The sequence below is a fragment of the Engystomops pustulosus genome, chromosome 2, assembly GCF_040894005.1.
Source record: "Engystomops pustulosus chromosome 2, aEngPut4.maternal, whole genome shotgun sequence".
NCBI lineage: Eukaryota > Metazoa > Chordata > Amphibia > Anura > Leptodactylidae > Engystomops > Engystomops pustulosus.
In genome coordinates this window covers 37,234,861-37,505,897 of record NC_092412.1, presented here as the reverse complement: position 1 = coordinate 37,505,897, position 271,037 = coordinate 37,234,861, and the positions used below count along the sequence as shown (strand labels likewise).

Sequence of the window (271,037 nt, the reverse complement as noted above, 5' to 3'; positions counted from 1 at the left end):
GCAACCATGTTGTGGCACAGCTGCAGTTGGCATCATGCCACACAAATTAGGGGGGGGGGCGTCTCGGGGCTCAGCCGGACCATGTGCCACACCCTGTGTTAAAGACGCACAACAAAAAAAGTCGGGGCAGTGCAGAGAAGCCACAGATTCATGAAGAACGGGCGCCAGAAATCCTGAATCTGGTGCACCCTGCATTATACACAGGCAAATTGCATTTAGTAAATGTATCTAATTTACATTTTTATTCTGTGCTTTAAAATACTGCAACTTTGCACATAAGACAATATCACATAGGACTACACAATGACCCTGACATTAAAGGAAACCTACCACCACAAATCTACCTATAAAGGTAGATCGGGTGGTAGGTGAATCAATGGGACGTGAGGATAGCCCTTTTAAGGGCTAATCCTCACGTCCTGCACTGTTTAGTAAACTTTTATAACCATAATATGTTAATTTACTTATGTGGCTACTGGGGCGTGGAGTAGCCGCATCTGAGATTACACGAGGCGGCTACTCCACGCCCCGGTAGCCACTTTACCCCTCCTACTCACCATGTTCGGCGCGCAGCTGCTCGTAGCTGCGCGCCCTCGTCCGCCGATCCTGCCGTCTGCGCATGCGCAGAACAGCAGGCCCGCGCCTGCGCAGCCCCGGCTTCGGAGCAGTGACCGCGCAGGCGCGGGCCTGCTGTTCTGCGCATGCGCAGACGGCAGGATCGGCGGACGAGGGCGCGCAGCTACGAGCAGCTGCGCGCCGAACATGGTGAGTAGGAGGGGTAAAGTGGCTACCGGGGCGTGGAGTAGCCGCCTCGTGTAATCTCAGATGCGGCTACTCCACGCCCCAGTAGCCGCATAAGTAAATTAACATATTAGGGTAATAAAAGTTTACTAAACAGTGCGGGGACGTGAGGATTAGCTCTTAAAAGGGCTATCCTCACGTCCCATTGATTCACCTACCACCAGATCTACCTTTATAGGTAGATTTGTGGTGGTAGGTGCCCTTTAAGGAAATGTAGTGTCATGTAATTTTCACCTTGAGTTTACACATGAATGCATAGTGGTCGTATGTGCACATGTGCAGAAACTCAAGATGTGGGTCAGAAGCCCCATGTTCCCAAGATGAGATCTGGTCCCACATGTGGCTCTTTTCGGCACTCCCATAGACCTGAAAGAAAAATGACAATATGTGATTTGCCAATTCTCCATATGGCCCAGTGATGAGACAGTAGGTCCCGTTCACAAGATAAATGTGGGTCCTATAGGTGAGACCTATGCAAGCAACATTGCTTTCTATGGGACTCTGGGTACCCTGTTAGTCAATCACATGGAAGAGAGGCAGCAGTGTTATCCCCACAATCAGACATTATCCTGTGTATAGGAAAAAAAAATGTTTTTATGGGCAAACCCCTTTGGGCATCAAGTTGCTGGACATTGCTGTCTAGTAGCAACTCTATACTGCCATCTAGTGTTGGTTTTATGGTACTAAGAAACTGCTGCATACACTTTTTCAATAATGAGCTGCAACAATCTCTGTACATGTTATACCAAGGGCATAACTGGGCAATCTGTAAAGTGTAAATGAGTATTGGATTAATTAATACTGGACTTTTCTCCTCTGGCTCATGCAGACTCTACAAACTACAATTGTTATGGGTTCTAGAATTTGGAATATTGCTAAGTTCTTCAGGGCATGGATAGTAAAGCTTATACCATGAATATAGTATCTGTAAATCTACAGTAAGGGAAAAAACACCCAAATATGTTTTTCTCCCATTGGCCATGGAGGGTCCCGGTCTATGCTGCAACACTGAAGCCAAGGCAGGGCAAGATATACTTGCCCCAGCCACCAGATATTTTTCCAGGATTACTGAAAAACCCTTGTAATATAAAATACATTTTATATAGGAGATGCCATCCCATTAGATGTGCCTCAGAGTAAATGCTTTCTATTAACCAAAGTAACTTAAAGGGATGTTCCCATTTCAGCGAATTAATGTTGTCAGAAATTCCAGGGTATTTAGAGAAAAACTTCTCGGTGGATCCCAGGTGGAGGAAAAAAGAAGAAAGGAACTTTCCACGGCGCAACCCAGAGTTATAAAAAAGCTAAAATAGCTTCAGCGGTTCAACCATTTTAATATCAAGAAAAAAAAATGTTTTTAAAAACATAAACAATAAAATCATGAGATATAGATAACGCGTTTCGCATCCCACTGTGGTCGCTTCATCGGGTCAAATCATTTGCCTACTCCCTGCTTAAGCCTTTGCCACTTATGCGTGCGGCTGAGGTGTAGTGTCATGACCTCCTTGTAACTGCTGGCGTACACAAGAAGAGAGAAGAACTTTGCTAGAGTAATATGGAAAAATGATTGTGAGTTTTTTTTTAATCGGAAAGGTGAAACGGAGAGGGAGGGGGGAGTTTACAAAAACACAGGGTGTCATATGTGGATGTTGGCGGCAGAAAATAGGGCCACTATAAGAAGTGGCCTATACAGATTGAGGCATTATAAATGAGGGGGATATTAAAAAAGGGGACTACAGGATGAAACACTATTAATAAGTGGAATAAATGAGGGGGTATTATATTTGGGGGTCTAAATGGTGTATTATTCAGCTTTTGGGGGTGCCCACAGAGTGAGTATATTTTATGCAGCCGTGTATAACAGGAATGTGATGTTAGACTATGTGGAGGGCGTTCAAGTAGGTATTATACTGTGTGGGAACACTAGGGGTTGGAATTAGGGGTGGAGAAAGGGCTTAGGACATAGGAAAGTTTCACAGCGCACTACGCCACAGCTTCTGTCCCTCTTTCTCTATTACAAAAGTTGGGAGGTAAGCAATTAAGCCCATGGAAGCTTTAATATACACTGCTCAAAAATAATGGGAAAACTCAAATAACACATCCTACATCTAAATAATTGTAATATTCTCATTGAATACTTTGTTCTATGTCAGTCAAATGTGCTGACAACAAAATCACAAAAAAAAAAAATCATCAATGGAAATCTAATTTATTAACCAATGGTGGCCTGGATTTGGAGTCACCCACAAAATTGGAAAAAGTTGAAAAACGTACTACAGGCTGATCCAACTTTGATCTAATGTTCTTAAAACAAGTGAAAATGAGGCTCGCTATTGCGTGTGGCCTCCACGTGCCCGTATGACCTCTCTACAATGCCTTGGCATGCTCCTGATGAGGTTGCAGATGGTCTCCTCTCAGACCTGTACTAAAGCATCTGCCAAATCCTGGACAGTCTGTGGTGCAATGTGACATTGGTGGCTGGAGTGAGACATGATGTCCCACATGTGCTCAATCTGATTCAGGTCTGGGGAACGAGTGGGCCAGTCCATAGCTTCAATGCCTTCATCTTATAGTAACTGCTGACACACTCCAGCCACAGCCACATGAGGTCTAGCATTATCTTGCATTAGGGGGAACCCAGGGCCAACCGCACCAGCATATGGTCTCACAATGGGTCTGAGGATCTCATCTTGGTACCTAATGGCAGTCAGGCTACCTCTGGCTAGCAAAAAAGGGGTTTGCGGCCCTCCAACGAAATGCCACCCCACACCATTACTGGCCCAATGCCAGACTGGTCATGCTGAAGGATGTTGCAGGCAGCAGATCGCTCTCCAGACTCTGCCATGTCTGTCACACAGGGCCGATTCTAGCATATTTGCTGCCTGAGGCGAATATAAAAATGCTGCCCCCCTGTTATAAAATGCTGCTACCTGTTAAGTAAATGCTGAAAACGTTACTAACAATTAACATCCCCACAGGCAGCTCCCTGACACTGTGTGACTGGCTACAGGTTCTGGGAGTCATTAGTGGCATCTAGTACCTTATAGATGACAATCTCTTCCATCAGTAGAACTTTATTCCGGGTTCTCCAATCCATGACGTATCACTGCTGAATTCACATCCGGATATCTTCAGCTCCATGCAGCAACTCCACCCGGCGTCCCTAAAAATACCACAGTCACTTACAGTATGAAGTCTCCTGGATAACAACACTGTGCTCCTAAATAATATATACCCTTCACAACACAACCTCACAGTCCGCACATACAAAACATCCCTTCATTATATATAAATATTCTACTGGAATTATAGCATGCACAGCACCAAACAATATACAACACCCCTAATTTATTAATACAGACCCCTAACATTTTGTTTAAATGATGTAAAGTAATCTATGGTATCCTACACTCACCGGCCACTTTATTAGGTACACCTGTCCAACTGCTTGTTAACACTTAATTTCTAATCAGCCAATCACATGGCGGCAAGTATGGGGAAGAAAGGTGATTTGATCGCCTTTGAACGTGGCATGGTTGTTGGTGCCAGAAGGGCTGGTCTGAGTATTTCAGAAACTGCTTATCTACTGGGATTTTCACGCACAACCATCTCTAGGGTTTACAGAGAATGGTCCGAAAAAGAAAAAACATCCAGTGAGCGGCAGTTCTGTGGGCGGAAATGCCTTGTTGATGCCAGAGGTCAGAGGAGAATGGGCAGACTGGTTCGAGCTGATAGAAAGGCAACAGTGACTCAAATCGCCATCCGTTACAACCAAGGTAGGCAGAAGAGCATCTCTGAACGCACAGTACGTCGAACTTTGAGGCAGATGGGCTACAGCAGCAGAAGACCACACCGGGTGCCACTCCTTTCAGCTAAGAACAGGAAACTGAGGCTACAATTGCACAAGCTCATTGAAATTGGACAGTAGAAGATTGGAAAAACGTTGCCTGGTCTGATGAGTCTCGATTTCTGCTGCGACATTCGGATGGTAGGGTCAGAATTTGGTGTCAACAACATGAAAGCATGGATCCATCCTACCTTGTATCAACGGTTCAGGCTGGTGGTGGTGGTGTCATGGTGTGGGGAATATTTTCTTGGCACTCTTTGGGCCCCTTGGTACCAATTGAGCATCGTTGCAACGCCACAGCCTACCTGAGTATTGTTGCTGACCATGTCCATCCCTTTATGACCACAATGTACCCTGTAACATCTGATGGCTACTTTCAGCAGGATAATGCGCCATGTCATAAAGCTGGAATCATCTCAGACTGGTTTCTTGAACATGACAATGAGTTCACTGGACTCAAATGGCCTCCACTGTCACCAGATCACAATCCAATAGAGCATCTTTGGGATGTGATGGAACGAGAGATTCGCATCATGGATGTGCAGCCGACAAATCTGCGGCAACTGTGTGATGTCATCATGTCAATATGGACCAAAATCTCTGAGGAATGCTTCCAGTACCTTGTTGAATCTATGCCACGAAGAATTGAGGCAGTTGTGAAGGCAAAAGGGGGTTCAACCCGTTACTAGCATAGTGTACCTAATAAAGTGGCCGGTGAGTGTATAACTAATATATCCCACCCTGTTATTATGTTACATGATTTAAAATACAGTGCAACCCTGATCAATGTGAATATATAGCACCCCCTAATATACAGCCCCCCCAGCTTAGTAATATACTGTACCCCATATACAGGCCCCAGCTTAGTAATATACTGTATTCCATATACAGCCCTCCCAGTTTAGTAATATACTGTACCCCATATACAGCCCCCAGCTTAGTAATATACTGTACCCCATATACAGCCCCCCAGCTTAGTAATATACTGTATCCCATATACAGCCCCCCCCAGCTTAGTAATATACTGTACCGCATATACAGGCCCCAGCTTAGTAATATACTGTATTCCATATACAGCCCTCCCAGTTTAGTAATATACTGTACCCCATATACAGCCCCCCAGCTTAGTAATATACTGTAACCCATATACAGCCCCCCAGCTTAGTAATATACTGTATCCCATATACATCCCGCAGCTTAGTAATATACTGTATCCCATATACATCCCCCCAGCTTAGTAATATACTGTACCCCATATACAGCCTCCCAGCTTAATAATATACTGTACCCCATATACAGCCCCCCCCCAGCTTAGTAATATACTGTATCCCGTATACAGCCCCCCAGCTTAGTAATATATGTATCCCATATACATCCCCCAGCTTAGTAATATATGTATCCCATATACATCCCCCCAGCTTAGTAATATACTGTATCCCGTATACAGCCCCCCAGCTTAGTAATATATGTATCCCATATACAGCCCCCCAGCTTAGTAATATATGTATCCCATATACATCCCCCCAGCTTAGTAATATACTGTATCCCATATACATCCCCCCAGCTTAGTAATATATGTATCCCATATACATCCCCCCAGCTTAGTAATATACTGTATCCCATATACAGCCCCCAGCTTAGTAATATACTGTATCCCATATACAGCCCCCAGCTTAGTAATATACTGTATCCCATATACATCCCGCAGCTTAGTAATATACTGTATCCCATATACAGCCTCCCAGCTTAGTAATATACTGTATCCCATATACATCCCCCCAGCTTAGTAATATACTGTATCCCATATACAGCCCCCCAGCTTAGTAATATACTGTATCCCATATACAGCCCTCCCAGCTTAGTAATATACTGTACCCCATATACAGCCCCCAGCTTAGTAATATACTGTATCCCATATACAGCCCCCCAGCTTAGTAATATACTGTATCCCATATACATCCCCCCAGCTTAGTAATATACTGTATCCCATATACAGCCTCCCAGCTTAGTAATATACTGTACCCCATATACAGCCTCCCAGCTTAATAATATACTGTACCCCATATACAGCGCCCCCCAGCTTAGTAATATACTGTATCCCGTATACAGCCCCCCAGCTTAGTAATATATGTATCCCATATACATCCCCCCAGCTTAGTAATATATGTATCCCATATACATCCCCCCAGCTTAGTAATATACTGTATCCCATATACATCCCCCCAGCTTAGTAATATATGTATCCCATATACATCCCCCCAGCTTAGTAATATACTGTATCCCATATACAGCCCCCAGCTTAGTAATATACTGTATTCCATATACAGCCCCCAGCTTAGTAATATACTGTATCCCATATACATCCCGCAGCTTAGTAATATACTGTATCCCATATACAGCCCCCCAGCTTAGTAATATACTGTATCCCATATACATCCCGCAGCTTAGTAATATACTGTATTCCATATACATCCCCACAGCTTAGTAATATACTGTACCCATATACAGCCCCCCAGCTTAGTAATATACTGTATCCCGTATACAGCCCCCCAGCTTAGTAATATATGTATCCCATATACATCCCCCCAGCTTAGTAATATACTGTATCCCATATACATCCCCCCAGCTTAGTAATATATGTATCCCATATACATCCCCCCAGCTTAGTAATATACTGTATCCCATATACAGCCCCCAGCTTAGTAATATACTGTATTCCATATACAGCCCCCCAGCTTAGTAATATACCATATCCCATATACATCCCGCAGCTTAGTAATATACTGTATCCCATATACATCCCCACAGCGTAGTACTATACTGTACCCATATACAGCCCCCCAGCTTAGTAATATACTGTACCCATATACAGCCCCCCAGCTTAGTAATATACTGTATCCCATATACATCCCGCAGCTTAGTAATATACTGTATTCCATATACATCCCCACAGCTTAGTAATATACTGTACCCATATACAGCCCCCCAGCTTAGTAATATACTGTATCCCGTATACAGCCCCCCAGCTTAGTAATATATGTATCCCATATACATCCCCCCAGCTTAGTAATATACTGTATCCCATATACATCCCCCCAGCTTAGTAATATATGTATCCCATATACATCCCCCCAGCTTAGTAATATACTGTATCCCATATACAGCCCCCAGCTTAGTAATATACTGTATTCCATATACAGCCCCCCAGCTTAGTAATATACCATATCCCATATACATCCCGCAGCTTAGTAATATACTGTATCCCATATACATCCCCACAGCGTAGTACTATACTGTACCCATATACAGCCCCCCAGCTTAGTAATATACTGTACCCATATACAGCCCCCCAGCTTAGTAATATACTGTATCCCATATACATCCCGCAGCTTAGTAATATACTGTATTCCATATACATCCCCACAGCTTAGTAATATACTGTACCCATATACAGCCCCCCAGCTTAGTAATATACTGTATCCCGTATACAGCCCCCCAGCTTAGTAATATATGTATCCCATATACATCCCCCCAGCTTAGTAATATACTGTATCCCATATACATCCCCCCAGCTTAGTAATATATGTATCCCATATACATCCCCCCAGCTTAGTAATATACTGTATCCCATATACAGCCCCCAGCTTAGTAATATACTGTATTCCATATACAGCCCCCCAGCTTAGTAATATACTATATCCCATATACATCCCGCAGCTTAGTAATATACTGTATCCCATATACATCCCCACAGCGTAGTAATATACTGTACCCATATACAGCCCCCCAGCTTAGTAATATACTGTACCCATATACAGCCCCCCAGCTTAGTAATATACTGTATCCCATATACAGCCTCCCAGCTTAGTAATATACTGTATCCCATATACAGCCCCCCCAGCTTAGTAATATACTGTATCCCATATACACATCCCCGCAGCTTAGTAATATACTGTATCCCATATACACATCCCCGCAGCTTAGTAATATACTGTATCCCCCAGCTGAAATCTGACCCCATATAAATATATAACCCCCCACCCCCCAGGAAAAGAAGAATCTGGCCTCATATAATATACACAGCCCCCCAGTATAAAATTATTATGGCCCCATATAATATATAGAGCACCCCCCGCCCCAGTATAAATGACTCTGACCCCATATAATATATACTGCATCCCCCCAGTATAAAACAATTCTGGCCCCATATAATATATACACCCCCCCACCACACACAGTATAAAACAAGTATGGCCACATATAATATATACACCCCCCCCCCCCCCACAGTATAAAACAATTCTGGCCCCATATAATATATACACCCCCCCCACACACACACACAGTATAAAACAAGTATGGCCACATATAAAATATACAGTACCTCCCCTCCCACGATAACATGACACCTCCCCACTCCCCCTTATTAGCCAAATAGAATTAATGAAAGTGCATTAAAAATAATAAAAATCATACTCACCTGCAGGCGGTTGCTCCCTCGGCGCGGCTCCGGCTCCGCACAGTGACACAGGCGGCGTGACGTCATGACGCCTGTGTCACTGATTAGAACGGAGCGACGCAGCATCCTGTGTCTCTTTAAGACACAGGCGCGATTTATTTAGCTGGTGGGCGCCCACTTTAGAGCGGTGAATTTCGCCGCCCTTTACAGGGATCCGCATTCTGCCACCTGAGGCGAGATTTTCATCTCGCCTCATGGCAGATGCGGCACTGCTGTCACATGTGCTCAATGTGAACCTGGTTTCATTTGTGAAGAGCACAGAGAACCAGTGGGCACTGGTTCTGCATGATGTTGGTCTGTGAGCACAACACCCATCTGTTGGGCACTCAAACCATCCTCTTGGAGTCGGTTTCTAACCGTTTGTGCAGACACATGCACATCTGGGGCTGCTGGGGCTGCTCCTGTTCCTCCTTGCACAAAGGTGGAGGTAGCGGTCCTGCTGCTGGGTTGTTTTCCTCCCAAAGCCCCCTCTATGTTTCCTGGTAGCGCCTTCAGCCTCAAGACACTACCAAGCAGAAAGAGCAAGCCTTCATTGATGTGCCATCCTGGATGAGCTGCACTACCAGAACCACTTGTGTGGGTTGTAGAGTCCGTCTTATTCTACCACAAGTGTGAAAGCACCACCAACATTCAAAATTGACCAAAACATCAGCCACAAAGCATACGTACTGAGAAGTGGTCTGTGGTCCCTACCTGCAGAACCATTCCTTTATTGAGTGTGGCCTGCTAATTATCAATCAGTGTTGATTTCACTGAATTTTGATTTACCTGGAGTTACATTAAAGTGTTCCCTTTATTTTTTTTGAGCAGTGTATACTGTGCACAGGGACCCAGGATCTTGAGGTTACACCATAGTATTTAATATTGAATTATATTTATGTTCAATTGAATGTGTTTGTATATGTCCCTTTTAAAACTGATGATGATGTAGATATGTGGGTATGCACAGAAGACAACAGGAATGCTATGAATGTTATGTCAAACAAACTTGTTATCTCTAGCGAAGGTTATTGTCATAGAGGAAGTAAGGAAACATAATAGAGGGTGTGATATAATGCAGCTCAATTGTAACATAAAAAGTTCTGGAAAGATCATGTCAGGAGTTATCTTACCGTCATGTGAATCTAAAAGCTTATGTTTAGAAACCTACACAATAATACATTGTAATATTTCTATGTGTCACCTGACGTAAATAACTTTGCAAATAGTTTTGATTAAGAAACCCTACTTACGTTCATCTGCAGCTCTCATGCAGAACTATTTGTCTCCATGGTAACAGACTACAAATAAACTTTATGTAATCTTATCCTGTGCTGTCACTACCTTGACAGCACCTGACTGTGTTATCTGTAAATCGATTGAGGTTACAGGATGCTACACAACATACAGAAATATTCTCGTTCCAGTAGACTGCAGCCCTTGCTTACAGCTTTTCATTTTTCTGTTAGAAACTGTGTGTGCAACACCCCTGCCGATGCATGGGATATGTAGGTGTTGTGAAAGTGTCCCTCTCCATGTCAGAAGCTGTCTGGTGAACCTGCGCACCTCACTAGGAGGTCTCTAGCATGAAAAACTTGTTAATTGCAGCTGTAAGATTCTGCCTGGGAGGTCATCAGTTAAATGCATTATCAAATTGAAAGATGTGTACTTGCTGTAAGGATGAAGTAAGCTGGTTGAACAAAGTGCTTGCTAGCTCACAAGGGCAGGTTATAAAACCCCTTGTGGGTGGGATGACATGGTCTAAAGTCAGTCTGGAGACTTAGTCTTAGTCAGAGGTGAGAGGAGTCAGTGAGACCAGAAAGCAGAGGTATATCAGGCAAGCTGCCTGACACCTTGGCCAGTCAGGAGACTAAGCCCAGAACAGAGATCCACATCAGGACTCTGTTCCATCCCTACCAGCTCAACCTGAAGGTATTTCCTAGGCTGTGAGCATGCTTTCCTGCGGACCAAAACTCCAACCAGCTACCTCCCTCCAGCTGAAATTTTGCTGCCATTAAGGCTGTTGCCTGTTCCAATAAAGAACTGTTATACTTCACCAACGTGTCTCTGAGTGATCCCTGGATCGGCTGTACACCATCACGGGCACCCCCACCCTTCATCCCCAGGGATCCCTATCTACACACCGGTGTTGTCCCAGGGAGAAACCTACTCTGTTAGCTTCTACCTCCTTTTTCTTGCACACACCACCTGCTGGAGACCTGCCAGGCCTCTGTTCCTGATACCAAGCCAAGTGATCATTGCCATGCGAAAGGCCACTCTAACCAGCCACTCCTGGAATCAGGACCCTGGCTTCCTCCTACCATCGAAAAAGGTCAGGCCCTGGTAGAGGATGTTGCATGTGTAAAGACTTTTTTTTGATAGTAGTTAATTTTGTAATATATTCCAGAAGTAAAGCAACTTTATTTTTGTCAGATTATTTTATTTCTCTGCTGTCAGTAGATATGTAAAGAGGTGAGCATTGCCTATATTAACGGTATGAGGTCAGCTGGTTCTTATGTCACCAAAGGGAGCCCCCTCAACCCCTTAGATCCTTTGGTCGCTTTTGACAGCAGAATTTAACTACAAAGAATGAGAGGGTTTCCTATCCTGGGCATTCAGTTAACAGAAAACCCTCTAATGACTGATCAAACCTTCGCATTCTTCTGTGCAACTCTGCTGTGTGCTTCTGCAGACATGTTTCATCATGTTTTTGCCTTGCATTGCAGAAGAACTTCAATGAAACCAGCCCAGGAGGCCTTTGGTCCACTGGGTAAATTTTTGGTGGGTTGCACTGCCAGTCCATCCCAAATGCAAAATTTTAAGTTTAGAGATAAAAAGAAAGCTACACTCATACCAAAACCTTATAACAACTCAAGGCACGGTGAAAAGAGCAAAGCAGTGAAAATGGCTTTTTGTTTGGTTCTGCATAGATGTGTCGGAGTGGAATATTGATAGGGACTACAATCTTATCTTCATTAACTTAGCAAAAGCCGATGACTGGTTGGCACAAAAACATTGATCTTCCCAGCGTTAAGTACTTTCCACTATTTCTTTGATGTCTCTCCTTTTTTTTTACCTTCTTTGCAATTCCCTTTTTTTTTCCTTCCCCTTAGCTAGGGAGTGTAGGATAACAGAGCTGGCATTTGTTAGGGGCTCCAACTGGACTAACCAGTAGTATTGGCTTATGCTGGGTAGGGACCATCTCAGGGTGGTGTGTGAGAAAGTGCTTAGAAAGCTTTTCTATACCAAACAGTCTTATTTTGAAGCCAATAACCAGCCAAGTAAGCTACTTGCCTTGCTAGCTAAGAGGAGCCCCTCTCCTCCTCCTGTATTCGGCAAAACATCAGCTTCTGATGCTTTGGTGTCATCTGCTGTGGATATTTTAGTAGGGATTTCCTTTTATCAAACACTGTATTCACCTAGGTATACTGAGGATACTCTCTTCCTTCCATAATGAGTTGGAATTTCCTACCCTCACCCCAGAAAGCGTACACTTGTTAGAGGCTCCCATCACTAGAGAGGATACCTATAAAACTTTGTCGTCCCAGTGTAAGGCAAAAGCTTTTCCTCTTTTCCAGTGGTTTTCCACTCCTGTATACTCTTTTAAAAGCCAAACCAAATATAAGCTGAGGGACGTAATTTTACCATAAAAAATTGGGAAAACCTATTGAGTTGTTATAAGCCATAGGTGGGAAATGCATTGGTCACAGCGTCCCCCCAGTACATAGGTAGCCAAACCCTTGCCCCCCGGGATTTATCTTGCCAGACTATTATATAGCCAGCTCCCTGCCCCCAGTACATAGCTGGCCAACCCCCTACCCCCCAATATGAAGCCAGCCCCTGCCCCCAATATATAGCCAGCCAGCCCCTTTTCACAGTTGTGAGAAAGTAAGAGGTGTTGTGTGGGAAAACCGCTATCTGTCTTACAGGCAGATGAAATGCAGGTGGTAAAAGCCCTGGTTTTGTCTGCAGTAACTCAAGCGTTAATGCAAACATATAGTAATCAGGAATAGTCCGGTTGGTCCATGTTGGCCTACCTAACATTGACACATTGGTAATGTCCGTACTGGGCCTGCTTATTATGGAGTAGGGGTAGGCTGGTAGTGGGACTCCTACTCCACCCGGGCTTCGGTCCTGGGTTTCTGTATAGCCCACAGGTGCGGGTCACAGGCCTTGTTAGAGCCTGAGTTAGTCTGCAGGCCAGAAGCAGTAGGGGAGGCCCTACCTGGAGAGCTGAAGGCTAAGACTGAGTTCACACAGCAAAGGTAACTGAGTGCCACCTGATATTCTGCTGGCCAAGAGCGTGTACCAGGCAGCCTGGTACCTGTGTAGCTAGGATCTAATATTGTATTAGGCAGTGCCTAGCCTGGCAGGGTTTATTTTTGTGTTGCTTTATATGTGCCAAAACCAAGGCTGAATTTATGTTGCTTTTGAAGTGTGAATAAAACACTTTATTTGGACTTTAACTCTGCATGTGTCCCTGCTTCCTGCACTACTACCAGGCATCTACCTGAGCAATTCCCCACACAGTACATAGCCTGCCAGCTCAGTACCTTTAACCCCCCCCCCACCCAACCACCCGCACACACACACATACATACATGTCCTCTTCTTGATTCCTGTAGGGACAGGTCCATGCGCGCTGGCTGCTCACACACGCCATTTGCTGACATCATAGTGTGTGCACAGGTAGCGACAGATTCATGCACGTTGGCCTTGCACACACTATGATGTCACGAGCCGGCTGACATCATTTTATTTGCGTGGCCAGCATGCACAGATCTGTTGCTGCTGGCGCCAGGTCCGTAGAAGAGGACCTGCGGGGGGGTGTTGGAAAGCTGAATAATTAGTAAAATTTTGAAAGTCTTCTTCAGTACAAAAATTGTGCTGAAATACTCGACTTATACAATCAGGAATGTGGCGGAAGTTTATAGAACAGTAGAGAACCATTTAATAGTAACCATGATTAAGAACGCACTGTAGTATTCAAAATGTATGTAGTGCATTTTATGGACACATTTGGAATCTGAAATAAAGTTGGATACAAGTTTTATTGGAAGATCATGTTGAGTCCTGGATTATTCATTTTACCTGTATGTGTAAAGCCCCTTTGCTTTTGGAAGTGTATTGCCAGTACTCTGATGATTTAATCCCTATTTTATTTGCGATGTTCGATGTGGTCTTTGATAAGGGGTAATCTTCCCTGGATGAATCTACAATCATCCACCAGGACCTGTAGTCGGTTTAGCGGCTCAAATTGACCTATCTGGTTCCCATTAAGTTTGTGATGAGAAGCTGGAGAAGATGATGATGAAGTGAGCAACCTAAAATATATGAGTTGGAGCTCCTCCCTTCAGATTTACCCATGAGTTCCCAATTTTGCAGCATTTCCCCTGAGCTGTGACTCTCTCTTATCTTTTCCTAGGAGGGTGACCTACTGTGGGTACAGAAAGTATTCAGACCCATTAACCTTTTTTCACTCATAGCAGCCAATTGGTAAGATGACAAATATTTTTTTTTTGCTCATTTATGTACACTCTGCACTGCATCTTGACAGAAAAAAACCTGAAATGTAGATATTTTTGCTAAATTATAAAACACAAAAGCTAAAATGTGGTCATAAGAATTCAGACTCTTTGCTGTGACACTCATATTTAACTCACATAATGGGGCAGATTTACTTACCCGGTCCATTCGCGATCCAGCGGCGCGTTCTCTGTGGAGGATTTGGGTTCTGCCGGGATTCACTAAGGTAGTTCCTCCGGCGTCCACCAGGTGTCGCTGCTACACTGAAGTTCCTCGGAATGCACTGAAGTTCACTGTCCTATCACGGGTGCAGGTAAGCGCGTGTCAAGCGACACTTTTTTTTTTTTTAAAGCGGCGGTTTTTCCGAATCCGTTGGGTTGTCATACGGCCACGACCCCGATTTCCGTCGCGTGCATGCCGATGTGCCACAATCCGATTGCGTGCGCCAAAATCCCGGGGCAATTCAGGGAAAATCGTCGCAAATCGAAAATATTCGGATAACCCGTTGGAAAAACGCGGTTCGGGCCCTTAGTAAATGACCCCAAATGTCTATTTCCTTCAGATCCTCCTTAAAATGGTTCTACTCCTTTATTGGAGTCCTGCTGTATTTAATGAAATTGATTGGAAAAGCCACAAACCCATCTCACAGTGCATGTCACAACACATGAGAATCATGAGTTCTAACGAACTGCCCAAAAAGCTCAGAGATTCTGGCAATGCACAGACCTGGCAAAGGTTACAAAGGAATTTCTGCAGCACTCAAGGTTCTTAGAACACAGTGGTCTCCATAATCCTTAAATGGAAGACGTTTGGGATGACCACAACTCATCCTGAACCTGGCCATCCAGCCAAACTAAGTAACCGCAGAAGAGCCTTGGTGAGAGAGGTAAAGAGGAACCCAGAAGTCACTGTAGGTGTGCTCCAGAGATGGAGTAGGAAGATGGGAGAAAGATAAAAGATATGTTACCAGAACCAAGCCTGCTACATGGAAACTGCAGCGGAACCAAGTAAAGAAAGATATACTGCATCAGATTTATCACAGTGCCTGATCCTGGATGATAAGCCTGATGTAGTACAGTTGGTTCCCGGGTTACGTACAAGATAGGTTCTGCAAGTTTGTTCTTAGGCTGCATTCACACGCGGTATGGCCGCCGTGCGAGCATACTGCCGTGTGCTGGAGAGGAGGAGGAGGTGACCCCTCCTCCCTCCATAGGAAATAGCGGTGCACGGCCGCACACCAGGCAAAAGATAGAGCATGTTCTATCTTTTCCTGGTGTGCGGTGGGAATGGTGCCACACATGTGCGGCACCTTATCCCCGCCGCGTGCCATTGCTGTCTACGGGGACGTCCCCACAGACGGCAGTGTGAATGAACCCTTGAATTTGTATGTCGGAACTGTATACTTTATAATTGTAGCTCCAAGCAAAATATTTTGGGTCTTTATGACTATTGGATTTTAAAAATGTTGGAATGTCATAAGAACCAGTAAATCTTAATTACAGACACCTTTGATATCTGTTGTAGCTGTTCATTATAGCCTAAGGCTAAAGTATAGTAAGTTACCAAAATCTAGAGGTCCGTTTGTAACTAGGGGTTGAATTCAAACCCCTTTACATTTTTCATTGCATCCAATTGGTAAAATCAAAAGTTATTTTTTAGCTCATTAATGTACAATGTACATTAATCTGAAATATCATATGGTCATAAGTATTCAGCCCCTTTGCTCAGAGTAGAAGCCCCGTTTAAACTAGTACAGCCAGGAGTCTTCTTGGGAATTATTCAACAAGTTTTTCACACCTGGATTTGGGGATCCTCTGCCTCTTCCTTGCAGATCCTCTCCAGTTCCCTCAGGTTGGATGGTGAACATTGGTGGAGGCCATTTTCAGGTCTCTCTAGAGATGCTCGATTGGGTTTAGGTCCGGGCTCTGGCTGGGCCAGTCAGGAATGGTCACAGAGATGTTCTGAAGCCTCTGCTTTGTTATTTTAGCTGTGTGCTTAGGGTCATTGTGTTGTTGGAAGGAGAACCTTCTGCCTAGTCTGAAGTCCAGAGCTTTGGGAAAGATCTGTACTTGGCCACATTCATCCTTCCTTCCATTACAACCAATGGTCCTGCCCCTGCCCCCATAGCCTTATGCCATGTGTCACTGCTGGGAGTGTATTTGACAGGTGATGAGCAGCGCCTGGTTTTCTCCAAACACGCCACTTGAAATTAACACTATAATGTTCAATATTTGTCTCATCAGTCCAAAGAATTTTTTTTCTCATAGTCCGAGAGTCCTTCATGTGTTTTGCAAACTGTACTGCTTTCATATGTCTTGTACAGAGAGGCTTACATTAGCACACTCTGTCATTAAGCCCTGACTGCTGTTTTTTAAATTTATTAAAATTTTCATGGGCCGTGAAATGGCAAAATATGTATTTCCAAAATCATGTATTTCCATTCCGTAGGCCATATGGAAATCTATGGAAACATATAAAATACGGATTGCATATAATTATGCACCATATGCTGCCATATATACGTGCAGTATCCAGGGAGACCAGAACCAGTGGGAGGTCCATTCTGTCAGCCAGCCCACTGTATTTTAAACAGATATTGTGTCATTAGTGCTCATACGGGGAAGAAACGTCAGCTACAGAACAGGAAAAAACATACGGTCATGTGTATGAGGCCTAACACAAACCGTATCAATTATTTGCTGAAAGTGGACAACCCCTTTCCCGCTATTTTAAAGCAACACATGTTGGGCTGTCTGGGACAACACAAGGAGTTACGGACAGGACTGGATTATTATTGGAGCTCATATGGGTGTCCTTGGGTGGGGCACAAAACCTGAGAGGGAGTGTTGAAACTATTGGAGAGGCATAAACCATACTAGAAGGTATGTGTGTGGGGGAGGAGGGAGGAAGGAAGGGCAACTATACCTTAAGGTTCCAATGCTATAGGTTCCAATTAGTGTTGATCAAATCTGTTCGGGTTTGACGAGTTTGGCTGAACTTCAAATAAAGCTGTGAACATGCTGATCCTGCACTAGAGGACCCCATGAGTATCCAGAGGCAACTCTCACTGCACTATAAGATGGTATGGGTATTAACGTACTGTTCATCTCCCTGTGCTGATTCTCTGGCTGTCCAGAAGGGACAAGTTATTCTCACTATACACTAAAAGACGATATGGGTGTCCAGACGCAGTTATTCTCTTAGTGGTAGAAGACGTTATGGGGAAAAATGCTGTTTCTCTTACAGAGATAGAAGTTGGCATGGGTATACACACGCAGTTATTGTCACTGCCCTATGAAGACCATTTCTAGCCGTCCCTCAATATACCCTCATCCAGTGCAGCTCATGTTTTGTTTGCAGGTGCCTGATCATACACGTGGTGCTGAGATTGTTTAGATTTTTCTCTTCATGTGCAAATGACAAGTGTTTTATCTTACGCACATTGCTTTGAAGAAATGCTATTGCAGGGAGATCTTTTAGCTAAGCCTTTCTTCTCTCAGTCCCTGGTGGGCAGTAACATTGTGGCTATGGGCTGACCGCTGCGCCTTTGCACCCTTCTTTGTCTTATGCTGGCTACCTGGGGTTGCATGGGCATCCCCACCTCTTCTGAACTCTCACTGCCTTCAATCTACGTTGGACCTCGTAATCACCCCTCGGATCATCTTCCACCAGGCACTCACCGCCTCCCTCCTTGTCAGTCTCCAAATTGCAGAAGGCGACTGTTTCATCCTCATTGAAGATGTCCTGCGATGGTCCACTGTCCACATCCTCATGGTTCTGGCCTCCTGGCTATTGTACAGCCAACTGGTAAATGGTCCCAAGACCCTTCGTCTTAAAGGAAACCTACCACTTACGATAGGGCTTATAAGCAGCACATGCCGTGCATCAGCTCAGGGTGAGCTGGTGCCGGCGCTTATCTCTGTTATGTTTTTAAACTGTTTTAAAGTGTTTTAACAGTTTATTCATGTTTATATCCTTACTAGCTTCCCCGCACCGAGGTCCGTGCTCGGCGCCCCATGCGCGCTACCACTTCCTATTCAGATGCATGCATGGTGCGCCGAGCGCTGACCCCGGTGCGGGGAAGCTAGTAAGGATATAAACATTAATAAACTGTTAAAACACTTTAAAACAGTTTTAAAACATAACGGAGATAAGCGCCGGCACCAGCTCACCCTGAGCTGGTGCATGGCATGTGCTGCTTATAAGCCCTATCGGAAGTGGTAGGTTTCCTTTAATATAGGGTTCATTAACATGAATTCCGTCATTTCTGCAGAATGAGCCATTTACTTTGAAACTGATTCGGCACACAAACTACTCTTTCAACATGCATGGCCTGAGCAAAAAAATGTCCAATAGGTTTAGTTACTTGCGGACCGAGAGCTCAGGGTGCACAGGTTGGCCTCTCTCTAACAGTAGACAATAGTGGTAGCAGCAATTTACAATTGCAGTATTTTAGCTCTCCTCGTGCTATATATTTATAGCACTTTATACACTAACCACAAATACTCTACACCATAAATAAATGCGAGATGTTGCCATGTGATTAAAAGGACTTGCCACACCAGTTTTCCCAAGAGTTGTGGAATGCAGCATAAACAACGCCCCCCCTATCCAGTGTAACAACTTTCTTTTTTAAGTGTTTGCCATACACACAAATGCACTGTCCATGAGTAATGATTCCCATTTTGAAAGAGTAAATAAAAACTACCGTATATTCCGGCGTATAAGACGACCTGGTGTATAAGACGACCCCCCCTACTTTTCTGTTAAAATATAGAGTTTAAGATATATTCGCCGTATAAGACTACCCCTTTTCCAACACATACAAAACACCGGTAAAAATTTTAAAAAAACAGATTTGAATTTAACATGGTCCTTTTTTTTTAATTTAAATTCTTATGACATGCAGGTATATAGCAGGAAAACTGTCGCTCATAAACATAAGGCATACAACAACATTACCATCGTCCATTTTACCATACTGTACCTTAAATTTTTATTTTATTAAATATTCCATGCCATGTACTCAGAAGCGGGAAAAAAATTCCAAATGCAATGAAAATGGTGAAAAAAGTGCCATTTTCTTGTGGGCTTGGATATTACGTCTTTCACTGAGCGCCCCAAATGACATGTCTACTTTATTCTTTGGGTCGGTACGATTAAGGGGATACCAAATTTATAAAGGTTTTATAATGTTTTCATACATTTACAAAAATGAAAACCTCCTGTACAAAAATAATTTTTTTGATTTTGCCAACTTCTGGTGCTAATAACTTTTTTATACTTTGGTGTACGGAGCTGTGGGTGGTGTCATTTTTTGCGAAATTTGATAATATTTTCAATGATATCATTTGTAGGACTGTACGACCTTTTGATCACTTTTTATAGATTTTTTTATATTTTTCAAAATGGCAAAAAAGTGCCATTTTCGACTTTGGGCGCTATTTTCCGTTACGGGGTTAAACGCATTGAAAAACGGTTATATTATTTTGATAGATCGGGCATTTTCGGACGCGTCGATACCTGATGTGTTTATGATTTTTACTGTTTATTTATATTTATGTTAGTTCTAGGGAAAGGGGGGTGATTTTAAATTTTAGGTTTTTTTATTAATTATTAATTTTTTTATTTTTATTTATACTATTTTTCAGACTCCCTAGGGTACTTTAACCCTAGGTTGTCTGATCGATCCTATCATATACTGCCATACTACAGTATATGGGGATTTTCCTCCTCAGCACATTGTAATGAAGGGGTTAAAACGAAATAGCCTCAGGTCTTCGGAAGACCCGAGGCTACCATGGAGACGTCACGGGGAGCGGCGATCCCAAGTAAGATCTTTTTGAGGCTGCCGGCAGCTTTGCCGGCAGCCATCGCTGTGAAAACACCCGCGATCGGTGCAATATGCAGCAAAGACTTACCGGCTATGGAGAGGGCTCAGCCCGTGAGCCCTCTCCATGCAGCGCGACCCGTCCGGGAATACACGGCGGGCGGTCAATTACCGGCGTATAAGACGACCCCGGACTAGACAGAAGATTTTTCTGTCTTCAAAAGTCGTCTTATACGCCGGAATATACGGTATATACAGACTGTCCCTGGCTTACGTACAAGATAGGTGCCATAGGTTTGTTCTTAAGTTCTATTTGTATGTAAGTTGAATTTTTTTTTTTTTGCCCCAGTGACAAAAGGAGTTTCAGAATTGTTTGCTGTAATGGGACCAAGGATTATCAATAATACTTCATTACAGACACCTTACAGCTGATCAGTGCAGCCTGGGAGTAAAGTAATGTATCCAGAGACCATCCAGAGAGCTTCACCAGAGGTCACGGGGGCAGAGAGGTCCGTCTGTAACTAGGGGTCGTCTGTATGTTGGGTGTCCTTAAGTAGGGGACTGCCTGTGTATGTATGTAAATATATATAGTACGATATCGTTATGCCACAATTTGGCCCTATATAAGTCTAAAGCAGATCTCAGCAGAAGTTGGAAATGTTGCAAAGTATTTGTCAGATCGATACTCTTTTGTAAATAAAGTCCATGTACCGTATTTTCAGGACTATAAGGCGCACTTAAAAGCCTTGGATTTCCGTGGAAATCCAAAGTGCGCCTTATAGTCCGGTGCGCCCTATGTATGGCGCTGGGCACAGGGCAGCGGACCATACTTACATAGGTCCCCGCTACCGGAGACCGGAGATCTCCAGCGGGAACTGCAGACCACGCGGCATGAACAACTTCTGCCGCGTGGTCTGCAGTTCCCGCTGGAGATCTGCTGTCTCCGGTAGCGGGGACCTATGTAAGTATGGTCCGCTGCCCTCCTCCACCTCCCCCTCACCTTCCCCGCTCACCTTCCCCGCGTTCCCCGTCGCGTCTCGGCGTCGCGTCGGGTCTCCGCCACGCCCCCGGACCTCCGCCACGCCCCCGGACCCCGCGCCTTATAGTCCGATGCGCCTTATATATGTAATTATTACATATATAAGGCGCATCGGACTAATGCGCCTTATAGTCCGGTGCGGCTTATAAGCCGCAAAATACGGTAGTAACATATCCAGGGCTGTCTTTCCACTGGAAGGCAGGTAAGTGTCCTTGGAACAGTTGTGTGCTTCTAAACTTAGATTGTGTTTATTAAATGTTCCCATTTTAACCCTTTAGCGACTTGGCCCTTTTTCCTTTTTCTGTTTCTTGCTATTCAGCTTCAAAAAGCCATGTACAGAGAGCTGTGTGAGGGCTTGGCCGAAAAGGCATTTGCAAAATTTCCTTGTGGGTTCTATATTCTTGCCTTTCAATTGTTGTTCAAAATAACACGTCCTCTTTACTTCTTTTGTATGAAAAAAGTCTTCATTTTGCCATGTTTTGACACCAATAACTTTTTCAAACTAAAGCATATTGACGTTTTTATGGTCTACTTTTTTGCAGTATTGAGATGAAAGGGTTGTGAAAGGGCGAAAAAGTGGCAGTTTGGACTTTTTTCTGCTTTCTCAGGGTTTCACTGCCAGGAATAACAGTTTTTTTTTATAGATTGGAACTTTTCAAGTTTTGTGTCTTAAGAAATTTCCAAGAGTCCTGCACGAATTAACCACGTTTTGTTATTAGAAATCGACCAGCATAATCAATCAAGATAAACCAGGGGCACTTACTCATAGATCCAGGCATTGGCGTTACCAGAGCCTGGATTTCTGCAAATCCCATTCATTGGTGCACATTTACTTACTCGGTCCAGCGAGTTTCACTAAGATTGTGCGCCCAATATCCTGCATGTGTCGCTTCCCCGCTCAGGTCCGATGGAGTTCACCTTCTTCTTCCTGGTGCATGTAAGTGCATTGTCTTGCGACACAATTTGAAAGTTAAATCCCACGCTCAGTCCGAATCAGTCGGATCATCCGACGGCCACACCCCCTGATTTCTGTCGCATGAAAGCCAGCAAAGCTGTGACAAAATCCGATTGCGTGCGACACAATCCCTTGTTAAATACCAGTCACAGCCGCGAAAATGTCATAAAGTCCAACAAAAGTGCGATCTGCGACCCTTAGTAAATAAGCCCCATTGTGCACCAAATTTGGCAGCTGATCATACCAATAAGCAGCATATAAGGCCTAACTTAAGTTAGTTTGGAGGTGCTAGGAATACAAAATAAGGGTCAAAGCAGGTAATGATAGAGAAAAAATGTTTCTAGGACAGTTCAGTCCCGATCATAACCCACTCTATATAATATATTATTATGCAGAATTCTTCCAACTGTTTAGACCAGAGGTGGCACTCATAGCCCTCTCTATGGGCACTAGCCCCATCACCCCAGCGCAGAGTTTGCCCGACATTACTCAAGGCCTCTTGCAGTTCCAGGACCCTAGAATGAAGCTACAAATATGATTTCTCCTTTCTACTGTATTGGTGTCCTCAGGTGCCTATACAATTTAAACACGTGACAGAGCAGGGAGTAATAAGCTACTGTTTGAATTATCGCATCGGCACTTTGCGAAAAATATGTGGGTTTTGGATGTAGTTTGGGCACTCGGCGTCTATAAGGTTTGCCATCACTGGTTTAGACTGTTGTATGTCAGATTTATCATAAAGGCTTGGGCAGTTTCATAAATGTGGCATATGAGATGTTAACATGTGCATTAAATTTGAAACCTTTTGTGAAAAGATGCAAAAAATAAATTGATGCATTCCAAATTCCTAAGTATTTCCTACAACAGGAGGGAACTGGAGTGAGTTTGCAGCTAAACTTTTTGAAAAGTTGGAACTTGATAAACTTGGTAGGCTACAGTAAAAAGTGGAGTGGGCTGGCAAGTGTCCCACATTCGCATTGGAGACTGTTGTGAGAGATTTGTAAAGCAGAAATATGCAATGATAAATCCCTCTCTTTGGCTTTATTGCTGTCAATGGGATTAGTAAACTAATTAGTAAACATTTTCTTGTTTGGACAGTTGGATGTGCTACTGGCAATGCTTTTTAGGGTTCCATCGGGGTCGGTGTTAGGGGGAGGGAACCTGGAAATTTGCCCAGGGCCCCCTGTCCTAAAGGGGCCCCCTGCATTTGGACTTTTGTGGGAAAAGGATGTATTGCTTCTTTAATACCCCTTGGTTGATTGCCCGGGAGAAGATGCTTATCATCTATCTCCTGTCTATATATCTATCATCTATCTGTCTAGTTATCCATCTCCTATAATTTGTCTATTTCCTATGTATATATCTGTCTATCCAACCATTTATTTATCTATCCAGCTTTTTTCCTATCTATTTATCTATATATCTTCTATTTACTTATCTATCTCCTATCTATTATCTGTCCATCTATCATTCAATCTTCTATCTCTCTTCTACTTTATCTATCTCTCATATCTCTATGTTCTATCATCTTCCTATACATAATCTACTTTATATTTCTACATCTATAAATCTATCTATAAATCTATATCATCTTTCATATTTATCTTCTATCATCCATCTACCTATCATCTGTCTATCTCCTATACAATCCTCCTACAGCCCCATATCACAGATACTTACCTACTACTGTGTGTAACTACAAAGTGTTATTATTGTGCAGGGGTAAAGGAGCCTCTTACTGACTGTGACTGCTCATAAAATAGATTTATTTTTGGGCCCCACTTAAAGGTTCTGTACATGATTTGGGTTGACATACTTGGTCCATTTGTCGACAAGCCAAAAAACAGGAAATCTGAACTGAACTGATGTGTGGGCATAGGAACAAGTATCTTTCTGAAAACAAAGTTCACTCAAAACTAATTCACAATAAAAAAAAAAAATTCACCTATCATACAAAAGTTTGACACATCAAATAAGGATGGTCATCATTCAGGTAAAATCACTTTTTTTAAACTTCTTTTCCAATGAATGTTCAAAAGGGGTCCAAAAGCAAATTTCTGTGGTTCTCTTTCAGGTAATATTAAAGGAAACCTACCAGCTCGCATCTATTAATTAAGGTAGATCCGGTGGCAGGTTCAACTAATGAATGACATGGGAGCCCTTTTTAGGGCTAATCCTTGAGCGGCCTGTAACTTTATACATCTTTTATTGCCCTAATATGCAAATATCTGAAAGAGGCTACTGGGGCATGGAGTAGCCGGGGCTTAAGCTGCACGGTGCCGCTACTCCACGCCCTGGTAGCTTATTTGGATCCTCCTACTACAAGATCTTCAGCAAGCAGCTCCTGGCAGCTGCGCAAAACTCATCCGCGCTCTGCATAGACTTTCTATGCAGAGCCGGCGGCTACGCGTACTCAGCCGGAGCTACTGTGCATGCTTAATAGCTCCGGCTTCGGCAAATATGACTCTTCTCACCTCACTTTTTACATAAGTGGAGAGAGAGAGTTTAGTGGTTGCAGGGGTAGTGTCACTTCTGAAGCCCCTATCTTTGGTTTTGTAGCACCTAGAAACATTCTTTTCATGTCATATTAAAGATAATAATATAATTTTCCGGTCCCATCAGGCTTACAGAACTTCACAAAAGGCAGTTAAAATAGGTGTGAACTGGATCTTTATCTACAGCTTGTATTTCCAATAATGGCCCATTGCCTGTGTAGTGTGCAGGTGGCTCCAGATTCATGAATTGTGGCGCATGTTCTTCATGAATCTGGTGCCCCCTGCATTGCTCCAAAAGAGTGCACCAATTGTTTTTGGCTGCACCTTTAACATAGGGCATGGGACACACTTCTGTCGGACACTGCATGATAAATGTGGCACACAGTCTGGCTCCTTCCACACTTGTGTTGCAGATCACGTCAGAGTCTGATCAGGGTGCGATCAGGGTTTGGTCAGTGAAAAACTGACAATTTGCATCACAGTTCAATCAGTTTTCAGTCAGAGTTTGTTCAGTGTCTCAGTTTTCAATGCATTTTTCACGCGCAGAAAATGCGCTTGAAATTGACTCAGGACTGAGCGCTATCTTTTCTATGGCAATTGATGCGTGAAAAACGCATTGCACTTGCAAGTGTCTCAGAGTGCGATGCGTTTTTGATGCGTCTCCATAGACTTGTATGGTGCGTTTTTCACGCACGTGACTTGCAAAAGTAGAGCATGTTGAGATTTAAACGCGCGTTAAAAAAAATGTGCGTGTGTGCGTGAAAAAAAAATGCTAGTCTGAAAAGACCCATTGGTTACAATGGGTCAGAGTACAATGCAAGTTCTGCGCGTCAAAAGCATGCGCAGAAAACGTGCGTGAAAAACGCAAGTGTGAAAGGGGCCTCTGACTGAGCACTGGAACGCCCCTTTCAGTGCAGAATTTGTTGTCGGATTTAGTGCAGCCGAGACACAAATGTGTTGCGGACACTTTATAAAGACATGTACAAGCAGTTTGCACTAAAAAGAATGTACAATATCATCCAAAAAACTGGTGCAGGGGTTTGATAAATGTGGGCCGACGTCTTTATCTCTGGTTCTGTAGCTCATGAAGCCATAAGCCTTATGTGATCTGAAAGATGAGATCCATATCTTTAATATGACATGTTTCTAGGTACTAGAGAACTAGGTGGGGGTTATATACCAATTTCTAGGACAATAGAACAGAAGCTAGAGGCTTCTAAAGTGACACTATCCCTGCAAACACTAAACTTAACTCATCTCAAATAAGTTCTGAAGAGACATTTGCCTGTTTGTGGGTGAGATTTCACATAAAAAGGAAATTCTAGATAGGACATTTAATACCGTCTGGATGTTCCCGTTCGGGTTTGGTTGTCCCAATCATAGCCATGGTTAATTACTAAGGTCAGTTTGCTAGATTGGCTGTCCGGTCTCCAATCCGGCAGTATGTGCAGGCCGAACACGAACTGAAAAATCAGGTGCACTCATCTCTACAGATTTGCCTATCTTTTAATAAAATAGGTTTTAACTTTCACGTTTCTTGGCCCAGTGGACACTTGTCCAGGGAAGCCATCGGGGGGTTTAGTGTGACTGTGTTCAGGGGGCCACAAGGAGGCAAAGGGGCCCTAAGTCACGGAAAACCCTCCTCCCTTTCTCGTTGCAGGGAACTCACTGGGGCACATTTTTGAACATCGGCGGACCTCAGTGGGGAAGCGACACATGCAGGATATCGGGCGCACGATCTTAGAGTATCTCTGCAGACCCGAATCCTCGTCGGATATTCCGGATCGGCAGGGTCAACGGGACGGGTAAATGTGCCCCAATGTGTATACAGGGGTTGATGATAATTCTGTGTGGGGCCTTCAAAATTTGGGCCCTGATCTTCCAATTAGCAGTCCTGCTCTCTCCACTTAATCCCCTTTTTCTATAATATTAGAATATATATACCGTATATTCCGGCGTATAAGACGACCTGGTGTATAAGACGACCCCCCTACTTTCCTGTTTAAAATATAGAGTTTAAGATATATTCGCCGTATAAGACTACCCCTTTTCCAACGCATACAAAACACAGGTAAAAATTAAAAAAAAAACAGATTTGAATTTAACATGGTCCTTTTTTTAATTTAAATTCTTATGACATGCAGGTATATAGCAGGAAAACTGTCGCTCATAAACATAAGGCATACAACAACAACATTACCATCGTCCATTTTACTGTAAATGTTACCATACTGTACCTTAAACTTTTATTTTATTAAATATTCCATGCCATGTACTCAGAAGCGGGAAAAAAATTCCAAATGCAATGAAAATGGTGAAAAAACGCATTTGCGCCATTTTCTTGTGGGCTTGGATATTACGTCTTTCACTGAGCGCCCCAAATGACATGTCTACTTTATTCTTTGGGTCGGTACGATTAAGGGGATACCAAATTTGTATAGGTTTTATAATGTTTTCATACATTTACAAAAATGAAAACCTCCTGTACACAAATTATTTTTTTGATTTTGCCAACTTCTGGCGCTAATAATTTTTTTATACTTTGGTGTACGGAGCTGTGGGTGGTGTCATTTTTTGCGAAATTTGATAATATTTTCAATGATATCATTTTTAGGACTGTATGACCTTTTGATCACTTTTTATAGATTTTTTTATATTTTTCAAAATGGCAAAAAAGTGCCATTTTTGACTTTGGGCGCTATTTTCCGTTATGGGGTTAAACGTATTGAAAAACCGTTATCATATTTTGATAGATCGGGCATTTTCGGACGCGTCGATACCTGATGTGTTTATGATTTTTACTGTTTATTTATATTTATGTCAGTTCTAGGGAAAGGGGGGTGATTTGAAATTTTAGGTTTTTTTATTATAATTTTTTTTTAAACTTTTTTTTATTCTTATTTATACTATTTTTCAGACTCCCTAGGTTACTTTAACCCTAGGTTGTCTGATCGATCCTACCATATGGGGATTTTCCTCCTCATTCATCGCTGTGAAAACACCCGCGATCGGTGCTAGCACCGATCGCGGGTGTTACCGGTAAGCCTTTGCTGCAATATGAAGCAAAGACTTACCGGCTCCATGCAGCGCGACCCGACCGCTGCCGTGAATACACGGCGGGCGGGATTACCGGCGTATAAGACGACTCCAGAGAAGACAGAAGTTTTTCTGTCTTCAAAAGTCGTTTTATACGCCGGAATATACGGTATACAGGCAGTCCCCGGGTTACGTACAAGATAGGGTCTGGAGGTTTGTTCTTAAGTTGAATTTGTATGTAAGTCGAAACTGTATATTTTATAATTGTAGACCCAGACAAAAATAATTTTTGGCCCCAGTGACATTTGGAGTTTAAACATTTTTTGCTGTAATGGGACCAAGGATTATCAATAAAGCTTTATTACAGACACCTTACAGCTGAATATTGCAGTCTGGGACTATAGTAAAGCATTCAGAGACTTCACCAGAGGTCAGAGGGGTCTGTCTGTAACTATGGGTTGTCTGTAAGTCGAGTGTCCTTAAGTAGGGGACCGCCTGTATATACAATTTGTGGCAGACAACTGACTGCCCTCAGACAATGGATGGGTAAAAGGGTCATACAGCATCCAGTACCAAAAATACTCATGGCGTCAATTTTTGAGGCGCTTCTCATCCATTAGTCGGTGGCTGAGTGAGTAGCACTACAGCCTTGCAGCGCTGGGGTCCTGGGTTAGATTCCCACCAAGGTCAACATCTGCAAAGAGTTTGTATGTTCTCTCTGTGTTTGCGTGGGTTTCCTCCAGGTCCTCTGGTTTCCTCCCACACTATAAAACATACTGGTAGATTGATTAGATTGTGAGCCCCATGGGGACAGGGACTGATTTGACAAGCTCTGCGTAATCGGTGTGCACTGTATAAATAAAGAGCTATTATTATTATTAGTTCCGAAGGTCTCCCATTTTATTTTTCCATGATATTTCGGGAAAGCAGGGAAGTTTATTTGTTTGAGGAGACACTAATCCAGAGGGTTACCTCATACTCTATCACACCATATGGTACTTGGATGGATAACCTCATGGGGTATTAAGACTTTAAGAGCCCAGAGGGGGGTGGGGGTCCTAGCTCACCCACTTTACACATCAAGCTGACTAAATAATGTAAAATCTGATGAGTTGTGACGACTTTCCCCCTCATGACACGAGGTGCTCGCCGCCCGTCCTGTCAGCTCTCTGCCATCCCCGCCATACTGCCAGCTCGTCTCCAGTAAACTTCTGCCCCTTCTCCCCAAACTCTTCCTCCCCTGAGTGTAGTGTGAGGACCCTCCTCTCCCCCTCCCCTCCCCCAGGGCCGCCATTGGCTCTGCTCCCCGCTTTATCCCACACTGCACTGCGTGGCGCGTCATTGAACAGAGCCCATGATGGCGGCGCTGGGTGCGAGTGAAGTGATCGCCCAGCTGGAGAGCGCTGCCAAAGTTTTAATGGTGAGCGGGGTCCGGCCGCGGAAGGGTTGCTGGCAGGGGGGCTGTGTGTGTGACTGGCACCCGAGGGCTGTGCTCGGCACCGTGTGTCAGGGGCAGGTGCCCACACCGCGCTGGGGCAAGGGCTGCTGCCATGTCCCTTCCTGTGTACTCCCTGCTTCCCTGGATCCCAGCATCCAGCTACTGGATCCCAGGATCACTCTGCCCACAGGTGTTGGCAGTGCCCCATCTGGTGCCCCTTCCAGCTCTTATACAAATACTCAGTCTTGTCTGTCTGTGGTTACTTTTTACATTCTTAATTGGATTATTAGTTCCCAAATATTAAAGTGTGTAATATCAGGGGGATACAGGGTGGGTCCGCTGCCCACCATTATACCAGGGGGGGTTATAAATGTGAGGAGGGCACCCTGTAAGGATCTAAACTTTATGTCCATGTTCACATTGTAAAGGGGGTAAGATTGGGTTTGTTCAATTGGATTTGTTTCGGATGCTTTGGTAAGAGGTCGAATCAAAACGTAAATGCAGCAGAGTTTTGTAATTGAGTCTGAAACTAAATTAAAAAAAATCTGCTGCAGAAAGTGCGGCCGTAGATGTAACCTATCTGCAGATCCGTTTTTGCGGTGTAATTCTTGGATCCGACATGGAATCCCAAAGTGAATCCGGAGGTTTGACTGTATATTTAGCGATAGGGTACAGGTTCAGATTCACCCAAGAGCGTCTGTTTGAGCTACGACTGATAAGTTGATGGGTGACCTGTGAATCTGCACCCTATGGGAGGACAATGCATAGGGCTATGTTCACATGTAGTGGTTTTGGCGCAGTATTTTAGAGGTTTGCAGCTAATTACTCTGGTTATGTTATGATTTGGCAAAACTTTGGCATCTCGCGGTTATAAAAAGGGGACGTGTATTACAGTACATGCAGTCCCTGTAGGTCTGTACTTAACTTGAATTTGTATGTAAATTGGAACATGTGTATTTTATGATTGTCATTTCAGACAAAATTTATTTTTGTCCCAGTGACAATTGGAATTTTAAAATTTTGACCTCTCGGGGGAACACAAATTATCAATATAACTTCATTAGACACCTTACAGCTGTAGCCTGGGACTAAAGTAACATCCAGAGACCTTCACCAGAGGTCACAGGGGGCAGACAGGTCTGTCGGTTTGTAACTAGGGGTCGTCTGTAACTTGAGGACCGCCTGTATATGTGATGGACTTGTCTAATACAAAGGGGTTAGGGGGCTTCTATAGTAAACCCCACAAGAGGAAAATATAAGCATAAAATCGCAGTTTGACAGCGACGTTTGCCAAACCGAAATTTTCAGGAAAAGAAAACAAATCTGTTTTGTTTTGTTTTTTTTTCTCTGTGCTTTATATATTTTTTTTTTTTGTTTTTATATTACTTTTTACTTTCTTTGGTAAAATAATACACAAATAGTAGTCAGACATTTTACAGTGTAGTAGGTGTACATTTTGGGGTTTTTGGGTTCTGCGTGGTTAAGTACAGGATTCCGATGGTACCAGTAGGACTTTTTTTTTTTTTTTAAATTTATTTTTACAATGGCGACTGTCAAAGTTTTAGACTTTTGAAGGTCTGCTCAATTCTTGTTTTTAAAACGTCAATCGCCAGCAGATAGAAGAGACTTGAAAAGTTGTCCCAAAAACTTCCTTGAGGATTTAGGCTGACAAGCCGTCACCAAGCAGTTATCCGGGCAGTAACCAGATCACAATGATGTACTATATGTCCTATATTCGGGGGGGATCAGATTTATGATATAATTCTTTGAATGCTGTATACAAATAACCCAAATGTCGAAGGGTTCAGAGAAAAGTCTTGCTGGGATGTCCCCTCCTGGCTTGACTAATGTCCTGTAGTAGTACCTCCGGGTGCTGCCCCCACCCTTGTTACCTGCACTATATAGGACCTCGGTTATGCCAAGACAGAACTTCTCGGTGTAACTCTTCTCTGCCACTATGACCCCCTAAAGCTTCCAGACTATAGAAGGACATCATTGTGTTCCCGTCACTTCCCTAGATTGAAAGTTGGTGGCATTTTGTAAGCCTAAATCCTCATGACCGATTCTCTTTTAAATTTTATTCCACACAGGGTTGGGTTTGTCATGCTGATAGGTAGGGATCCTATTGCTGGGACCACTTTTTATCACAAGGATAGGGGTCCAATTCCCTCTTACGAATAATGCGAGAGGTTGAGCTTGTGCCCTTCTGCTCCTGTCTCTGCCTATGGAACTGCCAGAGATGACCAAACATGGCCTCCTGTAGTGTCCAAGGGGATAGAAGGGGTAGCACGGTGCATGCTTGGCCTGCCAATCCAGGCATTGGTGGGAACAGGCCCCCTGTATTGGTGATCTTAAGTGGTCTGCACTGCTTTTCCCAATACCAGGCAGCTTGTTCCCTTTTCTGTGGGAAGGTTATAAAGTGTAATCTTTTACATGTTGTGTATGTGTCAGCTAAATCCACTGGTTTTGACTATGTAATGTGTATGGGGGGCTTTCATCTTGAGGGTCCACATTCTCTAGTGAGAATAGATCCAACGTTGCATTAAGTAGCCCAGTAGCCTTTACCACTTAGTTGTGCCTTGCATTGCAGGCCTAGGAGACCTTTGGTGCCTATTCACACAGCGGATTATGATGGTGAAATTACACTGGAAAACATATGCTGCACATTTGGCTAAGTTCCAGATTTAGATTTGGATAAAGATTTGGGTGCTTCATTGGCAAATATAAATTTGTTCTGTATAGACTGTCGAACACTGTAATAAACGGGAGATATAACAAATATTTTTCCATATAGCCTAAAGACTTCAAAGGGGACCTTTCACCACCTTGCACATTTAGTGGTGAACATACATAATGTCCGGGTAGACATTTGCAAAAGCGGGAGCTCGAAAGAAAATTCCGAGATATCCGTTCCAGTATCTGATCATCTTAATCCTCTGCACTGTTAGAGAGGAGGTGCTGGAGTGGCTGGAGGGGGAGTGTGTTATACTAATCTAGATTATTTTAACACACACCACCACCTCCTCTATGACATTGGCTGTTGCTGATTGGACAGTGTCAGAAAAGTTTAGCATAACACACGCCCAAACATTTTCTTTAGCTCCTCCTCTCTGACAGTGAAGATTACACTGATCTGATACTGGAACTAATATCTCAGCAACTGTGGGGGCTGGAAAGAAAATTCAAAGTGCTCCTGAATCTGTACAGCAGACCCTTCATCACCACATATGTGAGGGCCAATTTAAAGGGGTTCTTATCAATTAGAATGATTTGCTGCCAGAATAGGCAATTGTATGCTTTTTAACTATGGGCAACCAAACTCTGGAATGCCAGACGGGGTCCTCGGTCGATGGAGAAATAGCGTGTGACCTCCTGCTTTTTTTTTTTCATTGTCCGTAGGTCTGCCAGTTATAGCGGTGCCATAAATGAAGTGGCACATACAACCTGTTACTTCATTTATTAGGGGAATGGTATGCCCATTCTTGTTAGATCAGCTTGCAAATTTGGGATAAAGTGCCCCTTTAATCTTGGACAGATGGGTGTGGAGTTCCCGTGGTCAGGCCATTTATCCCGTCTGCAGATCTCTGTGATCATGAAATATTTGACTCCTCTTTACACGCCGCCGCCACTTCATTAGATTCGTTCCACCTCCCGATATGACTGAGCAATTACTGTTTTAAACGAAGAAGATCCCTTCAGGTCATTTGTACGCAACAATTATCACAAAGCGATCAAATCACATGTAAAATCGTAGTGTGTAATCCCGGCCTGAGGGTAAACCTGTCTGTACATCAGCACCTACTGTATGCTGAACACTTCTGCCCCAGTTTCCCATTGGAAATTGTATTTTTTTAGCCGTTTTGGTGCTTTATATTGTAACTCTTTGTATTGTTCCGAGTGTCGTTTTTGAGACATGTGGCGTTGATGATTGGTGGTATCGCGGGCATGTAATCCAGCGTGGCCTTTCTTGCGTAGGAGCGGACGCTATGGCCCGTTACACGCCTAGTAATGCTCTAGCTGTAATGGGAGGCATCTTGAGAATTTGCTGTGACTGCACATCTGCCCGAGCAATGCTATACAACAAGGGTGACCATTATACATTGAAGGGCACAGCTGCCGCCTGCCGAAATTCTTAATACGCTTTAACATAATTTTATTTTTTAGAATGTTAATCTACCATCAAAATACAGGGACACTTGCTCATATATCATATATATGTGGCAATCTTTGTATATTTGTTATCCATGGCCTCCTACTTTATAAAATCAACTGCTAAACTCATTGTGCTAATAAGCCTGAAGATATCTGGTGGCGTTACCAGAGCCACTCAGTGCTGTAGCTTCACAAGCTGCAACACTGTGCTGGATCACTTCCCTTCTCCCACTGTAGCAGAAGGGTGGAAGTGCTCCTGTACAGTGTAACGGCCTGTAAAGCTACATCAGTGGTAACACCACACTAGAGCCCTACTGGCTCATTAGTATAAACTTAAAAGTTGGTTTTAGAAGGAATGAGGCCATGGATGATGGGGGCAGGCACTGCCTATATACTAAGGGGCTGTTGGCTATATACTGGGGGCATGGGGCTACTGCCTATATACTAAGGGGCTGCTGGCTATATACTGGGGGCATGGGGCTACTAGCTATATACTCCGGGGCATGGGCTATATACTGGGGGGCATGTGTGTGCTGGCTATATACTGGGTAGGCTGTGACCAATGTATTCCTAGGCTTCTACTCAAGTTAATAGGTTTTCCCAGGTTTTTGTGTTGGGTACCTCGGCTTATACTCGGTTCTTGCGTATATACAATACCCTCCTCAAGCTACCGGTTCCCACATTGCTCCAGTACTTCTGCATTTGGCACTTCACATCCAGTTACAGGGGAATACAGGACCCGCCACAGTCGATGAGTGACCTCCATGGACCTGGGAACAACAAAACTGACTCCTCATGGTCATCTGAAGTGAAGTCCCTTGGTGCAAGGAGGCCACTCTCAGTCCTAAGCAGATCCTGTAACACCCTGAAAAACTGGAATTACTGGAGCAGGGTCAATTTGCTTCCATTTTACTTCCCACCCCTTCCCTGGCCACTTAGGAATCTTGAAAAACTTTTTAATTGCTGATTGGTGGGCATGTAATGCTCAACACTTTTGCTTGGTAGCTGTCCTTACTCTACAGACAGAACCAGAAGCGGACCTCTCTGTTCATAGTGTGGCTACCATCCGACCTTACTGCAGGTGCTGCTTCTGTGCACCTCAATAATAGATATTACCTTTAATAGGGGCATATACAGGGCTTCCCTTAGGTTATTGAAGGCAAAAATGGTTAAGGGTCGATTATCAAGATCTCAACAGCGCCATAAATAGTACAGTGGCTGCAATTGGCATTGCAGCTGGGGCTATATTCTCTACCATAGGACTGAGCTGCAAACAGCCCACATGCCAAATAAAGGTGATGTATAGGGATGTCAACTTGGTGTTGAATATGCTAATCGGAAGCCTGGGGATAGATTCTGGAATATTGCATCAAGCAGAAATGCAACACATGTCATTTAAAGGTTACTAGTTGGGTAACAATAATAATAATTCTTTATTTATATAGCACACACAGATTAGACAGAACGTGCCAAATCTGTCCCCAATGGGCCTCACAATCTAATCAACCTACCAGTATGTTTGGGAGGAAACTGAAGGACCCGGAGGAAACGCATGCAAAACCACGGAGAGAACATACAAACTCTTTGCAGATGTTGTCCTGGATGGGACTTGAACCCAGGACCCTGGCGATGCAAGGCTGTAATTGATCTCGGTCTTATAAATTACTTTCCTCTGTTATTCCTCCTGTTGACGATTTATACGTTTCTAGGAGGAACAACAGAGGAACAACGTGGTTATCAGAAAAGTTTCACGTGCTTCCAATGAGGAATGTTATATGTTCAATATACGTAGTTTGTCTTGTTATAGAAAACTGTGGCATGTTGTATAACGTGAGTGTCCCTTCCGGTGCCCCCGGCCCCTACACACGCCGGTCAGCCTTACTTCAGACGCTGCCCTCGCTGAGTCAGCAGAATGTATAGGAACATTCCTGAGGCACACATGCTTTTTGTCCTGTGTAAGGACTCGCCGCTGCCTGAGGAATGAGGAGACGTCGGTGCGGTACAACAAGTTGGCATTGCATCTGCACGCTGGAAAAATGTAGGTCTTTCCATGGTTTCTAAGGAACATCAAGTGGAAAGAGGTGCAGTATGTTCTCCTCCTTATCCTCTTCCATTCCATCGCTCATCTATACCACTTGTCCAAATCCTGCAGCCTCTGTTCTGTGCAGCCAAAGTTGCTCTCTATAAACTTCTATTAGGTTCTCCAATAGCCATACACTGAGTAGGTGACTTCTGAGCTGTACAATATGGACCATCATAATGTGGTGTCTACTCACCGAGCAACCCCATTGTGTGGCAGAATCTTGGCTTGTCTCTTATTTCCAATGCTGATTTTATATTTTTTTTTCTTTTCATAGTGGTAGTGCAAATATGTGCCGAAACTTTCTGTTGCATGTCAATAGGTTTGATTTAAAAGAAATCGACCATCAAAATCCATCCTGATAATCCAGGGACCCTTACTCGTAGATGCAGGCACTGGGCCTGTTTAATCTTCTTATATTTGTTATCCATGGCCTCCTGCCTTCTAAAATCAACTTTTAAAATTATGATATTGAGCCAGAAAGGCTCTCGGGGCTGTTACCAGAGCACCTCTATGCTGTAGTTATACAGGCTGTTACACGGTCTCCTCATGACCGCACCATGTAAGGCCCCTGTGGATCAGACTTCCTCTGTGGCATCCTCCTACGGCAGCCCTGGGATCTGACGAGTGCCCTGGGGCTGCACAATCTCCTTACAAGTCCAGTACTGCTTCTGGGCGGAACCTGACTGTAGCTCACTGAGCATGGAGAAGCATGATACATTTGTACTGCAGTGTGTTAGCTCAATATGAGCTAGAACAAGCAAAGGATCGCTCATTCAAGCCAATATGTGGGGTAAAAAGGGTCTAATAACAGTAAAAAAAAAAAATTCTAATAAAAGTAAATGTCCCCTAAACGCCACCATTTCTGAATTTTTTTTTCCAAATTTTCGCCAAATATCCATTTTTTTTTTCATAATTAAATGTGAAACCGAACGCCCAAATTTTTCATGGATCTACGGAACCAGTTGATCCTGGACCTTGCACCCACGTTCTGTCTTGATAATGGGTGGATGATGCTCAGGGCTGAGTTGTAGTACCGCTACATCTTTGTTTCCTCCACAGGGCCAGGTCCATATCTCGGACCTTCTCTGCACTTACATTATCTACTGCTGATTTTGCAGGATGGGGGCGCTACAACACTGCTCCGTTCACTTGTCATTGCTATCTTTTTCTATGAAAGATATTGTTTCCACTTTTGCTAGAAGTCTACGGCAAACAATATATTCGGAGTGGTCTGCCCTGATGGCCTTGGAGGTGTCATCAGCTTGTTTGCATTGCGGAGTAGAGACTGTCTGCTCGATGCAGTTACATTCCTTATAGATTATGAGGTTTCTTGGATAAAACGCAATGGTCTTAGAAATTCCTCGAAGTGCAGGTTTTATTGATGAGCTAAAGTGTATAGGCGGAAAACTTCTATCTCCCCATAAAATCCCAGATCTTATGGCAGGATTTACTTTTCATCCAGGCTTAATGCACTATGTACTTTATAGTAAAGATTTTTTTTATCCCCATCCATCAACGGGTAATAATCTTTATATAGCGCCATCAAATTCTCTATCGCTTTAGAAAAAAACGGGTAGGGGATAAAGTGTTGATCAGAGGAGGTCTGACCTCTAGGACTCCCACTGATCACAAGGGCCTGTACCCCCTCATTAATGCTGATCCGGCCCTAATTTACGATCTGCCGCACCATTCATTCTCTATATCACTGCCGTAAATTGCAGAGCTCAGCACTTTATCTCCACCAGCCCCATAGACTGTGAATAGAACGGCAGGGTCACTACACCTTCAATTGGGGGAACAATAGTTTTAAAAGAAAATATACAAGAAATTGCAATACAGATATATATAATAATGCTGCAAAATTTTTTGATTTGTTTTACTTTGGGCAAGTTTACATCTGTGTCCTGCCTTCAGATTTTGTTTCTGCTTTGTAATGTTAATCAAGGATGACTAATGAAAGGGTTTTTTTTTTTTTTTTTTTTTTTAGAACTGATCCGCTAAAGTGCATCTTAAAAAAAACAGTTAGTTTGCTCATATATCCATTAAAATTTCAATCCATTATTTGCAAAAATTACTAAACGTGTGAATTTGCCCTAAGGCTAAGTTCACATCTGCAAAGGTATGCCCACCCTCCCTTAGCCTGGCACTGCATCGCTGTGTGCACCTATTGCTATCTCACGTTCGTGGGAATTAGCCCTTACTTTGTAGATTTTCTGTGTAGGTGCCACAAAAACCTGATACCAGAATGAACATTGTATCTAAGATGATGTGTATCTGGCAATCCGGCTTAGTGACGGTGTTTGTCCCCTAGATGGCGTCATCTCCTCAGTAAATATTACAAGCCATAGGCTGCAGAGGGCTTCCCCCTGCCTGTATATTACAAGTATTTGGAGTAATGCTATAGTTGATGTTCCTTATGATGAGCCTTTTTGTGTCCAGAAGTTCAAATTGCGTCACCGAATTGTCCATTTATTTCTAAATTTAATTGATAATTGGCACCAAGCAGAGTTATGAGATGACATTCATATATTTTTATAATGGTAACTGTTAAGACCGACATGTCATTGGACCTGAATACAGAGCAATGATGGGGTTTTCTGCTGCCTCCCGGCTACGGATGAAGCAGCCTTAGGTCTGCATGTTGCCAGGATTGTGCACCCTGTTCTCACCTACAGAATGACAAGGGAACCCAAATACTCGGGGATAACATATAGAAACTGCACACAACTTCTTTCCTTATGTGAACTGTTCTTTTCTTCCCCCCGCAGGCCCCGCCATCCATGGTCAACAATGAACAGCGGCAGCACGCAGAACACATATTCCTCTCCTTTAGAAAATCAAAGTCGCCCTTTGCCGTATGCAAACATATATTAGGTGAGTATTGATGGAAGTATATGTCATATGTGTGCCAGAAACACAAACTTTGTTCAGGAAAATGTGATTTCCTAGAAATTGAAGATTGTGGAAGTGATCAACCTAATATATATATGTGTATGTATGTGTGATATATACACTGTGGAGTGTTCAAGGGAGCTGTGAAAAGTTTGTAATTTAAAGGGAACTCTCTGAATTGCTAATATTGATGACTTATAGGAACTCTACCATCAAAATCTATTATGACAAAGCGGAGACTCTTATACATAGATCAAAGCACCGTGACACTGTATTTGTTATCCATGGCCTCATTCCATCTAAAATCGACTTTTAAAATTAGACAGAAGGGCCATGGGGGGAGTTACCATATCCCCTCCATCCTGCAGCTTCATAGGCTTTTGCTGTCTCCCCATTCTTTCTGTTCCCCTAGCACTTCCCCCTCCCTCTGACCGCTGTAATCTCGGGCAGTGGAAAGGGGAAGTGCTCCTGTACAGTGTAACAGCCTGTGAAGCTACAGCAGGGAGGGGCTTTGGTAATTCCCCCCCCTCCCCAAAGAGCTCTTCAGTCTCATTAACATAATTATAAAATTTGATTTTAAGGCAGGAGGCCGTGGATAACAAATAAGATTACCACAGTCACAATGCTTGGATCTTTGAGTAAGTTTCCCTGCTTTATCATGATGGATTTTGATGGTAGATTTCCTTTAATATCTCTGAGTTGGGCTACATGCACACGTTGTATGCCCGTAGTAATGTAGAACAGTGGGCATACATCGGCGCTGCGGAGAGGAGCAGGGGATGAGCGCAGCTCACCCCCTCCCCTCTCCATAGGCATATACAGCGCATGGCGCCATATTACGTAGAAAGATGGGACACAGTGCCGTGAGCCCATAGAAGTGTGTGGGGGATGTATATGGGCTGTATATATATGTCCCCCATAAATGTGTGTGAATGTAGCCTAACGTCTACATTTATTCTAAACTGCAGTACAGAATATTGTGGGATCCTTTTCTAATTTATCTGGTAAAATGATGGACCCTCTAACCCTTGTGGTCACAGGCGATGCACTTTAATTTCCGTTTTCCTCTATGTCCTACACAGAAACTAGTAAAGTGGACTATGTACTTTTTCAAGCTGCCACGGCGATAATGGAAGCGGTTGTAAGAGAATGGATCCTGTTGGAAAAAAGTAGCATTGAGTCACTCCGAACATTCCTATTAACTTATGTCTTACAAAGGCCCAAGTAAGTACAGATTTATCAGACTTTGCTGTTAATTTTATCCACAGTCGCAGACTTATTTCGTACCACTAGGGGGCGCACACATCATAAAGTTGAGAGGTTTTGGCAAAGTTAGACTTGCTCATCCTGCACAAGTAAATTATAGTTTTAAGAACGGTTTTAATAACCTCAGTTTTCCCCACTGTTATTATTGTGATTAGACTTTATCTGCTGATGCTGTGGTGTCTGCCAAGTGGGTTAACCTCCTACAATGATGCTGTGACCACGTGGTCTGGAAAGAGAGGCACCTGTCTCTGCCTCCCCTACAAAACAATAGGTGACAGATTGAGCCAGTCTTGTGCTACAATGGGGGACATGTATTATCGTATCTGCGCCTAAAAATGCCGGGATCATTTGTTTTTTTTGGGGCACAGAATTGTTGCGGATCATTTCTGAGTTTGTGCCAGAAAGAACAGAGGTTTCTGACTATCCCGTCTTTTTTTTTTTTTTTGGTCGCAAGTGGGCGTGGCCTAACTTTTCCACATTATCCGTCACATTTTATGTGTATTTTGTCGGCATTTTTAGGCGCAGTTTTTGGCGCACAATAGACCAGGAAAAAAAAGTGGTCAGAGCGCAAAATTAAGGTGCAGTCCATGTAAGATTTTGGCGCACATCTCATTGATGTCGACATTTTTAAGGCGCACGACTGATTATCTACCGTCCATTATTTACTTACAGCCGTGCGCCACTTTAAAACATCGGGCTGTGCTATCCGAAGATTGATCTCCGATGCCGACAGTCGTGCTTGCGCCAGAATTAGTAACCCCCCCCCCCCTCCCAATATCTCTTTAAACCACAAAATCCCTACTGTAAACCGGCCCAAACCGTCAGCCAAACCACAAGGGTCAGGGAGTAACTGCCCCATTTTGAGCTCTGTAGTCCCTAGAACCAGACTTCTGGTACAATATTAAAGCAGAGAATCTCCCCTTTTAAATCACGTCTTCAGAGATACAGCAGTTAATGATATAGTTGGGAACGATCAGATAAAAAAAAAACTGTTCCTGACTATTTCTTTAGCGGCCGCATCTCTGTTACTAGCAGAGGAACTTGACGTAATCTGAAAGATGAAATTTTAGAGATGCTCTAAAAGTCAATCATTTCCTGCAAAAAGTACTTTTGCATATAACTTTGAATATTAACCAGTCACCAACATTAACTCCATTAAACCACTGTTCCCCTCAGATAGGGTATGAATATTTATTTTATAGAATTCCCTCTTTTATGTGAAACTTTGTCTATAAAAGAAAAAAAAAAAAAGTCCTATGAAGAGAAGAGTCATATTTTTCCTACAGCGAGTCAACTTTACAGGCTGCTTAAGTGAGAGTCTCTTTGGATGCCCCTATCTTCCACTTTGGGGTAAAGATAAGAATCTATCAGATCCCATTAGACTTTTGGTTATGCGATGTATGTAACCAGTGATACAGGATACAAGTTCCAGATTTGTTTTTTTTACTTTTTAGCTGCAGCTCTCATTCCCAACTATGGGGGTGATTTATTAGAAGTGTCTAAGGTAAAACTTTTAATTTTATAAGAAGTTGCGGGAAAATGAAGGCCCAGCAACTGGAACAGTTCTGATATCCCCCATGTCTTTACCCTACTATCTGGGATCTACCTAATAAGTAGGTCCGAAGGCAGGTTCCTTTACGAAGAACAAGTAAAGCTAGCTGCGCTCTGAAGATGGGGCAGGAGGGAACGATACAGGATACTGGGGCATGGAGTAGCCGTAGCTGCCCCTCCACGTATCAGTAGCCTCTTGGGGAAAATTAGCATATATATACATATCGGACTAAGTTTTTAGACGGTTTTGGGCGAGTAAAGAATTAGTTAAAAAAAAAAGATATGGCTTGTTCATGGTAACAGAACCTGCCGTGGTAGATTTCCTTTTAAGGGCTATTTCTCAAGAAAATGGGTAGGCTGGGTAAACGGGCCGTGAGGTGGCACAATCCCAGGTGCTGCACACATTGCAGTGGATGGGAGTCCCCCCTCTATACAGAAATATAATGCAAGGACCTTCCCTCTGCCGGTGGAACTGTATTCAATATTTCAGTTCTGTTGCAGCTTTTCGGCCGCATACATTAAAATACGAGGCTCCCTGGGGCGCTCGGGTGACGTAGCTTGACCGCCCCAGGCTAATTGGTATAACTTTTATAACTCTGTTTTTCTGCGATCTAGAGTTATAATAAGTAGTCCTCGGGAACTTCTTACTTACTAGTACACATCTACCGTCACTAAACTGATGGTAGATGTCCTCTAAATATTTTCTTTAATATCAAGGCTGGGTTCACAACACTCTTTTGTGTATACGCTAAGCATGTGCATCGGAAAAGCACCCGACGTATACATTGACCTAGTTAGGCATAGTTGTTGCCTCTGTCTGCTCACTATACCTCCTGTACCGCCAAAAAAACGCAGGATGGAAAGACGTAGCAAGCTACATTATTTCATCCTGCAGCTTCCGCCTGAGCGACGTATGTACACAGGCAATGGACGGCTATGGGGAGTGGATGCAGCGTATTGCATCTCACCCCACAGCACCACCGAGAACATATGGTGCACGGCAGGAGGGAGGATCCGGTGATGTCACTGTCCATATAAGGACAGTTAAATCACTGTCGGGAATTCCCCGTTCACTGTCTGCAGCCAATTGCCATTAGCTGCTGCTGATGTACACTCCTCCCTCAGCATTAAGGGGGAGGGTGTCCCGAGGCAATGTATCCCACTGTATGGGCATTAAACTCGACTCTTATCATGCAAAATGACTCTTCTCATCTAAATTCCACATGACATTAAAGGTGTTTTTTTTATTTTTTATTATTTTTTTTAAATTTTAATTGGTAAGAAGGTAAGACTTTTTGGGTAGATTTCAGGGACACAAGGGTTTTGGGTGGAGGCGATGAAAGTGAATAGGCAGAGGGGAAATGTTGATACGAACGGTCTAGTTTTCTACATAATCATGGAGTGCAAGTCTGCACCGGCATGTTCCCAATATGTAGCATCTGCTCACCTTGTGTGACTATATTTGATTTGAGGTTTGTCTAAATTGCCAGGTTTTCTTCTCCCTTCAGGCCCTGCACAATTTCTAATTCACAGAATTGGCTGTGACTGGAGGGTCCCTTTTAATAGATAAAATATTTTGTTTCTGTGCATGAGAGATGCATGGAAATCCTTGCTGCTTTATTCCAAAATTGGCGCCACATCTGACCGCCTGGTATTGCAGCTCCTTTCTACAGAAATGAATGGAGCTTCGTTGCAGTACCACGCACTACTCACGGTCAGGAGTGGAGGTGTTTTAGGATGGAAGTTGTCATGTTTTTAACCCCCTGTAAACCTAGTAATTTTTTTTTCTCTTTGTTACGTGTAAGTTATGGAAAACCTTTTTAGCCCTTTTCATATATGAAGATAGAGAGATTTTTCGGTTACAGGTCCTTAAAAATACTTTAACCTCACTCCAGCTTTGTGTTTGAAATATAGACATGATACGGTGGTTGCCCACTTTTTGAGTAGCAGTACGTTGTCCCTGTGATAAGGGATGATGGTCATAGCACAGGACCAGGTCTATTGTCTTGTGGACACTAGAGTTGAGGAGGGTCAGACGTCTCTACACCAGAATTAGGCTTTCTGGGTAATACAGATTTATATAGGAAACTACTGGCCATGTTAATAATTCTTCCATATGCAATCTTTTTCCTCTCTTGCATTTTTTGGTTGTATCTGGTTGGTTACTATTACAATTTCTACAGTACTGATGTGTATTTTGTCTTTTAGCCTTCAGAAATACGTAAGAGAACAGATCCTGCTGGCTGTAGCGGTCATAGTAAAGAGAGGATCTTTAGACAAATCTATCGACTGCAAGAGTATTTTCCACGAAGTCAACCAACTTATCAGCATCGGCAACCCTACAGTAGTAAGTGCCAGCGACAGCCTATAATAGTTTCTTCTGTAGAACGTTTATAAGATCCGTCATGCTCTCCCTGTCATTTCCATGTTGCTTCACTGCCTTTGCTCCTGCAGTCTCCTTAGGGTCTTTGCTTCCTTTCATATGGAATATTTAGGAAGGAATTGAAGATGGATGGAGACCTGGAAAATATTGATGAACGTACAACTTGTTTTTTGTAAATTGCTTGGTTATTTCCACGTTAAACACATGTACAGAAACAAAGTGTGACGTTTCTGTATGTATGTCAGCTACGGGTGTATGGAGAAGGGCTCACAGGCTGAGTCCTTTCCATACAAGGTGGGTGTTTGCTGCACAGACACAAAATTGGATGCTGACTTACCACGGGGCAGCACTTCTTGCATCAGATATTATAAAAGGAGTTCCTGCATTCCCACTATATAGCCGCAGCAAAATGTAATCATGATTATAATGGAGTCCTTGCATCGCTTATTACTATAATGCACATATTCCCGTTTCTGGCGCTGTAGTCAGTTGTGAAACCAGGCACTGCACAGCTGGGACGTGGACTGACCACAACTGTCTGTAGGAGCCCTTAAGAAAAGATTTGTACATATTCTGTTTTTTTTAAACCCACTACTGTCTTTTGCACAAGATCGCTGATGCCAAACACTGACCTGTGAATTGGATTACAAGCATCTGTCTTGGACATACTAATCGTATCAAGACACTAAACAACAAAGACGCAGGACACACACATCCGCGGGGGGAGTGGGGAATGGGGAGAGGAATGACCCCTAATATCCAAGACCTAACAAAGCCTGAACCGCTCTTAAAGGGATATTCCCACAAAGACAATTTTTGATTCTTAAATATACTCAGGATAACAAAATAAAAAATTCTCATTAACTGTTATTAGCAAAAATGCATCATTTCAGATATTATTTCAACCCCTCTATCAGTCCGGGTGTTAATAATAATGATTTTTTTTTTTATATAGCGCACAAAGATTACACTGCGCTACACAGAGCTTGTCAAATCGGTCCCTGTCCCCAATGGTGTGTACAATTTTGGTTGTCCTTCGATACGAATGTAAATCTTCTGACTATGTTTGGGTTCTACTCATGAAAAGCTTCTCTTGTCTGCACACTACAGTGCTCTCAGCTTCCTGCTCCCCTTCCCTGCATTACAAGGCCAGCTCAAAAACAGTCACATCTTGCCAGCAGGTAGTATTGTGGAGAGACTTGCTCTACTAGCTGCAGATGGATAAGGTTTTATATCAGAGCTGTCTGTGTTTTATTGATTAGATGAGGGAGCAGAGTTGAGTGTCATTGTGTTTTATATCAATCTCATGGATCTCTCATCTCTGCTCTGACTCATCTCTTTTTCTGTGTGTCAGATACTAGTGAATGTCCAGAAGTTAAATAAAAGTGTAGATAAACCTGTACCCTGATAATCTAGGCACATTGTCAGCTCACAACCTCTAATAGCACAGAGGGATCATGAAATGTCTGCTGAGAGAGTCTCTGCCCACACCTTGGAATATTACACCGACCATCACTGAGTGATAGCAGCTAAAACAGCAATAAAACTGAGTAAAACTGTTAAAAAAATTACTATTAAAAAATTACTATTACTATTGAAGTAATGGGTCAAAAATGATCTTTATTGTACTAGGGGATTTCTTTCTTTAATTATACAATTTCCATATTCCTTAGCATGATGATCCAAACCCTGGACTTACAGGCCAACCACGGCATCCTTTAGGTGGACAGATCTTAAAGGCATTTTTCTATTATTTTTTCCAGGCTATAGTGACACATGTCCTATTTGTGATGTGTAATAATTGGCTGCGGTTCCGGTTTCCACTCTCTAGAATGTCTCCATGGGGGGGGTCATCGGCCTCCCCAATCCCCCTCATATTGCAGGTTAATGCTGTGTAATATTCCGCTGCTGTAGTGTAAGTGACTCCTTCCAGGATCCTGCTTAAGGGCCGGCTTCATTACAGAGGGGTCAGGGAATAGGTTATGTCATCCGTGGTATGCAAGTTGAAGTGGGGATTATTAACCCTGGTTGTGACACTGCCATTCCTGACCACAACTACTCTTCAGCTCTTTCTAAGGGATAAAGGCGAAGCTGACAGATTTAGCGGCTGTTGTATTCTTAAAAAAAAAAAGACACATTGCGATTATAACTTATAGGTTTCATTGCAGCATTTTATACCATTAATTGTCTATTTGTTAGATTTTAGAAGCTGCAGGGAGTTGGGGTGTGGGGGGGGGGAGACCTCCTCCGAGGGTCGTGTAATAGCGAGGGCCCTCAGAGGAGTTTTGGTGATGCCCCCCCATAGCCCGTCCACTCATTTGAAGCGGCTTCCAGCGGACAGTGGGGTCACAACCTGCTCAGTCACTTGAAGAGTTGGGGTCCTGTAGCTGCACCCACCTAATGCTTGGACTTCAGGAACAGCTGTGCTCTTGGTGGGTAGCGCTGACATATTACAACCACTGTCCGGAGAACATAATAATAATAATTCTTTATTAATATAGCGCCTACAGATTATGCAGCGCTGCACAAAGCATGTCGAATTGGTCCCTGTCCCCATGGGGCTCACATCTAAACTACCTACCAGTATGTTTTGGAGTGTGGGAGGAAACCAGGGGACCTGGAGGAAACCCACGCAAACACAGAGAGAACATACAAACTCTTTGCAGATGTTGACCTGGGTGGGATTCGAACCCAGGACCCCAGCGCTGCAAGGCAGAAGTGCTACTCACTCAGCCAACGTGCCGCCCAGAACATGGATTGTAGATGAAGAGCGGACAACAGAGCTCTCCCTTCACACATTATCGCTGGTCACATGGGCTACCACAGGGAAAAAGACTCGTGCACATTTATATTCAAGGGTTTTTTTTTTTTCTTCCAGTCTCTTTTATACAGGCATTAAGCAGGGAATAGCCATGAAGGGCTGGTAATGCCGGCTACTCTTCAGGTACCTTTGGTTTTTAGGATTAGTGTAGTAGGTTGATATACCTCTTTAAAGGGAACCTGGCACCAGTTTTTACTGCACTAAATTCCTAGTCCCCTAAGGTAAGATATGAAATGTACTTTTTTTTTAGAATTCCTAGAATTCCCTCTTTTAAGTGAAATCTCACCTGTTTTTACCTATAGAAATTCTAGTCGGGCAAATGTGAAAACTGGATGAGAAGAGTCATATGAGAGGAGTCAAATTTAGTGGTTATAGGGGGGGTATTGTCTGCATCATTGGGAGGGTTGGTAGCCTGATCTATAACTACTGAGCCAGTGTTGAACACATCTCACATAGAAGCAGCGAAATAATCTCAATTTCTTGCACCCTGCAAAAAATAGCGATAGTTTTTGCTTCTACGCCACCGTCACAGTATTTGGTATACTAAGGCTATATTCACACTGCCGTTGCCCGCCCGTACCGTAGCGGGCAACAGCAGTGTACGGGGAGAGGAGGAGGAGGTGAGCGCAGCTCACCCCCGCCCCTCTCCATAGGAAGTAATGGCGCACGGCGCCATACTACGGACAAAGATAGGACACCGTACCGCTCCCGTAGGGCGCCGTGCGCCCATTGCCGTCTATGGAGGACATATATCAGCCGTATATACGTCAGACGTATATACATCCCCCATACGGCAGTGTGAATGTAGCCTAAGTCTGGTCGTAGTTGGCCTCTATCATACGTCAGGTTATGGTCTTTATGATACACCAGCACATGATAAATCTCCCCTCTGTGTGGGTGCAGTTAATATAGTGAAGGGTCTTCTTTACCCCTGGTGGTATCCGGAATGAATGATGCGTGAGCTGTAACTCTGGGTAGTGTGTGAATACGTCCCTGGATGGTGAAGTGATGACTTGGTCTTGTGATCCATCAGAATGCATCCCTGGGGACTGATTCATGAATTAATGATGTCAGTCTCCCATGGTGGCATGTCGTGCCTGTGTGGGTCACATGTACATTCTGTGCGGCCCTGGTGGGGCTGTGGGGGAGCGTTTGCCTGGTTTGTGTTACAGGCCGCGGTGCGAGGCACATTGGAAGCTTTCATTGGTATAAGGTTCATATTTTAGGCGTGTCGTATGACCCCAGCGTGCAATCCACATTCTTTCCGGTTGACATGTAAATACTATTCAAATAGTCCCAGAACAGGTTGAGAAGCCAGAACGCTGATGCACTGATCTAAGGATGTCACGGACTGACGGGCTGCAATAAAACTACCATTTGTACTGGCAGCTGGGAACATCTGCACACCCCTAGACACTGCGTCATCCAGCAGCTGGACCCCGACAGCTCTTGGGCTTTGCTTCTGCTCTGTAATAAATCAGGGTCACTCAGTTTGTGTGTGTGGCAGGGGCTCTCTATTTAACTCCATATTAATGGAGAGGGCTGCGCACCTTACTGTTCAGTCTATCTGAATGCAGGTGCGCCCTGCAGTGTTAGGGGGACATAAGCCCCCATCACTTATTAGTTGGTGGGATAGCCACTTATTGCGTTGTCTCATATGCTTCATGTTTTTTAATAACGCATATTGTGCAATATATGGACTGGATCCATATCTCTGGGACTTGAACTTTAAATTCAGTGTATAGACCCTTGCTGCTAAAACTTGGTTCTGGAATTCCCTTAGAAGAGAGTAGTGATGAGACGACTAATGTGACCATCACTCTATCCCTCCCCATGGCCGCCTTAAAGGGGCTTGTGACTTAACCTCATGTTTTTTTGGTAATGCCTGTAAGTGTAGGGCAGTATGGTAGCTCAGTGGTTAGCCATAGCATCTGTTTAGCAAAGGTGGATGTGAACCTAGCCTTATATGTTACTAAAAATAGAGGTTTTTTTCACAAAGAAAAGTTAGGCCCTATCCCATGGATAAGGCCTAACTTACTGATCAGTGAGGGTCTCAGTCCTGAGACCCCACAAATCGTGAACCCGTGGGGTCCATTGGACCGTCGCTCCTTCAGACTAATGGAGCAGACGGCCGTGCGTGACCGTTCTGCTCCATTAATCTCTATGGAGCTGACGGAAATTGCCAAGCACTGCGCTCGCCGATCTCCGTCACCTCCATAAAGATTAATGGAGAAGAACGGTCATGCGTGGCTCTCTGCTCCATTTATCCGACGGACCCATCATTTTTGCGATATACGGGGTGTCTCGGTGCTGAGACCCCCACTGACCAGCATGTTAGGCCCTATCCACGGGGATAACTTTTCTTCATAAGAAAACCCCTAAAAGTTTCTAACAAGCTAGCTTCCAAGTTTATTAAAGTACAGATTATGGTAGAGGCAGGAGGAATCTACCATCGGATCTACTTCTCATGGGAGAAATAATGGAGGAGCAGGACAAAGCAGAGCACTAAACTAAAACCACAATTATTTCATGGGGAGACTGGTGATTGGTGTTTTTTTTTTCTTTCTTCCCTTAGTAATGTTGAGTAACTTGTTAAAGAAGCCTTTTGGCATAGATTTTCTATTCTGCGGCTCAGCCCATAGCTGTATAAAGAATTCTGCAATCCTCTCCGGAGCTCGCAGATGTGCACTCACCCGGCTGTCTCCATATCTCCCGGTCACTTATATGGATGGTGCTGGGAACAGTGACCAGGTGCCCACTCTAAAGATTGGTAAGATCCCAGCAGGGTCATGTAGATAGCGTGCTGGGAATTGGGTCTGTGTGGTCATGCTGGGAGTTGTAGTGCAGCGAGTCATTGTAGAAGTGAAAAGTTCCGCTTCAGAATCTTCTGTTTACTTAGAATTTAAAAGATTAATTTGCAAATGGAGACATTGTGACCTTAGTGGCTGAACATTTCTGCTCTCAGCTGAGGGTTTGTCACAGTTGTTATCAGTGTAGACTAACATCTGTAAGCTGGATCCAGCAGCCTCCCGCATCTGCCTCCGGTCTTGGAAGGTCTCCATGCAGAGAGGAGATGTCTTGCACATGTTGTGATTGCACTGTCTACACTTTATTCTGGAAATCCTGATATTTCTTTACTATATTGACCGTTCAAGGGTTTATCCATTTTTGTGGTAAGATGTATCCATCCTTTTTGCACTTATTGGCTGGTGGAGTAATATGGTATATTGTATGTTGTATTTTCTTTCTCTGTCCTGTCTAGTGTGTTACACTCCTCTGTTATTCCTCCTAGAAGTTTACAGATATAACAAGTGGACATCACCACTTGAGGTTGTGCCCCTGGTTTTGCCTTTTGCTAGTCATATAGTTCTCTTTATGGCCCTAGTTGGTGGCTTGTGTTTTGTATGTTTCTATAGGACCTTGTACAACAAACCATCATGTAATTACTAGCCGTAGATCATGTGGATGTGTGTGGGCTGCAGTATATTTCCTATGTAAGTAGTGATTGATGGCTCTGTTCTCGCTGATCTGTTCCTATAAAGTAGCAGCTGAGCCGCCTTTGTTAGCGCTAACCTTTTGTGAAGTTTATTTTGGGTAATAATGCTACTGGGCTCGTGCCAGAAGATTATGGAAGACAATCCATCCCGAGAACAAGAGGAGGCTGCCCGCCCGCAGAATGCTGCTATTATATGAGGTGGTTACATGGGCAAACATCACTTTATGTCCTGAATAATTTTACATGGGACTGAAGAACTGGTAAATGGGCCATGTATGATCGCCACAACATGTTAGAATAGGAAACAAACTTTTTGGATCAATGGATCAGTCAAAATATCTATCTACTGTCTCTTTGCATTTAATAGGGTTTGTTCTTTGCCCTTTCCTGTCCGCTTTTGAAAAAAATAAAGTAGCAACAATAACAGAAATAAGTGCAAATCTTAAGGCATAAAAAACCATGCCACAATCAAACCCAGAATAAGCAGAAATTTCAATATATTAAAGCTCTGCCAATTCCTTGCTTAAAACAACCTATGGTTCTTCTGCTGCCTGCAAATAGGACACGATGTACAATCTGCTCAGCTGCTCCTGCTCTATAACATGCTGCCTGCAGATGGGACATTATGTGCAGTCTGCTCGGCTCCCCCTGCTCTATAACATGCTGCCTTCAGATAGGACACCATCTACAATCTGCTATGCTCTTCCTGCTCTATAACATGCTTCCTACAGATGGGACACCATGTGCAGTTTGCTCGGCTCCTCCTGCTCTATAACATTCAAAACTCAAAAATTATAAAACTGCAGCACCTTATCTGTAAAGAAAGCTATATCAACGGTCCTGGATGGATCCAAATATCACCTGTCGAGTTAAAGAAATATACTGTATCGTGTGACCAGAGGTCTATAAGTTCTTAGTCCTTCATTCTTATTCCAGGTTCATATAAGTTCTCATCCCACACATAGGGTCCTAAAGTGCATTTACAGACCAATCCGACCAACAACACTTTAGATGAGAATAAGACACCATTCAGACACGCTCTATATAACATGCTGCCTACAGATAGGGCACCATGTGCAGTCTGCTCTGCTCTTCCTGCTCTATAATGTGCTGCCCGCTGAACTGTAATTCTGGTCCCAACGCCGCAGGAAATGCTAGTCTGCTCAGCCAATCCCTGGCAGAGGTGGGTAATGGCTCCATCCATAAATTGGCTTGGCTGCCCTTGATGCACTTGGGGACCACCTGAAGTTCATCAGGATGATCCCACTTATCATGGGTAAAGCTCAAATCTTTTTGTACTTTTTTTTTTTTTTAATTTAAATTTTAGGTTATTTTGCTTGCAGAGAGTAATGGTGGCTTCAGAAAGTCTTTGTGAATTGTCATTGAGTTGACACACACTTATCAGGCCCGTAGCGATGCAGTGTTTTGTGTCTCTGGTGAAACCTGCTGGAGGCTAATCCCCCTCTGTCATGGTCACTAATGCCTCTTTAATGAGGGTACAAGCGCACGCTGCATCTGCTGTTTGAGTGTTCTTGAAAGTAAATTATTCCATTGACCTTTCATCCCATAACCCTAATGCTGTTCTTGTTTCACTTGCACTGTTGGCCGCTGCGGCTCCCCCTGCTGACCTCTACATAGCGGCACGTATAGAGGCAGCTGCTCCTCCGCCGTCCATATCCTCCTCGTTTAAAGTGAGTCCCTCTTAAGAGGTACAAGCATTTGGATGAAGTGATTTGTTCTTTAGTGAATGATCATCGATGATGAAAGATCACTCAGTTGTGTTGGCGAAACACGTGTCCAGTTTATTAATGGCAAAAAGACTAAAGAATCCAACTCGGAACCTTGTAAAGTTGCACTGTAGTCGCTTTTTATTTCATGATGTCCCTTAACCACCAATTAATGTCCATTCAGACTATATTGTGGTATTCGGTACTCTGCAAGTTCTACAGATCCTTCTCCATGCAACCTGTGACCAGATTTTACACCATTAAGCTACCACCCCCCTCCAGTTGGGTATGAAATGCCCTTTCTAGAATTCACTTCTTTATTTGAAATCTCACTTGTTTTCCTCCAAAGTCATGTGAAAATTAGCCGAGGCGAGTCATCTTTTGCCTGAGATGAGTCAAGTTTAGAGGTTGCAGGGCTAGTGTCATTTCATACTCCCCTTTCTTCTGTTCTATAGTACCTCGAAACATAATGCTGGTTGTCATATTAAACATAAGAATCTTTTGGCTTGTGGTTCTGGGAGCTACAGAACCAGATAAGCAGGCAGTTAAAATTGGATCTTTATCTGCAGCTCAAATTTATAATATCTTTAACTGTCGTATCTCTGGTGTATGTGTTCTGAAAGATGAGCCTTTTCTTTAATGCATCATGTTTCTAGATACTATAGACCAGAAGATGGAACATTTTTGAAGCGGTGCTGCTGTTGCAACTTCTTTACTTGACTCGTCTCCTCTCAGGCAAATATGACTCTGCTCATTTTGACAAAATGAGTCAAGTTTAGAGATTACAAGAGATTAAACTTGAATTGCCCCATCTTCCATTCTGTAGTATCTAGAAACCTGTTGTTGCATTAAAGATCAGATTCTCCTGTTTTTGGAAAGCATACACTGGTTCAAGATATTGAAAATTAAATTTGAGCTGCAGATAAATATTTAATTCCATCCTCCTCCTCCTCTTTTTTTTTTTTACATTTTTTTTTTTCTTTACTGCCTGCATCTCCAAACCACAAGCCTAAATATTCTTGTTTTTTTTATGCCAAAGGCATCAGCAACAGACAATAAGGGTGTATGAAGTGTCTCCCTTCCCCTGCAACCTCTAAACTTGACTCCTCTCAAGCATATGACTCTTTTCTGCTCATGGACACATGGTTTTGGAGGAGATTTTTTTATTATAGGTCAGTGGGTGAGATTTCACTTAATGAGGTAAAATCTGGTGACGGACTAACCATGATCTGGTCTGTGATTCACAGACGTGAGTTGGTGGCCTAATTCTCCAATTCTGGTACAAAAGATGGATATAGATATATTATAAAGAATTTACAGCTTGCTACAGTAATCGTCCTTTAGTAACTTTGCCCCAAAAGTTGTCGCAGATTCATTCTGCTGATGGACTTATTGCAGTACTTGGGGTGGAATCGGCTCCAGTAGAAAAATTTACAGCAATTTTTTTTTTTTTTTTTAAATATTGTTGGATTTTTTTTTTTTTTATAAATTGGAGTGTTCTGACTAGAAATTTCCGCCTGGTTGAGATTTTGGTGATCACCTTGTTGTCTATCCGTGTCTTCTCTGATGGCATAACGTTGTAAATGTGTCTCACTTTTATTGACTCGGGGTAGTGGCGGAGTGCACACTTGACCCTGAGGTGTCGGCCATAAGACCCCCCGTGTCTCAGGTAATTAGTGCGGCCGTGTATCAGACACAATGAGCGTCCTGTCATCCTGCTGTCACCCCCCTGCGCTGCCTCCTCCGCTGTTTATGGTTGACATTAACCTCTGAGAAGGTTGGCATAGCTGCCATTGTTGTGCACTGGTATTGTCGCTCTGACACACTCCTCCTATTCAAGTCTGAGCTGTTTAGGTATGGGCCGGCAGCAGGGATTAAGCGGGGCGCGTGCTAGCTAAGATAACAAGCGCCTGTAAGGTCAAGGTACTGACATGAGAGGCATTTATGTATAGAGGAGCCAGTTGGTGGCACTGGGGCTTGACTCTCAGCTGTCGTATGAGCTGCAGAAATAGTATCATTGCATCTTTAATCTTTCGCTGTAGGGGAGGTATTGGATATAGTTCTGTCTCACTATTGACTTTGGATAAGCATCCCTCGGGGGCATGCCGGACATTTCCTCAAGGATCTGAAGACTTAATTCCTTGATGGTTCAATATGCGTTTTTCCTGTTCTGTTGAAATGTTGTCCAATTTGCAGGCAGCTTGTTATAGAGACCCCCCCCCCCCCCAAAGTATATTGTACATGGTGTCTAATATGCAGGCAGCTTGTTATGGAGCCCCCCCGCAAAGTATATTGTACATGGTGTCTAATATGCAGGCAGCTTGTTATAGAGCCCCCCCCGCAAAGTATATTGTACATGGTGTCTAATATGCAGGCAGCTTGTTATAGAGCCCCCCCCGCAAAGTATATTGTACATGGTGTCTAAAAATTCAGCATGATTTGTCATTTATTCATTGATATCGGCTCTGTTTGGACCTATGCTGTCTTCTGTATTTTAATTGATACAGTTAAGACTGCTCTATAACATGCTGCCTGCAAATAGACGGCTCTGTAGTAATGGCTCAGCTCCTCCTGCTCTAAAACAGGAGGATATAGGATACTGTATAAAGTGTTCTCTCCTCCTGTGGTTCTAGGGCATGCTGCTATGTACTATGGGATACTATTTATACAATCTTCTCAGCTCCTGCTGCTCAGCTACTCCTGCTCTATAACATGCTGCCTGCAAACAGACGGCTCTGTAGTAATGGCTCAGCTCCTCCTGCTCTAAAACAAGAGGATATAGGATACTGTATAAAGTGTTCTCTCCTCCTGTGGTTCTAGGGCATGCTGCTATGTACTATGGGATACTATATATACAATCTTCTCAGCTCCTGCTGCTCAGCTACTCCTGCTCTATAACATGCTGTCTGCTGATAGACCGCTCAGCTCCTCCTCTCTGCAGAAAGCATGGTAGCATGTTATAGAGCAGTACATGTTATAGACACTGTACAATCTACTCGGCCCTCCTGCTCTATAACCTGCTGCCTGCAGATGGGACAGTGTATACAGTCTGTTTAGCTCCTCCGGCTCTATAACATGCTGCCTGCAGATAAGACGTTATGTACAATGTGCTCAGCTCTCCCTGCTCTATAACATGCTGTCTGCTGATGGTAAACTATGTACACTTTGCTCAGCTCCTCCTCTCTGCAGAAAACATGATAGCATGCTATAGAGCTGGACACTGTACAATCTGCTCAGCTCTCCCTGCTCTATAACATGCTTCCCATAGGTCACTGTGTAGAATCTGCTTAGCTCTTCCCTGGGTGACCTGCTAATCATGTATTCTCTTATGAGTAAATTATGAAGCCAGACCTAAATGTAATGTACGTATAAAGGTGTCGTTGTGTACATTACATTATGTACATTATGTGGTTCTGGAGCACTAGCAGCGGGTAGATTGTGCATTGGTATATGCCAGGTCTGCAGGCTGGCACACAGGCAGAGCTCTGCTGTACAGTAGCTGTGTGTGCCAACACTGTGCCGGCGCTAATGACCCTGCATGACGGACGCTTACACACTAATTTATTGTCTGAGATTCTTCTGAAGGAGCCGGTTACTTCTGATAATAAGCAAATAAAAGCCTTGTCCCATTATTCCCGTTCCCTCACACATTACCACAAATCTTTCTCCAGCCTTTTCATGTTCTGGGTGAAGAGACGTTTGTAAATCGTGAGCGTTTTTCTCTAATTTCAGTCTTCGCCTCTTCTTGAATTATTTCTTTATTTCTAAGTTCATTAATCTGCTTTCATGTGGTGCGGGAGGGATTGGTTGTCTGAATAGTCTTTATTGACAGTAATCTGATTAATTCAATACTGGAAAGCAGATCCTCCACTTTCTTTCTTTCTTCCTTTTTTTTTTTTTTTTTTTTTTAACCCTTTCTAGACTGCCATATTGGTATTATTCAGCGACACTTAAAACAGCAATATTTTCTGATCTGTGGCACCTAGAAACTGTGTTCTGGTGGAATCTTAAAGAGGTGTGTATCTCTCCTTTAGAGCGTAGTCATACTGTTGTGGGTTTTTTGTTTTCCTCCATACCATCGATTTTTAACTGAAGCCATTTTAGGATTATGAACACATACAGATTTGGTTTTTCACTTTCTGGTTTATTTATTTTTTTTAATTATTATCATTATTATATCTTTTTTTTTTTTCCCCACTGATGCTTTACTGAACCATTCTTTTCAATGGGCTTTTTCATACTTCAGTACAGATGAAATCTGGCTACGACTAAGGGCATTTTTTTTCGCCCGAAACGAGTCAGTTTTCCTTTCCATGGACGTCCTATGATGTTTTTATCTTGTCATTTTTTTTCTAAATAAAGTGGATTTTTACTTGAACTTTTGCTTTTCGTTGGAAGCTGGACTACACCTTTTTCTTTTGCTGTTGCTCACTGGTTCCCCAACCCAGGTGTCCGTGCAGCCACGAATCGCTATCTGCATTGAACCCATAGGTGAGCTGAAAAACTTCCTTTTTTCTTTTTCTAGATGTTTTTTTTCCCCCTGAAATGTTGGCAGGGCAAAAAGTAGAATAGAAACACATCCATGTTTTTCACATAGGTGGATGTGCAAAAACTGATCTGATACAATACGGACTGAACATGGTCATCACACACCCATATTTTTGCCCTTTTAGGGATGTTCCAGTAAAGTGCAGAAAAGGTGCTATAGGTTTTCCTGTTCTGCTTTTGTACTTCGGTTCCATTGACTTGAAATGGCCACACATGATATTTCTGAAGAAGCGGCAATCATGGGATGGACTCATTTCCATTACACCTGCATTGGACTGTAGTGTCGGTGTATTAGTACTGAGCAAAACCTGTGCTGTTAATGGGTTAAACTCCTAGAAAATTGACCTCACAACTGTGTTTGGCTGCGTCTATGCAATCTTCAGCGCTGTGTGTATGTATGGCTAGTCTGTCCTTGTATGTAATCTTGTTTCATGCGTGGTCAAGTATATACGTGTGTGAACATAGTTTCCAAATGAGTTTTGTAATGAATGAGTTTGGCTGATTGAGTTTTACAACTGAGTGAGACAGCTGCTGACCCTGTATTTTTAGTATGGGGGTATGTTAACACCCCTGGTATTGAGAATTACAATGTATATAACAGAACATGGTTCACACCTATTAATATCTTTCTTATACCTTCTGTTTCCTTGCAGCAAACATTGGCCTGTTCCATCTTAACAGCACTTCTTATAGAATTCTCAAGCTCCAGCAAAACCAGCAACATCGGCCTCAGTATGGAATTCCATGGGAACTGCAAAAGAATATTTCAGGTGAGTCCATGTACAACCGTTACAGAAATGTTCTTGAATTTTAATAGGTTTTTCCAAGGTATTGAAAATCACGTCCTCACGACCTAGCAGAAATGTTTAGCCCATTCCTGAAATAACATTTTTGAAACCAGTAAAAATTTTGTTTTCTGAAGTGGTTATTTATATGCTGAGACTACAATTCCATGAAGCCTTGCACAGCAGAAGGCTGTGTGTAGTGTGCTCCCCCCCCCTCAGCTTGGGCAAATGTACCAGCAGGGGCTATTCTTTCTCCCTCATCCTGGTATAGCACATACTGCAACAAATAAAAACCATCAAAAATTCAGCTTTCTTTATGCAGACCAACAGATTACATAGAGGAAATATCCAGCATGATAAACCAGTACTGTAACACTGTTAATCTTATGTTTGTTATACATGGCCTCCTTCCTTCTAAAATCAACTTTTAACATCATGAGCCAGATGTGCTCTGAGGGCTGTTACCAGAGCCCCTACTTGCTGTAGCATCACAGGCTGTTACACTATGCAGGGGGTCTTCCCACTGTGGGCTGGGACTTCCTCTGCTGCAATAAGGTTACATAACGCTGGGAGAGGGGGATGTTCTGGGGGAGCAGAGTGGAGGGTAAGACAGTGTAACAGCCAGTGAATCTGCTCAGTAACACTTCTTACCTGTTGGTGTAATTTTAAAAGTTGATATCTGAAGGAGGGAGGTAATGGAGTATCATACTTTATTTTGATGGCAGATTTTCAATAATAATACAGGTTTCACCTCACAGAAAAGCATATCCTTGCCGTCAACATGTTATCGAGCATGAACGCTCTTACTCAGTTAAGGTCATGTTAGCTGCTGTTCAGCTTCATTGCATTATAGTGATGCACAGCCTGGGAAGTAGATTATGTCCGCTTTCCATGTCATCGCCCGTTTAAAATAAAAGGGGGCTCCAAAGTCATGTGCTAATAAGCTTAGAGGAGTTTCTTGTTGCTTGAGATGAGTCATGTTAAATGACTGGAAGAGGAGCTTCACTTTAGACCTCCCGATCTTGTTCTCTAATGAAACTAGAAACTGGTTTCTAGATGCTTTATTAAAGGAAATCTACCATTTGTTTTCATGCATTATGACGCAGACATACCTTGAGAATGCTGTAGCTACAAAGATGCAGAAACAGATAATGTTTAATCCCTGAACTGAGTGGTTTTACTGAAAAAACAATTATAAAATTATGATAAATAGGTTCTATAGCTCCTGTGGCTGCTCCAGAGCTGCTCCTCTTACCCTAATTATGCACTGCTCTAGAGAATGATGTAATCACTGTGGTCCCTGACAGGCAGAAGTAATCAATCGCTGCACCATCCCCCAGCTGCTGTGTATGAGCCATCCAGTTCAGGTTGATTAGTCATGTCTCGACAGTTCAGGAAGCTCCATGTAATGTATTTATGTACTGCAGCCAGTCTGTATCCAGCTTTCCCAAGGTCCTGAATTTCTTAATTGTTTTTTGAGCAAAACCACTTGGATCAGGGATTTAACAAGATATGTTTCTGCATCATTGTAACTACATCATTCTCAAGGTATGTTTGGTTTGGAAGACAGGATTCTTACATTTTTGTATTTTTAATGATACTAAAGACTATATCGTTAGTATAGTATATATAATTAGAATATGATGTTGTTGCAATAATAAAAATATAAATCGGAAGATGAATGGGGAATTTCTTGCCAGGTTAAGAAATCTGTATCCATTGTAGGATAACAACTTCCACATTTTAACATTTCCCTGCTGAAAACTCCCCCCCCCCCCCCCCCCCCTTTTTTCTTTAAATTCTCTATTCTTTTTCTTTCCTGTATGTCAAAAGTTGGTTCTAGTGCCCAGTTTAGAGGAATATGAAGTGACTCTCTTCTCCAGGCTCTAAATTTGACTTCTCTAAGGCGAAAAGTGACTCTTTCACATTTGCATATGACTTTTGGAGGGTTTTTTTTTTCGGGGGAGATTTGACATGCAGGCACTTGATAGTGCTGATAGTATAGAGCAGTGATAGGGAACCTTTTAGAGCCTCAGTGCCCAAACTTCAACCAAAGGCACTTATTTATTGCAAAGTGCCAGCGCAGCAATGTATTTCTCTTTGTTCATTGACAACTTTCAATCGTTCAGCCTCCCAAGGACACCAACCCAGTTGAAAGGAGGAGGGCAAATTCATCTATCGTTGTAGGAAGATTCTGCAGGCAGATTCTTTGAGTCCTGTCTGGTGAACTTCATTCTGGGGTGATGGCCTGGGTGCCCACAGAAAGGGCTCAGAGTGCCGCCTCTGGCACCCATGCCATAGGTTCGCCACCCCTGGTATAATGGTATAAAAGCGGGTGACAGTCCCTTCAAAGGAAATCTATCATCAAAATCCATCCTAAGGGCAGCACGGTGGCTTAGTGGGTAGCATTACATCCTTGCAGCGCTGGGGACCTGGGTTCAAGTCCCAGGGTCAACGTCTGCAAAGAGCTTGTATGTTCTCTCTGTGTTTGCGAGGGTTTCCTCCCACACTCCAAAACATACTGGTAGGTTGATTAGATTGTGAGCCCCATTGGGAACCGGGACCGATTTTGGCAAGTTCTGTGCAGCGCTGCGTAATCTGTGTGCGCTATAGAAATAAAGAAATCATTCATTTATTATTTATAATGATTAACCATGTGGTGTCCAGACACCATGACTAAAGTAATATTCTTATATTAGTTATCCATGGGCTCCTTCGTTCTAAAACCAACTTTTATAATTATGCTAATGAGCCCCAAGGGCTCTGGGAGCGGTATCAGAGCTCCTCCGTTCTGTAGCTTCAGAGGCTGTTAGTCCGAGGCGAAAAGTGCTCCTTGCACCCTGTGAGATTATAGCAAGCTATGGTAGTGTGGTGGGGGGGGGGGGATGTTGACCCTATGACAGCCTGTAAAGCTGCAGCACAGAGATGCTCTGGTAACGCCCCAGTAGCACTTCAAACTTTTGATTTTAGATTTTTAGAAGGAAGGAGGCCAGGTATAATACATATAAGATTACCACAGTCCTGGTGCCTGGATCTATGAGTAAGTGTCCCTGGTATATCATGATGGGTTTTGATGGTAAATTTCCTTTGAGGCTGATTGTGTATGTATCTGAATTCTAAGAAATATATGTATTTAAACTTTCTTTTTACACAACACATGATATCTGATCATGAAGCTATTTTCTCTGATAAGCTACTACCATGTAACACACCAGCCTAACACAATCTGTAACAATAACTGCCCTAAAATAACTTTGGATGTAGTCCAAAGCAAGCAATCCAATTTTTGTTTTCCCTCCCTCCTGCTTGCAGATGGCCCCTTGTCTCATATTTTGCTCTGCGCTTGATGTGCTTAACACCATAAAACTGTCTTTGTAGAACAAGGAGCTTTATGTCTGGAGGAAATGCAAAAAATGGCAGTGATATTAAAGGGTCACAGACGAGCCAACCCGGAGAGGTGGGGGATCCTAGATCCTGCCCTACTACCAGTGTAGTAACAGGCTACTCATACATTGCCCCCATCGATATTACACAAATATATATATATTTTTTTAGTTTTGATGCAACTCTTTGACTGCTTAGGCTGCATTCACATGCTATATGAACGCCGTACCATATATGGCGGGCATACATCGGCGCCGGGGAAAGGAGAGCACTGCTCACCCCCACCCCTCTCCATAGCTTAACATATAGCCCGGCACCATATTCCGTTGAAGGATTGGACATGTCCTATCTTTGTACGGGCTACGGAACGGTACGGTGCCGCACGTGTGCTGCGCGTACCCGTTCCCGTACGGCGCCCTGAGGCCATAGCGATGTATGGGGGACGTACATACATATGTAGCTTAAGTAGATTCCTGCTGACTTAAATATCACACCAGCTGTGGGTAGAAGAAAGGACGTATATAGCCATATGGTAGTCATTAAGGGTTAAACAACCCTGAAAGCCTATTTACACATGTCCAGAACCCTGGCACCTAGAAATACAATTCTGGAGTCGTATTAAACGGGAATATCTGCAATATGATATCTGGTTAAGGATGTGTTTTGGATTTTTTTTTTTTTATATAACCAGAGAAATCTACTGTTTTGTGGTAAAAAAAAAATGTGTGTGTATATATATATATTTTACATTTACACACACACGTCTGGAGTGTTAGTACCTTTCTATGTACTACTACTGGTAAAAAAGAAATTAGGTTTTTATATACAGTTTTCTATTTCCGAGATGTAACTTTCAAGAGTGGTTATCTCCAGTTCTGTGGAGCATCTATACATAATCCTTATATCATATTAAAGAGTAGTTTCTCATGTTTAATATGGCACCAGAATTGTGTGTATGCTAATGAGTCTGAAGGCCTCTGGGGGATGTTTTGGCAGAGCCCCTTCATGCTGCAGATTCTACATTAAACCTGTTCTAGAGTTGACTTTTAGCATCAAAGGTGCCAGACGTTCTTGCATTGTACGTGATTTGTGTATTGCTCCCAAACTGGGTTTTGGCTCAAAATAACTGGTGCCAAAGAACTGATGACCTAACAGAGGTTTGAACCTACCCTTTAATAAAGTATCATTCCCTAAATGTATTAAAATAAATCCTTGTTAAAATTTTTTTAAAAAACTTACTGTTTTTTATATAGGATAATGAACTACTTGGATATTACTGGAAAAAAAGTTTTCTAAACTTTAAATATAGTTTAATAAACCGCTTACAAGCATTGTGGCTTGTATTTTTCTTAAAAAAAAAAAAAAAAAGTAAAAGAAAAACGTAAAATAAGCCCTGTATGGAAAGGTGAAAAGAAAATTTTAAAAACCTAAGACAATCAAAAAATACTTGGTAAAACTTTGTATTTAGCAGCTATGGGTTTCCCTGGTATACAGCCTTATCCCTACTTCTCCTGGTAGTTGGAAAATAAATTCTTTCTAAGGAAGAGTTCTGGTTCTAGAAGATGTTGATGACAGAATGACACTGGATCACTTTTATAAAGAGTGCCCCACAGTTCCCCGGAGAGGCTCCCTTCCCATCATCCTTTGCAGTGATTGGGTTGGCAGTGTTGCGGTTGCTCTCAGTGTAACGCTTGTTCTTCTCCTTTTAGGAAGAGGATTTACGGCGAATCTTCATGTTAACAATAGAGGTTCTACAAGAGTTCAGCAGACGGGAGAACCTCAACGCTCAGATGTCTTCAGTTTTCCAGCGCTACCTTGCACTAGCCAACCAAGTTTTAAGCTGGAACTTTCTACCGCCAAATTATATCCTTTTACTGAAATGGCTTTGTCAGTGGTAGATGCAAATTCTAAAATATTTTGTGTTTATTCTATATGTGGGACTGTAATGTGCTGCTTTGTAAGTTGTGTAATTTTTTCACAATTCTATTTCTTTTTGTTGCGTCCCAAATTCGTGTTCACAAAATGGGTAGTTTTTTTTTTTTTTTTTTTTTTTATTAATAATAATGATGGGACCTTATGATCAGATTTGTAGGATCTAAAAAGCAGAATGGGGGGTCAATATGTAGAGGGTAAGCCTTGATAATCAACCTCTAAAGTCACAAGAGATGAGTGAGGCGATACGTAACGGAGCAGATTTGTGTAATCGATACAGGAAGGAATGAGGACCTGTGTCATTGTTCCGGCAGAGGCGTTATAAGACCCCCTTATTTGTTCCCGGGATCTAGCCGCTTGCTCTGATGTTGCGTGTTTATAAGAGCAGTGACTTTCATACCTCCTGTATAAATAAGCCTGGGTATTGTATTACCTTTGTCTCTCCAAAGCTCTTATGATATTATTGTGTTTCAACATCCTTTGGAGTCCTTTGGCAGACCTCATTGTTGTCGAGCAAAGTACAATGCACTATAGGAATTTTGCAGCCAGCAGATCGCTCCTTATAAAGTGAAGATTGGTCCATGTACATTAGCCGGGGTATTGTTACTGAAGAAGCGTCAGTCATTACTACAGAGCTTCTCACCCACCACCACCTGCCCGAGAGCCTCACCAGCGCTCAGGAGACACATAGGACAATAGACCTGTCAAGTGGGTAACCAGTAGTGTGGACTGAATTTTAAAAAAAACTATTTAAATTAATTATAATTTATGTAAATATTTATTTAATTTTTTCCTCTTGCAAAGTGTTTTTTTTCTAGATTCTGTAAGTAAAATTTGCATAGGATTTCCTATTCGGATTCTCCCCGCATTCCCTCTGTCTTTGCATATATTTGTATAGAAGTTGACGTCGGACCTCATTCACACGCAATCTCCCCATACTAATACGTTTGAAACCTACAATATTAGGAAATAAAGTACATTCTGACAGATTCTACACGCGTTTTCAAGAATACATTCATAGCATGTTTGAAGACAATTGCTAAATTTTTTTTTCTTTCCATTTTTTAAATTCTGAATACCCGTGTAATTTATTTAGTGACCCTATAGTCTACCGGTCCATTAGGAGTTGGGTAATATAAGAATGTAACACCCGAATAACCAACATTATCTTAACATTAGCTTATCTGATATAGGTTAATACTAAAAAAAAACCGAATAAATGGAAAATTTATCTAGTATGTATCCTCATCGTGTGGGATTTTAGGCAATAGCTTTTTGCCCCTCCATCACTGCTGAAGGTTACCTGCAGGTTTTTTTTTTAGGTCACTATTATGGCAGCAACACTGGGTCTACCTGTGATTCTACTAAAGCAAACCCGGAATAGTTTTGTGTTCACACCTGTACATGTCCCCTTCTTATTGTTGTGGTAATCCTGTAAGAAGCTCAATATATTCTATAGAAGTAGAAGAATAAAAAAAACTGAGAATTTCCAGCAAATAGAATTTTATATTGTTACAATAAAGCAAAACATAAATTTTTAATCCAAATTGAATAAATCACTAGGTGATTTGTGTATTGCTCCCAAACTGGTTTTGGCTCAAAATAACTGGTGCCAAAGAACTGATGACCTAACAGAGGTGTGAACCTACCCTTAATAAAGTATCATTCCCTAAATGTATCAAAATAAATCATTGTTAATTTTTTTTTTAAACTTTGATAAACTTTAGATAACTTTTATGTTTTATGTCCTCTTTACATACTATATACAGCTAATAAACTAATAAAGTTTTATCTGCTTCTCTGAAGATTATCCAGTGACCATAATTAATATCTCTGTATAGAGCTGAATTAACAAGTGACATTTTCTCTAGTTATGGAAAGAGTTGGTCTTTAGCCTCTTCCTCTTCTCCTCCATCTGCTGTGTACTGACCTGAGAAGACTTTAGGAAGCTTTTCAATATTTTATAAGGCTTTATTATTTATTAAAAGCTTTTTTTTATCCTCCAACAGTGAGCAAAGTTCACTATTTTCACTTCTGTGGGGGGGGGGGAACAAGTTGTAAGGGTGATTCCATGCGTGGCGTTTTTGGCCGTTTTTTAAGCACGCGTTTTCAGTCCGTTTAAAACCTGCATTAGTTTTTGACAGTGTGCCATGCATTTGGCTGCTTATCTTAATGAACGGGATTAAAGAAGCCAAACGCATGGTAAACAGTAAAAAAAATTGATGCGTTTTAAAAACTGTCTGAAAATCCATGCTTAAAAAAAGGACCAAAAACGCCATGTGTGGCATCGCCCTAAGGCTTTAATGGCCAAATCAGGAAGCCGGTAATGATCTTGGGATTACGATCTATGCCGTGGCTTAGTTTCCTGGACTGACCATAGACTCGACATCGTGTGACTGGGGCTCACAAGACTTTTCTATCACTACAATGCAACAAGATCAGTTCTTTCGAGCTGCAGTTGTTTGACTATCTGCAAAACATGTGGGAAATTGACAAGATTTGCCAGGGTTGTGGGATGATTTGGGCAGGGAAGAACGGCTACTGGCTGTGTCTCTGGTCTCTGTGCAGAAATGTCTGGGCTGGTTTTTATAGCTGCAATTTCTTCCACAGATGCTTGTAGCTGTTGTTGGCTTGATTTTTGGCTACCCATCAGTTTTAATGGACCTATACTAGTTCATTATAATTGGCCTGATAAATATGTAAGAATTGGAATACAGGGGGTTTCTGATTTACAGACGACCCCTAATTACAGACGGACCTCTCTACCCACTGTGACCTCTGGTGAAGCTCTCTGGATACATTACTTTAGTCCCAGGCTGCACTGATCAGATGTAAGGTGTCTGTAATAAGCTTTTTTTGCTAATCCTTGTTAAAATGACAGCACAAAAATTAGAAAATTCAATTGTCACTGGGTTTAAATTATTATTATTTTTTGGTCTGGAGTTTTCCATTATTAAATATACAGTTTCGACTTGCATACAAATTCAATTTATGAACTGACCTAAAGAACTTGACTTGTACGTAACCCGGGGGCTGCCTGTATATTCTGTACAAAAACTTTTGCATCTGATTGTTAAGGGTCTCTCCACTGGGATTTTCAATAATCACAGAGCTGCACACAACCACGGTTAGTCTGGAAAATGGACCGTGTGCTGGGCCAACCACGGTTTAGAAGAGGACTTTGTGCTGTCATAGTGATATGATTCAAGCGAGGAGTCCCTTCTGTAATCATTGTATCCTACGTCCCCATTGATGCTCATGAGTCCCGTTCTCAAAACTGTGGTGGGTTTGTCCCCACCGTGACCAACCATGGTCATGTGTAGTGGTGTGTTAATTTTTTTTCTTCGGGTTTTATTCTTGTTCTTTCCTGAATTGACAGAAGGGGTTAGGTACAAGATTGGTTCTTTAGGGTTGGTAAGTTGAATTTTTATGTGAGTCGGAGCTGGTATATTTTATAATAGTTTCTCCAAACTCTTTTATTTTAATTTTTTTTTGTCCCAGTGACAATGGGATTTTCAAACTTTTTTGCTGTCATGGGAACAAGGATTATGAATTAAACTTCATTACAGACACCTTACAGTTTGGGACTAAAGTAAAGCATCCAGAGATCTTCACCAGAGGTCACAGTGGGTAGAGAGGGCCGTCTGTAAGTAGGTCCGTCCTTAACATGGGGGAACTGCCTGTACTTCCTGAATTATTAGAAAATTAAAGTGTATATGCGTGAGTTCTAAAATGACTTAAATAGTCAGGCTGTTAACACACAATTTTTGACCTTTTTCATTTAGTGACACACGTTTTGGGGGTCAAATTTGTAGCTTCCAGATGTATTTAAAAGAAGGAAAAACCCTACAAAGTTACACATTTTTTTTTTTAAAGCCATTTAAAGTCCAGATTTTTTTGGTATGTTTCTGTCATCCCCTTGTTACGCCACCTCTATAAATACACGCTCATTACTTCCTTCCTTATCTCTTGTTCCACTGCCCTAAAGGAGTTGAGCAAACAAGTGCAGCTCTTCAGTAAAGCCCCCCTCCATAGTCCACTCCTATCTCATTTGTATTTCTGGATGGAGATTAATGGCAAAGTAATGAAGAGGGGAGAAAAAAAAAAAATTCTGTTTTCCATAAAGTGTAGCACCTGTCATGTGCGGTCGCTGCTTGCCCTCTTCCCTGTCACATTAGCCCCCTGCTTATCAAAGTGGTGGCACTCGGCATAATAGTGATGGGGCTGATATCTAGCATTCCTCCAGCTTTCTTTTAGATCACGGCCTAATACCTTTTATTCCTTGGCCTCATGCATGAATTATGCAGCGTATGTGAAGAGGCTTAAAGCCGCTTTCCATTGCATTCTTGTGTAGTGGATGCTGTGCTGCAGCCTCCTGGCGTGTCCCTTTTTCTTCTCTCCTCCCGTCTTTAAAGGCAGGAATGTTATTGTTGACCTTGACACCAGATAACTGGGCAGACATTATATAGCTATGTTTGAGTCCTCCCAAAATGTGATGTTGAAGCCGACAGAGTCCTGGCGTGAAACCCTCTTGGACAGCAGAGTTATGGAGCTTTTCTTCACAGTAAGTTCTGCCTTTTGCTTTTTGCTTTCTTTTAGGTGTTTTCTGATCCTAAATTTTAATCTTGCATTAGGTTTTCTATAGATTTTATTACTTTTATTTGCGAATGGGATAAACATTTGACCCTATTTAATTAACACATTTTTGTACTATGATACTAAACTGTGCACAGTCATAAGATTTGTAGCTTTTTTTTTTACTAAAGGTATCTGCCACAGTGGATCTATAGTTGGATGTTAAAGCGCACAGGAGTTATATGTAATAAAAATTTCGAATTCTAAATTGTAACTCCAAGGGTTCATCAAAAATACAATTTTTTTAAAAATTTTGTAATAATTGTGTGTTTGCATGAGAACTTTATTTTTTAGTATGTGTGGGTTTTTTTTTTTATATCTATTATAACCAGTTATGGTATTCAACTTTTGTGTATTTTGTACCTTTTTTGTACTGGTGTTTAGTAAGTAGTTTATTAAGTACTTTGCGGTTGATATCTTTACAGGATGACACTTGTTAAACAGAATCATCATCATCGCACATCACTTGTCTAATTTACCACTTTATTTTATATTTCGGTGTCCCTTTTTAGTGTATTAATGGTTTTGATCATATATTATACTTTTGGCAATGGCATCTATAGTAAGTAGTCTCAAAAACTCGCAATTGTCAACTTTTATTGGATTACTATGAAAAGCTATTATTGACAGTCATTTTGTATTAATTACGGTCTTATATTCCAGATAGTGTGTTTTTTTTTTTTTTTTTTTTGTGATGTAAAAGCCCCATGAGTATACATCAGTATATGGGAAAAATCTGAGACACTACACCAAAAAAGTCAAATTTCTTTTTTTTTTTTTTAGGGGAAATGTTTCTTTGCAAATAAATGTTTCCTATTGGACTTGGAAAATTTGGAAAATTGAAAATGAGACTTGTTAAAAAACAAACAAACAAACAAACTTTTTTCTTATTTTCAAAATTTTTAAGATGTGGCCTCTTTGCCAACAGCCATGTTATTTTTTTGGGTTTTTTTTTGGTTTTTTTTTTTAACTAGGTGGTAAGGTCATATTCCCTCTTATTTGGGTCATCGATGCGTAGAAAGTACAGGCAGCTCCGTCGTAAACGACCCCTAGTTACTAAGCATGGTGGCACACTTGGCGTTTTGAATCCGTTTTTGGCCCTTTTTTAAGCATGCAAGATGATTGGGAAAACCGGACCAAAAACTGATGCGTTTTTGAAGCGAATGACTAAAAAAGGGTTCAAAACGCCACACGTGCCACCACCCTAATGCACCTCTCTGCCCACTATGACCTCTGGTGATTCTCTGTGGATGCTGGTAATTTACTGACCTTGAGCCACAGGCAGCAATAGTCCAACATAAGCCATCAAAAGTGTTTTATAATGAAGCTTTATTCTTAATCCTTTTGTCACATGGAAGTAAAAGGAATATTTTGTCTGGAGATACTTACAAAATATATCGGTTTCTAAATTTGCATACAAATTCACCTTAAAGGAGTATTCTCATTTCAGCAAATTTAATGTTATGGTTTGTATTCTAAAAAGTTACACAATATTCCAATATAATTTCTGTATCAATTCCTTATAATATTCTAGATCTCTGCTTGCTGTCATTCTATAGAAAGTTCATTGTTTCCTTCCAGTGGACGGGAATCTGCCCATGGTCACACAGGTACAAGGCTCGTTATATTAACAGCTCTTATTACTCTCCATGACACTAACCAGCCGTGCATCTGTGTGACCATGGACAGATTTCTCTCCACTGGAAATAAACATAGAAGATTTTTATAGAATGACAGCAAGCAGAGAAGGTATATTGGAAAATTGAAGAGCTTTTTATAATACAAACAATAGCATTCATTTGCCAAAGAGGGAATACCCATTATAGGAACAAACCTATAGATCCTTCCCTGTATGTAATATGGGGACTCCCTGTAGATATAAACTGCAAATCGGGACAGGTTTAGTGATACAGAGTAGGTTTACAAAGTGTGTGTGTGTGTGTGTTGGTTTCTGAAATTTTTTTTTTTTTAATATAAACTTTGTTTTTTTTTTTTAACTTAGAGGACCTGCTGGGGCGACGAAGGACACTAAACGACCCACAGGTCCTTTTAGACCAGTTGTCTAGTGTCCCAAATCTCTTTTAATTTTTCACTCTGTGTCTACTTGTCTACTCTTATATACTTTTCACACAATGAAGCCAGCCTGGCTCTACTGCACTAGTACCATGGGTAAGGCACTTGTACAATGACCCCGGGGTGTACTGCTCCGGCTCCATTGAATTACTGTGCGGAGAGCAGCAGAGATGGGTCCAATGCACCTCATCGGACCCATCTAGGCAAGTATAAAGCGACCTCTTTTGGGAGATTTGCGACATTAAACCGCAAGTCCATAAGGACCCAAATTGTTCTGGTGGGTCCTCTTTAAAATGAAATTTTGTCAAATGTTCTCTGCAGAAAATATAGTTTCAGATGGGTGTACCTGTCTGTAGCGGATAAAGTTTGAACCTCTTGGATTAGAATATGGACCAATGGATCAGATCTACCATATATACTCGAGTATAAGCCTAGTTTTTCAGCACAAAAAAATTGTGCGGAAAACCCAAACTCGGCTTATACTCGAGTAAAAGAAATATACCAGGTTTTTGTGGTAAAATTAGGGGCCTTGGCTTATACTTGGGTCGGCTTATACTCGAGTATATACGGTATTTGCAGGCTGCAAAATAGTGCTGATTTTTTTTGTTTTGCTGAGGCCTCTGTGGGACACGATTGATAATGAAGTAAGCTTTAAACTTATGTAAAATGTTACTGATTTATGAGGGTATAAAATTACACTATTAACTAGAGTAAAAAAAAGTGTAAGCTGTTGTGCTAGCTTTTTTTTTTTTTGTGGGCTCAGATAAACAAAGACATGGATGGACCGTGGTTACTTATGAGCCAACTTCTCGAAGACCCAAAACTCTTAAGTTCTATTCTATTCCTCCCGTGTTACCGTTTTTTTTTTTTTTTTTTCCCTTCATTGATTTCAATGAAAATTTAGTGGTGTTTTTTTTAGTATTTGTTTTTCCATCATCGCTTACTTTAGCAGATAGTTTGACGCGATGTGCAGCACAATTTTTTTTTTTGTCCATCTGTAACAGAGGGATAGTGGAAGACTTTTTTTTTTTTTTTTTTTGCCCTGTCCTTGTTTTGTATTAGTTTGTACTATCAGTTAATCTTTTTTTCACACTGAGAAATTCTCAGAAAATTTTTTACACAACGGATGGGGAAAAAAAAATACCAACTGTTACATTCAGTTAGCCTGTGTTATTATAAATTTTTTTAATAAATGTTCTAGAAGACCAAAAACCTGATACAAGCAGTCCTCGAGTTATGTACAGGATAGGTTCTGCAAGTTTGTTCTTAAGTTGGTTTTGTATGCAAGTTAGAACTGTATATTTTATAATTGTAACCCCAGGCAAAAAATGTTTTGGTTTCTGTGACAATTGGATTTTAAAATGTTGGATTGTCACAAGAATCAGGATTAACAATAAAAGATTAATGGCAGACACCTGTGATAACTGTTACAGCTGTTTATTGTAGCCTGAGGCTAAAGTACAGTAAGTTACCAATTACCAAAGGTCCGTTTGTAACTAGGGGTCGTCTAAGTCGGGTGTTCTTGAGTACTTTCTAATTTTAACGGATACTAAATGTGCAATCTGTAATTTTGTTGGGAGACAAAAAACAGAAGCTGCTAAACGGACAGCAAAACACAGATGTGAGCTTGGCCGAAGGCCGATCTTGGGAGAAACTGTACTAAAAACTGGTCTCCTACAAGGCGCAGTAACTCATCCTGAGGGGCAGTGGTTCCTATGATTTTGCCGACCCTTGTATAATAATTGCAAGACTTGGAAGAAGTTGAGATATTTCCTCTTTCACAAGAAGGAAATACCTGCCTCAGTTGAATGTGTTTCATTGTGTGATCACGGTATGGGGCAGCAGGACAAGTGCCTGGATGAGAGAAGCCGTATGTTGTGTCTATGCGCGGCACAGCTTGGCTGCCGACACTCACTAACCCAATGTTTCTAGTCTGATGAGGTGTAAAACTCCGTAGAAGAACAGTAACAGGCACCCGAACAGCTGTCTGGTAGACATCTAAACAACTGCTGCCGTCAGCTGTGACCACCTCCTGCAAATATCCTCTGGCTCAGCCGTTTAACTCTTCGTGTCCTCTGGTGTTGTCTTTTTGATTCCATGGGTCCTCTGTAGGTCTCCATGGTGAATGAGTCGGAATATAAACACCTCGTAACCGTGCACCATATATTATCTATCTAATCGGAGATTTGCTCCGGCTGCGGAGCGTGTCCTGTCTATTGCCAACTGGATTGACTTAGTCTCATCCGTCATCTTGTTTGATGGGGGATCTTTGATCATGGTTTCGGTGGGACATGGTGTAATTATTGCTTTGTTTGTCTAGGGCCCATCCTTTTTATATCCTTGTCTTATTGCATTCTACCATGTACGGCGGTGTTGGGTTACTGTACCTTTTTCAGCTGTCTTCCCTACTGAATGATGATATATCGCTGGGTAAGTCGGTGATGGGGATGTCATTGTGGATTCATGACATGCTTTTGGCTGGAGAGTCTGACACTCGGCACGTAAAACAGGAGGTCTACAAACACTCATTATCACCCCATACATATAGGGATGGTGGGGCACATACTTGACCAATGCCTCATACACTTGGGTGCGACTGCTGGAGAAGGCTAAGTGCTCATAGAAAACTCCATAATTGTAACCCGTTGGGATCAGGCACTATTTTCTGTGTTTTATCGTGTCCACAAGTGGCATTAATGCATGTTTTTTTCAAATGCATCACATCCGCTAAGAGGAAATTTGCCTGATTTACATTTCTATTAACAATGTGTTTATAAAATGCACCATGATAAACCAGTGGGCACTGTGACTGGTAATCTTTCATGTGTTATATACGGCCTTCTTTCTAGTAAACCCAACTTTCAAAATTATGCTAATTAGTTGTTTTTGGGTTTTGTGGTCTTTGTTTTTTTACCCCAGCCCCTCTATTCTGTAGCTACAGGTTCTGTTACACTATGCTATACACTTCCCCTCCCACTGTGTGGGATTACAGCAGCTAGAGGGAGGATATGATATATGGTTAGAGAGCAGAGTGGTGGGGAGACAGTGTAACTTGCTGTGAAGCTACAACACACTAGCGCTCTGGTAACTTCCCACAGAACCCTTCTGCCGCATTAGCAGCATTTTAAAAGTTAATTTTAGAAGGAAGGAGGCCAAGGATAACAAATACAAGAAGATTACCACAGTCACGGTGCCTGGATCTATGAGTAAGTGTACCTAGTTTTTCATGATGGATATTATTGGTAGATTCCCTTTAACTCTTTCCCGGCATTAGAATTAATAGTACTGCATGGCGGGAGGCGAGTACCAGAAAGGTGAACTGAGCCAGTATGAGAAGCTGCGGGTGTCAGCTGTGTGTTACAGCTGACACCCTTCACACCCTTCACGATTCCTCCAATCGCGGGCTTTAACCTGCGGCACGGCGCCTTACCGATGCGCAGCATGACATGTAATACTTCTTTTTAAAACTGTTTAAAACGCTTCAGAAAGATTTTTTTAAAAAGTCACCTAAACACCAACATTACCTATACACATCAAAGTACAAAAAGAAAAAAAACACAAAATCACCAAAATTATTTGTTGTTGCCGCATCCCTAACAATCTGTACAATAAATCAGAAACATTATTGTACCCACTTGGTGAACGGCGTAAAAGCAAAACCCGAAAAACTTTACAAAAAAATAAAGAAAATTTTTATAAAATACCTTCACAAAAAGTGATAAATATTCGTTATGTCTCTGAAAAGATGGTGATACGAAAATAAATTAGTTTTTCTCTTCGTTTTTCTTTAGTAAAATTGTTAAAATATATTAACTAGATAAATGAGAGATCACCGTAATTGTAGAGATCTAGAGAATAAAGATATTATATTATTTTTATGGTATTGTTCATGGCCCAAAAAAATACAAAACGAAACCAGAATTCACAATTTTCTTTTCCTCCGTACTTTCAAAAGTTAATAAAATCTCATCAATAAGCTAAAGACCCACTAAAATGAAGTATTTGGAAAGTGCATCTAATCTTGCAGAAAATAAGCCCTTATATGTCAAAATTGCAAAAAGAATAAAGATTGTCACTCTTTATTGGCTATACAATGCATAATCTGCTGTGAATGGCGCAGCTTCCCTTCGATGCCCTGGCGTGTGCCCGTACAGCAGGTTACCACCACATATGGGGTATTGTTATACTTGGCTATTAAACTTTGTTGAGCGTTGGTATTTTATTCATTGACATTGTGTACATTGCTTTAAAAAACACATTCATCCAAAAAAAATTAAGTTTCAAAACTACACACAATTTTGTTTTAACCCTGTAAAACAATTAAAAAGTGTAGTTTCATAATGGGGTAATGTATGGGGTTTTACCATTATTTTGGGCCTCTTAATGTGACTTGAAACCTGAGCAGGTCCCTCCAAAACCATGATTTTGCGGTTTTTATGAAAATGTAAAAAAAAATCCCACCTAAAGTTTAAAGCCCCATAACATCCTACAAAAATGAGAGGATGCATAAAAAACCATTTCAGCATAAAGCAGACATTCGGTAAAGGTTAGTTATCAAGTTTCTTTTGCTGTTATAACTGTGTCGAAAAAGTAGAACATTTTTAAATTTAGAAAATCAAGATTTTTTTCAGAATTTACCCCAAATAACCGTGTTTTTTTCATAAATATAAGCAAAACATACCGCCTAAATTTAACTAACATACAGTTCTAAGTGTCACGGGAAAACATTTTCAAAATCACTTATAATATATCGAAGTTGTAACCACTTATAGTGACACGTACCAAATTCGGAAAAAAATGGGTCGTTTTAGGAAGGTGAAAAGTGGCTTTAGCGGTCAAGGGGTTAAGTTCTGGGATGTATGACGGCAGTAGCTAGCTTTACAAAGGTTCCTCCAAAGAAAAGATAAAAATGATTGCCTGTAGAATGCGGGATCCATACTGAATCTACAAACCAATGAATAGATTTGCTCATCTCTAATATTGACGTGTGTGTGTATATAATGTATATCCTGCAGGAATGTTTGATCCATGAATTCCAATAGAATTTTGTAACGGAAGTAACTATGCCTATTCTTTATTCAGAGGCTAGGCTATGTACTATAACAAGTGCGAGTTGGTGAACAAACAAGGTTTTTAAAGATGACCTAAAACAAACCAAAAAAAACAGGTGTTAGTTGACTTTAGGAGGTCTCCTACTTAAGAACACCCGACTTACAGACGACCCCTAGTTACAAACGTCCCTTTGGATGTTGGTAATTTACTGTACTTTATCCCTAGGCTACAATGAACGGCTACAACGGTCATCACAGGTGTCTGCAATGAAGATTTATTGTTAATCCTGGTTCTTATGACATTTCAACATTTTTAAAATCGAATTGTCACAGAGACCAAAAAAAAATTGTCTGGGGTTACAATTATAAAATATGCAGTTCCGACTTACATACAAATTCAACTTGAGAACAAAACTACAGAACCTATCTTATACGTAACCCGGGGACTGCCTGTATTCTGATGACCAATATCCTCCAATGACCAATCAATTTGTTTGGATGATGTAAATATTTTATATTTTAATTCTAGTTCTGATCAGTCTTCGCCCACCCCTCCCCGATCCTGCAGGTGTCGGTCATGGCTCATAGTTTAGTCTAACAGGCGGAGCGAGCTGTGAAGCAGTGATACTTGTGCAATGACACCGTGACAATGCGTCTCTCTGATAAATGGACACATGGGAACGGTTTGTGTTGCTACTTGTCTTGTGGGGTTTTGTTTTTGTTTTTACAATAACGCTGACCTTCTTGAAATCCGAGTAATTGTGAATTCGGTGGTAACTTTCTCCCTAATGCTGTGTGTGTCCAGCTGCATTCCACAGGACATAATACACATTGTGAGAACGGGATCAGGTTTCTCTAGTATTTTGATTAGGTGAAAATTCTTCAGTCTTCATTCTCACTAGGAACTGTAGGAAGTGCACATTTGTGTTGACCATAAATGGTACCCAGTTGCCGATAAGAATATAAGTATTGTGATCGTATAGCAATTTTTACTTGGCCATTTTATATGTAGCTCATCAAAATTCTTTATATTTAATGCATTTTGTACAATTTACACTTTGATGTATGGGTCTATAGATGGCTAAACTGTCCAAAGTTGGTGACTGCTATGACCTAGTCATAGAACTTAACATTTTTTGGTGAAGTATGATTACCAAGTTCCAAACTGGATATTGAAGGACTGCAACATAGGATTCAGTCCTGTGAATTTGACTTACAATGTGGAGTAGTTGTACCCAAGCAGGTAGTCACCTCGTGCTATGCCATGGTTCAGGTGGAGGAGGTGTAATAATTTCTGTTGGTCTGTAGTAGTCGAAATTTATTTTTTGTGTCTTGTGATTGCCTTAAATGTGATAAATGTTATGTATCTACTTCTTAATAGCTAAGCGAGCTGCTTAGTAGCTACATTTATACAGTATTATTATAATCAGCCCTTTAAGAACAATCATAAACCTACATATAGTTTAATAACCTGAGACACTACGATATCTACTGTAGTGGCAAATATTGGCCTATAATCACAAAGCCCCCCCCTCCCCACAGCAGCCAATAGTCATAGTCCAGTATTCTAGGCCCTATGCTGCTCTCCTGACTAGGGAAAGGGAGATGGGCTGCATAACACAAGGCCACGGGCCAGATTCGGCCCTCAGGCCTTGTATATGATGTCCGTGCCCTTGAGTATTGACCTGTGCATAGTCTTCTGGCATACTAACATATCCTTGAGCTCCTTTATATATGTTCTCCATCCATTGAACAGCCTTCTGCAGAGGAGTGGTGGCTGATCATATATATCAGCACAGTGGTGACCATGCACATTATGATCGCACAGCATAGATCAAGGTGGCCTGTAGTGATTGATGGTCAGGATCTCGCTGTTCTTTCCAGGAATCAGATAGACTTTCCATCCAGAGGACTCTCTTTATCAGCCTATCAGCACCCCAGGGTGCCGTTGGGTTCCGACTTCAAAATAAAGTTGACTTTATTTATACCACATAACAAAAAACATACTATGTTTTTTTAATTTTTAATTCTTCTGAAATAATTTTTTCTACCACGCCCTCTAAAAACCAGAAAAAGTTATATCTTGCAAATAGAGTACATTTCTTGTGTGATACTAAAAGAATATTTTTTTCACTGTACTCTTACAGTAAAATTAGGTTACTTTATATATCCCTATGGAGTAATGCTACGGAAAAATACAACCCATCTTGCAAAAACAAGCCCCTCTTTATATCTGCATTGCATGGAAACGTACAAAAAAGTTAGTTCTTGAAAGTTTTTTGTTCCTAGAAGTTAGGTTTACATGGTCTTGGGTGGATAGAGTTCAGCCAAGGGTTAACTGTTGGCCAAGTGAGCTCCCAATAGTAATAGGGGAGTAGTTTGATAGAGGATCCAGGATGATGGATTTCGTCATGTGTCGGGAGATTTGGGAAGCCCTTATAACTACACTGGCCAGCCCTGCTAAAAGCTATGGGTTTGGTTGACTTAATTTTGTCCATAGACAAATGTATCTCATGCCGGGTCTAGATTCTTCCCCAGTCACCAATTTTGGTCGAACTTAGATTCCTCCAAATTTGCCCTTCTCATTGGTTTTCTAAACATATAGGTCCCCACAACACAAGTATATAGCAAAACCTATAGTTGTATCCGATTGAAAAACCTTGTTTCCTAAACTCTGCTCTCATGTTATTGCACATTTGCACCCATGTCTCTCCAGTAAGGCTATTTATAGGAAAAAGCTACCATGTCTTATCAACATCTTCCAGACCTCTCTGCTCCTCTCCCTTGAGAGCAAAGTATCAGCCATATCTGAATAAACGCCTGAAGACCATAAATTGCACATTTTGGAGTAGTCGAACCTCAACCAGATTTTGAATAAATCTGATGCAAAAAATTCTAAATAATCTTAATATCCGGGCATTTCTGTTCTTTAGTATTACAACCACATGGGGGCGCTAGGCTTCGTTGACTCCCGGCAGTAGCTCACTGGTTAACGTGGAGAGGTTTCAGCACCGTTGGCTGATAGATGACCGTCCTGGCAGCGCCGCTAGCACCCGGCCTTTCATATTAATTGTTGTGAATGATGGAGGGCAGTGTGAGTGAGAGGCATGCCCTCCGGTCGGACCCCCTGATTAACTCCCCGCGGTGTTTACCTCCATCAAAGCTACGTCCGTATACACTTTATTCGAAACTGTCATCTAAGTTTAGCCAGACGCGGTAGCTCAGGCATAGCTGGCATAATCCAGATAGCTGTCATGACTGCTGTTTTTAGAAGGAGCAGTGAGTCTCGGGCTGGCATCTGTTTTAGCTCGGCCTTCAAGATGAAGGTAGCACCCAGGAACTTTTTAGCTATTTTAAATTATGAGTGCAAGACCGATGGAAAAGGGGACTGCTGCCGAACTTAGCGTGGATTAGAGACCTGCCGCTCGCCTAGTAAGACCGTTCCCAAAGTGGCGTGCTTTAAGTGACCGTGACGCTCTCCCCCCACAGGTTCATCAGAAAATCAGGGAAGACTCCGACATGGCACAAGACTCTCTTCAATGCTTGGCACAGCTGGCATCTCTCCACGGACCCATCTTTCCAGACGAGAGATCACAAGTAGATTACCTGGCACATTTCATTGAAGGATTACTCAACACGATTAATGGGTGCGTATGGTTCCCGTTTAGACACGTGCGGTTATTTTTAGCTGTAATGTGTGTGACATGTTCTCGGGATTTCTCTCCTTTTTGTTTTTTAATCTCGTTTCTTTTCTGTTCAGGATAGAAATAGAAGATTCTGAAGCGGTGGGGATTTCCAGTATAATTAGTAACTTAATAACCGTTTTTCCACGCAACATTCTGACTGCCATTCCGAACGACCTGTTCTCGTCTTTCGTCAACTGCCTCACGCACCTCACGTGCTCCTTTGGAAGAAGTGCGGCCCTGGAGGAAGTAGTAAGTAATGGCGCTTTTGGCTCGAGTGAGCGTGTGCGAAGTATGTACAGCGGGGCGGTGGGCAGAGATGTGCGGAGGCGGGCAATGCTTGTAGGGTTGTGTATAGGGGACAGAACTTGGCTGTAAGTCTTAAAAGTGCCTCTTACTGTCCAAAAGTTTTTCTAAAAGTTCAAGCAGACACTTTTTGCTCCATATCGTTGGAATAGTGCAGTTAGGATTCAGTCCTGCAACAATAAAGACTAAAAAGGAGATTCCTGTGGTACATGAACACATCTTATGTGCTTACTGTGGGAATATGGCCTGAGGAAGGGCAGTATAAGTTTGGCATGGGGGTACCTTTTAAGACTTTTAAGAGTCTTGAGCTATTTTCTATTTGTAAATGAGGTTAGATTCCACTACTTTGAGCCCTTGAATTTGTAAAGTGGTCTGTACATATGGTGTTGCTGTATGATTGAACCCTAGGGCCTTGTGCACACTTGACATGTAATGTACAGATTTCCGTGAGGCAAATCTGCAAGTAGTACAGTAGCTTTACAACGTACTGGGTTGATAATGGACCCATACACAATGGGGCAGAATTATCTGAAGTTTACTGAAACAAGAACTTTTCTAGTTGCTTTAAATTTATAAACTATTGAGGGTAAAATGATAATTGAGCTCCAATTGGTTGCCATGGGCTACTAGAATAGTTCTGCTCTGAGGACAACCATTGCAGTGGGGCAGCTTTACTTACCCAGTCCAGTCGCGATCCAGCGGCGCGTTCTCCGCTGATTCGGATTCTGCCGGATTCACTAAGGTCGTGTGCCCGATGTCCACTAGGTGTCGCTGATACGCTGATGTCCGCTGGAATTCAACTCCTCCGTCTCAGTGTATGTGAGTTCCGCATTTTTTCCGAATCCGTCAGGTTTTCCAATGGCCACGCCCCCTGATTTCTGTTGCGTGAAAGCCGGCGCCGATGTGCCACAATCCGATCGCATGCGGCAAAATCCCGGGGGAAATTCAGCGCAAATCGGAAAAATTTGGGAAACCCAGCTGAAAAATGCGATTCGGACCCTTAGTAAATGTGCCCCAATGTGTCTGGTTTATCAACCACTAGCGAGAACAGCTGCAAGACGAAACTCTGCACCAAATCTGTCAAGTGAGGGTTTAATTGACAAAGAATGTCATGCTGCAGATCACCACCATCTGTTTGGCTGTGCAATGCAATGGTCATTCCAAATCTCTACATTCCTGCATCAAAATCTGCTGCATTCTGTGCATTTATCACAGAATGTAATGTAAACGCTGTAGAAAAGCTGCAGCATCTCAGTCCCGTGGGAGCATCCACTGAAAAGTCTATAAAAGGAAATCTTCCATCAAAATAAAGCAGAGACATGTCCTCATAGATCCAGGCACCATGACTGGTAATCATCTTATATTTGTTATCCATGGCCTCCTTCCTTGTAAAGTCAAATTTTAAAACAATGCTAAAGAGACTGTAGGGCTCTGGGGTGCCTTACCAGAGCCCATCTATGCTATAGCTTCACATGCTGTTATACTGTCTCGCTCTCACCCCACTACCTGATGTAATCTTACACGGTGGGAGGGGAAAGGGAAGCACTACTGCACTGTGTAAGAGCATATGAAGCTGCAGCATGGATAGACTATTGTAATGCCTCCAGATGCACTTCTGTCTCATTAGCATAATTTCAAAAGCTGATTTTCAGAAGGAAGGAGACCATGGATAACAAATATTGTCACAGTCAGTCCAAGTGTCCCTGGTTTATAATGCTTGTTTTTAACCAGAATAATCCAGGTGACTCTGTAATTTTTGTCCTTTCAATGGATTTATTGACCTGTATACTATACGACTTCTAAATTCCCTTCATAAATATGTTGGTAAACTTATCAATCCCTAGTTAGTGGGTTTCCTACATGCATGAGGTTAAACTTGTGGAAGGTGATGTCCTGAGTGATCATGTTCTATCGTATGACCGACTCTTTCCATGGATCGCAGTATAGCGTATAATTAGTCACTTGAAATCTGCTATCGAGTTGCTCCTTGTGGTGGTGCAGCCGCTGCCTGTTCTGGTGACAAAGTGTTAGAGTGTTAAAGATCGGCAGTGCTGAACAAGGTCCAAAAATTAATCTTGTTGGCTCCGTAGTGCGGTGTCATTGTGGTGCAGCATTTCTGCCAACTCACTGTTCTGCTTCAGTGCCCTTTGTTCCTCTGAATGGCTGCCATGTTCTGCTACATTTCCTTGTTGGGTGACTTGCCGAGCCGGTCCACAGTCAAGTCCTCTGTTGTATGACATGAGGGTAGCAGTGAAGTCATATGATCGCTTTGGGGTTTCATTCTGAAAGGATTTGTCTTTGAGACCCAAATATTTGGACAAAACTTGGGGCAGCCCCTTTAAATGTAGGGGATAACCTGCAGCTCCATTCATGTTCTTAAGTGGTCCATCATTGGGGGTATCACAATCCAAGCTTCCATGATTAATGGCGTCTCCGCAGTCGGACGCGGTCTGATCCTCATATCATCCGTAACCTATAAATAGGGGGATAACTATTAAACCTGGGACAACCCTTTCCTGATTTTTAATTCATGTCATATATTAAGCTTGTGATAAATTTACTACTGGACATCACAACACACTTGAATTGCCAATCCGCAGCCCCTCTTTACTCCAAATGCACACACCATGTTTTTGCCAATTTTGCTAAAGTTGTCCGACTTGTATTCCCCTTTATTTGCAGCGAGTCCCCATAGACTTCTCACACATAGATCATGAAGACGGCGTTGTCTGAGGTCCTCCAGCCTGTGACAGGTCTCTCCAGCTGCCGGCTCCCCCAGCCGTCCTGCTATATGATCTGTTGACCGAGTCAAAGCAGCTTTGAACTGGGGGGAGTCTAGACTGTGAAGATTATACAGCGAGCATAAAGGATTTAGAGGCTATGATACGACACCCATATGTTTATATACACAGTCCTCTATGTAAGGTTGCTGCAGCTTAGCGAGAACATATTCTGCTTTCTGTAGGTTTGACCACGATGGTCCAGGATCAGTCTGATTGTTGTAAGAACTTGGGGGAGCTGACTCAATCCTATCAGCAAAAAAGAAATGTTTTAAGCTATAGATTTCACACCGGTTGCCAATATTTGGGAGACTCTTTACATTTAGGGCTTTTGTGTTTCATGTGATTCTAGTTTTTCACCTTTTTGTTCTTTCTCCTGCAGCTCGACAAAGATGACATGGTGTACATGGAAGCTTATGATAAGCTGCTCGAGTCCTGGCTCACATTGGTGCAAGACGATAAACATTTCCATAAAGGCTTCTTTACCCAGCATGCCGTCCAGGTGTTCAACTCCTACATCCAGTGCCATCTAGCTGCTCCAGACGGCACACGCAATCTAGTGAGTTTTCTCTAATTATGGCAAAGAAGTGTAAGGGAACGTTTAAAGAAAATCTACCAAATCCTTCATTATAATCCAGGGGCACTTACTCATAGATCCAGGCCCCATATTTGTTATCCATGGCCTCTTTCCTTATAAAACCAACTCATAGTAATGAGTCAAAAGGCTCCTGGGGTTTTTCCTAGAGCATCTCAGTGCTGTAGCTTCACAGGCTGTTAAAATGAGCAGAGCAGGTCTCTCCCTTCAACTGAATCTCCTGCTGATGCTAGGCAGGGGGTTGGATGAGACCTGTTCAGCTTATACTAACGGCCTGTGACACTGCAGCACTCAGGGACTCTGGTAACACCCCAGAGCCCTCCGGGCTCATTAGCATAATGTTAAAAGTAGATTTTAGAAGGAAAGAGGCCATGGATAGCAAATATAAGATTATCACAGTCACGTTGCCTTGATCTATGAATAAGTGCCCCTGGTTTATCATGATGTATTTTGATGCTAAATTTTCTGTAGCTCCATGAGGAATAGAAGCTTAAGAGAAGATCTTCTTTTTTAGGAGAGCATAACAGAACCCCCTGACACAGGGGTGGACGGGGCCTTCTTTGCATCTTTGTTGCCGAATCTGTGCTGAAACACTAAGTCAGTAAGAAATGTTAATGGGGTTTTCCAAGAATCTGGAAAATATTCCCAAGGCATGGTCCCATGGTCTAGAGAAAAAAAAATACTATCCACAATTCACTTGGAACATTTGCAGTTAATTTATCAAATTCTGCGACTTATGAGTTTATAAGAATGAGTGGCTGGATGGATCCATCATGAGTTCATTGCTGAGTCGTATGTCTGTGATAACCGTCCGTATAGCATCAGTTTTTGCCCTTTTACAAACAAATGAGGCTGGTAAATGATATCCCTAGCTTACCTCAACCCCTTTAAGGGTCATATGATGTGTTACCTACCAAATTATCCACAAAATGGGCAGCACTGGGATTGCACTTGAGTGTCATCCATATATATATATTTTTTCTTTTCCCATAGATATCTATTTGAAGGCCCGGGCTACAAACACAGGCAGAAACGGGCGCTGCTCTCATGTTCATGTGAATAAGCCCATTGAAATAATAAAATATACATTAGGCGTCATTCACACAGCCTTTGGGGGACGTATATATGGCTGACGTATACACGCCCCCCTTAGGCCGGCAATGGGCGCATGGATCGGTAAGGTACGGCACGGCACCGTTCCGTTCCCGGGGAAAAGATAGGACAAGTCCTATCTTTCCCCGTAATACAGCACCGTGCTCCATGTTTCCCTATGGAGAGGGGCTGCTCACCCCCTCCTCCTCTCCTGGGCGCCGCCATGTGCCCGCCGTGCTACGTCTGTTTGTGTGAATTCGCCCTTAGACTAATAACATAGACCTATGAAACTATAAAAGGGCCCCGATCACAAGAGCTTAGTCTAAAAAAAAAAAAATCTTGCTTGTTATCGACAGTTTGGTAAATCATGCACAGTGCTGAAGCTTTATGAGCGCTTTATGCCATTATGACATTTTACTAGAACGGACCAGGTGCAGAATTACGTGTCCTGTGTATTTTGATATTCTCCGCTCATGACTACGACTACATCACTCAGCGCTGTGTTGTGACTGTCGCGCGGTGTTCTCTGATTCCTTTTCAACTATTCACCCCCGACGGTAAAGCGGATAATCTTCAGAAAACTCTGTACTTTGTAGCCTGCTTAATCCGCATATATAGGATGCTACGGGCAGCATGCTAATGCCAATGGAGTAACAAGTGTCATGTATATGAAGTGGAGGGGGGGGGGTGACTCTATCAAATAAGTTATTTAGCTCAAAGTAACAAATTAAAGCACAGCTGACATTCCGCAGCTCTACTTGGTTTCAAAGCGGTAGTCCGGGCTTACAAATGGATAGGAAGCTCTCTGTAGTCGGCAGCTGCAGCTTTGAAGTCACCAAAAGAGACGTGTTTGGTGGTTTACATTAAGGAGAGACAGGAATCCAAGAAGTGTGCGGCGAGAAGTGCTGAAGTGTGTAGCAGATTTTCTCCAGGATGCCCGGCTAATTCTCCGCACCCACTTGTAATTTTCATAGGCTCATATTGTAATGCGCCCACTAATAATGGCTGGCGAGAGGCAAAGGGGCAGAATATCCTGGGCTGAACTTGGGACTATCACTACCGCTTTCATGTGCTGCCATCTTGATCCCTGTAATGCCAGGGGCAACTGTGTTTTCTTTCCGTACCCATTATCAAACACTTGAAGATTTGACAAGCTGCGTATAGTGATGCAGCGCCACCACAGGGGAGGCCAAGAATTACACAACTCCTATTGAGCGCAATTGGGCGTTCAGTATGACCTTAGGGGCTCGTATGTTTCAGACCTTATTCTGCCCCATCGAAATGAAAATAATGGACCTGCCTACAGGTTTATGGCCACTGTAGGGGCAGTAGAGGAATACATAGTGGCTATCGATTTTTATTTTGTAGCATGTTTTGTGTGTGTGAAAGGTTTGGGTTTTTTTTTCTTTGTAGTCTAATTCCCACATATTCTTCTGTTACGTAGACTGCCAATGGTGTCGCCTCCCGAGAGGAGGAAGAAATAAATGAAATTCAGGAAGATGATCGTGACTTGTTTTCTGATCAGCTGGCAAGTGTGGGCATGCTGGGCAGAATAGCGGCGGACCACTGCATACCTCTGCTGACCAGGTACAGGCACTTTTTGTTATAGAAAACAAAAAAACTTGGGAATACATAAAGAAATATTCTCTGACTTGGCTCAGCTTTCTCTTCCTCAGATCTTATGTCTGGTTGTAAGACAACTAGCTAGAGCCAAATCTCCACCCCCATCACTCCCCCTTTGCTAACTTTTTTTTTTTTTTTTCAGCCCACCCTAAAAGCCATGTAGGGGAATATTAAATGAAATCAACCACCAGGATGAAAGACTATGGAGCCCCTCAGGCTCATTTGCATACAGTCCTTCATCCTGGTGGTAGAGGCCCTTTTTAACCATTGCATAGCCGATACTGCTTTGATCTAGTGTATGCAACTGTGTCTGCTAGTCATTGAATCCCTGATGAGCCTGGATGAGGCCGGACATACTAGGGGAATTGTAAATGTGGATCAGACCAGTAAACCATAAATGTCTGCTGACAAACTCATTCAGGGCTAATAGACTTGATTTCTGCGTACCCAAATGAGAAACTCAAAATGTCATGACTGGGGTGTGATTTATAGGGCAAATGTGTAATAATGAGGAGATGGTGCGTGGAGTAGTTGTGCGAAAATAATGGGATGAAAGCAAACATACAGGATATTCAGTAATAAAACGCATCCTGAAAAATGTACAGTCATACCAGACATCCGAAATATAGAAAGATGGGGTCATGACAATGTTGTGAACATAGGGCGAGTGTGTAATAAAAAGGGTAAAGGTGCCTGGGCAAGTGTGCAATAGAAAAAAGGATAACCACAAGAGAGTACCCATTGAAATTTGTTATATATAATCCACACATGTCCTAGATTGGTTCATATCAAGCAATAGATGTTATATGATGGTGATCCACAACCAATCCCCACATATACCTGCCTAGTAATCTCAGTTCATGAGTGAAGGACAACTGAGATTAAAGTTGTTGGTCAAATTATATAAGTTTAACGCATATCTAATAAGTGACTGTTTTAAAAAAAATTATTTCTAATAATACCACCTGTAAAAAAAAAAAAAAAAAAAAAAAAAAAATTTTATTACACTGGTATAGGTCAAACTAGCGGTGACCAAGGAAAGACATTGCATTGGTCCCTTTTGGATATAATGCGCTTTAACCCTTATGTACCCAGTGAGAGATTTCTACACCACTGTAAATACTGCAGATTGAAGCATTAAGGGCAGTTCTATTTTCTGTTATCATTTGACTAAGTAAAAAGTTATTTCAAGTTAGATGTTATCCCTGATCCACAGGATAGGGGATAACGAGATATTTTGGTAGGGTCCAACAGCTAGGATCCCCTGTGTTCCAGCTGGGGGTCTGATTATCACTAATAGGTGGGCTATACTCATCCTGCCACTCCATTCAATAGTATAGGAGTGTCGCAAGTTACACTTCATTGTCCTGGAATGGGAGGCAACTTCCAATGATCCCATAGTATTGAATGGAGCGCCAGGATTTATGCTCCACCCGTTAGTGAGAATCGAACTCACGTTTATCAGATGTTCAAGGACCCCAGCAGTCAAACCCTCACTGATCCGCATCATATGCCCTTATCCTGTGGATACAAGCGTGGGTACAACCCCTTTTAATTGAATAGAGCTTCATAGAATATATAGCCTAAAAAACCTAATATAAGGCCCACTCACAATGAGGGAGCAATGAAGCGACACATTACCCATAGAATACCATGTAACCTATATTGTACTCCATAAACAACACAAAACCATTGTAAGGTGTGTTCATATATGATTGGGGGAGTGGACTTAATCCAAGGTAAGTGCAATAGATTAAATAGGTTTTCCAGGAATTTCATACTGATTACCCATCTCCGTCCGTCTCACATTTGAAACCTCCACTGATGGGTGAAGCCAATTACATAGATCATAGGAGAAGCAGTCCTTCACGTCATCATTTGCATCTTTATTCCTCTATAACTGAATGAAAAGATAAATACTTGGCATAACCCTCACATACTTAGTTCCATCTTGGTCTTCAGCTTGTTAGAAGATCGAGTGACGAGACTTCATGGGCAGCTACAAAGACACCAGCAGCAATTACTGGCCTCACCGGGAACAGGGTCCACAGATAACAAGGTGCTGGATGACCTGTACGAGGACATTCACTGGCTCATATTAGTTACAGGTAAGCGATCCTTCCTACGTGTAAGCGTGTTTCTATGCCGTGTAGTATGGCTGTGCAATTCTCAAAACCATGCATGATAAACCAGGGGCACTCACTCATAGATCCAAGCAATGTGATTGTGGAAATCTTCTTATATTTGTTGATGTTGAGTTTGCCAAATCAGTCCTTGTCCCAGTGGGGCTCACTAATCAACCTACCAGTATGTTTTGGAGTGTGGGAGGAAACCGGAGGAAATCCACGCAAACACGGAGAGAACATACAAACTGTTTGCAGATGTTGACCCTGGGACTTGAACTCAGGTCCACAGCGCTGCAAGGTTGTAGTGCTAACCACTAATCCAACGTGCTGTCCCTTCACGGCCTCCTTCCTTATAAAATCAACTATTAAAATTATGCTAATAAGTTAAAGGTCTCTTGGGTGTGTTACCAGAGCACCTCCTTTCTGTATCTTCACAAGTTGTTACACCGTGCAGAAGCACTTCCCGCTCCCACTGTGGTAGGGAGCAAGAGGAGAGGGAGACGGTTTTGCTTGTGAAGCTTCATCACGGAGGGGTTAAGGTAATGCGCCTCCAAGGTGTGGTAGAGGCGTACACCAGAACTGCAGTTAGGCCAAAACTAAGCCAGTCACACATCTCCTGGTCCTCATCTGCTCCAATAGTCGGCCACCTGTGAGGATGTTATAAAAATAGTTAGTGGAGAATAGGAGAAAAAGCTGAGACACACAGACAGCTGAGAGATAAAGGAACCTGATAAAGTATCTAATGACCTAAAGGAAATCTACCATCAAAAATCTAACGTCACTCCACTCTCTGAGCCTTATTAGCATAATTTTAGTCAAAAAGTTTGTTATCCATGGCCTCATTCCTTCTAAAATCATATATAAGAAGATTACCAAAGTCACTCTGTCTGGACCTATGAGTAAGTGTCCCCGGTTCATCATGATGGTAGATTTCCTATAAAATTCCACTGGATCATCCGGAGTCTCATATAGCTGAATGTTTTTTGTTTTCATATTAAACTTTGTTTTATTTTCTTGTAACCCAAAAAAATTCCCGGAATAAAGGCACGTAGAAGGCAAAATATGCAGTTAGAGTAAAAATCACAAAAATTACCAGAAGTGCTTGCTTGCAGATCATGTAACTGAAAGTTATCACAGCGCCACCTAGTGTTCTCATTAGGGAGGTGGGGGATAATCCCTGAAATGACACGAATGAGCTAGTGCACACTATTGCAGATTGATTACATCACACACAAGATTAGGGTCCGCTCCTCGGGTCATTGTGTAGAGGAATCTCCATGTACAGAAGGTTCCACACAAGGTTAGTCTGGGATCTTCTAGGAAGAGTTCACGGCTGAGGTCAGGTTCTTGTATCACGTTACAGCCAGTGTTGCTGGTGCAGTCTTGTAGACATTGCTCTATGTGTGTATACTGATCACACGGATGTTGTACAGAGCAATGAGCCTCGTTCATGCAATGTATTCACCAAAACTTTCTAACCCCTGCCAATGTATCTATCCCTAATCGCTATAGAGAAAATATTCTTTAACCTTGTGGTTGCAGGCTACCTCTTGGCTGATGATGCTCAGGGCGAGACTCCATTAATACCTCCAGAAGTAATGGAATATTCTATTAAACAATCAACTGAGGTGGACATCAACACAACCCTGCAGATCCTGGGGTCTCCTGGGGAGAAAGCATCTTCTATACCTGGGTGCAACAGGACGGACTCCGTTATCAGGTCAGTCATTAACCTCTTATCCGTAGCAATCTATTACCACACACATGGCATCAAAATTGGAATTCTCTTTAAGGGATTATCCCATTGAGGCAATGCCTGAGAACACCCCTCCTTCGCCATAGCAAAAACCATTTACCAGCAGGCTCTGGTTATGTGATCAGTGGGTGTCCTGCATGTCCGTCCCCATTGATCAGTATTTTATGCCCTGTCCTATGGTAACAATGTGACCCTACTATTAGATGACTTGTCCTTCTATTCTCTTTCCTATGCAGGTTACTGTCTGCCGTCCTAAGAGCCTCAGAAGTAGAGTCTCGGGCCACAAGGGCAGATTTAACCCATCTTCTAAGCCCCCAGATGGGGAAAGACATTGTTTGGTTCCTGAAACGGTGGGCAAAGACTTATCTCCTTGTGGATGAAAAACTGTATGACCAGGTAAGTATCAGCCTGCGTCCATTATACGGGATGTGCTTCTAGTCGCCTGCAGTGTCTCCAATGTCTCTGCTCTGTCTCTTGTAGATCAGCTTGCCGTTAAATACAGCGTTTGGTGCGGACACTGAAGGATCGCAGTGGATCATTGGTTATCTCCTGGAGAAAGTGATCAGTAATCTATCAGTGTGGAGCTCTGAGCAGGAGCTGGCCAATGACACTGTACAGCTACTAGTAGCCCTGGTAGAAAGGAGGGAGAGGTAAGTAACATCTAGTTTTCATGGAGCATTCCCTGTATTCTGAGTAGCAGCACGGTGGCTTAGTGGTTAGCATTACAGCTTTGCAGCGCTGGGGACCTGGGTTCAAGTCCCAGGGTTAACATTTGCAAAGAGTTTGTATGTTCTCTCCATGTTTGCGTGGGTTTCCTCCGGGTCCTCTGGTTTCATCCCACACTGCAAAACATACTGGTAGGTTGATTTGATTGTGAACCCCATTGGGGACAGGGACCGATTTGCAAGCTCTGTGCAGCGCTGTGTAATCTGTGTGCGCTGTATTATTTCTGATCCTCTGTTATTCCTCCTGGACATGTCTGACTTTGTCAGTAGGTTTCAGTACAAATTGGACAGTGTCCAGGGGATCTGATGACAAATGGGTCATTACCATTGTTTGTGCACACATTTCCTAGAGAAATTGATGAAGTAATGGTGAACTGAACTATTTAAAGGGGATGTCCACGTTCAGCAATTAATTTATTGTGTAATGTTTGTGTAATGAAAAGTTAATCCAGAAATTATATTGGAAAAATTGTATAATTTCTTTTTTTTTTTTCCTCTGCTTGCTGTCCTTCTATATAAAGCTGGTATGATTACTTCCAGTGGATAGAAATCTGTCAATGGTCATGTGACAGGTAAGGGTTCACCTTGGAACGAGCCATCAGAATCACATGGCTCTGATTAATGTCTGTGATAACGTCTCTTGTCCACCACATGACCATGGACAGATTTGCATCCACTGAAAATAAACAATGAAGGTTTCTATAGCAGGACAACAAGCAGAGATCTAGAAAGCCGTGAGGAATTGATACAGAAAGTATATTGGAAAATTGTGTACACAAACCATATCAATTATTTGCTGAAAGTGACAACCCCTTTAATGGGGACTATCATTATTGTGTTTTTCAAAAGCGCTTTCCATCAGTTTAGAATAACCTGAGACTAGTGAATTTGGTTTTTAACAGCAATACAATGTAGTGGTCGCTTTATCTGTGTTTTCCTTAACAGTGCCACGCCTGTCCACAGGTTGGGGTTGGTATTACATGTTTAGCTTAGTTCTATTCAGCCAAGTAGGACAGATTTGTTAATAGTCTATTCCTGGAAGAAGAAAAATCATGCTGTTTTTCCTCATCCTATACAATACTTCCTGACAAAGTTCTGGAATTTCTTGGATTCTGATTGTGAGATTCCCTTTCCTAGGGCCAATCTAGTAATACAGTGTGAGAACTGGTGGAATCTTGCCAAACAATTTGCACGGAGGAGTCCTCCCCTACACTACCTGTCCAGCTCTGTGCAGAGGACCCTCATGAAGGCGCTGGTACTAGGAGGGTTTGCTCACATGGACTCTGAGACTAAGCAGCAATACTGGACAGAGGTAAGTTGTTTTGTGTGTTTTGGGGTGGGGGGGGTTACTTTCTCGTGATCGGTGCGAGACACCGCATTAACAATCGCCTTATTACCCCCTATAAACTTTCTAAATTGATACAACCTAGGGCAGTGGTGGCGAACCTATGGCACGGGTGCAAAAGGTGGCACTCAGAGCCCTCTTTATGGGCACCCTTGCCATCACCCCAGGGCAGAGTTCGCCAGACAGGACTCAAGGCCTCTTGTGGTCCCAGGCAACCCAGGGCCCTAGAAGGAAACTACAATGATAATCCAAACTTCTTCTCCTTCTTTCTACTGTATTGGTGTCCTCAGGTGCTTATACAATTTGAACCTGTAAAAGAGCAGGGAGTAATAAGTTACAACTTAAATTGTCGCACTGGCACTTTGCGAAAAATATGCGGGTTTTGGTTGTAGTTTGGGCACTCGGTGTCTAAAAGGTTTGCCATCACTGACCTAGGGGAATGGTAAGCTATGTTTGGGATATTAATGAATCTTCTTTTTGCCTTTGTCCATATGACAGGTTCTCCAGCCTCTACAACAGAGGTTCTTGAATGTAATAAATCAAGAAAACTTCCAGCAGATTTGCCAAGAGGAGGAGGTGAAGCAGGAGATCACCGCCACACTAGAAGCCCTCTGTGGCATCGCGGAGGCCACGCAGATAGACAATGTGGCCATACTCTTCAACTTCCTCATGGACTTTTTAACTAACTGTATTGGGTTAATGGAAGTCTATAAAAATACGCCAGAGACTGTGAATCTTATTATAGAAGTTTTTGTAGAAGTTGCACATAAACAGATTTGTTACCTTGGAGAGGTAAGTACTCGCACCCCCATAGTAGTTAAAATGTATACACGACTTTCTCTACAAAGTTCATCCACATGACCTGCAGCATATCCATTGTTATCCATTTGTGGGTAGGGGGCTGCAGGGAAACTATACATTCTTATGTATTTCCTGTGTTGCCTTGCATAAAATTAAAATGATACTTTTCCTTGATGGAAATTCTGCAGTATGTTTTCTAGCATCCGGTACTGGTAAATGATGCTGTCTGCTTACCCTGTTTTGCTGAAAATAAGCTATAGACTGCTATATCTTTTGAACTATGTCAACTAGAAATACAGTTGCTTGTGTGACTTTAAAGGGGAGATTTATTCCCTTTTAAATGACACCAGGACTGTGTTCTAAGTGAAATGGTTCAAAAATATATAGCCATTTTTAACTAGGGTTTATTTTCAAAGAAACTGGGTAGACAAAGTGCTATATTTAGTGAACCATGTAACCTAGAAACCCAGAGTTCTGAGGTAATTTTAAAGCTCGTACTCATCCCTTTAATATCACGCAAGCAATTTTTTTTAGGTGCCACAGAAACTGATTTTCCTATATCACTCCCCACTCCCAACTGTGAATATCTCCAATGTCACCATGTTTATTACATTTTGAAGGGGATATCTCTTCTCTAAAACGATACCAGAACCATGTTTGGAAGATCTATGTATGAAGGCTGCCCTTTCATGACCTTCTCTTGCAAGTGCTTTTGCTAGACATGAAAAATTGTGACCCATCATTATAAAGGCCACAAGAAATTCACAGGTTTTGGAGAATTCTGATGCTGATCCAAAAGATGAAGACCTGATTATATTAGAATAAATGTAAATTTTTGTTCATCAAATAAAAATAAGTCATCCTGTAAAAATAAGCCCCAATTCATTTTTTTAATAATAAGATCCTGCCCTATTATAGGACTGGGGTGATGTATGATGTGGACAATTCCTGGCAGGGGATGAAAGTGGCTCCAATTGCAAAAAAAAATAAACACACACACACTATATAACTATATTGAAATTATACATACAGGCGGCCCCCTACTTAAGAACACCAGACTTACAGACGACCCCTGGTTAGAAACGGACCTCTGGATATTGGTAATTTATTGTACTTTAGCCCTAGGCTACAATAAGCAGCTGTAACAGTTATCACAGGTGTCTGTAATGAAGCTTTATTGTTAATTCTGGTTCTGATGACAACCCAACATTTTTAAAAAAAAAAAAAAACAATTGTCACAGAGATCAAAAAATATTTGGCTGGGGTTACAATTAAAAAGTATATGGTTCCGACTTGCATACAAATTCAACTTAAAAACCAAACCTACAGAATCGTGTACGTAATCCAGGGACTGCCTATATGTATATATATATGTAAAAAATATGAAGTGATTGCCAATGTGAGTCCCTGGTCAGTGGTGACAGCAATGCTGGTCTCTTTTATTTATAGTCTAAAGCCATGAATCTGTATGAAGCCTGCCTGACCCTGCTCCAAGTATATTCCAAAAATAACCTGGGAAGGAAGCGCATAGATGTGACTGCAGAGGAGGACCAGTACCAGGACCTCCTGCTCATCATGGAGCTTCTCACAAATCTGCTCTCTAAGGAGTTCATTGATTTCAGTGACACAGGTAATACCCAACTCCACCACAAGGGTCACAACCTCCCTAAATTACTGATGGCCGAGGATAAACTTGTCCTTTTATTATTTCAGATGAAGTTTTCCGCCCCCACGAGCAAGGACAAGCGACGAATAGGCCGGTATCTGCCGCGGATGTCGTTTTATACGGCGTCAATATCGTGCTACCATTAATGTCACAAGACTTGCTAAAGGTTTGTAATGTTTATTTTGTGTTGTGACGACATTCTCGGGTCTGCGGTGCTGATGACTTTCCTTTCCTGCAGTTCCCGTCGTTATGTAACCAGTACTACAAGCTGATCACATTCATATGTGAGATCTTCCCTGAGAAGATTCCGCAGCTTCCAGAAGATCTGTTCAAGAGCCTCATGTATTCTCTGGAGCTGGGGATGACCTCGTATCCTTTCTTTACTATCTATCAAGATTAAAGGTCATCTACAGGACAAGTGGCTGGGAGGTCGCAGAGGAGGTCGCAGTCCTCTCTCTAAATATAGAAGCCCCTTCATTCCTTATCTATAGGAAGGTAGAGAATAAAGAAAATAGCAGGGGGCTCAATCGACCTGCCGATCCCTGTTCTCATGATCGCTGGGGTTCCTAGATGTCAGGCCGAACCCAGTATGTTATTGTCTATCCTGCAAATCTAGATTTCCCTTTGCTGCACCGTGACGTTCCCCAAAGTCATGATGCAGTAGTGTATGCATGAAGAGGGTTAATGGATATGGCTGAATAAAGGGGGCTAACACCCGCCATTAATGCTGACACTGATCGCGGGTGTTAACCATTTCAATGTCGGTGGCATTTAAAATTCCTGCACCGCATGTGCACTGCCATCTTGGGCCTGATCGTTACATTGGGCGATATGTTGCACTGTGTATATCCATATTATTTGTTAAACATATTCTCCCATATGAATTCATATTCCTTAACTTCTCCGATAAGAATGAGCTCGGAGGTCTCCCAACTCTGTCTGGAAGCATTAACCCCGCTAGCTGAGCAATGTGCAAAAGCACAGGACACGGACTCTCCTCTTCTCGCTGCAACAAGGCACTTTCTAAAGGTGAGCCCCCACAATTCTTCATTAACTTCACAAATGTCACCCTGTATATGACGAGATCAGCATCATTCGCTTGTTTACATTTTTATGTGCACCTTAAATCTGGCCACCAGGGTTCAGTGCAGTTTAGATGAGTTAAATCTCTGAATCGCGAACTGTGCAGTTTCCTGTACCGCTATCTTTGATGCAAGGAGTCCCTGCTAAATGGCAGTGACAAATGACTTCTGGCAGAGCCAAACTACAATCAAGATTAGTTTGTCACTACCCAGAACCATTAATTCTATGCATCATAGATAAGTGAATAGGACACTGCACAGTCTTTTATTCATAGATTAACCACGACCAGACTCCGTGCATCGTAGCGATGATATTTAATGCAGGGATTTTCTGCTTCCAGCAGTGCCAAACTATTATCAGGATTACAAAGAATCCCTGCATCAAATATCATCACTACGATGCACAGAGTCTGGTCGTGGTTAATCTATGAATAAAAGACTGTGCCGTGTCCTATTCACTAATATATCCGATTTATAAAAGAATTCTGCATCCAGTATCCCTACAATAGTCCCGTCTTCTGCACTGTAGTCTGTCTGGGAATGAAAGACTGTGCAGTGTCCTATTCACTAATATATGATGCATAGAATTCAGTGACAAACTGTAATCCGATTATAAAAGAATTCTGCATCCAGTATCCCTATAATAGTCCCGTCTTCTGCACTGTAGTCTGTCTGGGAATAAACAACCTGTGTAGTGTCCTATTTCATGGGCCACCGTGCAGATCACGGCCATCAGAAAGAGCCTTTACTCATACAAGTGACCATTAAGATTATCTGGGCAGTTAGTGGGAGGCATTCGGTTCACAGAATTTCTCAGGAAAGGCATGCTTATAGTGCAGGACATTCCCCTTACAAGGTTGTATATTTAGATTGTATATACCCAGGAGCTGGCAGTCCTTTTAAGTGATCACTGATGGCCTTGTCTATATCTCCACTCCACAGCTGGTCTTTGACATGCTTGTCTTACAAAAACACAACACGGAGATGACGACGGCTGCAGGCGAAGCATTTTACACGTTGGTCTGCTTAAACCAGGTAAGATCTCTACATAAAGCCGGATCGTATGGTATTCTCAAATTCAGGCTGCATTTAAATTGACGTATGCCCGCACGACTACGACCATACAGGCATACGGCAACTGCGATGGAGAAGAGGTGACCCCCCACCACCACCACCTCTCCAAAGCGTTCCATTGCGCACAGCCAGTGATACAGAGAAAGATGGGACATGTCCTATCTTTTCCCCATGTACAGAGCGGTACGGTGGCACCGTATGGCTCCGTGCAGCCTTTGCCTTCTATGGGGGACGTATGTACCGCCGCAAGCTTGCGTCCTTACACAAGTCCCCCATACGGCATGTGAATGTGGCCTTGCAGAAAAAGGCTGGTTCTTGCTGTTGCTTTTAGCTGTGATTTGCTTGCAGCGACGTTATCCAGTTTCACAGTAGGTAAAAATAAATTGGCGTTACTTTGGGTAAGAACCTTTTTCTGATGTTTGTGCCATTCCTCCTCCTCTTGGTTTGCAGGCAGAGTATGCAGAGTTGGTAGAGACTCTACTATCCACTCAGCAGGACCCTCTCATTTACCAGCGACTAGCAGATGCCTTCAACAAACTGACGGCAAGTAGCACGCCTCCCACCCTGGACCGCAAACAGAAGATGTCCTTCCTCAAGAGCCTGGAAGAATTCATGGCCAATGTCGGAGGTCTCCTCTGTGTTAAATGAGAGGCCAAAAAGAGTCTAGGACCCTCTCTGCAAAATGCACTGAACCTGCTGATGGCTGTCTAAACCCCCCCACAACCTGCGCCCCCCGGGCTTTACACGTGCATCTCTGGGTGGATTTTTAAGAACCTTTTATTTAAGTTACAAGGAAAAAAAAAAAGGGGTCAGTAAGATGCATCAGCGGGATGACTATTCACAAAGCACAGCGCTGTGCTGTAACGGATGAATGGGTAAAGGTATTTTTTTAAGATATTTCCATATGCCTGCAGAAGGATACTGGGCACGCCTGTTCTGTGCAGTGCCTTTCCCTTCCCCCTTGTCGAATAAGTGTGAAACACCTAATGGATGACTATTTTATTTCCTTTATTCTATAGAATCTTTTTTTTTTCTTTTTCGTTAGATTGAATGTGCAATAGACGCCAATATGTAGCGGGGTCTATCCACAAATCATCTGTACATTTTGTCTCCCTCCTTCCACCCCCTCCTCATCCTCTGATACCAATCAGTACACCAAATGATTTTTTTTTTCTATTTAGAAACACACACTCACAATATATTAAAACTTTGCGGGATTATTTTTGTGTACATGAACCAAGTGTTGCATGTTTTTATGTTTTTTGGGGATTTTTTTTTCTTGCCTTTTATGTTCTATGTGGTGATCGGCCCCTGAAAACACACAGTGACAAACCTGAAGAATAAGAAATGTATATGAATATTTTTTTCTGATAGAATTTACTAATTTGTCACCATTTCATTGCCTTATTGAACGGAAATATATGATGTGTATATTTAATATGTATATGGGGTTTTCCAACCCTCCCAAAGTAGGTTTTTAGCAGTTGGGAGCATCTGTGTAGGGCGCACAGTCCTCATCATTTTCTGGGGTCATCTGGATGAAAGCATCATATGTGTGTATGTGGAAATGATTTGCACACCCAGGCTCTAGTTTTTTTTGGTTTGTTTTTTTTTTTCCCCCCCGCACCTCTCCTCCTTTTTATATCATATTTTTTATTCCCCTCCTCCCCTCAGACTGTTAGTTCCAGCAATACGGATGAAAAAGGTGTAAGCTGACCACGTCTACACGCTTTTTTAATTTGGGGCATTAGGTGATGCAGATTATGCTTTTTTGTTTTTGTTTTTTTTTCTTTTGGTCAAATGTTTCCAGCGTTGTTTCTTTATTGTTCCTTTTTTCTTTTTTTAAATTTGTATAAAATGTACAGTATAAACAGCTCTGAGTCTGTGGCCTTATTGTCTTACAATGAAATGGTTAAAACGGTTCCACAAATCCACACAATGTATTACGTAAATGGAGAAGGTTCGGTCCATGGTGTTATCTATACTGCTTCTCATTCTATGTCTGAGGAAAGTTGGACCAAAATATTACTGACTCTTAACCCCTTACCGGAGTGCACCATAATAGTACGCCGCGCATCAGGTGCAGGTACATGGAGAGGGCTCACGGGCTGAGCCCCCTCCATAGCCGGTAACTCTTTGCTGCACACTGCAGCAAACACTTACCGGTAACACCCGCAATTGGTGCTAGCATGGGCGCCGCCATCTTGGGGACAATTATCGTTCCCCGTGACGTCATAGGGGAGCGGCAATCAGTCGCCATGACAGCCTCGGGTCTTCCGCTGCCTTGTTTTAACCCATTTATTACGATATGTGATTTGCACATTTTAATGAATGAGGAGGAAAATCCCCATATACTGCCATACTGTACCTAGGGTTGAAGTACCCTAGGGAGTCTGAAAAATAGTAAAAAAAAAAAAATTATAAAAAAATTTAAATCACGACGCAAATGCGCTTCCACCATTGTCACTGGATTTGGATTTTTTTTTTTCCGCTTCCCAGTACACAACATGGAAGAATAAATACCATCACTATGAAGTGCAATTTGTTACGCACAAAACGAGCCGTCACACAGCTCTTTACATGTAAAAATCAAACGGTTATAGCTTTTTAGGGTGGGGAGTGAAAAATGAAAAAACAAAAAAGGGCCGGGTCTTACAGAGAAGACTATCTGTAAGGCTACATTCACACACATGTATGGGGGACGTATATACGGCCGATATACGTCCCCCATACACTCCTATGGGCGCACGGCACCCTACGGGAGCGGTACGGTGCAGCACACGTGCGGCACCGTACCACTCCGTAGCCCGGGAAAAGAGAGGACATGTCCTATCTTGCGCCGTGCGCTGTATCTCCCTATGGAGAGGGGCGGGGGTGAGCAGCGCTCATCCCCTGCTCCTCTCCTCAGCGGCGATGTATGCCCGCCGTACTACGGTATGGCGGGCATACATCGTGGAAATGTAGCCCAAGTTGAATTCCAGTTCGTGTTTTGGGAAAGTGAGAAGTGGACAGAAAATTCTTGCTTCATTTCTCCCCTGTTTGACGTATATTCTGCATTTGGCCAAAAGCGTGTAATTCTGTTACTTTGTAGTAAAAAAAAAAAAAAACATTCAGAAAACATGGCCTGCATCTTCTCTCTATGTTCCTGTATCCTGATCAGTGGTAGGTGTTCTGTACATGAGCACAACAGGATTCATTTATCACACAGAATCTGAAACGGGAAGGTCCTCTATTGGGGAAAAAAAAAAATTAACATATGGATACACAAACTGTACATAAAAAATGTAATCATTTTTGGTTCTCTCAAACTTTACTCTGCACCCATGTCTTTACTTGGCTGGTGAGAAATCATGCCACCTCCATGGCAAGTAGGAAGGGACACACAGGACAGGCGTTTCGGTCATTCGCTATAGCCGGTAAACATTCAGCTACAGCCCAATGTTACGCCGGGCAGGATGTCATATAGAATTGTCTGCCACCCTGACCACCTACCTGATAAAACTAGATGCCTGAGGGGCAGGAACTTCATCCTACCCCAGCGTGTAATAAATCTTTCACAAAGTCTCCTATATTAAGCCAGAAGCCGTATGGGACTAAGGTAACTGGTAGAGTATAGATCTGCAAGAAGGATTCCATGTTTTGTTATACACAAAGGCTATGGAGGAGAAAATAATACCCACAGAGTATTGGGATGTTTTCTCGCACTTGTTACTCTGCATCTTACATGAACGGGCGAACAATGACTGGAAGGGATGGCTCAGACACCGCCCTGGTGTAGCCGAAAACCATATGATTGCCATAGACCAGAGGAAAGCGGTTCACGTGCAAAACTAGATAAGACTAGGTGGAGGCAGAAGTTCTTCTCGCCTTATGTGATGTGATACATTCTCTTGTAAGAAGTGCAGTGTGGTTGTTGGAGCACGTGAGGTCTGCATCCGGAGGAAAGACTTTGGTGAGTAAGATGACCGAGCTGCCAGCTGAAGACTGGGCATATAAACCATCATAAAAGCATTTACGAAGGGCCGTGCGCCATGTTTTCTGTCGGACTTTGCACGTTCTTTCTAGTGCCAAGTCTGACAGAAACGTGTTGCATGGCCCATGTTAAAGGTGCAGCAAAATGCCCCATGCCTCCAGTGTAAAAAAAACAAAAAAAAAACCTAAGTACTCCCCTTCTGATGCTTCATGTGCTTGGCCGCTGTGCACACTGGGGGCAGTGTACTGACTACCTATATGGTGGAAGGAGCAGGGGCTGCAGTATGCTGGCTACTAGGGGGAGGGTGGGGTTGCAGTGTCCTATATACCTATATACTGGGGGGAGCTGCAGTGTGCTGGCTACCTATATAATTGGGGACAGGGCTGCAGTGTGCTATATACTGGGGGGGGGGGAAGGGGTAACAAATATGGATAAAGGAAACGTTGCTCAGCTCATTATTGGCTGCGTTGTATTGTGCGCACATAGAAGTGCCTCTTGCAGTCTGCCAGGACTCATTTTATTAATGAGGGGGGAGGCTGCTGGACATTTTTGTTAATGAGTAGTGGTTGTATTTTTCACACTGGGCTTATATACTCAACACGTTTCCCAGTTTACTTTGTGGGAAATTGGTTACCTCGGCTTATACTCAGGTTGACTTTTATACTTGATTATATGTGGTAAGAAAAAAAAGAGGGCTACAAGGAAAGGAGCAATATCAGGAAGGGGCTACATAAAAGGGGAGCTATAAAGGGGCTATAGCGGGAGAGGGTTTTTATAAAAGAGATCACTGTAAAGGTGGGATTTTAGATCGAGGCTGCAGGAAATTGCACATTATATGGGTTGGGGTTACATATTTGGTATTTGCTAGGAATGCAAATTTTTTTTAGATGCAGACGGTCCCCAAATACAAAAAGGATGGGTACCACTGCTTACAGGTTATTCTTAATCTAGCTCGGAGGCTTGTTTTTCACTCCAAATGCTACATGGATGCCTCCAGTTGTGCCAGTCTCTGCACTTGTTGCCCGTTTCATTCCAAATACAGTTTAAAGAGAACCCGTCATGCAAAATAACCCCCCTAAACTAAATATATTTTCATAAACTACCATTAGAGAGCATTGTCCCTCTACAGGCCTCTACAGGCCTGTAAACCTAAGCAATGAGGTCCTAAAGCTGTATGCAAATGACCTGTGAAATGTCCAATGAAGCATTAGCATATTCAAGCTGTCCACTCTATTCATGAGTGGGAGGCACAGCCACACCCCCAGTGTATGACTGACATCCTGTATAATGGTGTGAGGCTGTATAATGATGTGCTTCCTGGTGCTGGTGGCCACACCCCCAGTGCATGACTGACAGCCTGTATAATGATGTGAGGCTGTATAATGATGTGCTTCCTGGTGCTGGTGGCCACACCCCCAGTGCATGACTGACAGCCTGTATAATGATGTGAGGCTGTATAATGATGTGCTTCCTGGTGCTGGTGGCCACACCCCCAGTGCATGACTGACAGCCTGTATAATGATGTGAGGCTGTATAATGATGTGCTTCCTGGTGCTGGTGGCCACGCCCCCTGCAGCCTGTGTGTGCATGTGTGTGTGTATAGGAGAGATACAGCAGCTCCAGGCAGCCATGTTACAGCAGAACATGTCAGATTCATGTGTAGCTGATGTCTGTGTCTCTCACCTGTATATTAGGAGGATGCAGCATGTCAGCAGATGCAGCACACACTAGCCATGCTTTACTATACATTACACACAGACATGAGCAGGGGGAGGAGAGGGGAGGGGTAACAGGGGTGACATCACTGCCTCTGACCATGTGACCAGCCTCATTTACATGATAAAGAATAGATGTTTTTACAATGATTAATGTATGAAATAACTAGATAAAGGCTGGGATGGGATCCTTGTGAGCTGCTCCAACAGGTAGAGGTGACAGGACAAGTGACACAGACCTGATGACAGGTGTCCTTTAAAGGACATCTACCACCAGGATGAAGGACTGTATGCAAATGAGCCTGAGAGTCTCCAGCGCCATAGGTGTTAATAGAGCCTGTCCTATCTTACTACGGAATATGGTGTGCTGTATAGCAGGTGTGGAATATAATGGAGAGAACATATTGAGGTGTTCCTCCTCTTTTTTTCCCCACTCTGTTCCAGGTTACAACATCAAAAACTGAATCTAAAAAACTGACCGTGTGAATTCAATGCTGCCTATAGACCTCAGCATTAGAGCGCCCCCTGGCGGCACTCTCCGCACATCACCACACTGCTCCTTTCGCAGCCGCAGCCGCCGCCGATGAACTTTAAATCGCCCGCTGTATTATGGGTAAAGTGGCTGCACGTGGATGGTGAGCGAGCTGCCGGAAGAGCAAAGCATGATGGGAATTGTAGTTTTCTATCCTATCCCTCGCTCCTGATCCCGGGCGGTGGAGTGTCAGGTGAGAATGGGGCTGGTAACCGCCGGGTTATGCACCACCACACTGAATATTATATGCTGATATATTCTAGGCTGGTTCTATACACTGCAACCGCAGCGGTATCGTGACGTCATCAGCATGCGGCCGGCAGCGCACGTGTGTCCCGCACGGGTACTGTGTCCCCCTAAAATACAGCGAGTGGCTGCTTCATTCTGCCGCAGGGACACTGGCTCTGCACTGGGGGTTCAGGGCGGACCGTAGCAATGCTCATAGCAGGATTTATTTTATTTTTTTTTATAAAGAGTGAATGTTTACATAATAAATGGTGTATTGTAGTCGTGTAGTCGGACCAGTATCACGTGTGACTGATTAAGTTGAGACGTTATTGATTAAGAGAGAGCTTGGTCTACTTTGTAGTGGTCAAATGAGTTTGTCCAGTTGCCCCCCGTGTTGCCTAGTGGGTGACAACTCATCTAGAAGCTGTCATGTAATGGTTGTCATCCAGCTTTTCAAAAAAGTTTAGAAGTTTAGATTTTATTGCATTCTTAAAATGTTGTCTACGATTTGAAGGAGGTTCTCTATGGTCTGATAAACATGTCTACTTATTTAAACAAAACAGCTCCCCACCTGACAACAGGCAGTGCGTGGTACAGCAGTTATTATCCATTATCTCTAAAGAGCTGACCTGCAATCCCGGCACACATGGCTTTTTTTTTTAACGGAGTGCGTAAAAACGGACCAAAAACGGTTTCAAAACGCCATGTGTGGCATCACCCTTAGGCTGCGTTCCCATGTTGTGTTTTAGATTGCGTTTTGAAACGCTGAGATTTGCCTAATTACTTTACTGTTAACATTTTCATTTACCAAACCTGCCCGTTAACGTGATGTTTTATAAATAATAATCTTTATTTAGCGCCATCAAATTCCGTAGTGATTTACAAATCAACACAAATGTTAACAGTAATGCAATTTAGGCAAATCTCCTCTGTGCATCTGTTGTATGTTGTAATGCGTTTCAAAAGGCAACCAAAACGTAACGTGTGAACACGGCCTTAATAATGAATTATGAAAGTGGAAAAAAAATTGACTAAAAAGATTGACATCAGGTTTTTAGAAATTTGTATCAGTGAGATATATCATTCAGGAGTTTCTGACGACCACGGTAGGAGCCATAACTGTAGCCAGATTATTTGTCACCCAGCTTTCCCACCGTGTGGTCCGTATTTTATAGACTTAAAGAGAAGCTGCCATGTAAATTAACCCACTGAAAATAAAGACTTCATTAAAAACTATGATTAAGGGCTCTTTCACATTGGCATTGGTGAGCAGTTTCACTTGTCCATCAGTTGCGTTTTGTCTCAGTTTTTCTTCCTTTTTGTCTCTGTGTCCGCAAAAAAAAAGCTTTAAAAAAGGTTTAAAATTGCTATGAAAACACAACACCTGGTTTTTCAACCTCATTAGTGGAAAAAAAAAAGATGTTTCATCAGTTCTTTTTGCAGACCCATAGACTTCTATTGCCTTCCGCGTTCCACATCCATTAAAAAAATTGGACGGGTTTCATAATTTGTGAGGCATCCGTGAAAAGGGGCACCGCCATCTTGGTGAAGATCGTCGCTCCCCGTGATGTCATGAGGAAGCAGCGATGTATCTGATGACATTAAAGCACAGCAGCCTCCATGGAGAATGGGAAGGAGTAGAATTCCTTGGAGACTGCTGTGATATCGTGTGATCAGATTCATACATGGGGTTGATGTTGCAAATGTAACATGATCTTAGATGACATCGCTCCTGGTCACATTTGATGCTGAGATAAGGCATTGGACATGGGGAGGAGTAGATGAGAGGGATAGACCGTGGACATAAAATGGCCGCAGATGGAGGCAGATGGAGATGTGAAGCCTCCTGTCTTTTAACTAATCAGCCACACATTCCTGTCCATAAAATGGATGCAGGTGGAGGGTCATGTGATCTGACCATGAACAATCCCCCTGCCGGGACCTTATGATAGTATTCATGAACAATCACCCTGCTGTAATGTCTAATATATATTAATGAATACTATCATATGGTCCTGGCAGGGCGATTGCTCATGGACAGTTAGAGATCCCATGACCCTCCATCTGCGGCCATTTTATGGACAGTTAATGGATTATTTTATGGATTAGTTAAAAGACCGGAGGCTTCACTTTACATATCAATAAAGCAGCGTAGAACTTTAAGTTAAAAAAAATGGCCAACCCCTTTAATACACTGTGTAAAGGACTTATAACTGACCTGATGTCTCCCCTTGCAGACATGGATGGCAGTGATGATGACGATGTCCCTCAGCTCTCGGCTGACACGTTGGCGGCTCTGCAGGAGTTCTACACAGAGCAGCAGCAGTGCGAGTCTCTGAAATCAGGACCAGAATTTGACAAGTTTTCAGTCGGAGCGGTTGAAGAAGACTGGGTAAGAGCACTCCAGTGTATCCGATGTGTTATCTACTAGAATGGAGAGCCCCACCATGACAGCGGCTGTGGCCCAAGGATATGAAAGCCACAGGAGGGTGCACTCCAGTGTCACTTCTTTAGCCCGTTCACCTATGCTGAGAGCTGAGCTGGAAAACTCTTTTGGGTAATTGCAAAAAGAAGCGGCCTATGTTCTCTTCCTTAAAGGTTAGGGTGTCTGATAGGACCCCCAGAGAGCACTGAATGTGAACAAAGAATGTGTGCGATTTCCAGAATGGTCTCCATAGAACTAATTGGAACCAAGTTACCACTTTTTTCTGTGCGACCTTCGCATCTCCATTCTTGTGATCGCTGGAGGTCCCCCAATCGGGCACTTTTCCCTTATCCACATTTTAGGGGACAGAGGTGGCACCAGATTTGAGGGTTTGTGGATATAACAAGGATACATATGTCATCATCTACCGGTATATGTGTTCTTGAAGTGATGTAATAAATTAGGAAAGGAAAACTGGGAAATTATTATGTCCCGCTTTGGGGTCGGACTTTGAGACTTGCTCTCACCTGGAATGATAGATTCTAGGACTGCTTGTATTGTACCTAACCTCCGGGGGGAGCTCTTGCTCTTTAATAATATATGGTCTTTTCTTGCCTATCCAGCAATTGAGCCAGTTCTGGTACAGTGATGACACTGCGCTGAGTCTCGCTAGAGAAGCAATGGCCGCATCAGGGAAGAATGGAAGGTGAGTACATGTCATGGGGAGCATGGTTTAACAAATCAAGATAATGACTGCAGAGACTTTCAAAGGCTTCACTTGGATTATGATGTTTATGGTCTCTTATCATTATATTCTGTCAGTATCTTAATTCCGCCACAATAGTCTGTGTGATGAGCCCACAGCCTGTCTACCACTTATGCTGCTTTCTGCAGATCTGCCATGTTATGTATATGATAATTGTATTATGTTAGGTATATGATAATTGTATTATGTTAGGTATATGGTAATTGTATGATACTGATTTTCATTTGCCTCCAGGATCGCCTGTGTCAGTGCTCCCAGTGTCTACCAGAAGCTTAAAGGATTGGTGGCCGATGATATGACTGTGTGCCTGCTGGAATATGACCGGCGGTTCTCCGTGTATGGGGATGACTTCATCTTCTATGACTATAATAAGCCTCTGGAGCTGCCGGAGCGGCTGCTGCAGCACAGCTTTGATCTGGTATTAGCAGACCCCCCATACTTGTCTGAAGAATGTCTGCACAAAACAGCCGAGACCATTCACTATCTGACCAAGGAGAAAATCCTGCTGTGCACAGGTAGGTCCGCTGGGTGGCCCCTGCCCTGGACTGGGCATACATATCATATCGTATGTTCTGTACATGTAAAGGAGTTTCCCTTGTCCCCAGAACAGAGGGTAAGTTTCGACTCCTATTGTTCTGATTGGTGGTTAGAGCAAGGGATAAGCTGTGGATGGGTCTAACCAATGGCTAGGGCTGTTTTAGATGACGGTTGTCTGTCCATAAATCACAGACTGTGCAGTGTAGAGGACAGGACTTGGGGCATCACAACGAAATACCATACAAGGAGCCGCCATGATTGGTGTTCAGCAGGGACTCCTAGCATCACAGTGATGTATGATACAAGGAGTCCTTGTCTGTGCACTGTGGTCCAGTCAGTGCAGGCCTGTGATTCATGGATCAACTAGGGTTGTCCATTAGATCGATGTGGGTCTAACAGACTATGAGAACCAGAGGTCCCCCTGTCTAAATGGAGTCGTGTCATGTGGCCGGGGTGCTGCGCCATTATTGCCCATGTAGAGTCAGTTGCTATTACTCGGCTTTATCTCCCAGTTTCCTAAAAGTGAATGGAGCAATAGCACAACCATGGCGTAAGATAAGTGCGACTGCTGCAGGAGGGGATGATTCTTTACGGGACTAAACTGGATCCTATTTTCTTGTCTTGCAGGTGCAGTGATGGAGGATTTAGTGACTCAAATACTTGGACTGAAGATCTGTAAATTTATTCCAAAGCACAACCGTTCCCTCGCCAATGAGTTTAGGTGTTTTGCCAACTATGACATTGGTCTGGATGCCGCATCCTAAATACTTGGCGTCCTATTACTTTTCGTTGTGCCCACCGCACCCCCTCCCGCACCTCCACAGTGAGGACTACATCCCAACTGGATCTTACAAACTGCAAACATCTAGTTGCTTAATTTTTTTTTTGTTTTTTCATCTTTTAGGTGAATCTGTAAAATCAGAAAGTTCACCGAAATCCCACATACTGTCATTTTCTGCAGTGTGGTTTGGACTGCACTCTATGATTACATGTGGAATATAGACTTTCATCAAGAAACCAAGTTTTTATTTCTGTTTAATAAGCTTTTTGGGTATCTGAAACAGAGATGTGCCTCTAGAACTGCAGCTTCATGGGAAATCACCTTTGAATGGGTTGAATTATGTCTTGCTGATCGGTTTGGGTCTCATCGGTGGGGACCCACATAGATGATAAGACTGGGGATGTGTTGTACCCCAAATGAATGGAGCCTGTGCACTCTATTCACTAATCGCTCGGCTATCTCCATTAGTGTCATAGAGGTATATAGAGCCGCAGGCGCACTTATTTTTAGCGACTGTGTCCGGTACTGCAGCAGCGGCCTCCTTTCTCCCAGACTCCCAGCAAAGGAAGACATTACACATCATTCAGGCCACAGCTCAAACTTTATAGACCTTGACGTCATCTGTATGCAATAAAGACTGAACAATATGACTAACAATACATTGATTTAATCAGCATAAATACGGAAATACAATCCCATAAAATATCAGCTGCATATAAAAACCTTTCAGTAAGTAAAAGGTGCAACTAAAGTACATACAACGATTCTGAATGCATCCTCAAAAGTAGTCTGTAGGCTTGACATGGAGCCATGGGAATGTCTACCCCCCACATGTTAAAACCTATTAAATCTGGATTGTTTTGGCCAATTATATCACCAAAAGTTGTGCAATGGCTTTTGTTGACCAGTAAGTGGCGCTGTTTGATTAAAAAATGCTTAAATTTTTATGATCCAGAATAGTGAGCGCTCCGCTATGGTGAGGCTGATATATCCTCGACAAAAGGCATAATAGTCCCTGTATATACATTGACCCGTTGTGGAAATTGCTTCCATGATCAGTATGATTCTAGATGTCACCTAATATCATGTAGAATTTTTTCATAGTTGAATAATTTCTAGTATTGGGCAAGATATACCGTATTTTTCGGACTATAAGGCGCACAATAAATCCTTCAGATATTAAAGTTGCGCCTTATAGTCCAGTGCACCTTATATATGAACCGTACTTACAGACAACAGCTGCCTTGTACTGTGCACAGGTCTGCCACCTGCTGATCATTCAACCTTATAATCAGGTGCGCCTTATAATCCGGTGCGCCTTATATATGAACCTAGACATTTAAGCAGGCATTTATTGATGGTGCGCCTTATAGTTTGAAAAATACGGTAAGTGATACTGATGTGCCCAGTGTATATGGGTAATGCAATAAATACTTACTGGAACAGAGACCGGCCATCCAATAACAATTCTAGGCTGCCCTTTATTGTTGGGTTTTAGGAAACATTTTACAAATATTTGCAGACAGATCTGATCCTAAATTGATTCTCTCTTCCCTTTGCTTCTTACTTCATTCTAACCCACCAAATGTAGAAAGGACTAGAATGACGTCCTTCTCATAGATCGTAAGCTCTTATGATCAGGGCCCCCAATCCTATTGTTTTCATTAGACCATGTCATTACTCTGTAAGGTCTTATGTTGTCTGGATATGTTATGTCCCCCATGATCTGTAACACGCTGCAAAATATGATGGTGCTATAAAAATGTAGATTTATTATACCTGCCATGTCAGAATACAGTGTTTGTCGTCTCTTGCCATGGAGGTCTGCATAGGAACTGCATACCCAAAGCAATTCTATTTTAAAATGTTTCATGAGATATGCAAGAGAGCAAAAATGATACGTCTAAAAGTAAACATATCCATTAATGTGATTAGTTTTAAACCTTTTATTGGTTTAGCTAGTGAATCTACCATCAAAATCCAGCATGATAAACCAGGGACACTTACTCATAGATTCAGGCAACGTGACTGTGGTAATCTTCTCATAGGTGTTCTCCTTGCTTCTAAAATGATGCTAATGAGCCAGAAGGGCTCTGGGGGTGTTACCAGAGCCACTCTGTGCTCTAGATTCACAGGCTGTTACAGTAGGAGCATGTTTTTCCTCTCTATTCTTCAGCACTTCCCCCCCCTGCCTGACTTGATCTTGCAGGGGAAGTTTTATTAACACACATTGGGAGGGGGAAGTGCTCCTGCACTGTGTAACAGCCTGTGAAGCTGCAGCATGAAGGAGCTCTGGCAACACCCCCTCCCCCCAAGCCCCTTCTGGCTCGTTAGTATTATTTTAAAGTTGATTTTAGAAGGAAGGAGGCCATGGATAACAAATATAAGAACATTACCACAGTCCCGGTGTTTGGAGGGCATAAGTAAGTGTCCCTTGTTTATCATGCATTATTTTAATAGATTTCCTTTAATTATGTATCTCCATTTTAGAGAGTTATCCTCTTATCAGCTAGAAAGTTTACATTAAACCTAAACAGGACCAGGGGGAGGCATTAGTGACAGTTATCTGTAGCTACTTACCATTCATCCCTGTTGTAATCACTAAATACCATGCCCCCCCCCCCCTCACTCCATTACATATAGATTTATGTAATAATAATAATATACATTTCCTCTATAACCCTGCTTTACAGTGCAGCATAACTCTGGGTCTCCTCCGCCAGCAGGTGCTTATGTTTCCTCTGTAGGACATCATGCATCATCCATTGTACTGGGAGTGAGATGTTGAAGTTGTCCTCACATGACCCCAGGGCTCAGTTGGATGTTGGTCTCTCACTTTTATTGATAGAAACCTTGAATTTTTCTTTCTCCAGACTGGAATTGGAGCTGTCCGGCTCTGACTCCTTCTCCGGATCTGGTACACAGGTGCAGCCCACCGGGATAGTGATGTAGTCCTCAACATAGACAGAGCGCCCACCAGTGCAGGACGATGTACGGCGGAGGATGACGGTGGGCATGTAGACCGGGGTAGAGCGAAAGTTTAAGTTCTCCTCTCCATAGGGTCCAGTCAGGCAGCCCCTGCAGAGACAGTAAGCTTCCGGGATGTATTTGGGGTACCGTGCGGGGTTATATGTTATCCTACAAGAGAGGATAACAAGTGAAGCTTGTATAACGATACATTTGTTAAGATACCTTTGTATAAAGATGCATTTGTGTTAACATGATGATTAGATCTTTAGGATTGGTGGGATTAGGGGGACAGAATTTTCTCTAAAATTATATATTTTTGCAGTTGTGTGGAAAACTGATGAAACTAGGGAGCCTTAATTTCAGACATACCATCCATGGCCTCCTTCCTTTTAAAATCAACTAATTATGCTATTAAGAAGAGCTCTGGAAGGCCCTCAAAGCTGTAGCTTCACAGGCTGTTACACTGTCACCTTGCTGTAGCTTCACAGGCTGTTACACTGTGTCACCTTGCTGTAGCTTCACAGGCTGTTACACGGTGTCACCTTTCTTTAGTTAAGAGCGAATACTGTCTCCATCACCCAGCACGTGATAACACAATGCCACTACTCCTCCAGACTGTATTAGAAACATGCATGCTCAGCTATTATGTGTATTCATTGGGAGGATAGGAATGAGTGATGACAATCGCTACTGGTGACTATTCATCTACACTCACCGGCCACTTTATTAGGAACACCTGTCCAACTGCTCGTTAACACTTAATTTCTAATCAGCCAATCACATGGCGGCAACTCAGTGCATTTAGGCATGTAGACATGGTCAAGACAATCTCCTGCTGTTCAAACCGAGCATCAATATGGGGAAGAAAGGTGATTTGAGTGCCTTTGAACGTGGCATGGTTGTTGGTGCCAGAAGGGCTGGTCTGAGTATTTCAGAAACTGCTGATCTACTGGGATTTTCACGCACAACCATCTCTAGGGTTTACAGAGAATGGTCCGAAAAGAAAAAAACATCCAGTGAGCGGCAGTTCTGTGGGCGGAAATGCCTTGTTGATGCCAGAGGTCAGAGGAGAATGGGCAGACTGGTTCGAGCTGATAGAAAGGCAACAGTGACTCAAATCGCCACCCGTTACAACCAGGGTAGGCAGAAGAGCATCTCTGAACGCACAGTACGTCGAACTTTGAGGCAGATGGGCTACAGCAGCAGAAGACCACACCGGGTGCCACTCCTTTCAGCTAAGAACAGGAAACTGAGGCTACAATTTGAAGAAGCTCATCGATATTGGACAGTAGAAGATTGGAAAAACGTTGCCTGGTCTGATGAGTCTCGATTTCTGCTGCGACATTCGGATGGTAGGGTCAGAATTTGGCGTCAACAACATGAAAGCATGGATCCATCCTGCCTTGTATCAACGGTTCAGGCTGGTGGTGGTGGTGGTGTCATGGTGTGGGGAATATTTTCTTGGCACTCTTTGGGCCCCTTGGTACCAATTGAGCATCGTTGCAACGCCACAGCCTACCTGAGTATTGTTGCTGACCATGTCCATCCCTTTATGACCACAATGTACCCAACATCTGATGGCTACTTTCAGCAGGATAATGCGCCATGTCATAAAGCTGGAATCATCTCAGACTGGTTTCTTGAACATGACAATGAGGTCACTGTACTCAAATGGCCTCCACAGTCACCAGATCTCAATCCAATAGAGCATCTTTGGGATGTGGTGGAACGGGAGATTGGCATCATGGATGTGCAGCCGACAAATCTGCGGCAACTGTGTGATGCCATCATGTCAATATGGACCAAAATCTCTGAGGAATGCTTCCAGCACCTTGTTGTATCTATGCCACGAAGAATTGAGGCAGTTCTGAAGGCAAAAGGGGGTCCAACCCGTTACTAGCATGGTGTACCTAATAAAGTGGCCGGTGAGTGTACATTATTATTGAACAATACACAAAAGAAACACTAATCCGACAAAAACATATGTAAAAACATTTAAAATGTGGGGGGATACAATCCCAATTGTACCGCCAACAGAGAAACGGACAACAGGGAGACAGCGGCACCTGATACTGCGAACAGCCTGTCACCCCAGAACGACCCTGCTCTAAACGCTATCCAAAGACCATACAAAAGTGTAGGAACTCACGCAGACAGGACAAGGGTGGATAACAAATTGGTCTGGGTACTCAAAAGGTTACAGCACCAATGATGTGAGATGAGTTATAAACAGACACAATGCAGTGTCTAAAACCATGTGCATGACTTCCAGAGCAAAAATATATCCACCTGTATTACACCAAACAATCCGCTAGAAGAACCTAAAGCAGAGGGAGCAATAGAAAGAAACATGGATCAGGCATGATAAAATACAACATCCCCTAGTATGGACACCTCCATACCGGTGTATGGGGGTGTACAGGCTGAAGGATAGTGTCCCATAAAATTATATAGTAACATGGACATTCATGGGGCACATTTATCATACACCGGCGCTTCGTGCTCCAGATATAATGAAATATCCGCCCCTCCTGTGCCGCCAGATATATCAAAAGGCTCCATCGTAAAGGGGAAAATAATTTTGAGTGTAATAATTGCACTTAGATAATCACCTGTATGCCCACGGGGAAATGCTGTGAATGTTGACTGGTAGCCGCTGTTTGCCATCTGCTGGCGCTCTACCCCGGGTGACAGCCGGACAGCTGATGTTCTCCTGTTGGAGAGGCTGAAGCTGCAGCGTGTGGTGATAGGCGCTGAGCATGCCCGCTGCCAGGTGTCCATACATCTGCTCCAACACCTCCTCCTGGCGGTCCGCACAGCCCTTGGGTTTCGGTGGTGCCCTCTTTATTGGTTTTGAGCCCTCAGAGACGATGATCAGTAGTCCAAGGAAAAATATCACAACACCTTGTGCCAAAAAGACCTGCAGACAGGTGTAAAAATATATGCTGGTCACTCAAGATCAGGTTAATATCTGCCATGATTTAAAGGGAACCTTGCAATACATTTTTCTCTAATACAGCTAGTGACAGGTTCCCATAGAGCCTTATTAACTAAACGACACCCTTTTAGCTGAAATGGTTTCCCTCAGATCCCCCCTTGCACAGAGCCAAATCTAGTGCGAGTCAAAGTGGGCATGAATCCAGCAACTCCCCATGCCTTGTCAGCAAGAGCAATTAATAAAGCTGTTCTGTGCCTTTTTTTCTTCTCTTTCTCCTGTAGTGAACAGCGTATCTGAAAGCTCTGAAGAGTCAGCTCTATGAGGAGATTAGACTATCCAGGGACTGTCTGTAAAGATTGAAGTCATTAGGCACATTCAGGTTCCATTATCTCTCAGATGTCAGTGGATCCAGGACAGAAAGCTGATGCACATAAACTGCTTAAATATGGAAGAAAGAGAAGGACATAGGAACACATTTCTGTTATAAAGTTTACTACTATCAAAAATTTTTTGGGAAGATTGAAAAAAGTACCAGGACTAACACAGCTGTAATGTGGGGGGTATTTTACCAGATGATTATGTATACACCACAAGGAGCGCCTAATTCAAACTTCTATAGCAGTGATGGCAAACCTTTTGGAGACAGAGTGTCGTAAAGTGCCAACATGACAATTTAAGCAGTAACTTATTGATCTCTGCTGTATCACAGGTTTTAATCGTATTGGCGTCCTGAGTTCACCAATACAATAGAAAGATGAGGGAAAAATTTGAATTGTAGCTTCACTCCATGGTCCCCTGAAGAGGAAGAATCAGGGGACCCAGAGCGGGAGCTCCAATGACAATCCATCTCTATCCATACCTTCTCGCTCCTTATGTAGTCCTGGCAGCCAAGGATGTGGCTTTAAAATAACGCTGAGTGTGGCGTGTCCTGGGATGTATTGGATCACAGGGGGAAGCCTTGAGTCCTAGCTGTCAAACTCTGTGTCGGGGCGAAGGCCTGGGTACCCACAGAAAGGGCTCTGAGTGCCACCTCCGGCACCCGTGCCATAGGTCCGCCACCAGTGTTCTATAGGATGTTACGTAAAGATGGGGGTGAGCAGGTTTTGTAACTGTAAAGAGCACCTAAACAGACATTCCGACAAAAACAAAAATTTCCCATGTGCTATGGAGATCTGTGCCATCCATTGCAGGCCTCAATCTTCTGGTATGATGGACTGTAGCACTTACCGTAGGAGAGCAGAAACTCCTAACAGAGATACTATTAATTGTACAGGTTCCTGTCACTTACTAAGAAGAAGCCCTCACATTATGACTGTGTAACAAGGCCTATACTTGTACATGAAATGTTAATGTGTGATGTGCAGCGGTCAGTATGGATACATAGTAAGGGCACATATAGTATGGGCACATAGTATGGGGACATAGTAATGGCACATCGTATGGGGACATAGTAATGGCACATCGTATGGGGACATAGTAAGGGCATATAGTTTGGGCATATAATATGGGCACATAGTAAGGGCACAAAGTTTGGGAACATGGTTTGGGCACATATAGTATGGGGACATGGAATATAATATGGGCACATAGTATGTATAAAGTCTATCAATCGGTTTCACTGTGTGAAATCTTCCTATCAGTAATTCTTCTGTAGATTTGGACCAGAAGGCCCGGTCTTAGCTCTCCATTAGTTCACATAACGCCGCTGTCTTGCCATCACTTTTACACTTCAGCCCCTGTCCAGCTCAATCACATCCTTATGCTTCCCCAGCAAGTAGTGACTGTTTTGTATAAATGAGAAGTTTTGCCATAAATGGGTCGTGGTTGACCCCAAAATAACTTTTGCTGACGAGCAGAATCACAACTACATTTGTATAAGGACGCAGCAGAAATGTGTGTGAATTGGTTCAGGTAGATGTGTTATATGGGAACATATCCCGGCAGATGGTAGTGAGGATACAATGGACAAGTATAAAACTTCTGCACAACTCCATCCAGGGGTAACCCTTCCCCTCAACATCCCCCACCGAAATCCAGGCATGAAGGTTCTGCTACCCTCACCCTGCCACCAAGTCATCATCAAGTACAAAGCAGCCCACTGTCTCCAGGCAGGAGACCCTCCTGCTTCATTAACCTCTTCACTACCGCCTGTGCAATGAATAGGGGCACAGACCCTGTCCCCTCCTTCCTCTACTCACACGTCTCCTCCTGTGCCCACCCATCTCCTCACCTGCTTCCTTGGCTGCATCTTGAAGATTTGAAGCTCAGGTCTGTGGATAACAAGAGGATAGATGACCAGAGAGGAGGTGGCAAGGTAGGGGGGGTAGCTGGACTGAGAGGAGGGGGGACCTACTGCAGCTGAGGGATATGAGACAGTCAGTAGAGAGGCAGCAGGAGTGGGAGGGAAACTCATGCAATGTAATGTGTGATGATAGAGAAGTGGGGGGGACACACAAGGAGCGCAGGTTGTGGGTGCTGGGGGCAGAGCGGTTACTATGGGCAGAGGAGAACAGCTGCAGTTGGCAGGAGAGGGATGGGGGATGATCTTCCACCCATTCCTGGCCTCACACTCTCCCTGGAATAAGGCTGGAAAGATGCCCCAGACAGCAGGCGGGGAGTGTATAAGACGCTGCGATTACTAATCCCGAAACCCTCAGAGATAAAGATGCCCCCTCCCTTTTTGTTACCATACCTTTAAGGTTATCTTTCCGTTAATACTCCTAGGTAAAGCACGGTTTATAGCAGCTAAATATTCTCATTACCCGGCATGACAAATAATAAACTTTTAGTACTATAAAAAGTTGTCGAATGTTGTGAATTTGGAGAATATTGGGGCTTCTATTTCCGAAAACTGGTGTAAAAGCTGATGGCTGGTGAGCGACCAGCGGTTACGATTATTTCCCCCTTCACGCCATCACGGCAGAGGGGCTTAGCCAGCAGCGGAGTGGCCACGTGCGGGGCATGTTAGCCCCACGCCTAATAGCAACAGTTCACGCTGAATGTTTGCTAATTAATTGAACGATCCTATGCCAGATAAGACCCGGTTTAGAGATATGCACTGATCAGCCGACTCTGGCCACTTGTTATATCCCGCCGTATCATAAATGTTCCCGATAGAGCCCAAATTTAGTACTCCTTAACCCTTTATAAGGGTGTATCTGTGTCCTAGCATAATCCAGCTTCATCCTGCAAATCTAGTTTAGCAAGTCTCCTAGAGTGATTTTCTCTGTGAAATCTCGGCTGAATTCTGTCTTTCTAGCAAGATGGACATATTACATAGAAGTCTATGGAGAGGAGGGTGAGTCACAGCTGTAAAATCTCTACCTAGCAGCTGAAATGTAAGAAAATGAACATTACAAAGTCACATTATAAGCAGATACTGTGTTACTACTCATGTACACACTGAAATACTGATTTCAGCACAGTTCGTGGAAAATTTAGTTAAACTTTTAAGGAAATCTACCATCGAAATCCATCATGATAACCCAGGGACACTTATATTTGTTATGTATGACCTACTTTCTTCTAAAATTAGCCAGAAGGGCTCTATGCTTTTTACCGAGCTCCTCCATGCTAGAGCTACACAGACTGTTACACTGTGCAAGAGCACTTTCCCCCTCTGACTGTATGAGGTTATATCAGGCAGTGGGAGTGTGGAAGTGCTGAGGGAGTAGGGGAATACAGTGTAACAGCTTTTGAAGATATAGTTTTGTGGGATTCTGGTAATACCCCTAGTGCCCTTGGGGCTCATTAGCATAATTTGTATTGTTAATTTTAGAAGGAAGGAGGCCAGGGATAACATATATAAGTAAGTGTCCCTGGTTTATCATGCTTCATTTCCCTGCAGTGCACCACAGAGCAAATTAAAGGGGTTTTCCCACGAACGAAAGTTAGGCCCTATCCCGTGGATTCAGTGCTGAGACCCCACAGATCGCAAAAACCAGTGGTCTGTCAGACCCCTTGTCGCTCCGTTCTGCTCCATTAACCTCTATGGAGTTGACGGAGATCGGTGAATGCGGTGCTTGACAATTTCCATCAGCTCCATAGAGATTATTGGAGCAGAACGGTCATGCACGGCCGTCTGCTCCATTAGTCTGATGGAGCCACGAGGGGTCCGATGGAGGTATGTGGAACCCCACCGGATGCCTTGTTTTTGCAATCTGTGGGGTCTCAGCACCCATCAGCAAGTTACCCCCTATCCCGTAGATGGGGCCTAACTTTTGTTTGTGGGAAAACCCCTTTAATTATTACAGAGTATTAGATGTGGTTGGTCCTCCAAAGTAGGATCTGCCCTTTGTAACCACCCTTTACCCCAAAAATGGAGGCCATGTACCCAAGGGTATGCCATCTGCTTTTTAACCAATTCATAGCATCTGGATTTCTAGTTCATCCAAAAACATTTGTGTCTATAATAAATGTAACTAGTGATCCTGGTGGTCGTGCAGCAGGTGTGTAATGTCAGGATTTGGCTGTGTGCACACTGTATATCAGAGGAGGCGCTGCGTCCACTCTGGAGGTGGTTATATATTCTGCAGAACTCCGTTTCCATTGAATTTACAAGCAGATGTAAAACATTACTAAGCTGTAAACTGGAAACAGTGCAAGTCACATTAATAAGAAGTTTTATGTGTAATCACCAGCCATGGAAAAGGTGAAAAAAAATAACCCTATAAATTCCAGCGAGTAACTAATCATTTCCTGTACAGGACATTTACAAGTAGGGTTTACCATTTATTGTGCATGAGGGGAGATGTGTAGAAATCATTGGAGGGGGGACAAGCATATAACCATAGGGTAACCTTACATCTGCTCAAACCTGACCGGAGAAATAGACTTGCACAGTATCTATAGGCAGATCCCTTCTCATGTACACATGGGGTTTTCTGGTATGTCTCTTCTGTATCCTGCCTGTGTGTCCACGTCATCATGACCTGCCTAGGAATCTGCATAAAGAATAACTTATTATTACTATTCATACAATATGTAACAACCATGCACACAGATGAGAAGGATTGTCCACAATCAACTTACATTGATCCCACATAGTGTAAAAATGAATAAATAATATATATATTACATTGTTTCCGCATAGTCGGCCCCTGGACCTGGCACATAGAGGTTCACATGAACAACACACTTAAATTACAGACTTAGGCTATAATCACACTGCCGTTGCCCGCCCGTACCGTAGCGGGCAACGGCAGTGTACGGGGAGAGGAGGAGGAGGAGGTGAGCGCAGCTCACCCCCGCCCCTCTCCATAGGAATTAATGGCGCACGGCGCCGTACTACGGAGAAAGATAGGACGGCACCGTACCGCTACCGTAGGGCGCCGTGCGCCCATTGACGTCTATACGTCAGTGTGAATGTAGCCTAATACAGGTTGTAGACTGAGGATATAGTAGGTGTGAGCTGTAGGTGGGGGTGATGGGAGGCACTGTGCTAGACCAGAGGGAAGTAGAACTTTTATAATATTGGCCCCAGGTGGGGTAACAGTAATAATGAACCTGAGGAACTTTGATGAGACATTGGTGTACTGGATTCCTTTATATTAAAGAGTAACCAAACCTTTGAGGCAACTGATGCTTAAAGGGCATCTACAACCAGGATGAAGTACTGTATGCAAATGAGTCTGAGGGACTCAAGGCCCCATTGTTTTTAGTGGGGCCAGGAGTCCCTCTGACTCATTTACATATAGTCTTTCATCCTGATGGTAGATGCCCTTTAAGAAATGAATAGAACAGGTGATGATAGCAAACATTGTGATATACTTCATTAAGGAAAGCAGCTTCTAGGTGCCTTTTTACCTGCTTCTTTCTCCTGTAGTGAGTAGTATATGGTGGCTCAGAGGTTAGCACTACAGCCTTGCAGCGCTGGGATACTGTGTTCAATCCAGGTCAACATCTGCAAAGAGTCTGTATATTCTCTCCGTGTTTGCTTAGGTTTCCTCCGGGTCCTCCCACACTCCAAAAACATACTGGCAGGTTGATTAGATTGTGAGCCCCATTGGGGACAGGGACTGATTTGGCAAAGCTGTGTACAGCTCTGGGGAATGTGTGTGCGCTATATAAATAAAGGAATTATTATAATCCACCTCATTCTGATGAAGAAGCTAATGATAAAGCAAGGGAAATATTCCCTTGGTATGGAAAAGTTCATCAGCTCTCTCAAGAGATTAAACTATTAAAGTGACTGTCTGTAAAAGAGTTAAAGGGATCCTGTCATCAGCAACTGGCCTGATAATCCACTACCAGTATATTGTTTCTTTCATCCAGAAAATTAACATTGAAGTGAGATGTTAATTGGTTGTATATAAGTCAAGGAGGAGGAGTGTTTAACACTTAAAGGTGCACACAGGTGCACGGCTCGTTAGTATCACAGACAGCAATCAGAACTGTGGGTAATAACGAGACGTGCACCTGTGTGACCAAGGTCAGATTTCTGTCCACTGGAAATAAACAATGAACTTTCTATAGAAGGACAGCAAGCAGAGATCTAGAAAACCTTAAGGAATAGATACAGAAAGTATATTGGAGATTTGTATAACATTTCATTATTCAAACAATATCCATTACTTTTTCACATGGAACACCCCTTTAAGTCAAGGTGAGAAACTCTGAACGTCTCCTCCTCTATCATTGACATGATGCACTGGACTTCAGGAGAACTGGTTAGTGATGTCTTTGGACGCAGGACCGTTAATTACAGTGAAGGAGGATTTCTGAGGTGAGGAGAGCTTGACTTCAGTATTAAACTCTCCGCCTCCTTGACTTTATAAAACCAATTTACATCTCACTTCACAGTTAATTTTCGGGATGATGCCAAAACACTGAGTCATAAAAGAAACATGATATGGGAGGTGGTCAGCTGCTTGACAACATACTGGTAGGGTTTTTTTTAAGTCAATTCCTGATGACAGGTTCTCTTTAAGTCATTAGATGCTTCATCAGGTTCCTTGATCTCTCAGCTGTCAGTGGATACAGGACAGAAAGATGATTTACTCAAACTCTTTATACTGTGTAGGGAGAAAGAAAGCGAAAAAGGATAGAGTGACATATTCTGTGATAAAATTTATAGCAAAGTTTACAATTATCATCTGAACTATTAATTTATGAAATTTTGGCAAAACTTGTAGATACTAATTTCTGCTGTATTCGCTTGCTGGACATCGCAATGGATATTCCAATTCATCCCATAGATTTTTGTTGGATATATGCCAGGGCTCCATGTAAGTCATTTGTGCTCATCCACTTATAACCATCACTGCCCTAATTATTAAGCTTATTCCCATCAGCAATGCACATGACTGGGAGAAACCTTGTCAAGTCTATGTATCTGATAGACCAGTAGAGACCCCATCAATATCACAGTAATGGTCTTACTATACAGAAAAGTGAAGAACCAGCAGGAGATAAAGGCAGTAACCCCGGGTTACGTACAAGATTCTGTAGGTTTGTTCTTAAGTTGAATTTGTATGTAAGTCGGAACTGTATATCCTCTAATTGTAACCCCAGCCAGATTTTTTTTTGGTCTCTGTGACAATTGGATGTTATAAATGTTGGATTGTCATAAGAACCAGGAATACCGTATTTTTCGTCCTATTAGGTGCACCAAAAATCCTTTAATTTTCTCAGAAATCAAAGGTGCGCCTTATAGGCCAGTGCGCCTTGTATATGAACTTATGCAGAAATGTACTACAGACAAGATGCACTGTACATTTACCAGTGTTTAATTGCTCCATCCCCAGAAATTTCCTGCACCTTCCCACACAGTATACAGGGTCCCTAGCTCCTGAAGTGCCCTGGCACCACAACTAACATTGTGCCCATCCTGCCCTCCCCTAGCAGGGAGAGCCCGGAGCTGCCATAGTGCCCACCACGAGGCAATCATCATCATCAGTAAACAATCCCCCATACCTGACAGCCCTGTAACAGGGGAAAGAGAAGGAGCCACAGGGAACCCCACAGAAATAACACCCTGGCTGAGGAGGGAAGGAGAAGGGGCAGAGGGAGACCGCTTAACCCCTGCTGCATCACCCTGCATTAACCCCCAGCAGCCCATACCTCTGAGATCGGAGCTCTCTGACACGCTGAAGACAAGTTTCCCGGGAAGTGTAGCTGGCTTGAACTGTGCACAGGTCTGCCACCTGCTGGTCATTTTTAGGTACTGCATTTGATCCTGCGCCTTATACTCCAGTGCACCTTATATATGAACCTAGATGTCTTAGCAGGCATTTATTAGAGGTGCGCCTTATAGTCCGGTGCGCTTAATTGGCCGAAAAATACGGTAACAATAAAGCTTAATTACAGACACCTGTGATAACTGTTACAGCCTAGGGCTAAAGTATAGTAAATTACCAACATCCAGAGGTTTGTTTATAAGTAGGGGTCGTCTGTAAGTCGGGTGTTCTTAAGTAGGGGACCGCCTGTATATTGGATTCTGCAGCATGTAGGCAATATATGTCAAACATTTAATTAGTAGTTTCCACTGAAGCAAAGTTTTCAGACCATGTAACATAGTATGAGAGCCTCCAGCTGACAGACACGTCTATAAATCATTACATCATACATGAGCTTATGGAAATCTGAGCATACCCATGAGAACTGGTAGGGAACAGACCGCTTACAAGAGAAGGGACTACGGAAAGTGTGTGTATGTCGTACATTGTGTAGATATACTGCCCCTTCCAACACTAAAAATGACTCCAGCAGTGGTCCTAGGTTCCATAAATATATTTTATGTAAAGCATATAAAAACCTGCTCTGTAAATACATTGTATAGTCACACGACACATAAATAACACAATGAAAAAAAAAAACATAACGGTATTATTCAGGGAGAAGGTCGTCGCCCAATTCTTCATCTGCAAACTCTTCCTCCTCCACTCTCTTCTTGGCTGCAGTTTTCGGTCGTTCCATTTGAGGACCGAGAGGATCTATGTAGGAGACATCTGACGGACAAAAGATGAAAAGATCATTGTCAGGGGGTGTAGAGGGAGCACCCGCCATTACTATAAATGGCACATGGCAGGTGGTATAGATGTTGTAATGGGGCAAAGGAGCTTCAATGTACAATTCTGATGAGAAAAGCGCCACTTTCACGGGTCCCAAGTGTCTCACAGCTGCAATGTCTTACCGATTTCTTGGTTGGAGCTGGTCTCATAAGGATCATTAGCTGTTGGGAGCGCCTTTAGTTTAGCGCTGAGACGTTCCCCTTTAGCGCTGGTGCCACTGCTTTGCCCACTGTCTGAACAGAACAGAACAGAGAACAAGAATTAACTATGGATCAGCCAAAACACAGCATGATGGATATAGATCTATCTGCTTGTATGGGGGAGGTTTCCTACACAGGAATCACCACTAATCCACTAATGTTGCAGGTAGATGTTACTGCAGAACTGGTCGCATTTACTATATTTTTCGGACTGTAAGAAGAACCCCAGACACCAATTAAATATTCCATGTTTGTCAAACACAAGCACAGCAGACACAGCCCCGCTGCATCCACACACACACAGCTCTACTATGACCATTCACTCTCACACCTCTTGCTACATACATTTACTCACATGAACACACATAGCACTGTTACATCCACACATACAGCTCTTCTTCATACCGATCCCAGATCTCTTCTCTGGCCCTATCCCCTGGCAGGGTTGAAAGGGAACCTGTCAGCAGAAATTGACCTAATAAATCCCTACTAAGCAGCTGAACAACTTGCAGATTTTGTTTCTTCACAACCCAGTGTGGTGGCATCATCCAGAAAATCAGCTTTGAAGCAAGATGTAAATTGGTTGCTTAAAGTCAAGGAGGCGGAGATTTTAACACTGAAGTCAAGCTCTCTCTTGTCAGAAAGCCCCCAGCATCCAGAGACATCACTAACCAGCTCTTATTAAGCCAAATGCATGATGTCAATCACAGGAAGGAGGCGTTCAGAGGACTCCACCTTGACTTCAGTTTTAAACTCTTCTCCTCCTCTGACTTATATCCCACTTCAAAGTTGATTTTCTAGAGAATGCCATCACACTAAACCATGAAAGAAACAAAAACTAGAAGGTGTTACGTAGTTTGACAATATACTGGTAGTGGTTTATTATGTCAATTGATGATGACAGGTTCTGTTTAAAGGAAACCTACCAGTTAGAATATTAGGGGTAAACTGTAAGTACCGAGCACCAGCTCAAGGTGAGCTGGTGCCGGTACTTACTTTCGTTAGTGTTATAAACCGCAATATCGCGGTTTTAACACTTTTTAAACTTTAGAGCAGAAGAGGCTTCGGCGCTGCGCGCGACCGTGCGCGCGCAACATCTCCGCTATCTCCTATGTAGGCGCGCACAGCCTCTTCTGCTCTAAAGTTTAAAAAGTGTTAAAACCGCGATACCGCGGTTTATAACACTAACGAAAGTAAGTACCGGCCCCAGCTCACCCTGAGCTGGTGCTCGGTACTTACAGCTTACCCCTACCATTCTAACTGGTAGGTTTCCTTTAAGGAATTCAGAGATTCAGGAAGCATGTAATCCGTCACAAGCTTCTGACATCACTCTGTTTTCTCAGAGATCATGTAAAGCAGTTTGTCAAAACATCAACCAACCTCCAGGACAGCGGTCGGAAGGCTCTGGCAGTGTTGGATCCTACTGACTTTGGACCATAAGACAGAGGCACATTTTAGCAATATTTGTTTCTTGCTAAAAAGTGTGTTTTGTAGTCCGAAAAATACAATATGAGCACAGCATGTATGGAGAGTGAGGATGAAGAACCCACAGAAACCACAAGTGTATGACTTCACTAAACACTAAATAATATAAAGCTCCTCCAGAAATTGTTCATGTATGATAAAAAGGATTTAAAATGATTGTTAAGTCTTAGAATAATATCAACAATTTTAATGTTATCTATATGGAACAGAGTTTACACTTATTCCCAAGTTAGTGCGTAAGAGAGAAGAGCTGACCTCAGATTCACACGTTCACTGAAGCTTTGGCTGCTTTTGGCACAAGGTAAATATGCAGGAACACGGCCCTGGACTCGGGGAAGTTAATTGCTCTCATGTGCTGCTTTCTGGGCAATTTTATAAAGAGCATTCTCTGTCTTGTATGGATTTTGTTGGAAGCGATATGATTTCTATGGAAATGTTTTTGTACTCTGCTGCCAATGTTTTTGTACCCCACTTCCCCACCACAATCTTGGTAATTTTAAGTAAAGATGGTTGATATCTGTGCCGAGAGGCTGGATACAATATTTTACATTTGGAATTTATAGCCCCATCATATCGGATAAAAAGTAATTTGCTTCGAGTACGCGGTGACAAGTTCTGCAATTGTTAGGGATACATCCTTGTTATTGGACAGCAACCAAACAGTCTCTAAATGAAGATTTTTAAGTTAGACAGTTTAAGTTGGAGCGAGATCATCCTAAAAATTGACATGTTTATTGTAGTGGCTGATAATGGAGGAATCTGGAGCATCTTCCATGTCTATTCCATCATTTGCTTACCGTACTTTGTATCAGAATTCCCTTGCATCATTCTAGGGCACACTGTGGGAGCCACACCCTCTCTCATAAACCACGCCATTTTGACGGAAAAAAGGCCGAACAGTTGAGAATTCTAGGCCCCATTTCCTAATATTCCCTTCCACTCTTCTTCTACTTCCCTGCCTCACCAGTCATTTCTTTGTAAGTGAGTGAAGAGCTTATGTGACTTTATGAATCGGTGCTTACTCTACAAACTATAGAGAAATCTTCCTTTTGTTACTAAATTGCATCTATTATAGGCTAAATATAATTTTCCTAATAGGTTTTCATTAACAAATGAGCCATTTGGCTGCTTCTTTTACTGATCTCACTGCAAAGAGGACAAACCAGTCTGCAGTGAGTGTGAGAAGCATCTACAAAAGAGAAATTTAAAAAAAATTATTAATGAAAGCTACATGCACACAAAAATATTTGAGGCTGCACCAGATCACTTCCACAATACAGGTTTATGGCGCCTGGTCAGAGCTCGATGAGCACACGCTGTATCACCGCACTGTGACCTGCTGGTGCCGAAACAGAAAGGAAATGTTCTATTCTCTGCTGGATTGCAGCCATTCTGCAGTCTATGGAGAGGGGAGGTGCACTCCCCCCTCCGCTCTTCCGCACCCAGCCGTGTGTTACACCCAGTATTCGGCCCAGTTGAGCACATGCTCGTGTGCATGTAGCCTTAGGGAAATTATCTAGCCATTAATAGAATCAATGCACTATATAAAAATTCTCCCAAAGGTAAGGACTAAGGCTAATTGCCGAACGTGTCGATTTTAGACCGATGTGTGAACAGAGCTGAATAATCAAAACAGAATAAATAGCGTTTTGGAACGTAGCGTTATGCTGGTTATCTTTTGGATACAAACATTCTCCCAAACTTAAAATATATTGATGATACACCTAAATGGTCAGACGTTACAGACTCCAGGGTTTTAACAACAATACTGTGCAAGGACACCATGCACAACAATAATAACAAATTTAAAATTCAACCCAATTATTGCAGCCCCTTTACCCCTCAACATCACACAAATAAGGACTTACCACTGCTGGCACTGCCTTCTCTGCCCTCCCTTCGACTGCGGGCACTGCCATCCCTGCCCGATCTTACACGCTGGAAAGGAAAAGAAAAGAAAGTTGATCATCAGATAAATCAGCTCAGATGCAGCAGTTGAAGGGAGGAGAGGTTTACGTTGTGGTCCTGTTCACTTAGAGTAAGACCCCCAGTATTAGGGGATAAATGCAAAGGACAACCACTTTAAATTAAGTCAGGGACTTCCTGTACTATAGAACAGAAGATAGGGGTGTCACTCCTGTAGTCTCGAAACTTGACTCATCTCAGGCAAAATATGACTCTTCTCCATTTCAAAGAAAGGACATTTCATATCCTATTTGAGGGGGCTGGTAATTTAAGTGGTAAAATTTTGAGTCCCCTTAAAACCAGCACAGTTTTGATGGTCATATTAAAGGGGTAGCTTCAGTTTTACAATAAGGTAGCACACGTAGACACTCTACTGTCAAGGTAACTGTGGCTAAAATCCTTTACGTCAATTCATCCACTGCTTTCCTGTTGAATACGATGGAGTCTGCAATGTAGACTGGGAATAGATACGCTCATGGCAATGTGGATAGAGCCTTACAATCATAGATCTGAGCCCCAAATCCAGCTGTGATAATGGACTGTATCAGGATGGATGTGCATTTTATAAACAGCTTAAAAGGGAACCTACCACCACGATTCTACCTATAAAAGGTAGAACGGGTTGTAGGTGGATGAATGGGACATGAGGATAGCCCTTTTTAGAGCTAATCCTCACGTCCCCGCTATCTTTTAAAAATCTTTATTACCCTAATATGTACATTTTCTAAAGCGGCTACTGGGGTGTGGAGAAGCCGGACATGAGGCTACACGTTGCGGCTACTCCACGCCCCAGTAGCCTCTTTTCTCCTCCTACCCCGACATCTTCGGCACGCAGCTCCTCGCGTGCACAGTAGCTCCGGCTTTGTAGCAGTGGACGCGCAGCTGCGGGATTAGCTCTAAAAAGGGCTATCCTCACATCCCATACAACCACCTATCACCCGTTCTAACTTTATGGGTAGATTCATGGTGGTAGATTCCCTTTAAAGCACTACTGTAAAATGTACTTAGAAATGGTGAAAGGATAGAGTTAACTGGAAGAGGTCCAGGAATCCAAGAAGACATCAGTGATGAAGATTTTTAGAAGTATGTTGGGAATTGCCAGCGGAAATAAGTTTTAAAAGGAAAGTTGGCTTCAGTCAGTGGCCTCCGATCCCTTTTTCTAAAAGATGCTATTAATGGGGTTAAGTTCACTCCTGAGGTGAGTGTTTAGCTGCTCCAGTCTGTTAAAAGAGCTAAAAGGGTTGTCCACTTGCAGCAAATATTGTTTTTGTAATGAAAAGTTGTACAATTTTCCAATATACTTTCTGTATCAATTCCTCATGGTTTCCTAGATTTCTGCTTGCTGTCATTCTATAAGAAGTTTTATTGTTGAGTTCTAGTCCCTCGTCACAGTCCCTAGTCATGTGATGTTACACAGTTGCATGGCATGTTATATCACAGAGAGGGAAATATCACATGACCAGGGAAATAATGAGCCGTGCACCTGTGTGATATCACATGACCAGGGATATATAACGAGCACTGCACCTGTGTGACATCACATGACTAGGGATATAAGGAGCAGTGCACCTGTGTGACATCACATGACCAGGGATATATAACTAACACTGCACCTGTGTGACATCACATGACTAGGGATATAAGGAGCGGTGCACCTGTGTGACATCACTTGACCAGGGATATAACGAGCACTGCACCTGTGTAACATCACATGACCAGGGATATAACGAGCCGTTTTCAAACACGCTGGTATGTTCACCATGTGTTTGGCTGGTTTAACCCCTTAACGCTCTGCGCCGTAGCTCTACGGCGCAGAGGTATAAGGGATGTATGAAGAGGGCTCCCGGGCTTGTGAGCGCCGCCATCTCTATTGCGATCGCCGCGCCCCCGAACGTCATCGGGGGGGGGTGGCGATCGGGGTTGCCATGGTAGCCTCGGGTCTTCTTTTGACTCGAGGCTACATGGCTTCTGCAGATTCGTTACAATGAGCCTGTGGCTCATTGTAATGAATGTGCTGCAAAAATGCCATATATTGCAATACAGAAGTATTGCAGTATATGGTAGGAACGATCTGACCATCTAGGGTTAATGTACCCTAGATGGTCTAAAAAATTGTGAAAAAAAAAAAGAAAATTTTTTTTTAAAAAAAAGAAAAATTTTTTATAAAATATTAAAAATTCAAATCACCCCCCTTTCCCTAGAACTGATATAAAACATAATAAACAGTAAAGATCACAGACACATTAGGTATCGCCATGTCCCAAAATGCCCGATCAATCAAAATATAAAAACGGTTACGGCCGGCGGTGACCTCCGAGGCGGGAAATGGCGCCCAAATGTCCGAAATGCGACTTTTACACCTTTTTACATAACATAAAAAATAAAATAAAAAATGATCAAAATGTCGCACAGACCTCAAAATGGTAGCAATGAAAACGTTGCCTCATTTCGCAAAAAATGACCCCTCACACATCTCCGTGCACCAAAGTATGAAAAAGTTATTAGCCTCAGAAGATGGCAAAAAATCTTTTTTCTTTTTTGTACACATTCGTTTAATTTTTGAAAATGTATTAAAACACAATAAAACCTATATAAATTTGGTATCACCGCGATCGCACCGAACCAAAGAATAAAGCTGAGGTGCTAATTTGAGTGCACAGTCAAAGTCGAAAAAACTGAGCCCACAAGAACGTAACGCACGTGCGTTTTTTAAAAAAAAAAATTTCCACATTTGGAATTTTTTTTCAGCTTCGCAGTACACGGCATGTTAAAATAAATAACATTACGGGAAAGTAAAATTTGTTATGCACAAAATAAGCCCTCACACAGGTCTGTAAACGTAAAAATGAAAAAGTTATGGATTTTTGAAGTTGGAGAGCGAGAAATGAGCCGAAAAACCCTGCGTCCTTAAGGGGTTAAAATTCATTTTACAGCTGCTTACACTTCCAGAAATTAAGAAAAGCTGATTCAAACAAGCCAAACGCATGATTAACATACAAAAACACATGTGTTTTCAATGCGTTTAAAAATGGTCCAAGGAGCACAGTGTGGCCACACCCTTAGGCCAGCGCCACACAGGGCGCTTTGTCTGCGCTTGCAAACGCAAACGCAGACAAAGTCGCGCCCATCGGGGCGGGCCTCGGCCCGAACGCATCGGCGTTTCTATGGAAACGCCTGCGATCGGGAACGAGCCGCCGGTGTGTCGCGTTAAATTAACGCAAAACACCGGCGGCTCGTTCCCGATCGCAGGCGTTTCCATAGAAACGCCGATGCGATCGGGCCGAGGCCCGCCTCGGTGTGCGCGACTTTGTCTGCGTTTGCGTTTGCAAGCGCAGACAAAGCGCCCTGTGTGGCGCCGGCCTTAGGGTGAAGACACACATGGCGTTTTTGAGCCGTTTTTACTAAGTGCGTTTTCAGATCGTTAAAAATGCATGCGTTAAAAAACGTATCCGTTTTTAAAAACGCATCCGTTTTTAAAAACGCATCCGTTTTTTGAAAACGCGTGCGTTTTTGTCAGTTTTTCCGAAATTGAGCAATGAAAACGGACAAAAATGCACACGTTTTCAAAAAACGCACGCGTTTTAAAAAAACGGATGCGTTTTTTAACGCATGTGTTTTTAACGATCTGAAAACGCACTTAGTAAAAACGGCCCAAAAACTGCCTAAAAACGCCATGTGTGTCTTCACCATTAGGCAGTTTTTGGGCCGTTTTTACTAAGTGCGTTTTCAGATCGTTAAAAAACGCATGCGTTTTTTGAAAACGCATGCGTTTTTGACCAGTTTGAATTAAGATAATTGCTCAAACCTGTCAAAAACGCATGGGTTTTTTAACGCATGCGGTTTTTACCATCTGAAAACGCACTAAAAACGGCCCAAAAACGCCATGTGTGTCTTCACCCTTAGGGTTCATTCACATGGCCGTCTGCGGGGACGTACATGAGGCCGCAAATTTGCCCCCATTGACGGCAATAGCGGTACAGCGCCGATATGGTGCAACACATGTGAGGCACCAATCCGGGTCGCACACAGCAAAAAGATAGGGCATGCTCTATTTTTCTGTGAGTGTGCGGCCGTGCGCCACTTCCTTCTCCTCTCCAGCACATGGCGGGCATACAGTGTGTGAATGCACCCGTAGGGTGATGCCACACATGGCGTATTTGGTCTGTTAAAAAACGTATCCATTTTTTACCTTTACCATTGGTTTGGCTGCTTAGAACCGGTTTATCTCAATAGATAATCAGGTTCTAAGCAGCCAAATGCATGGTAAACGCTCAAAAACGTACGCGTTTTCAAAACGTATGCAATTTTTAACGGACTGAAAACACATGCGTTAAAACAGACTGAACACAGGACGTGTGGCCTCAGTTTTTAAGCATGCACTTTCAGTCCGTTTACAGGCTGCTTACAACCTGTTTTTCGATTAAGATAATTGGGAAAACTGACAAAAACGGTCAAAAACAGATGCGTTTTAAAAATGCATGAATGCGTTTTTAAATGGACTGAAAGCACACGCTTAAAGGACACCTGTCATCAGGTCTGTGTCACTTGTCCTGTCACTACTACCTGTTGGAGCAGCTCACAAGGATCCCATCCCAGCCTTTATCTAGTTATTTCATACATTATTCATTGTAAAATCATCTATTTTTTATCATGTAAATTAGGCTGGTCACATGGTCAGAGGCAGTGATGTCACCGCTGTTACCCCTCCCCTCTCCTCCCCCTGCTCATGTCTGTGTGTAATGTATAGTAAAGCATTGCTAGTGTGTGTGCTGCATCTGCTGACATGCTGCATCCTCCTAATATACAGGTGAGAGACACAGACATCAGCTACACATGAATCTGACATGTTCTGCTGTAACATGGCTGCTATATCTCTCCTGTACACACACACACAGTATACAGCCTCACATCATTATACAGGCTGTCAATCAAGCACTGGGGGTGTGGCTGTGCCTCCCACTCATGAATAGAGTGGACAGCTTGAATATGCTAATGCTTCATTGGACATTTCACAGGTCATTTGCATACAGCTTTAGGACCTCATTGCTTAGGTGTACAGGCATGTAGAGGGACAATGAAGGGATAGAGGCAATGCTTTCTAATGGCAGTTTATGAAAATATATTTAGTTTAGAGGGGTTATTTTGCATGACGGGTTCTCTTTAAAAACGGAGTGAAAAAAGAGGAGCAGCTTCTCACTATGATACGTTCACACCCATTATGATCCACACCTGATTTTGGCTTCAAAAACAGCATCTAAAAAACTGAACGAGTGGATGTACCTTAAAAGAGTTTGTCTCATCTCTCCTGCTATGTCTGATTTATAAAATGTCATCAGCCACTGTGATAAATCTGGTGCATCCGTCTGGTCTGTACATTTAGACCAGATAGTTAATCTTCTCCATAGTCTCTATTTTTCAGCTGGATTTGCTTTTTTTTTTTTACCCACTGGATCACTCCATTGGGATCAATGTATCCGCTTCCTTGAGCTGTTCAACAATACTTGCAGGCATGCACAGATGACATACAGCAGTCTCTCAAAATCAACTCCTTATGCTCCCAAAATAATGTTTTCTATTTTAAGCGGACTAAAACAGATTAACCCATGAACATCATCTAGATCAGTTTATTTATAAAAAAAAAAAAAAAAAAAAACTAAGATTTTCATTTTGTAGAAATACAGAAAAATTGAAAACTTGCCTTCTGTACACACCATCCTAAACTGGAGGTAGTAGGGGGGGGGGGCTTAAAATATATATTACCTGTTCCTTTAACTCTTTCATTTTTTCTGCTTTCTTTAACTTTGTTGTATATTCTTGAACTTCTTTCAAGCCAATATCTGTGCAGAGCCGCACCAGGAACCGCAAACCTGTGGATTATCAGGTCACGTGTATAAATTAGTTATTTAAATGATATTACAGAACTATTACAGAAACAATGGGAGAGATTTATCAGTGCTGCTACACCATAAACTGACAAAGTAGCGCTGAAATAAGCACAATTTCATGCTCAAAGCAATACATTTTTAATTCTTTTTGCGAACTCCAGCACCTCCACACCACGATAGGGTGTCTAGGCCGACAGCAGAGGGCTGGCGCACCAGCAGTATTGAAATTCTCCAGCTTTTTCTGCAATTTCTCATGACGTATCTGGAGAGATGGCTATTATAAATGCCCCCCGATATAAACACAATGGGGGGGATTTGGTAAGCCTTGTCCACCAGTTTTCTGGCTTGACTTGTAAAAAAATCAGTGTTTCAGCGAATTTCTAGCAATTTCTTTGCGCCCACACCCCACTTTGAGCGTGACTTCTCCTTAAATTTAGAGTAGGTTTACCTCGATTTGGTCTAAAGCAGTAAAATTTTGCGTAAATCAGGGGAAAGTGGTGGACCGACATTCAGATTTACTATGGCAGGACCCACTTAGTAAATCCGACATGCGGTATGCTTCTTGGACGACAATGAAGACGCCAGTTTTAGTAATCCCCCCCCCCAATGCATGGGAATCCTATATTAAAAAAAAAAAAATGTATAGATAGATTTTGCTAGATATTACTTACATTCAACATTATCTGGGAACTTTTGATGAATTTCCTTGTATTTATCAAGCGCTTTCTGGTAGTTGCCTGAAGAAAAAAAAATGCATGTCATAATATCACATGGTTAGGGGGATTAAAGAGAGGACAACATTGGCCATATCTGCTTCCTGTTTAACCCTTTACTCTTTAAGCAATGAACCTTGTTTTCAGGTGTTAACCAAGAATTCTAGGGGACTGGGTACCCTTAATGTTGGATGTTTTCTTTATGTTAAATTTCTTGGAAAATAAAAACAAAAATATATTTAAAAAAAGACCATTTTGGGTCCCTGAACGAGTTAAAGCAGACAATGACATGTGCAGTGAGTTATTGGCTGGTCTCCATCCAAGTCCACATCTGGAGGGGACCAAGATTTATCCTCAGACTGAATTTCCATAATGGTTGCCAGTCCTACTGAATGATGTTTGACACAATTCAACTAAAAAATAATACCATATATTGTGGTACATCTGCATGAGGCTTGGTTCAGGTGTTTTAAGTCTTAAAGGGTTTGTCTGGGATTATCAAATTTGTAGGAAATATCGGGGGTGAATAAACAAATCTTGAACTTACCATTCTCTTCCTCTCACAGCATCGCTGGTCTCCGTTTGCATACAGAAATGTTACTGCTGCACCTGGCCTAAATATAGCCCTGCTGAGCCCAGTGACAGAGATTTTCTGACTTTCTGGCCCCCCAGGGGTGTAAATATTGCACCTCTGATCTCAGGATAGCTAATCTCAAGGAAGGTGCATGGGTTATTTATAGCCAGTTCCTCAAAAATCCCCCATGACTGGCAAATCTATTTGATTGATTGGTGCTGTATAATTTATCATAGTATAAAACATGGCACCAGCGCCTTCGTGCGATACCCACCGCTTCTCCTGTGACAGCTTGCCAGCATTAATTGCCATTTCACCTGGGTGGGTCTGTAGAAGGTAAATATACATGAATGAAGTTATACATATAAAGACAGACACCCGACTTACAGACAACCCCTAGTTACAGACAGACCCCTCTGCCCACTGTGACCTCTGGTGAAGCTCTCTGGATGCTATTACTATAGTCCCAGACTGCAATGATCAGCTGTAAGGTGTCTGTTATGAAGCTTTATTGATAATCCTTGGTCCCTTTACAGCAAAACATTTTGAAACTCCAATTGTCACTGGGACAAAAAAAAATAATTTGTCTACAACTACAAATATAAAATATACAGTTTCAACTTACATACAAATACAACTTACCTATGGACCCTATCTTGTAACCAGGGGACTGCCTGTATATAGAATAGTCCATGTTTGATCACTATAGACACACATTGGAATGTGGGCAGAGTAATCATCAACTTTACTGATTATCCCGACTACACACAGTGATTGATAGTGATAGGCTGTATGTTTTACTCACAGGACCACTGTTCTCCCTATAAATTAGAGTCCTGAAGATGGGAGCTGCACCCATCAGTCACTTATGGCATATCCTATATCTCTTACATAAGCATTTATCATACGAACATCCCTGGCTGCCCATCTTGTGGTGGTGTGTAGAGGATGTCCTCGCCATATGAATAGACTATTACTATAAAGGACAGTTTATAGTTGGGGTTCTTAGCATGGAATCAGCATTTAGGATCCATTGGCTTCATACTACACCTCCTTCTTGCCGGTATGTAGGAAGCCATATAATGCCCCAACCTTGTAACTTCAGATACTTACTGTATAAGTGCAGCTCTCTCAAAGTACTTGACAGCTTTCTCACAGAACTTCTTGTCAATGTAATAAGCGCCAAGCCATTCAATCACTTCAATGTTTGATGGGAAATAGCGATAAGACTGTAAGAAAGACATATTCAGTAACCATCACCAAAACCCTGAAATGACAAAGCCATGCACCATATACAGCGTATACAGTGGAGGGAATTTACAGAGGAGAACGATACAGCATCTGGCCATAAAAACCAGGGTGTAGGGATTTTGATAAAACAATCCAGACATGTTGTACAATACCTCACAGTAGTAGTGGAAGGCCTCTGACTTGTCTCCCTGTGTATCGTACAATTCCCCGAGCTTAGCGAGTGCATGGGAATCAGTCGGTACAATGTTTCTAAGCTGCAGGAGCCATTCGATTGCCTGATTAGGATCATCCAACATTTCATACCTGTAGTCACTTGGTTAAAGGAAATATACTAGGAACCAACAAGTAGATTTAAAGGGGTTGACTGGAAGTGCCGCCATTCATTGTGCATGTGACCGCTGAGCCAGTCACTAGCTGTAGTGGTCACACATGTTCATGAACGGCATTCAGGATGGACCCTTTTTTCTTGGGATCCTTAATGGTCCAATGGCACATAGGTGCAGTATGACAGTGCTGTAGGAGAGAGGAATAATAGCCTTTTCATGACTTCTGTATGTGCTATACAAACCCTTTGATACAGATGACTGCAGTAAGGATACAAGTCAGCTATCTGGCTGACAACCTGTGCACTATTTCTCAGGATCGCATGGAGTTTATGAAAACAATCCAGAGCATCCTCCAGGCGATTTAATTTCTTGTACGTCAAACCTAAGACAAAAAAACATACATATCTTTATTTGAGACTAAAGGCTTCACAGAGACTTCACAGAATACCAGGATCTATAAAGGGGGGGTGGGGGGTGGGGGGTTATACATATGGATTTAATTTGGAGGAAAAAAAGTTGTAGAATTCCCTACCTCAAATTTGCAGCTTCATTGACACGTTACATATAATTACATCACACCGCATTGTTTAAAAGGGGTACTTTTTTTGGTCTATAGGAATTGTGATTAATATCAAATTGACAGGTGCCTAACCCCCAAAACCCTAACCTGCTATAAGAGACTTCAGACTTCAACAGAAGTACTGTGGCTTCTTCACATTCCACCAAGCACAATACAGTTCATTGTATAGTGGCTGTGCTTGGTATTACATATTGGCCTTTATAACTTCAGTAACACTGAATTACAAACAGGCCACATGACTGATAGATAGACATGACAGGCCTGTGAAGCAGAACTAGCACTAACTGATGTAATATTACTGAAACTGATCAGTAGGGGTACCAGACATCAGATCCCCCACTATACTGATATTATTGATGTATCCCAAGGATAGATATTGCATAAAAATGTATTAAAAACACTTTTAAAGTATTGACTACTGGATGTATGATATCATACCATTTTGGCTAAACTATATAATGGTTTATGAATGTACATTTTTTAACAAAATGATGCAAGTGGTCTCAGCTCCTACCACGTGAACCCGTCTGGAAGATGAAGAGCACGGAATACGCCTCGCCTTGGCGTGGTAGCTGTATGTTGCAAACTTTTTTTCCTCCAGCTCAAATCCAACGATATTCAGACGGTGTTGCAATAAAATAAATGCTTTATTCAGGTCACATTAAAAGCAGGCAAATACATCATGAAGTCCAGGACATCATGAAGTCCAGGACTTCATGATGTATTTGCCCGCTTTTAATGTGACCTGAATAAAGCATTTATTTTATTGCAACACCGTCTGAATATCGTTGGATTTGAGCTGGAGGAAAAAAAGTTTGCAACATACATTTTTTAACAACATTCCATTTTCCTATATACAATATATATTATATATCCTATAATGGTCCTTAAAGGGGTTTTCCCACGAAGACAAGTTAGGCCCTATCAACGGGATAGGACCTAACTTGCTGATGAGAACGGTGCTCGTCAATCTCTGTCAGCTCCAAAGAGATTAATGGAGCAGAAGGGTCATGCACGGTTGTCTGCACCATTAGTCTCCATCAGTCGGACCCCTCCTTTTCGCGATCTGTGGCGGTCTAAGCACTTAGATCCCCATTGATCAGCAAGTTAGACCCTATCCCATGGATAGAGTCTAACTTGTCTTTGTGGGAAAACCCCTTTAAATATAAGCATGTCATCTCCAACAGGAACCTATATGCTTCTGCATTAAATGATGCCATATATATACTACATATAGTAAGTAAGACCAACATACAGTCTATACAGTATAGTTTAAGGCAGAGCCCTCTTACCAAGATTATAGAGTGATTCTGTGCAGGAAGAGTCGTTCCTTAGAGCTTCTTTGTAATATTCAGCGGCTCTTTCATAGTCTCCATTTAGAAAAAGTGAATTGCCTTTATTAGTCAATGCGGATGGATTGTAACGATCAGATGTAACTGCTAAGTCTGCATACACATCGGCCTGGGTATAGTCTTTTTCCTGTAAGAAGATACAGACATGAAAGATGAGGGGTGACTGGACTGAAAATGAAAATCTGAACACAAATCAGTGTGGTGATCACAGCAGAAAACCTTATCCACAGATGGGAAATAACTTGCTGATCGGCGGTAGGACCACAACGGATCACAAGAACGGGAGTTCATTGCAGCCCCAAATGAATTGTGCAGCTGCATGCACTTGCGCTGCTTTCAATCATCACGATGGGAGTAGTACTTTGTCAGCACCGTAGATATGAACAGAGTAGCGGGCACATGTGTGTCCAGCTGCTTCATTCATTTAAGGGTGCAACAATCTCCTGTCATCCAGATCTGCGGGGGTCCCATCAGATCAGCAAATTATCTTATATCCTGTGAATAGGGGATAACTTCATGTAATTGAAATCCTTCATTAACTTTTATTTCTACTAAACCAAAGGCAAAACTATCAGCTGTCATGGCATCCAATGCCTACAAGGCCACCACTATTATTAGAAGGAGAGCAGGTATGAGGGAGATGACACAAAATATAGAGGGAAGAGAGAGAGAAGTAGAATATGTAGGATACAGAGAGACTACTATATAGATCTAATGGAAAAAGTTGAATGGACCAGCCGAACAGCAGAAGCTGTAACTTTATTTGCAATACATTTAAATTATCAAAGTGACATCCAGCAAAACAGGGTGTTTTACTGGATGTCACTTTGAACATTTTAATCTACTGTATTGCCATTAAAGTTGCAGCTTTATTGGCCATTCAACTTTTTTCATTCAATCACTATACCTTTGCAGCAAGGGGTACTCGTGACTTACTGGACCTAAGAGGTGAGCTGGAGGTTCTCTCTGTCTACTACTATATAGATCGCTGCACTAGCAATTTCCCACTTTTAATGATACACATGTTAAAATGATCAAAGCCTCATCCTTGAAACCTGTAGCTGCTGCACAACTAAGTGTGAGTCCATTCAATTTCTTCTACCAGAACCAATGATTACAAAAATAGAAACTTACCAGTAAGTAAAGGAATGATAGGTTGGTGGCCGCTGCACTCTTCACTCTGCTGTCTTTCTTCTCAAACATTTTTAAAGTTTCTACAGCCTAGAAAGAAAGAAAAGGATATGGTTTACCACCCATAACTTAGAGCAGAGCCTCCATAAGAGGGTGATCACTGGTCCTCTGAGCCTGTCCACCAAGATATCTAAATACTACTCTACATGATATTATCTCCACAGAGCAATGTAATACATACCATATCATACTGACAAGGTCAGGCAGAGTGAAAGATAAAGAGACATTATTGGAAAATGTACTTAAGATATATGAAAAAAAAAAGTAAAAGTAAGAAAATATTTTAACTGGCTTTAACACAGTTAATGGATATGTCAGAGATGGGCTAGAAATACCCATTTGTGGGGGGAGGAGTGTATATATTGTGACTTGCTCTATAGAATTTCTTCCTCTTTTCACAGTACATTTGTTGATGATGCATGATACCATCTTAGATCCATAGAAAGTTTAACTTTTGAAAGTCAATTTATAAAGAACAAGATTCAAAGGAGTTGTCCAAGAGGAGTCCAGATTAGATTGAGCCTGTCGGACCTTTTCCAGCCACTACACAGTTTGTGAAGCTGTGCTCAGTTCAGTAGAATGTGGCTTTTTGAGAGAGCTCAGAGACAGTTGTACTGGTAGATGTGCCCCAGAAAATACGTGGTTGTTGTCTCCTAGGGAAAGTCATGAAAAATAAAGTACTGTGCTGGACAACCCCTTTTATCTAAAGTGAAAAGATGGGGTTACATCAAATGGTAGCCCTTTTTATATGCACTTTAAAGGTGTAGGACATAACAAAGGGAGCAACCCTGGTAGGTCAAGTCTTTTAATATCTTACATGGACAATCATTTGATTATGTGGCCACATAAAAGGACACCCAGAGCTGTGGTTTATCAGATACAAAATCCCTTTAAAGGGGTCGTACCAGGTTTTCAAGTTATTCCCTTTCCATGGGTTAGTGGAAAACAAGTTGATTGGTGAAGGTCCGACTGAAACCCCCACCAAATCAGGAGAGTAGGAGCCCCAGCAATTTGGAGAACAGCAGTCATGTTCTCGTGATCCTTGAGGGTCCCAGCAGTCGGACCCTCAATGAACAGCTTAAAAACCTTGTACAACCCCATTAAAAGTTTGAAAGATGATATTATAATAGATGTATGTTAATGTCATTAAGCAGAATATACCTGGGTAAAGTTCTTCTGTTTCAGGAAAGTAATTGCCTTGTTGATCTCCAAATCATTAGCCAGCTCTACGTACTGGGATGTCTTTACTGCCTCCACACACCTAGGAACCAAAATCACATGTAATATTAGACTTTCATATAAAAAAATGTCATATATGTGTACAGTTCATTGCTGTGAATACCAACATAAGCATACAGGACTAAAACTGTACTCAAAAAACCGTATAGTCAATAATGCAGTATAAATCTTTATTAATACACATAAGGGAGATCAAAATGGACATTAAAAACAAACGTTAAAATCCACAAAAACAAACAACATGGTGGTGGTCAATCCATAGTATACAACACAGAGTATCCAGATATATAAAAATGTGACCATATAAATAAATACAGGATAGGGCTGGGCAAAATGTACAAATATAATATCTACCTAACCAGCTGTGCTCTGCCCCAAATAGTATGTGACTGGTGACATCAGCCAGGGGACGTTTTTATTTGAGCTGAGGGAGCAACCTGCGATGGAAACTTTGGAGCGGGAAGTCACCATGGATGTTAATTTGCTGGAAAGCACTTTTAACCAATTGATATCACTACAACACATCAACTCTACACAATATGGGTGGTCCTATTAGGGCCTTTTATTTACATTGTTAAAGTGTATTATTAATTGGCCAACCCCTTTAAACAAGCCAATAACATATCTTACCAGTCATAGCCAACATCAAACGAGGTTTCAATAACGGGTGCAATTAACTTTGCTGCCGTCATGATATATTTTTCAGCCAATGCTTTCCTAATGGGTTGGAAGAAGAAGAGGAAGAAAAGTTAGGCGTCATGGATGGATTAATATATAATAACACACTCCATCAATCTCGTATGTGCCCACCAAAGACATATTGGAAATACTCTGGTTCCTGGTGTTCTCCTCTGGATAAATGGGTATTCTACTGTAAAACATATTTCAGTAAGGGCTGAATATGGGAGCCCCTTACATGGCAAAACTTTAATGCTGAGTTCCACACTAAACTTCAATGGAAGTATCCTACACACAACACCTTACATCCGAGATCCCTAGAGGAGAAAGGCCAGAGAGCTGTGACTTTAAGCCACGTAACATGAATTGTTAGATCTGCCTTAATTACTTTATGGGCTATGTAGACTGTGGAAGATGTCTTCCATGGTTGAAAAATGCATGTCAACTTTACTGTGATTAAGTCCAAGACCGGATAACTAGATACTATTAGCACAATGATAAACTCTCAAGAATCCCAGTGTCTGCCATTATATTAACAAGAAGAAAGCACTGAAATTCTAACCTTACATGTTAGGCCCAGTGCACATCTCAGTTGGGTCTTCAGTTATTTGCATCAGTTATTGTGAGCCAAACCCTTGTCAGGCAACTACTTTGAGGTAAGGTATAATGGAAAGACTTTGTTCGACCACTCCCGTTTTTGGCTCCAAAAAAACAATGCAAAACACCAAAGACAAAACGGAGGTAAGAACTGTCCCATAGATATATTTCATGAGATCTTCTTACCTTTCTCGTTCCATTTGATGCAGACTGTCATTTTTAATAGCTTCTATTAATAAATTTGTATGAGGATCATCCTTAAAAAAATAAATAAATAAGTTCAGACTTTTACCACATGTCTACAGCTACATAATCCTTACAGACAAATAATGCTTGCACTGAACAGCTCAATAAATGGTCGGTAACTTTGCAACAAACTTTGCATAAATCAATTGTATAAGAGACTACAAAAAAAACTTATATTATCAGGGGAAAGCCCTTTTTTTTCCAATTACTTGTCTCCCCTCATGTATCAGTTTGCATAGAAGTTTGTGGAAGGGGGAGGGTTTCAAGTAAATAAAAGCGTAGCTAGATACCCACCAAACAACTCAACTCAAAAAGACACACATACAGCTTGTAGAGGGTAAAACTGATGGGTAAAATAGCACCAGGATTGTGGTTCTGTGTGCTGCAGAACCAGATATACAGGAAATTAGTGACATAGTTGGGGTTACCAACTCCAAATAAAGATCCCATTCCAGAATATCTCGATTGGTTTTAGCTGCAAGAGAATGATATATGTCTGAAGTGACACTCTCCCTGCAGCACTTAAAAGTGGCTTATTTCTAACAAAAGGGGACAGAGGAGATTTAACCTAAAAACAGGAATTCTAGAAAGCACATTTCATACCCTACCTGTGAGTGCTTTTAGTTAAGCGGGATAAAAGCTGGTGATGGGTTCCCTTTACATAAAAGCAACTTGAACCTTCGAGGGGATGGCCACTTACACCAAACTTTGACAGAGTAATGCCCCTTTCACACAGACAGTCTGGGGATGTACATTGGATATACATCCCCATAAATGGAGCCAGTGCTCCCAAATTATACTTGTCCTGCCAACCATTGATATGGGATTGTTTATTATGCAGTGAGCTGGTAAGACAGTAATGACTGAACTGCTCCCTCCTTCCACTGGAATCCAGCAGGACATAAAAGGGCCATGGCTCCTGATGGGTGATGCTATTAGGGTCTTACACTTACCCTAATGAAGTTTGGAATAAGTGGCCAATCCCTTCCAATGCCTAGTATTCATACACATAACTACCATGCTGTGTTACAGATCTGTAAGCACAATCCTGTAGGACGCCATCCTGTTCTGCGTTGTCCATTTCAAGGTACAATTCCTTTGTTATTTGACAATAGATTAAAAATAAAGAAATGCTTTTTTTTTTTTTTTAAATACACTGTATACTGCTACCTACACCAGGAGAAATATACTTGTCTTCATCATCAATCCCGAGAGGTGCTGCTATCAGCTTCTGGAAGGCTTTCTTCATTTTGTCTTGATCTCCCAAAGCAAAATAACACAGGATTAGATTAAAGCCAGCTTTCAGATTTGGAGATTCGCTCATGATGTGCTCAAAGCTGTTGATGGCGTCCGCATACTGCCCAGTTTTTACAAAAGTCACTCCGATATTCTGCATTATCTTTATCCTATAGCAGCACAGAAGTGATAGATGTTGGACACAATGAAATATATAATAACATGATATTTTTTCTATGTAATATAATGTATGTAAGACAATTATTGACCTCATCTCCTTATGGGCACCAGGAATCTGATCTAGAGCCATGCGATAAAATTTGATAGCTTTGGAGTAGTTCCTCTGTTTCAAATAGATATTTGCCATGTTCACCTTTAGACGACCTGAAAGAAAAAGTAATTTCTTCTATAAATGATTCATTTCGAATTATATTGTTATTTGGATTTTGGCCTTATTAACCATTTTTAGCACAGCGTATGGAGCAAAATTCCTACTATCCAAGTGGTGGAATTTAATTTTTAAGATCCAGATGACTTACGGTAATCATTTTATCCTTTGGGTTAGTACCATCACAGATATACCACTGCTGATCCTGGAAGTCTTATTCAATATTGGACAGCTTAAAGTAAATTTATCATCACAATCCATCATGATGAACCAGGGACACTTACTCATAGATCCAGGAACTGTGACTGTGGTAATCTTCTTATATTTGTTATCCATGGCTGCCTTCCTTTTAAAATCGACCTTTACAATTATGCAAATGAGTTTGAATTGCTTTGGGTTTCCAGAGTTCCTCCATGCTCTGGCTTTACAGGCTGTTACACTATCTCACCCTCCCCTTCTACTCTCTCGGCACTTCCCTCTTCCCGATGTAATCTCACCGCAACAGATGAAGTTTCAGCACACAGTGTGAGGGAGATGTGCTGAGGGAGCAGGGGGAGGTGGAAACAACAGGTGCAACAGCCTGTGAATCTGCAGCACCAAGAGGCTCTGTTAACACTGTCAGGAACCCTTCAGGCTCATTTGCATAATTTTAAAAGCTGATATTAGAAGGATGGCGGCCTTAGATAACAAATATAAGAAGATTACCACAGTCATGGAGCCTGGATCTATGAGCAAGTGTCCCTGGCTTGTCATGATGGATTTTGATGGTAGAATTCCTTTAATGGGATTTATACGAACCTCCCCTATTCTTCCCAGAGGTTGGAAGAATTTATCCGCTATCCTCAGGATAAACATCTTAAGATATTAGAAGGGTTTTATCTCTAATCAATGCAAAATAAATATAAGTTTCTGTAAGCAAAATATTTTTTTTTATAGATTTTGGCCCAAGATTTGTCATTTTTATCTCATAATGTGACAAAAAAATCATGTGCTCTCTGGTTTGGAAGGTATAAAATTACCTTCACGTAGAGAACAGTCCTCCCCTGTGTCAGGAACATTCCTGTGGCTAAAACACCTAGCGCTTCCAAGCCAAGTAAACACTAAGCCTGTCTTATCCTGGCCTGAAGACCCCAGTTGCCCTGTACAGCCCCTTCCCCCATCCATACGTAGTTTTATATGCAGTGCAGCAGTGTGTATGAACATACAGTGTAGGGATAATGCAGCAGGCTTATCTACAGATCTATGTAAAGTCTCACATATACAATCAGGAAACATGAAAGCATTGTGTGACAGGTGACAAGGTCTGCTACAACTTCAAAACACCTTTCAGTAATATGGACTGTATGACATCCATCTCCACCCGTCATGAGTGGTCATTCCATGTATATTTCTGGCTTTAAAGTGCTACCCAAAAAAATACCCAGCCCAATCTGCAGACATAATGTTACAGGTCATGTAAAATATTGAATATATATACCGTATATACTCGAGTATAAGCCGACCCAAGTATAAGCCGAGGCCCCTAATTTTACCACAAAAACCTGGTAAAACCCATATACTTTTTACTCGAGTATAAGCCGAATTTGGGTTTTCAGCACATTTTTTTTGTGCTGAAAAACTAGGCTTATACTTAAGTATATATATTTTTTTATTTTAAGGAGAAACTTAAGCGCAACTTGCCTAATAATTGTTTGACTTGCTGGTCATTATGGCTTTAGAGCAGTCCTACTCAGGTTGACAGTGATTTCTGCATTTGTGCTTGACTAAGACAGACTGTCAATCATTAAACAGGTTGCGCGAAAACAAAAGGATAGGGGATAAGTGTTTTTTGACTGTTCGGATCCACCTAGAGCAAGCAAAAGTATAGCAAGGTGGCTGTGGGGAAGAAAGGTGGGGGCGGGGAGCAGGGGCTTCATAAAAAAAGAAACTAGTACTAGGACTCATGTCGCGGTCCCCCCATCCCATGCACGTTTGTTAACAGCCTTCCCGTACGCCCACCCATCACCATGTCCCAGCGCTGAATCAGGCCTGTGTTCCCGTGCAAACAAACAGGGGCAAAGTCATGGAGGGACTGTGGCGTGGAACAGCAGGCGGGCCAGGTAAGAACTAGTTTATTTTTTTTTACGCAGCCCCCCCCACCCCTCAACGACTGCGCTATTTTTTGCTTATTCTCAGACAACCCCATTAAGTGACACTCTCTACTGAACTCATTAGCTCAGAGCAACAGGTTCACATTTAGAGAGCTTTTCCAAGTTTCGCAGAATAAGGAATAACATCGATGGAAGACTAAAGGCACTCACACTAATCATGAGAAAAAGGGGGTCTGTTCTCACTAAGCAATGGGTCGAGCTTGCATTCTGCCCTCCATACACATTTTATGAGGGCATCGGAGTAAGCTGAGCACTGTGCTCAGGAATTTCTGGTGCTCCCCTACTACTGAATTGAGTGACAGGACCCATGGTTGACATGACGCTCCATCATTTAGTGAGAATAGTACCCTGATTCTCATGAACTGCAAGGTTACATTCTCATGGGGGTTTCAGCAGTTGGACCCTCACTGATAAGATATCCTGTGTATAGGGGGTAACAATAAAAATTTAGAACAATGTTTTTAATACAACCTATTTCATTATACAAATTCTGCCCTTTACCACAAAGTCAAGTCAGAAATCTTCATTCAACAGGGTACATACCGGCATGACTAAACATCTTATTCTTCACAATGACTTGGTAAGTATTGAGGGCTTCTGCATACATCTCATTGGCTGAATACTGGGTCGCCAAGTTAAGCAACACCTGTTAAATAACACAGAAATAAATTGATTTCTTTTGTTATTATTACACTTATCACTATTTTTTTAAATTGTTTTAGATGCTATAAACATTATACTTTACATCAATGATGATACAGTCAAAAGTTATTTCCTATTTTTAGTGATGGATATTGCTATCATTATACTTACAGAGTATGTGAGATCCAGGTTAATATTCTCAGGGGATAAGATCTGTTCTCTTTGTCGGACCAAGACTCTCTCCTTCCTCCCAGCTTCCTTAGCTTTCTCCAATGCCTATAGTGCGGTATTATAATAATATACTATACAGCAAAAGAATAGAATACATGTATACACTTGGTCTGTAACCACACTGCTCACCTGCTTTTGATCTCCATTACTATTTGCAATACAACTTTCTTCTATTAATTCATTAACCTTCTTCTCCAATTGTCTTATCTTTTCTTCAGGTCTATGAAAGAGAGGAGATAAAGGACACCGGAAAGAAGTAGAACAATGGTTCTGGACCGGTGACCAAATATTTGTGTTTGCCCAGAAGAAGTTTCCCAGAAAATCCCTTTAAAAGGCAATGCTTCTAGGTGGAATAGATTTCATTTTATGTTGTATGGCTTGGGCAGAAATCGGTCAAAATTATTAAGAAGTGTCCAATTCTTAACATTAGTGCATCTTAAGCAGGTCAAAAAAATAATGTTAAAAAAAAAAGTGTTCTTTGGTTTGTCACAATACAATGGCTCCCCCTAGTGTACACTGCGTCACCTTGAAAGGGTGAAAGAATTTGGCAAGAAAACTAGACACAGAACTCCAAGAAAGTGAACAATCAGCACGAGTTGATGTTTTTATAAATCTTTGTAATTTATATCAGTGTTTGTGGCTTGAGGGCAGACAAAGGTCCCATGGAACCCAACATAGGACCCATCGCCACCAAATCTGCCATGGGACTTCTGGTCCCCATCCGGATAATAGTTTAAGGACATCTAGTGAATGTAGAAGTTTGGTTCCAACTTTATTGTACGAAATATTTGGCAATGAATATAGATATATGCTTGTGCTTTATTGTTGAAAGTACTGTCCCAACTTGGGAAGTTTTCCCCCCAATCCATATTAAAGCAAAAACTTTCTAGTTGGTGGAGTCAACATGCTCGGTTATCTGCAGCAGATCCAATAGAAGTGAAACGAATGGCTAGGCACAAGTTCGTCCTGCCATCCACCAGTTAGTGAAGACGAGATCCCCATTATCCTAATTGCTGGGGGTCCTATTCTCATGATGGGTGTTATTCTCACGTTATCTCCAGACTAACAAATTATCATTGCACTTATTAAATCTGTAGGGGTCCAAAGCCTGGAAACCAGATGGATCAGCTTGATCAGGTCTCTGGCATTACATCCAGTAGTCACTGTCTGTTTTCAAAGCTCATTCCTATTCAAGTGAATGAGGGAAAGCTGCAATACCAAGTACATCAACAATACAACATATAGCACCGTGCTTTATATGTAGTGAAAAGGTGTAGTGTTTTAAAGGGGTTCTCCCAAAGATAGGGCCTAACTTGCTGAACCGTGGGGTCTCAGTACCGAGATCCCCAAAGATCGCGAAAACGAGGGGTCCGACCGACCCCTTGCTTCACCTCAGACTAATGGAGCAGACGGCCGCGTATGACCGTTCTGCTCCATTAATCTCTGTGGAGCTGACAGAAATGGTTGAGAGCCGCACTCACAGTTCTTCGCCAGCCCTATAAAGATAAATGGAGAAGAACGGTCATGTGCGGCCGTCTGCTCCATTAGTCTCATGAAGCAACAAGGGGTCGGTCGGACCCCTCATTTTTGTGATCTGTGGTGGTCTCAGCACTGAGATGCCCACTGAATAGTAAGTTAGGCCCTATCCCTTGGATAGGGCCTAACTTGTCTCCGTGGGAAAACCCCTTTAACAGCTTATCAGACGAGGTAACAGGTCTTAGACCCCCAGCAGTCTGATATTAATGACCTACTATACTATACTACTGTACCTCAATGTGTCCCAGAAATCCATATTAATCCAAATAATTATTAAAGAAGCAAATAGTAACTCACGTGTCTTCACTCTTGGTCTCAAGAGGAGGAGCAGGACCTCGAGACTGACCCAACGGATCAAAAGAAGAACCTACATAAAAAGCAGTCCTATGTAAATAAGCTACTTGTCCTAGTTTTTCCCCTTTATCCCCAACATAATTGAAATGTACCTCTAAACCCTGCCTTAGTGTACCCAGCCGCACGCACAGCTGTCATGGGTCGAGCTGCTCCATCCTGCAAAACACGTGTACATACATACATGAGACAGATCTACAACTGGATTTACGGCTCATACTAATATCTATAAGCAAAATAGTACTACAAACACAATTTTTTTTTAATATGCCTGTTTGAAATGACTATTATATTATACCTGAACTGCCCCAGTCATTGGTCTTCCCATAGATGAAGAAAGGTTCACTCTAGGCTGCAGAAAGAAAATTAAAAAATAATAGAAATAGAATATTTATGGTCTATGTTAAGAACCGACTGTGTGGATTGATGTGTGCGAGGGTTGGATATAGGACCAAATAACTTTCCAGCATCATATAAACACAAAGCCGAAAGAGTTGGCTCCATCATCTCTACTGGGATTGCGGCTTCCACTAAAAGTGAAGAGTACAAGCGGATGTAGTTATGGCTTCTGACTACAACAGGCAGTAGTGGATTATAATATAGGCGGGTGGTAGCCCAGGGCCCAAGGAATCTAGGGGAACCAATGGCCACCGAAACCAACCACCATATTTTAAACTGAGGAACCTTCATCCAAAAGTAGCATCAGTTCCTGCTCACAATACACATGTAGACAAGAGCCATTCAGGACCTTTGAAGGTCCTCTAAAGGTCCTGAAAGTGCAGATTGAAAGCAGGTAACACATCCTCCATTCCTCAAGAAGCTGATTCTAGTATCAAATGTTGGAAGTGAATGCCAGACTCGTAAGGGCAATGATATTCATACAGCACATGGCTCATAGCAGTCTTAATCCTCCCCAGGCAACAGGGACACGGAAACAAATGCTTCAGGCTATGTCCCCCCTAACAGCTAATACTTGGAAAAACTGTTCAGTGGACCACTACTTTAACAGAATATACTGTGTGTAAGATCTGAAGATGAGGATCCACAACATTAGATGACAAAAGCAATAAAATACTTACACCAAATCCAGTTCCCAGAGGACGCACTGCAGCAGTTCCTGGTACCTTTGCTGTAATCTTTAAATAAAATACATTAATGTAACAATTATACAACACTGCGCAACTTTTTTTTTTTTTTTACATGGGGTCAGTTTGCCAGGAAGGAGTAAACGCACTAGCCTTTCAATGATATACACAAGGGAAAGGGCTGTCTTGACAAGACAAGCCATTTATGTAATCACAAGTAATTGGTGCTATTAACTGGAGACACTTCGATATCTACAGAAAGAACATTCTAGTAACAGTAGAGCAAATATCAGCGTAACATACAACATACCGGAGGTCTCCGTCCATGACTTGTCTTAACTGCCTGCTGAAAAGCTGCGTCGTTGTCTAAATCCTTAAACGAAAAGCAAGAAACATATATGAATTACAAAGGATACAAAAACATACAATTTCTACTGCAAATTGCATTTTTACAATTTAGCACCAGTTCACACCGGGGTCCAAGTTTTCCTTACAACCTTTGCAGACTTTTTAAAGGATACCTTCAGTTATACTTTCATTGCACCATTTTTTTTAGCTATTAAACACAGAAAGTTGAATACAAGCCTTATATTTTACCCCTTTATTTAATTGCCAGTCATGACACATAAAGCTTCTTTACAGTGGTATTTCTCTCTCAGGAGCAAAAGGAGAGAATTATGCATGCACAACTGCTTCATAGTTCACTGCAGCCATCGAAAATGCCTATGTAAGCTCCAAGCCCCCACTTTCAGCTATTCATGAAAGTCCAATAGAAGTTGAGACACGGGGTTAAGATGCATATGGGTGTCACAAGTAGGAACCACATTCCTCAGACACTGATGGAATATCCCATGGATTTGCCATAAATACACTTTTTTGTCAATTTTACTTAAAGGGAACCTACCACCACGAATCTACCTATAAAGGTAGATCGGGTGGTAGGTGGATGTAAGGGACGTGAGGAGAGCTCTTTTTAGAGCTAATCCTCACGCCCCTGCTAACGTTTGGGAAACTTTATTAACCTAATATGTAAATTTAGTTATGCGGCTACTGGGGCGTGGAGTAGCCGGCACGAGGCTACACAGCGCGGCTACTCCACGCCCCAGTAGCCACATTACTCCTCCTACCCTGTTGTGTCCGGCGCGCAGCTTCTCGTAGCTGCGCGCCCTCGTCTGCCAAGCCGGCTACTGCGCATGCGCAGTAGCTCCGTCCTCGGAGCTGGGACTGCTCAGCCGGCGTTCTGCGCATGCGCAGAACGCCATCATATCGGACGAGGGCGCGCAGCTACGAGGAGCTGCGCGCCGGACACAACAGGGTAGGAGGAGTAATGTGGCTACTGGGGCGTGGAGTAGCCGCGCTGTGTAGCCTCGTGCCGGCTACTCCACGCCCCAGTAGCCGCATAACTAAATTTACATATTAGGTTAATAAAGTTTCCCAAAAGTTAGCGGGGACGTGAGGATTAGCTCTAAAAAGAGCTATCCTCACATCCCTTACATCCACCTACCACCCGATCTACCTTTATAGGTAGATTCGTGGTGGTAGGTTCTCTTTAAATGGGGTTTCCAGGAATTAAGTAAACCCCCAGGCTGGGTGTAAGAAATAAATAAAAAAATAATTTACCCTGCTCCAGCTTCCAGCGTTGAGGTGATCTCATTGACACTACTAGCTGAGCCAGCAGTTTAAAGGGGCTGGCTACTTTAGCTCATGTTTTCTATAATGTATGTGTTGAGGGCAGTATATTAGGTAATTTACAATAGGTCATTTGATAATAAGTATTAGGTCATTTAAAAGTGTAGCTATTATAGAAAAGTGTATTCTATTATAGCATATAGATATAAACTTCACCTTATAATGTAACAAAATCCTAATAGATAGAACTGACCTCTGTGTCAAAGGTGGGATTGTAATCATTGTAACCAGAATATATATCCTCTTCATCCTCTTCTGTCGCCAGATGAACGTGACGCATTGTGAGATCCGCAACGGAGGAGGTAAAGGCTGGAAACTATGGCAAGTGAAAGAAAGAGATGAGGACATTTTTACACTAATCTGTCAACCATAGCTTACTTAAGGCTGGGAGATTTTGGCTGTGATATCCTATATTCTCAGTGCTCCAGTAAGTGTCATGAATGCATCAGCCATAGAATTGGTGCATTCTCCTAGAGCTTATCGCAGGATTTCTGAGATGAATGGAAAGACAAGTATTGTGTAGGCGCCAGGAGCAACAGCAATGGGTCTAAAGCAGCTCATCAGAGTCATCTATAGGCATGCTTGATAATGGCTCTATGGATGAGCTGAAACATTGCACCTTATTTTGCCATGGGTGAATAAAGATCACCTTTATACTTACTGGAGTGCTGCCTCATTGCATTTTTTTGGGGATATAGGTATGTATAAGTGTTTGGGATTTTATTACGGCACCACAGAGATGATATTTGGAGATCTGGGATATTAAACCATGATTCCCTGTGGGGATTATTATTGCCCTGTCAGGAGAAGCTCTGTCTCTGATTCACACATTAGTGTAAGGCCACCAGGATTCTCTAGTAATCTAAGGTCAATTATAGGGGCATTGGTCTCAGACCTCCATGGGTACGTGCACTGCACACTGTCCATGTATAGCCTTGATGTTACTTTAGATTTCAGGGTTTTTGCAGGGTTAAATACCTTATTTATATAGTACGACACAATGTATAATAAATGTATCATTAAAAATGAGCCTTTATTCAAATTCTCCTCCTGCCGGGTCTCTATAGTGGAACCTAATGGCTCAAGAGTCAGATGCTGGTCACACTTGCGTCACCTAAGCAGGTCATGTCCCGCGGCTTTACAAGCCTCATCTTATGAGATGTATCATCATCTGCAGGAATATCCATGTACATCGTCATGGTGAATGTGATGCAGGGCTACAAGACGCAGCCAGGCCTGTCACATGCTGATACTTGTGGTGCTACAACCGAACTCCTCCACAGTAATATCCAGCTCTATGTTATTACCTGTGGCCAAGTAACGCAGCGTCAATCCGCCTTCAGATACCGCACCCGTTACCGCACATACGTCAGTTGTGTTGTTGTTAACGTAAGCTCCAAGGATATCGCTCCCAGCATGCACCGCACACGGTATAGCTGCACTCTGATTGGTGCGGGCCACCTCACATGATTCTCACCTCGAGGACCCTGCAAACGCCGCTCTAGTTGCCGGGCAACCAGGAGCAAACTGAGAGAACCAATAACATTGGAGTAGGCGGGGGAAATGGATGAATGAAAGCGCGCGAGTAGAAGTGGGCGGGGGAAACGCGTCATGTAGAGAATGTGGGTGGACTCTGGGGGTTGTTTTACCGCCTTTTTCTGTCAGCGCGTGTGTTGTGCGCATGTGTGATGCTGTGACTGCTTTGCTGTCATGTACTTTGTGGAGATTTATAAGAAGTGTCAGAGCAGAACTCTACTAGTTGCCCATTGTAACCAATCAGAGCTCAGATTTCATTTTACCACAGCTGTTTATAAAATTAAAGCTGAGCTCTGATTGGTTTTCATGGGTTACTAGAACAGTTTTACCTCATAAACTAATGATGAATCTCCCGCTCAGGTGTTTATCAGCATGAAGTGTTTTGTGCTGAAGAAATAAGGTCTTCCATAGTATGAGAAAGGAAGTTGGAAAGAGCTTGAAAAATATAAAGTCTTTGGAGAAGATTTATCACATTATGTTCACATTACGTTTTCTGGCTTTTTTTCGGGAAAATTGGGGGCTTTGTGCCTTTTCTTTGCACCCTCTCAGTAAAGGTCATGGCGACTGAGTTTTCTAGTGTGGCTGATTTAGCTTTGGAATTCAGATTTTATCAAAAAGTCACACAATATTGTCTAACACTTTTGCAAAAAAACTCCCTGTGCATTGTGGGAAAGAGAATATAATGGGCTGCTTACAATGCTGAGATTTTTTATAAAATTTGCAAAAAGCTGAGATATGCCAGATTTAACACCCTCAAAGACAAATCAAACAAGCCCCAAAATAAATAAGTATACATAAGGATTTCCAGACTAAAGATAAATGATCCCCTACAGCTGACAAAGTTTGTGATGGAGAAAGACACAAAATGGGACACATTTCTTAGGGCTTGTATGCCTGAAATCTGGCATACAAGCCCTGAAATAGGTGCAAACCCGGAAATTGCACCCATTTCCTCCATTATGCCACCTCCACGCCAAGTTGCGGTAGAGGGGTGTGAAGGGAAAACAGTCAGTGGCAGAGTGGACTGGCGTGGGGCATTTCTGCCCTGTGCACTGCCTATAGCCTGACCCCTTCAGGGGCAGACTAGTGCGCAATTCGGCGGCAGGTAAGAACAGAAGGGTCACCATCATACGTTGGCACTAAGCGATGAAAAATGTGCCTCAATATGTGCACCACATGACCATGGGCCGGTGTTTATCTACAATAAATGAACAACGAAGATAGCGTGCCCAAGGCTGCATAAGCCAGCCACTCCGGTATTCAGTCTACAACCACTGAAGAAAGGCTAGGCCCCGGTGGAGGATGTTGCATATATAATGAGGGGGGCCATGATGGGTGGAGACAGGGTAGCTCTTGACTGCATGGTTGAGCTCCCCCGCCTCAATGACCGGATCTCAAGACAGACAGGATATTAATAAATGTCATTTTGGAAAAAATACATCAGTACATACAAGATATGAAAACATAAGGCATACAGGCAGTCCCCGGGTTACACAAAAGATAGGGTCTGTAGGTTTGTTCTTAAGTTGAAGTCGGAACTGAAGTCGGAACTGTATATTTTATCATTGTAATCCCAGCCAGAACTTTTTTGGTCTCTATAACTATTGGATTTAAAAATTGTTGGGTTATCATAAGAATCAGGATCAACAATAAAGCTTCATTACAGACGCCTCTGATAACTGTTATAGCTGTTTATTGTAGCCTAGGACTAAAGTACAGTAAATAACCAATATCCAGTGGTCCGTTTGTAACTAGGGGTCGTATGTAAGTCGGGTGTTCTTAAGTAGGGGACCTACTGTACTTGTCTGCAAAGTACTGTTTGGGGTTTGTAGCTTGTAGTTTTCTGATGTGACAGATTCTTTTTAAATACTGTAATAATAGTGTACCTTTATTTTCTCCCATCTCTTCCCCATTCCAAAACATTGTGAGCCCCACCTAAACTCTCCATTCCCTTCTTGCAGTATAATTAAAACAAAACAGATACATACCTGTTTGGTGTCCTATATTTTTCCGTGCACGGCCACGGTGTGGTGAGACAACGCATGCTCATCACACCGTGACTGTGTATTATAGGCGTCAATGGGGAGTGATAAGTTTGCGGCCCTGTATCGGTCTCCCTCTCAATTGTGTGCATGGTTTGCGGCCCACTTTAGTCAGACTGTTCACATTCTTCATGGCTAAAACGGCCTCTAGTGCTGGCCTCCATGCGACACAAATTAGGGGTCGTGCCGGCGGACGGTCCGACTGATTCGGACCTAGCGCCGTATTTAACGTTCAAATTGTGTTGCACGCCTTATGTTAAAGGTGCATTACAAAAAAAATGGTGTACTCCGACGGATGTGTGCAGGGAAGCGACACATTCATGATTTCTGATGCATGATCTTTGTGTTTCGCCGCACGCAGCATTATACACGGACAATGCACTTTCAGTGAACTCCAGTGACCTGGTAAGTAAATGTGCCCCAGTATGTTTTGACGTGGAAATGCAACAAAAGCTATTAAAACTATGTTGGACCATGCAGTGGGGTATATAGTGGTGATATCTGAACCATCAGGCAAGGCAAATCTTCTACACAATGAAGGAGACTTATCAAGATCGGTGAAAACACTTTGTCATATATTAGTGGCATGGGCCTGGCAATCAATGTGACTTTTGTAATCTATGCCAACTCTTGGACAGATGCACAACCTGCAGAAAATATTAATACATTTGAACTTTTGCACCTGACCTAGAATGACTTTCTATTACTGACAAGATGTTAGACCCACGTGCCCATTGTGTCGCAATGTTATGTCTGAGCTATAAAAAAAAGGGTCAGTTCAAAGTTTTTTTACTCCATGCCTGATCTTTTTACCATGAAGAACTTTTTAACCATCTCACTATGTAATATATTACAGATTTTTATCATCCTGTGTGTTCTGGGCAGTTCTTTAAAACTTCATTAAACCTGTTAATCTGTGAAAAAGAGTTCAGTGTTGGTGATGGTGAGATTATCTGTGATAATTACTTTTGTGCTGGTTATTTCAAAGAGAAAACTATTCACAATAGTCCCTAAAAGGAATCCATCTACGTACCAAGCGATGTTCACTTCTGTTGTATCAGTTTCATTTCACATTCTGTTGATGCGAGATGTGCCTCATTGGACTTGCATCTAGGTAGGTAAAAATTTTTACATGGGGCCTGCATAGAGACCTGAAGCAAGCCATTTTGGCACCCTAATATGGCACCCAATGGACCTGTAGTTTGTTTAGGGTCTCAAATCAGCATGACAGGTCCTCTTTAAAGCAAATGTATCACCATAAAAATACATTGCACTGTGTATGCAACAAATTATAAGGCAGAGGAGCTGAACAGCCTGCACGGTGGTATGCTGAAAGCATATGCAACATCCCCTACCAGTGCCTGACCTTTTTGGGATAGCCTGGAGGGAGCTGGGGCCCTGACTACTAGAGTGGCTGGCAATGTGGCCGTGTGGGCAGCGATGATCATGAAGCTTGGTATCAAGAGTGGAGGCCTCGTCCACAGCCTGGCAGGTCACAAGCAGGTGGTGTGTGCCAGAAAATGGAGGGAGAGGTTTTTCCCTGGGTCAACCCCAATTTGTAGATTGGGATCCCTGTTGATGGAGGATGGGGAACCCGTGGTGGTGAACAGCCTAATCCAGGGATCACTCAGAGGCATGTTGGTGCAGAATAACTTACAGTTCTTTATTGGAACAGCAAACAGCAGGCAACCGCCTTCAACATCAGCAGACTTCAGGTGGAAGGAGATGTTCGGAGTGCTGGTTCGCAGGAAGGTGGTTGCTCACAGCCTGGATAATAGCTTCAGGCTGGGCTAGTAGAGATGGAGCCGAGTCCAAGTGGTGGACATCTGCTCTAGCCTAGTCTCTTGTGACTGACTAAGGTGTCAGGCAGCTTGCCTGAGACTCCTCTGGTCAAAGATCTCCTGGCCAAGGCTGGACCATGTGCTCCCACCCACAAGAGGTTTTATAACCTCCCCTTGTGAGGTAGCAAGCACTTGTCCAACCAGAACACTCCTCCCCTACAGTAATGACAGAACATGACAGTTACTCATAACCACCCAGACAAAGGTTTTCAGCTAAGTTTACCATGTCAGAGCCCCTGGATGAGTTGCGCTGGCTCACCCAACAGCTACTGACACTGAGAGGGATACTTTCCCAACACCTACCTTATGCATCAGCAGGGTTGTTGCAAATAGAACAGAGTGAGCTGAGAAGATTCTGCAGTGTCCTATTTGCAGGTTGCATGTTAAAAAGAATGAGAATCTAATCAGATTGTACATAGTGTCCAATCTGCTGGCAGCATGTTGAAGAGGAGGAGCAACAGAGAAGATAGGATATTATGTACTTGTGAAGGAAACCATGGCTTTTCGGACCCCTGAAGGGTACGCATGGTCACTTCATTATCCTTTTGGGACACTCCAAGAATGCATTGGTTCTGAGAGGCGCAGGAGGTGATTTAAAGTTATCCACACAACTTCCAGATATGGCACAACAATAAATCACAACCCTCTTCACTAGCCTCAGTGAAACAGAACCTTATCAGCCCAATTAAGCTGCCACCAGTTCTCCTTTAATATAAGCCCGGTCCGTAATGGGATTATATAGGGTGAAGAACCTACCTGATAGCATGTATATAAGCGAGTCACTGACGTTTGGGTTTGTGGATCAAGATAAAAGAGAAACACAGGTTAAATTTTATATTTAGTTGCCTTAAAGGGAACCTGTCACCAGGGACCTCATTTTTTACTAAAGACAGGTTACAGAAGCCCATTACAGTTACAGTGCAAATATGTCTTTCTGCTTTCTCTTAGCATTTGCATTACAATATAATTGTGTTTTATAACTTACCTTGCACCCTGACAGAAACCTCTGTAATAGTCCTAGGGGTTGGCTTTGGTTTGGATGCATTTCAATAAACAACATGTGACTTGTCTGTGCTGCAGACTCCTCAGCTCTCAGCCCCCACCTTTGTGCACGGTACAGCACCTCCCTCTCCAACTAATGTCAGCTCACCAGGCTGTGACTCTGTGAAGGATCAGGAGGAGCAAATAATAGGGCTGACTTCCTCAGTCTTCTTCTTGACAGAAGAAGGGTTCTATGCTAAAGAAAGGCTTGGGCTAGCTGTCCCTCTCTTTCTCAGAAGGCTAGTACCCTGGTAACAAGCTAAGAGCCCAGGGTTTACGGCAGAGTATCCCCGTCCCGTCTTCTTCTGCAAAACAAATTCTACAATAGCTGGAATATGATTGGCTTCTCATTATTTAGAGATACACAGTCAGAAATGCTCGTGAATCTTTTAACTATTCTATACAGATACAGTACTAATAAACAAAATGAGAAGTTATTCTGTAGGTCATGAACTTCTGTATAAGGGCCCATATAGTCTTATGGGCTTTTTCTGTCCCTTTGTATTTTTCACGTTTATTGCAGGTCTGTTAGACTGTTGTGGCTCCAGTATTATAGTTGTACACAAATTAGAGGTTGCACATTACTGTAATATGCCCTGGCACATGGGCCTTGCACTAACTATATATGAAGAAAGCAAACTAGAGAATAATTGTATTAATAATCTTTATTTTTCCTCCCGCCTTAGTCTTGTATCACATGTACTGCAGTGTTATATGTCTCACATTTGGCCCGTGTTATTGTTATTAGGTAACCAATCTGTAATTATAATTCCTCATGTGAGCAGATCGGGACAAAGAGGCAACAATATGTTACACCCCTAGGTGTTAGTTTTATTTGTAACTGGTAATTTATGATTGACTAGGTGTGTTAACTTGTGTGGACACACTATTTAATACAGTACTACTAGTATTAGTACTACTATGCAGCAAATTTTAGGTTTTGATATGAGATATAATGGAATCAGCTTTTCCTTTTTAGATACAACTTTAAGGACATCTACCCCCAGGATGAAGGACTGTAAGCCAACAAACTGACATACTGGTGTGTGGCCACTCTGGCAGGATCCTCTCTTTTTTAAGCTTCCTATGCCCTGGTTTTTAAGAAAACAAGGCTTTGACAATTATGCAAATTAGCCTGAGGGGCTCCATGGTCCATTAAAGGGGTTATCCGGGTTTTAAAAATTACCTAGGGCCGGGCTGGGGAGGGCTAGTTAAACATAATAAACATGTACTTACCTCGTCCGGCGCCGCTGATGTCCCGCGCCGCGGTCCCTTCGATCTGTGCCCCTGTTTGTTTACAGGGGCACGGAAGCCGCGCACAGGGATCTTCCGGTCCGCGATGTGGACGGCTCCTCCCATCCGTCCCTATCTCTGAGCGTTGTAAGCGCTGGGAGATGGTGTCGCATGGGAGCATCCGGCCAGCCGGAAGCTCTCTGTGCGCACTTGTAATGAAACCAGCGCACAGAGAAGACCGGCCGCGGCGCGGGACATCGGCAGCACCGGAGGAGGTAAGTACATGTTTATTGTGTTTAAATAGCCCTCCCCAGCCCGGCCATAAGAAATTTTTTAAACCCGGATAACCCCTTTAACACCTAAGGAGATGGAACCCTTCATAATTTGCATAATTTTGCAAAAACCACGAAGCTTAAAGGAGAGCATATCCTGCCAGAGGGGGCACACAGCAGTATGTCAGTGTGCTTGGTTTACAATCCTTCATCCTGGTGGTAGACGTCCTTTTAAAGATTACTAGAACTGACAGCATAATTGGATTTTTCTGTTTCTGGATTTAATAATGAAAAATAAGTAAACTAGAGGAATGTGTGAGGCAGCTTTGGAATTGCTGGAGTTTGAGCGCCAGCTTTTTAGTGAATATCGACACAGGACCGCTGATGGTGGTGGAGGGGATTGTAAGACTGGTGGTCTAAATGCCAGTCTTAATAAATTTCCCAATTGTGTGAATGTGTCTTGAAACCTGAAAATAAGATACTCCAAAAGGGAATGTGACAGCTCCCCAAAATTAAATGAGTTATACCAACCTTTATTGTTATACCTGATCCACAAGATATGGGCTAACAATCTGATCAGTAGGGGTCCACCTGCCGATCACAAGCACAGGACTCTCGTTTTTACTCTCTCTGATTCTTGGTGAATCAGCAGGTCAAGCACGAGTCTCGAAGCTGCCTTCAGTATAATGAAGCAGAAACTGCAGAACACTGTGGTGCGATATCTCCTGGCAATGAGAGTGTCATGGATAATAGAGCGCTGTGCTCAGCAACTTCCAGCGTTCTTCTAGACATTGAATAGAACGCCAAGACACATTCTCAACCTATCCCACTATTTAGTACGATTTCCTGCATTGCTGGTGTCACCCCTTACGTCTTCTTAGCGACTCTGTCAACATCTGCAAAGAGTTTTCATGTTCCCTCCTTGTTTGCATGGGTTTCCTCTGTGTCCTCCGGTTGCCACCCACACTCCAAAACATACTGGTAGGTTGATTAGATTGTGAGCCCCATTGGGGACCGGGACCGATTTGACAAGTTCTGTGCAGCGCTGCGTAATCTGTGTGCGCTATATAAATAAAGAATTATTATTATTATTAATATTACTCTTTTACAAAACATTCTCAAACAACTCTGCTGTCGTGTAGAAAGTCTGCAGGTCTGTAACGCATCCACATTAGCTTGTTTTACACTACTACGGACCAATACTATTACAGAGAGGAGGTATACCTTTTACAATTCTGTAATGCAGAAGTACAAGCGTATTGATGGTAGATGATCACTTCCAGATCTGATTCAGCCGTAAAGCAGGAACAAGCTTCAGGCCATAAAGGGGTTAATTGACTGACTTGGGTGAGCTACTTTTTACGTTACGCCTCTGATACCGTGCCTCTGGTAGGGCTGACCTTAAACCATTGTGAATACTAAATGCAAACCCCTGGCAATCCTGGGCAATAGCCATAAGAGATTTGTATGACATGTAGGTGGGGCACTGAACTGAATGTCAGGAGCCAATCAGAGTGCATCTGTCTGGTTTCAGGCTGGAGTCTTGCAGGACAACCAATCAGAGCAGGGATTGTATGAGACGTTGTGCAGGCACCAAGTAAATAGTCAGGGTTGTGAAACTCTTCGCCTGGTCTAGTACTGGCTGGATCCTTCCTGCAATCTGCACTTGTAGTCAAAACACTACGGCTGACCATGACTGACCCAAAGGAAGGCAGCATTGTCATTATTGGAAGGTAACTTATAGCACGATAGGACATTTGCAATTCATGTGCCCATTTAGCATTTAGTGTTTGCATAGTTTATAGTTAATTAAGCAACATTTTGTTTTATCAGCTGTTGCAGGAATGAAAGTTCCAAATATTGCATGCTGGGATCTGTAGTTCTACAGCATTTGTGCAAAACTACACAATGCTTATCTGCTACCTAACACAGGAATGACGAGGAAAATTATTCTATTTGCATTTTACCTGCAAAACAGAAATAATTTGTGATTTTTAGTTCTGTTATTTTAACTGAATTAATAATAATTCACCTAATAATAATTATTTATATAGCGCCATCAAATTCCGTAGCACTTCACAATTCCGAATATTAGATTAAAACTATAATTATAGATTTGCTTAAAGTTTTTTTTTAAATTACGGTTTTGTTTCCAAAATTGTCCACATCCCCCATCTCCAAAAACAGGAAGCAAACAGCTGATCTTGAATAACCTTTGGTGTCCGTGTCTTTCCATCCAGATGAGTAGCGGAAACATTTCCTCTAAATCCAACCTATTCAGCAACTCTAACGAAAAAGTATAAAGTTGCTAATATATTGCTAGGATCTTCTAGGTTCTTTTATGAGGGCGAATGTTCACAAAATAACACATAACTTTCATCCGTTATTAAATTGGTGGTGATAAATATTAATCTATAGTTGATGTGGATGATTTCATACAAAATTATTATTCAATGGGTAAAACTTAAAGGTGTTGTCCAGTGGTTGTCCTGACCGTGGGATTGTGCAGGGTATTACAACTATGCTCCATTAATATCTATACAGCTGAGCTGCAATACCGGCACAGGCCATGGCCAGGTGTGGCGCTGTCTTTGAAAGAAAGCAGATAACTTCTGTAGACTGAACCTTAAACATAATGATGGCCTATCCATAAGATAAATGATTAAAACAAGATTGCTGCAACTCTCAGCAACTCTCATGATCATCTCTCCACTAGGAGATGTCAACAATGACCAGAGGGCCAGGAGGTAAGTACTTTAGTAAGTCCTTTTTTTTTTTCCTTTTCCCCCACTCCCCACTGAAAAACCTGTTTAACTCCTTAGCACTCCGTGTCCGCTATATTAGACGCATAGCGCAGTGACTTAGCACTCAGCTATTGGACGCAAATGCTTCCTTCTTCTGTGATGTTACCCTGTCTCGCGACAGGGTGACGATTGAATGGAGCGGGGATCACAAGGTGACACCCACCCGCTGACATGACCGGAACAATTTGATTGGTCCTGCAATGTCCACCCCTGAAACTGGCCAGTCAATACAGAATGGCCAGATACAGTAATGTGTGCCATGACTGATCTATGCCATGACTGATCTGTGCCAGGACAGATCTGGCACTCTCCAACGCCTCCATTCTGCATTTGGTTTTGGAGAGATACGTGTGATCGGTCCCGTAGGTACTCTCGTACAATTACTATAACCCCCCCCCCCCCCCCATGTTCCGTTTTTCCCTGTGCAGTTTCCGATGTCCAAACCAGGAGTGGAGTGAAAAGAAGAGGAGGAGTAGCACCACTCAGTGATGTGTTCTCACCCATTATGATCCAAACCTGCTTTTGACTTATATCTGAAAAATAGAATGTTTGAATGCACCTTCATACTAAGCCTTCATTCAGACAGGCCATGTAGGCAAGTTTGACCGTGCCGTACATTGGAAAAAGATGGAACATGCTCTATCTTCTACCATTTTTATGCGGGCTGTTTCCTATGTAGTGGGGAAGGGTGAGCAAGTTCACCCCTCCTTCTCTCCAGCGCGCTGCCGTATGCTCGGGTGAGCATACAAGAGTTTGTATGTTCTCTGCGTGTTTGCGTGGGTTTACTCCGGGTTCTCCGGTTTACTCCCACATTCTTGCAAAAAATAAGTTCTTAACCATATTTGTCAGCTGAAAAAGAAAAACGTTATGCCTCTGAAAAGATGGTGATTCTTAAATTAACAAGATTTTCTGCAAATTAGTTTTTATATACCGGTAGTAAAATTGGGGACAAAATTTTAAAAATCAATATAAATGAGGTATTACCTTAATCGTGGCGACCAATAAAATAAAAATAACATATTATTTTTATGGTATGTGAACAGTAAAAAAATCTTACCAAAAATTTATGATTTTCATTTCCTCTACCAACAAAGTGTTAATAAAATCTCATCAATTAGTTATAGATGCCCCAAAATTATACACCAGAAAAGTGCATTTTATGTGGCAAAAAAAATAAGCCCCTATATATTAAATAATAAAATTTGCAAAATTTGACAATGCAAATCTACTCTGGATTGCGCCTCCTTTCTATTCTATGTCCGGCCTTACCTCTTGCTTTAACCGATATGAAACCCCAAAAGGGTTAACAAGTCCTAGCTATTATTTAGGCCTCTTGCAGTCAATTGAAAGTTGAATACAGGTTTGGCGATTTTACAAAAAATGTGAAAAATGGCCCCCAAATTCTACGCCTCATAACATTCTAGTAAAATAGGTGGTTTCTTGAAATAACCGTCCCCAAATTAAGCAGAAATGTGGGAAATGTAAGTTATGAATGAATTTGGGTGCTATGACTATTTGCTTCAAAAGAAGAGAATTTAGAACTTTGAAAATGGAGAATCTTAAGAAATTTTTGCCAAACGCAAAAGATATCATTCAAATTTTTACACTACTGCTCATAGCTGTGTAAACAGCATGTTCCTTTCTAAACTAAGCAGAATCCTATTGAAGTATATTAGAGAAATATTCACAACACTCTTCTATGATTAAGAGTTGCAAGGACTCGAAACGTGTAAGATGTGTGGATCTACTACTCTCTGATGTTGCCAACTTGTCTGTTACTAGTTTTATGAGGAAGAAATAAAGAAAAAGTTTTAATGAGAATTCATCCCTGTGGACTTGCTGGTTCATTTCAACAAGTTTCTCCTATTCACAACACTCCCCCCCCCCCCCCTCAAATATAGAAAATGATCTGAAATGACAGCTTCTATTTAAGTCATTAGATACTTTATGATCTTCTCCTTATCTATCAGCTGACTGTTTGAGTATGGGAATGTAAGCTGATTTATAACTCTGCTAAAAGAGGAAAGAAAGGGAGGAAAATCAGACAAATCCTGTTTTTAAAAAAGGAATTTTGCAACGTTTACTTCTATGATCTACACTATTGATTTATTAATTATGGCTAAACCGTTTAGTTACGCTTTAATTTGTTTTCAATTATGCAATAAAGTTATGCAAGGTCCCGTGCAGCAAACAATGTTGTTTTGGTTCTTTCTACTGATAAAAGTCTAAATATTAAACATTTGCTGCACCTATGTTATTGGGGGGGGGGGGGGTTCTACTGCTGGAAATGTATGAAATTGCTGAGCATGATACTTAGGTATCTCTGGTGTCTTTTATAGACAGTAGATGGAAGTTTTGATGAGTGCTGTGCTCAGGAATTTCCAAAACTCCAATAGTATTGGGATGAGTAGCACACATGCTTAACCTGACACTCCATTAATTAGTAAAAAAGAGGATTCTCGTGATCATGGGGTCACAGCAGTCTGTCCCCCAACAATCTGTGTACTCTGACCTATCCTGTGGATAGGAGATAACAATAAAACATAGTACATCCCCTTTTAATCAGTGCTTATCCTGTCCAGGAAAGCTCAGTGTAAAATCCCCATCAAGAAGGAACAGAAAGTCATGGGGGACATTTATTCATAGAGGTCTTTTGTCTGGTGCTTATTTGTACATGTTTATGTGTTTTTTTCCCCCCCAGTAATATTCATCAAAGTTTGTTTTCTTTTTTTGCAACTTTTTGTCAAATGTGGCAAAAATGTCTCAAGCTACTGCAAAATGTTGCAAAGATTTCTTCAGCAATAAGTAATAATTTATTTATATAGCGCACACAGATTATGCATCGGTCCCTGTCCCCATGGTGCTCACAATCTAAACAACATATCAGTATGTTCTGGAGTGTGGGAGGAAACTAGAGGACCTAGAGGAAACTCACGCAAACACGGAGAGCACATACAAACTCTTTGCAGATGTTGACAGAGTCGCTAAGAAGAAGTTAGGGGTGACACCAGCAATTACAGGTCCCCAGCACTGCAAGGCTGTAATGCTAACCACTAAGCCACCTACATATAATGACAATGCTACAAATGGTGCATGCTTAATACACAAACCCTGACAAAATGTCTAGGACTTGGAAATTCTAATAAGAAATGTCATCATACAATAGATTCAGCCAGCAGCTCTGCCAAATGTTCCTGAATATGCAGAGTCAAGCAGAGAATCATCAGCTCATAAAAAAAAAAAACCTTTAGGAAAGCTAAAAAAAAGTATTTTAGTAACCTATTAGTAACCTTTTTAATAACCTTTCAGTTACAACCTAAAAACAGCCCTGTAAGTGATGCTTGACATTGTTTGCCATAAGAGACGTCAGTAGTGAGCTGGATTGTTTTTGCGGCTTTCTGTGCAAATATTTTTTTTAACAGAATTGCGGCAAAATGGCGACATTGTCATACCCTATGCAAAACATCTGAAAACTAATGACAAATCGTAAGTAACACTGAAAAAAGAACTTGGCGGACTTTGGAAAATGACAGCAAATGATACATTTAAATTTACATATTAGGGTATAAAAGCGACTATTGGGGCGTGGAGTAGCCGGACATGAGGCTACACGTCGGGGCTACCATGCCTCTTTTCTCTTCCTACCCTGATATCTTCGAGCTGCGCGTCCTTGTCCGAGAAGCCGGCGTTCTGCGCATGCACAGAACTCCGGCTTCTCGGACGAGGGCACACAGCTACGAGGAGCTGCGCCCCGAAGATGTCAGCATAGGAGGGGAAAAGAGGCTACTGACGTCTTAGCAGGCCTTTATTCATAATGCACCTTAAATCCGGTGCGTCTTATCCTCAGAAAAATACGGTACATTAACCCTAGCTGGTCTGATCCTTCCTACCATATACTGCAATACTAGTGGATTGCAGTATATGACATTTTTATGGCTTATTGTAGTGAAACTGCAGAAACCGGACAGCCTCGGGTCTAATGAAGACCCAAGGCTGTCATGGCAACTGATCGGCGCCCCTGATGACCTCAGGGGGAGCGATGATCGGAACAAAGATGTCACTGGGAGTGTTAATACTCGCGGTCAGTGTTAGCACCGACCGCGGGTATTAGCGGTGGGTGTTTGCTGCATTATGCAGCAAACCCCATTTCTGTATGAAGAGGGATCAGCCTGTGAGCCCTCTTCAAACAGCCTCCGCACCTCAGTTCGTGAAAGGGTTAAATGCAATACTTTCTAGTGGACCAACTCACACTGGTTTATTTTTTAAGACTATCTGTCCCTTTCATTATGGATGGAAGGATGGATAACTCATCGACTATGGTTTGTGAGGATCCGTGAATAAAGAGGTACACAGGATACACAGTAACCATCACATTGTTTGTTCTTGTTGTTAGCATTCATGCCCTGGGCCCGTGGACTTTAGTGATAGATCGAAGTTCAATTCGTAAAATAATGTTTTTACCAAGTGTTGGAGTTTAACTTCAGTTAACTTAAAGAATATGTGATGTTTTTATAAAATGCTGGTTATTCACGGTCAAATATAAAGGAAAATCAACGAGGGAAATTATCTTTTATGATTAAACCATTGCTTACCAATTACAACATCTCTTGCTAGTGCCGAAGCCTAAGAAACTGCATGAGTTCATGGAGAATGTTTTGGAATAAACCTTATGGAGAGACATTGTTTCCTGTTTTAAAGGGAACCTGTCATCAGACATAATAAACCACTACCAGTATGTTGTCAAGCAGTTGAACAGCTTCTAGATCATGTTTTTTTCATGACCAAGCTTGGTGGGATCATCCAGAAAATTAATTTTGAAGTTAGATGTATAAAGTCAGGAAGGGGCGGAGAGTTTCACAAGTCAAGCTCTCACTACCTCTGAACACCTCCTCCCACATGATTGACCGCATGTGCCGGACTTTAGGAGATCTGATAAATGATGTCCCTGGACCATCAATTACAGTGAACGGGGCATTTTAAGGCAGGGAAAGATTAACTTCAGTATTAAACTCTCCGCCTCCTTGACTTCATAATAATAATTCTTTATTTATATAGCACACACAGATTACGTAGCACTGCACAGAGCTTACCTACCTACCAGTATGTTTCTGGAATGTGGGAGGAAACCAGAGGACTTGGAGGAAACCCACATAATACATACGTACTCTTTGCAGATGTCGACCTGGATAGGATTTAAACCCAGGACCCCAGCACTGCAAGGCAGGAGTGCTAACCACTAAGCTACCATGCTGCCCTATATAAAACCAATTTACATCCCACTTCAAAGTTGATTTTCTGGATAAAGCCACCACACTAGGCCATGAAAGAAACCTCATCTAGAAGCTCCCCAGCTGCTAGACAACATACTGCTAATGGTTTATAAATTAACATTCTGATGACAGGTTCCCTTTAACTATGCCAAAAATCATGCATTTTGTATCTTTCTGAGGGCAACTAGATTATTGATCTGTAGGTTGTGAAGATCACCAAACCCTTCACTTAGAGATGAGATGAGTTAATTCTTGGACTACCCAATGCCACCTCCCCTTTATATGGCAGGACATTAGAAGATTATTGCTGGACATCAGCTCCTGCCGGAGCAGCTCCAGCTGCCACACATCGTACCCTGCGACTGTAATCACAGTGAAGGACCCCACAGTTGCAGATTTAGTGCACTGCACTACATAAGTAAAAACACACAAATTCTTCACCTCCATGCTAGTGATGGGTCGTTTGCCAATGGCTCACTAAACCCCGCCCCTAAACAGCTCACCACGCCCCCTTTAACCCCATAAAATCGGGTTTAAAGTGGAGTGGTATGGGGGGACTGATTGGCCTGCGGCTCCCTACTATATAATTAATAGGGAGCCGTTCAGGAGCCAGAGGAGCTGGCTCTTCTTAGTGAGCAGAGCCTAATAAGCCAGCTCACTAAGAAGAGCCGTAATTCCCATCACTACTCCACGCCCATACCAACCCATTCTGCAAAACTAAACTAATATTAATCCCATACAATGAAAATCTTTAAAAAAATAAAGGAAAACGCTAAAATTGATCCATCCATCACACAAAAAATTATATTAATTGCAAACAAAAAAAAAATCTATGAACCCCAAATGTGTCTTTTTGCAAAAAATAAGCCCTCGCCCAACTATATAGACAAAAAACTTCAAATTTCTGGAGCTTCAAAGGTGGCGATGCAAAAAGTTTTTATCCCTCAAAAAGTATTTTACTATGCAAAGGAAGGTCATTAAAAAAAATACTATAAATTTGGTAGCACTGTGTGTGTATTGACCCACGGAAAAATATTAATATTGTAGGACAGCGGCTGGAAAGGTAATAGATGGTGTATATATTCCTTTCAGGTTACTTCCATACCTGGGGTAAAGGGTTAATGCACTGACCAGAGACTGCACAGCCCTAATTACCAAGTGCAGCTGGGAGAAGGGGTTTTATCCCAGAGCTGCATCCTGGGCTGGAGCTCTGTGTGAGAGACATTGCTCTGGAAGGCTTGCCAGCCGTGTGTCACTAGCCACTGTGAGTACGCTGTTTTGCTAGAGAGGGACTTACCGATGTACAGGTAGTGCTTAGACGAGCCCGTTTTTGTTTCCCCGCTTTGTTTTATTTTACTTGCCTGTAAAGCTGCATTGTTTTGGCTGCCAATAAAAGCCGCAAGGAAACCGCATTTCTGCTGTCAAGCCTGTCTGTGTCTCTGGACTTTGTCACATTAAAACTGACCCCGCTACATCTTGGTGGAGGATGCGGGCAGTTTCTTAAAGAGACAGTACTCTTAAAGGGACGGTTGCAACAGACAAAGGCCTGACTAAACATGGAGGAGCTTATAAAGCAGCTGGTGCAGTCCAACATCAACCTCCAACAAGCAAACGCTCTGCAGCGACAAGTGCATGAGGAAGCGGTAAAGATGCACCAGACATCGGTGAGAGAGCAACAGCAGCTGAACCAGTCCCTCCAGCAGCAGTTACAAGTCTTGGCTGAGAGACAAGTGACAGCTCCAGCATTGCAGTCTATGCCACGCCATTTGGTGCAAAAGAGGCTAAGAAAGATGACTCCGGAAGATGACATTGAGGCGTATCTGGGTACCTTTGAAAGGATTGCCGAGAGAGAGAGTCTACCCCAGGACCAGTGGGCGGATGTGTTGGCCCCATTTTTGTCAGGGGAACCCCAAAAAGCCTACTTTGACCTGCGAGTGCAGGATGCAAAAGTTTATGCAAAGCTGAAAGGGGAAATCCTGGCTAGGCTAGGGGTTACCTTGGCTGTCCGAGCCCAGCGGGTCTACAACTGGGAATATGATCCTGACAAGCCTGTACGGTCTCAGATGTATGACCTCTACAATCTCACCAACAAGTGGTTGCAGCCGGAAGCCCTCTCCACAGACCAGATTGTGGACCGTGTGGTCTCTGATTGTTTCATCCGCACCCTACCAGTGAGGATGCAGCGCGGCCTTGGATATACGAATCCTAAAAGCATTGATGATTTGGTTTCTGCAGTTGAGAGGTTCACCGCTACAGAAGAGTACCTGCAGGATGTGCGTGACCCTGGGAACAAAAGAAAACCATCCAGTGGTAAGACTGTTCCTATTGTTAAAGGGATGAGACTGTCTGTTAAAGAGGGTGGTGTCCCCTCAGAGGGCCAAGCCAAAAGACTATCAAATCCCCGAAGGGACACGGTGCCTGGTGCTTGGGCACAGATAGTTTGCTGGCGTTGCGGTGGTTTAGGACATGTTGCTGCAAGTTGTCCAGAACTAACTGAACCCATGGACTGCGATTTGGGCAGGCGCAGGTCTTATTTTGCAAGGCCCTCATATGCTGCCCAAAAAGACATTGTAAGTGTGCCCAGTCAAGATTGGAGGGCGTCATGTGATGGCCCTGCTGGACTCGGGAAGTCTAGTGACTTTGTTGCATGCCAGCCTGGTCGACCCTGACCAAGTTCAGACCCGCTGGATGGGGGTGGTGTGTATACATGGTGATTCAAAAGACTATCCCACAGCCTTGGTGAAACTGGAGACTCCATGTGGGTCAGTGAGGCATGAAGTGGGCGTGGTTAAAGACTTGATGCACCAAGTCATACTGGGGTGTGATTTTCCTCTGTTTTGGAACCTGTGGGAAAATAAGCAAGCTAAGGTGTGTAGGTCAAATCAAAATGTGAAAAATCTGTGTAAACTTTCAAACACGGTGACAGAAGCATCAAGGGAAATGGAGAACTTTCCTTTAGAGGTCCTCGCTGGAGACTCAGAGGAAACTTCGCCTGAGACTGAGTTCTCTGCCCTACAAATTGCAAAGGGAAACTTTGGTACAGAACAGTTGAGGGACCCCAACCTAGCTAATGCCTGGAAAAATGTAAAGGTGATCAATGGTGTTTCCCAAGAACCAGGTAGAGAGTTGGTGTATCCACATTTTATGGTAAATAATGATTTGCTGTATAGAGTTAAGAAAACCGACTCTGAGGTTGTGGAGCAACTTGTGGTACCACAGTCCCACATACGCTTGGTATTGGAGCTGGGCCATTCACATGTACTGGGTGGGCACCTGGGGACAGAAAAGACCAGGGAACGTATAGAGCGGAGGTTCTTTTGGCCCGGTATCTATAAGGCAATAGAGGACTTCTGCCCGTCTTCCCAGAGTGTCAAATACACACCCCTAGACCACACTTCCGTAGTCCGCTGATTCCGCTACCCATAATTGAAATACCCTTTGAGCGCATAGCTATGGATTTGGTTGGGCCCCTTCCTAAGTCTGCCAGGGGGCACCAGCATATTTTGGTCATACTTGACTATGCCACACGTTATCCCGAGGCCATCCCTCTCAGAAACACCTCTTCAAAAGCAATAGCAAGGGAACTATTCCAAATGTTCACTCGAACGGGGATCCCTAAAGAGATACTAACCGACCAAGGGACACCGTTTATGTCAAAAGTCACCAAAGAGCTGTGTAATCTCCTAAATATTGCCCAATTACGTACGTCTGTTTATCACCCACAGACGGACGGTCTGGTTGAAAGGTTCAATAGAACCTTAAAGGGGATGCTCTGGAAGGTAATTGACAAAGATGGGAAAAACTGGGACCGCCTTTTGCCCTACTTGATGTTCTCTATAAGGGAGGTGCCACAGGCATCCACAGGGTTTTCCCCGTTTGAATTGTTATACGGTAGACACCCCAGGGGGCTATTGGATATAGCCAAGGATACCTGGGAACAGGAACGTACACCACACCGTAGCCTTATTGAACATGTGAGTGAAATGCAGGAAAGGATGGCCGTCATAATGCCCATTGTGAAAGAGCACATGTTGCAGGCTCAAGAAGCTCAAGCTAGGGTGTACAATAAGTCTGCAAAAGTCAGGTCCTTTCAACCCGGTGACCGTGTGTTAGTGCTTGTGCCGACAGTTGAAAGCAAATTTTTGGCAAAGTGGCAAGGGGGAAAAAAAGATTCGGGAAAAACTAAGTGAGGTAAACTATAGGGTGCATCAACCAGGGAAAAGAAAGCCACTACAAATTTACCATGTGAACTTGCTTAATCCTTGGAAAGACAGAGAGGTGCTGACTGCTGGAAGTTGGCCTAGAGATTCACCTAGTCATGAACTACCAGCAGTCCACATATCAGAAGCCTTGTCTGCAGTACAGGTACAGGAGGTCAAGGAGTTCCTACAGAGAAATAGAGACTTTTTCTGACCTGCCAGGGCAGACCAATGTCATACAGCATGACATAGTGACAGAGCCAGGCCAAAAGGTAAGGTTGAGACCTTATAGGGTACCAGAGGCTCAAAGACAGACTATTTCAGAGGAGGTGGGAAAAATGTTGTCTTTGGGGGTTATAGAGAAGTCCAAAAGTGGTTGGTCAAGCCCCATAGTTCTAATTCCCAAACCTGATGGCAGTCTTAGGTTCTGCAATGACTTTAGAAAGTTAAATGAAGTTTCAAAATTTGACGCCTACCCTATGCCACGAGTAGACGAACTGATTGAAAGATTAGGCCCGGCAAGATATATTACCACTTTGGATCTGACCAAAGGCTATTGGCAAGTGCCACTTACTGAAGCGGCGAAGGAGAAAACAGCATTTTCCACACCTGATGGTCATTTCCAATATGTAGCTCTCCCCTTTGGCCTGCATGGTGCACCGGCTACATTTCAAAGATTGATGGACCTTATTTTACAGCCTCACAAGGAGTATGCGTCTGCATATTTGGATGATGTGGTTATTTTTAGCCCAGACTGGGAGTCGCATTTAAAAAAGGTCCAAAGGGTGTAAAACTCCATTCGAGAGGCGGGCTTGACAGCTAACCCAAAAAAATGTGCCATAGCCCTGGAGGAAGCCAGATATTTGGGATATACCATTGGGCGAGGTGTCATTAAGCCCCAAATGGATAAGGTTGAGGCTATAAGAAATTGGCCTAAACCTGTTTCAAAAAAGCAGGTAAAGGCTTTTTTAGGACTAGCCGGGTATTATAGAAGGTTTGTGCCAAACTTTGCCACAATTGCAGCACCCCTCACAGACCTTACCAAAGGGTCAAAATCTGCATTGGTCAAGTGGGATGAGAAAGCAGACAAAGCGTTCCAACAGTTAAAGGAGATGTTGTGCAAAAGGCCAGTGTTGATAGCCCCAAATTTCAGAGAAGAATTTGTGGTCCAGGCAGATGCCTCTAATGTCGGCTTGGGAGCTGTCCTCTCACAGATAGTCAATGGAGAAGAACATCCTGTTGTTTATCTGAGTAGGAAATTGTCTTCTGCAGAAAAGAATTATGCCATCATAGAGAGGGAATGTCTTGCACTTAAGTGGGCCATTGAGTCCCTAAGATATTACCTGCTAGGGAGACAGTTCAGGTTGGTGACGGATCATTCTCCCTTGAAATGGATGGCTCAGAATAAAGGGAAAAATGCCAGGGTAACCAGGTGGTTTTTAACCTTGCAGGACTATAAGTTCTATGTGGAACACCGCCCAGGGTCTAAGCAAGGTAATGCTGATGCGTTGTCCCGTGTCCACTCTCTAGGGGCACAAAGTGCTCCTCCCCACAGGTCTGAGGAGAGGGAGAGGGTATGTAGGACAGCTGCTGGAAAGGTAATAGATGGTGTATATATTCCTTTCAGGTTACTTCCATACCTGGGGTAAAGGGTTAATGCACTGACCAGAGACTGCACAGCCCTAATTACCAAGTGCAGCTGGGAGAAGGGGTTTTATCCCAGCGCTGCATCCTGGGCTGGAGCTCTGTGTGAGAGACATTGCTCTGGAAGGCTTGCCAGCCGTGTGTCACTAGCCGCTGTGAGTACGCTGCTTTGCTAGAGAGGGACTTACCGATGTACAGGTAGTGCTTAGACGAGCCCGTTTTTGTTTCCCCGCTTTGTTTTATTTTACTTGCCTGTAAAGCTGCATTGTTTTGGCTGCCAATAAAAGCCGCAAGGAAACCGCATTTCTGCTGTCAAGCCTGTCTGTGTCTCTGGACTTTGTCACATTAAAACTGACCCCGCTACAATATGTAATTGCGTTCGATAATATAAGCCGAAAATTTGTAAAAACAATATTGGATTTGCAATTTTTAAAAAAAAATATACTGCACAGAAAGTAAATAAAAATTCACAAGTACGGCATATGAATCCCAAAATTGTGCTATTAAAAACTACATTTTACCCCCAAAAACAAGACCCCATACAGCTGGAGTAACCGAAAAATATAAGTTATAGCTTGTTAAAGGAATTGACAAAGGAAATAGAAAATGGCCTGGGCATTGATGTGGAAATCGGTTGCGGAGATAAGGGGTTAAAGTGTCTCTACCCTTTCCCGATCCTCTATTTCCATCACTGGATAAAAATTTTGTTGTTTTGATTTGTTGTATTTTTTTCTCTCTTTCAGTGGTCTCATTGGTCGTAGTTGGGCCATGGTGTTTGCAAGTGGAGGCTTTAAAGTCAGACTGTATGACATTGTGAAAGAACAAGTGACCGCTGCTCTGCAGGATATACGGTATGATACTATAGTATTAATGGCAGGTAACAGGCTGCCATGTCTTGCCATGCAGGCCATTAACGACCAAGCAATTAATGAAACCAATATTCATAGGAGTAATTGCTGCAGATAATTACCTATTTCTTTGCTATTCATTCAGCAGCCTTGGCTACTAGATGGGGATGAAAGGTTAATCTTTGCAAAGGGTGCAAAGAATGTTTCACCATTGCTTTACACATTTGTGGAAATATTAAAAATAATATAATTATTTTTAACCCTTAAAGGGTATCCCACTAAACAAGTTAATCCTTATCAACCTTGCTGATTGGTGGGGATCTCATTGATGGGACCCACACAGATCACAGAAACGAGGAGGTCCTATGGGGTCCGAGGTACTTAAAGGGGTTTTCCTATGAGCTAAAGTTAGGCCCTATCCATGGGATAGGGTCTAAGTTGCTGATCAGTGGGGGTCTCAGTGATAAGACCCCCAGAGATCATGAAAACGAAGGGTTGGTCAGACCCCTCGTCGCTCCGTCAGATTAATGGAGCAGACCATTACCATTCTGCTCCATTAATCTCTCTGGAGCTGATGGAGATCACCAACGGACCCCTTGTTTTTGCGTTCTGTAGGGGTCTCAGCACTGAGACTCCCACTGATCAGCAAGTTAGTCCCTATCCCGTGGATAGGGCCCAAATTTAATTCGTGGAAAAACCCCTTTAAGTCGGATGCCTCGTTCCCCGAGGTGAGTGGATCTAGACATCTATTATTATTATTATTATTATTATTATATTATTAATATTATCTCTATGGAGCTGACAAAATTTCACTTTTAAATCCTTGCACAGGCAGGAATGATCATCAAGAACTTTTGTTGGATAGAGATTAGCGCACATTTATCAAAACCAATGCAAACTGCCCTATGTGCAGAGGGCACCAGATTTGGGATTTATGGCGCCCGTTCTCCATGAATCTGGCACCCCCTGCACTACCCCAACAGACTGCACCAACTTTTCTTTTTTTGGCACACCTTTAACAAAGGCGTGCAGGACTTTGCATGATCAATGTGTAGCACGGTTCAATGGTGCACAGGTGCACAGGTACATGCCACAAATTTGTGTTGCGTCCAGTATAGTGCAGCTCCAAAACAAATGAGTTGCGTGTGACACAAATGTGGTGAGTACCCCTCTTAAATACATGTGCAAGCTGAAAGCGGATGCAAAGTCCAACAGAAAATTGCCAGAAAACTTTAGTAAATGTGGCCCAGAGTCTCTTGTTAGCCCCTAGGAGCCCTTTATTATTAGGGACTCATATTGGAAGATCTTTGGAACACTGTAAGATCTTTTGACATTTTGGCAGTTTAGTCCAAATCTGGATCCCAATAATACAAATGTGAACAGAACCTAATATAAAGTATTTTCAAAGTGAATAAACCTCTTAATACAATTGGACTATAAACTGCTGTGTGTTCTATTAATTTATGCTCCGTACCTTTTGGATCTGTGGCTGCCAGGACATATGTGTCTGTGCAGGTGCTAGGGCATGCCTGGCACGCCTCACTGGAATTGAACATATGCCATGAATTCCTGCCTCTTATCTAACGTGACAATGCAGCATGTGAGGTGCAAGAAATCTCCCTAAAGGTATCACGTTTTGTTGTACATCAGTGAAACCATTTAAAAACTGAATATGATTTCCTTCATTTTTATAACCTCAAAAAGTTTCACTTTTTGTGCAGCGACTTTCACGATCACTTCACTCTTAAAGGGAACCTATCACCAGATTTTACCACATTAACCTACCACCCCCCTCAGGCTGAAAATCTAAAATCCCCTATTAACCTATAAAAAGAAAATCTCCTCCAAAGCCGTGTCAAAATGAGTCATATTTTGCCTTAAATCAGTCATGTTTAGAGGCTGCATGGAGGAGTCCCATCAGATGCACCTATCTTCAGTTCTATAGTAACTAGTAAGATGCTTTTGGTGTCATATTAAATATCAGAATCTCATCTTTCAGAGCACACAAGGCTTGTTGTTCTGTGAGATGTAGTGATGCAGGCAGCAAATAGTTGGCAGATTAAAGATTACAACCTCATTCATCAGGGCATGTGGTTCTGTGACCTATAGAACCAGAGATATCCTGCTACTTTTATTCATTATCTGAAATTGTGGCCCTGAATTGTGTAAATCCTGAAGGTGCACTGCCCCTTTAAGAAATGTGGTCAACTTTTTAGAAAAATCTAGATAGAGTTGTTATTGTGCAACTTACGCATCAGATTAGTAGGTATCGTGGGTAAAAAACGTGATCTCACAGAAGAGAAGCTCTTTCAAGAGAAATTTTCTCCCCTATTTCCAATTAACTCTTTGCATACTTTAACCAAATCAGGTTTTTATAGCCTGTGAGACTTTAGCCCAGGAAACCTGAAGCCGGCTCTGAGCATGTCCCATGTTAAAGGTGCACCAAAAAAAGTGGTGCACTCTGTCAGAACAGTACAGGGAGCACCAGATTCATGCAGAACGGGTGCCAGAATTCCTGAATATGGCACCCTCCGCACTATACACAGGCACACTGCACATATTACAGACTGCACTGCTGTAAATAAATATGGCCCAATATAATGGGAAAAGATGGAGGGCACCTACCAGTCTTCCAATACATACTCACAAACATGAACGAAGTGCATAATGTTGGGGGGATAATGTGTGGGGTCGCCTAAACCAGCCAGTTTAGGCGTTTTCTGTACCTATCTCTGTGTATGAAGTGTATAGCCCTCTGTACCTATCTATCACTATACAATTTTGTCCATTAGAGGGCAGCAAAGTTATGTACAAAAAGAAATCCTCATTCCCTTGTATACTGTATCTCAGCTGCTCTGAATGGATCTGTACTGTATAATCATTCCTGAGGAGCAGATTGTGGAAATTAGTAAGATTACAAGGTTGTTGAGCTCCCTGTAATTACAGACGTCCCCCAGTGCTTTTCACATGCTCAATATATAAATTAGAAAGCACCAGAAAATTAGGCAAAAGTGCATCAATGGTGGAATTTGTCTCTCGAAAAGTATTTACACTGGAAAGTCTAGTCTAGTTCATATATAGGAGATGGGCTGCCCTATCATTACATTTATGTCCCAAATGTGTTATGGGCTTTGATCATTTAGAAATAATCTTCTGGAGTGGCACATGAGACAATTGACTCATGTTAAAGGGGTTGTACCTGGTTTAAAGGGGTTTTCCGCTTTTGGGTTTGGTAGAAAGCGGTAGTTACCCTTTGTAGGTTGTCCTTGAGTCGTAGGGGTCCTTGGTGCTTCAGCTCCTCATGGCCCTTTGGTGGGTATGTATTGCTATTATGCTGCCCTTTCAGGGTTTCTCAGCAAATCTGATAAAACCCTTTAACCCTTTTGTGACCAGGGGTCATTGGTATCTGAATGTCCAGGTCAATGTTTGCAGTTCTGTTCTTCTTTAAATGATGATAATATCTTTGGAACAGTTTTATGTATTGTAACATTTTTTACTTATATTTTTTCATGACACTTGATAGGATATTTTTATTGAAGGGGTTGTCCAACTCTTTTCAAGACCCTGCAAGTGGACTGGGGAGGTATTTTTAAAAAAACAAAGCTGTACTCGCCTCCTTCCTCGCTCTTGGTGTTCCACGCCGCTGTCTCTCCAGGCCGTGCCCCTCAGCTCCACTAAGTTACTTTTCTGGCTAGCCACAGTAGATCTGTAGCAACGGAGGAGGCGAGTACAGCGTTTTTTAAAAAAATATATAATTTAAAATTATCATTGGGGCACATGAGTGGAAGAATTTTGTGGGGGGGCTGCTAGTTTACTGGTGTTAAAATCAGGTGACGTTACCTTTAAATATGATCCCCTATTCACGGAATTGCTTGGGATTCCAAGTGTAGGGATACACAACTTTCTCATCTTGAGGGTTTCCTGCTTGAAAACACTTTTTTTTTTTTTTTAAATATTTTTTGGTAGTTATAAGGATCTCAACCTATTTTAGATGTCAAAATTCCTTAGATAACCAGACAATGTTTTGGCTGACCCGTTTGTGACCCATGATTTTAATAGGTACTTGCAAAGACCAAGAGGTCCCAAAAAAAGCTGCCATTGAAAAATTCCATTGTAAACATATCCTGAATCTGAGTGTATGACTCCATACAGTAGCAACGTATCTGGCACAGCCTGGCACTACACAGTGACAAAGTCTGACAAAGTTCTGTTTATTATCACTTCTTCCTGAGTTGATGTAAAGTAAATTCAAATATCACCCCAGTAAAATAATTGATGTCTAAGAGAAGGGTAAGTGAATATTAATAATAATAAAATGTACTCTGCATATTAGGCTCCTGTTCCAGCAGTCACAGATCCACAGTAGCTGATTGGCTGCAACAATTTTTTTATGTTTACATTTAACAGCCAATAAAAATGATCTTTACTTTATGATTCTAGTAATTTTTTTTGCTTCCAGGAAGCAGATGGAAGAACTGCAAAAATCTGGAATGCTAAGAGGAAATCTGAGCTCTGAGGAGCAAATCTCTCTGATTAGTGGCTTCACCGAGTTAAAGTTGGCATTAGAGGGCGCCATATTCATTCAAGTAAGTTAAATTTGCTTCATTGTCTATGACTTAGTAAGATCTATCATTTGTCGGGGAGAGCCAGAAGCCCCTTGTGCACATTAGATGGTTCTTGGTTCAGCCAAAATTCATCTAATTTTTATGTCTACCTTCTAAGGCTCTATGCACATTTCAATTATTCTGTGCATGCAATGGGAACATCTCCAAATAAATGCCCTTAAAGGGGTTTACCCCTGAAAGAAAATTCTCAGAATTTAATCCCTTAGTGATGTTTACACAATAAAGATGATTTTAACCCCTTACTTTGCAATTTTACTGATTTTAATAGCTCTTTTTGCTCCTATCATTCAGTGATATTCGGTGTAATATTCAGCAGTGTAGGCAGGAACTAGCTGAGCAGACACTTCATGATTCCTCTGTGCTGTGAGATGCTGTGTGCTGACAATGTGCTTAGATTATCAAGGTAGAGGGTTTATCTACACTTTCATTTAGCTTCTGAACATTGTACTTAAATAGAAAAAGAGATATGAGACAGATCAGAGTTATGAGCTGGACATAACACATAACTGGGAACATATATTAAACTTTTGGTTTGCCTTTTTCTTTAATTTTTAAATCTTTGTGTTTATTTGTGACTTTTTGGCGCTTAAGCCAGTCTCTCTTAGAAGTTTGCCATTGTCTAGTTCTCTGCAGTGATCCCTGTGAGTCCACATGTGAAAGTTAGGACTTTTAAAAAAAAAAAAAAAAAGGTTGCAAAATTTGGAGAAAATCTATGGCTACCTCTAACCAGGTGTAGAAATTAACTTGGAACTGATTGCGACTTTTGGAGACATTTTTTGACACTTATTTTAAAAAGTTGCAAATGTACTAAAAACCAAACGCCACATGTATTAATAAGTAGAAACTACTAAGATACATCTGACCAGCAGAAAAGCCAAAAAAAGTCCCAAAAAACAGGCATTGCCAGACTTCTGATACATGTGCCCCAATGACACACTTGGCTCTACTACCTCTCCTAATCAATAAAACACACAATGAGCATTGCTATGTCCCCCTGTCCCCTCAGATACAGAGCTTAGCAGCAGCTTTAAAGACGAGATGTTCCAATAGTCTTTGCTATGCTGATTTTAAGCATGCCTTTGTCAGCATTCTGAACCATTTCAGTACTTTATATAAGTATGCAGCATTGCCGGAGAAACGGCTGATCTCCAGGCAGCCGCATCTCTTGAACGAGTCCCGTATTTCCCTGCTTCCCGCAGCAGCGACAGTCTAGCTGCGGCGCGTGATAGCAGGAAATCATTTTGTGGTCTGAGCGATCTGGTCCATCAACCTCGCCTGACTGCTATATACCAACATTGTCTACATTACACATAATCCTAATGATGTGAAATAAAATTATATGTCGGGACACATTGGGGCTCCTCTACTAAGGGTCAGCGGACTGCACTATAGTCGGATATTCAGATGATATCCAATTTACGCCGCATTTAGCAGGGGATTTTGGTGCACGGACCAGATTTTGGCACAGCTGCGCCGGCTTTCATGCGACACAAATCGGGGGACGGGGGGGGGGGGGGGTTTCGGTCCGTCGGACGATCCGACTGATTCGGATTAAGTCCGGGAATTAACATTTAAATTGTGTCGCAAAACATGCACTTACATGCACTGGGAAGAAGATGGTGAACTCTGGCGGACCTCAGCGGGGAAGCGACACATGCAGGATATCGGGCGCACAATCTTAGTGAGACGCAGCACAGTGTATTATCGTCAGAGAACACAACTCGGGGAACGCACAGGGATGGGTACATGCCCCATTGTTTATGCTGCGCATTTATATACATGGATCAGAATAACAGATGCATGTTGGCATAAGAGGGGATATTATTGTTATTTTTAAAGGGGACTCCCCTCTCTTTCCTGAGTCCCTGTGTGAATAATACAGTAAAGAGGCAGAAAAAACAGGTCTGTACTGCGCTGCTCGGTGGATACGTTTTTTTCAGAATGCATGAAATGAATGGACAACGCATTTTGGGAGCGGACTTTTCCCTTCGTCAGGTCCAATAATATGCTCCTAGATGCTATAAATTTCTATCAGCGTTCAACCCGGCTCATGGACATCTCAAGACACTTACCCTGCCGCTTCCTCGTTATTTGATACATTTTATCATATCCTCAGCTGATGGACGGTCCCACTAAGACTGACCCATACATTAATATGGGAATCCCCTGGGATAGAAATTTATAGCATCTAGGAACATATTATTGGACCTGACAATGGGAACAGTCCGTTCCCGAAACGCGCTGTCCATTCATTTCATGCATTCTGAATAAAACGTTGTATCCACCGAGCAACACAGACCTGTATTTTCTGTCTCTTCACCGTAGGGTATCTATCCGCTACCCGCCAGTTCCGGATACCAGGTCATCTGCAGCAGCCTCTGGACAGCACGTACTTTCCCTGGACTTACTGGGAAAAACGACTTTTCACATGTTGAACAAGTGCAGAGTTTTAGGACAAATCACCGTTTGATGTATGGACCCACATCAGAATCCTGAGGACTAGCCTTGGTTTTCTGCTGTGGGTCTGTAAAAAATCCGAAAAATTAAATTCATACATATCTTTAGTTGTTTTTTTTTCCCTCCTTTTTGAGCTTTTCTTAAAGGAACTGAAGGATACAAGATCTTTACCAACATTCTGAGCGTCTTGAAAGTATTGAAAATGTTTTTGGAAAAAACCCCAGAGATCAGTGTGTTTACCTTTTGGTTGGGTAGGAGGTGTATATAAAGAACAATTTGTAACACATAATTTAACCTCATCAAACGTCTTTGACGTCTAACATAGACAAGTAGGGGCATATGCCATGTTTTGCATTTTGTAATGTGCCAGCTTGTGCAATAAAATTGCACAAGGTTTATTTTGTCAGAGCTTCTACCTCAGATGCCTTTTTGTGTGCCAGTTCCTGTTTGCTTTACTTATTGCAGTAGATTGTGCTACTGCAAAATGTCGGCAACACTGACTAAAATAAGTTTTATTGCTATAATAAATGGGTTAAATGTACATGTTCCCCTTAAAAATCCAACAAAATCTCAATTTCTTCCCATTTCTTTGATATGAAATTCGTTTTGGATTTCACCCCTCCTGTTGAAATATGTCAAAATCTGCACATTAATAAAATTTTAGCATGGGGTTGGTTAACAGCATGAGGGAGGAAAGAGGAAGAGCTAGCAAAGCAGGGAGCAGATAATGATGATGATGATTGTAGCCTTGTAATAGACACCCCTGTGACTTGATGCAGTTTGCTGGTAGGGAGGCAGGTAAACTTTTATATACTTTTAAAAGCAAATATATAAAAACTAATGTTAATTATAAAATCAGATTGGGAATTGATTCGCACTGTTTCTATTCATTATGTGACTTATTAGAAGTTTGTAACTGCTTAAAGGAAACCTTTCATGCACGTCTAGCCTCCCCCCAAAATGAAGGTCCTACCTCATTTACTCTAGTGAGTTGCTCTGTATGATGATATTGAAATGAAACAGTGGCTCCTGTGAATGATAAAATTACCCCCACCCCCTCCACTTTGAAAAACTAGTCTACTAGCTAAAAAGTTTCCTTTACATCCCCATAAAATCTACTTTGTTATGTTATGAGACATTAGAGGGGGGGGGGGGGTGTCCTGCTCAGTGTGCCCCTCCCATCTACTCCTCCCCATGCCTCAGGGTGTGGTCACATGTAGCGTTTTGATTCCGTTTAGAAGCGGAATCAAAGCGCACAGGGGTGTGCCATGGCTTGATTGCATATGTATTTCTATGTAAGCAGCAGCCGGTGTCTTGCATTTATTTTTAAATTTGTATTTTTATTGAAGGAGTTTTAATAATACAACATATAAATCCACAGCGTATGTATTTGCATATAATATGCATGGAACATTATAAGAAACTGTTGTTGAAAACCGTTTAACATCGCATATATTATATCACATATATATAAACCACAAGTTGTGATCTGAGATAGTTGGTTCCCAATAGCGTTGCTGTGATGTGGGTATCTCTGTGGATGGGACCAGGCCCCCAAGTAGGGGGGAGGGGACATATGTAGAAAAAAAATAGTAACAATGCATACAAAGAAATAAAGGAGCTAAACGGAGGGGGAACAGGCATGGACAAGACGAGAAACAGAAAGGAGTAGGGTATCAAGGAGGACAGGCCAAAATCAAGGGATGTCAGGGATAAGACAATAGGTGTCTTGCATTTAAACAGGGTGCTGGTTACTAATCTTATGCATTTCTATAGAAACTATGTGAAAGGGCCGTGGCATGCCCCCAGGTGCTTTGATTCCACTTCTAAACAGAATCAAAGTGGTATGTGTGACCACATACTCATGCCTCCTCACTATTCAGCACTTCCTGTCATGTGACCAGGGTGATCAGATCATCTACGGTCATTTGCCCTTTTCATTTTAAAAATCTCCATGCCTCTGTAGTTGAATAAGTTCTAGTTCCATACAGCAGCATGTCCTAGCAGTGAGGCCTGTCAATTGGCAACAGGGAGAAAGGGCAATGCCTGAGATTTGAAGAGACACAGAGCTGTCAGTCAAAATAAAGGGGCTTGGTTCACTGGCGACTAGGGAGAAAACCAGAGTCCTAGCTTGAATAAAAGAATCAAGTATGCTCATTTGCATATAAAAAAAAATGGCTGTTATTAGGGACAATGCCTCACTGGCATCTTATTTTAGGTGATATGAGGAGTACTTGTAACCCTTTACCAGCAGGCATTGTTTGTTTGGGGGGGGGGGGTTTGAATTCTGGTTGTAGGGCTACTTTTAAGGGGGTTATCCGGGTTTTAAAAATGACTGAGGGCCATTTAAACATAATAAACATGTACTTACCTCCACTGGCGCCGCCGATGTCCTGCGCCGTGGTCCCTTCGATCCGTGCCCCTGTTTGTTTACAGGGGCACGGAAGCCGCGCACAGGGAGCTTCCGGTCCGCGCTGTGGACCCATCCGTCCCTATCTCTTCCGGTCCGGTCCGCGCTGCGCTGTGGACCCATCCGTCCCTATCTCTCAGCGTTGTAAGCGCTGGGAGATGGTGTCGGATGAGAGCTTCCGGCCAGCCGGAAGTTCCCTGTGCACCCTTGCAATGAAAGCGGCGCACAGAGAAGACCAGCCGCGGCGCGGGACATCGGCGGCGATGGACAAGGTAAGTAGATGTTTATTATTTTTAAATAGCCCTCCCTAGTCCTGCCCTCAGTAATTTTTAAAACCCGGATAACCCCTTTAAAGGCTGAAAAGTTGTATCACTGGATAAAACTTGCATTTGGTTGCATGTCTTGTGTACCCCTCTGCATACATTATGATCCAACTTGTACAAGGAGTGTCAGCAGGTGGGTTCTGTCCATCATCTATTATTTCCTAGAACAATGGACCCAGCTTGCAGAGCCTCAATGATGCCCCAGTCCATATAGGAAGGTGCTGCGTATGTTGTATTGTCTCCTGAGCATCTTCCCTGCAGGATATGTAGTAATTACCATGATTGCTTTGTATTAAGGGAAGATAATGGTTTGAGGAGTTGTAGCTATAAAGCACGGAGAAGTGATGACACAGGCTGCTCTCATTGTAAATCCTTTCCTGCCCATTCCTGAGGTGTGGTATAAGTAGCAGAAATTGCAGCACTTCTTAGAAATTTCTTTTTATGACTTCTTCAAGTAATAACTTGTTTTATCCAGGGGAAAAAAATGGCTTCCAGACTAAGCAACACATGCAAATTCACAAGCACGGGACAGGTCGCTGTACCAGCTGATGGCGACGCGTATTACATAATGATATTACTTTGTGTCATGTGTCACATTTTTTATTGCCTAATAAATAAATGAATAATCATTCTTAATAAGTGAGAGCAACAAGTTTTGTTCTACAGAAAACAAAGCCTTATAAAAAATAACATCCCGGTGGCAAATAAAGTTAAAGGGGCTCACTGGACCCAAAGTAACTTTGATACTGATCACCTACATTGTCCTCAGGAGAGGCCAACGATAACTGGTTTTATTGTAATGTATGAATATAAAACGACATTAAGACTATAAAGAATTCAGTCCATTGTACATAGAACAAAGCTCCATACGACAACAATCAAGCTAAACATAAAAAAAACATACATATCAGAACCAATAATATATATATTAAAAAAAACCATGTTCCTCACACATATACACACAACATAGGAGCAGACAATGGGGAAGGGCAAGAGTAAGGGGGGAGAGATTGGGTAGCTAAGCAGTTGTATGTGTGGTCCAATAGGTCCAACCAGGGATTTGAGACGAGGAAGAATTTGTCCATGGAATAGGACAATGATGCAGTAAGATGTTCTAGGGTACGGATATCTCTCATTTTGACCTAGTCTAGGGGGGAGAGCTGGTCACCTCCAATATCCGGCTGTCAAGGTCTTGGCCGCAGTGAGGATATGCTAAAACTAGGCGTTTGCCCATCCTTTTTTAGCTGGACACCAAATAAGTAATGTAGTGTTCTAAAATAACTGAGCGCTCAATACGTGATTAGGTCAGAGACCTGACCCCAGAATGGTTGTATAAACAGAAACCCCCAAAAAGAGGCCAACTGATCAGTGCAGGTTGCAGGTGTTGGACCACCACGGGCGTAACTTGAGGGGGTACAGAGGTTGCGATCGCACCCGGGCCCAAGAGGTTTAGGGGGCCCTTATGGTGTCACTTTCTCATATGAGAAGACTTATTATAAACCATACATTATAGTCGGGGGCCTGGCACAGACTTTGCACTGGGGCCCATCAGCTTCTAGTTACGCCACTGTGGACCACTGCTGATCATAGACTGAAAGCCTAACCTGAGGATATATCATCCGAATGGAAGCTGCCCAGAGGTCCAGAAAATCCTTATCATTATACATAATACATAAAATGAGCAATATATGGAGAATATATAGTAGGATAAAAATGTTAGCTGGAACATATAAAAGATAAAAATGTAAGCTTTATTAGTTGATCTGAAGTATCCCTTGGTTTTCACTATACAGGATTACATTGACTCTCTAGGACACATCTCTCCTATCAATATGTTTAGGCTGGAAAACCCATTTTAAGGTATAGTGTACTGTATAACTCAAATGGCTGCCTGTCTACCAACCTTACAAAGATGTACAACATTGGTTGCCACTTAACATAACAATTGCTGTATATAGCAACATAGTAAGGACACCCGACTTACAGACAACCCCTAGTTACAGACGGACCTCTCTGCCCTCTGGATGCTATTACTATAGTCCCAGGCTGCAGTGATCAGCTGTAAGGTGTCTGTAATGAAATCTTATTGATAATCCTTGGTCCCATTACAGCAAAAAAAAAAAAAAGAAGAGAAAATCCAATTGTCACTGAGGCAAAAAATGTTTTGTCTGAAGCTACAATTATAAAATATACAGTTCTGACTTGCATACAGATTCAACCTATATTGTACGTAACCTGGGGACTGCCTGTAAGGTGATTTAAACCTAACAAAATAGGAGCCATCAAAAAGAATACTGCAAAGGCCAAGAAAATGCCCTCAGTCACCATCAAAAACCAGACCAAAGATTGTATTGTCTAATTGAAGTTAGATATTCGAGCTAGTATGAATGTCTTTGGTCCCCAATCTTATTCTGAATATGTTGTAAACTGTATAAGGCAGTGGTGGCGAACCTATGGCACAGGTGCCAGACGTGGCACTCGGAGCCCTTTCTGTGGGCACCCTTGCCATTGCCCCAGCACCAGACAGGACTCAAAGAATCTTCCTGCAAGCAACTTAAAAGCAACTTAAAAGATGCTGCTTTCAGTTATATTTTGATACTTCCTTCGCTACTTGGGACTGTAGGAAGAGGGAGAATTAGTAAACAGGGATGAATTATCTTTGGAGGACCTCCTGCTGGCCACAATTTTCTCTGTGTACGGAGGGACACTGGAAAGAAGCTAAAATGATGAAAATTTTCCATCTTTCTACTGTGTTGCTGTCCTCAGGAGGCCAATATGATTGAAAGTTGTTGAACAGGGAGCAATAAGTTACTGCTTTAATATTTGGTTGGCACCTCGCAATAAATAAGGGGGGGTTTTGGGTTGTAGTTTGGGCACTCGGCCGCTAAAAGGTTCGCCATCACTGGTATAAGGTATTGTGTTATAAAAGAGTATGCATGCCATGTTTTTTTAAAAATCTTGTTTATATTGGTTTTAAATGATCTAGGCGTGTATTGGAAAAAGTGAGACGAATGGCAGCTTACCAAAAAATAACTCAAGGAAATATTTACTTTGTATCCCACTTTGGCATACCTGTGTTTTTTTGTTTTTTTTAAATAATAAATTTAATATAAATGAATGGTAAGTCTAATAACCAGGTTGAATTCTATACTATACATTGCATTAGAAAGTGAAAAGAATGTTTCACTTACATGTGAATCCACTCCAACTAAAAATGAAGCTTACCATATCATAGTCTTCCTTCATCATGTATTGATTCCAATTGCAATTTATTTTAACCCCATCCCGCTGCAGCCCTTTTTCGTTTTTGTGTTTTTCATTTTTCACTCCCCACCTTCAAAAATCTAACTTTTTTTAAATTTTTCTGTGTAAAGAGCTGTGTGAGGGCTTTGTTCTGCGTAACAAATTGCACTTTATAGTGATGGTAGCTAATATTCCATGCCGCGTTCTTTAGAGTTTTTTTTTCCCGCTCCCAATGCAGTGAAATTGGTAAAAAAAAATGCATTTGCACCGTTTTTTTGTGGGCTTGGATTTTACGGGATTCACTGTACACGCCAAATTACATGCCTACTTTATTCTTTGGGTTGGTATGATTACGGGGATACCAAATTAGTATAGGTTTTAAAATATTTTCATACATTTTACAAAAATTAAAACCTCCTGTACAAATTTTTTACACTTTTTTTTTTTTCTTTTCGTATTTTGCCATATTCTGGCGCTAATAACTTTTTCATACTTTGGTGTATGGAGCTGTGGGTGGTGTCATTTTTTGTAACTTTTGACATTTTCAATGCCAGCATTTTTAGGACTGTATGACCTTCTGATCACTTTTTATAGAATTCTTTTATATTTTTTAAAATGGCAAAAAAGTGCCGTTTTCGACTTTGGAAGCTATTTTCTGTTACAGCGTTAAACACAGTAAAAAAACGTTAATATAGTTCGATGGATCGGGCATTTTCAGACGCGGCGATACCTAATGTGTTTGATTTTTACTGTTTATTTATATTTATATCAGTTCTAGGGAAAGGGGGGGTGATAAGGTTCTCTTAATTATCTTTTTTTTTTTTTTTTTGCTCTTACTATTTTGCAGACCCCCTAGGGTATGTTAACCCTAGGTTGTCTGATCGATCCTACCATATACTGCCATGCTACGGTATGGGGATTTTCCTCCTCATTCACTCCTAATCGCACATTGTAATGAATGGGTTAAAACAAGACAGCCTCATGGGACCTCAATAATGGACAGGTCCCATTTAAAGTGTATCTAAACTTTTGACAAATTTTTTTTTAAATCAAACATGTAGATTCCATTTGTAAACTTTGTAATATACTTTATCAAAGAAATATGTTCCGGTGTTCTTTTCCCACAGCTTCTCTTCATTATTTAAGCAGTTTGTGTAAATCAGCTCTGTATCTCTGTACACCAGTGACAGCTGATTATAGATGTCAAGTTGTTATTGTTCCTAATGACTTAACTCTATGCCAACAGTACCTGGATAGTCTAATCTCCCCAGAGACATGCCCTAGGTGTGCAAAGAGTTAATCATTACTTATCTGCCTGAGGTGGACAGAGCTCTCAATGCTTCAAGTACACTGCTCACTACAGGAGAAAGAGCAGAAACAAGGCACAGTATATTGCAGTATATTACGGTGTTTACTATTATCACCTGCTCTATTCATTTTTTACATTAAAAAAGATGCACAAACATTGAATCAGTTTTAAAATTTCATTAAAATTTTGGCTAAGGAAAGCAATATCAAAGAAGAACATCATAGTATTTGTAAATCAAATGTAGAGATGTTAGTAGAAGCGGTTTGTGACTTTGGAGAACATACTAACACATCTAAACAAATACTAGAAAAGCAAAAAAACTAATGTATTTATTGTCAAATTACTGGTTCGGGTGACTACGCAATGAGATTAAACAAAGGAAAGCACTCTAAGTTTTTACATGTTGTAATAATCTTTTTAAATGATCTAACTATTCAGGAGACTAGAACACCTTTAACAATGTTTTATTCACAATTATGAGAATTTACTAGTATTGAATACTTTAATTACCAGATTAGGCCACTTTTACCATTTAACGCTCATTAAAACTTGGAGTTACTAAGACTTCCTGCTGTTGTATTATTCTGTCTCGAGGCTTCCTAGAATTCTTAAATTCCACGTCTGATGGATCGAAAATCTTGTGAGTCCATAATGTGAGAATAATCCCAAACTCAAGCTTTCATACAGACTCCCATGCAGAGGTGTAGCTTAAAGCTGTATGCTAATGAAATCCTGCCCCAACCATACCTTAATACTTATAGTAGTTCCTATAAGGTGCACAGAACTTGTTATATCCCTGGTCACGTGATGTCACACAGGTGCACGGCTCGTTATATATCCCTGGTCACTTGATGTCACACAGGTGCGCGGCTCGTTATATCCCTGGTGACGTGATGTCACACGGGTGCACAGCTCATTATATCCCTGGTGACGTGATGTCACACAGGAGCACTGCTCGTTATATCCCTGGTCACACAGGTGCGCGGCTCGTTATATCCCTGGTGACGTGATGTCACACAGGTGCGTGGCTCGTTATATCCATGGTCATGTGATGTCACACAGGTGCACGGCTCGTTATATCCATGGTCATGTGATGTCACACAGGTGCACGGCTCGTTATGTCCCTGGTCATATGATGTCATTTATTTGCATTCATAATAACTTGAATTTTGTGCACTTTTTCCTGTACTTGTCTATTAATGTCCCATGTGCTGCAGTGTATAACCTTTCCAAAGCTAGCAGTACACAGGGACACATACAAAAATGGCTGCAGTTTGGGTACAATCTAAAATTTAGCTAAATCAATCTTACCTGCAAATCTTATCTTGCATGGAACTCTGTCAATAAGGTAGTGGGTCGCACCAATGAAAGCCACTGTGTAATCTAGAGCTCCACTTTTGAGCAACCTTTGTCCACTCAGTGAAGTGTAAAAAACAAGCATTTGCAGGATGTTGTCACTAGCACATTGCCTTTGTCTTAAAGAATGGAAATTTTTTTATGACATCCCCACCCCCAAGACTAATTGTTTATCAAACCCTAGACTTATGTATATTGTACTCACTTTGCTCAAGTTAAGGAAATCTACCATCAAAATCCATCATGATAAACCAGGGACATTACTCATAGATCCAGGCACCAGGACTGTGGTAATCTTCTCATATTTGTTATCCATGGCCTCCTTCCTTCTAAAATCAACTTTTAAAATGATGCTAATGGGGGTGTTACCATAGCCTCTCCTTGCTTTAGCTTCACATGCTGTTATACTTCCCACTTTCACTGAAACTTCCTGTGCGAGCAGAGGTGAAGGAGGAGACCATAAAACCACATGTGAAGCTGCAGCACGGCAGGGCTCTAGTAACACCCCCAGAGTCCTTCAGCATGATATAACTTTGTGAGAAATTAGACCATGGATAACAAATATAAGATTTGTTATTACCCCACATAGTCCATCAGGATGATCCTTCATCATGATTTAAAAAAAATTTTTTATAAGAAAGGAGACACGGATAGCATAGAGGAAGAAAATATTCTCATATATTTGTTATTGATACCGTGATTACTCAGCATAGTACCACATGGAAATCTAGAACTAGAACCATCTCTGCCTGATAGGACCATGTGATTATCCTTCCTACTAGTAGTTTAGCCATACACAGCTGCAGAGTGTTGGGTTTTATCCTTGGAGATCCGTGTAATGCTACATTTGTATGTGTTGATAATTGTAGCTGGACTTTGAAAAATATATTTATATTCCTGGATTGTAGCTGGCATATTACAGCAGGGGGAGGAGCTTAGGAGCAGTTTTAAATGCAGAGATGAAAGAACACAACAGAGTGATGAGACCCCCCCCCCCAGTGCTTCATGTCAAGCTACAATGCTGGAAAATAAATGCATTTTTCACAGTCCTACTGCTATCAACAACATAAGTAAAGGTATGACTACAATGGCTGCTGCTCTATAACTGCAGCTTTCTATAGGTTTGTATGGATAGAATTGTTGGCAGACTGATGTGATGAAATGATGTAAGCTTGGATGATGTGATGTATGTTAGTTTCCCATCAAGTAGATTTTCAACCTCTTCACGACAGAGGCCAACCAGTCCACAGGGAGGGTTTTCAAACACTTCATCATTATGCAATTGGTAAATTTCACATGGAAACCCTGGGTTGCTCAAGGTCAGTGATCTTCTATTTTATTCCATCTTACGACTTCTGTGGAACAGGTAATTCAGGAAATGATCATTCGTAAAGTGGACATAAATTAGGAGTATGGAAATTGTTTCATATATCTGTAAAAACTTTGTAAATGATTTTTGCTAATTACGAGGGATTTAAATTACACGACTATTAAAGGGGTGTTCCCATTTCAGCAAATAAATCTTATTGTTTGCTTATTAAAAAGTTATACAATTTACCAATATACCTAATGCATCAATTCCTCACAGTTTTCTAGATCTCTGCTTGCTGTCCTTCTATAGAAAGCTTCTATGTTACTTCCAGTAGCCAGAAATCTGACCATGGTCGCACAGGTGCACGGCTCGTTAGTCTCAGAGAGTAATCAGATCTGTATGATACTAACGAGCCGTGCACCTGTGTCACCATGGACAGATTTCTATCAATAGTAGTAAACATAGAAGCATTCTATGGAAGGACAGCAAGCAGAGATCTAGAAAACCTTTAATAATTGATACAGAAAGTATATTGTAAAATTGTAGAACTTTTTATAAATACAAACAATTATATTAGTTTTCTGAGATGGGAATACCCCTTTAAGTTCCACCTATTTTAGAATTGGAAAAGGTTTTTGAAATTACAATGCAAGCATTTAATTTTATCTAAAGGGGCTATTGGGAAATTATTAGAAGTTATCCAAAACCAGGTAAAGCCCTTTCAACCAAAAAGTAATTCCAACATCCAATGAAGATAATGGAATGGGCTGTGTTGATGACGGAACCGCCTGTCACCCACCATTAACCTTTTTAATTAATGTTGTTGATGTAAGATGTATTCATCGGAGCATTGTGAAATGCTTGCAAAACCCTTGGTAGAAAGCAATTCACACTTCTAGAAGTTGTTGGCCACATGTAGAAACACACAGAAACAGAGCGTTGTGAAATGATATTTACTTTTGAAGATGGTCATCTTACACCACACACTTACTTTTGGTTCAACAAGTCTTCTCGGAAGGACTCAGCTGCAGTTGCCAAATTTTGCCATGTTGTAGGTGTTCGTTAGATGTTTCGGTCAACATTGAAGGCCTATTTTCTCCAGATCAAATTGTTTCTGTCTTGATATATTTTACCCATCTCCTTTTTATTACTGGTTTCTATTCTCTTACAAAAGTTGTGCCATAAGACTTTTCTAGACTGTCATGGTTCGACAATGGTAAAATGGGAAGGAAAGTGGATACGAAGATCCTCTAAGTACGAAGATCCACTTCCGTGGGTTTTCTATGTCTGTCCAGAGGTCTCATAAACGGGAATTGAGATTTGCTAGAGTTTGCGCACTGATGCTGCACTCCATGTTGGGCACTTCAAGGGATTTCCCTTTCCCCTGTTCTCCTGAACACTAGGGGTCCCAAGAGCTCACAGCGTATCCTTTTTTTTGCAACAGTTCTTGTGAGCCAAAACGCAATGACCCATATTGTGTCTACACCAGTTTTTTTGTCTAAGTTTGCATGAAAAAAAGTGTCTTTTGGAGCTTGTGTGTGTATTTATTGATGGAGATTTATCATACGCCTGCACTCCTGGGCCGGCTATGGTAACGGTCATGTCCCCCTTTGTTGCACATAATACATCAAGAGGCTTGGGCCTCTTGATGTATCCGGAGGGTGGCACGGCCAGCTAACAAAACTACACTAGGTCAGTTTTTCAAAAGAAGGCAGGCACTACCTTCCCACCCCTTCCACTGGCTGCTATGCCCCTTCACATGGCGTGGAGGTGGCGTATTCGCTATTTTAGTCTGCGCAAGAATTTACAATTGTTTCACTGCAGTGATAAATCTCCCCCATTATGCCCACGTTCCTCCATTTTGTCACAGTTGCATTTTGTTTGACACTTTTTAAAACTGTGCACTTAAAGGAGCGCGGTGGTGTGCATTCTTAACTTGCGACACATTTATTACTGAGATTCAACATAATTCTGTTGCAAAAGCATAAGGCAAATGCACCAAGAAAAATAGGCGCAGCTGTATCACATCCTGATGATGATGAGATAAAAGTAGATGGTGTAACGCTATTAAATAACATGTTGCAACGTGCACAAAGCAAGTGAAAACTAAAACTAGTTTTATATATCTGGACCAATTTGGAGAGATCAGGCACTGAGGAAGGATTCACACTTTGCTGTGTATTTAACTGCTGTTTCCAGCTCACAATAACTGATGAAAAACTGATTAAATACAGGCGGTCCCCTACTTAAGAACACCTGACTTACAGATAACCCTTAGTTACAAATGGACCTCTGGATGTTGGTAATTTACTGTAGTTTAGTCCTAGGTTACAATAAACAGCTATAACACTTTTCAAAGGTGTCTGTAATTAAGCTTTTTTGTTAATCCTGGTTCTTATGACAACCCAACATTTTTAAAATCCTATTGTCACAGAGACCAAAAAAAAAATTGACTGGGGCTACAATTCTAAAATATACCATTCCAGCTCCCATTTTCACAATGACTTATCAAATCAAAGCAAAATTTGTGCAATTCACAAAAAAAAAATGTGGACTTTTAGATGCAAATGGCGAAGTATCATAGAGATGGCACAGTATTAAATGCAATGAACATCTGGCATCTTTCGCTATAGAAGAACATTCAAAGGAAACCTATAAGCAAAAAAAAAATCATTTTTAATGACAACCTTTTTTATCATCATCTTTTACCCATGACATGGAAAAGTAGATGGGACCTTTGTTTATAACGTTATGTACCTGGAGTATGACTCCACGTGATGTTATTCTTGGTTTTAGAAGTCATGCTGTCATTCCATGAGTAACAAAGACCTCTTTCTGCAAATACATATCTAGAATCTTGCCATCTATTTTTATCGATTTATTCCATGCAGATGTGGTTAGCAGTGTTTTTCCAGCAATTGAGTAATAAATCTATTGACAACATCTGTACGGAATTTTTGGATGTTTTTATTTTAACCAGTTACACCGGTTTCCTCCCACACGCTAATTCATTTGTGTGCGTGAGGAAAATTAGCAAGCAAGCCACATTTGGTACAGGGAGAGACGGTAGGTGATAATGTAGGGAAGGAATAATTAACAACAGATTAGTACTAGAGGTTCTTCTTCAATGTGTTTGTATACATTTACACAAGTTCAAGTTTTTAACCCTTAATGCCACTGCGCTCTTTAACGCTGTTCCATTTTTTTTTTTTTGCTCCCCTCATGTAAATGTAAATAATTTCTAACTTTTCCATGTAAAAACCTGCATGTGGGCTTGTTTTGTGCTTAACAAATTGTACTTACTAGTGAGGTATTTAATATTCCATGCCATGTACTGGGAAGCTAGAAACAAGCTTCAATTGCAGTAAAATGCAGGCGGATTTGCACCATTTTCTTGTGGACTTTCACCATGCGATCCAAATGACATCTCCCCTTTAATCTTTGGGTAGGTAGGACTACAGTATACCAATTTAATATAGGTTTTATTAGGGATTAATAGATTTTTTTTAATTAAAGGGGTATTCCAGGAATCAGCATAATTCTTATACAAATGGGTCCTTAAAAAATAAGCTTATATGTAATTAGTTATTTAAAATTTTGCTCCCGTTAGCAGAAAAAAGGTGATGACATAGACCGTAATGGAGAATTAAAATGCTCCCGGCCCTTTAATCAGTCCGTTAATTTCCTCCACGCGGTCCGTTGCAGAGCATACACAGGACAGAAGATGGCCGCTGTCCACATCACATGTCCTGCACCTGCCTGGGCAGGTCATGTGATCACCACTATGTTTGGCTGTAGTCGGTTGGTTGCAGTGCATCCAGTATGGCCAGTGTTGTAGTGATGGCAGTTACACATCATTACTATGGTAACAGAGCAAGAAAACCTGTTAGATCATCACTGGGAGCAGAGCATAAGAGAGAGGAGGAGGAGTTACTGAGAACTAAAGGATCTTGGGACTTGTAGTTTCCAGTGGCAGCCATCCTGGTGATAACTTTGAGAGGCCATAAAATTTAGTGAATCCTAAAATCAAACTATTTAAGCTCCAATTTGTGACAAATGACATTAAGTTTTGTTACATTCATTTATTTATAGCATCATGGGTTTTTGTATCAGACGTTCATATTCCCGGAATACCCCTTTAAAACCTTGTGTACAAGAGACATTTGAGCACTATTTTCCATTATGGGGGTTCACTGCCGGGTATTACTGTTTTCATAGGGACGCAATAAAACTTAACAATATGCCCGTGGGCTCTCTCCATATCCCCTTAACGGCACCTGTGACCTACTGTTAGATTGCGCATTGTTAAGGGGTTAAACAAAAAAAAGAATTGAATCATAAAAGTTAAAGTATTTGAATGATTATTCTACGTCTCCTGTTTTTATGTTTCAATAAATCCACTCCCGGTCCTTTTTCTTTTTTTTTACATTTCCATTTTTCACTTTGTTTCCAAAGCTATAACTTTTTTAAACCTTTTTAGTTTAGAGAAACATATGATGGTTGTTATCTGCGGTACCAATTATACTTCCTAGTTAGGATGAAATGTCACGGGAAGCCGGAAAAATTCCAAAAGTGGTAGAATTGACAAAAAAAATGCAGTTCCATTGTCTTACAGGCTTCGGTCCAAATGACACATTCACTTTAATTTTTTGGGTCAGTACGTACAATATAAGAGATACATCATTCACATATTGTTTTAAACTTCTGTGCATCACCATATTCTGACATCCCTAACTTGATATACTTTATAGCGAAATAATCCATTTTTTTTTTTTTTTTCCTGTCCTCCTAGGATTTTTGAACCATCAGGGTTCAGATTTCTCAGCTGTATTCAGCTTGTGAGCCCTCATCATGTAGCTTTGAAAATATTGTAATGTAGTTGTATGTTGCACCTCATTAAAGGTTTTAGATTTGTCCATATGGTTCTTCAGGACCCCTTATGGAGCCAGAATAAAAAGCAGCTATGTTGGTGCAGCGTCCATTCTGGTGAACTCAAGCTGTTTATCTGGCTGCAAGTCCTGCTCCAGTTTGTGGTGGACAGAACTTGTATTGTATGGTGATGCACACAATTTCACTACATGGCAGATGCTGAAGTCCCCAGACACATTAGATGGAATCATGGACTGACCATCTAATGTGCATCCTGATTGTCCCCAGTGTTAAATATTGATGGAATCCTTTTATTCTCGGGAGCAGTTTATTTCCATTAAGTTCAACCAAGGAGTTCTAGGAATACAGGTGTTCCCCTAATTAAGAACTCTCGACTTACAGACGACCCCTAGTTACAAACAGACCTGTGGATGTTGGTAACTTACTGTACTTTAGCCGTGGGCTACAATAAACCGCTCTAATAATTATCAATGGTGTCTGCAATTAAGATTTATTAGTAATCCTGGTTCTTATAAGAATCCAACATTTTTTAAAATCCAATTGTCACAGAAATCAAAAAAACATTTGGCAGGGGTTACAATTATAAATATACAGTTCCGACTTGCATACAAATTCAACTTAAGAACAAACTTACAGAATATCGTACGTAACCCGGGGACCACCTGTATTCGGGAAAGAGAATTCTGTTTTTTGTGTTCTCATATAGATGCAGTAATGGATTATAATATGGGTGGTTTGGGTGGTAGCCTGAGCACCAAGCCTTCTAGGGGGCTCATGGTCACCCTAACCACCAACCAAATTTTATTGTAAGAAGGACCTTGAAATTCTCATACATCTGTTCCTGCTCTTAATACACTTGTACACAAGTGCCATTTCAGGACCTTTTGAAGATCCTGAAACCCCAGATTGAAGGCAGACAGAAAAGACACATCCTCCATTCCCCCAAAAGCTTGATTCCGGTACGATGTAGTCCATGGCATTCTTAATCCACCCCTGTATATATGGTATATACAATTGTTACTTTATGATGGACTCCTAAGGATCATCAAGTCCACAGGATTAGAGCAGCTTTTTGTAACTAGCGATTTAACCCTTTCTCAATGATGGCCAAAAGCGGTAATTATTTATAAAGTAAAGGGTGGTTTTCAGGAGACATCCCCTTTTAATAAGGTATATCCAGTTCTCTATGCTTGGTAATCACTAGTCACGGGATATAAACAGAGAGGCTTGTTTACTCACTATGTCACATATTTGGACATTTTATTGCATGCACCCATATTAATTGGAGATGGCCAAAGAGCCTTCACCTGATAAGTAAATGTCTTCACTTGTTAAATCCAAACATTTTTTGACTATAAACATGGAACCTTTAATCTTGTTTTAAACATTTGAGTTTTTCTCTTTTATCTAGAATAAATATTAGACATTGGTGTTGATAGACCTGTCAGTTTTTATAGACGTGATCACTCCTTTGTGAAAAGACAAGCTTCTGGTGCCCAATCTAATCTTCCTGGCAGCCACGATAATCCATGTATAATCTCACAGATACACAAAATTCTCATCTTGTAAAACTAAACTGAGTTTCACCTTTAGTAAAATTTCGCTTTTAAGGAAGGCCTCTAAATTTAATTTGGATTCTCTCCATATTGTACATATTGTATATTTTAAAAATTGTAAAAGGACAAAACAGAGATAGGAGTTGACCTCAAAAAAGTTAATAGGGTGTTTATAAGGGGGTTTATTTCTTATGTGTTCATTAATATGGGCTCAAATTGTCCCTCACATGCTACCTTATTAAAGGTACCAAAAGACTTCCTTCAAAATGGCTTGACCTCTTGTTAGGTGAGGCTGACTAACCACATGACATTCACATTTGGCTGAAGGTCCTTCTGAATATTAAATTTGATGTGTGGTTTGGGTGGCCATGGACCCTCTTGAAGGTTTCGGCCCCCCGGGAAACCGCCCAAACCGCATGTATTATAGTCCACTACTTGTATGTATGTTGTGCTTTAGTATTACATTTTATGTAGCTAGACATCAAAGATTACCTCATCCTGTCTTATCACATATTACACAAGTGCTTTGTCAGATTTTTTTTTACATCTTTATGTGTCTTAAATTGAAGTTATAAAATAACATAAATGAAAAAATACTTATATGCAGTGTCATACACCGCCCTGTGAATGACCAAACCAAAAATTACGAGGGGACATGATTAATTTATATAAATATATAAATGGTCCATACATAAAATATGGTGGTAAGTTGATTCAGATTAAATCAAATCAAAAGACTGTCTCGGTCTGGAGAAATCAAGGTTTAATCACCAGAGGCGACAGGGTTTTTTTACTATGAGAACTGTCAATCTGTGGAATAGCAGAGCTCAGGTGCTGGTCACAGCAGGGACAGCAGAGAGCTTCAAGAACGGTCTAGGTGCCTTTTTACACCCAAATAACATTGATCGTTATGTTATATAGAATTGTTTCCCCTAAATCCCTTCCTCATGCAATCCCTTCCCTTCCTTGGTTGAACTTGATGGACAAGTGCCTTCTTTCAACTGTTTAAATTATGATACTATGAAAAATTCTAAAGATAAAATTCTGTTAATATGGTAGTAGCCAAGTAAATATTCAAGGGGAATACATTTTTAAGGGGATAATTTATTTTTCAAAAAGGTATATTATAGCTGAAATGGCATGCTGAAGCTGACCAATTGTTTTGTTAATTATTTTATGTTTTATCATTTCACATGGAAAATCCTTGTATTTCATTTCTTTTTGTGTCATGAATTTTCCCAGAAGACAGAGAATAGTCTTGGTCTTGTCTACTCTTTCTGAAGTTAAGCAGCAGGTCATGACGTTCTCCGTACAGTACAAGACTCGCATAGTCAGTAAGGACATGGTGCCCCTGATCGGGATGGGTGATTTTTGTGCCTGACAAAACAGGTTGGAGTCATCCAAAAGTACACAACAATTATACCTGTGTAAATGAACCTTTCAGCAAACAGCCCATTCATGCATCCTGGATAATCAGGGCTGCTTGGGTTTCTTTCAACCTTGAGTTTCTTACTTCTGGTCTGCATATGATCCAAGCTGCGGAGCATTGCCTTTCACTATTCGCTCACACAATAGGCCCTTTCTTTGGATTTCTTTTATGACTTTGCATAGATGATTCTTTTGATGAGCCCCTTGACCATTCGGATAGAAGCAGTTTACACTCGCCGACTACAGGCCTTGAAGAGAAACGGTATACAGGCAGTCCCCAGGTTACATACAAGATGGGTTCTTTAGGTTTGTTCTAAAGTTGAATTTGTACATAAGTCGAAACTGTATATTTTATCATTGTAGATCTAGACAAAAAATTTTTTTTTGCTCCAGTGACAATGAGAGTTTCAAAATTTTTTGCTGTAACGGGACCAAGGATTATCAATAAAGCTTCATAACAGACAACTTACAGCTGATCATTGCAGTCTGGGACTATAGTAACATCCAGAGACTTCACCAAAGGTCACAGTGGGCAGAGGGGTCTGTCTGTAACTAGGGGTCGTCTGTAAGTCGGATGTCTTTAAGTAGGTGACCGCCTGAAGTACTGTCTAGTGAGAATTCTCAGATTTCTTTCTTAGGGTTTTACAAAATTGATTTACAGCAACTTCCTTCTAAAGTAAACCAATGTGTTAAGGATACATATTATATGATTTTATACTTGAGAACACTTTTCCATTGGTAGTGCGAAAGCAAAATTGAAAAAGCCGGACAACTAGTAATAGGCTGAAGGGCTTGTCCTGTTTCCACAATCATGTCATTTTTTTTACAATGAAAATTTTCTCGATCTCTTCTTGATGTAATTCTACAGGATGCTTCATCAATTTCTTTCTGTTGTCACACAGGTGCACGGCTCATTACATATCTAGTCATGCGATTTTACACAGGTGCACGGCTTGTTATATATCTGGTCATGTGATGTTAGACAGGTGCACAGCTTGATATATATCTGGTCATGTGATGTTACACAGGTACATGGCTGGTTATATCACACAGCTCGGATTACTCTGATTTTATGAGTCCTGCACCTGTGTGACATCACATGACCAGGGGGCAGTTTTTATTACACAGGGAGTAAACAATGTAGCTTCCCATAGAATAACCGCAAGAAGACCTGTAAAAAACTACGAGGAATTGATTGCATAAGTGTACTAGGTAATTGTTATACAAAAAAATTACATTTATTTTCTGAAATTGGACAACTCCTTTCATTATTCTGGACCATCCTACAAAAAAATGGATGCACAAAGCAGATGGTTAGATGGTACCAAAAATAAACAAAGAGTACTTGCTGAGCTCCAGCTTCTGGTTCCCGCTATGCTCTGAAACTTTGTCTCTGGCACCTTCAGCATGATGTGCCGAGGGGCTTTGTGACCAGCTTTGGCCAATCTGTGGCATCCTTGGACCGTGTAAGGTCACTTGTAACTCAAAAGGAAGACCCATCTTATGGTCCCAAATGGCCACTTATTGGCTAAATTGGATACCCCCAGCGCTTCCAGCCAGACAGTGTTACCAAAGTCCATACCTACAGTTGCAATGCAGGAGCAGAGTATGTACACTTTGTTCTCGTTTGCCATCCGGCCTGGCCGTTACTGCACTTTGCTCGGACCCGTATATAACTGCTGTTCATCCAATATGTATGCATGTATGGGTAACCATACCAGCAATATTTGACAAGAGATGGTGAGATCTGGACAAATCCATGCTCCAATGAAAACTACTGACAATTGATTAGAGAATTATATGAACAAGTAATTTATCACCATTAATAAAATTAAATGTCCTTCTGTAACTGGGTTTTTCATTTAGGGCTAAGGATTAAAAGGTCCTATGAAATATTTCCAAGTAGAGTTTATTGTCATATGGAAAATAATGAAAGTTTAGGTAGATTTTAAAAAAGAGTTGTTGGATGATATCAATATCTGAACAGACTAGGTAACAACATCAGGAACCTAAATGTTTTTGAGCATCAATGAAGCAAATGCAACTGAGAGGATCAATAATTTAATCACAGGTACATTATATGAACCGGATGTAAAATTTTTGGCACCACTTTTTATATTGCTTTACCAAACCTGTAACTTAATTTCACTTGCTTTAGCAATATCATGTCTTCATTTTATTATAGTACCACTTCATATTGCATATGTCTGAGAAAAATCTCTGTACCAGGACTTGAAGGTTCATCTAATAAAAATAATTGAGCTTCTGGTGATTATGTTTTTTATTGTTTTTAGGAATGCGTCCCAGAAAATCTGGAATTAAAGCTGAAGATATTTTCTGACATAGATCGTTACGTCAACGATTCAGCCATAATAAGTAGCTCGACGTCTTGCCTCTCACCCACAAAAATGTTTAATGGACTCCGACATGTCAAGAACTGCATCGTAGCACATCCTGTAAGTCCCAAACATTTTGAGTAGTACAGTAGATAATCCCTGTGATTTTTTACATATATTTAAATGGTTTCATTTATTTTAATAGTGTGTCTAGGAGCCAGAGAGCTATGGGATCATGGGGTATTTAATTCAGCTTTTTATCTACTGCCTTATATTAGGTAGAAGGCGATCTAAACCTTCCCGAACCAACACAGTATGGTTTAATTTGTCCATCTAGTGAAAGCTTTCTAAATTTTTAGAAAATGTTTTCTTATATTTTGGGAAACTAGCCAGCTGATCACTGTTCGACACAGTTATGTAAGCATTTATTGCAACTTTGTAGTTTCCAAGATGAACAAGCAAAAGAAAAACCTGCCGTTTGGCGTCCCTAATTTTTCTGTGTTATTGTGCTTGAGATGTAGGTTAATTATAACCTATAACAATCTCATTTAATTAAGTCTTGCATTTTAAAAGTGTCAAGGAAATACTGAATGTTAGGTCATAAATTCTATTCAAAGCATAGACAGATAAAGATCGAGAGTCCTCCGCCGTCCGTGTTGGACTGGCCCACCAGAGCTTTAAAACAATCTTCCTAGGCTATAACCCAATAATGGACCCTAGAGTACAACAAAAGACAATCCAATTTGGAGGCTACTCAAGTGTATTTTTCAGAAGTTGATTAAAGGAGAGCCCCAAAAATATAATGATCTGGGGGGCTCAAGAAACTCCAGTCCAACACTTGTATGTTGTTGTTGCTTTTTAGCCCAGGGTCCAGTTTACCCCCTTCGAAACCGCAACCAGAGGGGCAGACCGAAGAATCCCTAATTGTCAATCTCTCCACTAGATCACTAACCTCACAGGAACTTTCGATTCTTAGAAAGGGTCTGTCATTTGTACCAGTCAATAAATTTGACCCGTTCTGTTGGCACAAGGACATTCATTTATTTCTACGCAAATTGCGATGGCGAAAATACTTTGCTGTAAAGGATAGAAAAGAGAGTCGTGAACTACAAATTCCAGTGGACATCCTACCTGATGTCAGACTCCTGTATGATCTAGCAGAACCCAACCCCAATGCAGAGGGCTTGGGTCCCTTTACATCTCTACAGAACAAAAGCACCAAATTCCCACCACTGAGCGATGTTAACAGCATTGACGTATTTGCCAAACTGGTCCTAGAGGATCTAGAAAGGATTGATGTCAGCACTACGCACTTTAATTGCAATAAGGATGAACTAGCAGCTCTATCGTCATTAGAACGGGACTCCTCGATCTCGATAAAACCGTCGGATAAAGGCGGCAACATTGTGGTAATGCAGACGGAGGATTACCAAGAGATGTGCGATGCCCTACTTAGAGACAAGAAGAGTTACGCCATCCTTTCAGCAGACCCAACAGAACGTTACCTCAAGGAACTAAGGGACATCTTGAACCCAGCACTTGATAAGAAACTTATCTCCAAAGATGAGTTTTCATTTCTTTTTCCCAAAAACCCCAGGACCGCAACATTCTATGGGTTACCCAAAATCCATAAGGGCACATCTCCCCTTAAGGGCCGACCCATAGTCTCAGGGGTCCAATCCTTGTGTGACCACCTAGGGGTTAATATTGACAAAATTCTGGCCCCGTTTGTCACTGCACTCCCCTCCTATACCCGCGATACCACTGAGCTTCTAAGGAGAATTGATGGCCTCAATATTTCTCCTCACTGTCTTCTCACCAGTATTGATGTAGAAGCATTGTACACCTCAATTCCGCACGAACTTGGCCTTAAGGCCGTCAAATTCTTTTTGGACGGTAGGGGGACACAGTTCCAGATGCATAATGAGTTTGTTTTACAACTACAGGCAGTCCCCGGGTTACATACAAGATAGGGTCTGGAGGTTTGTTCTTAAGTTGAATTTGTATGTAAGTCGGAACTGTATATTTTATAATGGAAGTTCTAGACAATTTTTTTTCTTTTGCCCCAGTGACAATTGGAGTTTCAAAATTTTTGGTGTAATTGGACCAAGAATTATCAATAAAGCTTCATTACAGGCATCTTACAGCTGATCATTGCAGTCTGGGACTATAGTAAAGCATCCAGAGAGCTTCACCAGAGGTCACAGTGGGCAGAGGGGTCCGTCTGTAACTATGGGTTGTCTGTAAGTCGGGTGTCCTTAAGTAGGGGACCGCCTGTACTTGAGTTCTCGTTGACGCATAATTTCTTCATCTCTAATAGTCGTTTATTCCACCAGCTCAGGGGCACAGCTATGGGGAGCGCTTGCGCCCCCAGCTATGCCAACTTGTTCCTGGGCTGGTGGGAACACACATGCGTCTTTAACGACGACGCTCAGGCACGCGGCATTGGGTTCGCTAGCCTTTGGGCTAGGTACATTGACGATGTCTTTATCATCTGGGAAGGGAGTAGGGAGGCATTTGTTGAATTGGTACAGGACCTCAATCACAATAATATAGGCCTGCGCTTTACATATGAAATTCACCCCTCCTGTCTTCCCTTTCTTGACGTCCAAATTACCAAATCAGTATCAGGCGACCTACAGACCACAATCTTCCGTAAGCCCACTGCCACAAACTCCCTTTTGCGCTGGGAATCTCATCATCCCCCAGCTCTTAAAAGGGGTATCCCATTCGGGCAATACCTGAGGATCCGCAGGAACTGTTCAACTCCACACGAATTTCAACACCAAGCCAATGACCTAAGGACCCGCTTCCGCAACCGCGGATATCCTGATTACATTCTGCGCCAAGCCTATCAACGGGCACTCACCACCAACCGTGCCAGTCTCCTGGTCCCCAAGGTCAAACCCCAGGAGGACTCATTCACATGAGACTTATCCGTCTCATAGGCACCTATGATAGCGCCTCGAATCACGTCAGGGAGGTGCTATCAAAACATTGGCACATCCTCAGGATGGACCCTGATCTTACCTCCTTACCCGATACCCCGAGTATCACATTTAGACGCGGTCGGAATATCAGGGACAGGTTAGTCCACAGCCACTACACTCGGCCGGCTGCCCCTACATCTTGGCTTAGCAGGGAGATCAAAGGATGTTTTCGGTGTAGTGGCTGCATAGCCTGCAACGTAGTTCAAAGTGCACGTAGCTTTACCAGCAACGTGACAGGCGTTTCCTACAACCTCCGTAGGTTCATCAACTGCCACTCTAGAGGTGTCATCTACCGGGCAACATGCCCATGCGGGAAGGAATATATCGGTAAGACCTTCAGGGAGAGATAAACCTCTTTCGAGACACATGATGGAAGTACACCACGGTGACACCAAGGGACTCACCTTCATTGGAATTGACCTTGTGGACCCTCCACCTAGAGGCGGGGACTGGGATCGTATCCTCCTGCAGAAGGAGACCCAATGGATTTACCGCCTTAAAACTATGTCCCCCTCGGGCTTAAATGAGCAACTCAGCTTTGCCTGCTACATCTGATCCACCTTGGTCCACATCAATAGGTGTACCCATCCCAGTACTTTCTTCAAAAAGATCTACCCATACTAGCACTATCTCCCAATGGGTTACACATGCTGACTTATGGTTGTACCAGTCCCATTCTATGTGACTATCATTCTTTCATTTTTTGATTTTGATTCTAAATATGTTCCCAATTGTATCTTTTTAAATCCTGTTTTATAAGATACCTGTACACTAAGTCCTCTCTGCAGCCAATTTCTGGCCTTATAAGGGTCACTCACCTGTGCCCCTCACTGCCCGCCTATATTCCTGGATTTCTCCCTAGAGGAGATGATGCGCATGAATTGACGCATCCTGGGGCGGCAGTGCGCCCAATTGGGCGCACGCCGCGACGTACTGCGCCAGTTTCGTCGCGGTTTTCCCCTGCGCCCGTACTGCGCATGTCCGCTCTGGGCGCCATCTTTCTGTGGCCCAAACTAGGCACACAGATCCCGCCCCTTAGGGGCGTGGCTATGACGCTTCCCCTCAATAAAAGGCCGGGCCTCTCACTCACCAGTGCTCCATTATGCCTCATGTGTCCCATTGACATCTTGGGCACCACTCCGGACGCTAAGCGCAGCATCTGGCGTTTTTAAGTCCAGGCACCTATGGTCCATGCCAGCCATTCTCTGGAACGGACCCTCTTGATCCGGCCACTGCCCTAATTTATCTCAAGGTAAGATTAATCTTACAGACTTCATTTGTCTGTTTGTAACCACCACTAGTACAACTATGGTTCATCTTTCTCTAAAAATTTCTTGATGCACTCCGCCCACAGATTATTCGATACCATTCTGCTGTCTTCAGCCGAGACATCTATATAGGCTTTTGAAGCAGGTTATTCTGGTAAGATAATACATATACTTATATATGCTGTAGCATGCAGGTTTGTTAGTCTCACTGTGGAAGGTTATTACAAACTTCTCCTTTGTGACTCTCTCCACCAGGTCTCCTTTTGCCCCTGATGAGCCCAATTGAAGAGGTGAAACATGACATGTAGGGTTCTCAAGACCAGATGTGACCCTGCAGCCACACATTTTTTACCTGCCTATTGTCATTAATACCCACCATTTTCCTAATAGAGGACACATCTATCTTTTCCCTCTAGATAGGTTGGGTACTTGTTGCATCACAAGAGACTCATTTCTGGACACCCCCTTCCCCCCTCCCCTGGATTAGGGTCAGAGGGCCGTTGGTAGGGACAGGTTCCAGACGGGGCGGCAGCCATCTAGGGCTGCGGCTCCGTGGCGAGGTTCGAAGGGTCGGATAGGGACCACTCATCTTCAATACTAGGGTCTTATAGGGTACCCCGCACTCTACACCCTTGAGTGCCCCACCCCCACCCCTTCTTACCATTGTCTCTTTCTTTCGGAGTTTCCGCACCACACATCTTCTGTAAGCATCGATACATTATCACAGACGGTATCTTTTCTGCATGACAATCGGCATCCCGCGATGGGATAACCTCTGCAGAACCACATATACCCAGAAAATTGGTGCCTACACCCATCATACGGCATCATCCTCATGAACACTGGTAACTGACACGTCTATTTTTATATTCAACATTTTTAAGGATATTTTGCATTAAAAGCTAAGTTTTATATTGGTCCTCCACTTTCCTTGTACTTTTTGCTTTTTATTGGATAACTAAAAACTATATGATAATTGCAAACTTTGGCGACTACACTGGTCTCTTTATCAGGCACAGTATCAGGACATAAAAGGACATATCATTACAGTATTTGATGATATGAAACAGAACTATCAATATGAAGAGAAAACCATTATAGCAGTAAATATTGCAGTGATTCAAGATTGTGAAAGTTTTTATTGTTTTCTGATTAAGATTTGGTCCGTGGCTTTAAGGATCCCATCAGGGCTTTGGGGCACCTAGTAGTCTCAAAAGATAGCCAACCAGAGAATATGATTCTCAGGCCCCACTCTCCTTCCATACAGAATATATACTTCAAATTCCATTGTAATCCTTGGTGTTGTACACAGAGATCATACTATTAACAAGGTTTAATAGGTTTATTATGAATCAACACATCTGTTCACATTTGCTACAAAGGCGCATCTTCATAGGGTTGTCTTCATTTTGGAGTTTTTTTTATCATCATGGCAGGGCTTGGACCTAGCAGAGGATCCTCTAGTGACTTTGTCAGAACTGGTGTAATGAATATGGCTCGCTGACTTTGGAAGCTATAACTTGTCTCTCTTACTACTTAATAGGTGAATCCACCATATTATGTTCCCTTGGTTGAATTGGTTCCCCACCCACAAACAGAACAAGTCACAGTGGAAAAAACGTACACTCTCATGAAGAAAATTGGTCAGTCACCTGTAAAATTAATGAAGGAGACGGATGGGTTTGTGTTGAATCGACTCCAGTACGCTGTGATTAGCGAGGCATGGAGACTTGTCCAGGTACAGTATGTGCACAGTAGACATAGTAGTGTATGATGTAACATTGTGTATTGTACTGTGCTGATGTAGAAGCTATAAGAAATCGTGTATATAAAGTAAAATGTCATCACAGGCAAAGACATACAAAATTAAAATAAAAAATGTAAAAAAATGTAAATAAAAAAAGCCTTTCATGCAAACTCTACTATAGCTTAGTTGAAAAATAAAGAAAAAAATGACCCTCTAAATGCGTTGGGACAAAATGAATTGTAAAATGGTAGTATAATATGATTATAAAATTCATATGTTCCCTAAAATTGTACAAATGAAAGCTATAGCTTGTTCCACAAAAAACAAGCTCTCACATGCCTATAAATTTTTTAAAAAGTAAATGTTATTCAAGAATAATAAAATATTTTCAATCATATCATATATTCAATTTACATTATATATTTACACAAAATAGAGCTACTGAAAAACGTAATTTGACTGGGTAAAAACTATGCTCAATGCTACATTGATGGAAAAAAGGAAAAATTATGGATTTTGAAAGACTGTATGAAAAAAAAGGTGTGTTCAAACTTAAATATTACATGTAGAGATTGTGATTGGGTGGTCGGGGTTGTAGAACTGGTCTCTCCCATTTACTTGTGCATCATCCAGTCTTTGTTATAGTAGAAGTGGCGACTATTATTATGATTACAGGCGGTCCCCTACTTAAGGACACCCGACTTACAGACGACCGATAGTTACAGATGGACCCCTCTGCCCCATGTGACCTCTGGTGAAGTCTCTGGATGTTACTATAGTCCCAGACTGCAATGATCAGTTGTAAGGTGTCTGTAGTGAAGCTTTATTGAGAATCCTTGGTCCCATTACAGCAAAAAATTTTGAAACTCCAATTGTCACTTGAGCAAAAAAAAAATTGTCTGGAACTACAATTATAAAATATACAGTTTCGACTTACATATAAATTCAACTTAAGAACAAACCTACGGACCCTATCTTGTACGTAACCCGGCCTGCCTGTATTGTAAATTGTTCTGTTCGTGCATGCACTTACAGATACATAGATATTCTTATTTAATCTTTTCCAAAAACTTTCCAAAAAAGAATCTTGCTTATGCTGAAATATATTCATAAATTTCCAGATAAATATTGGCATGACATTGCGAATATGCTACTTCCTCCCATGGATGATTATGTAGATGAATCATTGCTTTTCTCTGTTATGACTTGTTTGTAAACCTTCCCGTGCAAAAGGAAAAGAAGGAAAACCTGTGGAATGTCCAACATTGGTCAATGAAATGAACACACGCTAATAATACTGATATAGTGTTCTCATGCTGTGAAGTCCCATCTGGCATCAAATACTTTCCTACTATCCTCTTTGCGTGGCACTCAGTCTATGTGCCCCTTTAGTGCTCCTACGTAGTAAGATTACTTTCTTACCACACCCCAACCTCAGCTCCTTCACACAATATGATGACCCACAAAACAATGCTATTTATACCCTCCTCATACAATATGAAGCCCCTCTTAAAATTAATCACTTGGAACATAAGTGTTCATTGTGCAATTAATGTAAATCTCTGGGCAATGTGTAGATCTAATTTGCATGATGTTTCTGTCCTTATCTGGATCTTAATGGGAACCTGTCACCAGGAATTTAAATTTTAGCTGGTGACAGTTTTCCAATAGCCTCTGCAATGATGATCTGAAAAATGCCTTTGTAGGCATTCTGAATAGTTACAGTACATTTTATAAAAGTAGATTAGACATTACAGGCGGTCCCCTACTTAAGAACACTCGACTTACATACAGGGGCATAACTAGGAGAACCTGGGCCCCACAGCAGACTTCTGAATGAGGCCCCTTTGCCAGGTAGTCTTCTTATCCCATGGTGGTTAAGGACAAAAATGTGTCTCAGGGACTACAGACCACATGGTGGAGGCAGACAGCAGGAAGCTAGAGTTGAGAGATTCCTAGTCCTGCTGTCTCCTCCTCGTACAGTTCCCAAATCAGCTGTGTATTGTAGATGATTTCACTGTTATGTACATATTATGATGTACAATGTGCACTTTCACCATTCTTTAGTGTGTTAGGTCGGATGCTGGGGCCCTCTGGTACTGTGGGCCCCATAGCAGCCGCTATGGCTGCTACCGCTGTAGTTACGCCCCTGCTTACATACAACCCCTAGTTACAAACGGACCTCTGGATATTGGTAATTTATTGTACTTTAGTCCTAGGCTACAATAAACAGCTATAACAGTTATCACAGGCGTCTGTAATGAAGCTTTAGTGTTAATCCTGATTCTTATGACAACCCAACATTTTTAAAATCCAATTGTCACAGAGACCAAAACAGTTCTGGCTGAGATTACAATGATAAAATATACAGTTCCGACTTACATACAAATTCAACTTAAGAACAAACCTACAGACCCTATCTTGTATGTAACCCGGGGACTGCCTGTACTTGACTCCCTGCCAGCACCATCCAACAAGTCATGAAGGGGATGGGGCGGTCACTTGGAGGCCTGAGTCCCCATCTCCTCAAACTATCCACCCCTCCTACTCCCTTATCCCCTTCTCTACCTCTTTTCCTGGGTTACTCTCCCAACTAACCACGACCGCTTGGAGTGACTCACTGGATGGGGCAGGGAGTAGGGTAATATCTTTTATATTTCTATAATGTACTGAAACCATTAAAAATGCCAACAAAATCATCACAGGGGTTGGGTTTTGGTTTGGATGCATTTCAAACAACAACTTGTGACTTGTCTGTGCTGCAGACTCCTCAGCTCCCAGCCCCCACCTTTGTGCTCCTGTACAGCTCCTCCCTCTTCTCTAATGACAGGTTCCCTTCAAACTCATCATTTCAGAGACTATCGGATCATGTAACCAGTTAAAACCAGGTTCCATCTTTTAGATGTTTCGACCATGTAAATCTGCAGACAGGTTTACAGTATTAGGTAAGGGCCCTGGAGAGAGGCCCAACCACTTATGATTACACAGATCTCCCGGGCCAATAACGAATACAGTCTTCAGTTTTGTATGGCCAAAACTTTAATGACATAAAACGGCATAAATTTATACAAAATTCATAGTTACCCAAAATATGTAGTGTAATATAATTTCTATAAATCTGTGACTTTTGAAACAGGATGGGGTGATATCACCGAGAGATGTGGACACAGTCATGTCTGAAGGTCTTGGAATGAGATACGCTTTTCTTGGACCCCTGGAAACTGCACATCTCAATGCAGAAGGTAAGATTATTGTTTTAATAGAGCTGAAGCATATAGTACAAAGCACTCAGTACTGCACATGTAACGTCATTGAGTGGTTAATACCTCTCATTACACACAGGCAGCGTTATTATACAGGATTTTGCTACTGCATTAACTTCATTATACCCAGATATGAAGATTTACTTGCTTACCTCCACCCACAGTAAAAAAAAAACCAAAGTATTATGAACCTATTTTACAGTGTATGATTGTAGGTATGTTTACTTGACTGTTTCTTAGGCAATAGGTCTCTGCCTTTCCATAAAATATGAGTAAGATTAATTATCCCATATTTAATAGATGTTAATAGCATTCCCTGTGCTGTCTGTATTTTTTATGTTACTGTGTAAGCCCATCCTGCGTGTACAAGGTGAGTCAAAACTCCAAAGACTTCCTTCTTTTCAGAGTCAAAAGGGGAAAATTACATATCGGAGTAACCCAGCAAGTAATAGGTAAGGGACCTATCTTGTAGGCGAACCAGAACATGGCCGCCATCTTGAACACCCCCATATTGGATCAAGGGCATGTTTTTCAAATGGGAATATGAAGATGTAGCGTATCTTAGAAGACCAGATTTACAATTTAAACAATCTGATTTGTAATATCTCTTGCGGTTAAAAAGTCAATACAGGAAGATGCAACAATAACTGGGAATGTTTCCTGTCATGAACAACTATCTCACGTGTTGTCCACGATGCTGAACACAGAGCATGAGAATCTCTATGTTGATATTGTTCAACCCACAAGAGTTGGTTCCAATCTGATTGCAGCAATAGATTGAGACAACCCTGTGATAAACTACATGACCACCTTCCAGGTGGAAGAGCTCGTCCTTGATCCAGTATGACAGCTTTAAGGATGGCCTTTTTTGTTTTGGCATGGCCTGAAAGAGAAGGCCCCCTTACCCCTTACTTCCTATAGCCGATACAGTATGCCATTTTCCATGTAATTTCTGAAAAAAAAAGTGCGTTGGGACTTTTGATGTACCCTGTAGATCAGGTGTAGCACATACACCCAGGGCCGGCACCAGCACTTAGCGCACCTGGGCAAGTGCCAGGGCTCCTGGGGGGGGGGGGGGCACATATGGCTGTAGATAAGGAATCCATGGGCTGGGAGTGGCTGTATTTAATGAATCCATAGGGGCGAGGGCGGCTTTATATAAAATAACCATGAGTGGGCTGTTTGGTATGATAAACTAGGGAACAGGAGATTGTTTTCATTTCTGAATTTTTAATGCCACTACACAAGTTCACTGCAAAGGGGCCTACAAAGGCTCTGTCCACAAGGGGCCTACTAAAACCAGGAGCCGACCCTGCTTACACCATATAACTGAGAAGAATAATTTCTTGTTCAATTGCTGACAGCAAGGTTTGCAGTAAATCTTATATACAAAAAAATCACTCTTTAAAGCATACATTCACATAAAATGTTTTAGTTTTTCCTCTGAGCCATATGTAGTAATTGTTAGTTTATAACACAGAACTGAGGTAAAGGCTACATGCTTTCACCGCTCTGCTTTCTTGCCCTCTGTATTCTGCTGTCAATTCCGTGATGCATCAGCGCAGATACACATGGACAGTACCACCTTTGCTTGCTGGTAGGACAGTGCAATTACTGTATCCTCCTTATATTCTCCTAAATAAATTCATATTCATACTACTGATAATAAATTGTATTCCATTTGCTTAGAACGGACAGCACAGCTTTATAATTCACTGCGTGGAACAGTCTATGTAAAATGTAATCATACCTGAACTTTGAAGAGCTATAGGGCAACCAATAAATCCACTAAGGTAGAAAGAATGTCACCAATAGCATTGAGCGCACCCGAACAACAAAATTCGGCACAAGCCACAGACTGTTAATGCCCACAATTGCTGCAGGTTTGCCACAGGGTGCCGTCATTTTGGGGAGAATCATCATTACTTGATGAACTAAGTGGGATTGACGACCCACCCCAAAATGGCGTCACTCTTCTGCAATCATTTAAATGCCTCTAGCAACTTGTTAGTTGCTTTGACAGTCATGTGTCTGCACCTGTCAAATTTTAACGGGTTCGCTCATCACTAGTTACCAGTCGATATTTGTTCAGATCTGGATTATATATTGTCATCATTGTGGTGTCATTTTGTCTGCCATGCTGCAAGCTGCTCTTTGACCGCTACGTTGTAAGTTGACCTAGTGAGAAACTCCTGTACATCCTATGGGACCTTTTGGTTAAAAGCTAAATTGGACTGAATACTAAAGACGAATAAGACAATGAGAGCACCAGACTCTGGTGAGACAGACATCTGAGCTACATTATTATGGTCTATTCAGCACTCGGAGAGGGAAGAATCTGTCCTTTATTTTGGCAAGATTAGCTGCAGAATATCTCCTAATAGTAGAACATGATAGTAGTGTGAACAGAGCCCAGCGCTGATGTTGTCTGTGATCCAGGTACAACTTCCCACAGCTTTTCATTCATGTAACTAAGAATCACTGACAATCATACTGCAGGATTTATTTCTTTAAGAGAACCCTTCACAACCTCGAAAACTTTACATTCCACTCCACTGGCTCAGGGGCAGCTGTTTATTTTTTCTCTTACCCCACTATTCCCAAATCAGTGCTGTAGCTCTTGGACCTAATATACTAATATTACAAACAGCTCTGTGGTCAGGTTGATGGTGCCAGGGTTTCTGCTCCAGCCCAGGATCTCTGAGTTGACAGTAGATAAACCTAATTAGTGTATTGAGTGCCAAACTAATGGCACAGACTATCAACAAATCTTGTAGTCATTATAAGTAACTAATATCACCCAATTGTTAATCTATCGAAAAAAAGAGATGGATAAGTGCAGGACTACATTTAGGCAGTTTGTAGTCTGTAACTATGGAAAAAAGTTCTGCATCGGAGCTGTGTCCTCTGAATAATTGAAGATCTGAAGAACTTCTTTTTTACATGCATTCAAAATGCTATATAATTGTGCTGTCCATAACTTGCAGTAAGGACCAGGCATTGCTTTAAGCAGTATCGCCGCCCCGTATTGATGTACAGTTTGGACTTTTGTAGGATATTATTTATTTAAAATGAATGTCACGAATTATGAAATGTTTCAGGCTTTAAAAGCTACTGTGAACGCTATGGAGAAGGTATACGACGAGTCTTGGCAACTTTTGGACCAGTTCCGACTTTTTCGGGTGAAGTTGCAGAGAAAATTGACCAGGTATGTATACAGTGTTTTCTTTGTGTAGATGTACAAGATGTACAATTGTATCTAGTTGCCTGCACAGTCCAATGGAAAAATTGACAAGACTTCAGTAAGTTGGGTATTTGTTCCCTTGTTGATAATGAGTGTAGTTAGTGGCTTATTAGTGCCACTTCCACTTCACAGGTCAGTAACGACACAATCTTTTGCATTTTGGCCAATTTACACCGCTGTCCCATTTATGTGAATGAGCAATACTAAGCATGAATAGCCAGTGTTGCTGAGGTGTGTAAATAATCTCTTCAAACAGCTGATTGGTGGTGGTTTCGGGGCAGCCGGGTGGATGATTGATGGCCTATGAATAGCTTTATAGCTTTTCTAAGCATTCTGGTAAACCCCTTAGGTGCTGCAGGAGTGAGTTGCAAAATTAAAAAAATTGTTTTGACTCCTGGTTCCTTAGAGGGCCATGGATTGGCCAAAGCAGGTCCCATGACCCATTTCTGGAGGGTGCAGGTGCTGAAGAACAGAAGTGCAGGAATCGGAACAGGGTTATTACCTTTTTTTTTTTTTTACCCCCAAGAATTGCTGGAAAATCCCTTTTACTAGTTCAGTTCAAATACAAACTAATACAAATATGATTTTAGCTGCATGTTAAGGTCATAAAAATGTATGAAATGGACAACAAAACCCAACAAAAATGAAATAATATCATACCAATAAAAACAACTTACCCTTCAAAATAAAACACTCCGTGTATGGTGACCTTAAAAAAAGTAAGGAATATTTCTGAAAACAGATATTTGTTAAAGTAGTACAATGTAACCAAAAACTGTAGGATTACATAAAAATCTAATAAAACTACCCAAACATCAAAAAGACATAATGTAAAAATATTTTAAAAATTTATAAAATATAAATAAAACGTTAAATGTGCCCCCTAAATGGTGCCATCTGAAAATCTCCATATTCTGAAGTATACACCGCGATTTTATAGGTTTTTTTTTTGCGAGGGCCTCAAAAAGTAAAATGAAATGACCACATTATTTTCTTTCCTGTGCAATACGACAGCACAAGTTCACACATTTAGCTACAATAATCCCAGGTGTTAAACGGGAAGCTGCCAATAATGTTCATGGGTGGATGAGAAGCAAAAGATCTCAGCTTCTCGTAAGTTGTCAAACATAAAATCTGGCACCTGCGCACGTATGTCGTTGTGAATAAATGTTAAAGTTTAAAGGGGAATTATAAAGAGAGACATGACAGTAAGAGTTCTTGTATGGTGACTATGCTTTGTACCACAGTATTCTTCTGATACATGGCAAGCTTCATCAGATATCTTAACTATCTCCCCTCCAAGCCTCAATGAAGTTTAAAGGACCTTCTAGAGTAGTTTATGGAGGTGCCAAAGCCCTTTCCTATGTGACCACAAAAGTTGTTATAACGCAGGAATGCACAACCCATCCCAAAACCTTTGCAGCAAAAGGTTGTGGCAAAGATGAAATATAACATGTCCCACCCCGGGACTCGCAACATGTTGCTGGAAAGGAGCCAGGTAATGTAATATAAACTACTATAAACTACTGAAATGGTTCAGAATGCTCACAAAGGCACCGCATAGGCTATTGGAACTTGTCACCTGCTAAAAATCACATTCCTGGTGAAAGGTTTCATTTAAATTATCCTCTGGCCCCACTGATCAACATGGATTCAGCTTGAAATTAAAGGGTATATTCAGGTTTTCTCTTCTTTAAATGTAGACCACAAACCAGTGTCATATCAATTCAAAGAAGGTGTACACCTACTATAAGTAATAAGGCTTTTTCTAATCAAAAAATGTCAAAACTACAAAATAAGTTTAGATCTATGCAATTAAAAATCTGCATCACATTTTAGTGACATTTTCCCTAAAAATTTAGTTGGAAAACATCCAGATCACATAAAGCAAAAATTCTACGGAATTTCTGCAGGGACATTCCGATACCAAATGTAGCTAAAACCACACAAATCTGTTTTTCCTGTAAATACTGTATTTTTTGCAGGATTTTATGGAGAATTTCAATCTTTGCATTTTACAAATTGTGCAGGTGTGTTTACACGAAGATATCATTGCAAGAAGTTGCTTTTCCTTTTTTTTTTTCACTTCAGTCCTGGTTTGGACATCAAAAACTGCATCTGAAAAACTGAATGTGTGAACGCACCCTGCAGAGTACAAAGCATAATGAAGTGGCACCTCAAATGTCTTGATTTACGCTAGTGTTCATTATTCAGTATGTTAATACCTGGTAAATCTGATGATGACTTTTGGTCTTGTCAACACATGTCAGACCAGATTCATTGGAATTCACCAGCTCCCTGCAAGTATATGTTCGTGTTTAACAATCATGTAAATTTTGTAGGAACTTTTCCTACCAGCCTTGAGCTGTTGATACAGATGAAATGTTGCCCAGGTTGTTGTGTCATTCTGCTGGACGTGTAGCTACTCATGCATCATTTCCACGTTGTATGATACAGTCAAGAGGCTTGGGCTATATCTATTGAAAGCCACTTAACAAGAGATGATTCAATCCATGTTTCATATTTTGTAGGCATTCTGGGAAGAGCAGACTGATAAACCTGATCAGCTCAAGACACGGAGAGAATGGAGAGATGTGTGTCTGAGTCACCTTGCCAAGCTGAAGAAAGAAACTAAAAAGAATTGATTTACATTGCAATGGGTCACAATGTTGTTCAGTACATGGCCAACCCTTTAGCTCGAAAACATACATTGACTGCCAAAAAAGCATAAAAAAGAAAGTATTTGTCTGGGTTCATAATTTTTTTGTTGTTGTATGGGCCCTAGATGATATAAAAATAATTTTGGCAACTTCCACTGATGTCTCCCATTGGTAAACGGAAACTCAGAAATAATGTCCTCCCGTTTTATAGCCTTCGGCTGCAGTTTGTGGTTGTAGTGAATATTATCTACGTTATGTCCCCTCTGAGCTTCTGTATGCAAAAATAGACTGGAGTGATGGTAGAAGCCAGAGGATAGGACAAAAGTAAATCTAGTAAAATTATGAACCCATTTATTACAACTTAGGTTTTTATGATTCCATACTGTATGTCTTAGATTCACACTGAAAATCAGGCATAATGCAAATTATTTACATGACATTCCTGTATAATATTGGCTTATACAAATGGACCAATCTCCAAAAATACTTAAAGGGTGTCTTCACTGGCAAAGATTCCATTAAGACAGAATGTAAAAATAACCCAAAAAAAAAATCTGACTCTTTTCTCTAGTTTTTTTTTTTTGGGGGGGGGGAAGGGGGGTTGCACAACAACTTTTGTACATTGACTGAATGTGTTTGGTATTACAAGATAGTCCTTGGCTATATGTGTAATAAGCGCAAATGGAGGTCATAGAGTTGGTTCCCCAATTCGATCTATTAAATCATGACAATCGTGTCCACGGGGCATTGCTGAAGTTTGTAAATGTCCTGAGGTGTGACTAGTAAACCTTGTGGACCCTTTTCCCTCTTGTCATATTTGTCACTTTTATTACTTCCCTATGTCATACTGTCTTGAAAATTAAAGTTTGCTAATCCCATTCCCATAGCCGCGCCAATGGAGAGTTGGCCACGCATGGAAGTCTATACGAGAACCAAAAATAACTGAGGAAATTAGATTTTTAATTTTCTGCACTACCATAAATCGGATGTATACGGTAGTAGTCATGCGCACTTGTAAGAATGAGGTCTTCAAAACCCTGTTCTAAAGATATCCTGCATTTCTAAAATAACCCATGAGAATACCTCATGAGAGGTCTACACCTTTAAAGGAAACCTACCATTTCAAATGGTAGGTTTAAGCTGTAAACACCGAGCACCAGCTCAGGGTGAGCTGGTGCCGGTGCTTAGTTTCGTTAGTGTTAAAACCGCGGTATCGCGGTTTTAACACTTTTTAAACTTTATAGTATAAACTGCTTCGGCGCTACATGCGCACGATTGTGCGCGCGCAACGCCTGCGGCATTTCCTATGTAGGCGCGCGCACAATCGTGCGCATGTAGCGCCGAAGCAGTTTATACTATAAAGTTTAAAAAGTGTTAAAACCGCGATACCGCGGTTTTAACACTAACGAAACTAAGCACCGGCACCAGCTCACCCTGAGCTGGTGCTCGGTGTTTACAGCTTAAACCTACCATTTGAAATGGTAGGTTTCCTTTAAGTGGCCAAACTTCTGGAGTCTTCCCAGCTTCACCAACACCTAATAAGCAAACACTCTCTCTCTCCATTATACTTGGTATACAAATGCCAACAAGTAAACTTACTTTTCATGGCACTTACCTATTGGTGTGAGTGGTTTGGTAGAGTGAAATTTGCGGACTACCTGTAATGTGGATGTCTTGGATCAGTAATTCTACTTCCTGTTCTTCTAGTTGGAAATTCTAAACCTGATATATTTTCGGTGATCCTAATTCTGAAAATGGCTGAGTAGGTGTATTTGACAATCTCTGCACTGAATTGTGCAATGACCCATGCCACAACTTTCTTAATGTTTTGTGGACTTGAGGCTAAACTCTTCTACAGCCAGCATACTAGATATTTTATTAACCTTGTTGAATAGCTAATGATTCCCTCCACCTTAGTATGTAATTGTACTGTATAGTCTACATTAAGACTTGACTATGAAATAATTGCCTAGTCACCTGAAATACTCATCTTGATATCAGTTTAATTGGGGTCAGTTAACCCTATTGATCAGCTTTTGTAGCAGCCAATGCGGAGAGAATCGGACGCCTCTGTTTTTTGTATTCTGGTTGAGAAAGGTAATTGCAATTCAGCTCCCATTCAAGTAAATAAGAGCTGTTCTGCAGTAATCAGGACTGATCACTACACACAGAATGAAGCTGTCTGCTTCCTGTTGCATTCTCTATGTAGAACCTTTGACATTGGGCGGAGCTTCCTCTTGTACTCACTGTTGTCCCCTGCTGGTAAGGGTATGTTTCCAGGGCCATAACATTCCTATATGGATATTGTTTGACTGAAGAAGAGGTGGGAAAGTGAAGTAACAACTGCTTTCAATGTTCAATGTTGACTTCTAAATTGAAGTATTGGTATTGCTGTATTTTGTGTATTTTGAAAAGTTTCCTTTCCCAATAAAAGTTTTTGTGATTTTTCTCCTGTGTTATCAAACATTTCAATCATATGTGTTTTCATCTGTACATGCTGTTCGAAATATTAGACTTGTGGTTCTGTGATCTATCGCAACAATCTAGGTACTATAGAACCGATGATGGAATAGCCTCACGTCTTTTATACCTTATAGGATGTTTGTTTAAAGGTGTTCTCCACTTTCAGCAAATAATTGATATTGTTTGTTTAAAAAAAAGTTATACAATTTTCCAATATAATTTCAGTATCAATTCCTCACAATTTTCTAGATCACTGCTTGCTGTCATTCTATAGGAAGCTTCAATGTTTACTTCCTGTGGTCCCTGATCGTGTTAAGTCACACAGGTGCACAGCTCGTTATATCACACAGCTCTGATTACTGTAACGAGTTGTGCACCTGTGTGACATCACATGACCATGGACTGCTTTTTATCCACAGGAAGTAAAGAATAAAGCTTGCTGTTGAATGTCAACAAGCAGAGATGTAGAAAACTGTGAGGAATTGATACAGAAAGTATTTTGGAATAAAACTTTTAATTTACACAAACATATCAATTATCTGCTGAAAGTGAACTACCCTTTTAATTGGGTAAATCTGGTGACTGTGTCCCTTTCTAAGTACTATTTTGTGCAATAACAATTATTCCATTATAAATGATTCCATAATGGATCATTTCCGTATGGGAAACTACTACTACAATGGCAGATTAGCAGCGTAATTCAACTTTCGGTTATATAATCCCTTTGTCAACTTCTGTTATACAAAGATTCACAACACCTGTTGTACAAATATGTTTGGTACATTTAATACAATAAAAAACATCCACGGTGAGGAATAAAATGTGATTGAAATTTTTGTTTGAGGTGGAACTGTAGAAATTCGACACAATTTGTGTGAAAAAACTACTCGCCATTATTTGTCTTGCTTACCTATTTGTGATTAGCACATAGTTATAAAACGGAGTGAATTCTTACTACAGTCTAGCCCCTTCCCCCAGTCAGTCCCATATATGCAATTTAAAAATTATGTTGCACTGTTGGATAAAGGGGTTTTAAAGGAAACCTATTACCACGAATGTACCTATTAAGGTAGATCCGGTGGAAGGTTCAATTTACCAAAGAGGCTACTGGGGCGTGTAGTAGCCGTAGCTGAGGCTACTGGGGCGTGGAGTAGCCGTAGCTGAGGCTACTGGGGCGTGGAGTAGCCGTAGCTGAGGCTACTGGGGCGTGGAGTAGCCGGAGCTGAGGCTACTGGGGCGTGGAGTAGCCGGAGCTGAGGCTACTGGGGCGTGGAGTAGCCGGAGCTGAGGCTACTGGGGCGCGGAGTAGCCGGAGCTGAGGCTACACAGTGAAGCTACTACATGCTCCAGTCACCTACCAAGCCATCTCCAGTGCGCAGCTCCTCGTAGAAGAGCACTCCTCCATGAAGCCGGGTTTTGCGCAGAACTTGGCTTTGCTGAAGATGGTTTAGTAGGTGGATCGCAAGAGGCTACTAGGGCGTTGAGTAGTTGCGCCATGTAGCCTCAGCTGTGGCTACTCCACGCCCCAGTAGTAACCAGTTCAGCACCAAGTTCGTTAGTACCTTTAGTTCCAAAAATAATTTTGAGGGGTTTTTTGCACTTTTTCTTTCAATGGCTCTAAGTTTTAAATTTTTTTGGGGGTTAGTGATAACATATTTGAAGCTTTTTTTGTGGAAGAATTCTGAATTTATATTGTTTTTTTGGGCCTGGATTTTTCCGTTTAAACAAAATTTTAGGGTTAAAAGTTCAATAACTAGAATTTTTTTTTATATATTATAGCTTTTTCTGACTGTAGAAAAGTGTTACACCAAAACAGATTTTAATTTTTATAATGCTTGTCACATTATTCCGCAAATTTTGATATATATATTCAATGTCTATTATAGGGTAGCTTGGTGTATTATGGGGTGGCATCGAGGGGTGAACAAAGATTTGGTGTATATTTTTGTAATGTATTTTTTTTTCTGACTGTAACAAAGTGTTACCCAAAAACAGACATTTTAATAGTGTCTGGCGCTATATTTTGCAAATTTTACAGTAAATGGGTGAGGTTGAGGGACAAACTCCTTTTTTAGGGTATATTTTTTAAATTTACTGTTTTCTTTTTACATTCTTTAGTTATACATTATGACTCTTAAAGATCAGAATAGACCTTTTAAAACTCTTATTTTTTTTTGAATATTTTTTTTTTTTTAGTTTGCTTTTCCAATCTAACTGGGGTTGCTATTGCCCAGCAGCAGCCTCACACTACTGGGATGATCACATGATCACATGTATTTTCGGACACATCAAGACTGCTGCCCCTATTGTCTGCATAGCACTTGATCCATGAGAAAAAGAGAAGACATGTTCGGCAAGTACTGTTTCTGTCTTGTCCCCAAGGGTCTCCTACAGTTGACCAACCACTGTTGGGCGGTCGCCTAAAGCCTAAGCCATAAATGTGCTATGGTGCTGGCTTTAGGAACAGGGACCACCTCGGTAAATATACATGGGCCGTTCCAAAACCACACAAGGATCTGTCCTAGTGATATATTAATATTTTTCTCCCAGTACAACCCCTGTACCATCTTTCTACATTCACTTTGGGAATCTTCTCTGTTTTTCCTCCCCAAAATGTTTAAAGAAATAAAAATAATTTGAAGAACAGCACTAACTCACGTTTAAATTGAAAAAAGTGCTCCAATTAACAACACAGGAGGGTTATTTTTATTCATGATCCAGTGTTTTTTTCCAAGTTTCTGAAAATTCAATGAGGTTTAGATAGACCCATACATGTTAATTGATGCGCATTTTGCTCATTGTAATTAGAGATGTTAAATACTGAAGTGTGAACCCCTGGTGCTTACTTATGGCATGTACATTTTTCTGGGCCCCTATAAACTTAAGCAGTGTTATAAATGTAGATTGCAGTCACACTTCCCTTTCACTCCTTAGGCACTTTTCCTGTTTTCTTATGCTTCCCCATGTAGTTTCTCTTGTTCCATGATCAAGCATTGTATACTGGGAATCTTCCTACCTTCCTATGTTAAGGGGGTTTCTGTCTAACTTTCAGATCCCGACATCTACAAAATTCTTCACTACAATGAAAGGGTGATTCACACTTCTCTCATCAAGCCAATTTGTAGAATGTATCTACTTATAAAGGGGTTGGCGCCTTTATCTCATATTTTTTGTAATGTGGGGGTATTAGTTAATTTGCCAAAATACATCTACTAATAGTTCTGTGCCGCTTTCTAGAGACTAATGGAGCAGAACAGTCATCTGCTCCATTACTCTGACTGAGTGACGGACGGACCCCTCGTTTTCGTAATCTGTGGTGGTCTCAGCACTGAGACCACAAACTGATCGGCAAGTTAGGCCCTATCCCTTGGATAGGGCCTAACTTTTGTTTGTGGGAAAACCCCTTTAAGTTTGTATTCATGAATGCTATCATAGGGTCCTGGAAGGTAGATTATTCATGAAAAGTTAGGATCACATGAGCTCAATCTGCAGCTATTTTAGGGCCAGGAATTGCAACTGATAAGGCAATGGGTGTTTCTGAAACAGGGGCTTAACATTGCTTATCAATTGAACTGTAATTTGTTTATCGGGAAATAAACTAATATCCTACACCCCTCACTTACACACGCATTACAAAAAATGTAAAGTAAAGTGGCCAACCACTATAAGGCTCTTCCTCTAATTAACTCATTGGGGGAGATTTATCAGAAGTCTCTTAGAACAGAACTGTTCTATTTGCCCATTGAAACAAATCAGAGCTCAGCTTTCAGCCATTTATACAATTAAAGCTAAGCTCTAATTGGTTTCCATGGGCAACTAGAACAGTTTTAACTCAGAAACTTATGATAAATCTCCCCAATTTTCTCTATATACCACACATTGCCCTCTCCTCCCAAGCACCAGAGTAATAATTCCCATATGTATGGGCCCATAGCAATGAATTAGTCCATTAACTGATAGCACAAAAACAATGGGGCTCATTTACTAAGGGTCCAAACGCTGCACTTTTGCCGAATTGCCCCTGGTTTTTGGCGCACGCGATTGGATTTTGGCACATCGGCGCTGGCTTGCGCGTGACAGAAATCGGGAGGCAGGCTGTCGAACGACCCGACGGATTCGGACAAACCGCAGAAATTAAAAAAGGATTTGTGTCACAAGATCAACCACTCACATGCACCAGGAAGTAGAAGGTGAACTCCGGCGGACCTCTATCTAGCAGCGACACCTGCTAGATATTGAGCGCACGACCTTAGTGAATCACGCCGGACCGAATCGGACAACGCACAGTGGGATTGCGACGGGACTGGGTGAGTAAATCTGCCCCAGTGTTCCTGTAACAGCGTATATATACAACAAGTAAAAAGTATTTCCAGAGAAGGCTTATGGTGGGTGAGGACCAGGTCACAACCAAAAATTATGATGCAATTTTTTTAAAAAAATGGGCCAAATAAGAATCTGGTTTGGTTTGCTACATCCACCTATTTTATCCGGAAAGAGAAAGCTATAGTCACAGGATGCATATAATGGGACTTGCAACATCTTCAGTTGAAGAGAAACTTAATCACAAACATAATTTACATTTTATGAATAGAACAGGAAGCGCAAACATTTAATTTTGGGCGGATAACGTGCAGAGGACACTTTCTTGCATATTGTAATTAGTCACTGACTGACTTTACAGACACAACAAAATTATATTAGTATTGTACGTGTTGGAAGTTTTGTATCAGACAAATACATGAAGAGGGCAGGATTAGGTATATTATGCCTATAGTAACCAATCACAGCTTTTGATTTTCAAAAGTGATGTAAGAATTTAAAGCTGCGATTGGTTGCTCTGCAAAAGATTTTTCTTTAAACAATTTCACAAATTTTGATTTGAAAACTTTGGGACTAAGGTGGGATTTCAGTCACAGAATTGTGGTCTTTCTGCCGGTTGCATGGACTTACCAACGATTGTGTGAACTGAACTCGTTGGGGCATATTTATTCTTATTTGCCCATTGTAACCAATTACAGCTCCCCTTTAAAATATTCATAAGCACTGCTAAAATGAAAGCTGAGCTGTAATTGGTTGCCATGAGCAACTAAGCACATTCTTACTTTTAGACAGCTTGATAAATCTGCCCCATTGCATGATATTGAGACATATATCACATGCTTATGCTTATATTGTGGCATATGTTTTAGCCTCCCATCTCAGTTATGTATAAATATATCCTTTGGACATATATCTAAAAATCTATTTTCTTGGTGTGATGTGGTTTCCAAAAATTCTGGAAAACCCCATGGGACAGAGGTGGCCAAAAAAGAAACCATACTCTGCTCTTGCTTCCAATTCCCACTTTTAGTTTCGACAGAAGTTCCAGGGGGTCACCGGACCTAATACAGTCAAGGAATGGCTACTTCTTACCCTGGGACTTCACTGCCCAAATTGTCCCCAGTTCCAAAGCAGGTCCCATGACCACCTGGAACTTCCGGCCAAAGGGACGAAAAACAGGAGGAAATGTAGAGTTTCAGGAGTTCCATCCAAAAATTCCTGAAAACCCTTTACTAGAGCCTCCAAAACATTTGATGGACATTCTATTGAACATTCTGGTATTGTTTTCCACATCCATGGTTCAGTGATTTTCACAGATTTTGACGGATGCCTTACTGAGCCATTGGGGCAGATTTACTTACCCGGCCCATTCGTGATCCAGCGGCGCGTTCTGTGCGGTGGATTCGGGTCTTCCGGCGATTCACTAAGGTAGTTTCTCCGCCGTCCACCAGATGTCGCTGCTGCGCTGAAGTTCCCGGAGGTCCGCTGGAATGCACGAGCCTATACCTGGTGAAGGTAAGCGTGAGTCCCGCGACACATTTTTTTAAAAAAAATGCGGCGGTTTTTCCGAATCCGTCGGGTTTTCTTCGGCCATGCCCCCTGATTTCCGTCGCGTGCATGCCGGCGCCGATGCGCTACAATCCGATTGCGTGCGGCAAAATCCCGGGGCAATACAGGGAAAATCGGCGCAAATCGGAAATATTCGGGTAACACGTCGGGAAAACGCAAATCGGGCCCTTAGTAAATGACCCCCATTGTTTTCAATGGTTGTTTTAACATTTGGCCTTTTTCTTTAACTGTTCCATTCATGGAAAACATTTTGAAATCATGGGAGGAAATAGAAGTCTATAGATCCGCAAAAAGAAAACAGATGAGAGGTCCGTTCAGGTTCAGGCTTGTTTTTGTGGACACAGAGACAAACAGAAGCAAAATGGACACAAAAACCCAACAGATGCACAACGGACATGCAACACAAACACCAGTGTGAATCTGCCCTTAGGTGTAAGTTTTAAATGCGCTGATTATTTTAAACTTTCTAAAGAGTCAGCAGTTTTCTATGTAATTTTTTTTAACTGTACAGATGAATAAACCGTATATGTCCAGTGTTACTTAATGCCACATTACCACTTACTCATTTACACACTATTGTCTCATCATTTAACTTCTAATTACTAAGTGTAGTAAAGCATGGCCAGATGACAAACATAAGGCTGTATACTTGCATGTTGTCTTGCAATCCACTAAAGCCTGACAAGTCAAGTGTTATTGTGTTGTGCAGACTTCTCTGTTGACTTCTATTGTATTTCACTAATCTGCCTCACATACACAAACCTCTTAGATCTCTGGATTCTCTATATCTGATTTGTTGGCCTGTTTACCTAGCAATGCATGTAAATAGATGAAACCCAATTTCCTGAATATCTATAGAAAAAATCTATTGTGGAAGAGACGCTATCAATATTTGTAGTTGTATTTGATAACCAAGATCCCTAAAACACCTCTTTAAATTACAAACCATCCTTTAAGGAACAATGACACCTGACCACACCATAACAGCCTGCAAACAGATGAGTATTGAATGCATCTTAGACACAGTTAAGATTGTGTGTTCACCTTAGGTGATGTAAAGGGGATTATGATGTTACCACCAGATTACGCTTACTCCATTATCAAATTCTTGGAATTCATCATGTTCTTGCTGGAATACTCCAGATCTTCCAATATATGATGCTATACTGGTTCTATTTGTTTACCGGTTCTGTATGATGTTTCCTTTTTCAATTGAGCCATAATTAAAGGGAACCTGTCGTCAGGAGCCATTTTTCTGGCTCCCCCATGTCCCCATAGAGAATAGTGTACACATTGCCAAAGAGGTTTTGCAGTAAAAGTGTACTTTTCAGAGAAAAAGATAGGTTAGATGAAAGTTTACTCTTCTGTATGCAGAGCTGGGTCCCTAGTCCCCTGGTAGTGGCCAGTGAGGAGCGGTTTCTCCCCCACCCTCAGGACACCACTCTGACATGCAACGTTATACATGTCTGCCCCATAGGTCCTCAATGGCCACTCCCAGGGGACTATGGACACAGTTCTGCATACAAAAAGGTAAACTTTGATCCAAGTTTTTCTATAAAAACTCTTTGGCTATGTGTACACTATTCTCTCTGGGGACATTGGGGAGCCAGAAAAAAGGGCTCCTGATGACAAAATGGTACATAAATCTGTACCTCTCTATTTCTTTGATGAATGCTGGGAGTAAAACCATAACCTACTTAATACTAACACTAGCTCTGTCTTGTGGCAACTCTTGGCACATCCGTAATGTCAACATATTTGCATTGGTGAACTTAGAACAGATCAGCTGCTAATTAGGCAATTTATTAATTACAACTAATTGCTGCTTTTACTGAAGTAGTCAACATGGTAGCACGTCATTTTGGTTGTAGAGGCATTGGCATGTTATTATATAACTAGTACATAAAACAACTACAACAAAAATTGTAATGCAACTCTCATTTTTTAGGGAAAGTCCTACCAAAATTTTTTTGTCAAGCGGTAAATATGAACCATGGATATATTGACTGAACAGCAGTCACTTACAACTCGCTTTAACACAGGGCATCTCCATTTGTAGAATTAGTAAAGACAAATTGTTCTTATTAGCATGGGCGTAACTAGGAGAGGCAGAGGCCTATAGCCGACTTCTGAATGGGGCCCCCCTTCCCTCTTAAAAATATACATATCACTCTCATATATACACACATTTATATACCTATATTCATAAACATACAGTTCTTCACTCACACACACACACATTTATACACTAACACCCTCATGTATGGAGTATATACACATCAAAGATACATACACATTTACATCTGCACATCCTCCATAATTTAGTGTCAGGTCAGATGACCGGGCCCCCTGACACTGCGGGCACCATAGCCCACTGTAGTTAGGCTTCTGCTTATTAGGTTGCATCAAAGACACGCAGTGACATTGTTGTGGTTGGCGTGTCTACTAGAACCTGTCATTAGTGGCCACGATCACTTATTGCATAAGACACAACATCACTCCATTTTAGTAAACAAAAAGGGGGAACCAGAAAATGGGCACAATGTCAATCAGGAATACACTTGGGGGGGTATTTATCAACCAATGGCTTTTTCACCTACTTGGGATAGAGGTGGCATTAAGGGGGAGTGGAGTCTTTTTCAAAGTATGCACGCCCACCTCTTGTATACAAAAAAGGGATTTCCACACATTGCCAAAAAAAAATGACTAACTCAGATTTGGGTATTGCTTACTACAGTCACCCCTAATCATGAAATAGGGAAATTAACAGTACAGGCAGTGTCCACGTTATGTACAAGATAGGGTCAAATGTTTGTTCTTAAGTTGGATTTGTAGGTAAGTTTAAACTGTACATTTTATAATTGTAATTCTAGACAAAAAATTTTTTGCCCCAGTGACAATTGGAGTTTCCAAATTTTTTGCTGTAATGGGAAGCAAGGATTCTCAATAAAGCTTCATTAAAGACACCTTAGAGCTGATCATTACAGTCTGGGACTATAGTAACATCCAGAGAGATTCATCAGAGGTCACAGTGGGCAGAGGGGTCCGTCTGTAACTATGGGTTGTCTGTAAGTCGGGTGTCCTTAAGTAGGGGACCGCCTGTATTGGGAGTTATACAGGACATTGTGCAGCCAGATGCCTACTGGCATTATTCTGCAGTATATTGTTCCCCCACACACAACAAAGGTTTCCCATGAATATCTCTGCCAGAGTGCAACAATTCTTTTGTATTTGTGAGACCAGATGGGATTCCAGTTACACCGACCTATGAGTATGTATGAGCACAGCAGTGCCCTCCAAACACTGGTTTATTTGGTATTTCCACTTGAGACCTACAGCCATTTCCAAATAATGTCATTGTAAAAGTCCTGTTAAAGTTCAGTATTTTTGCGTTACATATTTCATGTGTGAATGAGACCTTTAACAAACTGGTAACGACAATATGAAACTAGAACTAGTAAGGTAACCTTTATAGAGGAACCATGGAGGTATTTTGTATTCTAGATGCTGTTCTGCATAAAGAGGCCGATTCCCTGTCCCTGACATTTCATCCTCATAACAGCTAGTCAATATCCGTGTCATGAAAACTCCTTGGCGCGTAGAAGTAAATAAGAACGGGAAGCGGAACAGATGGTCTTTGTGTCCAATACTGAGGAAAGAGTAGATAATTGTGAGCGCTCACTGATTCTGGCTCGGGTATAATAACCTGGATGCCCAGGAAGAGACATTTGATCTCCGGCTCTGAAAACAGATGACTGAGATTCCCTGCAGCAAAGACAAATGGTGGATTGAATTGATGGATACAGTGTGGAGAGTCCTTCACTATTGTTAAACATCTTCAAATCAGGGCATTCCAGGCCTTCTTGGCATAAACACCTCATACAAGACGGTCACATCGCTATAATTAAATCTCAGATAATCCTTATAATAGAATCTAATAATAGAATAGAATTATAATAGAATTTAATCGTAATCTAGGAAACACTTTTAAAATTACATCAGGATTCATGGCATAAACAGATTATTTTGTCATAATCCTGAAGAAGGGACTAATTTTACATTTTATCTAATAGAATTAATTTTTTTCAGGCACCGGGGGTAGTGGACCCACTGGGCCACCGCGGACAATGACGTAAGCCGACACCTGGGAGCGATGTCTAAGTGGTACTTGGTTTTCACCAGAGCCCGCCGCAAAGTGGGTTGGACTTCATGTGGCGTGGTACCACCAGGTTGCTCCACAGGCGCGACTTGTCCGCAGTGGCGACCTAGGCGTAGTACTTGGTCATAATGCAAGATCCTGGTCGGGGAAAGGCAGGAGGTCGAGACAGGCAGCACAGGATCAGAGTCGGGGACGTAGCAGAAGCTCAGGACTGGCAGCACGAAGTCAATAATGGAACCGGGGTCCCAACGGGAATTCAAAATACAAGCACAGGGCATAAGACAAAGCTTTTTCTAAGGCTGTGAGGCACAAAGATCTGGCGGGGGGTGCAGGGAGAGACCGGGTTATAAAGGATTCTGGGAATGGCCAGCACCAATCAACGTTGTGCTAGCCCTTTAAACCTTCCAGAGCCGGTGTACGCAAGCCCTAGGAAACGGGGACACACATGCATGTGTGAGTGAGTGAGGCAGAGGGAGTGCTGGATCATGGAGAGGGGCACGGGTGAGCCCGCAACACGAGACATGGGTCGTGGGAGCACCGGTGACGGCTTTTAGGTCTAGATTTCAGTCTAAATATACACAGACAATACTGAAATTTTATTGTTGTGTTGTAAACTGCCAGTAACACATGTTGTACGTGTTGCTTCTCTTAACAGGGTCGGCTCCAGGTTTCAGTAGGCCCCTTTGCAGTGAACTCCTTATAAATAAAGGAATTATAAAACTCAGTTAAAACTGAATTAAAAATTCTGAAAACTAAAACAGTTTCCTGTTCCCTAAAATATTCCCTAGTTGATGATATCAAACAGACCCATTGTGGCTATTTCATGTAAAGCCCTCCTTACCCCCTATGGACCCCCTATGCCTGGGTTCTGGCACTTGCCTGGGTTTGCCCAGTGCTGGCGCTGGCCATACTTCTTTACATCTCTGTGTGAAGTTCTGCACGTAGTGTACAGAATACCAACGTGACAATATTCTGATAATTGTACCCTGTATAAAATCCGAATAATTTTCCCTGATTATCTGGAGTTTATAAGATGCTGTTGAACACTACATGAGATTTCTCGTATATATCCATCATCTATTTACTAATGAGAATAGTTAAACCCCATAGTCTCCAAACACATCTCTTCTCTGGGCCTAAGGCTAAATAATGAGGAATATGTCTTTGTTAGTGAGATTGTTATTTCTTAATGACTGTAATATCACCAAGAAATTATAATGTTATGGTATGGAGAGGGGCATGATGGGGCCTGAAAGATGCATCATTCCTGCAGATAAATGCGCTTGTTGTGTCTCAGATTAGGACAATAAAACATTCAGTCATTTCAGTAATCCTCATTATATGTGCTGGGTGTTGTCTAATGGACCAAAAAGAAATTGTATGTTATACATCCAGACTTTAATGGTATTGTAGATTGTGATTTATTGTGGAGGAAAGTCTCAGAACATTCTGATTTATTATTCAGATTGTCCTATTATTATTTTGCTTTCAGGGAATCCCAGATTATTATGAAAGGTTCCATCTAACTAGTGGTATCTAGGTAACACAAAGGATATATTGCAACCAAAACCACACATTTAGGTTATTGATATTATTAATTATTTATAGAGAAGCGCAAATCCTATGGTTCGGTACATTTACTAAGGGGTTCACACAAATTACATTAAGGTGAAAACAAAGAAAAGATACAATAGAAGTACAAAAAAGTGGGAGGGGGACCCTGCCCGTGTGGGTGGCAAAGAGACCAAAGAGAAGAATGATGCAGTAGTCCAGGTGAGACATGATGAGGGCATGGACTATCAGTTTGGGGAACTATTGGATATCCGGGTTGAGGAAGTATTGGATACAAGAGATGTTCATGAGTTGGAGATGGGAGGTTGGGATAAAGAAGAGTCACAGATTACTCTATGGCAGTGACATTTTTGGACCTGGGGACAGTGTGAAGCTATCAATTGTCATGGACAGGTTTGATGGGGGAAGGGTTATGAATTTTGTTTTGTCCATGTTAAAATTTTAAGCCTAGACCAACTTATCTACTGTGAGCAACTCCAAACTTTCCTCAACTGCAAATGTCGGTAGAGAGTCGGATCGCCATGTGGGATTTTATATGAAATCTAAGTCAGTTCTTAGTATTATAATGGATGTTGTTGAATACAGACTTATCCATTGATAAGGCTTGATCCATAAGAAGACAAGAAGTCCTACAAGGCGGACAAAAATCTGAACCTTTGCATTTTAAATGCTCAATTTTGTACTGTGAATGGGCAGCATTAATTGACCCTCTGCAGAATCTAAACCAGAAGCATCAATAATTTTATCCTGCTGAATTTTTTTTTCATCTAAACCCCTACCATCCACCTTTACACTATATCTGGTTAACAAAACTATATATTCCAAGGTTTGGGGTCCCTGAACTACCAGCTGGGGTTTAGGCTCCCAAACCTTATTACGGTAGATTATCAGAGTCGATGGCCAGTACTTCACTTGTGCTTGATGTGAAGCAAGATGTACTGACCCGACTTACTGATTTCCAAAGTGGACACCCTCCTCCTTTACCTTCTGGAACCTCAGTCACAAACAAAGGCAAGATAAAACGTTTTGGGAGCCTAAACCCCAGTCACACATCTACTGGCAGGTTCCCTTAGTACAAACATTGAAGGGTTTTTCTAGCTCCAAAACTTAATGACCTTTCACCAGGAGAGGGTGTAACGCCTGATAACCCCACCTTTCAAAAGTCTCAAACTACACCCGCACACTATTAAAATGAAGAAAAGCGGCAGCACAAGTGTGCAGTGATATGCTTATTATTTCATGTATATTGCATATTTATTCATTGCTCTTAAGGTATCACTTTCCTGCTTGATAACAGGTATAGAAATACTAAAGACATGTTTTGTTCCTTAGTAGCTTTCATGTGCATTTCCCTATTAGTTGTTAATGATCTCATGTGAACGGATACAAGGGACTGCGCAACACTTGCTAATCGGGAGGTCGTTTGCATATTAGTACATCGCCTCTGGTCAGGGAAAGCAGCAATTTCAAACAATATCACAAATCTAATTATGCAAATCAGTCACTGTATTATATTAGTCACATCAGTCCTTTTCATCAGTTTAGCAAAAACAAGGAATGCTCTCCTTTTAGAGTGGCCAAACTACAACCAAAATCTACTTATTTACCGTGAAGTGCCAACATGGCAGTAACTTATTGTTACCTGTCCTTTCACATCGTTCAATCGTATCGACCCTCTGAGGCCACCAATACAGTTGAAAGAGGAAGGGCAAATTTAGTAGATTTAGTAGAGTACAGAGTCTCTCTGTAGGGAAAGAATGGTGGGTCCAGCAGGATGAGCTCCAAAGATAATGCAGTTTTTTCAACACCTTCTCACTTTTCCAAACAGCCAATGAAGTGTCACTTAAGATGCTTGGGACTGCAGGAATATTTGGTCCTATTAGGTGAACTCTGTCCTAGGGCAATGGATGAGTGCCCACAGAAATGGCTCAGAGCAGGTCCTCTTCCTGCCCGCATTTGTAGCTGGAGCCTTCCCATAGCAGTCAAAAGATATGGACGCCAAGATATGGTCATCCATTTGCGGTCCAAATGTGTGGATCACTTGTTATGTAACACATATGTGTTCAGGTCAAACTAGTGACATCATTTTCCAGTTTTCCATTTTTTTGGTGGAACTGCAAAAAAAGGATGACATGCAGATGACACCTGGACCGTATTTAGTAACAGATTACACACTGATGAAGTACAGACCGCATAAATGAACCAAAATTCCGTTGTTTGTGGCCTGAGAGCAGCATGTGTGTCCAGGTAGCCTAAAAAGTGAGTGCTACTCGCCATCACTAGCTAGCTGAAAATGGTGCAACAAGCTAGCGTTCTCTTTGACATGCTTAAAGGAAACCTACCATCACAGATCTACCTAATAAGGTAGATATGATGGCAGGTCCCTGTAATCTATGGCAGCTGTGTCCTTTTTCTGTGCCCCAGAACTTCTGTGCCCCAGAATCTAATAAAAATGTTTTGTTACATGTATTCAAATTTTCTTGAGAGGCTACTAGCCATGCCATGGAGCGGGAGCTAATGCTACTCTATGCCCCAGAAGCCTCTTTCACTCCAACCTACGGATTCTCTTCAGCGTGCAGCTCAATGTAGCTGTGAGCACTTGTCTGTGAAGCCACAGTTCTGCGCATGCTCAGCAGCTCCAGCTTCACAGACGAGTGCGCGCATCTACAGCAACACAACCTCATCTTCAAACCCGGAGCTACTGTGCATGCACAGAACTTTGGCTTCCGAGAGGAGTGCACACAGCTACACTATTAGGTAGATCTTTGATGGTAGGTTTCCTTTAAATTGGTATGTTATAAATACATATCACTTGAACTTATAGTGCCTTCACACATGCCACAAAATCAGTGCAGCCTGACTACAGAAAGGGGACAGTTGACCCTTTCTCTCAACATAGGTGTGGGTCCCAGAGGTATCCTGTGGATATTTCATTAATTTTAAACATAAGAATACCACTTTAAGGGAGCAGAAATATGCAAATTAGGCTTACTAATTACTAACCCATGACCCACAACACAGATATGCTAACCAGGTGTTATTTACTTTACACCTGGGTTAACTGTTATCCACAGCAACAGTGTTCTGCCCACACCTGGGTCACAAACAAACTAAACATATGTTCTTGTAGGTCATATGCCCCCCCCCCCCCCCGTTATAAATATAAACACATCTTCATTTACATATATGCAAATACATATTTTAGTTCCCCCATGGACATCAAGGTCGAGTGCATTCTTTTACCTAGTTTCAACACCTGCCATAATATATAACAGAAAAAGCAAAGAAAAAAGATTGGCACAAACTTTAGTGTAGTCATTTTTAAGTTGGTCAGATCACGTTAATAAATCACATTTGGATGTGTGCTCACTTTCTTTGGGTTGTGAGGATAAACACAACCACACTTAGAGAATAGACGTTAATCTAGTCACTGGAATTCCCTTTTGGGGTGCTGCTGGTAGACTCCACATTGGGCTTTGTAGTCAATGTGGTCCTGTGCTTATAACTAAAAGATTGTCACTGATGGCACTCCTCTGATGCTGATGGGCCCCAGTGCAAAGTCCGTGCCAGGCCCCCGACTATAATGTATGATTTATAGTAATAGTCTTCTCATATGGGAAAGTGACACCATAAGGGTCCCCTAAACCTATTGGGCCCAGGTGCGATTGCAACCTCTGCACCCCGTAAAGTTAATATCTAGATAATAATAAGTACCATAAATATTTTGAATTTTGAACTTCAGACCTGAAACGCGTCTCCTTACAGTAACGCAAAAGAGGGCACACTTGATGTGATTGTGAAATAAAATGTAAATTGCATATACAATGCAGTCCCCAGGTTACATACAAGATAGGTTCCTGGGGTTTGTACTTAAGTTGAACTTGTATGTAAGTCGGAGCTTTATTTTTTTATAACTGCAGCTCTAGACAGTGTTTTTTTTGTTGTCCCAGTGACAATTGTATTTTCAAAATTTTTTGATGTAATTGGACCAAGGATTTTCAATAAAACCTCATTACAGACACCTTACAGCTGATCAGTGCAGCCTGGAAGTAAAGTATCCAGAGAGCTTCACCAGGGGTCACAGTGGGCAGAGAGGTCCGTCTGTAACTAGGGGTCGTCTGTAAGTCAGGTGTCCTTAAGTAAGGGACCGCCTGCAATAAAATAAAGTTATCAAATATGCATAAAATACGGTACAACATACAGATGTACAACAATCCATAAAAAGTATAATTTATGTGAAACCAGAATTGCACACAATGATCAATATTTTAATAATATCATACTTATTAACTGGCATAATGAATTTATAACAGGTAAACCTTCTATTAAAGGAGTAAGTAATAATGAACATTCCAGGATAGGCTATAGTATAAGAGCCACATGTTGCAGACCTCTGGTCTGTAGCATCAGAAAAAGTAAAAAAGTTGAAAATATCTTTTGTGGATTCACTTTTTAATACAGGTTTTTAAATGAATCACATCTTCATTCCAAGCAGAAGATTCCGAACCTTGGCAAACTTCCATCCTGTCCTAATACCAATCAATGATCAACAGAGCCTGGTGCACATAGGTTAGGATGTAGTAACATCTGAAAAACTTTTTTTTGCTGTGTTTGCACATGGGAGGAGCTGGGGAGGCAGCAATAAATACTACCTGTCTGCCAGTAAGGGCTCAGATTAGAGAGTGGAGGTGTGACCTCCTACCTGAGCTCACAAGCAGCACTGCACTTGCTCTGGACTGATACTAGACCTTACGTGTGGGAGAGCCCTACCAGTGCCCAGGGCTGTGGGCACGGCATATTGGACACATTAGCCACACATCTGTGCAGAGGTGAGTCCTTCTATAATCTTCCTTATTCCATTATATATTATGTCAAGTATCATGTGCAATCTCTGCATTCCACTAACGCAAGTGTGTTATATAATTATGTTCTCATTATGTTCTCATTAATTCTTCCAAAGATGGGGAAGGATCTCAAATAAATATGTAGCTTATAGTATAGGGTTAGTGACTGTTTTATTCTTCACAGAATGGAAAATGAGCAGCTACTAATGGTAGAAGTCACTGGTAACCTGTAGTACCTGTAGTGGGTGGTGGGAATAAACCTTTAGACTTAAAGGGGTTAAATAAGATGCCCGATTTCTCTCAAAAACAGCTCCTCTCCTGACCGTTGGTAGTGTGTGGTATTGCAATTAAGCTCCATTCCTTTCTATGCAGCTGAACTACAATATCATCTTAAACCGTAGTCATGTGTTTTTAGAAGAAAGCAGCCATGTTTTTAACCACCAAGCAACCCCTTTAGAGGGAATCTTTCAGGGCATTTTGGGACATTAAATCACCCACGGGTCTTTATGGAAGAGTAGTTCAGTGTCCCAAATCGCCCTGTATGGATTTTTTATGAGGTCACATTTATACTTACTTTCATCCGGAGCCTGAATGTTGCGGCAAGCGTAGAACACCCTTGCTTCTTCGCGCAAGGACTGTAGGTCAGACACGTGCACAGTGAAGCCGGGATATTATCCCAACCTCCCTTTTTACAATACAAGAGGAGGTGCCAGCGCAGGATGTGAATCCAAGGTAAGTACAGGCGGTCCCCTACTTAAGAACACCCGACTTACAGACGACCCCTAGTTACAAACGAACCTCTGGATGTTGGTAATTTACTGTACTTTAGCCCCAGGCTACAAAAAACAGCTATAACAGTTATCACAGATGTCTACAATTAAGCTTTATTGTTAGTTCTGGTTCTTATGACAACCCAACATTTTTCTAATCCAATTGTCACAGAGACCAAAAAAATTTAGCTGGGGTTACAATTATAAAAAATACAGTTTCGACTTACATACAAATTCAACTTAAGAACAAACCTATAGAACCTATCTTGTACGTAACCCGGGGACTACCTTGTATAAATGTTTTCTTTTTGTTAATTGAGGCCACACAAACCTAATATACAGGTCAATTTGGGAACCTAAACCACAGGTCCAAATGGACCTGTTGTTGGTTTAGAGTTACAAATTGTCCTGACAGTTTCCCTTTAAGTTTATTAAATTTATCTTTTTTTTTATCATACAATGATAAAGAGTTTATATTGTTGTCAACAATTATTCTTCTGAACAATGGTTATTGTCCTTTGGGAATAGACACACAAAAGTGTCTGAGAGCAGAACTGTTATAGTTGTCCAAGGCAACCAGTCCGAGCTCAGCTTTCATTTTCCAACAGCTGTTTATAAAACTAAAGCTGAGCTCTGATTGGTTGCCATGGGCAATTAGAACAGTTTTACCTCAGAAACTTCTGATAAATCTCCCCTAGTTGTCTTTACCTATGTACATTGAGGGTGTACAAAACGCTGTGACTTACACAAGACCAATGGTCAAATGTGATCCGTAATTCCAGATATTTGGATGGATGTGTAATGTATTAGGGGATTCCCAGAAAAAAAATATTAGTGACATATCCTTAGGACAGGTCATCAGTTTCAATTCATTGAGGGTCAAACTCTCGGCACTTATACCAATCAACAGGAAATAGTATTAGGATAAGTGATGCAATAACTTACCAAGTGAATTACAATATATTTTATAGAGGTTGTGCCTCGTATTATGGCTCAATCCCATTAAGATGACTAAGAATGAGCCGAATCATGACAACATTATGAGTGAACGTGACATCACTGGCGAGGAAGAAGAAATCTGATAGTGATCACCTATCCCATGGTTAAAATCCAGTTGCCCCCCATTACTGCTGTAAATACCATACAAAATGACTAATGCCATTACAACTTGGGGGCCTTGTCACTCCTTATATATTTTCTTAGAACATTACTTTGTGCCCTTACACTGTTGTTCCAATGAGAAGTTTATGAATAAATTGACCAGTGGGTGTTACCTGTCCATACAATTTAATTAGCGATGGCACCAGAGCCCTGGGCTGTATGAATATTACAGACCCTACAAGTCTGGAATCACTTCTTACATATGGTGCTAGAATCAGCTTCTTGGAGAATGGAGGATGCGTCCCTTCTGTTTACTTTCAATCTGTGGTTTCAAGACCTGTAGAGGACCTTCAAAGGTCCTGAAATGGCTCTTGTGTATTAAGAGCAGGAACAGATGTATGAGGATTTCATGAGGGGAAGGTCCTTCTTAGTATAAAAGTCGGTGGGTGGTTTGGGACCTGGGCTACTACCCAAACCACCTATACAACAATCCACTATTAGATGGCACCTTTAACCAAAGATTTCTCATAGGCACGGGCAATGTTAAACACTCCGATGAACTCTCCCTGAGATGGTTGTAATAGGGTAGGTAGTCAGTTGAATTTGTATGTAAGTTGAAACTGTATATTTTATAATGGTAGATTCAGACGAAAAAATATTTTTGCCCCAGTAACAATTGGGGTTTCAAAATTTTTTGCTGCAATTGCTCCAAGGATTATCAATAAATCTTCATTACAGACACCTTACAGCTAATCATTGCAGTCTGGGACTATAGTAAAGCATCCAGAGAGCTTCACCAGAGGTCACAGTGGGCAGAGGGGTCCGTCTTTAACTAGGGGTCATCTGTAAGTCAGGTGTCCTTAAGTAGGGGACCGCCTATATTTGGGAACTTTCAATCCTGGGGAAAAAGTAAAACTAAAACCACATTTATCTCCAGTGAAATTAGTCACACAAAGTACACAGTAGGCAGTTAATAAAATACAGGGATGACCTTTGATACTATCTGTTAACTTGGCTCTTCAACTTTGGGATTGATTTTTGACATAACCACAAACAATATGTATAGTGGATATTGTTAAACAAACTCATGAAATGTTATATAGTTTTCAAATTTACTTACTGCATTGGCTCCATATGGTTTTCAAGATCTCTGCTTGCTGCCAATTAAAGGATAGTTTCATTGTTTTCTCCCAAAGAATCTGGCCTGGTCATGTGGTGGTCACACTGATGCTCAGATTTTACAAGGTGTATACTAATGTATGCACAACTGAGATCCTGCTAAAACCTGTGACTGGGACCATCCGCCTAAAGGGGTTCCTGAGATAAAGCAAATTTCTCAAAATGGCATTAAATAATTAACCTGGTGAAGTGTTTTTCAGTAAGCAGACATAACCATCACAAAGTGGATTGTCTGCCCCCAGCTCTGTACATTGTGTATTTTTGGTGGGGGGGCTGTGTGCTGGTTGTCAAACACCAAACAATCTTATACTGATAACCTATCTAAAGATTAAAAAATCCTTTCAAATCCCCCATTGCTGCATTCAAGTGTCCCCCACCAAGGTTTGTTACTTGACTACAATGTTGTCATTGTTTACCCATGTGAATGCTAAAGCCAATCATTGGTGTCAGTGTTGTATGATGCGAGACCCCTTTTTGTCAGCAGTCTTGCCACAGTGGAGAAAAAAGAAAAAATTAAAAATTCCTGTTAAGGGTGAATTCTCTGTAAAGGGTCTTCAGTACTGAAATGCAAATACAGCTCTGATTATGTCATTTACATAGAAGGAACACTAAATAATTATATCAGCTATAGTTTGTGAGTCCAGTCAAGTCTGTAAAGGAGTCGTCCACTTTAAACCAATAATTGACATTGTTTGTGTAATGAAAACTTATACAATTTTTCATTAGACTTTCTGTATCAATTCCTCATGGTTTTCTAGATCTCAGCCTGCTGTCATTCTATAGGAAGCTTCTATATTTATTTCGTGTGGATAAGCACTGATTTCTGGTCATGTCATGTCACACAGGTGCACGGCTTGTTATATCCCTGGTCATGTGATGTCACACAGGTGCACAGCTCGTTATATCCCTGGTCATGTGATGTCAGACAGGTGCACACCTTGTTATATCCCTGCTCATGTGATGTCACACAGATGCATGGCTCGTCATATCCCCGGTCATGTGATGTCACACAGGTGTATGGCTCGGTATATCCCTGGTCCTGTGATGTCACACAGGTGCAAAGTTCCTTATATCCCTAGTTATGTGATGTTGCACAGGTGCATGGCTCATAATAACACACAGCACTGATTACTCTCTGTGATATAACGAGCCATGCACCTGTGTCACATCACATGACTAGGGATATAACGAGCCGTGCACCTGTGTGACATCACATGACCAGGGATATATAAAGAGCCGTGCACCTGTGTGATATCGCATGACCAGGGACCGGTTTTATTGACAAGGAGTCAACAATGAAACTTTCTATAGAATGACAGCAAGCAGAGGTCTAGAAAACTATGAGAAATTAATATACAAAGTATATTGTAACATTGTATATTTGGTCCAGGTGGAGAAGCAATATGATAACTTTAGATGTTTTTGAAGGTTTTCATGTGTTGGCAGTGTTGTGGCCTGTTCCTCTGATAATTTAACACTCACAACAAGTGAGGCCCAATAAAATAATGTATATATGTAATCTTTTTACCAAGCAAAAACTTCTCATGGGACTGTACCTTCTGTTATCTAAAAAATACTTATATCTTTCAGGAATCAATTTCCCACAACATGGATTGGGGTTCCCTTTACAATGTCATTGGAGGAGTCAACAAACATTCCACCAGTATCGGCAAAATCTGGATCTCCGTGCTTTTTATATTTCGGATTATGATCCTGGTGGTGGCTGCAGAGAGTGTTTGGGGAGATGAGCAGTCAGACTTTACCTGCAACACCTTACAGCCCGGATGTAAGAATGTTTGCTATGATCATCACTTCCCTGTGTCTCACATCAGGCTCTGGTGCCTTCAGCTCATCTTTGTGGCCACCCCAGCGCTCCTCGTAGCTATGCACGTGGCCTATGTCAAACATGGAAAGAAAAAGCAACTACAGAGGGAAGGAAAGTGTGATGAAAAAATTCTGAGAGAACTAAAGGAGGGCAAAGTTAGCATCAAAGGCACCTTGTGGTGGACATATACCACCAGCATCGTGTTCAGAATTATATTTGAAGCCGCTTTCATGTACCTCTTCTACTTCCTCTACACTGGATTCCATATGCAACGTCTAGTGAGATGTTCAAACTGGCCTTGTCCAAATGTAGTAGACTGTTTCATTTCTCGTCCTACTGAAAAGACAGTATTTACCTTCTTCATGATCATAGTATCAGGCATTTGCATGGTCCTCAATGTGGCAGAGTTGGCCTTTCTCATTATTCGAGCATTAAGAAGAACCAAGAGCAACAAATACTGCAACCACATTACAAAGAATGAGGAGGAGCAGAACAAGTTGAATGAGAAGATGACTTAATCCAAACCCAAGTAAAAGCATCATTCATATTATTTTTACTAAGACGAGGTGGTCCCTTTGTCCAAAAAAGATTTGGTGCATGTCTTAGACGAGCTGACTAGCTCTGAAAACTTAGAAGTCACTCAACTTCAAGGAAAACTTGTGGATCCAGAATAACAATCTGTAGATTATGCAGTCGTTATGACAAACAATAGTATTGCTGCTTTTTATGTTTTGGTGGGTTTTATTTTTACATTATTTTTACTATTTATGTTAAAAAATAATAATTTTGTAAGTTTCATGACTGTATATTGATGACAAAACACTGCCACTTTTCTTATTAAGAGGATGAGCGTGACTGACCAGGATTTTTAGAGTGAGATAGTTACAGTAAATGAAAAGATCAAGTATAGTGGATTAGATTAGCTCTAGAACCTCAATCCCTATTTCTCCATTTTTATTGGATGACACCAACTAATGTTAATGTCGTCCTTAAATGCCTTCTCTTCAGCCATTGGTCTCCTCCATTTCTTATTTTATACAAGAAACAGAACTTTTATAGCATGGATAGGCTTGAAATAGAAACCATAACCCACATTCTACCATTGGTAGACTATTCCACAGGAAAATCGTTCTCAGAATCGGTGGGGGTCTCAACAGATGGGTCACACTTATTGGTGTGGGTGAGCCCCTACCTACCAGCATAGTATCACCTGTCCTGTGGAAAGGTAAAAAGTTGCATTTATGGCACAATCCTTTTAACTATACTGAAGGAGACTTGAAAGCTTTCCGCTTTCTTGATTTGCCTAGGGTTTTGATATAAAATTGTATTCCCATAATTCCTAGATTGCTGTAAAACAACTTTGTGTTTGCCTTGTCCCTGTTATAATTCCTAAAAAGTAATAAATACATTTACAATTAGGTGTTCTTAGTTTGGAGTGTGTCCATATATATACACCATGCCACTGTATTGTGGCAGTGTTGGAACACCCCTCTTGATAATGGTAATGTTACACCTAGTTGTCAATTGTTTGTTATAAACTCCTTCATATACATATGTATATATATATATAGTTACAGTCAGGGCCGAGGCCAACATCTGGCATACATGGGCAAGTGTCGGGGCCCACAGCTGCTGGAGGGGCCCACATGGCCTAAACTCAGTCCCCATCAGCCTATATGGGGGTTTATTATAAAATAACCCATGAGGGGGCTCTTTGGGATGATAAACTAGGGAATATTTTAGGGAACAGAGGACTAGTTTAGTTTCTGAATTTTTAATTCTGCCACCTGAGTTCATTGCAAAGGGGCCCAGTGAGGCTCTGTCACCCAGGGGCCTACTGAGGCTCTGTCACCCAGTTGCCTACTGAGGCTCTGTCACCCAGGGGCCTACATCATCCTACACCAAGATAAAGATTGTGAAATTCTTTATTTTATACTATTTTAATATTAAATGCAAATTTAAAAAGTGTCACATTGTAACTGACAGCTCTAAAATTGTGATTTTTCAGCTGGATTTGTACTGTATGTTTTTAAAGTTACAGCAGAGAAACGAAAAACACAGGTGGAGTAAAAAACAACTCAACATTTCACAGAATTATCCAATTTTAGTCTATCTTTCGGAAGTGGACAAGAAGACCTTGTATGGAAAGTCTTTATCAACCTGAGATGAAAGTATTTTTATTACTTGACACTGGCAATGAGACAATTGTTGTTTGTTACCCTTGTGATTATTATACAACATTACAACACATTAGACTCCAAGTCTAGATAAAGCCATTGATTAACCTACCTTTGGCTTTCTAATGAAATAAAGCAAACTCTGAATCCACTCTACTGCCTTTACATAGAAGATTTGAAAACGTTTGAGCTTGATGGATGAAGCCTATGGTACCCTGTATGAGATGAATGGACAAATGTGCATAAAATAAAGTTTGCTGTGTGCTTTTTCCCTATTCTGCACTCCTCTTTTTATCTGTATTATACAATTATGTGATATACTAAATATTTTGTACAATTAATGAACGTTCAATCAGAATCAAAAAGGCTAAGAGAGAAAGGGGTTATATATTCACTAATTTATCCAGCAAAATTAAAACTGATACATGAGGGAAAGCAATTAGGAGTAAAAAAATCATCAGGCTGATGTCGCGCTGCTCAAGTTCACATAACGTTTAATTTTTGACAGGAATGTACAATGCGTTTCGGAGGTGAAATACCTCCTTTGTCAGGTCCGAAAATGCAATTATCCTGTTCTCTCTTTGGCAGAGATTTGTCTCGGGGTGAACCAAGGGTGTTTTAGGGTGAGAGCAAGGATTGGAAGAAAACAGCGAGTAGACCTCAGAAGATGAGGGCTGGTACGGGCCGTCGGGCAATGTAGAGTATAACCCGAGCCGACACGGGCGCTCTGTGTCAACTCGGCACACAGTGCCCATGTTGGCTTGCGTTATACTCTACATTGCCTGACGGCCCGTACCAGCCCTCATTTTCTGAGGTCTACTCGCCGAGATGAATCTTTGCCAAAGAGACAACAGGATAATTGCATTTTCGGACCTGACGAAGGAGGTAGTTCACCTCCGAAACGCGTTGTCCATTCCTGTCAAAAAATAAACGTTATGTGAACTTGAGCAGCGCGACATCAGCCTGATGATTTTTTACTCCTAATTACATTACTACATTAACTACATTACTGAGTAATTCATATCAGACATCAGGTGTCCTGCAGCAGCTCTACTTTTGTGATGGTACTATCCCAATTTATGTTTCATTGTTGTTATAATGCCTGCGCTGTGTAAATTTTCATCTCTCCAACACATGAGGGAAAGGCCATCTTCTTTTCTGGCGAGGCAAATGAATAGATAGAGAGAGTTTTGAAAACTTGAGGTTTCCTACTAACTCCAGCACAAATAGTGCTCCAGGAAGAGTTCAGGGTTAGGGGGGTTTTGTGGTGGGGTTGTACATGGTGGTTGACGATGAAGGTATATTATTTGTTCTTCAATACAGGAATAAGAAGGTTAATTTCTAGGTAGGATGTGAATGGCTAAGATATTGGGGCAGATTTACTTACCCGGTCCGTTCGCGATCCAGCTGCGCGTTCTCTGCGCTGGATTCGGGTCCGGCCGGGATTCATCAAGGTAGTTCCTCCGCCGTCCACCAGGTGTCGCTGCTGCGCTGAAAATCATCTGAACGCGCTGGAGTTCACCGGGCCGGACCAAGTGAAGGTAAGCGCGTCCACAATCCAATCGCATGCGCCAAAATCCCGGGGAAATCGGCGCAAATCGGAAATATTCGGGTAACACGTCGGGAAACCGCGAATCGGGCCCTTAGTAAATTACCCCCATTATTTTGGAATGTGAGGGGGCTGAGTGACAGATTAAAGCGGAAGGCTATTCTTGACTTATTCTGGTTGTATCGCCCCGAGGTGATTTGCCTGCAGGAAACACAACTAGCGGAGGAGTCATGCAAGTTTTTGAGTAACTCGACCTTTTCCTCCTATGCCCGTGGAGTGAGCATATTGATTTAAAAAAAAAATACTTGTTTCCAGGAGCTACCCTGTTTCCCCAAAAATAAGACACCCCCAAAAGAAATATAAAGCCTTCCCAGAAAATTAGACACAGCAGCAGTCATTGCTACAGTCCTCAAGTTCCCCCAAACACCATTCAGCAGTGTTGGTAGATTGTTTAGATCAGTTTAGATAGTTCCCCAAACTATGGTGCCCCCTGTGTTTTGTTTCCCGGCAATGCGCAGCGATGCGCAGTCACGGCTTCTTGCAATGTAGGAGACGTGTACAATAACACATGCGCAAGCTTTGAACCTCGCGCGACAAAATGACGTCATCCAGGCCGGCGCATCATCCTGAGAGCGGAGAGACTCTCGCATTTAACCACCGCCAAGGTAATGCCCACCAATAATGCTGACTATATGAGCTTTTGCCTGAGTATATGAACTGTTGGCCGAATACTCAGCATATGAGCTGGTACTTTTAGTACTCCAGCAGTATACTGCATATAACAATGAGAAATGTAAAATGAGAAATACTATAGTCATGAGGCTGGAGTACTACAAGTACGAGCTGGCACTTGTACTCTGGCCTCATGGTCATAGTACTTCTCATTGTACCCCTTTATATTGCAGTATATGAGCCACATAATAATCAGCACCGTATACTAAAACCAGGGAGAACCTGAGAACTGTTGAGGAAGAGCTTCGTGTGCGTCTTTCCACCATTCCTGCCAGGATATCCCTTTTGTGTTTATCGAAACAGGCCCAGGTTTCACACTGTGAGTAAAATAAATTTAGAATCTATATTATTAACTATATGTATAATCTGACTGTTTTAGTGTCATTTTGTGCTATTTTGGTTGGTGGTGTGCCCCAGGATTTTCTAAGTATAAAAAGTGTGCCGCGGCTCAAAAAAGGTTGAAAATCACTGGTTTAGATACTGCAAGAGTTGTGACATGGGTTATCTTTGCTTCTTTAGGAGGTAACTTTAATATAAGACACTGAAGCTTATTTACTAAGGGTCCCGCGGCCGCATTTCCGTCAGGTTTTCCGATTTTTCGGGGATTGCGTCGCTGGGACTGGCATTTAGAAGGGGATTGTGTCGCACGCGATCAGATTTTGGCGGGTGGGGCGGGTTTGGGGTGAGGCGCGCACTGTTGGACGATCCGACGGATTCGGACTGAGAGCGGGAATTAACATTAAAATTCTGTTGCAAGACACACTTACATGCACAAGGAAGAAGAAGGTGAACTCCGGAGGACCTGAGCGGGGAAGTGACACATGCAGGATATTAGTGAATCACCGCGGAGTCCATGATTGTCGGACAACGGACAGCAGGGATCGTGACAGTAAAAGTGCCCCACTGTCTTCTTTTCAGAGAAACAGGGTAGATACTAAAATAGACACCCTTGGTAGAAATGAAATATTACATGCCATTTTTAGTCATGCTAGGTGTATATCTTCCACCCACTGCTCCACTTGAGGTACTAGTAAACATCGCTAACCAAGTAGGGAAATATGAGGGCGTCCCTATCTTCTGGATGGGGATTTCAACCATGTTTATAATGAGGGTTTAGATAGAGACATCTTAAACCCCAATTCCTCACTCAGTCCACCTCTGTATTTGGTAGACTGATGGCTGAGCTGGGTTTTAGGGATATGTGGATGGAAAGAAACCCAGGCAAGAGGGCATATTCGTGTTCCTCTAAGACACACGGCACATTTTCCAGAATAGACCCTATATTGTCAAATGAAGCAGGGTTTGAGCTAAAAGAGGGAAAAGAAACGGGCACAAGAGATATGTCGGATCATCTACCAATGTGATTCACATTAAAAAAACATACAACATCTGGCCTTGTATTTTACAAGATCAAAACATTTGGGTTCGACTTAGTGAAAGACAACAAAGAGCTGCATAGGGAAATTCATTTTTTTTTACTGAAAATATAGATTCGCAAGAAATTGGTATTGTTTGGGATACGCTAAAGGCGTGAGAAGGCTAATTAGAGACCAGATCAGCTACTTCCAAAAAAAGAAAAAACTGATATTGGAAAACATTTATACGGTCATACATACAGTCAGACATTATATACAAACTCATACAGTATATACACACAGTACAGTATACAATAAATAAATATATATATATATATATATATATATATATATATATATATATATATATATATATTATAAACACACATAATATATACACATTTGCTCAAAGTTTGCACACATACTATATAGTTCACATACATTAAGTACATACATAGTATATATACACTCACCGGCCACTTTATTAGGTACACCATGCTAGTAACGGGTTGGACCCCCTTTTGCCTTCAGAACTGCCTCAATTCTTCGTGGCATAGATTCAACAAGGTGCTGGAAGCATTCCTCAGAGATTTTGGTCCATATTGACATGATGGCATCACACAGTTGCCGCAGATTTGTCGGCTGCACATCCATGATGCGAATCTCCCGTTCCACCACATCCCAAAGATGCTCTATTGGATTGAGATCTGGTGACTGTGGAGGCCATTTGAGTACAGTGACCTCATTGTCATGTTCAAGAAACCGGTCTGAGATGATTCCAGCTTTATGACATGGCGCATTATCCTGCTGAAAGTAGCCATCAGATGTTACAGGGTACATTGTGGTCATAAAGGGATGGACATGGTCAGCAACAATACTCAGGTAGGCTGTGGCGTTGCAACGATGCTCAATTGGTACCAAGGGGCCCAAATAGTGCCAAGAAAATATTCCCCACACCATGACACCACCACCACCAGCCTGAACCGTTGATACAAGGCAGGATGGATCCATGCTTTCATGTTGTTGACGCCAAATTCTGACCCTACCATCCGAATGTCGCAGCAGAAATCGAGACTCATCAGACCAGGCAACGTTTTTCCAATCTTCTACTGTCCAATTTCGATGAGCTTGTGCAAATTGTAGCCTCAGTTTCCTGTTCTTAGCTGAAAGGAGTGGCACCCGGTGTGGTCTTCTGCTGCTGTAGCCCATCTGCCTCAAAGTTCGAAGTACTGTGCATTCAGAGATGCTCTTCTGCCTACCTTGGTTGTAACGGGTGGCGATTTGAGTCACTGTTGCCTTTCTATCAGCTCGAACCAGTCTGCCCATTCTCCTCTGACCTCTGGCATCAACAAGGCATTTCCGCCCACAGAACTGCCGCTCACTGGATGTTTTTTCTTTTTCGGACCATTCTCTGTAAACCCTAGAGATGGTTGTGCGTGAAAATCCCAGTAGATCAGCAGTTTCTGAAATACTCAGACCAGCCCTTCTGGCACCAACAACCATGCCACGTTCAAAGGCACTCAAATCACCTTTCTTCCCCATACTGATGCTCGGTTTGAACTGCAGGAGATTGTCTTGACCATGTCTACATGCCTAAATGCACTGAGTTGCCGCCATGTGATTGGCTGATTAGAAATTAAGTGTTAACGAGCAGTTGGACAGGTGTACCTAATAAAGTGGCCGGTGAGTGTACATCATATACGAAGACATACAGTATATACACATCATATATACACACATACTGCATATACATACATACAGTATATATACACATACATACAGTATATACACACATACTTACGGTACATACAACATACACACACACATACAGCATGTATACAACTTACAAACACACACACTATAAATGCACATACAGCATCTACACATACATACAGCATATATACATCATATACACATAAATACATACAGTATCTACTCCATATACACATGTATACAGCAAGTGGCGTAACTAGGAGAGAAAGGGCCCCCTAGCAGGCTACTGCATGGGGCCCCCCTTCCCACTTAAAAAATATACATATTAGTATACTCACACATGCGAGTTACAATCACATATAAATACACATGTGCATATACACACACATACAGTGCCATATGCAGCATACTCACATACAGTGTATACAGACACCATATACACATCACAGATACTGCATATATACATCACAGTATATGTTATATACATATTATTCTGGACATGTGCAGTACAATATAGATATAATGGTGCACATCCTCCATTCTTTATTATGTCAGGTCGGATGACGGGGCCCCCTGACACTGTGGGCCCCATAGCGGCTGCTATGGCTGCTACCGCTGTAGTTACGCCCCTGTATACAGCATATACACACCATATACACTCATATAGCATATACACACATACCAAGATACAGGCATATACATATGTACGCATGTGGACGAAATATTTTGTGCCCCTCATTTAATAAAAGAAAAACCCACAATGATCACAAAATAACTTGAATGTGAAAAAATTAAAAAGAAATTAAATTTCTATGAAAAGGAACAAATGAAAGGCAACATTGCCTGTAAACCATGCTGCAACAGAATTTATAAAAAAACTAAAACTAAAAAAAATGTGCGCAAAGGACATGTTAAATCAACATGTGTTCACATATTAGCATCACACGTGTTTACAATCTTGTAATCAGTCTCTGTGCTGTATAAAGTGCTTCAGCTACTCACTGTGCTGTATATAGGGCTACTCACTGTGCTGTATATAGGGCTACTCACTGTGCTGTATAAAGGGCTTCAGCTACTCACTGTACTGTAACAAGCATGTTAAAAGTAAAGGTTATAAGATCATCTCCAAGCAGCATGATGTTCCTGTGACTACAAATTATTCAGAAATGTAAGATCTATGGGACTGTAGCCTACCTCCCTAGACATGGAGGAATATTAATGACAAATCAAAGAGATGAATACTATGACTGGTAACAGAAGAGGCCAGAAAAGCTTCTAAAGAGATTAAAGCTGAACTTCAAGCTCAAGAAACATCCGTGTCAGATCGCACCATCCGTTGTTGTTTGAGCCAAAGTGAACCTAATGGGAGACAACCTGCTGTGGCCATTTCATTAAAGGGGGCTCTGCTGGGGCCATTTCATTAAAGGGTGGCATTGCTGTGACCATTTCTGTAAAGGAGGGCCCTGAAGTGGCCATTTAATTAAGGGAGGGACTCGATTGTGGATATTTTATTAAAAGAGGGCCAGTACAGGCTGCAGTGGTGTTGTTGGGCGAAGGAGATTAGGCCTTGGGGCACGAGGTTGTTTTGGTAATGGGGGGGGGGGTAGTCCTTGTCGTGTGAACAGCCCATGGGACACTAAATCCACCACTGAAAACACACATTTCACAATACGATATAATTTCAAATATTGCCATGGGCAATATACATGAATTCTCTTTTTACGGATCCATCAAAAATAAACGAGCAGGAAAATGCACAAAAATTTTGTTCTGTTTAACAGGCGTCTTTGTCTCAAAACCCTTTTCCTACCTGAACAATTCTTTTCACCAGTATACCAAAAATGGCCATAAGATGGCAGTATACATGCAGTTACATATATAATGCAATCATCATACACAGAGCTCCAGATGAAACTAGAGGCAAAACATATCAGTCCATATCCATCTACTGTGTAAGTCATTATTCATAAATCATAAGAATTCACAAAGTTTCTTCTTTCTTGTGATATCTCATAAGCAAGACATAAAGCCATGTACAATTCATAGAGAAGCCAATAAAAAGAAAGAATCGCTTTTCAGTCTAAATTAGTAATGGCTGATCTATAGGTCATTAATATCTGATTGGAGGGGGTCCAGTAATAGACAGCTCCATTTTTTGTTAAGGGGTCTGACATGGTTACTGAAGACCAGTCTAAATTAGTGAAGGCCGATCTATAGGTCATCAATACATACTTGAAAGGGGTTCAATAAGTAGACAGCTCCATTCTATGTGAAGTGGTCACACACTGTTACTGAAAAAGATAAGATTCCATTCAATTGAGACCAGGTACACCACGAGACATGTTCACCTAAACAGAATTTTCTATAGCTGATTCTGTGGTATGTGAATTATTGCTGTGGAGTATAGTCCAAATTTATGTGGACTATCCGGAATGGCGGAATTGTGGATAAGGCAGCATATAGATGAAGATTCTGATGTAAGTATTTGATTGAAATTTAATATAAATTTTCCCCTGCATATGATCGCAGCATTTCCTGGCAATTTCAGCTCATTGCTGGAGAGTCTTAAAGAGAACCTGTCACCCGGAATGTTATATTTAGCTGTTGACAGGTTCCAATAGCCTATGCTGTGCTGATTTTAAAAAACGCATTTGTCAGCATTCTGAATCTTTTTAGTAAATTATATAACTTTCATTCACATTAACTGGTTCCCTGCCAGCAACATGTAGCGGGTCCCGGGAGAGGGGCTTGTGTTTCTTCATGACTTCTTCTCCTCCTCCACACCATCCCCCCCTCCCCTTCCTGCTCAATGCACATGACAGGAAGTGGGGAGAGGTAGGTAGCTGCATGAGTGTGGAGGAGAGGAGACTGACACAGGCACACATGCTGCAGCTGCTCCTTAGGACTCACCATATGCTGCTGGCAGGGAGCCAGGTAATGTGAATTAAACTTATATAAAATGCATTCAAAATCAAATTACATTTCAATTTCAAAATTGAATTTCAAAATGGCTAAAATTGACATTCTTGGTGACCAGTTTGCTTTAAGTCAGACATGCAGCTTACCGGACCTCAGATGACTGGTGGACTGACAACCCCTTTACATTATGGAAACGTCAAAATGTACAAAATAGAAATTGTATCCTTCTTAAGGTGCGGTTCAAACTTCCTTATAAAGTTCCTTTGTGAAACATGATGAAATCTATTCCTGAGTCAGCTGGGAATCCAGGGTATGACAAACTGGCAAGGTGTTCCAGTCTCCATTGTCCTAAGATAAAACAAATTATGCAACATAGAAATAAGTGTCATTTGATAGCAGCAAAAAACATAAATCATACTGTTCAGGGTTAAAGGGCAGGTGTTTGAAATGCAATCAAATAAAAAATATACGGGACACACAGGACACGAAGGTCAAGAAATGCATCCTTAATCAGCATTCTGACCATAAAATAAAAAGCAATCAATCTTAGAGCTGTGAGATGCAAATAATTCCCTTTTTTATGTTAAAACTCAAATCTATAAAAAAATCTCCTCCAAAGGAGCCATGGGAGAGCGTCACTTCAGATATGTCTTTTTGGGGCTTTATAGCACCTAACATTGTTGCCTCCGTCTGGCTACTATTCCTCCCATAAGCCAAAGTCATCAGGATGGAAAGATGTCACAAGCTACGTCTTTACATCCTGCAGACTCATCCTGAGCGAGGTGTGCGCTAAGTGGAGACAATAGAAGGCTACGGGGCGCAGATGTAGCGTGGGAGGACCCTGTGATGTCACTGTCCATGTTAGGACTTTCTGTAGACATACAACCCAACCACTCGGCATCTCAGCAATGTTAGAAAACAAACATGGCAGCGCATTGTGCTTGTAAATGTGATAGATAGATAAGGTTGTTATAATACAATTCCATCATTTCACATTGTCCTTCTATAGACGCTGCTCTGGAAACAACAGTGTTCAAACAGCCATAAATCAGCAATGTCGCTTTGAAAGAACGTAATGTAAAGCTCAGATTTTATGTTGGTCCTTATGGAGTTACAATGAGGTTCCGCAGAGATTTAGAGAGATTATAAGTCCACCTGTTGGCTGACTAACCATGGGGGCAGCCATTTTGAAATTTGAGACATTCTTCGAATGAAGGAAATTCTCGTGGAACCATAAACATAACTGAGACATTGAGGCAACGTTAGGGGTCCGGAATATCTACGTAGTAAAGATTTACATTTAGGACTTTAGATACACAAAGTCTGGGATAATGATGAACATGTGCAGCTGACTTGCTCTGGATGGCAATAACCTTGTACTATATGTTGTATGTTGTTTGTCGCTTTTAGTTGTGGGGGTCAATATCTTGAAGTTGGTAAAGAAACTTGCTATGAAAACTTATCCCTTATGCATTATTGAACCCCTTAAAGCCAAGGCCCTTTTTCGTTTATGTGTTTTTATTTTTCACTCCCACCTTCAAAAATCTATATCTTTTAAAATTTTTCCATACACAGAGCAACGTGAGGGCTTGTTTTCTGCGTAACAAATTGCACTTCATGGTGATGGTATTTAACGACCTGGTGAGACCATCCCGCTTTGTGGCGGGCTCTGGTGAAGACCAGGTGCCACATAGACTCTAGTCCCAGTTGTCATCTAGTACCATCTACATCTCCCGCGGTGGCCAAGAGGGGGCCACTGGTCCACAGACTCCTCCTTCTGGACTCTTCCCACAGAGACATTCCTCCCTGGTACTCCCAAGTACCTTCCGTTGTCTGTACCTTCCAAGTACCAGTACCGTTAACAAAAAGGATACTGGTGAGATCTGCACTGGTTATTTTCCAGTCAGATACAAAACCATACCATTAATGCATCCACAATTCCTAGATAAGTTTAAAGCAGGATGTGCACATTAAAAATATATAAAATATAACTTATTCTATATCAATAAAATATTCAACAGTAACCATGAAGTGCATTATCGACTAGCCAGTCACCAAAACCGGATAAATAGAAACCACAAGTCACTTAAAAATGAGAACTATAGATAATTTACACTAGTTCAAGTATACCAGTGACGAGATCTCATTAGTTGCAAAGCTTAGTACTTGCACTCTGCAATATTCAAAATTCATGACTCCAATAGTGGATTCATCAATAAAGGACAACAAGAAAGAATAGATTGGATCTCACCAGTCTTCTGTGTGAAGACTTGATCCAGTGGGAGAAAATCCAGGTGCTTAGGACCTATTGTACCCTACAATCAGCTTGTTACCTAGATGCTCCAGTCCTGACAAGGACAGTCCCAAAGCTGTCCCTTTCAACAACTATTAATCCCTAATTGATAAATGTCACACATGTTTCATGTATCATGGGATACATTCATCAGGGGAATTACACAACTCTTTTTCCCTATTTGCTACTGTAGCTGTTCCTGCTATACTTAGCTGGACAGGGATCTAAGTGGGAATAGGCTACATGGGAATATACATGGGAATATAGATGGGCAGTGGCTCGTATACTAGATAGCGGTCCAGTATGGTAACTAGATCATATAGCGTGGGCCATACACATATGTCTGTGTACCGTTACAGTAAGATCTGACCATGGCCATGGACTCAGCCAAGGATTCTCATCAGTCGCTGGCTGGTCGCCCAGCAGTCCCTCCTGCTCACTTTTCGGGAAGAACAACTATGCAGTGTTGCCTCCACACTTCAACGTCTGCAACTACGAGGTCGGTTTCTATGTCTGCCTCACTTGGCTCCAACTTTCCAGAAGCCATTTCAGTCTCCAGCTTTTCCAGAAGCCTCTCCAGTCTCTGGCTCTTCAGAGCCACTTGAGTCTCTCGCTTTCCAAGAGCCGCTCCAGTCTCCGGCTTTTCCAGAAGCCTCTCCCCACTCTGGCTTTCCAGAGCCACTCCAGTTGCTGGCTTTCCAAGAGCCGCTCCAGTCTCTGGCTTTTCCAGAAGCAACTCCAGCCTCTGCCTTTCCAGAGCCGTTCCAGCCTCCGGCTTTTCCAGAAGCCTCTCCAGCCTCTAGCTTTCCAGAGCCGCTCCAGCCCAGCTGTCACATGAAGCCCGTCAGTCACTGCCGGCTTCATGAATACGCCGGACCACTGTAAGCTTGGTCCACTGTTTGGGTGGCTATGTAGTGCAGTATTTTCTAGCTTTATCTCTATGTTCCGATAAAGATAGCAATTTAACACTGCTACATCTGGGGTAGGACTCGGAAGCTCCAGCTCCCTAGATAGATTATTCGGGTGACTGGTCCTCTTTAAGGAATAAGTGTCTGGTCATTGGTGGTCTGAGGTTGGGATCCTCAGAGATCAGGAGCATTGGCAATCTTAATTCTACTCAAGGGGCCCGTATAGAAAGGAAGAAAGGAGAGCTCACCCCATGGGGTCAAAATGATCAGAAGAACAGTTAGCAGATCTGCAGAAAGCTGGGACCAACGTAACAAAGGCTACTGTTAGTAACACACTATGCAGATCCTGCAGTGCCAGACGTGTCCCCCTGCTTAAGCCAGTACATATCCGGGCCATCTGAAGTTTGCTATAGAGCATTTGGATCTTCCAGAAGGGTATTGGGAGAATGTTATATGGTCAGATTAACTGAAAGTAGTACTGTTTGGTAGAAACACAACTCGCTGAGTTTGGAGGACAGTGAATGCTGAGCTGCATCCAAAGAACACCTACCTACTATGAAGCATGTGGGTGGCAACAGCATGATCTTGGGACTGTTTCTCTGCAAAGGAACCCGGATAACTGATCCGTGTACATGAAGAATGAATGGGGCTTTATGAGCCCCATGAATGGGGTATTATGAGATTTTGAGTGCAAACCTCCCTCCATCCTCAAGGGCATTGAAGATGAAACCTGGCTGGGGTTTTCATCAATGATCCCTAGAACACAGCCAGGACAACTAGGGAATGGCTCCGTAAGAAGCTTTTTAAGGTCTTGGAGTGGCCTAGCCGGTCTCCAGATCTCATCCCTATAGAAAACCTTTGGAGGGAGATGAAAGTCTGTGTTGCCCAGCGACAGCCCCAAAACGTCACTGCTCTAGAGGAGATCTGCATGGAGGAACGGGCCAACATACCAGCAGCAGTGTGTACCTACCTTGTGAAGACTTGCAGAAAACCTTTCTGTTTTCTGTTTCATTGCCAACAAAGGATAAATAAAAAAGTATTAAGATGAACTTGTGTTATTACCCAAATACATATTTTTCACCATAATTTGCAAATAAATTCTTTAAAAAACAGACAATGTGATTTTCTGGATGTCCTTTGTCATTTTGTCTCTCATAGTTGAGGTTCTACCTATTATGTCAGTTACAGGCCTCTCTCATCTTTTTAAGTGGGAGAACTTGCACAATTGGTGGCTGACTAAATACTTTTTTTCCCACTATGTCTGATCACATGAAATTACAGCATGCCTGCATGGAGAATGGGGAGGAGTCAGTGGAGGTTGCTGTGCTTCCGTCGCATACATGGGGTAGACAATGCAAATGCAACTGGATAAAGGACCTTAGATGACATCACCCAAGTCACATGACATGAAGTGCTGAATGCTGAGAGGAGGCATGGGGAGGAGTAGGTAGGAGGGCCCGGCCAAGCAGTGATGCCAGGTGATGTAACATAAAGTTGATTTATGGGGATGTAAGGGAAAGAGTTCATCAGTTACATAGTTAATAGGCTGCATAAACTGTATTTGTGAAAATGTAGTGATAGTTTCCCTTTAAAAGGGGGTCAATCTAGTTCAATGCTGTTTTCTAATACATTTCTCTATATAAAATAAACCTATAAATGGGCATTTAAGAAGGAATTAATATCAGAATCCTTTACTGACGTTTGATGTCTAAGCTCCATAATAGTAATGTGAAATGACTTCTAGGTTGTTAAAACTCTAATCTGTGGATTAAAAACATTCTTTAAAAATGAATTTTAGTCTTTTAGTAGACCCTCTTATCTCCTGATGTGCCCTCTCCTTGACGTCTCCGTTGTAAATTATCCGTCTTAATAGCCAAGGCATGTAGGATCCACGGAGTGAAAAATCTCAGAGAGTGGGTGCGCAGCGTTTATTCTACGGGCCTGGTGTAGAAACAGACCCTGCCAGCGACTTTTCACATACCAAAAGTCGCTGGTGGCAGCGAGTGTGCCGGTGTGGGGACAGTAACACCCCATGGCGGCCCACACCCGGACGGCCGCGTCCCCCCTTCACGAGCGGCGTGAAGGTGGCGGATTGGGGCAAATAATCGCAAGTGCTAGCAATAAGCTGGTATGGCGCAAAGGTCCTGATAAATATGCCCCAATATCTCCAGTAAATCTGCAGGCGAGACATTTAATGCAAGAATGCTTTATTATAACTTTGTATATGTTTTGAGTCAAAAATGTATTGATATGCCAAGTGAATTGGGGATGTGTCCTTACACTGCTGTGCTCTTATCTCTCTGCAATTGAATGGGTTTTCAATAACACATGTCTCTGCATGTATATGTTCATACTTTCCCTGTTCTCACCATGCTGCCCTCTGCATATAGACACAACTTCCTGTGTCTCACTGACAGACACAGGGAGGGGGAAGGGGGAGGGAGCAGGATAAGTCATTACTCTCCTTCTTCAGCTCCTCCTATTCGTCAGTGTTCAGGAATGTCATCGAAGATACACTGAGAGTCTACAGATAGCACTAAAGTAAGTAGTAGGAATGCTGAATGAATTGATGAACATTCAGGGATTATTACTATTAAGACAATAAAGGAATGTGGGTAACATATGTAAAAGAGTGGTCAACCCCTTTAAACTGTTCCATTGCTTTTCCTCAATGCTTTAGAATGTAACCCATAGCCTTCTTCATACTGCTTCAACTAAAAGCACAGCAGAGGGGGCCTGGAGCAATTCATTGCAGAGATCTAAGAGCACAGGAGTGTGAGAAATGATCCCCAGACCACATGAAATAAAATTTTTATTTTTCACAGTCCTGCTTTTACTAACAGCAACACTGTGGGGCACATTTAGTAAGGGTTGTGCGCCAGTTTTATGGTGGACTTTACATGTTATATTAGGTGTAAACTGCTTGCACAGGCATGCAACCATTTTGTGGCGCATTTGCACTAGGCATTATGCGTCACAAATTTGGGGGCATTGCGGTGCTCAGTCGGATGTTGCGCCAGATTTATGATGCAAAGTCTGTTGCACATCCTATCTTAAAGGTGCACCAAACAAACGTTGGTCAGGGCAGTGCAGGGAAGCGCCAGATTCATGAAGGACGTGCGCCAGGTGCCAGATTCATGAAATGTGACACACAGGAGCAGATTTAATTCTGCAACATGAACAAGGTGCAACAAACAAAATCGTGCATTCTGCTGGAGCAGTGCATGAAGACTGTGGGGCAGATTTGTCAAGCTGTCTAAAAGTCAGAACATTCTTAAATGCCCATGGCAACCAATTACAGCTCAGCTTTCATTTTACCAGTGCTCATGAATATTTTAAATGGGAGCTGTGATTGGTTGCCATGGGCAACTAAGAATATTCTATCTTTTAGACAGCTTGACAAATCTGCCCCACAGTCTTCATGCACTGCTCCAGCAGAATGCACGATTTTGTTTGTTGCACCTTGTTCATGTTGCAGAATTGTGGCGCATGTCAGTAATAAATGCATCGCACGGTTCATGGTACATGGAATTGGATTGTATCACTAGGTGCCTAAAGCTGATCAAAAAAAGGACGGTTCAACCTCTTTCCAGTCCGTCACTAGGAAATGTCACAAACCCGTTGGGCCCGGCGCTTGTGGTATACCATATCTTTATGTGAATCCTTAAGAGAGATCAACAGCCGCATTAGATGCCCCGGTCTCTGCTGGAGCCCACGACCCATCACTGATCACTCTGGCTCCGCTCCTCTGGGATGGGATTAGAGACTGCACTGGATGGAGAGGAGGATTCCTCAATCCTATCACTATTACTGTGTCATTTTATAACTTTCCATGATGTGTCACATTGTTACTTTCTATATGTCACATATGTAGCAGGAAAGCGCTGGGAGATGGGTCATAAAGAAGACAAATGTCCAGCTGATCCCAATACATGATAAGGCAAAAAATATCCTGGTCACTAAGGAGTTAACAAGACTGATCTGCAGTATGTCACGGAATGTCACGGAATCTGTGATGTCACGGACATTATGACATCACGCGGGCATATAAGAAGCTACGGAACCTTCACGCCTCTGAGGGTTGTTGTTGGTGCTGGAGGTAAGTCCATTGCTTTCTTCTTCACTCTTTTCTATCATGTTTCTTCCTCTTTAGTAATGACACTTCTTTACTTTTCATCTTTTGCAGTTTGTTGGTTGGTGATTTTGTTGTTTGGATTGTAGTGTAGACTGGTGTTGTGGTGTTGAGGTAAGTCCATCTGTGTGAGGGGGGGGGCTGTGTATCTACTCTAGGGGGGTGCATCACATCTTCTCTACTACATTACTGTATGGGGACACAATGTATTTCCAGGCAGAGTTGTCATAGTGTCGGTGGTGTGTACTAATCTCTGACCTCAGCTATTCATGTTCTGAACCTGCTGATGGCGGCCAGAGTAGGACATCATGGCGCCCTGTGCAGCCCTTGTCTGTGGGATTCCTATAATCTTTAATCCACCAGTTATGGGGAGGCCCATGACCTATATGTAACATTTTACAATAGATGAGAGACTTGGATACCAGTGTTGGGGGTAATATGGGGATGGAACTGGGTGTGTAGGTGTCCTTGGTGGGTACTGAGATTTGTCCATTATCCCTCGTACACTAATGTCTAATGTTCATCTTCTACATCTGTGGAGGTCATGGAACATTTCCTGAACTCTCATTGTCTTATTTACTTATAGTGCGGAGGACGGCGAGGAGGAGTTGGAGGTGATAGTGGAGAAGAACATCGTGGAGGAGAGGATCGGGATGGAGGCGGTAGAGAATGTCATCGGAGGAGTAGAGGAGGAGGAGGTGGTGGAGAGAATAGTGGATAGGGTGGTCAGGGCGGTGGAGGCAGAGGAGGAAGTAGTAGAGAGTATTGTAGAGCGAGTCATCAGAGCAGCGGAGAAGGAGGAGGAGTTACTGGAGAGGATAGTACAGGATGTCATCAGGGTAGCAGAGGGAGAGGAGGATGAGGAGGAGGTGGTAGAGAGTATTGTGCAGAGAGTCATCAGAGCAGTGGAGGAGGAGGAGGAGTTACTGGAGAGTATAGTACAGGATGTCATCAGGGTGGTGGAGAAGGAGGAGGAAGTGGTAGAGGAGATAGTGGAGGATGCAATGAGAGCGGCAGAGAGGGCGGAGGTAGTGGTAGAGCAGGAGGTTGTCATCAGAGAGGAAGAGGAGGTGAAAGAAGATCGAGAAGTAGCAGAGGAGGACGCTAGGAGGTGAGTGCAGACTCCAGATGTCACGTTATGCGTATATATATATATATATATATATATATATATATATATATATATATAATGACGTCACCTCAGGACAATCTCTGTGTACAGATCCTTGTCCTCTCATCACATTGAACTGATTTGTCTTCTTTTCTATTTCTCTTTAGGAGCAGACATTGGCAGTGGATCCCGAAATGCTTTCGGAGGCCTAAGATGTGAGTGACACTTTATCTTAAGTCTACCTGAGAGCTCCCCCTAGGGGTGTCAGGGATGTGGTTACATGCAGTACTCTAGGTGTTAGGGGTATAAGAGCACTAGCATCATATAAATTGTTGCCAATGCAGTAAATGTAATGATAAAAAATTCTGCCTTTTCATAGCAGCAGGCGAGAAAGCAGGAGCAGCAGTGAGGAAAAGAGAAGACCATGCAGGTAAGTACACGGCTATGGATCACCTCCTATACTCCTGTTCTGTTAATGGTACAGGTGACCCCACCTCTCAGTAACCTCAGCCTCCTGCCAGTCTCTTGACCACAGTCCTGTTTTACCTTTCTCTTATCTCCCGCAGATTCTTCAGAATTTTATGCTGCTGTGTCAGTGGAAAGTGAAGAGAAGATCCAGCGTCTGCTGTACACCCGGAGAGCCCCAGATGTCGCTGTGTGACCCAAATGCTGAAGCACAAGTCACAGTCCGGCTTCTCTCTACCTGATAGGATGAGACAACTTCTCCCCTATTACACGACTTTCAGGGGATATTCAGGCTGTTACCACCGTGAAGAAGGAACTGCCATCACATGATTGCAGCCACAATTTCCAAAAAGTGCCAACAATTGTATCCAGCCCAATTTTTGGAGTTTTGCTTGAATTGCTCCAATTCTCATTTACGTCACTATTTTATTCTGTTTTGCAAATGCACTGAATGAAAATAAACCAGTGTCTAACAAAATGTGTGGAATTGCAATAATTTTCTGGGAAATCTTCAGAGGTGCCATCACTTGTGGCCATGTGCAGACTATGCTCCCCCAAGCTGTATGTCAGGGTACATACACACGCGGTATGCCCGCTGTGCGTACATACCGCCGTGTGCTGGAGAGGAGGTGACCCCTCCTCCCTCCAGAGAAAACAGGAGCACACGGCCGCACACTCACCGAAAGATAGAGCATGCTCTATCTTTTTGCGGTCTGCGGCCCTGATCAGTGGCGCATGTGTGGCACCGCTTCCCCGCCACGCCGCTATTGGCGTCTATGGGGACGTACATGCGGCCTCAAATTTGCAGCTGCATGTACGTCCCCGCAGACGGCCATGTGAATGAGCCCTCACCTGTAGTGGCATCTTCCAGCAGATAACAGCGGGGCAATGCCAAAGTTGTTATAAGTCATCTGATGTTTACAGCATAAAAACAGCAATATAGCAAAACTTACTGCATAAAAACTGAAACAAAACTAAATGTGTTACATGGGGAAAGTACCAAAAACAATCTTACTACATAGATACAACACTGGAACCAAAATACTTCATATATACAATACAGGACCAAAATTACTACATAGATAAAGTACTAGAACTGTGCTAATACAATCCTAATTTACATTTTAGGGAAAGGTCTATGATATACCCCTACTCCCTAGTCCCATCATGTGGCTTACCTACCATAAGGAGACTCACAATTATCACATAAAACTCCAGCCACCTATCCAACATAGGGTATTTATGCTAAATTCTACCTCTCTAGCATCCCAGCACCAATTCACCTTCACAAAATTGTGCTGACGCCACTTATACTTTACTTAATTTACTAAGAAGACAACAGAGGTCTATCCACATAAATAACTCAACAATTTATTAACCTAGAATACTAAACCAATTAGCTTTAAGATTCCCTCAAATTAATACTAGTAGCGTTATCTCTTCGGAAAATTAGATAAAATATGACAAACATGTTATAGAGAAGGTCATAGGGATTTTTATGCAGGGCCCCAGCAGCCCTCTGGACTTTTGTAAGGTGAGTCCTAATTAACCCTTTGAGGGAGGATGAGATAGCTGCCGGCAGCGAGATGACAGAGTAAAAGAAAGACACAGTCCGGTCTTTAGATGCACTCAAATCACACTATTTATTTCAAAAAACCCCAGCTGTATTTTAATACAGAGAAATCAGCATTTTGGGTGTTGTATGAAAGGAGATAAGGCACTTAGATTCTATTGGTCATCAGCACATTCTGGGAAAAAGTTAATAATTGTGCTCAGTTCTCAGAGACCTTGTACACAGATATTGTTTATGCTAATTTGCTGAGAAGAAGATGATAAGTGGCTCCAGAATCATAATATAATGTAGCATCAAGGATAGGCTGGCTTCTCATTAAATGTCAAAGGCTATTAGTTGACAGGAGAGCAAACAGGTTACATAAAATGAAGTTTGAATCATGACATTAACTTGACAATGGCCGCTGTTTCTAAGATGGCGGACAGTAGTCAAGATGGCGTCCGAAACCGGTGCGATCTCCTAAACAATTCCCCCCTTTGAGCTTTGCTAGCCTGTAACTCCATCCTGAGCGACCTCCTCTAGCTCCAGGTACCCACAGGTAGGCTAAGCCTGTACCTGCTGGACTTGTTAACTCTTCACCAGATCCCCTGGAGGCTGGTCACTCAGGGGTTACAGGCCTGCACACTCAAATCACATCACTGATTTCCCATAGTTCATAGGTTTGTAAACAGGCTGGTTCTCCTACAGGCAGTATCATCCTCCACTCCGGGCACTTCTCCTGTCGTGGACGGACTTCTGAGACATGATGGACGCAATAAGTAACAAGAGCAAAATCACAATCCCCAATCACCCCCACTTAAAGGAAACCCTTCCAATCCCCCAACCACAAAGTGAAGGACAAAGTGTCCACCCCAGAGTTTCTCTTGAGTTCCCTGGACAGTCCTTCAATCTTTTCACGAGCATGGGTAATGGATCCATAGGGGACGATGTCATCCGGGATGTATATGCGACAAGCCACTCCCAGCATCTTACAGACTCCTCCCTTCTCTGCAAGGGTCATGTCCAAAGTCATGCGGGTTCTAGGAAGCATCTCGGATATAATTCACAAATCTCTTTTGATTACAATAAAAACAGTTAACCCAACCAACATCTTTGCTCATAGCTATCTGGGTAATAATGGACTCTAGACCTGCCCATATCTGATTGTGGGCCTTGTACTCATCTGAGACCCCCCTTGGTGCTCCCACTGTATCTATATAAACGTTGTCATCTAGGCGCTTCTCTCTTCCAGAATCCTTTGGGATTCTCTACCTTTTCTTTGTGTCTGATCAAACTTATCCCTGGGGATCACGAGAAAGGAATGCACAAACCTTATCATAGTACACTCACCTTCCCAGCCTCTAGGCCTGACCTGACTCTCCTATCCCCACAAATCCAATGCACATCAGACCCTGCTAATACAGGGTTACCTGTGCTGTCAATGTTAAAGAAGGTCATTGTCTTGTTGCACCAACCGTAGATAAAGTCTCCTACCCTGGGGGCATCCTGGTCAGCCCTATAGATACAGTGATAGTCATGGTTGGGGTGTCCGTGAGTATACCGTCAGTCAGAAGAGACCAGCTAGCAAGAAGAATAAGTTTGCAATAGAAAGCGTGGAAGCATGCCAACTTCCCTCTAGCTTCACAGACGTGGCACTGGTCAGCAGGACTTGGAAAGGACCGTCGAAGCGAGGCTCCAGACTCTCTCTTTGGTGTCTCTCTTTACCACCACGTAGTCTCCGGGCTTCAGGTTATGCGTCCTGAGGTCTCTCTCTGGATCTGAAAATGGAATCAGAAACTCTTTTGCCGACCTTTTCCAAGGCCTGGCTCAACTGTGTGGCATATTCCACCTGGTTTCCTGCCATCAGCTATAGGGTCTGTGGAAAGTAAGGGCCTAGTCTGGGTCCACAGCCAAAAAGTGTTTCAAAGGGGGACAATCCCATCTTTCTGTTGGGGGTGGTCCTAACTGAATAGAGGGCAGCAGGAAGGCACTCGCGCCATGGTTTCCCTGTTTCTTCCATGGCCTTCTGGATCTCTAACTTAAGAGTGCCGTTTAGTCTTTTAATCCCACCACTAACTTGGGAAGGGCAAGGGGTATGCAGGGCCTGTTCTACACCCAGGAGGGACAAGGTTTAAGGTCTTTACCTGTCCAGTGAAGTGGGTTCTGCGACCGGACTCTATGGTCTCTGGAAGTCCAATCCTGCAGAAAAATCTCACTCACCAACTTCTTGGCTGCGGCTCTGGCAGTAGCCTTGGTCATGGGAGAAGCTTCTGGCCAACCTGGAAAGAGATCAATGCACACAAGCACGTATTCCTACGTACTTTTTGGTAGCTGGATAAAATCCATCTGCAGTCTCTGGAAGGGATACAGCAGCTTGGGTGTCACCTTCTGTGGGGTCTTTACCACCTTACCCGGGCTGTGACGGGCACAGACTATACAGGCTTTCACTAGTCTAGTGACAGGGGTAGTAATGCCCGGGCAAACCACTGGTGGTTTATGAGTGCTAGCATGGCCATTTTGGATATGTGTGTGTGTCCGTGGGCTACTTGACTTACTGTCGGGTGCAGGGCTCTGGGCAGGCACACCCTCTCTCCCAGCATCCAGGTCCCATCGGCATCTGGGCTCCAGCTTTCCTCCACACTTCCTTCACTTCTGACGACTCTCGGGCCACCAGGGACTGGAGCACCCGTGGATCAAACTTTTAGCTCAGAACTCACCACTGAGACTTCAGGACAGTCTTTGGGTTCCATCTGTGCAGCTGCCTTCGCCATCCCGTCAGCCACATACTTGCCTTTGGCTTGTGGAGTTACCAAATTGTGTGTGCTTTTACTTTTACTACCCCCACCTCTTGTGGAAGTAAGAGAGCATTCATGAGCTCTTTAACCAGCGTGCCATGCTTAGAGGGGGTCCCTGCACACAGGGCCGATTCTAGGGTTTTTGCTGTCTGAGGCGAAAATTAAAATGCCGCCCCCCCCCCCCCACACACACTTCCACATTTTTAAAAAGCATTTACAACCTGTTAAAATAAAAATGCTGACAACATTACTTAAAATTAGTAACTGGCCCTCTGTGACACCACACGTGGTACCACTAGCCGGTCAGTGACACAGACAATAGTGCCAACTACGGTAGTACCTCACAGGTGACGATCTGCTCCATCAGGAATAGGACTTCATTACGTCTTCTACCACCCAGGACTGTTGAATTTGCAGATGTCTTCAGCTCCCGGCACCACATCTCTGTACTGCACCAATAATATACCACAGTCACTTACAGTATATATTCACCGAAATAACAGCGCTCCTAAATCATATACTGTACACCTCTGGTGACACAACGGACCACTCTGCCCCCCCTCCCCCACCATACACACAGAGTGGATAAAGAATCCCTTCTTCATTTATTTAAAAATGTATAATAAAAGCTCCTCTCCCCTAATGAAATTATATACAAATCATATAGTTTAATTAAAATCTGACCCCTATATCCAGATTCTCCCACGTTTAACTATATACAGATTTACCGCCCCCAAATTTTATTTAAATCATGCACCCACTCACTTAAATTACATACAGTACTTCATATAAACCATCCTCCCTTTTAAATACAGCCCCCTCCTATATTTATATAAGATACAGCCCCCTCCCATATAATGCTTCATCCACAAGTTATATTAAATACAGCCCACCTTCATTATATAATGTGTAGTTAAATTATGGTTAAAAGCCACCCCCAGGTTATATAATGTCCAGCTCACCTCCCATATTATTTAATATGCAGCCACTGTTATATAAAGCCCCTTTATTTTAAAATAAGCAGCTCCCATATTCTATGATATACAGCCCCCCTTTTCTTAAATAGTATCATAGTATATAAGGCTGGAAGGAGACGCAAGTCCATCAAGTCCAACCTTTAAGAATTAAATAAATGTTTTATCCCCATAACCTGTGATATTTTTTCTCTCCAGAAAGGCATCCAGGCCTCTCTTGAACATGTACATAGAGTCCGCCATTACAACCTCCTGCGGCAGAGAGTTCCATAGTCTCACTGCTCTTACAGTAAAGAACCTTTGTCTATGTTGATGGTAAAATCGCCTCTCCTCTAAGCGTAGAGGATGCCCCCTTGTCCTGGTCACAGGCCGAGGTATAAAAAGATCTTTGGAGAGATCCTTGTACTGTCCGTTCAGGTATTTGTACATTGTAATGAGGTCTCCCCTCAGTCGTCTTTTTTCTAGACTGAATAATCCCAAATTTTTTAATCTGTCAGTGTATTCTAGTTCCCCCATTCCCCTAATAATCCTGGTTGCTCTCCTCTGCACCCGTTCCAGCTCTACTATATCCTTTTTATACACTGGTGCCCAAAACTGTACACCATATTCCATGTGTGGTCTGACCAGGGATTTGTATAAGGGCAAAACTATGTCTTTATCATGAGAATCTATTCCTCTCTTGATACATCCCATTATTTTATTTGCTTTAGCAGCAGCCGCCTGGCTCTGGTCACTAAAATTAAGTTTACCATCCACCAATACCCCCAAGTCCTTTTCAGCTTCAGTTTTACTAAGTAATTGACCGTTTAGAACATAATTATACTTTTTGTTTCCATGGCCCAAGTGCATAACTTTACATTTATCTACATTAAACCTCATCAACCATTTCTCTGCCCATCCCTCAAGCTTCCACAAATCCCTCTGTAATGCTAAACTATCGACCTCAGTATTTATTACTTTACATAGCTTAGTATCGTCTGCAAATATTGAAACTTGACTGTGTAAACCCACTACAAGGTCATTAATAAAAATATTAAAAAGAAGTGGCCCCAATACTGACCCCTGTGGCACTCCACTGGTAACATCAACCCAATCTGAGAATGTGCCATTAATGACCACCCTCTGTTTTCTATCACTAAGCCAATTACTTACCCAAATACACAGATTTTCTCCTATTCCCAGCAGTCTCATTTTATATACCAACCTTTTATGTGGCACGGTTTCAAATGCCTTTGCAAAGTCCAGATATACAACATCCACAGCGTGCCCCAGATCCAGTCTTGAACTTACCTCCTCGTAGAAACCAATCAGATTAGTCTGACAGGACCGATCTCTCATAAACCCATGCTGACGCTGGGTTTTAAGGTTGTGCACAGTGAGATACTCCAGGATAGCATCTCTAATAAACCCCTCAAATATTTTCCCCACCACAGCAGTTAGACTCACGGGTCTGTAGTTTCCAGGATCGCTATTTGATCCTTTTTTGTATATTGGTACCACATTTGCTATGCGCCATTCCTGTGGAACATAACCAGTCTTCAGTGAATCTTCAAATATTAAAAATAACGGTTTGTCTATCACCGTACATAATTCATGCAGAACCCGGGGGTGTATGCCATCTGGCCCAGGTGATTTATCTATCTTAGTGGTTGCGAGGCGGCGCCGTACCTCTTCCTGGGTTAAACTGTTGACATTATAAAAAGAATTAACATTATTCCTCATTGTGTCTTCCACCAGGGGATTTTCCTGGGTAAAGACAGTGGAGAAGGCGACATTCAGTAGATTGGCCCTTTCCTCATCTCCTTCCACCATGACCCCCATGTTATTTCTAAGGGGACCCACACTCTCTGTTTTTAGTTTCTTATCATTTATATACTTGAAAAATAATTTGGGATTATTTTTGCTCTCCCTGGCAATATTTCTCTCAGTCTCTATTTTTGCGGCCTTTATCTGCTTTTTACAGGATTTATTTTTCTCTCTATAATCCTGTAATGCCTCAACGCTACCTTCACGTTTTAGCACCTTAAACGCTTTATCTTTCTCGCTTATTGCTTTCCTTACAAGATTAGTTAGCCACATAGGGTTTTTCTTGTTCCTTTTATGCTTTTTCCCATAAGGTATGTGTTTCTCACAGGACTTTTTCAGAATATATGAGAAAAAGTCCCATTTTTGGGGGGGGGGCTTTTGTCTTTGAGAACATTATCCCAGTCTATGCCTTTAAGGTCTTCCCTTAGTTGCTGAAAATTTGCCCTCCTGAAGTTTAGAGTGTTGGTTGCCCCTTCACCAACGCTCTTAGTAAAGCGTAATACAAAATCAATGATATTATGATCACTATTCCCCAGGTTCCCCCCAACCTGTAGTTTTGATACCCTATCAGGTCTGTTGGTAAGGATAAGGTCCAGCAGTGCCCCCCCTCTTGTTGGCTCCAGGACTAGTTGCGACAGGTAATTGTCTTTTGTTGTTGACAAGAACCTGCTGCCTTTGAAGGACCTGCAGGTTTCTGCCCTCCAGTCGATATCTGGGTAATTGAAAACCCCCATGATAAGTACTTCACCTTGCTTTGAAGCCGCATCCATTTCACTTATCAGCATTTCCTCTGCTGCCTCCATTATATTTGGAGCCTTATAACAAACCCCTAGTAATAATTTATTATTCTTTTTCCCTCCCCTTATCTCCACCCATAGGGACTCCACATTTGCATTTGCGTTACTGATGTCATCTCGCAGGACGGGTTTGAGGCAAGAATTTACATATAAACAAACCCCTCCCCCTTTTTTATTTATACGATCCTTTCTAAAAAGACTATAACCATCTATAGTAACAGCTCAGTCATAGCTACTGTCCAGCCATGTCTCGCTGATACCCACTATATCATATTTCCTCTCCAACATCAAGAGTTCCAGTTCCTCCATTTTGTTTGTGAGGCTTCTGGCATTTGTGTACATGTACTTTATATGGTTTTCCCTGTCCTTATTCCCCAATCTCATTCCAGCCCCCCTTCCTCCCCCATAGACTATGACTCTTGCCAGCTCTCTATGTACACCGTCTATTTGCCCTGCACAAGTGTAGTTGCCCTCCCCCCAGGTCTCTAGTTTAAACACTCCTCCAACCTTCTAGCCATTTTTCCCCCTAAAACAGCGGCCCCCTCCCCATTGAGGTGCAGCCCATCCCTACTGTAGAGCCTGTAGCCGACAGAAAAGTCAGTCCAGTTCTCCATGAACCCAAAACCCTCCTTCCTACACCAACTTTTGAGCCACTTATTTACCTCCCTGATCTCCCGCTGCCTTTCTGGTGTGGCACGTGGTACAGGCAGTATTTCGGAGAAAATTACCTTTGAGGTCCTTGCCCTGAGCTTATGGCCTAAATCTCTGAAATCATTTTTAAGGACCTTCCACCTACCTCTTACTTTGTCATTAGTGCCAATGTGGACCATGACCGCTGGTTCCTCACCAGCCCCTCCCAGTAATCCGTCAACCCGATCCGCAACATGCCGAACCCGAGCACCCGGCAAACAACACACTGTTCGGTATGCACGGTCTTTGTGACAGATTGCCCTGTGTGTTCCCCTAATAATCGAATCTACCACTACCAGCACCTGTCTGACCTTGCCTGTGCTCCCATTACCCTTCTTACCGGAGCAGACATTCCCCTGGTTGCTAGCGGCCACGTCTTTCTGCAGCATTGCTACCCCAGAGCTGATATCCCCCTCATCCGCCAGCCTGGCAAACTTATTGGGGTGCACCAGATCAGGACTAGACTGTCTACAACTGTTCCCTCTACCCCGCCTTCTACATGTTACCCAACTAGCTGCCCCCTCCCTCTGCACCTCCATACTTCCCTCCCCACACCCATCTTCCCCAGAAAGTTTGTGCTCCAGGAGCAGCAAACTTCGTTCCATATTATCAATTGCCCGCAGCCTTGAAACTTGCTCATTTAGATCCAGAATCTGGGCTTCCAGATGAGCAATTTTCACACACCCCACACAGCAGTATTCCCCCTCGAACAGCTGTTCAAGGAAAGCATACATGGCACAGGATGTACACTGTGTAGCAATGCCACTTATGGAGTCCATTGCTCTAATGGGGATTACAATAGAAATATGCACAGAAAGAAGAATTTACAGTCAAAGTAACACAAAACACAGCAGTTACCTGCTAAAGCCCCTCAAATTTAAGTCCCTTAAACCTAAGTCACACTTAAGACACTGCACACACTTGGGATCAATGCACACTCGCCGCCAAGCTCACACACTCGCTTTTCTGGTGCTTTTTTTAAAGGTAATGTGCCACAAAAATCTGCAGAGCTCACTGCAACAAGATCTGGCTGCAAAAGCAGCCCCCCCATTTTCTTAGGTATACAGCCCCCCCATTTTCTTAGGTATACAGCCCCCCCATTTTCTTAGGTATACAGCCCCCCCGTTTTCTTAGGTATACAGCCCCCTGTATTCTTAGGTATACAGCCCCCTGTTTTCTTAGGTATACAGCCCCCCCGTTTTCTTAGGTATACAGCCCCCTGTATTCTTAGGTATACAGCCCCCTGTTTTCTTAGGTATACAGCCCCCTGTTTTCTTAGGTATACAGCACCCTGTATTCTTAGGTATACAGCCCCCTGTATTCTTAGGTATACAGCCCCCTGTATTCTTAGGTATACAGCCCCCTGTTTTCTTAGGTATACAGCCCCCCCGTTTTCTTAGGTATACAGCCCCCTGTATTCTTAGGTATACAGCCCCCTGTTTTCTTAGGTATACAGCCCCCTGTTTTCTTAGGTATACAGCCCCCCCCCCCCCCGTTTTCTTAGGTATACAGCCCATCCGTTTTCTTAGGTATACAGCCCCCTGTTTTCTTAGATATACAGCCCCCGTTTTCTTAGGTATACAGCCCCCTGTTTTCTTAGGTATACAGCCCCCCGTTTTCTTAGGTATACTGCCCCCCGTTTTCTTAGGTATACAGCCTGCCTTTTATAAAAATAATAAAACAATCCACTCACCTTGACTCCTGTCACGCTCCCCCGCCGGCGTTCGCGTCCTCTTTCCGGGTCTTCGGCTGGCTTGTGCTCTGTGAATGGACGCAGGCGACGTGACGTCATCGCACGCTGCCTGAGTCCTCCAGAGCAACAGAGCGGCACGGACAGAAGGATCTGTGCCGGCGCCGCTCTGTACTTCATTCGCGTCTGTCTCTTAAAGAGACAGGCGCGATTGATTTTTCATGTGGGCGATTCGGGCGGCAATCGCCACCCGAATTGCCCACATTATGGCCCCAAATTTCGCCGCCTCACTTAGAGCTCGGGCATCCGCCGGCTGAGGCGAGATTTTCATCTCGCCTCATGGCAGATGCGGCCCTGCCTGCAGAGGTGAGGAGTCGTGGGTTCATAGTCGAGTTTAGATCCCAGGACTACACCTTGAGTATAGATGTTTGCCCTTTTACCTTTCACCAGCTGTAGCGCTTCCCTGAGTGCCGTCACTTCACCTCTTGCACTGACCTGTGTGGAGGGCGTGGTTCTGCTTGTACTACCGGATATGTCAGAAGAATATTGGTTTATGAATGTTTTTTCTTTCTTTCCTTCTAATTGTATATCTCCTGCCAGGTGTGCACCACCAAAGTTACATATGTTTTAATCTTAGGAGAAGGGGAAAGTGTAGAAGTGGCAGTAAAATATAGCTTTTATTAATTATAATTAAAATAGATAATAATTATAAACAAATTTTAACAAATAGGGAAAGTTCAAGGGATGTTTTCCCCTTCCATGCAGAGACTGACCCCTATGAATTGACTTGCATGGATTCCCTTAAATTGAGGGATTTATTTGAGGGTATCGTTGTCCAACTTGGAAGATATTATAAATAGTGTGATATCCAGTGTTGATTTTATTTACACTTTGTTCCTCATTAACAGTATAACAATGTTGCAACTTATTAGTTTCACAGCCTCTTGTTGTGGATACTTTGTCTGTTAAACCTAGGAGGTTTTTTGCAACATTGTTTGTTATAGACAGGGCAAGCACAGACTATTGTCCTGCACACACCGTGTATGACAAGTGCAGCGTCCGGTATTCTATTAGTGTGGCATCGATCCCAAATGTTTGGGAACGATGTTCACACAGCTAGTCTTACAGCTCCGCTACTCCGCTACTGCGGCTTCACATCTGGGGGTGAAGCCGCAATATGGTGGCGAAACGGCCGTAGGGTATTACTAGGGAAAGTTCTACATATGCTAAGAGGGAAATGTAGTGATAGATTCCAGTGTCAGATAATGATATACGAGCAGCAGGGGAGAAACAGCTAAGCCGCGATCACACAAAGCGATCTGGCACTCACAGATAAGAGTGAGACAGCGCTTCTGCTTCAGTTTAGTCTCAACGCAGCAATCCCCTGCCACACTGATTGCCTGTCTGGACGCAGCAGTAGCGGAGCAGCAAGACTAGCTGTGTGAACATCGTTCCCAAACATTTGGGATCGATGCCACACTAATAGAATACCAGACGCTGCACTTGTCATACACGGTGTGTGCAAGACAATAGTCTGTGCATGCCCTGTCTATAACAAACAATGGGGGTCATTTATTATGGGCCGATTCGCGTTTTCCCGACGTGTTACCCTAATATTTCCAATTTGCGCCGATTGTACCTGAATTGCCCCGGGATTTTGGCGCACGCGATCGGATTGTGGCGCATCGGCGCTGGCATGCATGCGACGGAAATGGGGGGGCATGGCCGAACGAAAATCCGACGTATTCAGAAAAACCGCCGCATTTAAAAACCGAAATTGTGTCGCTTGGGAAACGCTTACCTTCACCTGGTCCAGCTCGGTGTATTCTGGTGCGTTCAGTTGATTTTCAGCGCAGCAGCGCCACCTGGTGGACGGTGGAGGAACTACCTTCATAAATCCCGTCCGGACCCGAATCCTGTTCAGAGAACGCGCCGCTGGATCGCGAATGGGCCTGGTAAGTAAATCTGCCCCAATGTTGCAAAAAACCTCCTAGGTTTAACAGACAAAGTATCTACAACAAGAGGCTGTGAAACTAATGAGTTGCAACATTGTTATACTGTTGATGAGGAACAAAGTGTAAATAAAATCAACACTGGATATCACACTATTAATAATATCTTCCAAGTTGGACAACGATTCCCTCAAATAAATCCCTCAATTTAAGGGAGTCCATGCAAGTCAATTCATAGGGGTCAGTCTCTCCATGGAAGGGGAAAACATCCCTTGAACTTTCCCTATTTGTTAAAATTCGTTTATAATTATTATCTATTTTAATTATAATTAATAAAAGCTATATTTTACTGCCACTTCTCCTACACTTTCCCCTTCCCCTAAGATTAAAACATGTGCTTGTACTACCTCATGTGCGCCACTGACAAATTGTATATCCAGTGTAGAACCGTCTGTCTTCTGAGCAGATTGCTGGCTGCAGCTACTGACACATGAGGGGCTCCCCTCACGACTGAGTCTAACCGGGCCTAATAGTGGGCCACTGGGGAGGCCACCACGTTCCTGAGCTAATTCACCTGTGGCCTAGATACTTGGTGCAAAATAAAATAAAAGGTCTGATTCAATAGGATGTGCCTAGGGCCGGGGCACACAGGATTTGCCAGCTTAAGGCTATGGAATGCATCAATTGCCTCCTGACTAAGGGCAAATGGGGAATAGGCAAAGCAGTCAGAAAGGGGCAGTATCAGGCTGGGGGCAGCAGACCTTATCCTAGGCCTGTAGGAGCTGACCAGTCCTAGAAACATGTGAAGAGGCTTAGGTCCTCAGGGCAGGGGCACATTCTGGACTGCCAGCTTTCTTCCCTCTGTCAGGTGTCTGCCTGTGGCTGAGGAGCAGTGGCGTAGGAAGACCACCCTTTCCTGGCAGTACCGGAGTTTGTCTCTGGAAACTTTGCAACCCTTCTGGAACAGAAAACACATAAGGTCAATAAATGCATCCTGGCAAACAACAACAGTAGGTCCTCCGCATACTGAAAAGGAGAACATCCAGTAAGGGGCTAGTCTGCCAGTCTACTCCCTGTAGGGCCGTGGGGTATTGGCTGGGTGAGTTTTTACCCCCCTTCTGGGAATCTACATCAGGTATTCTGGAATACTGATAAAGGCAAAGGCAACTAGTACTGGTAAAGGCAAACTTCATGCAGGGGCACAGAGAGGAGAACATTTGCCAAATCAATAACAGTGAATAATATGTCCCTCTCAGGGACTGCTGCTAGTGTGGGCTAGGGACCACTGGGCTTCAGTACACTCATTGGCAGCTTGGAGATCATGGACCATCCTACATGCATCCAGCTGTTCTTTCTGGGTCTTATTCTTGACCGGGAATGGGTTAAAATCATCATCGGGCTAGCAGGGGAGTCACACATCAGTTCTACAATGAAAGGCACTAACCGGGGGGCCGTTCAGAAGGGGGACTGTTCTCGCTGACATCCTCGTTCGTTACCCCCCCCCCCTTGTCCTGCACTGTTGGTGCTACTCACTATAGTAATGTCTCCTCCCCACAGTCAAAACACGCCCCCTTTATAGACTGTCAGTGGACCGCAACTTTCTCTCAGTCTCACTTTGCCGTGGTCTGTGCAACTGGTCTCTGTTTCCCTCTGGCTTTCAGTCACAATCTTATCAGTCCCTGTATACGCGAGTCTGGTAGAGATGTCTCCAGTCCGTTAACACCTTTGGTAACAACCCATTACAAAACAGATGTACACTACACTCTCAGGTCATTCCCCATGTGTTCCAAAGCTGCAAACCGTTCCCATGGAACTCTTCCATTACCGTGTGGGTCTCCACTTTATCTCATCCAGACATATAGGATTCTCTTAACTATCTATAAACTTATGGCCAGACTCCAACATCTCAACAAAATCCAGGTACAATTATGTTGGTTTGTAATCAAAAAGGAACAAAAGTCAGTCATAGAATCTGTAATACAGTCGGGGGGCTCGTTCTTGCATGGGTTATACAGGAGGGCATCACATCATACTGTATTCTTGTTCCACAACCAAATAAGTTCCTTCAGGTCTTTTTTTTATATTGTCAGGGAGAACTCTAAATGCAGCGATCT

General features: G+C 42.1%; 6 protein-coding genes across 8 annotated transcripts; 4 read left to right on the top strand and 2 right to left on the bottom strand.

Moving 5' to 3' along the window:
- The first annotated feature begins 29,341 nt into the window (after positions 1–29,341).
- XPO4 (exportin 4) lies at positions 29,342–96,771 on the top strand. The gene is made up of 23 exons (XM_072134281.1): positions 29,342–29,447; positions 38,469–38,574; positions 39,675–39,816; positions 43,618–43,756; positions 57,038–57,154; positions 62,263–62,416; positions 66,937–67,049; positions 77,734–77,891; positions 78,005–78,179; positions 81,396–81,572; positions 84,145–84,287; positions 86,286–86,431; positions 87,992–88,169; positions 88,442–88,601; positions 88,686–88,855; positions 90,068–90,242; positions 90,774–91,067; positions 92,526–92,706; positions 92,790–92,908; positions 92,981–93,111; positions 93,654–93,771; positions 94,767–94,859; positions 95,349–96,771. Exons 1-23 carry the CDS (start codon positions 29,382–29,384, stop codon positions 95,544–95,546), a joined length of 3,453 nt encoding a protein of 1,150 aa, XP_071990382.1. The 5' UTR covers positions 29,342–29,381; the 3' UTR covers positions 95,547–96,771.
- Positions 96,772–101,165: 4,394 nt separating this feature from the next.
- EEF1AKMT1 (EEF1A lysine methyltransferase 1) lies at positions 101,166–106,561 on the top strand. 2 transcript variants are annotated; one of them, XM_072134278.1, is made up of 5 exons: positions 101,166–101,311; positions 103,584–103,738; positions 104,395–104,477; positions 104,772–105,052; positions 105,702–106,535. In XM_072134278.1, the coding sequence occupies exons 1-5, from the start codon at positions 101,170–101,172 to the stop codon at positions 105,836–105,838; spliced, it is 798 nt and encodes a 265-aa protein (XP_071990379.1). In that variant the 5' UTR covers positions 101,166–101,169; the 3' UTR covers positions 105,839–106,535. The 2 variants fall into 2 exon arrangements, with proteins under 2 accessions (XP_071990379.1, XP_071990380.1); XM_072134279.1 differs by lacking the exon at positions 101,166–101,311 and adding an exon at positions 101,326–101,461 and having other exon boundaries at positions 105,702–106,561.
- A 1,120-nt stretch (positions 106,562–107,681) lies between these two features.
- IL17D (interleukin 17D) lies at positions 107,682–114,317 on the bottom strand. The gene is made up of 3 exons (XM_072134280.1): positions 113,994–114,317; positions 111,438–111,745; positions 107,682–108,993 (listed from the first exon to the last, which is right to left on the bottom strand). The coding sequence occupies exons 1-3, from the start codon at positions 114,174–114,176 to the stop codon at positions 108,669–108,671; spliced, it is 816 nt and encodes a 271-aa protein (XP_071990381.1). The 5' UTR covers positions 114,177–114,317; the 3' UTR covers positions 107,682–108,668.
- Positions 114,318–120,475: 6,158 nt separating this feature from the next.
- IFT88 (intraflagellar transport 88) lies at positions 120,476–149,882 on the bottom strand. The gene is made up of 26 exons (XM_072134277.1): positions 149,672–149,882; positions 148,558–148,680; positions 146,986–147,048; positions 146,670–146,726; positions 145,889–145,942; positions 145,686–145,749; positions 145,537–145,606; positions 143,833–143,923; positions 143,644–143,748; positions 143,374–143,476; positions 140,562–140,676; positions 140,231–140,462; positions 138,997–139,067; positions 138,166–138,252; positions 137,458–137,557; positions 136,240–136,326; positions 135,046–135,232; positions 133,447–133,555; positions 133,000–133,150; positions 132,710–132,825; positions 131,871–131,923; positions 130,981–131,046; positions 130,185–130,291; positions 124,328–124,397; positions 120,897–121,007; positions 120,476–120,711 (listed from the first exon to the last, which is right to left on the bottom strand). The coding sequence occupies exons 2-26, from the start codon at positions 148,642–148,644 to the stop codon at positions 120,590–120,592; spliced, it is 2,478 nt and encodes an 825-aa protein (XP_071990378.1). The 5' UTR covers positions 148,645–148,680; positions 149,672–149,882; the 3' UTR covers positions 120,476–120,589.
- An 8,021-nt stretch (positions 149,883–157,903) lies between these two features.
- On the top strand, positions 157,904–213,850 carry CRYL1 (crystallin lambda 1). Of its 2 annotated transcripts, XM_072134276.1 has the most exons (9): positions 157,939–158,062; positions 159,046–159,076; positions 170,990–171,097; positions 175,554–175,680; positions 198,298–198,459; positions 204,141–204,335; positions 207,481–207,586; positions 210,709–210,815; positions 213,383–213,850. In XM_072134276.1, exons 3-9 carry the CDS (start codon positions 171,015–171,017, stop codon positions 213,494–213,496), a joined length of 894 nt encoding a protein of 297 aa, XP_071990377.1. In that variant the 5' UTR covers positions 157,939–158,062; positions 159,046–159,076; positions 170,990–171,014; the 3' UTR covers positions 213,497–213,850. The 2 variants fall into 2 exon arrangements, with proteins under 2 accessions (XP_071990376.1, XP_071990377.1); XM_072134275.1 differs by lacking the exon at positions 159,046–159,076 and having other exon boundaries at positions 157,904–158,062.
- An 18,432-nt stretch (positions 213,851–232,282) lies between these two features.
- On the top strand, positions 232,283–239,765 carry LOC140117492 (gap junction beta-2 protein-like). The gene is made up of 2 exons (XM_072134273.1): positions 232,283–232,423; positions 237,079–239,765. The coding sequence occupies exon 2, from the start codon at positions 237,097–237,099 to the stop codon at positions 237,829–237,831; it is 735 nt and encodes a 244-aa protein (XP_071990374.1). The 5' UTR covers positions 232,283–232,423; positions 237,079–237,096; the 3' UTR covers positions 237,832–239,765.
- Positions 239,766–271,037: the final 31,272 nt, after the last annotated feature.

Excerpts from the sequence above, each read along its gene's own strand:
- XPO4 (XM_072134281.1), top strand. The coding sequence starts at position 29,382 with ATGATGGCGGCGCTGGGTGCGAGTGAAGTGATCGCCCAGCTGGAGAGC. Across the intron at positions 39,817-43,617 it reads TATGTCTTACAAAGGCCCAA|CCTTCAGAAATACGTAAGAG; the intron begins GTAAGTACAGAT and ends TTTGTCTTTTAG. Across the intron at positions 57,155-62,262 it reads ACTGCAAAAGAATATTTCAG|GAAGAGGATTTACGGCGAAT; the intron begins GTGAGTCCATGT and ends TTCTCCTTTTAG.
- IFT88 (XM_072134277.1), bottom strand. The coding sequence starts at position 148,644 with ATGCGTCACGTTCATCTGGCGACAGAAGAGGATGAAGAGGATATATAT. Across the intron at positions 143,924-145,536 it reads GAGACCAAGAGTGAAGACAC|ACCTGAAGAAAAGATAAGAC; the intron begins GTGAGTTACTAT and ends TCTCTTTCATAG. Across the intron at positions 140,463-140,561 it reads GGTGCCCATAAGGAGATGAG|GATAAAGATAATGCAGAATA; the intron begins GTCAATAATTGT and ends GTGCTGCTATAG.
- IL17D (XM_072134280.1), bottom strand. The coding sequence starts at position 114,176 with ATGAGTTTCCCTCCCACTCCTGCTGCCTCTCTACTGACTGTCTCATAT. Across the intron at positions 111,746-113,993 it reads AGATGCAGCCAAGGAAGCAG|GTCTTTTTGGCACAAGGTGT; the intron begins GTGAGGAGATGG and ends ACCTGTCTGCAG. Across the intron at positions 108,994-111,437 it reads ATTTCCCCGTGGGCATACAG|GATAACATATAACCCCGCAC; the intron begins GTGATTATCTAA and ends CCTCTCTTGTAG.
- EEF1AKMT1 (XM_072134278.1), top strand. The coding sequence starts at position 101,170 with ATGAACTTTAAATCGCCCGCTGTATTATGGGTAAAGTGGCTGCACGTG. Across the intron at positions 103,739-104,394 it reads GAGCGGTTGAAGAAGACTGG|CAATTGAGCCAGTTCTGGTA; the intron begins GTAAGAGCACTC and ends TTGCCTATCCAG. Across the intron at positions 105,053-105,701 it reads GAAAATCCTGCTGTGCACAG|GTGCAGTGATGGAGGATTTA; the intron begins GTAGGTCCGCTG and ends CTTGTCTTGCAG.
- CRYL1 (XM_072134275.1), top strand. The coding sequence starts at position 158,022 with ATGACTGACCCAAAGGAAGGCAGCATTGTCATTATTGGAAG. Across the intron at positions 158,063-170,989 it reads AGCATTGTCATTATTGGAAG|TGGTCTCATTGGTCGTAGTT; the intron begins GTAACTTATAGC and ends TCTCTCTTTCAG. Across the intron at positions 207,587-210,708 it reads TGCACATCTCAATGCAGAAG|GCTTTAAAAGCTACTGTGAA; the intron begins GTAAGATTATTG and ends GAAATGTTTCAG.
- LOC140117492 (XM_072134273.1), top strand. The coding sequence starts at position 237,097 with ATGGATTGGGGTTCCCTTTACAATGTCATTGGAGGAGTCAACAAACAT.